Here is a 241,954-nt window from a genome sequence, read left to right as displayed (position 1 = left end):
TCCCAAAACACAATTTTCACTTTGTTTTTTCTCCAGTGGCTTCTATATCTACATGAAAAAGTGCTGTTTGTGTTCGCCTTGGTGGCTATTCTGTGTTCAGGAAAGCTTGCTTGTTTCTTTCAGTATATAGTTTTTCTAGTACTTAATTTTTCAATAGTTTATGTGATGTCTTATATGTTATAGCCCTTGTTTTCTTGTTCCTGTAATGGGATGGCAAACCTGCCATTGTTGCGAAGAATGTACAGACAACAGTTAAGCAAGTGCCTTCATGAGGCATATGCAACCATCATATTAAGTTATTGTGCATAAATATGTTGCCACATACAAATGTTTCCGCATAATGGCAAGTTTACACCAGAAACATATGGTTGTTATATTAGGCATCTGGCAAATACACTATACATATCATAATGAAGGCTGGGGGCCATACTCGTAGACAACTTTCTGTGGCAATGAAGGGAAAGCTACAGAGGCAAAGTGTGCACAAGCGAGAGTGCTTCTGAAAAAAGTCCCTCATGCTCATGCACGTTAGTTTAAGCCACGGTAAAGAAAACATAAATGCCTTTTTTACAACAGCTAAGTAAGACAACATACGGCACTAGAAGTTAAATTTGACTTATATTGTGGCTGTTCCCTCCCGCGTCTGGACAAATGCGAAACCGTCACACGTGGAAGCTGCGTTGATTCAGCGCCTCTTCTGAGAAACCAAAAGCACTGCCAAATGCTGCTGGACTACTTGGTGTGGTAACACATGTGCAGAAGCTCCACCCCCGTAGCCTTCCCTTCATTACCACAGAAAGTTGTTTGTGAGTATAGAACATCTTGCTTAGTTCTTACCACGAGAAATATTTCTGATTGCAATAAGCATGTGTACTTTCAATGGTTTAATTATAAATGATGCTGCATCATTAGCCATCTCCACACGTTGAAACTTAGTGTTTCAACTTGTAGAATTGTGCACATAATGTGAACCCGACCATAATGGGCAATTATGTGGCCACGTAGTCAAAAAAAGAAAAAATAATTACCTGTATGTAATACGACTAAAGAAGCTTTTAGTTATACAAACCTCACACAATCATAGCATGAGGAGTAAACTTGATGTGCCGAAATCTCAAACCCTTGTAATGCAGTCGGGGTAATACAGTTCCAATTGTCATAATTTTCGTCATGGTTTTTATCTATGTGCTATATTGACCTTGAATACTAACTGTTGATGGTTCCAACTGTATATATAAAAAAAATTATTATCTTCAAGGGAGACTAAAGACAATGTTATGCTTCGTGTATTTGTGTCTGAAAATTTGAACTCTGATTCTGTGCACCACATTCTATGGTTTCCACACTCATATAAGCGTGTGTTTCTTGAAATGCAGGTTCAAGAAAGTCAGTTTGTACATTCCAAACTTTCAATAATACATAAATATGATCTAATCATGAGCATCTTACAATGCTAGTGATATTTATTACAGTAGTTTTTTCTGAAACCTTGTGTTCTGCTGACTTAAGTGGCTAGCATCGTCCATAATGGAGGTAGACAACGAGATGTGCACGTGCAAAGCCCTTGCAAAATGGGGTTTTCCTTGAGCAAAGTATTTCCTGAGGAAAGGAGTAGAATTGAACCAAGTTAAAACGATACCGGTTTTAACAATATATCGGTTATAACAATGGAAAGCCGCTGCACTGTCAACTTTTGTATGTTTTCTACGGGGAAATAACCCGCTTACTACAACGTCCCCGTACCGCATTATTGGTTATAACGATGAAGTCTGGCTGCTGGGTGTCCATGCTGAAAGGTAATGGAATGTGAAATCCTTGAAAAGAAAAAAGGAAAAGTGAAATACGAGCCGCTGCACGATCACCCACCACCCCAACTGCTGCCATGCGCTTGTCTCCATGTGAGATGCACGCCAGCCTCGCACACACCTCTCCCATCGCCCTTCCACCTCTACAAACACAAAGAGGCTACGCCCATAGCTTTGTGCCGTGCCACCCTCCGAAACGCGAATGGACTGCACCAACTGTGCTGACAACACCACCGGCGCTGCTCCCAGATTGCTCGCTGGGCCCTCACAGTTTGTTTCTATGGCCCTCATTCTGCACAATTCTGCTAACAGATTAAGTTGCTCAAGCTTGTCTTTGTTCGTTGTTCCTGGCCACGTTGTTTCTCAGCCTCGTTTGGCTCGCTGCTGAAATGGAAGATGGTTGATCTGCCTGCTGATCATTGGCAATGCACTACGTTGCTGGTGAAAAGAAAGCGCACTGCTGTAGATTTGGAAACTAAGTGCTTCTAACCGATGAGGTGATCGTGACGAACGTGCTTACATCGGATAGCAAGGGTGAGGGCCACGACGGCAGCGCTGACGCGGTAGGGCAGGCTGCCTCAACATTGTCCCCGCGGGAGGTCCTGTGGATGATTCAGTCCCTCACGGGCTTGTTTTGAGAGGGACCTTCCAGTTCACTATGTGGAGCACTTGGATGCCTTGGAGGAGGATGTTGGCAAGCTTCGCATAAAGCAAGCAAGGCTGACGGACAGGTGGTTTTCTTGTGCTAGCCACCGACAAGTACGTGGCGAGATGCTTGTGGCGGTCCTGTCCCAGCGTTTCTTCTGGATTTCTCAAGCTGAGATGCTGCCGCGGCAACCTTCCCGCATATTTTAAAACGTGCCTTTTAGGGCCACCAAAGTGATGCCTCGACAGAGCTCGTATGCCACTTGCTGCCCTTGACCCCTGTCTACAGCTGTTATCGCAGTGCCATTCTTGAACGCCGACAGCCGCGGCTTGTTAACAACATGCGATTGGAGCACGCAGGAAGCAGACTTAAACATTTCAACGAGTCAACACAATCGGAAGTCGGGTGGAGCAAGGTGGTGCGGAGGAGAACTGGCCTCCCGCCATTATAAATTTCTCCGAACAGCTACGCCATCCCCCATTTTGATTTTTTTTTCATGCAAACCGGTTATAACAATGGAATTTTCGGGGCACTTGAATATTGTTTTATGTGGGTTCGACTGTATTACAGATAGAGTGTTTTTGCGTGACAAGATGCAGCTTACAAAATATTTCACACTATCGCATATGTATGCAAGCTCTTGCGTTTGTCTGCACACAATGGGGGTTCACCACATGGTTTCCAATTTAATGACTGATTGCTAAATGTGCAAAATTGGGAAGCAGGACACCACACAAGAAGAGACATACAGAAAGATAGAGCGCAGGCTACCAACTCATTTATTGCAACTTTGGGCGTTACGAAATATAGCATTACAAGACAGCCTAAACGCACAAGTGCACACAAATCGAAAGATAGATACCCTTCCCTGCATCTCCACAGAACTTTCTAATACATCTGATTGATCAAAAAAGTGTGATATAGATGCGTCACTTAGACAGATGCGGCCTCTTCTTTTGATAAAAGCACTTCCAAAATTTTTCTGGCATATGTGTTGCTGCTTCTTCCTAGTGCAAAGGGGGTTTATTCGGGTCGTAGAGAAGCAGCGACAAATGCAGCACCAGCAGGTAGGGCGCAGCCAGAGAGCAAACTGGCTATGAGCTACACGATGGCAATGGGGCTTTTCAGCCTGCCGATCTTCATCGCAATCACCCCCGGAATAGAAGAGTATCCATCCTGGCGGCCTAGGAAGAGGTGAGCGGATCGTCATACGCCTTCAGCCGGTCAGTGCGCACAGTCTCTTGCCCCCGACGATGCAGATTGGGAGATGGTGATACGGGTTCGACCACGTAATTAACTGGTGATGGTTGCGCAACCACGCAGTAGGGCCCGTGGTACTTCGGGAGGAGCTTGGACGAAAGGCCAGGAGCAGCCACAGGCGGGACCCAAAGCCACATGAGTGAGTCGATGGGGAAGGGGTGAGGGGGTGGGCTGAGGTCATGACGCTCCTTTTGGCGGAACTGTTGAGCAGATGTCAAAGAACGGGCCACTTGGCATTTCTCGCCGTACTGAGTGACCATAGAAACAGGCGAGCATTCAGCAGGGTCCGGCCGGTACGGGAGAATCGTATCAATGGTGCTGGAGGGATGGCGGCTGTAAAGCAGAAAGAATGGTGAGAATCCAGTAGTTGGCTTGAGAGGCAGTGTTATATGCATATGTGATGAATGGAAGTACAAGATCCCAGTTGGAGTGGTCAGACGCAATATACATTGATAGCATGTCACCAAGAGCCCTGTTGAATCGTTCTGCCAAGCCATTGGTCTGAGGATGATAAGCAGTAGTAGTGCGGTGAATAATTTGGCATTCAGATGGGGGTGACTGCAGGACGTCTGAGAGGAATACACGATTATGATTGCTCAGCAGTTCATGAGGTGCACCATGGCGGAGAACAAAGTTGTTTAGAATGAACAAGGCGACGTCTTTGGCTGATGCGGCAGGCAAGGCGGCGGTTTCAGCATATCATGTCAAATGATCTATGGTGACAACAATCCATCGGTTGCCAGTGCCAGTAGATGGCCCCTATAAATCAATGCCGACACAGTCAAATGGCTGAGCTGGGCAGGGAAGTGGCTGGAGAAGTGTGGTGGAGAGATGTGGGACACATTTGCATCGTTGACAGGCAATGCAGGAGCGTACGTATTTGTGGACGAAGTTGTACATCCCTCACCAATAATATTGTAGACAAAGCCATGTGTAGGTTTTTGACACTCCACCGTGACCACACTGCGGGTCGGAGTGAAAAGTGGAGCATAAGTCTTGTCGAAGGTGGCAGGGCACTACTAAGAGCCATGTGCGGCTGTCATTGTGGTATTGTGGCGGCATAAAGGTCTGTCCCGGATGGCGAAATGCTGTGCCTGTCGGCGTTATGCTCAAGGTGCCGAAGCAGCCGGAGGATTTGACAAAAAATCGAATATCATGACGATCCATGGGTCATTTCGTTGCTCCGAGGCCATGTCCAGGATGTCAAGCGGTGAGATATCATGTCTGCAGGTAGTAGTACTGCTGTCTGAAGTAACTGGGAAGTGCGAGAGGTCATCGGCATCAGAGTGTCTGCGTCCAGAGTGATAGATGACATGGATATCATATTCCTGGATTCGGAGGGCCCACCGAGCGAGGTGGCCTGACGGGTCTTTGAGGTTAGACAACCAGCAAAGAGCGTGATGATCCGTCACCACGTCAAAGGGTCAATTGTAGAGATTTGGCGAAATTTCTGAAGAGCCCATACGATAGCCAGGCACTCCTGTTCTGTTATTAATTGGCCTCAGGTTTCATGAGGGCATGACTGGCATAAGCGACCATGTATTCGGCATTAGTGTTCTTATGTTGTGCGAGCACGCCACCGAAGCCGACACCACTGGCATGATCGTGAAGTTTTGTAGGAGTGCTTGGATCAAAATGGCGCAAGATTGACGGGGACTTGAGTAGGCGACGAAGAGTCGTAAAGGCATCATCAGAGGCTTCCGACCAAGTAGAAAGTTCATTGTCACCTTGGAGAAGCTGGTTTAGTGGTGCGATCACAGTAGTGAAATTGCGAACGAAATGTTGAAGATAGGAGCAGAGGCCAATTAAGCTGCGTAGTGCTTTCAAGTTAGTGGGCTTCAGGAATTTGGATACAGCACGAAGTTTAGCAGGATCAGGAAGAATGCGTTCTTTGGAGACAACATGGCCTAATATAGCCAGTGTTCGAGCTGCAAATAAGCACTTTTTTAAGTTAAGCTGGAGACCAGCATTCCGGAGACGGGTCACAACTTGTAAACGGCGAAGATGGGTTGGAAAATAGGGGGAAATACAACAACATTGTCGAGGTAGCAGAGACAAGTATGCCACTTCAGGCCACGCAGGATGCCGTCCATCATGCTTTCAAAGGTGGCGGGCGCGTTGCACAGACCGAACGGCATGACAGTGAATTCATACAAACTGTCTGGTGTTACAAGTGCTGTTTTAGAACAGTCAGCGTCAGCCATGGGCTGACGCTGATGAATAATAATAACAGCCAACAAACAGACACTTAGGATGCCGAAAGAGTGTGCACAAGTCACTTATGCGGCTTCGCTGTCTTTGATGTATCAGTTTCTCAGATTGGCTAAGGCTTTTTTTTTTTTCACTTGCCAAGCCCAAAGTAATGCAGTTGAGAAAGTGCGACATTTTAGGAGTGCTCTTACTTGTGCACGCTTTGCCTCCATAGCTTTCCCTTCATTTCCACAGAAAATTGGCTGCAAGTATAAGTGGTTCAGGTGAACGGAATTTTAAAGAAATGAACAGGTGCAAATTCTAGCTCCTTTCTTCTATACTTTGAACAATAGAACTCATGTGGCTATATTGAGAATAGGGTAGAATTCCGGGGTTGATGCCACATTAAAGAAGTTCAGTGACGAGTAATTTCACTTTTCAATTCTGGGAGCTATCTAATAGTACATATGCAGCGGTGGCAACTGTCGCAGAGTTATACATGTAGTCTTAGAAAACTGTGATGTCATACTTCATTTTGACTGTCTCCAAACCATGGCACTTGCATTCCTGTTCATTGTTTGCACCACGTCATGCACCTCTGCAGCATATTTGCGTGGCTGCTCAATGTGATGTGGTGCAGCTACAGGTTTTTCTGTTTAGGACTGTAAGAAACTGAAATCTCTTTGGACTGTACTATAGTGCATTGGTGGATCCTGCGTTGTGATCTGCAATGAGTGAACAGATGGCTAGGCAATGCAATGCACTGCATTCTTCATCTGAATACAAAATACTCCAATGAAACACACCATGGGCGTCGGCTATGGGGGGGGCTTCAGGGCTCTCCCCCCCTCCCCCCCCGGCAATACCGAAGCCTACCCACTCCCCACCTAACGTGTCATTGCCAGAGTTTTGTCACCCACATATTTGAGGTTTCTGTTGACTTGCCTCAACCTTTCCAATTAAAAATGTATTGTGGCTAATAGCTTGCTGCATCATTGTTGGTGCAGATGTTCACGGATTTTAATTCATACTTTGCTTTATTTCTGCAAATCTTGACAATAGGAGAACAAGGATTAGAAGTACTAGTGGCGGCTGCCTCATCTGTATTTTCTCACTTCAACATTGTTTTAAATTTCCACGGTAAACACCATGCACATACACAATATATTTGAATATATACAAAGAACAAAGTTTGTTATATTTTTAAAGAGAAGGAGGTAGCCAATGAACGATTATTTCTGAAAGTATGGATAGCTTACGCCTAGAGAATGACTATGTTGCTGTATGTTGACCTCGCTTCAAAATGCTTTGCGTGCTTTTTTGACCTTCAAAAAAACCTGTAGACTTTAGTGACCCCTCGGCAGAGCCTTTTGTCAACGGCGTGTGAAATGCATGTGAATGATATGTGTCTCAGTATCACTTCTCTTTCCAGTAGGCAAAGCTAACGACTCATTAAAAAAGCACTTCTAGTAATTTATAACATTAGGGATGGGAACATGACTTGCATGCAGAGGTCATAAATATATACAGGGTGTCCCAATTAACTATCATGCATAAAGTTATAAAAAAAGAAGCAATGCGTTACTCGAAGGAAACCTAGTGTATATTGTTTCCAGTACAGTAGAGTAGCTGCCAGTAATTTTTTCGTTACTGAGATGTAGTTAGGTAATTATAATTAATTATCTAACTCGACATATACTATAATAATTATCAAAGTGTCAATGAGGCATTTGTAGACACAGCCAAGGGACATCAAACTGCGGTATTTTCAGTGACGTAATAACCGAGTACAAATTTTTTACAGCTGATAAAGAAACCCTGTGAAATATGGCGAATACCATGTGACTGCGCTCCCACCCACATCATAAAGCAGCACCCTCAAACAGGCTCTTTTTGAGTTGGCGGCAAGAACGAAATGAAGGAAACAAATAAAAAAAATCACCGCCAAAGCATTCCATAGAGATGGTTAACCAACGAAGCTGAAATGTGTGCCCTGGTGTTTATCACTGGGTTAATCCCGATGGTTCATTAAACGATGGCTTGTTAGGCTGCTGGATCCTCAGTACGCTGTTGCTGCTTGTGCCTGGGCTGCAGCATCGGGACGGTGTAGATGAGCTCGTTCCCGGTTCTGTTTGCAGCATAGCTGATTGAAAAGTACCTGCTCCTCAGGAGTACGTATGACGCGTAGCCTACCCATTTCGGGGCCGGAGAGAAAGTGCTGCGCACCCGCTCAGCAGCGACGCAGAGCAATGATGCCACTACTGGTGCAGCCAATCGCGTGCCTCACTTTCGCTTTTTTTTCTTCGTGCATTCGCATGAGGTTGCGCTGGAGCAGTTTTCAGCATACAGGCGACAGACAGACAGATCATCAAGCTAGTAACTTATCTGCCACACATCAGCCAAAGCAACACATCATGTTTGGTGTCGGAAACAAGCTGTGATAGCTGTTGTCTTAGTGTAGTGTTACGATCGGCCTGTGGGCGCTGCGATGTTTGGAGAAGCGACCTCTGAACCCTTCCGACGACTTACTTTGTAAAGACAACAATGCGCCTCTTCATCAGCCCAAAGGCGCCGGCATGTCTAGCCATGTTCGGAGGACCGAGTATTGTTAGTCGATTTGCTGTCGCCTTCACGGTTTGCTTGGAGTGAGGGAACTCCTGGAAGGGGATGTTTCGCAGTGCTTTCCCACGGGCCCCAGAGGTCGTCACAGTCAATGGACAGACGCTGCGGCTACTGACTGCGGGGTCAGCTCGGGGATCAAGAGGCACCTACTTGGGTTAAGACCCCTGTCTACAAGAACCCTCTCACCTCGGTGTGTTCAGTGAAACCAAAGTGCAAAAGTGAGTGTGTGAACCCTCCCCCTCAAAGACAGGTCAACTACGATGACTTTGGACACTCCCATTGGTCGAAGGTTGAACGGCCGTTTTCCCTCACCTAGGGATCTAGGGAGGACAGAGTGTTTTTAAGCAGCCGTTTTGTGGCTGCTCATTGTGCATTCTTTTTCAGTCATGCTAGACTTATGAAATCTAACATTCTCCACCCTTCATATAGACACTGTAAATAAATCCCATATTCCTCGTTTTCAATGAGAACAAGTCCCTCCCTTCAACAACATCCTTAGCGTGGATGAGTCGGACGACGGCATGGGCCAGCTACCATCTATTTCATGCCCGACCCCAACTTTTACAGTAGATAAAGTGCACCGCTGGTTCTTTTTTGCTACAAAACCTATCACCACAAAAGCAAATTTACAATGTCAGTGCAAATGTTCAAAGGTGCATTTTGTTTCATCCCAGTCGCCATGTGTTTCTCTAATGAGCAGAAGGTAAAAAATGATCCTTGCCTTGGGAGCTGGGAATGACAAGAGGAAGGCTGCAAATATATAACAGTCATGGAAGTGTGGCGATACACCAAACACGTCGACTATCATTGGAAATGATGAAAACCTGATACAAACTGACAGCTTCAAGGAACAGCGGCGTATGACTCCATCTTTGAGTCCTAGCCAACGCTCTAGCATTTATAGCCTCAAACCCTCATGCTAGCATGCGGGACGTGGCTGCCCAGATACCAATTTCCAAGTTATCAGTTTGGAGGATTCTAAACGACGGCCTTTCCCCCGTACCACCTTAACCGGCACCAATACTTGGAAGATAGGGACCTGTAGAATTGTATAGATTTCTCTAATTGGGTCCTCACAAAAGCTGATGAGTCACTGGACTTTTTGAGCAACAGCATGTGCACAGATGAAGCCAATTTTCACAGAAACGCCTAGGTAAATTTGCATAATGCACATTATTGAAGTGACTGGGCAAAGCGCAATCCGCACCAGTACCAGTGGTCGTTTAATGTGGGGTGCGGAATCTACGCCGGTGATAAAATCAGTCCCATCTTCTTCGACGTTGACGTTATGTTGACGAAATTCTTGGAGGGGTGCATGAATCTTTCAGCGAAGTCCCACTGTCACGTCTCCCACTTTTGTGATATCACCAAGATGGAGCACCAGCACACAGCAGCAGCTGAGCACGAAACTGGCTGGATGAGACTTTTCATGCGCAATAGATTGGAAGGCACGGGACTGTAAATTTGGCAGCTAGGTCACTTGACCTCTCTCCACTTGATTTCTTTCTTTAGGGCTATGTGAAAGATTGTGCTTACGTGATCGAGGCGGACATCAGATTAGCTCAAAACAAGGATAATATGTCTGCCATAAAATTCGAGCGTCGGTCATCAAGAAAGCCACTGAAGATGTGATAAAGCGGACTCAGTACTGCGTAGCTGCAGGAGGAGACCTATTCAAACACATCCTCTAGGCAGCAGCTGGTGTTCAACGGTGCTTACAAATTCATAGATAATAAGGGCACACTGAAATCTGATGCACTTTTTGTTTGTTTTTTGTGCAGGCATCCCGATTGCCAGTTGGGCTTATTTAGAAGTGGTTATTTATTGAATGCATCGGTTTTGCCTTTTCTCAGCACATGGGTCGCACCCCAGTCTTTTTATTTCGCTCTTATTTTATGCCCTAAACCTGTTTTTGCAGCATGCATACACTCTCATGAAAACTAGAACCGTCATTTTAATTCGACTTAGGTCCGAAGCAAGTTTCTGCTGCGAAATATAGCTGCGCGCACTCTGTTGATGCTGTGCGAGCAAAGTCGGGATTTTGAAACATGCTATGCCCATTACATTGCTTTTCGCGTTTTGTGCATGGCCAGAGCGGCGCTTTGGCCACATTATCAAGGGGCTTTTGTTATTAATATGATCAGTTGGCTTTAAGAAATGGATAATAAGTGCAACTTAGAGAGGAAGGAATAGCTAGCTGGAAAGCTGCGAAACCTGCTGGTGCTCCTTCCATACCATTATGAAGGCGATGCGCTGTCTCTTCGGGTTTGCGACAGGCAGTGCAGTTGCTTTCAATCAGCTTATTTGAGGGCACTGCCTTATGATGTGGGTGGGAGTGCAGTCACATGGTATTTTTATATTTCACGAGGTTTGTTTGCAAGTTGGAAAAAATTTCGTGCAATTAGTATGCCACTGAAAACACAGCAGTTAGATGTCATTTGGGGGTGCTTACAAATGCCTTATTGACACTTTGCTAATTAGGACAGTACTTCTCAAATTAGGTAACTGCAATTGTCGAATTAAATTTCAGGAACGAAAGAATTACTGGCAGCTACTCCACTGTACTCGAAACAATATGCACTAGGTTTTTTTAGAGTAACGCAACTGCTCTAAGTCTTGGTGCATGATAGTTGGGGCACCTTGTATAGTTCACTCAGTAACCGAAATGAGGTTAAGCCAGATTCGTGTGCAATCGGGATCAACAGCAGTCACGCGCAGGAGCGCTTATACTTGGACTCACAGAAAAAGAGAGAGAGGCTACAGTTTCACCGAAAAGTCAAAGCAGTATTAGTGATAGCGAAGTATACAACAATTACACAAAGGAAGATTACATCACTGAGAGATGCTAGATTCTTGGTGGTGGGAGAGGACTCGGGCTGTGAAATTGAACCGTCTCCTACTATGAGGTCTTGTAAATTCTCATATATATAAGGCCGTCTTCGAGGTCACACAAATATGTATATATATAGGGTTTGAAAAGCTGGTCCGCCCCCCCCCCCCCCCCCCCCCCCCGGAAAAATGAAAACTTTCTGCCTATGAAACACGCAATCAAAAAGGACTTTATTCTGAATGCATAAGCAACGTGTTGCATCAAGTAAAAAAAATGTGAAAGGTTAGTTCTTGTAATAGTTCCTTCTCTGCACCACATAAATTGGTTGCCACATGATAATAATGTATGTAAAATAAAATCTAGGGCTTGTTTACATTTTTTTTTTTTTACATTTGGGGTGCTGGGATTGTATACAGTAACAAGCAGATGCAACTTCAACCATTCTTATTAAGGAGAACATCTTTAAATGATGTTGATTCATTCGAAGCCTACTTAAGTTAAACTTAAATAGGCTTTGGATGGATGAATGCAAGTGTGGTTGTTTCCATTCTTGACATACTTTGCATCTGTTTTGCACATCAGTTAAATGTGCAACTAGTTCCAGAAGAAAAATTGTTGTGCTATGACCTCATTCCTTGCATCACTCACAGTGTAAAGTATTTTGACAGTTTCCAGAAATGTTGAAAGTTCTGGTAATTCAGTATTTTCATGCTCGTGCTTCGCCATAACCAATGTTCAGACAGTTTGTAGCTGGTAATAGCTACGATCTGGTGTGTCTTATCTATTCTCGGCAATCTCCTGCTCTTTCTTTGATTGGAACAGCCAATATTCCTGAAAGGCATCACTGAACAGTTTCTGTGGGCTGTGTTGTTTTTGAAGTATACAAGTATTTGCTGTTGTGCTGTAAAGAATGTAATTTCCATAAAGTTTATTGTTGTATTACTATAATTACGTTATGGTATTATAAATTATATTATTGTATCATAACCTATATTGCTCAAGTCCAAAAAATTTGCGATATGATGTACCATTGTTTCTGGTGATAGTAGGATTTCTACTTATGAAGAGATAACAATGCCCAGTCACTCCAATTCAAGGACACAAGCCAAATTAAGGATTATTCTTGGACATCTTTGGTGATGTGTAGCAGCGCATTTACAGATTGTACATGTTTAAAAAAAAAAAAGAGCAAGGGTGATTAACTTCATTACAACAGCTTTCAACTATGTCAGCCAGCTTTAGGGTTGGGACTTGAGGCATTTCCATGAAGAGAATACGAGTAACTGAATGCACTACATCACTTAAAGTATTGCCGGGTAGGCAAGTAGGTTAAGCTTCATTTCAAGGGATTTAAAACAATGTACAATGATAAACAACAGAAGAGAGCACGTTAGTGCCGCATTCTTTTCTGCCCCAATTCAAATGCCATTTTGCAACCTGAAGAGCAGTAGCTGAAAAAGTGTAGAACTGCATCCCAAGCCCGAATAGGACCCAATTCTTGCTCTGGTCCTTGTGCTTATCAACATTCATCTAAGGAAACAATTTTCTGAAGAATGAAGCTTTATTCTTGGTAACACCACCCATATAGAAATATGCAGTGGTGTACGTTGTCAATACACGGAAGTTGTCTTCATGCAATATTCGTGCATTACTACTGACCCTATTTAGTTACTGTCTCTTGGGCTGCATTCTTCTAGTGGCACATTCTTTCTATTCTGTGCCATTCCAACTTGACACTTGGTTGATGATGGGTAGAAGGCTATTTGTTAGCTCATAGCGAGTTCCATCCCAGTCAAAGTGAGTAGGTGGAGTCTTTTCACCGTCATCAGCAAAAGTGAAATGTTTGCTAAGCTCAATAGCCAGGAGTGAACGAACCAGCCCAACTCCACCTGCCCTTTCTGGTGCGGGGTGATAGACCCTCCCTGTGCCAGCAGGCATGCAAAGGTGCTGTGGCGTAAATTCAACCTTTAGTAGGTTGCCTGCATGGTTGTGTAGGAGGAAGCCTTTTGAACCTGGCTGTTTACTTTCTTCCGGCAACTGTACTATGTGCGTGAACACGAAGGGCAGGTCATCACAGTGGACAAAATTCATCTCCCGACCACATGGCGAGATGAATGGAAACTCTGCTTCATACTTCCCAGTGTCATTATGCCGGAGCCGACGAAAGAAGAACTCCAGGAATTTCTTTTCTGTAAAGCATAAAGGCATGCTGTTTAACATAATGAAATGATTGAATATAATGCAATGAATATAGTGAAATTCTATTCAGCCATCTATTAAAAAATAAATAAATAAACAATGTGCAAGTTATACATGAGCACTGTAAAAGGTAAGGGATTAATCCATACAAAAGTACTACATACAAGTTGATAGTGCGGTATTTCTTTTCCCTGCAGAAAACTGCATGTGCAGTGATGGTGACTTGCAGTAGATTTGGTGCTGCAAGTTGTTACATCGGGCAAATATGCTGGCATTAATTAAAGATGTAACAAAATGTTTAAGTTTAAGCATATACAAAACCAGTTAACTATGTGCAAGCTGGAATTGCTCCCAAGAAGCTATCTCGAGATAGAACGCATTCCCATAACTGCATGCATGCAAGCAATAGAAAATCACTAAAAACTGAAGTGCGAAAAAAAAGTCGAATTTGCCAGGCTGACACGATCACCAATGCGTGCAACGGCGCGAATCCGCATGGGACAGGCACTCTATAACTCTTTTAGAAATCGGTTATGTAGCTACGCGGAAGCGCGCATTCCAAGTAATCGCGCATAAATATCTTGCATTCACTTTTCACATTCTGGTGTAAAGTTGTGGTAGTACGAGCTGAAAGTGTGAAATAAAGTAACTGGCATCACCAAACAAAATTTGTGGAAGCAGGTAAGGACGCATGTGTCACACGTTATGGTACGTGTGGCAAATGCGTGCCAATTTGATAGAGCGGTTGATAATGAAACTGGTTAAAACCATAAATCATACGAGCTCCCAAGCTGGAAGCAGCGCAGGGATCTTCTCGCTTAAAGCACAACCTCTTGCGAATGCCACCCGATTATACTATAACTACATTTTCGGCACAATAGATCTAAACTTGCTGCGATAACTGATCACAATACCTTTGAAGCATGACGTGAAATTCTTCATTCTGGAATCGTCTAGAAAAAGCTGCATGCCAGAAGACAAATTGTGAACACAACTTATTCTCGTTAGGCAGCTGTTCTACGTGAGAATAGGGCGTACCATTCCTTGATGATCAATAAAATAGAAGTACTCCCTCGAATACTCTTTCGTGGCCTGGCCCTGTTCATAATGAAGGTTTCTAAGGACGCCGCGACTTGGCAGTTTACGGTGCAATTTCCAGCATAAAGCGCGCCACCTAATCATTCTTCTCGGTTGTAGTAAACGAACGATTTAAACAGCTGCAAGCAGTTACTGGCAAATTATGCAAAGCGTGTGTGCGCGGCTCCCGACCACATGGACTAGACGATCACGCTGATCACGCTTGAAAGCAGCCCATAGCAGCCTTTAACTAAAAACTTAGTGTAGCATACAACAACCTGCATACGAAACGGTAGCACGAGTACAAAGAATGCCACTGCATACAAATAAGCGCGCATGTAGCAACGACTATATAAAATAGCAAAGAGTCTTTAATTCAATTTTTTTTACTACATTATCAAATAAAATGTTAGGAGATATATTATTTAGTAATTTTACGTTTAGAACATAAAATCTTAATTAATAGACGTCGCTTCATATATCGTTTCTGTGCAGCCTGCCATCTGGCGGTTGCAGATATTTTTGTGGTCATCTTTCTGAGCTTTCGTTACCTGAAGTTTTCTCTATGCCGTGCGCTACATCCACGGCTGTTACGGCTGTCCTGCGAGGCGGGCGAGCCTTTTTTGTTTAGACCAATCACGTTGCAGGATTTTAAAACCGTCGTACAGAGGGAGCAGCTGTCTGCAGTCAAAGCAAAGCGCTCTCGGTCTGTATGTGGCGTTCCACAACTAGAGTGGGATTAACATCGCGTGCTGTGTGGGTTATTCGGCGTCGTGTATTTCTCTGAGTTCTTTGGACACTTCGACGACGTTATCGTCATGTCTCCATCGCGTTTGAAACCGTAAAAAAACCGAATGGCGTGACGTACCACGACAACTTTAGCGTATCATGCCTGGTCAACTGTTCATGTGCAAGAGGCCAAATTTTTGTGTAGGATTACCTTTTGATTTCCGGGACTAACGACGATGGCTAAAGCAACAAAGCGAGCATGGAAACTTCGTAAGTAATCTTTCCAACTATACGTTGTAAGCAAAGCGTCAGCTTTCGCTGCAAGTGTGACAGTTTTTTTGTCAAAATATTGTATATAATATATATGCAACGACACCATTCATTGATTCGTTGTACCCGAAGTGATCGGTGACCATGGTTCATTGCATACGTTTTATTGATTACGTTGCCATCGTTCTGATCCATAATGACATATTTTTTCGACAAACCCCGCATGTAACATGAAATGTTATTCTGTGAATGCTTGCGAATGGTTGTTCAGCACCGTAACTCGCTACATCCTGGCGCGAAGTTTTAAAGTGTTGTTTGCAAGCGTCTGCGGTGAAGTATTTATTTCCATGATACCTGAGATATGATGGCCGCACAATACAGCTGTATTTAGTAGGTAGTTTATAGTGCAGCCGGTGTCCACGAACTTCATTTGTTACCACCTTCACTTAGGTCTTTCATTGGGTACTGCAGTTTTTGCACTGGCTTTATAGGTAAATTTCTGAACCTAGTGGCAGATAAGGTAAGCCGGGAATTGTAGATGAGTAGAGGTCGTTCTTGTACTCGTGCTACCGTTTCGTATACAGGTTGTTGTATACTACACTAGGTTTTTAGTTAAAGGCTGCTTTCAAGCGTGATCAGCGGAACAATGGAAATGAAGTAATGTAAGTAACGCAATTATTCATGCAATGCATGAAAGCGACATCGTGCAGTCGTCTTAGCTTTTCCCACACATTTTAATGGCAGTAAATTATTTTCACTGTGCTTCGATCAACGACTTAATCGAGCTTTTGTTTAAGAGCAGTGCAAGGCTGGTGCGTTTGATCACTGCGGTGCATCGCTTAATCCGTGTGAAAACTGAGCTTGACGTGCATTTAGTTTTGTCTGGAGGCGCGTGAACGTTCATATTATTCATACTATTATATTTCTTATTTATTTAATGTGTATCCATACACGGAATTGAAAGGAACGCGAATAGTCAAGTTTCCCTATAACGAAATTCAAAGGAGGCGGCATTGTCCTTTCTCTGCTGATCCGTAGCACGTCTAAATTAACATACATACAATTCTGAAAGCAATTTTTTTTAGAAATGGTAGCCTTGCCGTCAAGTGACATTCGTGCAGCAGGTGAACCAGCATGTCGACCTTATGCATCTGATGCTTAGGAAGGCATGTTCACATTCACCTGTTGCATGTTTTCTTTCGTTTGCATGATACCTTTCACGAACCACCGCTTTGCACGAAACGAAGCATACGAAGTATTCATATCATTTATGCATCTGTTGCGAAATTGGCTATCTTGCAGGTGCTATTATGGGCTCGTTTTCTCGAGCGACGCCAAAGTTTTAATTTCAGGTATGCGTAGTCGGCTGGACAATTGCGTGTGTGTACATTACATATATATAATGCAGAAACAAGACGACCAACTTTTGGAAATATGTCTTTACTTAATGTTTGGGCTGGTGAACCAGCCTTCGTCAATATTCTGATGAAGACTTGTCCACCAGCCGAAACGTCAAGTAAATAAAAGTTGGTCGTCTTGTTTCTGCATCGTCGGTCCAGCGTGAAGACGTTAAGACGACATATATATATACACACCTCCCCATACCATATATGCCCATACCTGCAGCCTCCCGCGTTTTCCCGCCTTGTAGTCGCTGATCGAAAATTGATGTGCAATAGCGTAGCAAGCCAACTGACACCAGTGATTAGTTGCTTCTTGAAAACAATGGTTTGACTTCACCATGTGTACATTGTAATGCAGAATTGTATTGCTTGGAAACACTTTATGGCTAGTTGCTCTTTTACTGCCAGGGCCCTTTTCATACCAAGCAAGGCACCGCACACACGTGCATTCAACCGCAGAGGCACGACCATAAGCGTATACGCCGGGCAACGTGCAAACGTGCTGAATGCTTGGCTATAAGCCGTGCTAGGCCGGCGTGGACCCATGCATGTAAACCAGTAAAGGAAAGAGAGAAGATCAGTTTTCATGCGATGTTTTTTGCATCCACGTATGCAGTTGTTTTTTTTTTGTGTGTGTCTGAATGGATACGTAATGGTATGGACGTATCCATACGAATGGATACGTCCGAGGTTAGCCGTGCCGGGTCTTGCACAATTACAAAAATACGGCTCTCACATCGGGTAAATACGAGTAAAAGTCTAATACAGATGGATTGGTTCCCACTACATGTCATTTTGAACCGCAGTTGACATCACTTTCTCGCTAGGGTTGCCTGCTTCGCTCACGGTCGAAAAGTTGCTGCTGCAGATCGATTGCTGTAGCTGTGCCGCTACACAACTGTCGCACGGGCAGTTTCGGTTTTAGCCCAAGTCGATATTTATCAAAGTTTTCGATATAACACGAGCTAAGTGTGCTTGAAAGTGACGTGTGTCACCGATAAATGTACATTGGTTTCTGTCTTCATCAATCCTTAAGCACAAGTGCCCACGTGACCGCGGGATAACGCTACTGCGATCGTTCATTACATCAACCTGGCTCATGGGTGGCGCTGTCCTGATTCAGTGGGACTTACCCGTTGCATTTGATCAATTATCAGCTGTCACAGTAAGCGACAACACCTTTCGGTCGATCACGAACTGACTACGTAAAGCTGCCGTAGTTTACAGTACTCTTTTGTGATGATTTATAGTGAATCTGTTGAATAGTGAATCTTCTGAATAGTCAGGAGCCGAGATTCGATGAACCTTTGCTGCATCAAACCGGTTGGGCGTTGATATCTTGAGGGACACATGACTGTGCAATAAATTATTACGGCACATCTACGCAATACGCGTACTAATTTTGATCAGCAAAAGTCAACACGGCAGCTCTCGGATTGCTTCTCTATATGGCCAGTCTTTCAGCGCTGTCAAAGACGCCTACCGGGCCACAGTGAACTTGTGCAGATGCGCATTGTGCATAGAACTAGCAGCACGCATACTGCGCAGGCGCGTAAGCTTTCGCGGCCTGTTAGGCGTCACAGATATTACTGAAGGGCGCACGTTCTTACGCTTGCAGTGGCCAATGGCCATATTTTGTAAGGAGTCTTCTGCTCCGATACTATTCATTCCTTATCCGTTCCACCTAGTGAATGACCTTGGTGATTGGGGTAGGAAGGCGTGGCTTCGTGCTAGACACTGACGTAGGGCAGCAACAACAGAAAATAAAGAGAATCGTTGCAAAACACGTCTCAAAGGAAGTACACCCGACCAACCCCCGCCGCGTTTAACTTCTAGCTCCATTTTCGTAATTTTTGAAGGTGTCATTTAGGAACGGCACTGCACTAAAATTAGCGTAAAGCAATAGCTTCATCGTTTGGTGCACAGACAGTACAAAACAGCGAGGTGGGCGTGGGAAACCGCATACGTTCGAATACACATACAGACTGGTCATCAGAGCCTGGCAGCTGTCGTCTACAGCCTTTCCGCTCTCTCTTTTCATCGCAGTGCATTTCAGCCATGGTTGCAAAGAAGAGTGTGCATGACAGCTGACAAGTTCGTCGCCTCGTTCACACACGAACGGCATGCAGTGTGGCCACTTTTGTCCTGCTCTGCTCGGTAAATTGGGCGCACACACTTGCCGAGACACGGTGCGCACTCCTTGTTGCGCCTTTCTTCGTTCGGTAGACCGGTGATGCTGGCTGATGTCTGTGGACTACCAGTGGCGGGCACCCGCGGACCTTCTGGAAAACGTCATGGGAAAGAGGCATCGAGTTACTGTGGTGGAGGCTATGTCTTTCGCGTTGCATCGCCGTTGCTTGTGCGCGGAACAGCCAATGTTTGAAGGTCATGCGAAGCCGTCGGTACTAGCAGCGCCTGCTACGCCATTGATGTCACTAACTTCCTCTTTCGTTGTCTTAGCCCTGCGTTCAGAAGAATTGAGCAACACATCTGGGTGTTATTCTAGACATTGTCAACTTCGGCCATGTTGGCGTTTTGAGCCAATCAGAGAAGCCGTAGCAGCTCCGTGGGCCAATCGGAGCTCACAAGACGGCGAATTCGACAATATGGCGGAATTTGACAGTGCCCTGACAGTGCGCCGCGTGGACTGTCGTAGTATACGCGGTGGCAATGATCGGATAAGCAGATGCCTACAGTGTACAGCACGGGGTTCCGTACCACGTTTACTAGAGGGCCATATGGTGCTTCAGCCAGCATGTAAATTATCGGTGGTATACTTATGTATTTGTCTAAACTTCGTCCTCCTGACTTCAGACAGCCTAAACATAATGATCGATGGTTAGTGCTATACTACTCGGACGTCTAAATTTAGCGAAAGGGTCGATACATACGGGGTGATCGTTTAAAAAAATAACGTACAGCGCGAAGGACAAGGACCGCGAGAGACGACATACACAGCGCTGTGTATGTCGTCTCTCGCGGTCCTTGTCCTTCGCGCGGTACGTTATTTTTCATCATGAATTACCAACTTGCCCAAGCAACCACCATAGTTCACATCATATTAAAGTTTTCCGAAATTTTTGAAAATCGCCGGTGGCAGATAATATAATTCTAGTCCTTGAGCTGGATTGTTCGGAGAGGTGGACATTACTTGCACCAGGAACCGAAACATATGTTGAACTAATGAACAATAAAATATCTAATTGACTTAATTAATTGCTTTTCTGCCTATATTGCAATTTATAAATTGTAGCCGTTGAATTTGCTAGGCGTATTCACTTCGAATGAATTTCCATAATGACACCAATTTGGAGATATGCGCCGTCGAACTCGCCATAAGAATGAACTGTTTTTCCACTTCTTCTTTAACATAATGCTCTTTTATGCATTGAAACACATGAGCAACCGGGACGCCCACGTATTTCGTCCCACACTAAGGGAAATATCTCGAAGCTGTGTCATCCTGGAAATTCATTTCAAGTGGATACGCCTTTCAACCTCACCAGCTACAGTTCGTAAATTGCAATATGTGCCATAATGTCATTAGTTGGGCTCATTAACAGGCTCATTCGCATTCGGAACGAAGCGAAGAGCGGCGGGAAAAATGTACGACTGGAGTTCAACGTGTGGGCTGACGGCTTGCAACAATACTGTTGCGCATGCGCGAACACGGCTGTCACGAGCGTCCTCTACATGGTTAGATTCGAGAAGCAGACGAACAACCAAAGCAGCCCTAGCGCGCGCCTTGAGACGCCGGTTTGTGGTGATCTTGATCGTGGTATTTTCGTGAAAAGGGCGGCTAGTTGTGTTGCGTATTGTGCACATTGCTTGACTGGCAAACGGAGCACGAGTTTATTTCGGCTTCCGTCCGAGAAGAGCTATCCGGCGAGGAAAGTAGCATGGATAAGCGACGGCCGGAGATGCCATCACAGCACACAACTTAATCGTCCCTCGCAGAGCTGGTTCTCATCGCGCTACTTGCGGCTACTGAATTGTCATAATTATGCCAGCGCCGCGAGGTAATTTCGGCCTGCAAGCTTCCAGACGCCCTTAAACGCAGCCGCATTTTGCCTGAAATGTGGAAAGCTCAAGATGGACGAGGACAGGTAGAGCTTGCGAAAGCGCAGTGTCACTCAGTTGTCGCTGACACGTAATTGTAATAAATATTATAAAGTGGTGTCGAAAGTGCGCTTCATATGACAATCAGCGCCCAGCACTACGCCACTGAAGCGTTCCAAACATACCATCCGAGTGCAGTTGGTGTCGCCGACGGACAGCGCAATATTTTCCTTTTTTTTTTCTTTTGACTTAGGTAGGGCATTAGGCAATAAAATAACGAGAGCTTGGTGGCGCAACCCACCGCCCTGTTCCAAAGGGGACGCTCATAACATCCATCCACGCATCCAACCGTCAATTACTCCTGCTGATTTGTCTTTTTTTCTTTCTCAGTACAAGCTTTAGGGTGACGTCGGGGGTGGCGGCATCGCATCCTTCTGGGCGTTTCGCGTGCAGAATGACGCGATGAGCAGACTGCTTCACGAGCAAAGAGTAAAATGGGAAACTCTGTTAGGGACTCACGCGCGGGAGAACGTCATTTCTAAGCCACCGCCATATGAAAAGAGTTCGCCTTACACGAACGTGATAGTCGCCGTACACATGTGGTGCGGCTGCAGAGCTCTTTGTGCGTTCAGCTCTCTGCACCTTTCACATCTGTTGTTTTGCCGAGTGGCAACTCGCGGTTTGGATCGACACGCATACGCGTGCCCTCGAATGGTTCTTGGACTTACAATGCATTCTGATTGCCGGCTGTGGCTGATGCCGTGGTTTTTATGGCCTTCGTCGAGAGGTGGAGGCAACGAGCAGAGCAAAAAAAGTGGGCGGCAACCTGCTCTTTGCGGGGCGTCGCTCGGAAATCCCCACGATCTCCCCGCGTGAACAAATTTCGAGAATTGAGTGAACGTAAGTTCGTAAGCTCTGCCTGCATCCGGGGTTAGCTGCAGGATGTCTTGGAAGTCGTGCGACTTTTCCCTCTGACCTGCGCTCATTGGGACGAAGTTCGCAGATCTTCTAGACAGTGACGCGTGTGCCTCCAAGTGTGGCATTATTGAAAACCCTCTGTGCGAGCATTTCTCTCTGATGGTTAGAATTTCTTTTGTGCAATGTTTTCCGGCCGTGAGCGGGATAAGTTGCATTGCCTGCGCTCCAAGACTGCGGTCACACCTTCCATTCTCTACCACGGCCCGGTTTGGCAGATTTCGCTAAGCGGGTGGGCCGTGCACAGTCTTCGCACTCTGCAGACGTGTCCAGCCCTCGTTGCACAAAGGAGTGCAGCAATGTGTGGCTCTGTCCATTGAACACAGTGTCTGCATTCACTCACAAGGTACCCCCTAGGAACTAACACTGTCGACCTTGATTTGAATAAAAGTGAAGTAAAACGTCTATTTCAAAAATTTCATGGACGAGTGCTTTTTTACGCGCCGAGTGAGACTTCATCGTAGATATCGCAGAACAACAAAATAAAAATCTAGTGTTTGGCATATTGGTGACTTTGTCAAGACAATAAAATCGCTGTGATCCTTGCTTCGTGTTTGTTGTTCTGCTCAGCATCGGAATTAGTGTACTGATGACTACGTCTTCGTAAAGAAGGCTCACACGCCGTCTCTCTGTGTAAAAGGGCAGTGACATTTAATTACTGCATCACAATGTATACAGTAGCGCTACTTTGCTTATCTTCTGGCAGTTTTTGTCCTTTGCTTATGCGTAGTACACCGCGTATAGATGTATATTTTAAATTGTTATATCGCAGCTTGGCTGGCAGGACAATGTGGAAGTCGTTGAACCTTACAGCTCATGCTTTATGGTGTCGCGGAGTTTTTGCCGCTTGTGCAAACGGTACCGACTAGTGCACTGGATTCGTTGCTTATGGCAGTGCACAGCGCTATAGCACGGGTCCATGCAGCGCAATACTACTACTTACTATACTACTACTACTACTACTACTACTACTACTACTACTACTAATAGTAACTTAAACTAACTCGTTTTCACGCCTTTCTTGGTTATCCGGATAGAATTTGTATTTTCCTGATTTTTGAAACATTTTTGGCAATAACGACGCGATTCTAGTGCTCTTTCGCGTTGGATATGGGCCTGAATAACGTAAAGCTATTCCAACATGTTTTTATTCTAAATCCGCCATTAGCCCTCCGTGATACGTCAGAATGACTCTGGCCAACCCCATTTGGACGGAGCCCGAGCCATTTTGAGCTATCACGAAGGGCTAATGGCGGATTTGGAATTAAAAAAAAACGCACTGAAATAGTTTTACGTTATTCTGGCCCTGCATTGCTTTTAAAACAGATATTTCCCGTATTGCGCAGTTGTACGGTTACAGACCGCTGAAATCTTGTTTATCGTGTCAAGTAGTCTTGTAATTTGTAGCTTCATCAGCCTCGTTTTTAGGTGCTGTTCTCTATAGCTTAACGGAACGGTGGCATCACCCTTCTCATATTCGTTATCAGAATTACGTGCTGTAGATGTTTCTTACCTGAACCATCTTGGAATAGCTCGCATGTCGTTTGAAATTGTCTAAAGATATCAAAATTTTGCGCCTAAAGTTTCCCATGGCGGTGTTCTCAAAGCCCAAACTTCGTTTTTTACAAGGTTTGTCACGATTGAAAGGTCTTGTTCGGAATGTGGGGCGTTTGTGGAATATTTTGACGTCGATTTTAAGATGTAAAAGTGTGTACGTTTACGGCAATCACATTATCTGGCTTTATCGCTATCTTTCGTTTAAGTGTAATCCATTTCAACTATTCACTTAATCTGATCGTACAGATAGCTGCGGCTAGAACGTCTCCTGGGCGCATGTATCTTTTATGCTGCAAAGGGGCGGACTGATAATAAGAGGCAGTCAAGCAGCCACTGTGTACGGTGGGAAAGCACTTCAAGTGTAGTGGCTCCTCTAAGAGGAACCTGACTCATTATTATACTCGTAGGCTCTGTCGAGCTGGAAGTCTCAGGCACGGGCACGCTTACCTTTCCGATTATTCGTTGCTTGTCTATATAGCTGATTCTCGCCATTACATTTCTCGCTTTTTTTTTTGCTTTACTTTTTTCTCTTTCTAAACGCGAGCGCACGCGTGCGTGTCAAAGGGCGTGTTGACTGGTCACCGCTCTTCACCCGACGGCGGGTCGGGCGGTGTGCTGCTCGCGGGCTTGACCACGGAGGTCGTATCTGCAGCATGCATTCTTCGTTGCCAGCCCCGTGTGCGTAACCACTTCGGGAATCTAATTGTCTTTTCAGCTCACTTCACCGCCGCGGGCTCGCCTGCGCTGTCGTTATGTCTCCGCGGACCTGTTTCGGCTCACTCTTGCGGTGCCTCATCACTTTCGCCTATCGGATTGCATTATGCGGTGGCGCGAAGTGGCCGTGCTTCTCGCGTCGGTGTCGCGTTCCGTGCCTGCCGCCCCTGCAACCCGAACGTGAAGCTCTCGTTGCAGTGGGAGCTGCCGGTGCATGGTGCGCCGTTGCACAGGCGTGTGCGCGATCGCAACAGCGGATCTCCGCGCTTGCACCACAGCCGTCGCCGGCGTGGATGCTGCATGCAGACCGGGCTGGCGGCGCCGTGCGCGGAACGTGACGTGCAGCTGCGACAGCGTTGCGGGGACGCGTCGCCGCTATATACCTGCGGTACACCATTCGCCACGGGCGTGGGCGCCGCCGGTGCACGTCTTCCGAAAGGGCGCCGCCGCGTGGCGTTGGACCGGCAAGAGACGTTTCTCCTCGAAGTAGCGAGACTACTTCGTCGTCAGTAATTCTGCGTCCCGCCTCCTCCTCTTCCGAAACTAATCAAGGGTGAACTCCCTGTCATGCGCTGTACTTTACATCTGCCTGCTGGAGAGCCGTATACCGCCCACATCGATAAACTGTGTGCGGCGCTTATGCAGTTTACGGCCTGTTATCAGGTTCCCCGCTATCGTACAGTCTGATGCCGTGTGAGCGTTTGTATATCGGAAATAAATGCGAAAGTGGCACGATCTGCGAGCGATGATGGGGGACACACCAGCGCAGTTTCCCACAACTCTTTGCTGATGAACCTGCTCACATTAATTCTTAGTTATTGAAGGCGCACATCGAACGGTAAGTAAGAATGCGCCTAGCGATCGTGGTCAGCCATTTCGGGCGAAAGAAACGCAGCTGTCCTTACAGGTAAATTACGAGAGAAATTGAGTCTATTGAGTCAGTATTACGCGTTCGGAAAGGACGAACGGCTCGCATTAATCAACACGAGGGAGGCGAGACCAACGTGATTTGTCGAAAGTTTCCCGATGGCTGAGTGTGAAATTTCAGGTTCAACTCACGACCGCAGCGCCCACAGGCCCATTGTCAGGCATTTAATTTCCGTTTTTCCACTCCTTCCCACACAACCACCGTGTAAAAGTTATGTGTATGTCTGAGTGAGTGAGTGAATAAAGAGCCACAGTGCTGTGATTTCACTGTATACTTTAGCAGGGACCCCAGTTGGTCGAAATTAGGCCGGAGCTTTCCGCCGTCGTTGCTGTGGGAGCCGAGAGGCAGCTTTGATGCGCAAAAGCCAACCCGTCACTCGCAAACGGCTTTGCCACAGTAATTTTAATAGGTGTTTTATCGCACTTTTTTATCGGTATGCTGTGCCGGTACGCAGTTTTGTCATGTGGAAATAGGATATGTTTATAACGGTGCTACTTGTGTGTGCTGCTTTTAATGCCAAATTTTGTTAGCTGAGTACCCGGTCACCTCGAAAGCGTTCTTTTAGAGATCTACTGTTTCTTTTTTCCCTTTTCTTTATACTGTGTACAGGTGCTTTAGATTTAGCAAAAACGGAGTGGTTTGCGAGCTGTACATGTCCGTGTATATGTAACTTATTACGACCAACTGAGGCGATGTTAAGCTGCTGCATAAGGTGTCTTGTCATGCGTCTTTCTTTTTTTTTTTAATACAAGGAGAAAATAGACCAGCGAGAGAGACACTCGCGGCGTACTCGGGTCCACAAATACGCATCTGAAGACGAACTGATGGAAAACTGTGTAGAAGACGATATTCTAGGTTCAACTTCGGCTGCGTTATACACGCAGTGCTGCCAAAAGCGTTCAAGGCTCCTGCGCTTTACAAGAGCTGTACAACGTGATGCACCTATCGGCAGCACGCGGCATAGGTAGCGGCGAGCCTGTAGCTGCCTACAACGTTCTCGTCCTTTATTTTTTTTTTTGCGCATGAGTCAGCTCGAGGACTGAGTCTCACGCACAGACTGACAGGAGCAGCTGCTCAGAAGTTCTTTCTTGAAGCGGCCCTCCTTGCTGGCGTGCTTCTGACGTCACCGACCAACACTTGTGGACACGGCGCGCGCTGCCTGTTGTTGCGCGTGCGTCTGCGCACGCCGTGAATAATGTCGTCGCAGGTGTCCAATTCAGTGGTTTCGTGCAGTGGAAAAATTTCGAGCTTGAAGATAACGGTCTTAGCACGCCGTGAATAGCACGCCATGGTCTTAGCACGCCATGGTTTGTGTCAAGACACCGCGCCATATAGCTTTGACGTAATCTTGTTTACTTGGAATGGCACTCTGCACGGATCTAAACGATAATTAGAGGTATCACAAGAATATGGAGTATATGGAAGTGCGTGAACAAGGGAAGCCTCACGCTTATGCGCCTCCCACTTGAGTTGAGAGTGAGCTGCATATACATAAACGATGCGGAAAAAAAAGTTAAGACGTCACTATCATTTGTTGCTCTGAAGAAAAGTCGCCTTGCCGGAACGTTGGCTCCAGGCCTGCGGTTTTTCTCTTTCGCCCACTGTTGATTGTATGCGCATGAATACACTACACCACGTGCCCGTGCGCGGTGCGATAATTCACGCTGGGCGGCCAATGATGTCGCCTCGTACAGATCCGTCATCCCTGAGCGGTGTTTTTGTTTTTTTTCCTTTTGTGAATTGAACCCTTGGCGTTTCTTACTGTAAAGTCTAAAGAATCAATGTTCTTTTTTTTCCTCTATTTTTTTTTAAGCGAGGTGAGCGCTGAAGCTGGATGCTGACTGTCGCTCGCGAGCCCGTATTGTTTGTCACTCCTCACACCGCCTCCTGCGTTGAGGCGAACCTGCCGGAAGCGACAATGCCCGTCGCATAACGCAAGCGACACAGTATAGGCTGTAGCGTAAACGCAGACGTTAGTGTCAGTCGCACTTGCGGCCCATTTCCACGAGCCCATCAGTGTCTCGTCGAGCCGTCGTTTGTTAATATCAGTTTGCGTGCGCGAAGCGGACGCTGCAGACTTTCAATGACAAATCAGTTCTGCGGAATCCCGCAAGGTGGAGGAAGTATCATGAAAGGGAAATATTGTCAAGAACGCTTCGCAGTTGAAGAAAAAGTACCGGTTTTCCTAAATTTTTCTTCAACTGGGCGAAGCGTTCTTTCTGAGAAACACGTATGGGTTTGCTTTGTAGTGTCGTGCTACATTCGGGTGGATTACATTTTCTTTTCTTTTCACAGACTTGAAGGGAATAGATATTGAATCTTGTGTTTCGCCATTATTTGTTAATTTAGAGGAGAGCGCACTTTCGTTTCTGTTTGAATCTTTTTCTTCCTTCTTTAGAGGCAGCATAGACCATAAGCCAAAGAAAGGCAAAAACAGGCACAGTGTTTCTGTTATTGTAAAGGTGTACCGCGTTTCAACTGCTCAAGAATCAGTAGGTTTAAAACATGGGTTGTTTACTTTATTTTGCCACTTGCAGTGAGTCTCTCGTTATCACATGGCGAAATATACAGGGTATTTTTTTAGCTGCACCAAATTTTTTAAAGATTGCCTATGGCAGATAGCACAATTATATTTCTTGATCTAAATTATTCGATGAGGCCGCCATTAATTCTGCGTGAAATCAAAATGTTTAAATAAATAATTAACGTAATTATGCTAATTAACTTTTTTAGTGAATAGCTTTGCGCCGCATTTCCGTCTAAGAATTATAGCTGCTGAGTTCGCACGGCCTATCCGCTTCGAACGAATTCTCTGGACAGCACTAGTTCCTAGATATTAATTTTCATTACGAAATTCATTGGCGTTCCAGTGATTTTTTTTAAAGAACTGCTGTTTTATGTCACTTTGAAAATGAATATCTTGGAACTGGTGCTGTCCAGAGAATTAGTTTCTAATGGATACGCCGTGCGAAATCAGCGGCTGTAATTCGTAGATTGAAATATTGTGATGCAGCAGTTAACACGACGCTTATTCCGCGTCGAAGATGCGGCGAACCGACCACGCCCACATCGCAGATCACACTCAAGAGCAAGTCCCACAAGCGATGATGAAGAAGAACCCCATATGAACCCCACATGATGATGATCATGTACAGATGACAAAGAATAGCTTATAAATGCCCACAATATGTGGCGTGAAGTAATTAAAAAGTTATTAGCGTAATTATGTTAGCTATTCAATTCAACATTCTGATTTCTTGTAGTAGTAATGGCCTCCTCATCGAATAATTTAGATCAAGGGTTAGAATCGTGCTATCTGCCATAGGCAATCTTTACAAAATTTGGCGTAGCAAAAAAAAAAAAAAATCCCTGTATATACGTTGTACAATGAAACATGAGTTGTAGTACCTTCGGGAAACGTTCCAGCTGCATTTGCGGACGGAAGCATTCTCGATGCAGTGTGCAGGCTGGCAGATAGGAACCAGCGCTGTGTTCCGCAGCTGTTCTGCAGCGGTGAAGCCGGACACTCGAGCAAAATTCGATCGCGCGATGCACGTATGTCCATTCTGGGAAACTCAACTGTCCGTTTCTCGGCGTTTTCGGTAACGTTAGCTTTATTTAGTGATAGTCAGTCAGATAGGCCGAACACGAATGAATACTTATGAGGGTATATTAGTGAAACTGGGGAAGCTTTAGTGCCAATTTCGCGCCCCCGCGGTAATTTGTGCTGCAAAATTAGCTTGGTATGACTTGATCCCTCGACGACGTATGTATATAGATTTCGGTTGTTCGTGGGCAGCGGCTCTCTGCTCTTCCTTTGGCGTCTCTGTACTGAGTGATACCCCGAGGCCGTTTCTAGGGAGGGATTTCGACGGAGAGACGCGTGATTCATCCTGCGCACTGAATGTACTTTGGAGAAACGGTGCGGTCAAACGTCTCGATCCGATAAAGAAACCGTCTTAATGCAGACGGGAATAGCGCCGAAAGCTGCGTCATGTTAAAAACAGAAAATAAGAAGTTCCTTTTAGTTGGCGTTGGTCGTAAATTTACAATGCGTAGGTTGCTTCCTGCGAGCTACGTCATCGGCGGCTAATTTATCAGGACAATTGAACTTGATTTCAGACCGTTTTCCGACAACTTCCAGATATGCACTTACTAACCAGGTTTGTACGATAGCTGTCGTTTTCTTTCTCTTCTTTTTTATTTAGGAAAGCTTTTTTTTTTTTGCCTACTTTCCCGGGTTTCGTGTGGCTGCCTGGCGCTATAGGACGGTCTCCGTCTTGTATGCTGTCTCGTACCCTGACCAAGTATGCGCACCTCTCTTCTGCGTACCAAAAGATTAAATTTCTGCATAAAACCTCAACATATAATATCGGCTCACGGACCTCTCGAGAGCACACCGATCTGTTTATAGAATGGTGAATTTTTTTTCATAGATTCTTTGATTTACTTCATTACATTTAGCCATTCGGTATGTGGCACTGAGGATGTGCCCATTCTTGGCCATTCCTCCAGAATGGGTATGTCCCGCTTTGACACGATAGGTGCAGAATCCCTAAATGTTGTTTGACACGCGTAGTATACGTATGTGCATACACCTGTCGCCACCATCGCCTTCGTCCTTGTGACATCGCAGCGTATGCGTCTCGCATTGTGCATCCACATGGTGTTATGTTTGCATTTCGCCATAGCTTGTGAACGATGCAGTGCATGAACATTACTATTGCATGATAATAAAGTTGCGACCTTTGTGGGGGATAAACATAAACTTTGCATGTGATTGCACGTTGCATCGGATGAAAGCGAACAAAATTGTACGCATCGCCGTTAGCTGTACAGTACTTAGCTAACCGCCTTACTTACGCTTCGCTTCACATAGACTATAGCGTGTGCTTTGGATGTTCATAATTTTCATTTTCACAACGGCATGCGCGCTCACTCATGGTTGCGATTTGCACAGGCTATTCTGAGCGACCAGCTCGGAGTTTTTGGACCCACATGCGGTTCACTACGATAGCAGGCGCTATTTAGTGCGTAGCACAAGAACTCGTTGTACCCCTGTTGCGCATCTTGGCGCATATCGTCCGACGCTTCTTCCCAACAGCCCGATAGCAAGGCGCAGACGGCGTGTCTGTTGCGGGCAAGCGATGCGTGCGCAATTGTTTTCGCGCCACAAGTACACATGCCCGATGGCTGTCACCTCTGTGTGTGTACTCCCATCGGTCTCGCATGGCGAGCACCACAGCGTGCATGTAGTACCAGTGGCTGGACGGGGCCTATTGCGCCGCCACCTCCGAGACCGTTGGTGCGCATTCTGCAACCTTGCACGGTGTGAGTCATCGTTTCTGCGCACGTTCAGTGCGCGACGTTGTGTGCACGCATGCGTGCCTGCAGGGTGTATTCGTGCTCTCCCGCGCTCATTAGTCCCTCGCGGGGAGTGTCTCGGGCCCGCGACTACATGCCTGGCTCGCTCCAAAGGTGGCGTCGCGACACCGTAGCCGGAGCCATTGGTTGGCTTTGCGAAGCGGCTGTGGCATACGTAGTGGTGAACTATGGTGGTGAAGGGCTGGGAATTATTTTTGAGCACCTGGGGCTGGTCGCTGGTTGTCTTACCTTGAGTATGTTGTGCGAGCGTCTTTGCATTTCGGGGTCCCCCCGGAATGCGACCTCCGTGGCAGGTTGACGCCTTTATCTGCCTTGTGTTCAGCGTCCCCATCAGGACCGCATTGTCTTTAATCCATGGCTCCAATGCCGCTCGATAATTCTGTGGCGTTTCGGTGCTGTTCTCCCCTTTGTGGCGTTATTCGAACTGCGGCTGGCTTGTTCTGATGTATATGTCGCCATATACAGTGCCACGGCCGAACTGAAGCACACACGAGCGCGTGCTCCGTCACGGTGCGCGATACAAGCATACAAGTATTTTACGGCGAAGCTGTTCAGGCGACTTCCTCGACCGTTTTTGTGCGACGGCACGTGGTGGCGTGCTCAGTACCAACTGGTGTCAAAGAAGAGACAGTAGCGCAGCTTGGATCAGAGCCCCAAATTAACTTTGAAACGTAATTATCAGGAATGATGAAATAAACGTTACCTTTCGTATGCATCACTGGAATAGACAAATTAGATATAGGTGCGCATTAAAGAACCCAGGCTAGGTAGTCAAAATTTATCCGGAGTTCCCTACTACGGCTTGACTCATAACCATGTTGCGGTTTTGGCACATGTAACTCCAGAATTTTTCTTTAGAAAATTCTTTGCATGTTTATCTTAGCCAGCAATTCATTTTTTTTTTTTTTGTCACGTCCCGTTTTACGTTTACGCTTTTTGTCTGTTGTATTTGCAACTGGTGATGCACTATATAGGGGCACGCATTTTTCGGAATACAACGCGCACGTTACCTCCGCCTTTCGCCGGGCGCCCCCATTTCGGTGCCTGAATTTCAGCCATTACAACGTTGTTTGTTTTCGCGTGTTGTTTTAGATCCACGACGCCGAGGCGGTGTGTGAAATGTTTAGTGCGACAGACGGCCACGTGCGTCCCGGAAAATTGCGTACTTTTCCATATGGATGGCTTCGTCTGAGTTTACCTTCTGCCTCCTGGCTATACGATGAAAACGTTCCGACTTGCCTGGCCGGTTGTTGTAGTGTCTTCGCTCGTTGCACAACATGCGTATCGGCATACTTTTGTAACCTACACGAATACGCCCTACAAGACTATTCCGCAAGACTTGACCTTTCGGTTACGGCCAGTGGGCGGGACTGCGCAAGCGTCTGGACATATTCCAAGATGCGCGCATGGAGGAAATATTTGCGGGGGTTTTTACGTGCTGCAGCAAAGATTTAGTAAGTTTTAGGGGGAGCTGGTGTATATACCACGTTTTCTTTTTTCTTCTTTGTTTGAACAGGTCTTTTTGAAAATAGCCTGTGACAGCGCTTTTCGTGTAGATCTCCAGAAAGGCGGAGATAACCTGCATGAAAAATCGCAATTTTCAGGTGGATAATGTAAGATACTTACATATGCAGTTGCAAAATTGAAGCCGATCGAGGGATGCATTGGCGTTCCGGTTAACTGCCAGAGGAAGTTCTTTCGAAAACTGTTGTCTGAAACGCCAATGTATTTTACTGCACATTTTGAGCACGGTTACCTCAAAAGCTGTGCTAGGCTTTCGAGATTCCCCCTAAGCAGACGTGACTTCACTACTGCTTGGCTTCAATTTCACAAGAGGAAGCTTTAGCTCGGGCCCAACTCCGATGCCGCCTATTCAAATACATGTAAAACGCAGAAAGGCTTTTTTTTAGCTAACCATTGAGCCGATTTTAATGAGATTTGTTGCATTTGCGAGATAAAGTTAAATTATGGTGTCTGTTGGAAGCGGAATTTCGATTTAAGGCCTGATTCCTTTAAAGGAATTTTCGAAAATTGGTAAGGTTGAAAAAAAATAAAAGTACCTAGTTTACAAATTCGTACCTCTGCACCTAGACAAGATATCACAGTTTCGTAAACTGCACTCATTAGAGCAATCAAAGCGAACAAATTTGATATATCAGCTTTTGTCTTACGTGAATTTGTTACATTGTCTACAAGGGTTTTGAAAAAGTCCTACTCACATATTAGTGATAAATTTGAGAGCCATGTGTAATCAATTTTGTCCGCTTTAGATGTACTATTCAATGCAATTTACAGAATTGTTATATCGTTTATCATTGTTGAGTCAGAGTTGTAAACTTTATTGTTTCGTTTTCTGAAAATTTGAAATTTTTAACAATTTTATAAAACATTGACGGCCTAAATCGAAAATCCGCTACTATCAATCACTAGATTTTATTTTTTATTTTAAATGTCACAAACCTCATCAAATTTAGTCCAGCGTCTGCCGAGAAAAACGATTCCTCATTTCCCATGTATTTAGATAGGAGCCCCTGATCTAAAGCGTCCTCTTAAGCATATGTTCTAACGAGAATAAAAAGACAGTTAGTGCATCTGTTTAATTATATACCTGGGCATTACCATTTACCGCGTTAGTAAAGTACACCGTTTCAGGAAATCCAACCTAAACAGGCGGAATATCCTTATATGCTGCATGCGACATATAAAAGCGCCCGTCTGTTCAGACTCGAAACGCTCGCGCAGTATACAGCTGACGAAGAGGTCACTCAACATGGCTTATAGAAGTTATAGTTACGTTTCGTATGGTTGACTGAGGCTGTGCACGCAAATCAGTGTGTATTGGGTAACGTTATGGCAATCTTCCTAGCCACATTAGGCTGCACAAACCTATACCCACCCTTTTTTTTTGTTAGTTATACCGCTTATAACAGCTGTGTCTTACCAGTATACTCACGTACGGGGCAGAAACCTGGAGGCTTACGAAAAGGGTTCTACTTAAATTGAGGACGACGCAACGAGCTATGGAAAGAAAAATGATAGGTGTAACGTTAAGGGATAAGAAAAGAGCAGATTGGGTGAGGGAACAAACGCGAGTTAATGATATCTTAGTTGAAATCAAGAAAAAGAAATGGGCATGGGCAGGACACGTAATGAGGAGGGAAGATAATCGATGGTCATTAAGAGTTACGGAATGGATTCCAAGGGAAGGAAAGCGTAGCAGAGGGCGGCAGAAAGTTAGGTGGGCGGATGAGATCAAGAAGTTTGCAGGGACAACATGGCCACAATTAGTACATGACCGGGGTAGTTGGAGAAGTATGGGAGAGGCCTTTGCCCTGCAGTGAGCATAACCAGGCTGATGATGATGATGATACCGCTTCTCAATATCGTAACATTTGTTTCTACCATACTTATTCTGTAAGCAAACGAGCTGTGCTGTTTATTACCAATGCTTAATACTAAAAATCCGCAAGGTAATGTATTAGCTTGCGGATTTTAAAATGTGGCGCGAAGGACAGCTGATAATCACCCGGGTGGTGAAGCTGGAGAGGATGAGAATAATTCTGGCCCGATCGAAACATACAAGCGATCGTGATGCAACGGGTCCCTTCGAAACGAGAGCACGTCACCCGTTCTTCCGGGACGAATCGACAGTGCACAAATGTCTCCTCGTTGCAACTCGCGCATCACGACTGCTTGAAAACCTTTAGCAGCGGAGGGTAAGCTTCAGCTTTTTTTTTTCTTTCATTAAAGGAAAGAAGAAAACACCTGGCCCTCACTGTCTTACTCCTACCTTTCGCTTCACCCAGGATACGGTGGTCAAAGTGAACTGCACATTTAGTTTTGAGCCTCGGGCAAAGGTGCACGTTGCGCGAGCGACGTGCAGCTCCGTGGCTGCCTATTGTCGCGTTAAAACAAAAAGCTTCGGTTGCTCGCTGGCCGGCATCCGTGTTCGCAGCGTCCCTCTCTTTCTGTCAAAGCTTAGCGAAAGGTGTGCACACTTCCTCGCGTATTTGCAGTGTCAAGCCGGTTGCGTACCGACGCACTCTTCCTGTCTCCGTCGTATCTGGTCGTGAAAGGAAGAACCGCGGCGTGCACCGTGAGAATCGTGTCACTCAGTACATCGCGGCGTGCCGACCGTCGTGTGCGCTGCGGTTTTTGTTCGGTGGGGAAGAAAGCCGGCCGCCGTGGCGCACCGCCGGTCCTATTCGGTCAGTTGGCGGACAGTTCCAGTGGCCGGCGAGCCGTGCATGGCCGCCTCTGCCGGCTCCGGCCTTGGGCAGCCATTACTGCGGAAGGTCGTCGTACGGGTCGCCGTCACTTTCCCTTTGTTGTGAACGGCGGTGTCACGCAGCGTCTTCGGCGTCGTTGCCACGCAGCTGCGATCTTGCACAGAATGTATCGCGAATCAAGGTGCTGGTATGCCTATCGAATTTCCCTTTGTCACCGCGCAGATGGCTAGGCGAATGCTTATTCGGAGATAGCGAAGAGCGAGTCTATGTGCTCTCCGAGTTTTCACAATCCGTCGGGCTACTCTCCTGAGCTAATGCATATGCCGCGCTGAGATAAAGATGACCGAAGGCTACGCCGAAAATGTTCTATTTCCAGCTTGTGAATTGGGGCACGTTACTGGAGCTCGAAAGCGTGCCCCCCCTAATCAAATCGAACTGGTGAGAAACGACGAAAAACAGAAACAAAAAAGATGAAACGCAGAAATCGCCGTAACACGCATTGGTAGTGTGCGTGGTCAGCGAGCGCCTGTCCCCGAAGTCGCATTCGAGGTACCTTATGTTGCCACCAACTGCAGCAGCCAAGCGCCCTGCCTTCGCACCTGGCCTCGTGCGACGGCCGGCATTGGTGACTGCAAGGTTTCTACCAGAAAATCTCCGCCCATGTTCGCACTCGCTGGCCATTGGCATTGAGAGAAGCGAGCGGGCGTCCCTTTCCGGCAGGAAGCTCTGCTGGGCGATGTCCGTCCGGTCAGCTCGGCTGTGTAGCGGCGCCAGCAGACACGTCCTTTCCGGGAGTGTCGCGTAGAGGCCGCGCATGGCCTGCGGCCGAACTTGCATCCAGCTCTGGTTTGTGTAGGTGGCGGAATCCTCTGCGCGACACATCCTTACTTCGGCCCGTGGGCATCCGGCGGTGCGCAGGTGCACGCTGGCAGGAACAAAAGGCCCATTAATGCCAAGGCGGTAGAAGCCAGCCAAAGACAGTCTCTCCTCCTGTTCGACTGCGTGGGGATAGCAGCCAAGGTGGGATGACTCGGGGGGGAATGCCGCGTCGACGTCCATTAGCGGCACGGTGACAACGGCATTTGTACGTGGTCGCTCACGTCAGATGCAGTTTGTTTTCTTTTCGCGCCCGAGCGTGCCCGATGGTGTCTTCAGGCCGCCGTTGAACTTTCCAGCGTTGAGGCAACTCGTGCGACCAGTTCTTCGCGTAAATATTAATAACGCGCCGTGTCTGGGCGTGCGCACGCGCTCCGTTTAAACCGCGAAGCGCGTCGAGGTTTTCTTGACTGCATCTTTCGAGCGGAACGTGAATTTGCATAGTTGGACCCTTTTCTCTTGCGCGGACTGAGGTCATACAGCGATTCAAGGTCGTCACACTCTTGGCGTTCATCTTCGCGAAGGCTTCGTGTGGTTATTCATGCAGCTTCTGCCGTCGCCGCAGCATGCACTTCAGATTTATGGGAGCTCCGAATCCAGTCTGGTACCCATGGCGACGCGATATCAGAAAATAAACTGGCGCACCGCCCCTTTCGCAGTATCTTCTGACTCTTTTTACTTCGGGATCGCGTGCGTGGTGCACTTCACGTCGACTTAGCTACGTTCCTTGTAAACGTGTTGACGTTTCTGCCCTATGTCGGATGTCCATTCTGCAACTAATGCAAAGGCACATTGTAGGTCGTGTAACCAATAAAGAGCCCTGCATATAGGAAAAAAAAAAAAAAAAGCCCGCGACTCTTATTTGCATCTTCTCTATTGGTACTGCGTGAGGATCACTGTTTGTTTAGAAGCAGGGTGACTAGGAGGGCATGGTGCATAAGCGTTTGCCCTGTGGCTGGTACTTTCTTTCCTTGACTGTGCTGTCGCGCTTTAATGTATACTCACGATAGTGGTAACAAGGGGACAAGCTGTTGTTGAGGCGTGTTTGTATTACCAAAAGATACGTTGCTGCTTTTGAAGATGTCCTAAATAGTTACATTTTGTTCAACGGTAAGTTAATTCGTGGTCCCCTTCCTCAGCTCGCTCCAGTTACGCTTTCGCTTCAGACATTGGAGTATGTCATGTGCTGCTTTTTTTTCCGAGTGCTTCCTAGCCCCACTGCGCGAGGGGCAGGAGCTCACGCTGTGTGACGTGATTCACTCAGGTGCTTGGTGTGTACTGAACGTCGGATTGTACCCGCCGTGGTTGCTTAGTGGCTATGGTTTTGGGCTGCTAAGCACGAGGTCGCAGTATCGAATCACGGCCACGACGGCCCCATTTCGATGGGGGCGAAGTGCGAAAACACCCGTGCACTTAGATTTAGGTAAACGTTAAAGAACCCCAGGTGGTCCAAATTTCCAGAGTCCCCCACTACGGCGTGCCTCATATTCAGATCGTGGATTTGGCACATAAAACCCCATAATTTATTTTTTTAGCGTCAAATTGCATGTCGCTGTGTCTTTCCTTCGGTTCGCACCACCCCTTTGATAACTTTCTGACAAAAGTTGACTTACATCAGTTGTACTTTGGAACCAACAGTATGTGACAGTTTCTTTTGCTTGCTGCGCTCACATTTTGCTGGCGCCCGCGTCTCGCCCTGTACTTTAGCATGAATTGCTTTTAGCTCCCATTGTCGGCGACTTTTAAGTGACCTTGAGCGAAAAGTCAGAGCCGTTATCCGGGCAAGTTGCGAGTCGAAAACGGGATCATCCGGGTATCCAGTCAAAACTTACGAATGTGGTCTCTGGCCCCCGACCCTTTGTACATGACCGCATTATGTACGCTAGTTACTGCCCATACAAGTTACAAAAAATATTGCTTCCGAGTTCTTCCTAGTGTTTGTTCACAACACCACTCAAGCTGTAACTTCTAGTACGCTGAAGTTTTATTTGCCATTTCCAATAGCGACGTTCAAAAGGCACATGCAGGGCACCATACACTTTATTGTCATCTTTTGGCGCTGAGACAGGGTGGCTTGTGCTTTTTTGAACGCCAGCGGTCCGTGAGTTTCGTGGCGCGGGTTTTGCGCCTCCTCGAGAGGCCTCCTTCAGGCGCTTTTTCTGGCTGGACGGTGCGCTGTCTCTCTTGCATCTTTCGTTGCTTGTCGTGCCGCCTTCAGCAGGTCTTCTTGTAGCTGGGCAGCATCCATATGAGCCAGTGCACAGTATGGCGTGGTGCGGTGTGGTGAGGTGTGCCGTTGCGAACGTGCACTACATTCATTTTAATATTGTGGCTAGTATCGTCTCCAACCAATCTGCTTTGCCGGTTGACATTTCATGCTTACATCTACGCTCGATTACGGGAGAGGCAGCTTTTCTTTTAATGTTTGTATCAAATGTATTTGCATAGTACAGTAGAACCCGCGTACAGTGAACCTACGGCTATAGTTAATAGAAGCGCCGGTCTCGATTACACTTGCATAGGCGTCCATGTATATTTTCGTCCGAAACGATGTGAATAGCTGTGCCACCGAAAAAAAAAAACTATAAATATGGGCATCTAAAGCTATCGTTTCCAGATGATGACGGAGTAAACAGTAATCACATTCACCATGGTTTCAACCCACCATTTCTGTAATCGCGACAATTCCTGCATGCCCTAGCTGCCTTGAATTCCTATCAGGGTGGTCACGGTTCTTCTCTATCAGAGAAATGGTGACACCACCCATTAAACGTGCCATGTGGAAGGCTATGAACCTGCGTTCAAATAAAAAGCTAATTTTTGCTGTTTAGAACGAGAATCAACCGAATGCGGCAAGAAAAAAATTAAGTTTAGTTACAGAAAGGGTAAATGGTGAGCTATAGCCATAGTGAAATTACTGATAACAGTGATTATTCTTCTTGGTCCCGGCAGTTTCACTATAATGAGTTTCTGTACTACACTGTTCCGACATAGGTGCTGTCGTATTTGATGTACACGCATGATGGGTCATTTTGTGGATTCCCTGAAGCGACATTGCAGCCCGATTTCATATCTGAAGAAGTAGTTCCCTCCCCCTTGTTTAACAGCCTCCGCGGTGGCTTAGCGGCTATGGTGTCGCGCTGCTAAGCACGAGGCCGCGGGATCATATCCCGGCCGCGGCGGCTGCATTTCAACGGGGCGAAATGCAAGAACGTCCCTGTCCCGTGCATTGGGGGCGCATTAGAGAACCCCAGGTAGTCAAAATTAATCCGAATTCCCTCACTACGGCGTGCCTCATGATCAAATCGTAGTTTTGGCACGTAAAAGCTCCAAATTCAGAATTCACCGTGTTTAGCTTCCATCATATAATGCAAAAGGATCGAAAGTTGGGCGAGTTGGCACGGTATATATATATATATATTGATAGTTTCAATAAAGATTTAATTGAGAGTTAGCGATCGTCCTGTCTGCTAGTATCTGTCTGTGGTGTCACTTCTCGCTACAATCCAAGAATATGTTAGCTTCCATCGAGCGGTGGCTTATGCAGCAAATAAATCTTTGGACGAGGAATTCTACCTGCATTTTTACTACACGAATTATATTTTCAAAGTAGTGAAGGGTGCCAACATCGTTCTGAGATGCCGTAAAGAAACAGAAGATTATGTCGTGTCTGTATTAATTTTTTTTTTTCGCCGCTCGCTTCGAGGTCTTTTCACGGGGACAAGGAAAAGCGAAATGAAGGGGGTCATCGTGTGCTAATGGCCTCTCTCTCGGTCGCGTATGCAGGAGCCGGCGAGCTATTTGTGGGAAGTGCAAGATTTCTGGGCGTCTGGCGGTCGTATACTCTCGCGTGCTGACCTCGACTTGTCGCTGCTGGACGCGCCTGGAGAAGGCGCCGCGCGTGTTCCTCTGGCCGCTGCCGTCACAAAAGCGACCGGCGCTTTTCACGCCTGTGCGGCGGGATACGCCGTTTGCAGCGGCTGCCAGCGAACGGAGAGAACAGTGGTGCGGTGTTGGGAAGTCCTCGTCGAAAGCGCAAAACGGTGGATGTTAATGGTTGCAGTGTGGCCGGTCTTTTTTCCGCGCTTTGTTCTGACGCATATTACGAGCGTTCTTTCTGTTGGGCACGACGCTGAGGCCGAGCCCGTTCTGCAGATCTTGTCATTGCTTTCGTGAATCGAAAAAAGAAAAAGAAATGCTTCTGGTCGCGGCATCCTGGAGACTCACCGCAGCACAGTAGTATGTTCGGAGTCACTTTTTTCTTTCTTTCTCTGCACATGAACGAGAGTGCACGTGTTGTGAATCGTCGAGTGAACTACGCGAAGGCTAGATCGCGTAGCGTTTTAGGCGTGAACCTGAAGAACACTTGCAACAGCGACGATGAAGGCTTTGCCGCCAAGGGTTGCTATTTTGACCGCACGTTACGGCCTGGCCACCTTGTCGCTCGGCGGTATATGTTCCAGGAGCATACCTGTGCACGTGTCCCATTCCACGCTGCTGGCGATGAGAGCCCTTTCGTGTTGCCCGCCTCCGACCTTGGGCGTCTCAATGCCACCCGCATATTGATGGCGGCTGCTTCCCTTTCGCGATCACCTTCATTAGCGACGACACGCCGCGCTGGTGATTGTCTAGCCGTGATGATGTACCGGCGGCGGCAAACAGAAATTTTCTGGCTCCCGTTTCCACATTGCGGAGACTCCGGTTCCCTTTGTTTCTGGCGCGAGGGAAGAGACTTGCTAGCGTCAGCTCGCCTACGAGCTATTGGTATCGTCTCTTAAGGAGCTCCCGAAATACTGGACCCCATAGTTAGCGTATGCCTATCCGTCCTGAGCACGCAAGAACTTTGGGCCGTGTCTAATTTTTGCGCATGCACAGTGCCGCTATAGCTATTTTTCGGGCATGCTGAGCCACGTGCATGTACAATTTTTAAAGCTTTGCTTTTGAGCCATGCTAGTTCGGCCTGTATATCGTTCAGTCCAAGAATCAGTTCATAGACATTTTCGATTCGATACAGCAGTGACTACAGCGATTACCTACTTATAGAGTGTCTGCCTCGCGTTCTCGAGAAGGTGCGAGGTCTGAGTCCTGTTCCTCCCATGTGCCCGCTACTTCTGTCAGCGCAGGGGACCCCCTGTGCGATTCTTGGTTTTCCGCTGTATTAACTGGAAAGAAACCTGCCACCTCGAGATAGCGCACATGAACGGTACGGACGCTTCTTGCAAATTCCATTAGCGCATGTTGTGGAGCATTGGCTGCAGTGCTTGGAAAAGAATTTTGTGCCACCCTTTTAAATAGGTATGAGGGAATCCCGTGCTGAAGCAGAAGACATAGCGTGCGATTCCTCTTGTGATTTCACGTACGACCTCTCGCACTATAGCAACCACCTCCAACAAGTTTTTTTTTTTTTTTTTTCCCGACAGGTGTCATCACGTTCCAACAATTGGCGCAGCCTTCTTTCAAACCCTTCGCACGTCGTATTGAGCACCGCGTCGTACCGTGTATCTCCTCTTTGAGGCTGCGCCACCGTGAGAATGCAGAACTTCGCAAAGATGACCGCAGCAGGCGGCCTGATGTTCTGTTTTTCCTGTTCGCCAGCCCACTACGAATTTATACTTCGTGCTGTCCTTTCTTGTAAATAAATATAAAAAAACCGTGCTCAAGATGCGAACGTTCTGCAATCCCTTGGCCGTACGAGCGCGATATATTACGCCACTCTTACCGAAGAAAGTCGACATCACAAAAGTGATTGTTCCATTGAGCTGTAGCCGAGCGCTATTGTCCAACCATTTATGTTTTCTTTTTTTCAAGTACTAACCTTCGGAGCACTTGGGAAAAACATCCCGCCCTTTAGTGCGTCACGCCGTAACTTAAGCCTTGAATATTTTTTTCTTTGTCCCAGTACTTCCTGGCGGCCTGCTGCGAACGTAACCTCTCCGCCCGAACACTCTAGGACACATGTGTCGAGTCATGTGCGACCGCCATATGCATCGCGGTCGTCGCCGTATTAGAACGTGACACGGTGTACGCTGTCTTTATGCGAAATATATAGTTTTCTTGCGCGACTTAGTGTGCGTTTTGCTCTGCATTGTGCGCTATAATCTAGTTTAGATGAAGTGACCCTGATTTATTTTGCAGTCTTGTGGTCGAAACCATTAATTCAGAAGCCAAGCCATGGTTTTTAACTTCATCATTGGCACAACTGCGGGCGTGTTCTGAAATGCTTTGTTCGCTGGCTAAGGTCAAAGCAGTGCTCGTGTCTATCCAATCAAGTGATGCTCCGTACGGACGGTGGCCGAACCTCCGTCTTGTCGTGAATAGCACAGAACATAGGCGCTCATTTCCCTTGAATATACTCTTTCAGATATGGTCGCCATTGTTGTACGGCGCTAATGTGAGGGCCTGAGCGTTTGAGGTGTCGGGCTTTGTCTGCGTGTAAATGAGTCTTTTTTTTAAATGTGAACTTGGAATTTGTAGAATCCGAGCCAATACGTGGAATAAGTGCGCACTGTGAACACGCGCTCCAAGAAGCACAGTGCTGTGGTCACAGCTTCCGCAATCTGCAGACATGGTATGATGCTGATCAGTCAACGCACGCACACACGCACACACACACACACACACACACACACACACACACACACACACACACACACACACACACACGCACACGCACACGCGCACGCGCACGCACAAAACGTGATGGCTGTGCTGAAGCGTGCTATCTAAGAGCAATTTGAAAGTGCCTCGCACGCCCATAAATCTACAGATAAGAATATGTATTTGCAAAGCGAGGCAGTCGACGTCTATAAAACCACAAGAACCGGCCTGTTTGGTGACCGTTGTTAACTGGACTGGATGTTCCTAAAAAAATTTGAAGGGATCGGTGACTACAATGCCGGCGAAGTGGAGAGCGAAGAGCAACCATTTTTCCCATTTTAGTGCAACCGCTGTTTGTGTATGCACGAACACGGTACGTTTCTGCAAGGACTGTCTGAGATTATCAATAATATATGATTCGAAACAGTCATTTATACTGTCCAGTCTTCATGTGACAGTGGCGGACAACACAATTTACGCTATAATCGTCTATGTAGCCTTTTCCAGTGAGCTCTTCCGGCGTATTAACGCACAGCAGTTCAAAAAGCAGGTCCTATCTCCTTCAAAAGAAACCTTTATGCATACGATTCGGGTAACAAATTTCGCTAAATTATTTTTCTAATAATTGGGGTTTGGGAGAAAACGGTGCGTTTCCAGAATTCAAGCCAGCCAGTACTCGAAGCATAACATTTAGCTATAAATTATTGGCCTTAGCAGCACTTTCAAGAAATGAGGACTCGAGGTGGGCCGTGTAAAGCATTGTTCTAGTTATGTTTTCTGTGCTGCATTTCTCCATAGTGCGGAGACGTAACGGGAACAGCAATGCATTTCACTGGAGATTTTTAGTATATATTTCTTCAAATTGGTTTCTAGCGAGATGTGCTTTGAATACTAGCTGACGCCAATTCTGCAATTTCAACATGGCCGTTATAGTCGGTAAGTAAAAGTTAATTTAACAAGTATTGATCATTATTTAGTGTATAGAGGATTGTCGCGCTGATGTCCGTTGCTGCTACAAAGCTTGGGTCAGTAAAGCGTTTTTTTTTGTTTGTCTTGAACCCTCCATATTTAACAACCTGAAAACAGGCGTCGCATAAACACCCAGTGTATGCACATATGGCGTGAAAGGGAAACGGTGCAGTTGAGTCACGTTTCTACGCAGTATGTAGTACATACCAGAATATCTGCTACATGCAGTATGTATGCACACTGCGGAAAACTTCGAAGCTGTGTTCCGTTCCGTGCGAACGCATCGCTTGTCTCGCCTGGGCCGAGCGCAAGCGCAGTTAGATGATTCCGTCGTGCTTCGTTCTCATCTTGGGCTACCTGTACTATCGGGCCACAGTGAAACGCGAGCGGAGAAGAAACAAATCGGAACGCCTCTCGCCTGTTGTTGCTCGGAGGGACTATGTGGTTGCGCTAAGTAGCAGGTTACTGAACATTCTGTTGCCCAAGAAGCGTTTTGTTGCCCATTCGAAATGTAATCGTGCCAGTGTAGCAGGTATTGGGGAGCAAGGAAAATCTTTCTCGCTTCATTGCACTCCACTAGTTAGTGCAGTCACTTGTGGCCCAAAGATGGCGTGCGGTGCCGCGTGGAACCCCCGATCGGTCGCATCCGCGTGAATGCAGGCAACAGCGGTCGCACGAGGCCCATTATTTTTTCGGCCAAGAGTACCGCGGCGGCCGGTGTGGAAGAGCAGGTCCGTGCGCGCTGTTCGCGATCGGTCAGCGCTCCGCTAATGAGACACCAGCGGCGGGGGGAGCGCATGTTCGGCCTTCGGGCGGGCGCGCACACGCGGCGGGGGCCACCGGCGGTGACTCGATGACGCGGTGGGCGCCGCGGAATGCCTGCCGTGGGCGCGGGCTCCCGTGTGGGCGCGCTGGGCGTCGGCGGCGGCCGCGATTGTCCCAAACGAAGCACACGCGCCCGGCATGGCGAGCACTGGACGGTCGCGGTTTCCTCTTTTTCGTTTGCCTCGTCCGCGCTGTCCCGTCATGCGGAGCTGCAAATTATACTTCCGGGAAGTGGGTCGCAATGAGGGTGTACCTGTGATCAAGGGATGTGTTGCCTTTGCGGTCTCGTTTTTTCGTTTCTTGTTCGTCTTCTGCATGATCGTCGCTCTTGTACCGCTTGAAGTATTTCTCTGAACGCTGCTTCGCCCTAAACGGCGCGGCGGAATATTGATCTATTCCGGTCGACGGCCCTTCGTGAATCGCGGCTGCACACGTGCAGTGATAACAAACCTCGTCATTCGCAGCCTTTTGTTCAGAATAATACGCGCATTATTTCCTCGTTTCAAGAGCATCGTCCACTTAAGCGATGGCTGCTGTCTCGCTTAGCGATATCAGAGTTGGCAGCGCCGAGCGATGCTTCCGCGAATCGACGTCTCTGCGGCTCCCGCGCGTATTTTTTCGCGACGCCCTTGTTTCACTGTTACCAGCGTTAACTGTTTTGCGCGCGGTACTTAATAGACGCGGAACAGAAACGCTTCTCTGGTCATATACATCCACGCTCCGTGCGGGCTTCCATTGTAGTTTTGTTTTCAACGCGTAGATAAACACCGATATTTCCTTTCATGTGTAACGACCAGTATGCTGTAGCAGTGTTGCAACTTCCAACGTTGTCTCTGCATCTGTCATTGCTTCTTCAGAGGTTGTTAGTGGTTAGAGGCGTCTGGCACACCGTCAGACCGTCATCGGACGTGCAATGTTTATGTAATGTAACTACCTGCAGTACACTTCAAAAGTGGCAACACTTCATTATGCGCTCATGTTAATGGTAGCAGTCTTTGTTCATCAGGCTTTCGTGCTGCTACCGTTAAATATGAATTGACCTACATATTAGCTGTAAAACTTAAATAATTTGCTGTGGTATGGGAAACACAAAATGAGCACGACATCTAACACGGTGTATTTGTTTCAACTTTTTATTTCGAACAGGGAATGCGTAATCTGACACCAAGAAAAGGTGAATAACATGCATAGGCTCACCGTGCTTGAGCGCCGTTTAGCCAAAGGCCGCTCATTTTACATGGCCTTCCTGTAGCGTGCCATCCGCGTGGCATGGTACTTTGATATGGCCGGCTCGAAAGGTTCGCTCCGTTACTTTGGTGCGCGCGATGAAAAAAAAAAAAAAAAAGAGAGAGAGAGACAGACAGAGAGCGAGAGAGTCCTGGAGTACGTATCATAAATTGCTGCTTTTGGTGCGAAGTCATGTCCCGCATTAATGTTACGGTAAGTGGGTAAATGCATGTCAACAAAGCGACAAGAACAATCCAAGTCTGACCTTCACTCGAGAGAAGCGAAATTGTGTTTTTCACGCTAGCACGGTTTCGCGTCGCAGCGTAACATATTTTTTCTCCTTTTTTTTTTTCATACATCACAGAATTTCTAAAAATTGCCTTTGGAAAGTAGCACATTTCTAATCCTTTAACTGGATTGCTCGAAGAGGCTGACTATATTTGCACAATTACTCGAAATGCTTAATTTAAATAAATATTCACTAATTGTTTTTAACTAATTACTTTAGGGCACTTATTGCCAATCACGAATTGCAGCTGGTAAATTTGCAAGGCATATTCACTCGGAAAAATTTTGAGGGTGGCACGGGTTTTGAGATCCACGCCGTCAAACTTGCGGTAAAAATGCACTGTTCCCCTTACTTTTTCCACAATACTTTTTTATGCATTGAAGCACGATAATAACTGGGTCGCCAGTGTATTTGGTCGCACACTTTGGGAATTAATATCTTGGAACGAATTGTCAGGATGACACCAGATTCAAGTGGATGCTTTGCGAGCTTACCGGCTACAGTTCGTAAATTGCAATATCTGCCGTAAAGTAATTAGCCAAGAAATATAATGAGCACCATTTCGTTTGAATTAGTTGATAATACGTTTCAATTTCTCGCGCAAGTAATCTCCGCTTCTTTGAGTAATCCAGCTCAAGGACTGGAATTGTACCATGCATGTGCCGTAGTCGATCTTTACAAATTCTGTATATTCAACCCACGAGAGGCACTGTGTCGGCTCAGGGTTAAGAATAATTTTGAACTGTCACCTGCAGCTACTAACGGGTGGTGTTTCACCCGAGCGCTACGAAAGTTCAAAGACGCGCTCTTGCACTTTCAGTCCCCGTACACGAGTGTCATGCACGCTCATAAATAGTGTCAAATAAAACATATTAAAATGAAAAACGCGTGCGTCGAAGCCATCCGACGACCGGACACGTCGCTGCTGCGACTGTTGGAACAAATCTGATGGAACCTCTTGGAAATTTGTTGGGCGTCGTTGCCGTATACGGCGTTGGCTCGAACACGGAATCGTTTTGGTTCGCGCTTCGGGCGGATGCGTACGGGGCGGCGTGAACGCAGCTGGCGATGTGCGTGAGCGGCCCCATCTGTCTCTGGTCGCGAGCTCGTTCAAATGAGCTCCCTCCGAGAATGGACGTTTTCATCGGCAGCGCCACATTCCGTTGCTGTGGTCGGCTCTCCGTATTGCGGGGAGCGTCCGCTGTGGGACACATGCGTGGAAAAACACTTCAGCGAACTCGTCTCCCAGGCGGAGGAGGGTAGGTGTACGACTGCGTGGGTGCACGTTCTCCGAAGCCCATGGGCCAGCGCCGGTGACGTTGCCGAGGTGCGTGTGGCATTGGCGCTGGTGCCAAGGTCGCCGTGCGTCAGCCATAACGGGAAGCCCTCGCCGAGGCTATGGGCTGCAGCGGGCGACTTTGCGGTGGGCCCCTCCGTTTATCACCTCCCCTGGATCGGCCCAGAGCTTCGACCCTTTTGTGTGACGGGGATTGCGCCGCGCGTTCTGTTCGTTAACAGTTTTGACAGGCAAATACTGTGCCGCGCGACGTGACATAACCGCCGTCTCTTTACGCCAACGCAGCATTATTGAACCGCCCTCCGTAGCTGCTTTTCACCACGTCATTGCGCAACATTTTTCGTGACGCAGTGGCGTATAATCATCGGTGAGATGAGCGTTTTGCTTATTGGTTGCTTTAGAATCGCTTGAAACATGTAGAGGGTCTGTCTAATTAGGATAACTGCACTGAGCTTTATTTGGAACAAAGAATTAATGCTCCCGTGTACACGTGGCCGCCTCGCTTTTGTCTGCCAGATAATTGTTTTCTCTTTGTATCATAGACAGGCACCTTCGTTTCAAGCGTCTTGTTTGGATCGCAAGTCCGCAATCTTATGCGAGACAAGGTGTTTGATTATTCAGGACGGATGCCCTCAGACGAAGCAAGTGCATAGTGAAGTCCGAGTCAGATGATGATAACGTGTAGTTGGGCCAAATGCGAGTAATGTCAAATCAATTATAATTTAGATATAGCCGATTTTGTTCTGTTCTAGCGTTACTACTTTATGTAATGGCCCCAGAGCTAAATGTTCGCTTGAAATACGACTTTCACTTTAGTCCTGACCGTGACATCTTTGTTTCGGAAGGCAAAGAAGTGGGAGGAAAAACAAAACAAAAACAGAACAGCGAAGTCAGGTTTCGGATCGTGCTTGAACGTTTGCATGAGTCCATAGGAGACGTATGCCGCAGTATCCCTCATAGCATGACGGTTAAATTGTAAATCGAAACTCTACTACTAACACTGCCCTTGCACTGTACGGTACTATAGCTACCTTATATAACAACTTATGCACTTCGTGCTGCGTCGGCTCCGGTGTGTGTGTTGCAGCCATATCGTCAACGTCTATGTCGCCGAAACGTTAGGCATTCGAAGAAATCGAGTAACAGCACGGCATAACGGGACGTGACTGAGACAGACGAAGCGCTGACTTTCAACCCGTCTTTCGTCTGCCTCAGTCACGTCCCCTTGTCCAGCGCTGTTACTCATCTTCTTCTGACAGGTATACCAGCTAGTCCAAGTTAGCACGTTAAGGCATCCGAACCTTCATTATACCGACCGTACGAGTTTTCTAGCCTTTCGCATTGTTGTGCAAGGTATAGTTCTCGTTATTCTGGCATATGAAACGTTTGCAGGAGTCCAGAGCTCATTGAAACTAGCTCGCGCAGTTTGTATACTGTTGCAGATAAAGATATGAGGTTTCTGCGAGACGCCTCGTGATCCGCAGTTCGTGCGGAGTGCCCACGTGTCGACCGGAACGCTTGCTGCTCTCCAGGACAGGATGCTGAAGTCTGCGTTGTTTCTGCGCGCAGAGGTGCGTGCCGCTTTGTGCCGCGCCAGTTGTTGCGTTCAGGTGTTTAGCGCTCTACGGCGAGAGTCAGCCTTCACACGACTTGCCTCGCGCGTGCGAACACTTGCGTATACCCTGGACTGTTTTCCGCCGGCGTGTTATGCCCCTTGAATGAGGCGGACGGGCTTTGTCCACGTATACTGCCAGTTGTTTGGCGCGGGGAACGCCTTATACCGGCGATTGTACTACGTCGGCGCATTAGCTTTGTGCTGCGCTCGAGATAACGGTGTTTCGTCGCACGGGGCGCATCAAGAGCGCGACCATGCACTTCTAGCTGTCGACAGCTCTCGCGAAAGTTTCTGCTATACACTCGAGGCATGCCGACGATGAAAGGGACGTCCCAGATACGGCGCAGGGCGCTTTAGCCCGCGGCGCGAGTGTTTTTATTGCATCATGGCCCTCACTGGTCCACCCCCCCCCCCCCCCCCCCTCTTTTCGGTGTGGGGGTATTTTTCTTTACGGCGCTTCGTGACTGACCGGCTTGCGCTTTTCGTGTGCGCAGCAGGGTCGTTGCTTGCCGGGGTCGGCCGGGCATCTGGCTTGATTGACCCTGGGCAGCGTCAACAGTGAAGAAGACCTGTCCGACTTTACAATCTGTCCACTTGGATTTCCGGTCGCAGTGCCCCTTCTCAACAGTGTGACTGTGCGCTGAGGCTCTATTCTCGACGCGCATGCATGCACGGCCGCCATTATCCGCCATGTTGGCTCTATGATTGGCTGTCATGACGTCATGTGTTTTTAAATTTGTGCCGGGAAGCGGAAGATTTACAAAACGCAATTGAGTTTTCATCAAGATGACGAAGCGTGGCGTGGAGCTGCAGACTCTTTCGAATAAAACTTTTTTTTTTCGTCCTTGGAAGCTACATAGCGATGTTAATGCTCAAAAAAAAGAACGTGATTGGTATAGCTTGCACAAGTCCGCGCGATGCATCTGCAATTTCTCGAATATGTTGTGGTGATCCAAGATAGCCGCCATGTCAGCTTGTTGATTGGCTAACAAAATACCACGCGATGAGCGTCATAGGAAGGGCCGTTTCATAAACGTCAATTTGACATTGGGTACCTTGTGCTGGGCCGCCATTGCAGAGGTTTTCCGCCATAATTTGTGGTGCGACCAGCCACGTGAAACATGCTAATGAGCAGACGTATCCAATGGCGCCGGGAGGCATGTGTATCGCCACATTTTCCCCGTCGTTAGAGACCATGAAAATGTTTGTCCATAACGCGTGCTCATAGCACTTTTATCGCTCTCGGGGTGTGCTGGCATTTGTGTTTTGGGCCATCACTTCTAATAATAAAAAAAACCAGTTCATTTGAAATAATATTAGTTGTACATTAGAAACATTCTGCAACTTTTTGCACTTTTCACTGCTGCGTTCGTATTGTAATCAAGATTAACGGCTTCTCACATCATCAGGGGTTATGACAACAGCGGCTCTTTAATTTATAGAAAGAAATGTACGTACGTACTTGTGTGGCTCCGTTCTTTAAGATTTGTCAGAGCCTGAATCGGCCTAAATTTCAAACCAATTTATACTTTTTTTTTTTAATGCAGAGGGTAGTAAGACTCCTCAAACCCGCCGTAGTTGCTCAGTGGCTATGGTGTTAGGCTGCTGAGCACGAGGTCGCGGGATCGAATCCCGGTCACGGCGGCCGCGTTTCGATGGGGGCGAAATGCGAAAACGCCCGTGTACTTAGATTTAGGTGCACGTTAAAGAACCCCAGGTGGTCGAAATTTCCGGAGTCCTCCACTACGGCGTGCCTCATAATCAGAAAGTGGTTTTGGCACGTGAAACCCCATAATTAAAAAAAAGAAGACTCCTCAAGCATGCATAATTGCTGCTAATTCAATGGTTCTGCATATCCATGGGCCCGTGGCGTAATGGTTTCAATATCGGGCGTCTGTGCTAGAGGTCCTGTGTTCGAATCCTGCCGTCGGACAATTTTAATAATGTTCATTCAATGAAGTATTGCTCAGTAATTTGTTGAAATGGAGTTTACAAAGTCAGGAAGCCGCTTGAAGCCAGCAAGACGAAGTTTAAGTAAATCCGTGTACTTCCCATAATTCCCATGCTGCCTGAACCTGCCCCCATTGCAGCTCCCGTAGACCCTAGAGCCAGTGTTCCCTCTAGTAATTACTGTATGAAGCTCTATGGGTCGCGTATGCTGTCGCAGTGTAGAAAGCAGGCGCATGGCGCCGATATACGATGACTCATTCAGTTTCTCGGAAACACGAATCCTGGCTAATGAATCGGGCGACGGAAACGAGAGGCGTTTTTGACGGAATAATCATACGTTTTGCGCTAGCTGCTTTATTTTTGCTGAGGAGGAAAACTGCTTTGCTTTATCAAGAGCGTTAGGTTCAATGCCTCGATTTCATTTTGTTATGCGGAACGTCGTTTGCGTCACGTTACGAAAGCTGATCGGGGCATCAACGCCATTTTGCACGTCCAGAATTGAGCCTCTGGTCGTAACACAGGCGCGTGTTAATAATCACTTGCGTTGTAGGAGCAAGTGTAACACGTTTCCTTTTGTGATGCCACCCTGTTCGTTTCAAATTAATGGCCTTTTATTCTGTGCGATGCACTTTGCCCGTTGTTGTCTCTTGTGCCGTGAAAAACATGAATACGACTGGCCGCTCGGTGTTGCGCATCTTTCCATCGAACTTGTTTGATTCTACAGTGTCGGTTTTGTTGGTGCGCATTTCGCGTCAGTGTATAGACGGAGGGAAAAAACAAACAAAAACTAGCGTATGAATAACCTGAAATCCCACAAATGAGAGCCTTGCTTTGAAAGTGGAGACTTCCTGGCTGATAAGAGCCGGCCAGCTGAGCAAGCTGCCTCTATTGTGAAACAAGCAGAACTCCGGACGAGAGTGCAACTCCCTGCTGTGTGGCATATCCCCACGTGCCCTGCTATCGTCGTTGCCGGCACCTCCTTCTGTTATCGTTTCTCATTGTTGTGCGAGCCCCTTTGCCGGCGCCGCCAGTTAGCCTTTCTTGCTTGCTTTTATGGGGCGTCGGAAAGCCTATACGACGAGCTGCTACGGGCTAGACTGTGCTGGATACTGATAGCACATCTTAACAATAGCGTTCGTCCGCAATTAAGTCCTTTTTTTTTTCTCACCATGGTTGTGATCAGCGCCTGGTCGAACTGCAGAGCTGGGTTCTGTCTGCCGACTCGCCGCTGTGCGCGTCCGCCATTCCGCTTTGCGCCATTTCCGCTGTGGTGCGAAAATGGCGTTGGTGTAACGTTTGAGGTATTCCGTCTGTAATTTGATACCGGTCAGCTTAGCGAGCAACCAGAGGGACGTTCAAAGCGATCGCTAACTATTCCCGTAAAGCAGCTGTGCTATGCAAGTCATGCTAGTCCCCGCGTATTTGATCACCGTCTGAGGCGCTCGACATCAACGGTTAACCTTGCTATCATTTTCAACGCCCTTTGGGCGAAACAGCATTTTTTTTTCTCCCACAGCGCCTTTCTTAGCCTATGTGGAATGCAGTTCAAAACAAACATATTCCGTAGCTTATTTCGAGGATGGATGTCTCAAAACCGGTAATATCGTCAAGCTTCCTTCCTACGATGCGGACAAGTTTTTCACTGACTCGTCTCACATCCGCAATAGCAATATGTGCGCTAAAGCTGGCAATTAGTCATTTAGTGAAATGTTCTTAAGAAATGCATCAGCATTTCTTGTAAATGTAGTGTGTCCCCCGCTGCTATGAGTTAGACCAGCGAAAGTAATCTTTTATCTAATATCACCCATTTTTCACAACTCGGGACAGTAGTTGCTGAAGCATGTGTGTACAGTCGCGAGCAAACGTTCTGAAAGACCACAGATGCTCAAAAAAAAAAAAAAAAAAAAAACAAGTGTCCTTTCACTCTGTGAAGAAGGATGACCAACGAAGCTGTGTAATAATGGCGCACTGCACCTCCGCCACGGGTCGGTCCGGCATTGCTCTATCTTCGGGATTTTTTTCTACACGCGGACACGATAGTGGGGAAAGTAATCCTTAACAGCTTCGCCATTAAAAAAAAAAAAAGAAAAAAATCGCAGCCATGCATACTGTAATCAGATGGTACAACCTATCAATACTTGTTGCTGGGCGAGTTGGTTCATCTTATTCCGCGAAGATGCAACCAGGTGCGGAAAAAATATTTAGGTCAGGAAAGAGCGGCACTTGCAACTAGTTTATTGAAAGCAGACGGGATCATATCTATGATCTCGTGCGCACGTACGCTTGCGCACAATACTCAAAGTTTGCCATCGCTATCCAATCATACAGTGCAGAAACTGTCGTTCAGTGCTAGGCAAAGCCACAGATGTATCGCTGACACAGACGTCACGTTTCATGTTAATGAAATAGGCCTCCGTTAATTCCCGTGTCAGGGGAATCTTTGCTTTTATCAAGAATGTGGATATGGAAAAGATCTGTCGCACTCGTGCAGGAATCGCAGTGCATAGGTGAATGTGCATTAATCTTATTCTTGGCAGACAGCTCGTGCTCTCTTGCTTTATCGTTGATGCATCGGCCTGTTTGGCCGATATACACCCTGCCGCAATAAAGTGCTATTTCAATTACCACACCGACCGCGCAAGTAACATACAGCCTTGTATGATTTTTACCACAAAAGCTCAGTTTCTGCGGGTCTGAGATGCGTGGGAACAGTCCACCAAGCTTCCCTGGAGCAAAAAAAAAGTCCTTTGTACCTGATGGCCAGCTTCTTTAAAAAAATAAATTAGGGGGTTTTACGTGCCAAAACCACTCTCTGATTATGAGGCACGCCGTAGTGGGGGACTCCGGAAATTTCGACCACCTGGGGTTCTTAACGTGCACCTAAATCTAAGTACACGGGTGTTTTCGCATTTCGCCCCCATCGAAATGCGGCCGCCGTGGCCGGGATTCGATCCCGCGACCTCGTGCTCAGCAGCCCAACACCATAGCCACTGAGCAACCACGGCGGGTGGCCAACTTCTTTAAATTGTGGGCCACTTTATGCATGTACAGAACAACATGCGGCCTTTTTTTTTCCATTGCCGGCTTGGCTTTCCGCTTACCCTTCAATTTTTGAAGGAGGGTTTCCGCTACTGCAACCTTGATAGAACAAGGATATCCGGCTGATCGTAGCCGTGCAACCTGATAGTTCAAGCTTTACTGCATTTTGTGAGAACAAGACCTCACCAACGCCGCCTCAAGACACTGACTCAAGACGCGCTCTTTCCTGTCCTGAAGCTTTTTTTCCGCCCCTGGTTGCGTCTCAACTGCGCTGAATAAAATGGTATACAGCCTACGTGCGCTGTTCGACCGATGTATCGAGACCATTCCCCTTTGCGCGGCTGTGCTAGAAGAAATTAGATATATATATATATATATATATATATATATATATATATATATATATATATATATATATATATATATATATATATTTGCTAATGCTGCCGTCGTATCTCGCTTGAAATGCTCCGCATCCGCAGGACGGTTCAAGTAATTTGCGTGCAGTCAGGCATTGGGTAGGGTCGCTCTGAATTGAGCTGGCGGCCTTCGTTTGTTTTGCACACATTCAGTTTTTGACGTTCGTTATGTTATCGCACGATTCACAGCCAGCTTATGCGTTTGCAGTTACTATGGCGACGAGGCCGCATTTTTGTATTTATAGCTTGATAATTCTGCGTAGACTCTGACGTTTTTGTATAGAAAGGACAGATATTTTCATATATGCAATTTAGGAAAATAACTTCTACCGTCATATATTTGAGCTCACTGAACATTTCATTGTTTCCTCAAAGGTCAGCAAAGGTCTAAATATTCGCTGACCCTCGAAAGAGTTCTTGAAACGATGGGCAGATCGTTGTCTACATGGTCTTGCAGGCTTTACGGTCTCTTGTTGACACCACTCAGCAATAATTTCTCTCCTCCTTTTAGGTGTGACGATAAGCATTAGGACTCGGAGGCTTTTACGAGAAGGAGATCTGGCGCCCCTCCTTCTAATTATAGCCTGCGCTCCCCACCTGAGCCGCGCACTGAAGGGCCTCGTAAAATGACGTGTGCGCTGGGCGTGCCTTAGCGGTGCTCTCGGCCGCGTTCTGTGCCTCTTCGCGACGAGCTTCGATCGCCGCCGCTGTTCAGGTGGCGCTGTGGCGGTTGTTACGGCGGCGGCGTGTCGCCGTGTGGGCCCTCGTGGTCGTCAGGTGCTCAGTGACCGCCTGTGCTTTGCGGTGAATCGATGGCCGGTCGCCCGTGAGCCCGATGACGACGGGCCTCGTGGCTGCGTTCCCGCCTGTGCCCATGGCCCCGCTCGGGAGCCAGCTGGCCGGCGGCCGGCCGCTGCCCTGGCTCCAGCTCGAGACCACCTCCTACTGCGTCGGCGTCGGTGAGCACGCGCCCCTGTGTGCAGTTCCGCTCCCTCGATTTGCTCCGCCTTCGCGACGCCTTTCGTCTGTCTCGCCGCGTGCACGTTCTCGCTCGGCCGAGGTGGCTGCGTGGCTACACTGTAAAAATGTTTACGCCCTTAAGCGTGTCTGCTTGCCACACGGATAGCACCCCCTATCGTTAGGGTCTTACAAGAATTTAGAGAGGGCAACAACGGAGCTCTAACTAGACGTGCGGTGACGAAGGACGTAGTTGAAAACTATGTAGTCATTCTGACAGCCTTGGGCGGACAGAAATATACGACCGGAGAATCTCGCAGGGATAGATATGATACTTCATTTAATGCACTTTTTGCGCTTTTTACGGTTTATGTCACCTGGCACAGCTGTCATAATTTTTACTTGGAAGAAAAAGTCGGCAAACAAGATGCCATCATGTGGTTCCCACCCATAACTTTATCTTACCCCTTACACGTGAGAGTGTTAGCCATGCGACAACCGGACACCCCTTTATACACCCAAGAAGGTGTAAAAATGTTGTGTACGGCGTTTCTGCTGTTGCACCCAATTCGCGGCTTCGGCAGCTGGGTTCCTATTGCAGAAAGTCTCCTGTATCGAGCATTGGATACACACGTTAAATAATCTCATATATCATATATTTAGGGGCCCAGCCCTTATATCCCAGGTATGGCTTTGGAATGATCGATCAATCAGTCAATCAATGCGGTGTTGGCCTGTCATTTTTTTTTCTTATCCTGCATGCCTTAATTGCTTCTGAAATAAATGGCACCGTGATTGACAATGCCTCCAGCTGTCCCAGCCTCCGAAGACACGCGATCAGTCATGGATTCATTTCGCGCCTGAATCAAAGTAATTTCTTTGTAGCCCGGCTGTAAGGTGACCGTGTCTATTAGTTAAAGGGAGAAAAAAAATGAATGGTCGTCTCAGTGCGACTTCACTGCGACGGTTCGTTTGTCAGTATGCGATCTGATCAACGTCACTTGAGGTGCCGATTTTTCTTCCCTGCTTGTTAATTCTGTAGTCTGTTCTTGTGCTTTTGAAAACTAGTGCTCTCGGAAAGGGGCAGAATGTTCTGCGCCCTCTTCTCATTCCTCACTAACCTTTGTTTGCATTGCATAATAATTGCAGAAACGTTAAATTGCTTATACGCCTCAAAGTCATTTTCTGACCCAAAATGATTGCGGACGTTTGCGCTCATTGCCTGTTTTCTTTAGGTAGCGTCGGTTCAGATTGTTATCTGGCGCATCACTTGTGCCATACTCCACCTCAGCTAAACTTCGCAAACGAAGTAAGCTCCTGGCCCATTCTACATCAAGCCACATTCATTCACTTTATAGGAGTTTTAGGAATTCCTTGCTAGTAAGGAACTCTACACTCTTTGTCCCTATTCTTAATCATGTTTCCTTAAGTCAGCACGTTGTCTTGCCTATACTATTTAGATATACAAACGCCGGGCATGCCAATACCAAGTTCAAAACACCGTGCCCCATAGGTGCTGCCGCTGCACCGTTGCCAGTGGTCTGGCTTTTTCACCCAATATTAGATAGTGCGTGATCGCTGCAGACCGATCGCTATAAGTGGAGTGGACTAAATTTGCCAGCTCGGTAGTAATCTCAACGGGCTTGGTCAGATTTGAGCCGCGTTTGTGAACCGATAGAAACAAATGTAGTTCAGTTGGCACTGACTTATGTGCCGAGATACATAGATACAAGCCTGTTTTGCGAAATATATAACTATTTACTTTACGTAGAATAATATGCAGCTGCGTGGCGGTTTTTGGCATAAAATCGCAGACACAAAAGGATCTGCCGTACGGGAAAATGACAAAAGCTAAGCCCGGTCAAGCTACGTTTCCAAGCGCAGCTTTTAGCGCGATAGCATTAAGGGTCCAGCGTCGATCGTTTTGTCAGCGAAAAATAAATTCCGAACCGCGCATATCCAACCACGCAGGTCCTCCATGTAGCGCAGAGACGTTACCGAAATAATTGAATTTCTCATAGTAAAATGCGTCAAAAAAATCGTAAGGTACGGCTTACACACAACCTACAGACATGATAGCGTCGGATTGTAATTTGAATACACGAGAAAACATAATTCTGTTACGCGGAAACTCAAACACAAACCCCCTTTCCAGCGTTTCTATTATTCATAGAGCGGCGCGCCCGGTTCCTTGCAACACCATCCAGATGGCGCTCGCCTCCGCGCATCCGCGGCCCACGCTAGAGGCCTCGTTTCTACCCAGAAAGCTTGCCTTCGTTCGCGGCGCCTGCTGTCAGCGTTTCCCGATAAACGTTGCGGTTACGTAAGATGCAGTGGCCGGGAAGCGTGAAAAACAGTCACGGATCTTTGAATTCTATCGCGTTCCACTCTTAAAGGCGAAGCTTAAGCGTCCTCCATTTTTTCTTTTTCTTTTTGCACGCTTTCCTCTTCACAGCGTGTACATGGGCGTACGTGTTTGTGAGAAATAAACTTATTTAAACTACTGGGAAGTTTGGTCTAGCGGAAGCAATCTTTTTTTTTTAAGCGTGGTGTGTTCGTTTCGTTTGCTCGCGGACATGCAGGTATAGTTCCTCTCAGCCACTTGGAAACGTGGCGGTGGAATCGCCGAACCGTGGCAAGTTTAAGAGCGCGTGCTATAGGCTGCGTTTAATTTTAAGCGAAGTATTCCTCGTTTGAGGTCAGTGAGTGAGGAGGAGTTTCCGTTTGGGCGCCCGCGCAGCGCGTATGTATACACACGCAAGAGAGAGGCTGCATTCTTTCACGCTTTAGATTAATCTTCGACGGCAAGAAATCGGGCCTCGTCGCGTGGACGCAGCCGACAGGAAATGTGTCGTTCGCGTTACAAAGTAATTCACTGAGATATGTCATGTTCACGTGACCAATCCATCGCATTTGTTCGTTCAGTGACATGATTAACATATTTTTCATATTTTCAAGCACCATGATTTCTGCTAGATTTCTACCATGGCGGATCATGGAGCCGTGTAGCTGCTCGTGTGTATGCACTTAAAGAGACACATATATACAGTAGAAGGAGAGAGAGATAGAGAGACAAAGGAAATGCTGGGATGTTAATCGGAAGGTAAACTGCCAATGCAGAGCTTGCTCTCCTGTCCTTTATGAAGTGACCATAAGTGGTAAGCCTTACAAGGTTGCGTCAGAATTAGCGTCAGCATCTACTTAGAAGTGACCGCGGCGAATCGGGCTTTGGGGCGTCGCGAGAAATATAGACAGACTCAGGCGGTGTACCTCGACCTTATTGAAAGAGGCTAACGCCCAGCTCACCGCTACATTTAATGTCTCTGCTCGATTTTTTTTTCTCGTAAAACGTGAAACATCAAGCGCATGGATTTCGTTATTTTCAAGAAGAGTTTCTGTATTGCCCTTTAACTATATATAGGCGAGGGGAATTACTCGAAACCAGCAAACGAATAGCAGCGGCGTGCGACTACGGCGGGCAGGTCCACAGTGTTTGCAGGTGAAACAAAACACGTTCAGGCTCGCTTCCATTTAAAAATTTAATTAAATTTTGGGGTTTCACATGCCGAAACCGCGATCTGATTATGAGGCACACCGTCACGAAGGATTAATTTTCACTACCTGGGGTTATTTAGCGTGTACTCGAGGTGCACGGTACACGGGCGTTTCTGCATTTCGCTCCCATCGAAATACCGCCGCCGCGGCTGGGATTTGATCCCGCGACCTCTTGCTTCGCAGCGGCTTCCACTTCGAGGAGCGGAGTCTGTTGATGGTGCTTCATTTCTCCCTATCGTTAATGCCGGAAGCTGGGCTAGTTGGTTTGAGCATGTTCTGACATACAGCAAAGGGACACACAACACGAAGACAAGACGGGCGGAAAATTCAACAGAATTTCCCTCTCTTTGTTATCCTCGTTTGCAGAGGATCCCACAGTCGAGCGGTTGTCCAATGTTTAAAAATTCCGGATGGGTTTCCCTCCTAAAGCTATAATTTATCGAAACGGCGCTTTGAGGTGACTGAGCCTATGAAAACTTCCGCGTTGTCCGTCTTCCATTCGCAGTACACAGGTGTATGCGTGCTCTGTTCGCGCTGTCGGCAGTAAAAGCGGAGACATAAAATCGGAGCAAAGCACGAATGAAACTGGCCAGGTTTGCGCTGACGTTCGCCCGACGTTCGGGAGCGGAAGGCGAAGCCGGAGCGCGTCAGGTTGCTGCTGCATCTTGCCGCTCTTCCGACAAGCGCAGCAGCCGACGTCCCCTCAGTCCCTTTGTGCGCACGTGGTCGGTCTGGGTCGCACGTGACTGGCGGTGCGTTCACGGCAGCACATTCTTTTAATTGGGCCGCGCGCTGCATGCAACGGCGAAGTCGATGGCCCCTGTAGCGTTGCAGCACTGCCGCCGCCGTGATTGACAGCCGCCGTCGCGCGGCGGATGTGACGGCCCGGACTTCCCAGAGATCCACTCGTGTGCGACACGCAAGAGCGGTCGCCGGCGCGTTTTGCCTGCCGCTGCTTGCTTCTCCGGCATGCACGCTGCCGCGATGTGCATGCGCACCGCTAAGGTTCTGTTCAACGAAAAGAGAGAGAAAAAAACAGTATGTCCATTAAAAAGAAGGTCTTAAAATCGTATCTTGCACCGTGTTATATATATATAGAGACACACGGTATACTATATGCACACGCGATGCCTGCCTCCGACTCGGTACACCCTGCGCACTTTGCGCATCGTGCAAATATATATAAACGAGAAGACGAGAGAGATATATATAAACGAGAGATATATAAACGCGAATTATTCCAGAGATTGTTGTAGAAACCGCAGAACGTGGTACGTGACGTCAGGACCGGTAAAATGTAATTCCTTTCGGTCGAATCTATTCCTTTCTGCCACCGTTCACAGCTGGCCGGTCGATCGCGTGGCGATAGTGCAGCTCAGACCACTGGCGAAGCGCGAAAAATAAAAGCATTGGAATAGAATCGTAATATTTGCGCAAAAAGAAAAGAAATAGAATAGAATCGTTATTTCATCCGCTGGCGGTACCTCTGTGGCTTTGCGCTGCCGAGTGCGATGTTGTGGGTTCAATCCTGGCCGCATACCTGTGGGAGCGCAATGCAAAAAACGCTCGTGTACTGAGATTTGGGTGCTTATGTTTCAGGTCGTGGTTAACGTGCACACAGTGCACGTTAAGGAACCACAGATGGCCAATATTATTCCCTAGTTGCCCACTATATAAGGCGTTTGTCATAATCAGATCGTATTTTTGACACGTAAGAAGCCCCACAATTTAACCGTTGTATTATCTCGGTCAAGTATTCTCTACTTTTCTTTTTTTTTGGGGGGGGGGGGGGGGGGTTACTTCTGTACAGATTTCGGCTGTGCTGCGCAAAGGCGGGAAGGGCGAACGTTGAGAGTTGAGGAAGGGGTCTCGTGGTCATTTGTTCCTGAATCGTGTTCAACAAGCACCGGACTGGGTGTAGCAATAAACATTTTTACTCTCTCTCAGTGTGTATGTCGGGTCGTCAGTGTTTTTGTGGTTGATATTGGGTCACTAAACAGGGAAAGCGTCTACCAATTTTGACTGACTGCCTGGATCGATTCGGTCTCAGAGATGTACGGATATAACACGGCTTTTTGGGCCTGATCGCTCGCCAGACAGGTCCGCAGTAAGTTGTGTGGTGTGCCGATGTCATGGCAAGAGGATATAAGACGGTGCTGCAGGCTATCCGGTTTTAATGAGTGACAGAATTGTGTGCAGACTCCTTTGTTTTCAAGTGTCTCATCTTTAACCATTTTGTATGCGGCATTTGGTGTTTTCTGAAAGAGGTCAAATTTAATCATACATATCTTTGATGATACGGCAAGCTTTTCTAAATAATTAATCGATTGAATGCTTTGGACACCGTGTTTGCTTCTAACATTTTCCGGTAGCAAGCACTTGTCAACTCCTGCAAGAAGCTTTGCCGTATGCGCAGCCTCGTGGTGACTGTGCTTCTACGCCGAAATCTGGCGTCTGTTTGTCTAGAATTACAAAAATAAGCCGAACGTTGGGTCTCCGGCTTCGACTGCTTGTCCAAGTCCGAGAAAAAAGGATGTATTCTATTGTCAAATATATTGAAAAGATCTTTCTCTGCAGGCACAGCTGCGGCCGTTATTGTTTATAAAAGTCAGAATAGTGCGTAGCTGTGGTCGTCAAATACAGCAACTTTCCTCTGTTGTGCAACGCGTTCTGAAGAGATCAGCGCCTGTACGGGCTTTGATAACGAAATAGGCTATACCGGCTGCGGCGGCGACCGCATTCCCATGAGGACGGCAAAATGCATGAGCGCCCCCTGCTGCTATCCGTGTTCTTGGCGCACGTATCGTTACTATGTCGTTACCGTCACCTGTGGCCGAGATTATTGCGGATTGGATCTTTGTTGCGGCGTCGCTCGTATAGTTCTCACCTTGTTGCGTCGGCGTGACAGCATCTGTTACAATTCTAACAGCGGTGAATGCAGCCAAGACGTTCAAACTGCTGTAGCGGTCGCCGGAATATATAATAATGAACGAATAAAAATTGGAACGCCTATATCAGCGTGTAGGACCACTGTGCGCGACCTGAAGGGCTCGCTTTACCCGCGTAATAAGCCCCGCATGAGGTGAGTCGCGCGTCGCGTGGACCCTCCGGCACTCGTGACGCGTGCACAAGAACGTCGAGCGCGCAGAAAGATGCAAGGTTCTTGACCCGCAGTGGCGGCGGCGGCGGCAAACAATTTCTGAGACGCGGAGAGGACCGGCCACGCCAGAGGGAAGCCATGCGTGGCGACGCGCGTCGTTTAATGCTTTGCGGGTCCCCTGCAGTGAATGGCGTCCTGCTTCGGCGATGGCGCGCGAGGCAGCTCCCGGTGAGCTCGTCGCGCCCGTTGTGTAGAGGCGTCTGGTCGAGCCCGACGACACGAGTATCTCTCGTTCGCCGTCTTCTGTCGCAATTATTGGCAGCATCCAATTTCTTCTCTGAACGGGGCCGACTGTCGGCCGACCCCGTGGTTTAGTGCTGGTGCGCCCGCTGCATGCGTTCCGCGGCCTTCTCTTTAATATCGGGGCCAAGTTCGCGCTTCGCCGACGGCGCAGGCAGCAGGGGAGCAGCTGACCGGCAGTCGCGCCCGCGTGCGTCTGTCTTCCTCGACTCTGGTCTCGATCCCGTCGGCTTCGCCGAGTGCGCGGGTCGCTCGTCGCCGACGGGCACATGCGTCCACGCGGCGGCTGGTCTTTCCTTGTTATTCCGGGACATTCGGGCACCTCGGGCGCGCGGCCCTCGTTATGTGGATGCTTTCATTACGCTTAATGTATTCATTCTGCCGCATATATATAGCGCAGTTCTGACGCGGCCTCTCACTTTTCCGTAAAGATAGACTAGCGGCCGTGCTTATTGCCCGGATTGCGATGTTAGCGTCAGCCCAATTTGCAGTTGTTTCCTCTGCATATCGTCTCGCGTTCCTGACATTATCGCTTTAAGGACGGCACATATAAATGCCCGAAAAAAAAATTCTTATTTTCGGCTTAAATATGCAAGACTCGTCAAAGAAAAAGAAATACTTAGCGGAAGCTCTTTCAGCAATAGGGGGGGGGGGGGGAGGAAGCACCAAGCAGAAAACTGGAAAGTGTGCTTTACGTCAAGGCATCTATGGCTTCCTTTGGAATTTGTATTGATATTTCTCGTCATATGTGGACCATCTGTGTGCATTTCATTTGCTTTACATTATGTGTGTGACACCACTACAGCCGGACATCTTGAATCGGCTTGCCTCCTCTGACCGTGCTTTTAAAAGAAAACGAGTCGCGTGCGAGACTTCTTTCTCCTCGTTCAGTGTATCTGCTATAAGCCAACGAATGACGCTTGCTGCCTGTCGTTCAGTGTTGGCCGATGACATTTAGCCAGGAACTTCGTACTCGATGCCGAAACTCAAAGATTTTCTTTTTCTGGTATGTTGCATCCAGGGAGCATTCGTCAATAAAGGGTTGTTGTTCTTTGGGGACGTCTGTGAGGCGACGGCGGCGATATGAGCTTGTTGGTCGGACATCATGGAATGGTATCTGGATAGCGCAGCAAAACACGGACACAAGAAGAAACGAAGACAAGCGGTGAGCGCTTGTGTTCGTTTTCGTTTCTTCTTGTGTCCGTGTTTTGCTGCGCTATCCAGATACCAGTATGAGACACACGCTCGCATGTAACATGTAAACGATGCTTACTGCGTTATTTTGCTTCGGGAGTTCATGTGCGATTGGGCGTCAGCTCTTTATGCTCGACTTCGCCGACTAGTGCTTGTCATGGAAGGAGCACCGCATTTCGATGGAGGCGAAATTCAAAAACACCCGTGTACTTAGATTTAGGTGCACGTTAAAGAACCCCAGGCGGTCCAAATTATTCCGGAGTCCTCACACTACTGCGTGCCTCATAATTTTTGGCACGTTAAACCCCATGATTCAATTCAATTCATGGAAGGGGCACACAGCGTAAGAAAACGTGGGCAGGACGAAAACAAATTGAGGTATACGTTCTGCTAGTTACTAGATAGTTACTTATCACCAGCCTTCAACCTAGTGAGGACCAAAGCACCAGTCGACGTGACGATGCTGCGAGTGTCGGAGAAGCACGCATAACTTTCTCGGGCCTTGTGTGCTACAAGGGCATCAAACCCTGCGTGCTACGTATTAACGAAACTTGCCTAAACGAAACTTCCGAATGAACCAGTAGTGCAGTAGTGGTTGGTTTCCTATTCTTCGTATAACTTCGGTCCTGTAATATGAACACTTTGTTTTAACGGAACTAGCGTGAAAGCGCCTTAGACAACAAAAAGTGAGAACCGAATGCACCCCATCGCGCGGTAGTTTCGTGCGATGGTCATAGTCCAGTAGACTACTAGACTAGCTTGCTACAATTATCGGAATCAGACTCCTGCGCCCTGAAGGCGCTTTTTTTGTGCATCTGTAGGTTATGTGGCGGACGCTGAAAACCTGACATGCATGCACTGTTTGAAGATTTTACCTGCTCCGTAATACAGGTCCGGGACGTGACCTTCTTGTGACAAAATTAAAAATTCACTTGCAGAAAGGCGAGTCCCTTGATTATATACTGGCTGAAGAAATGCGAAATGAAGGTTTAGAGTCGGTGTTATCACTTCGTCCGTGTCGTCGTATAACAAATAAAGAATTTTGGCCTTCATTGATTAAGAAGCCCGTAAACACTACTTCAACAGTATCATTGTTGTTAATGTGTTAGCATTATGCATGTACACTTGCGAGCTACATACGCGTCGTCGAGATCGATGTAGCTGTAGTAATATCTCAGAAACTCCGTGAGGTGGTTCTCTATTTTGACTTCGAAAAATGTTCATGCCGCAACAGAAGAGGGAATGCGTTGTCACCATATGATGAATGGGCTGCTTTTCTACCACTATATATATAAACTAATATTACAAAGCAATTTGAACAAACGTCGGTTTTGTGGCAATTATCTTGCATTGCATGTCTGCACGGGTTCGAGCTGTCCTTAAATTCGCACTTAGCCTATATATGAGGCCGAGGCCGTCGAACTATTCGCTTCGGGCTCAGAGCGGGCCCGGGCCAAGGTATACTGTCGCCACGAGCGGTCGCCTCTAGCCTCATATCACATTAAGAGTGATGCGTAGATTTTTCGCGCTCCGCTATGAATGTTTACTGCCTCGGATACTGTGCGAAACATTGCTTCTCTTTCTGCGCGGATCGTTATACTACATATCGATGTCATTGCTTCACTGTTCTAGCGAATAAGTGAAACTTTTGTTTCTACATTTGTGGCTGCAGTGCTATAGCGTTACACCGCGTATTACGAGAACTGTGTCCGCGGGCGTATATTGCATATACGAGGGGCGAATCAGAAAGTCTTTGCCCCTATTTTTTATTAGACAAAATAAGGTACATACAGGTAATCACAAATATACGTACTACGTACCTTACACTATCTTTCCATATAGTCCCCACACCGATTCGGACATTTGTCCCATCGCAGCACTAAATTTGAGATGTTCCTGTAGTAGTCAGCGACGCACGCGGCCTCCCCGAACGCTCATTGTCGTGCAAGTATTCACGGCCTTTTAACGCGGTCGCGTTAAAGGCCCCGTGTCGCAGAAAATAAGGCGTATGCGTCCAACGTCGACCGTCGTTTCGGGAAAAAAATAATTTCGAACCACGCAAGCCCTCCATGTAGCGCAAAGACGTTACCTAATTAATTGAATTTCTCAAGGGAAAATGTCAGAAAAATCGTAAAGTACGACTTATACACAACCAAAAGACATGATAGCGTCGAATTGTAATTTGAATATACGATAACACATAATTCTGTTACGCGGAAACTCAAAATACAAACCCATTTTCCAGCGTTTCTACCATTCATAGAGCGGCCGCGGCCTCCGAGATTTGCGCGCGCAAATCTCAAAGGCCATAAAGCGGTGCTCCTGGTTCCTTGCAACACCTCCAGATGGCGCTCGCCTCCGCCTCATCGCGGTCCACGCAAGAGGTCTCGTTTCTACCAGAAAGCTTAGGGTACCTGCATGCGGCGAGAGGGCGCATCCAGCAACCCTAAGAAAGCTCGTTCGCCGCCAGTGTTCCCCGGTAAACATTAAGGTTACATAATATGCGGTTGCCGGGAAGCATGAGAAGCAGTCGGAGATCTTTGAATGCTATCGCGTTCCACTCTTAAAGGCGAAGCTTAAGTGTCCTTCAAATGTTTGCGAGCTCACAACACCACAACCTCGCACTTCTTTAAGCAAGGCACCTTTCCCCATGCGTGGGCTGCATTTCCCTGTAGATTTCGGTAGGCGTTCGTCCCTTGCTCCATAGAAAAACGGATCACGCTTCGTTGCTCGTACGCCGTGCATGGAGATGTGAAGCACAACCTCCATCTTTAACAACTGACAACGGCGCCGCGCCGCGGAGCTACCAGCAGATAAGGCCAGGTCGGTGCAAGAAAGGTCCACCGCTGCGAATGGATATGTTGACTTCGCATTTACAGCCGTAATTTGGCTAAAAAAAAGAATAAGGCAAAGACCTTCTGATTCGCCCTCGTATGCGCGCGGTGGAAGCGGCATCGGTGCCCGTCCTTGCCGGATCCGAGCTCGGCGCCCGGGGTCCCAAGGCCGCCGGGAAACAGAGCTGGCGAGTGCAGCCACGCTTGAGCGCGGCGCCCGGGTCAGTTTTCACCGGGCTCTGGGTCAGAGCTCTAGGCTGCGCTGTTTGGCGATGCGGATCAGCCGCCGGCCTTGCCGTGCGCGTCCCTGGACGCGCCGAGGACGCTCACCTGGTGGCCCTGTGCGTGCACCACTCTGTGTGTGTCAGTTGGTGGGTCAGACGTATGGGGCTGCTTCAAATCACTTAATTCGGTCACTGGTTCGGCACACCGAACACGTGCTCGGGTGCTCACGATCTTGTGCTAGGCCAAATAAAAGGTAGACGAATGCTCGCGCATAACGTGACAGTGAACGTTTTCGTTTTCCAGATAACTGCCAGGCGGTTGTTCGTTTTACGCTGTGCATAGTAACGACGAATTACAATTGATTGATGTTCCCGTTACCTAAGCTTTATTCGATGGGGTGGTATTTTGGCAGAGTTACCAGAATTATCTGTACTAGGTAAGGTTAAGAAAGTAGATGGCGTTGATGATTCTAACCTTGTAGTCCTTGACATCGCCGTACCTATCGCTTTATGCTCTGTACAAACCGCTGCTGTATAAACTGTCGTTATAAACACTCAACGCAAAGAAAATGTGCGTAGTCTTCTACGGGAACATTTACACAACGGCACATCATTGCGCAAAACTTTTGACTTCGTCCTATTTCTTCTTGTAGTACTATATGCAGATCAACGCGTTTTGACAGTTTTCTCGAAATGCTACCAGTGGCCAGGGACAATTGTTACAATGTTTTTGACAGCTTAATAGCGTATTTGTGCGTTGGTCTACCCTACAGGATTTGGTTTGCCAGCAGCATCAAGTGAGATGTCAGCATAGTTTTCGCACCGTCTCATGTGTTAGCACCCGTGCAATGTCTCCATGAACTCGCACATCAGTGTACCATGCTCGTGGCAGCGCAACGTGATCAGAGTCAGCTTATGTCTCTGGAGTCTTTTCAAGTATTGCACTCGTCATGTGGGTCAAGGGGGCAGAAAAAAAAAAGATCGCTGGAAATACCTGTTGCTTAAAAACTTTTTTTCCAACCACGACGCTGTCCTCGTGTGTGTCACGACTTTGTAACTTTCTTTTTTTTTTTTCGTCTGCGTAAAGCTTGACGTAATGGTTTGTAAATTTAGCAACAAATAGCTGATTTCCTCTATAGTTTACGTCTCTGGATGGACCATGCAAGAACTAATCGCCGCTTTGACACTTCGACGCTAGAATTCTTTAGCTACCCGCTGGAGATGGCTAAAGAGATCGTCTGTCCTTGGCTGTGCGAGAAGCCCTGGCAGAGTAATAACTTATTGCCAGAAGTATGCATCCGCATAAGTTATACGAGCACTATACATGCTGGTTTACCTGTGCGCTTTGTAATGCGGTATCAGATGTTCAAGCATTGGCACTTGCAGTCGTCGCGTCGTCAGCCTGGTGCGACGCCTTTCGAAACACCGCCTTTGTTCGGGACTTTGCATCCCGCATTGTCGCTTTTTGCTTACGTACGAAGCTGTGCGTCAGACACTTCCGGCGTGACACGCGGACTGTATTGTTTCACGCATGGAGGGGCTTGCAACGGGGATTGACCTGGCTCGCGCGCGTCGCGACGGCCGTCGGCGCCTTGACTGCCTGCGCCCCGTGCAGTACACCTGATCATCGGCGTGTCACAGGCTCGGAAACGGCCGTTGTCGCTATGTGTCTTCGCGGGGCTAGTTTCTTTTGGCTGGCGTAACAGATATGTTCCACCGTGCGTTCTTTTTCTCTTTTGCTGCAATGGCTAGGGAAATAGTTAATACATATTGAGCTAAGCATTCAAGTTATCTGCATATTTTTTTCTTACGCGTGCACTGTGTGATGCGTGGACTCTTGCGTTTCTTCGTTACCGCGATATTCCCCTAGTAGTGTCTATGACGGCGCTCTTTTGTGTTCATTCCTAGCTGTCGGTTTGGAATAGTGCATTGAATCGCAGTATGAGGACACCCACCTGCAGGAAAAAAATAAGCATGTTGAGTAGGGTGCATGGAAATACGTGATTCGGGTTAATGACCCGTCGTGCGACTTACATTTCTTTTCCGTTTCTTTCCATGTTGCAGAGGAATTCGTTGCTCATGGCTCGACAGTCAAATGCCTCGCTATCGGTCGCAAATCCGGCCGCGTCATGGTCACCGGCGGCGAAGACAACAAGGTCAACTTGTGGGCCATTGGCAAGGCCAACTGCATCATGGTGAGTACCGCATCATAGCTGAAACCTCTACTTGGTTACGTATTGAGGAATACCAAGACAGGTGTCACGGACCTGTCTTGAGTGTTTATCAAGACGTTCCCTCCTGATTCCCGCCTTATTCCAAACGATACAGCTGTGCCCTTTGTAAATGCATCCAAGTGGTACGCAGCGGCGCAAGGTGTCGCGCCTCTGGGCCCCGTCGTGGAGGGATGACGACTGTCTCCGTAAGTTCACATCCGCTGCGATCAGTTCGGCCCTACGAGTCGTCAAGCGTTTTCACGAGGCTCCGCTCTGCCGCTGTGACTAGCACATTTGTTTCGGGGCCGAGTACCCTCCCTCTCCTGGTTCCTTGGTGGCCCCGTTTCCCTCTCCCGTGCCGGGCGCCCCTTTCTGTCTCTCCAATTGAATGTGGCGCCTCATCGGTTACCGTGCGCTGGCTATTTTCTGCAACGCTGCAGTTTTGGGCGCAATTCAGCGCTCACGTCTCGGCGCGCAACTGCAGAGGACCAAAAAATTCGGAGGCCGCGCGCGCACAGAATTCCTTCGTTCTTTTGTGCGCGGGCGCTCGCCGGTGGACGCAGGGCCGAGGAAATGTGGCCCTCGTCTTATGTGCGCTCCCTTCGCGGCCGAACAATGAGTTGCGCGTGTGCAAAGAGAGAGAGATAGTGGGGGTGCTCGATAACCGTTTCCCCGGAGCGGTCCGAGAGCAGGTCTTTGATCAGTGGAGCGCGCAGTGGCGGCTGAGTTTTCTATGCGATGGCCGGGCGCCCGTTTCTTTTTCTTCCAATCTAGCTCACCGGTGTGCGGCTGCCCGCGACCGGACCGTTTTGTGTACCCTCGCATTACGCGGTGGTTACACCGGCCTGCTGGGCTGAACGAGCTTTAGCGGGCTTTATTCCCGGCTTGACCCCGCGCCACGGTGAAGGTCGCGCGCCCAGCGTGCCGATTCAGTGCGGACGAGCTCGGGCCACGTTTCGGTCCCGCTCGGTTCCGCGAGCGAAAGCGCGCCCGTGCCGCTCGTGTTTCGGTTGGCGTTTTCAAGCCGTGCCTTCGTGTCGCTTGTGTATTCCTGCGTGTTAATTCCAGCAGAAAGTGAGAGGATGCTCGAGCCGTCGTTTTAATGTGCTGCGCCTCGCTGCATCTCTGGGTGCATCCGGGCGGGCTATGCAGAGGCCGTGCTCGGGAACGTTGTCGAAATACAGTTCAGCTGTGTTGTTCATCTCCAAGAACGTTCTTGACGGAGTCATTTGATGAAGGCGCCGACGTAGCATGTGCATGGGATTTTTTTTTTCCGCTTGAGTTTCCGTGCACTTGTTTCTTCTTTCGTTTTGCATTCTTCGTTAGGTTTATGTTGTTGGGCAACACCATTGTCCTATCCGCCAAAACCTCCGTCGTACGCAATGAACACGAACAAACTATTGGAAACCTACTTTTATTTGTCAAACAACTTGCATATTCAACAAACTAGAACAAAAGCTTAATTTCATTTGTCCCGAGAAAGCCTTCAAGCTACAAGTTAAAGAAAAAAAAAAACACATTATGCAGGAAAATGTACGTTTTGACTGTTAGCACACAAACGAACATTATAACGGTACACCTGCTCATAGTGGCGGGTGTGATACACCCGTACACAGTTGTAGCAGCAGTGCGTCGTGTTTTTATGTTGTATCTAAATAGTTTTCATTTTTTCCCTCTTTATTACGAACGTTATTGGATCTTATGTTATCGTAGTTAGGCAATGCGAATTGTACTGCATGTACTGTATTAACCATACCACTTCTGAATTGTATTCACTTGATTCATATTGTTCTACACTAGTTGTTACTTTGTCCAGAGTAATGGTACTTAAGTATCGAAGATACATGTTTTGCATAGTTACAGCCTGTTCTAAAGTAATATCGCAATTGCACTTTTTTTCTTGTTTTTTCTTTTTTTTTAATGATGGACTGGTTAACCACTTAAAGGTGTTTTCTTTTCGGTTCGTATTGATTGATATATATTTTGTATATATATGCGTGCTGTACGAACTGTGTACAAATGTGTTGGGTCCTCTGTCAGGCATTTTGCCTTTTCCCAACATCCTCTTGATTTTTCTACAAGGAAACAATGTTCTGCATTTAGTTGCACAGCAGTGAGGGGGGCGTACTGGGTAATCACTACATATTTTGTTGTTAGCGCATTCATTGGCTTCCACGTGCGCAACAGAAATCTCCGTGTAGGGATGGAGCCCTTTTGCGCTCATGTGCTTAGATATTTGGTCGTAGGTTTTTCTTTTCTTTCTTTATCGGCTGATGCGTTTATCTTTACACATTGATTTCAGCTCGGGTTGTTTATACTGCCTAGCTGTTGCCCATTCAAATGGGCTTTGCCTCTGTTACTCGTTTATATAATTTCACTTGTAAATACTCATCCTGTACACTCCAAAAACAGTTGCATCCTTTGGGGTGTATATTTGCCACACAACGATAATCGTCATCTGTCTTGTCCGCATTTCCTTTCTTTAACGCGGCGAGCCTGGTACTTTCCAGTAACGAACGGCATGCGCGTTATCAGCATGACATAGCATTCCCGACAGGAAAGTAACGAGCGCAGCGTTTTCAAGAAAGGAAATGCGGGCAAGACAGATGATGATTGTTGTTGTGTGGCAAATATACACTCCAAAGGGTGTAAACTTTTCTTAGAGTGTATACGTATTTTTCCAGCAAAGGAGTAATTTGGTACCACACAACTGTCGGCGAAAGGGTCTCGTTTTGTTAGTTTGTGTGCGGCGTCAAAGAGCATGGAATACGGCCCGCCTGGTGCGCGCGTCCGTGGGGATCCTTCGCTTCGTCGTTTCATATTACAGTAGTAAAGAAAGTTGAAACTAATGTTTGCGACTTGACATTTCGGGACATTTCATACAAGGAGATTATTACGGGAAGGAATCCCCAACGTGAATCGCCACGTCGCATACCTTCACCGCATACTACTTTGTTGTAGCGCTCGCACTACGACTGGACACAGAAGGACACATTAAACAAGCACACATAGTGCCTTTCTGTGTGTCCGGTCGTTCTACCTGCGCTACAGCAAAGTACAAGTGGCCATACCAACAAGCCCATATAGGTACCCTCATCTTCTCCATATATATTCCTCCGTCTGCTCGTTTTCTAGCTTCTAACTGCTGGCTTGTGACGCTCATGCAGCTAGGAAGGGATCGACGTAATCTTTTCATCTGTAAGGAGTGTTCTAATCAAGCGTCTTTTACCTGTGATGACTTTTCCGTCTGCAGTAGGTTTTTGTCGCGACCTGTTTGGAAGTAGAATATGCCTGTGGCGCTGTTTGGTAAGTCGCCGTGATTCCATCGCGAGCGCTGCCGTTTCTTCGTTGACACCCGCGACACCCAGCCATCGGTGTGCCCCAACAGGTCCCGTGGCGAAGAGATCATTGAAATGATCGCGTGAAGCCAGCTACTTGCCGACCGTGCAGCCAGCCGCCGTGTGCCCAGCGCAGAGTTCGACGACCTCGTCCCCCCTCCTCCCCTTCTACTGCTTGTCGCCAGCGTGCAGCCGGACGGACCCGGAAGTGCGGCTCGCTTTCAGGTGGCCACGGCGGCGGCGGCGTCGGCCCGAAGGGGGTGCTTCCCGCCGCCTGTCCATCGTGTGGTGGGCTGCTGAATGGCCGCGTGGCTTGATTCATGTCGATCCCCTCTCCCGCGAGCTCGCTCACCTGCGTAGAGTGCGCACAGCCTGCTACCTGCCCCGAGAGTTGCCTTTATTTTTCTCATCCGTGAAGCTAGCCACGATTGGAGCCTCCGGCGAACCATGTCTGGCCATAGTTTTTTGAAAGTAACGGTGACTCGCTAGAGGCTCTAAGATGACTCGAAGTAGCCGTCCAACAGAATGCGATCTGAAGGGAAAGCCGGGCGGAGTTCGTCGTAGTTCTTAAGCGTCCATACTGACCGCGCTACAGGTTTCGATCGCGTATACCAGTCTGTGCGGACATTCGACGTTTCCGTTGCATATGTGGCGACGAGGCTGTAATTTCCCTTTTTATGAATGAATGTTTATTTCCACAGAACAAGTACAATACAGTGTTGTGGTGGGACAGTAAAAAAGAAGCTGCAAATATCAGCTTGACTAGTCCCACGAACCCAGAAACATCCGAGCAGCAGGGTGGAGCAACGTATTTCGTAATGACTAAAAAAATAGTGATTATATAAATACCAAAACATTGATCATCTAGTCAATAAGGAAAAACATATTTGAATCATAATTGAATCAGACATAGTTTAGACATGAATAAAGACATAACTGGATCATTTAGAGGCGTGAAAAAGTTAGAGTTCAACTGGGGAACACGACAGTACATCAATTTCATTACTCATCAGTTCATTGAGTAACCTAGGCAGTCTAGAACATAGCATTTGCATGCCGTAATGGGTACGGGAGTGAGGTGTGTACCAGTATTCCAGAAATCGGATTGTGTGAAGAGTTTTACGTTTGTTGAGTTCGGCTATTGACTGTATAAGGCTTATATTGCTTTTGTGCTCCTTTTTATAGGCTATTGCCAGACGGTATTCCATAAGATTGGTAATTATCAAAATCTTAAGCTCTTGAAATAAGGAGGCAGATAGGAACTCGTACGGCTTGTTACATATAGCACGAACTGCTTTCTTTTGTAATGCGTACAACTTCTTAATGTTGTAGAAGTCGTACCCTACAGAAGGCAACAGTAGCTTAAGTGGCTCATGAAAGAGGAATTATATATCAACTGTTTAATGGAACGGGGGAGAAAGTTCAGTGAGTATATGAAATCAGCAATTTGGGATAGTTTGCCTGCAACGAAATCTGTATGATTGTACCAGGTCATGCGTTAGTCAAAGTGTACACCTAGAGAATTTAGATTCAGCGACTTCAATCGTAGAGAAATTAATCCTGAGGTCTTCTTGTAAAGTGGCCTGCATATTTTTAGCCCGAAATAGCACTCCTTTAGTTTTTGTCTATAATATTACGTCCACTGTCGGAGCAGGTCCTTCGCAGTATCATTACCGTAGTCGGCGCTGGTTAGTTCACGCGCCTTACGCGTCTAGACTCAAGTGCAAGCCCTCGCAAGTACTACGAACAGGTGTTGGTTCTACGTTGTTAAACATTTGATGTGAAAAAAGAAATTGATAAAATGTAGCAAATTTATTAGCATACCCTTTCTGTTTTCTTTTTCTGTAGTTTCAGTAACATTCTCTGTTCATGGCTTTCATGGTCATGTTACAGAAAAATTACAGAAATTGTTTACTGACGTACGGGAGTAACCGTTGTTAAAAAAAAATTAAATTAAATTATGGGGTTTAACGTGCCAAAACCACTTTCTGATTATGAGGCACGCAGTAGTGGAGGACTCCGGAAATTTCGACCACCTGGGGTTCTTTAACGTGCACCTAAATCAAAGTACAAACCGTTGTTGCCCTCGTAGATACGCACGATACACAAGGATGAATCTGGTGTGTCAAGACACATCCAAGTATCCACTCTACGAGTTTCTATAGCCATGCTCTGAGCGGTATTACTCGTCCTGATTGCAGCTGTGTATTATTCAGAAAGTAAGGCCAATTGGCTCGCCCATACCAGATATACCTGCGTATTGGGGGCGAGCACCATCACTGGAGAAGCTGGCGCTGCCGTCGGCGTGACGTGGTATCAGGGATCACGTGGACAAAACGGCCGCGTCGGCTGTTTCGGAAGCGCCGAAGCGAGCTGAAATCGAAAGCTTAAACCACCTGCACTGCGGTTCTGATTAAGTGGGGAGGTTTTCCCGCTTCTGGTGCCTACTCGACAACACTCGAAGCACTATAATAGGTAGTGGCTGTCTTTGAAGGCGTCCAACATGGCAGGCTACTGATCGGTGCCGCAGTGCCGGACCATCGCAACGGAGCCCGGTGTCAGCTTTCACACGTTGACCCCGCGGGACAAGAAGCTGCGTGAAGCTTCGATCGCGAAACTTATTACCGGCAAGCAGCCATCGGCTTCAACTCGGGTGTGCAGCAAGCAGTTCCGCTAGGAAGATTTCTGCTGCGGCGTCGGGGCTGCGATGTTCAGTGAGTAGCAGAACGTGCGCACTGATACGCTCGCCCGCGCGCGCTGCCTGGCTAATTGTCATGTCGTTTTGATCTGTGAACTTGTTGGTGCTAGACAGTGGCAAATTCACTGGAGTGGATAGGGAACGGTAATAAGCACATAGTGTTGGGCTGCTGAGCACGAGGTCGCGGGATCGAATCCCGGCCACGGCGGCCGCATTTCGATGGGGGCGAAATGCGAAAACACCCGTGTACTTAGATTTAGGTGCACGTTAAAGAACCCCAGGTGGTCGAAATTTCCGGAGTCCTCCACTACGGCGCGCCTCATAATCAGAAAGTGGTTTTGGCACGTAAAATCCCATAATTTAATTTTTTTTTAATAAGCACATAAAAAAAAGCGTGGTATATGCTCATGTTTGTGTTAGCAGCAAACAATGAATGTATACTGGATTACGAAAAACAAGTTGCGGGAAATTGCTCGCTCAGAAGACCGATAAAGATGCAGCACGATGCAACTTGAGAAATAATGATATTGAAACGTGCAAGAATTTAGAAGAAACGAAACAAAAAAAAAACATCGAATCGTCTCGACGGCACGTCACAAGTCGCCGTATGCGTTGAAGTCCCGAGTTATAACGAAATTATTTTTAAACAGCTCTGATAGCGTCCACGCAACACTGGTTGTTTGTGTACTGTCATATGCTCATATGCTGCGGCCTAAATAAAGTTCGCAGAGCGATCCGAAAACGCGCGCTCGCAGCGAAAGCGAAACATTGTGCGCGGACATGCATGGAGACGCGCAGTCGGTCGCTGCGAACCCGTGTGATCACTGCATTGAGGCTTCATTCTGTTATGCCCTATTTCATTATACAGACAGCCCACTATAAGAACATATTTTACAGTTTGCTCTCAGTGATTGCTTACCTTTCACGTAAGAAACCGGTTCGGGGGTCTCCATCGCGGCGACCGCGCGGAATGGGCGTTCACTGTACGTATTCAGTAAAGACCATTTCGTGCTTTTTGTTTGCCCAAGATTATTATTTTGACAGTAAAGAACTTCTGTTGTTTCGAGAGTACTTGCAGAAATGTCCAGGAGGGCTGTGGCGTGGTGTTTTTTTATTGAGCGTCGACAGCCAAACCTGTGAGGAGTGCGTCGCGTGATCCCTCATACTACGCAAGGGAGGCGCTTCTGGCACTATGCTTTCTTTTGCGAACCTGATGAGACAGACCTTCTTGTCTCTTGCCAATATCTTCTCTAGAAGAAGTAATGCGATGAAGAAGGCTAGCAGCATGAAATACTACTGTGAAAGAGGACTATAGATTGTTGAACTTTCAGACCACATTTGAGAATCTCATTCACATTTATACCTCGTCTCAGTCACGGATTGTTGACATTTCAGAACAACGACACCATCTGGTAGCGCACATTCGGCATTCGAAGTGCGAACGGGGAGTGAGCGGTAGTTTGTGCATTCACTGCATGTGTCCCTCCCTCCACTGATAAGGGATCGCTGAGCGAAAACATCGTAAGGTTGGCCAGTTAAATGCGGCAGGTAGATACTTGAACAGCGTAACAGCGAAACTATTCCGTTTTGTTCCGCACCATTTTGTTGCTCCATGCAAAAATTGTGCGCTCCCAGATTGTCGCCCCGCGGCTCTGTAATGAATTGCCTCCAGTGCCTTTCACAAACTGCCGAGATTGATTTCACAGCCTCATAAACACTCCGGGGCTTGTCTGTGTTGTTTCTGGTGCCTCGGGCAGCTCCCGTCGCGGCCTGTGTTCCCTCTGAGCCGGCAATGCGGTCATCGCGCGCGCGCGACCGAGGCTTTATTTGTCTTTTTATTTCTTTTTATTAATATCTAGCCGGCAGTTCTCATTCACCCATGGTGGGCTTGTGGCTATTTAGCTCCATTGTGTGGCATAGCGTGGCCGTTGTTCTGCACATAACAAGATACATCTGGCACATCTGGCTCTCGCCACGTCTTGATGCGTGTCCCAGAGTGGGGCATGACGTTGACCGCTGAACAAGTCCGGCCGCACTGAAAGGAACAAGAGGATAAGAAAGCCGACATCTACGCAGCGAGCAAAGGAGCCCCCTGTAGCGACGCAGTAGCGCCAGTATATACCGTGCATGAGAAAGGAAGAATTGTCCTTTGTAACATGCGACAGTGTGGTGCTCTCCGTGCGTGCGCGTGCCCTCGTTTTAAGGCACGGGGTGGACCCGGTTATTGCGCAACCAGTGGCTTATTTTCTCGCGTCTCATTGTTCCGTTGCTACTCCTTGTTTATTCTGCATACATAGCATTATATTCGCTGATGCTCTCTCTCTCCCTCTCCCTCTCTCTCTCTCTCTCTCTCTCTCTCTCTCTCGCCCCCTGTGTCCATACTTAACGAAGCATTGTATATAATGATCTGTGCATGCGTCGTCTTCTCGGTCGCTCTGCAAAACAGTGTAGACGCCCTTCATGTTTGTAAGCGAGAATATTGTGACCGTCGCTTGGGCACAAGGTAAATGTTAACTTCCTGCTTACTTTCCACTGATCCATTGCTTCCAACATGAGCGCACGCGCACACCCGCGTACTACACGCTTTTCACAAATGCTTGTAATAATAAAAAAAAAAAGATGAATTACTGTTTGTTTAAATGCTGAAAGCGGAATATCAAATTTGGCTCTAGTAAGCAGTGCCATGGGGCGCGCGCTTCGTTTTTTTTACTTCGGCGATAACCCGAGAGAGTACAGTCCAGGTTGGAAGAAAGCTGGTGAAAATCGTGAAGAAGAAGGCATAAGAAAAAAATAGTTTTGGTTAAGGTGACGCGCCTAAGCTACTGTGCGTGAATAAATTCGGTGCAGTGAAGAAAGGTGGTCTCAAAAGAAATCCGAAAAACTTGTACGCGGCACTATATATAGCATATATCGTGCGCAACCTCCGCCAGCGGAGCACACCGGGTGTAGGTTCTCGCCATCTGCTAAGACTATTGCCAAGTTTTCATTGTAGTGGAACATACTTTTTTTTCCAAGCAGATTTCGCAGGACGTAAATGTATACGAAATCATTGCTAGCTGGTGCTACCGCATTGGCTCCGGCGTTTGTTTTATTTGTCCGCATAGAGAGTTACCGCACATGAAATTCTCGTAAAATGCCTTGGTGGAATGAAAACATGACGTCTCCGGCGTATAAGTTGAGCATAGTGCTCGTGTGAAGGATGACTTAAGCAAAGTGCTTTAAGGTACAGTCTTACCATGAGCGAAGGCTTGGAAGCCAGATATGGCGCAAGATCGAAAGGCTGGTGGCGACGCCATACACATGGAAACACCCGCACTAGCATTGTGTAACGTCTTGGATGAAATTGTGCGCTCGAGGTTACTTAATTATTGCTCAGTAAAGAACCACTGTATTCGAAAGTAAGCGCAAAGACATAGCGTGGTACATCTTAGCACCTTTCCTGCAGAAATAGGAAGCCCAAATACAGGGAAAACCCTTGAAATCTCTGACCTCAGAATGGCTGCACCTTCACCGTGGTTCGCGCGCGATATCCAAAAAGGGAGGTTTGCACTAACTTTCTTCGCTGCAGTAATCGATCTTTTTCGACCAAAAGCAATACGTCTAGTTGTCCTAGCTGATTTAATGTTCCTCATCCCTTTAAGCGGAAGTCCCGACGCATGACTAGCTCGTTATATGAGAGAGAGAGAGAGAGAGAGAGAGAGAGAGAGGGGACGCTGCCGTAGTGCAGGCCTTGTTCACACGTTCGTGGCGTATGCACCGGGAAGTAAAAGTAACGTTGCATGGCGGTACGGCATGAAAACGTCTCGCAGCGCACCGGCACGTCTGTTGTGGCTGCAGCTTTCCTTCGCACTTTGTGTGTCACCACCGCGCGCACTGCATGACGCACCTCCGGCCGCCATGCGCGCGTTTACTCATAAGCGCACGCTTTCAGGAAGGCGCATCTCGTCTGTATTGGGCTGAGTCGTTTGGTTTGTCAGCAGCCAGAGTTTCGCGCCAACCGTGCGCGCGCACTCTAAGCGTACAGTTGGTTGGCGCCACAATGGCCGCGGTTGCGGCAGCCATTGGACTCGCCCACGCGGGCGCGCGCGTACGTAAACAAGGCCTTGCTTGCGCGTGCATGGAGTGTCGGGACAATAATTCTCCCGTGCAGGAAGTCCTGTTCGCGAAGAGCCCTCGAGTACGTGCTAGACAAATTAAATGCACCTGTGTCTTAATCGCTCGATCACTTAATTACCAGAGGTGGGCTCGCTTGCTGACTTCGTTAATCATCGCCCCGATCGAGTAGCGTTGAGCACAGCTCGGTATCGGAGTCTCGTAATTGCCCCTGTAGCGCACCGTGGCCTCAGCTGTGGACGTTGTTAGCTCCCCGGTCTCCTTTGTGTTTTTCATTGCGCTGTCGTCCTTCGCTTTATGGGCGCATGGGGGCGATAAACTGAGGAGGGCGCTTGGCAACTTGTTCCTTCTGTCTTCGGTCTGGCTCATTGGACGTCGAAGGCTGCCAAGCTCCGCTGACTGCTGTGGAGGGCGTTCTTTAATGGCACCGGCGTATTCGTGGGCGGAGCACGCGAAGCCGCACGCTGTGCTTCATTCGGCAGCGATGCTTTTTCGAGCTGCGAATGAACGCCGACTGCACATAGGTTTCACTCGGCTCCTAAATCTGGCTGAAATTATTATTCATCTGACAGCTTCGAATAGGGGCTTTGCTTATCTGCCATGTATTCTGATCAGTCAGTGTGCAGGAGGCGTGCCTCCTTTAGATACACGTTGGCAACGTCCGAGCGCTCTTGACTTGCGGTAAGATATGTAGTGCTTAAATGTGGCTAAGGGCTGACCGGACCAACTGCTTCTGCGGCCAACAACACCGGATCCTGAAAACTTTCTTTCCCCGAAACATTTGCCACCAAGTGGCCGATGTCCTTTTGTTTTATCGCGTCGGATACTTGGGTAAACGTTGGCTAAAGTGACGTATTAAACCTCCCAGATGCCTTACCGAGCACGGTTCAACGTACGAACGGCCGTGCGCTTCACCTTGCTTGCTTATGCGTCGAGGCCGTTATTTACTGGAACGTTAGACGGAGCATCCGCTCCCTTGTTCGTGTAACTTGTCCGTACAGCTTACGAAACGAGCCAGGAGCGGCTGGCGGGGAAAAGGGCGGAGGAAGAGTGGTTGAGAAAGGCTTTTTTGTGAGCGGCACGACTACGATACACGGTATAATGCGCGCCGCCCGGGCACTACACTCGCGGTAAGCGGTCTGTGCTCTGGCAGCTTGACGCTGCGGTTCACGCCGGGGCATTTCGTCACGTTCGCTGAGCGCGGATGGCGCCTTCTTCTTTTTTTTTCTGTTCTCTCCCATTACACCATTGTGTTACAGTACGTGAACCGTGGCGCCCCTCAGCACTGCGAACGCTGCCGTGAATCGCACGCGCTGCCTGCGCGAGCGAGTCGCGGAGGCTGCGCGCGGCCAGCGTTTGCTTAGCGCCGTGCGCACCCCCCCCCCCCCCCCCCCCCGTTCTTTTAACGCTGGACAGAGGAGGCCCTGCTTAGCCGATGCCGCTCGAGTTTAGAGCTCGGCGGCCACGCTATCCTGGATTAATTGAGGGCATGCCCCGTCGCAGAATTATGCGAGCTTTATGAATGCAACGTTCGCGACACTGTGGAGCCGTTTGCGGGAACGCATTTGACCACCGTAAAGCGCGCTCCGGATGACCCCTCACTAAAGTCGCCGTGAACATTCTATTGCGTTGTTACTGGCGCTTTTTGTTGCGGTCAACAGACTTTCTGTAATGCAACTGAACATTATGCGTGAGTTTTGCACGGGAGTTCCCCACTTTTACCGTGTTTAGTGCGCTTGAGCTTAGGTACGGTCATGACAGATTGTCCTTTGACCCATTTCTTTATTTGCAATGTAAGCTTATTTAATAGTGTAATGTATATTTAGTGGGCAAGATGAAAACTCCGCGTTCACAAGCTAAAGTTATTTACGCGTTCTTTTTTTTATTCGCAGCGATTGAAACTTGTTTTACACCATTGAGCGGCTCGCGGTAAATATTACTGAAAGGAACGAAAATTCGTAACGTATTCATATTGCGCATACCACCTGTAACTGAAAGCAGCACTTCAGCACAGAGTGGATGCACAAATTGACTCGTTAGTTGCGCTGCTGTCAATTACACTGTAGGTATTTTTTTTTAACGCGAGCAAGAGTGACTGTTGTGGCGCATCCAAACAAAACAGGAGTTCACTGGAGGATGGAGGATTGAAGTGATCCACACTATAGTCGAGCAGGGGACGTCTCGGCTGGAGCCAACTTTTCGACAAGGGGACTTCGCCTTCGTCGGTGGCCGCATTGACGAAGACGCGTAATCTTGTCGGAACGCTGGCTCCAGCCGACACGTCCCTTGTCCACTGTTGTGGCGCATGCTCCAGGTGAAATGGGCGCGCCGGGGCGTACAGGGAGAATCGCCGATTGCGGCGTGCGACGCTGCTGATTTTAGCTGAGCAGGCCTCTGTAACGGGGCTTGCGCCATCCACAGGCGTGTGTTTGAGTGATCGTGGTGGGTCCCGAAAATGCTTGACAAGCCTTCTGCGTCTATCTGTGCTTTTTTTGTTTTGAACTCAAACAGTCCTACATATTTCGGAGCGCGTAATTAACACCAGGGCTGCTACCGCATCGCGGACGCGCTGCTCGCAGAAATGGGGCCGCGCCTTCTCGGTCGACCGCTTTCGGCGATACTTCCGCGCTGCCTAACATGCAGCGCTGAACCCCACTCGGGTATTCGTTGACGTCACGGCGTTTCTCTTGTCTGCCCTCGACAGCAGCGCGGCGTGAAAATAACGCTGACGGGAAGTCTATGCGCTCACAACTGTTACTTCATGGCCTCCGCCGCTGGTCCGACCAAGCACGAGTCTTCCGTTGTCACGTTGAGAGCCTGGACTCCAGAGACCGAATTCACTCTTTTCTTTTTTTTAACATTAGCCACAATTCAGTATTCCTACCGTTCAGAGGAGGAGGACTGAAAGGTGAAATTCTGACTCTATACTTTTTTATGTCTATTCACCGGACCATTAGACTTCCTTGAGCCATTTTGTCGGAGCCTTGTGTTGGGCGCAGCTGCGTTGTGAAACGAGAGCAATGCAGGGAGCCACTCGCTACCTGCAGCTTACAGCGTACTTGGCTGCAGGAAAGCTTACCTACGGCGCTAGTACCCCCCCCCCCCCCCCCCTTTCCGGCAGATCATCATTATCATAGTCATCATCACCGCGGTGTGGTCGACCGTTCGATCATATAACGTTTACTTCATCGTGCCTAGCCATAGACCAACGGCAAAAGAGTGCATTTATTCTGCGGGAAAAGGCATCAATCATACAAGAAAAAAAAGAATAGAAACCGGTTGCGCCTCTGTTCGACGCGCCCATCAGTCCGAGCGGTGGCCCCGGCGGAGAACAGGCGCGCGGAGCTTCGCCCCAGCCGTGCCACCTGAAGCCCCCTTCATTAGGCGCGATATGGGCTGGCTGGCCGCGGACGCCCGCGATCTTGAGATGTCGGTTCTTCCGGGATCCGGCCGCTCTTTGCGGACACTGCGCGACCTCCTCCTTGCGGGATCTCCTCGCGGAAGTGCCCCGAGCCAATTCACGCCCACCGCCCCTCGGCCGCCAAATTTTCGTACGCGTGACGTTCCCAGCCAGTGACCAGTGTGACCTCGCTTCACTTTGTGAACCTCAAGCGTCTGGATGACTCTCGGCAGCGCTGTCTGTTTGCCAAGATAACCTATATTAAGCGACAAATAACCGTGCGAACAAAGTGCAGAAACATGCCAGTTGTTGAGTGAACTAACAACATAATAATGTGACTGCGACATTATGGACCGCATTATTCAAGTTTCGTTGCAATTTTTGTCGATGCGTCGGTTGGCAATACATTTTAAATGTATTGCCAAGTACCGCATCGACAAAAATTAAAACTAAAGATGCAATAAAACCTAAGTCACTAAATGTGTATTAAATTTTAATACACATTTAGTGACTTAGGTTTTATTGCATGTTTAGTTTTAATATTTTTTAGCCCATATTTAGGTGACCCATGGGCCTTATAGTAAACAGCTTAAGTATCACTTAGTTGCCTTCAGGGGTACCTCTGTATTTTGACTGTGTGAAGCAAACTTTCCGTGTGCCGGTCAACGCTGAATATTTCTACTCGAGCCCCAGTATGAACTGTTAGACAACCTCGACACATTAGAGTGCTGACCAGGCAGGCCATTGTTTTCCCCGTGGTATGAGAGATTTACCAGTGTTTTCACCGCGCGCTCCGATCAATGCCGTGTATTTCGAAGATGACCCTCGAAGCGAAAACACAGCTGTGCATGCACGGAACGTTCGTAGAGTGGGCCGTCGAAACGAAACCCCCACTTCGCTGTTGAGTTGGCCAAACTTGCCATAAGGCCCTCGACACAGGCGCAAAGAAAGCTTATCACTCAAATTTAGACTGATCGTACTCTGGGACGCTTATCGGAAGCGTAAAATCTATGCAAGTGTCCGATGCGGGAAGGTAAAATCGTACGGCTAAGCCACTGAAGTCGGGCTTTCTCAGAACCATACCGCATTTGGCAGCGTGCGAAGCCTGGTCGTCAGTTGGCAATATTAGCTGGAGCAGAGACTTCAAAATCAATAGATTCCGTTTGTGCGTTTGGAAACATCTCTCGTTTTTCAACCGAGTAGCCGTGCTTACGTTACGGTCGTTTTTTGTATTGTTTTGAAATGACAACGATATCCATGCTGCATCCGTAGTTTTCATTTCGTCCTTGTCTAGCCCGTGGGCATCCTTGAAGATATCGTAAGTGTTGCCGACACACAGTATGCGAGTGGTGTGATGGCTTCTCGATAGCTTCCACTCTGTATAGCGTTCATTTTAAGGCGTAAACCTTTAGTGCCTCACGAGTGTCCGGGCACAGTCCGTGGTGGACGCAGGAAAGCGGTGATCACCGGCGAGGGGAGCAAGGAGAGGAGGCGCCACTGGCGAGGGGAGCTAGGAGAGAAGGCGCCATGCCAGTAGCACTGTGCGAGTGGGTGTGTGGGAAAGCGCGGACATGCGCGTGGTAAAGCCCCTTCGTAAAGTAGCGAAACTCTCTTCCTCCGCCTGCACTCCTCCTCGTTTCTCCTCTCTTTCACGCTCCCTCCTCGACCGTGGCGCCGCCTACAGTGCTCGAGCGTAGCAATGGCGCCAACATGCGCTCCTCGCCACTCCGTAGACGCTTCTTGAGCGAAAATGGCGCTGAAGCACGGCGCGAGGGCCGATGTGATGCTGTTAAGCCAATAGTGACGCGGCGTCGGCCTCGGCCAGAGCGCGCGAGAAGGAGGTGGTATTCTTCAAAGCGTGGCGCTACCTTACGAAGTTTAAGGAGCTTTATGCGCGTGGGGGTGCGCGCAGATCGGCGACAAACCTTGCAGCCATACGGCTGTGATTGCATCCCATGCTCGCGGCCACGGCGGCGTCCGTTCGCAGGACAGTTCAGACAACAGCAACAGAGGCAGTCATAGATAGGCTTCCGCCTATCGCAGTTTAGCTCAGCAAATTAAGTGTCCATAAATTTTTCACCCTTCAGTTCAGCTTATTGTTTGTGTTCCGACAGTTTTGCGTAAGCATACCATGTTACATAGGAAACGGGGTCAGTATTATTAGTCATGTTTGACCACGCGTTTGCTCTTTAGGGCCCACATAAGTTTCCATTAGTGTGCTACGAGGACTCACTCGAAACAGTTCCTGGTTGGAAGGTTCAGTTATATATTGGATGTGAAGTAATGTCCTTCCCTCTTTATCATGAAGCTTTTCTTTTCTTTTGAGAAAATCTAGGGGAGCAGATGCCCAGGTCCTTGAAGGTGTGCAAAATACATAATATAATTAATTAAGTAAATAAATAAATAAATAAATAAATAAATGTTTTCATACAGTAAGACATTTGCTAAAGCAATCCAGAAACTTATGGACAGCACGCTTATTTTTGTTATCATTTAGTAAGTGCCATATATAGCTGGACCCTGTGTTCGTAGGGTTCACCTTTAGCCTATTAAAAAAAATTAAATTTGAGGTGAGAAGTGTGAAAAACATTCAGCTCTCATCATTGTTATTCTTGTAGTACGCGCCAGTTTGAATGACACGTTCCAACAAAACATTCCAGCACCATGGCATGTTCCTATAGGTAGACTTTATTTTTTTCTTCCTAAATTATAGCTTAGATGCTTCCTGCGCTCACGGATTATTTCTTTACGACGTTCTCTGCAAGGGTTTGCGTTTGACTAATCGAAGTGATGCTACTTACTGTATAATTGACTAATAATAACAGTTTTTTCGTCCGAGCTCCCGTTAAAGGTGTCCCGAACCATCCCTCAGGCTTGGTGAAGAAACAGTTCGCGTGCAGCATACGCTGCTGCGAACATCTCAGCCAAAGTCTGCGTCGTGCGTGGCGCGTGAAGCTCCCACTCGGAGCGCGAAGTGAACTTTTTCTCAAACACTTTCTTTTCAAACGAGGCCTTCTCCGTGCTCTTTTCGGGGCTCCCATATTGCGTCATATAGCAGATTCCCATACGCGGCTGCTATTGGCCAATAGCTGGCATCAATCAAGAAGGGTGCTTGGATCAGTGCGAGTCGTACGTCCTACTGTTACTGTGTATATTTATTGACGCAGTTTAATAAACGGGCTGCGTTTCGAATTTCGATAAGAATTACGTACTTCAGGAAGTACGACTATTGTACTATCACCAAATATCGTCGGCTAAAGGCTCGGCCACGCCCGCCCGCCGCAGGAATGAAAGTTGGGCTACACCGCTTATCAGTGTCGTAGCCGTCGGGTCTCGCTAATTTCGATTATTTTCGAACACTCAACTAGCCTCGAAGCAGGCGAAACTAAGGTCAGACCACACGTACGCTTGCCGTTCCTGGCTTGCCGTTCCGTTCCTGACCACACGTACGTGGCCGCTCCTGGCTAGACGCCTTGGCAGCGCTATTGCACAAAATGCCCAATTCGGATGTGGCTACTATCCGTCAGTCAAGCTGTTCCAGAGCTGGTCCGCACCAAATAGCACGGCCAGACTGGATCACACTGTCGTGCAAATAGCCACTATATAGTTGCATGTAGCTGCGTCTGCAGCGTAGCGTAGATACCGCGGCCCTCGCGGGACGCCGCGAAAAACCCGCTCGCTGAGGGCGACCGCGTGCTCTGACTAGTATCTGTGGGTGACGTCACTCAAGGCCCGAACGCCAGCATCTGACGGATAGGTCGTCTGCTTTCCGAGTTGCACACCCTCGAGGTTTGTCGCCATCATGGTCGGAGATCGATCGTTACGTTAGGGATTATTTCGACGCGAGTCCGGAGTGCGGCCGGCATCCATCGCATAGCTGATGTGCGCGCTGCCGACGTACTCGCGAACGGGAAGTTTCTTCGACCCTCGGACATTCTGTGATTGACGTGGAGATAAATGAGAAAGTAAATGTGCTACTCAGGTCACGTCGCTCGGTGCGAGAATCGCCGTGCCTAGCCGTCTAGTATACACTGTAGCACAGCAAAGGGATAAGGTACCGCGAACTGAACGCTAAGCTGAGGGATAGCCTCGTAGTTTGACGCGTCGTAGGTGCCAAAATCGGAAGTAGTGGCCTCTGTGTGAACATCAAAAATGAAATTTTAACTTCGCGCCGCGGGGACGTTTAGTAGGTGGAGCAGGCATCACTCCGCTCCTCCGACCGCCGTAGCCTTCGCAGTGCGAGGCATTGAAGAAGGAGCGGGAGCACCGCGAAGAGGCCGAAGGCAGTCTTTGGTTGCCATTAACTCGGCTTCTGCTGAATGCGTTGGCGTACTTTTTGCCGCAAAGTATTTCTGAAATAGTGTATTTTAACGTCAAATGTATTTCTCGACTTCGATAGAAAGTGGTTCAGGACCCCTTTATAGGCGTTCTCGATCAGCCGTACTGATTTCATTACTTCGCATATGCGAAGTATATCTTCGGAGGAAATTGGAGAACACTGTAGCTCGAGTACAAATGTTTATTGCTGACCAGCACACACACTCATCTTGCTTTATATATATATATATATATATATATATATATATATATATATATATATATATATATATATATAAATTCTGGATTTTTACGTGCCAAAACCACGATCTGATTATGAGGCACGCCGTAGTGGGGGAGTCCGGAAGGAATAATTTGGGCCACCTGGCGTTCTCTAACGTGCACCTAAATCTAAGTACACGGGTGTTCTCGCATTTCGCCCCCCATCGAAATGCCGCGCCGCCGTGGCCGGGATTGCTTTATCAACCTTCGAAATTTATCCATAATCTGATGCAAGCAGTCATAACACGGAGGCATCCGCGTTCTGTGCCCTGACGGCGCTGACGTTTCATGGGCAAGAAACGCAGATCTTGACCTAGTGGCGCGGGGCCGCCTCCTCGGAGACCTCTTTGCGGTCGAGCCCGCCCACCATTCAGTGCAGGCGGCGACCTACACGAGGATCTGTGCGGTATATGCAGCCACCTCGGCGCCGGAACCAGTTTTATCAGCCGTCAGTCGAACGCGACGCGCGTGAGTTCCTCGCGCTGCTTGGAAGGGGCCTTTGTTATTTTCATCTCCCTGGGCGCTCTTTTGTGCGCCGTCGTTCGTGAACGAGGCGCGAGAAATGGAGGGAAATATCGGGCGGGCTATTTCCGTGTGTGTCCCGTCGTGATGATGCGTGCAGTATGAATACACAGTAAGTTCTGCCTGCAGCTGACCTTGCGTATGCTGTATTCGTCGCATAGTTTCTTCTGTAGAAGATATGCGACCGCCTTCTTTTAAATATTGAGTAAGTAAGGATATTGAGGGTACCGCTGTTGGCTCACATTATCAGCGTTTATAATTTTGACCAACGTCGTTGTGTCGTTTCTTATGGTTTTACTGCCGCTTCTCTCCGTAGAGGCGTGAACTGGGGAAGGAACGACGACTCCTAAGGAAGATATAAGGTTTCTTGCGGAGCGAAAAAAAAAAGAAAGTTACGTGTTTCGCGCGTTACTTTCGACGACTTCGTGAAGGTTTACACGGGAATGTGCAAGCTCCCTGGCCAGAGTTCGGGCCTTTGTGAATATTAGTGCGGTAGATATTTATTGTGATATGCTCTACGTGAAGGTGTTTTTTCGTTAAGTCTTACTTGCGTTTTTCATACGAGCCCGTATGCTAATGCCCTGCAGAATCTTCTGCTCACGGCGTCCCGTATTGCATATGTACTCCTCGAAACAAGTTTGTGATATGTAAAGTCTTTCTTTAACGACCGTTTGTGCCTTCATGTTCCACGCATGCTTCCTTTCTTGTTTTTTTTTTTTGCCAAGTGGTATACAATATATATATATCAACTTACACGCTAGCTGTTATTGTAGGAGTAAGCCGAATTTAGTTTCTCTATAAGGGCACGCACAGTCTCTCGCACGCACTCTGGCGTCTCTTGTTCCGTCGCGAAGTTGCTGAGGCAAGGGGACCTCCACGATTGTCTCCGGCGGCCCCGACGAGGCAGCTTCGCCGCGTCGGCCGCGCTCTCAGCGTGACGGGAATCGCCTGCTGCTCCATTCGCAGCGACGAGTTTGTAAAGAAGGAAAGACGGGGGTCATCGTGCAGATCTGATTTCCGCTTATCGGTACTTCGGTCGCGAGGTTATATAAAACAGCTGGGCGGGTGAGCGGGCACGTCGAGGAACCGGCCCAGTTTCACGCTAGCAAACTCGAAGCTACTGGGCGTCCCAGACGCACCACCTCCTTTTAGCGCCTCTTCGGCAGCCGAGCCTATATATACGATCGAACACCGCCTGGCTGTTCTATGCATCTTCGGGCATCTATCTGGGGTATATGTAGAGTGGTCATATAGCAAACGTCAGCCTTCCTTGCTCGCGTAAAGAAGTACCGTTGACGGAATTTTCCCGTTCTTGCCACCATCTTGTTGTTGTTGACCCTTATACGTAATGTTTGATGTTGACTACATGGAAGAGGGCCTGTATGCATGAGGGCGTCGATATAACTTCAGAAATAGAGGATATTCGAGGAATTACAAGGGGTACTTGGAAATTAGGTCCAAATGCCGTGAAATCAGTCCGAGCGTTGCTAGCAGAGCTTGAAACTAAGCCACCGTCATAATTTGTTGCTTAGCGATTCAAGCCGATTGAATAGTTAACAAAAGAATGGCAAAATAATTGTTGCTGATATCGCATGACTTTGCGTCGTAGCTCACGTGTTGACATGCCGTCATCACTGCATCGTATTCTCGCGTGACTCGAACGTTGAATCATATTCGCAGCAGGATATTAAGCGCCCCTTAGTAACATATACTGTAAACATGATGGTATACATGCATGTACTGGCAAGAAAGCGACATGCGGTGCAGTGCAGAGGACGCTTTATGAGTAGTTGCGAGGAGAGTCCCTGTTGCTTTTTATAGCCGCACTTTGAGTGGCAGCTACCGGAACACTGGCCACATGTATGCTTTGCGCAACTACGTAGATATCTAAACATTCTGTCACATTACATGCAGGCATGTACTGCTTGCATGTAGTTAAGCGAGAACTATTAATACAGTCATCTCTGTCCGCTTTATTTTCATATCATAACGCACCATCTTTAAAGGATACTGAAGGAAAATGTTAAGTCGAGCCGGATTGAAAGATTAGGCCTCTGCAATAGCGAGTTCGTCAATCGTAACGAAAAGTGCTTTTGTGAGCTAGAAAATGACGGAAATAGAAAATCAGAGTAACGCCATCTGTTGTGGACTATGGTACCTCTCATGTGGCGTCAGCACTGGCTGATTCACAGTGAGCGACTGCTATGACCCGCCATTACGAGACGCGTCACTTTCTCGTGTTTACAACCGCCGAGGTGCCAGTACCACCTCGCCCGCTTTGGCTGCTGAGACTCGAGTGACCGCGTCCGGTAACCGGAACCCAAGCATAGCCACAGCTGGGCTTGGGTTCCGGTTACCGGATGCGGTCACTCGAGTCTCAGCAGCTCGACTTAATATTATTATATAGCGTCCCTTTATGCACAGAGAGACTTTTCCAGCGCAATTTGACAGGGCATGGTACATGCAGACCTGTGTGCCTGAATTTCACCTGTACGCGCACGAAAGTTGACAGTGTAATGGCCACTAGCCACCGCGCGCGCTCGTGTGTAATAGATAGTGTGATTCAGGCTGGAGCGAATGATAAGGGGGCGCGCTCCGTCTTAAAGTGCGCTGAAGCGTGGCGCCAGGGTGCGCACGGTAGAACTTAATGGTTCGGCTGCAATCAGACTTCTAGCTCGCTTTATCGAAGAGTGGCGTTAACCGAGGGATTAAAGGTACGCAAAAGAACAGCATTGAATGAGTTTAGATTGGTAAACTATGCATTTGAGACCCGATCTGCATCTACTTGGCTGGAAAAGGTTGATTATTAACGGAGACAATGTAGGCCAAATATAAAATTTTCTCTATTGCTTCCATATGTTAGTGCGACGTCAGGGATTTCAAAGTATTTTTTCTTGCGTGGATCGTTTTTTTTTACAGAAAAATGTTTTCGGAACTTGCAAGGTTGACTTTTTTTTAATGTAGCATCATCATCATCATCAACCTATTTTAATTCCACTGCAAGACGACGGCCTCTCCCTCCGATCTCCAATTACTCCTGTGCTGCGCCAACCGATTCCAACTTGCGCCTGCGAATTTCTTAATTTCATCACCTCACCTAGTCTTTTGGCGTCCTCGACTGCGTTTCCCTTATCTTGGCATTCTCCTTTATAAATAAACGCTTAGCTAGCTCCGAGCAAATGCTGACAAAATCAAGGTGGCTTTGCCACCCGCTCAAATGCCAGCAAGATATCGGCTCCGGGCAGTCTCTTCATTTCTCGCTCTGCCTTTTCTCCTCCTTTCCCACATTGTTGACCGATGTTCAGGTGTCAGACGCGCGCGAAACAGTTACGGTGCGGTCAGCAGGCTTTTCTCTTCTCTCAACCAGTCTCTCTATCTATCTATCTGTCTGTCTGTATCTATCTATCTATCTATCTATCTATCTATCTATCTATCTATCTATCTATCTATCTATCTATCTATCTGTCTGTCTGTCTGTCTGTCTCTGTCTCTGTCTCTGTCTCTGTCTCTGTCTGTCTGTCTGTCTGTCTGTCTGTCTGTCTCTGTCTGTCTCTCTGTCTGTCTGTCTGTCTGTCTGTCTGTCTCGCCACTCGTCTTACGTTTTGGCATATTATGTCTTGTCAAGCCTCCCTTCACGATAAGAATAACATTTTGATGTTTCGGAAGCGCAATCCATCAAACCAGAATAACTTAATTGATTCGGTCTGCCCTTTATGCGTAAGAGCAGACAACTTAAGCGACATATGTAGGGAGAACAAAAACAGACGCGTATTTTGAGTATGAGGAGTGACACACGGCTGTTCAGAGCTACGTTTCCGAAGCAGACCACATTAGGTGAGCTCTACTCACGCACCCGCCGACGCAAAATGGACCTCATCGCTCGCCACTGTCACTCTTTCCTCGTGTTCACGCGGCGTGCTAAACTGGTGGGGGCCTGCATTAGAAGTCTCTCTCGTAAAACGTGGTCTACTGCATTTGTCGCACGCCGAACGCATGCCTGGTTTCGAGGCTTTTGTGAAACATGTTACCATCGCAAGATCGTGCTCCCGATTGGACGCACTACATACCCTAGTGGGGGCCCTCTAACAGTATTGCTGTCGAGCTACGCATACGGTTAGCATAGCAGCAAAGTTATCACAGTGGCGTGTCCATAACAACGAGCCGTATAAACTAGTCGTTGGTACACTTAAGCCTGAACTGACGTGAGAGTTAAAGGGCGTAAAAATAAATCCTAAAGAACGCGAGAAATTGTATGCGTATTATGAAAGCAGCCTATAGTTCCAGGAAGCGAGTCTCTGAGGATGTTTGGAAGCTGTGTATCGCTTCTGTAGAAGGGACTGTATGCACATGAGGCAGGAATGGCGCCGGCATTCTTGTCAAACGGAACAGCAAATTTTAATGGCGAACGTTCGGTTTATTATTGAACAGTTTTCATAATAGGGAGTTTTAGTTTAGGGGACGCAAGCGGCTTGCGTACGCATGAATTAGGGGCGACGATACTGCGCATGCGCAAACCCACACGGGGAGGTCTGCGCATGCGCAGTACCGTGGCCCCTAGTTCTTACGTACGTAAGCCGCTCGCGTCCCCTAAACTAAAGCTCTCTAATGTGTCTGACGCAGTGATCCACAGCACGATGCCAATGTCGTGACATATAGGTAGAGCGAAATGTGTATAGTCCTGGAAGTTAAAGAGCGAATTCTATGTATACGCGCCCGGTACAACGCACTTTGAAGCCCAACGATACTTTGAACCCGCGAGAGCCTGGCTCGAATATCATTTGTGCGCAGCTCATTGTTATGTCGTCCGCGGTATTCAACTGCATAGGGGGAACCAGCTGCCTAGGGAAATCGCGTATATGTGTGATTATGGTGTCTGATGTCGAAGTAGAGCTCGCGTCTCCGGCTGACTCTGCGTCGCTCTCTTCGACGACGGCAGCACGTTCGCTCTGCCACGATGGGCACGAGCGATTAGAAAGCGGACGCGCCAAGTGTCCGGCTTCGCCCGCTACCACCGTGTGCGCACTATACAGTGGGCTCCTCGCTTTCGGGGCACCGTGTTCGCGCCCGGCGACTTCGTACGGCCGGCCGTGATGGATGGCATCGCCCGCGGAAGCGAGAAATTAGTCGGACAGCTATTGTCTGTGCAGTGGCAAGGCTGGACGCTGGGGAAGCGGGCCAGCTATAGCTTGCTGTTGGCGCGTTTCCGCCAGCAGCAGTGCAACGGCGGCGACTGCGCGGCGTCGACAAGGGACGCAACAAAGCGGCTGCTGGCCCACTGACACCGAAACAAAGCCTGTCGTCGTCGTCGTCGCTGTCGTGTCCGCAGTGCGCCGCCGTGCGCTGCCGTGCATGTTTTTTCGCCCGTCAAGGCACGCCGGCACGCACGCCCGATTCGCGCATCGCTTTGCAGCGCGGCTTGCAGCTGGATGCGGGTAGAAAAGGAAAATACAAATGTTTCGTACACCTGGGTTCTGCGTTTAGTTCTTAATCCACTTCTCTCTCCTCGCTTCCACTTCTCTCTCTTTCTAGCTTACTTGTGACATCTGTGTATTTTGTCAGCGTTGTTTTGCATAGTCGTTGTCGTCAACTTGCGCGCTTCTGTAGTTCACGCTCGCTGGGAAGCGGTTGAGCATGTTGTAGTTACTGGCGCTCTTCGTAATGCTGTGCGCTCGGCAGGCTGTGCCAACCAAGAACGTCTACGTCTACGCCTTGTCTGGCTCCCGTTTTTTGCATGGTGCCGGCAGTGCGCTAAGTATCCTTGGTCGCGGTTCCTAATGACTGCAACTGTCAAGAACAAGGGGAGACATACATAACTACGCTGAACACATGCTCAGTTAGGAAATGCGTGCCAAGACCACACATTAGCCGTCGACTGTTTCTTTCACCTGCACTAAGCAATATTGTAGTAAAGTAAAAATCGAAAGGAGGTCCTGCGTTCGAAGTTTTATCCCTGAATAATAAAAGCGCGCAGTTTCGTGCACCGGGACCAGAGCTAAAGAAATGTACTGACTGAACAAATATAGGTCATTTGGGCATATAACTGTTGCTCTTTTTCCATACGTGGCCCTTGCGCCAATAAAATCCATAAATCAATCAATCAGTGGGCATAATATAACGCTATGCCGAAGTTATCAAGCATGCATTGTGGATAATTTAGGAGGTTATAAAAATCTCATTTTATGTGCCTGAAAGCTTATCTACGAATTGGTCATGAGTATATTACATTATTGCATTAATTAGAGCTGTTGGAGTGCGTCCCTGTGTGAAAAACCATGTTTTTGAGGCAGCAACGGATCAGTAAATTATGGGGCCCGAGGATAAAATTTGCGTCGGGTACCTAATTATGATGTGATGAGTTTATTCTCAGATAAAAGGTTACGTGCCTATGAACATACTATGAACATCACGTATACTGATATAACGTTCGCAACGTTTCTGCTTTGAGAGAACGTGTCTCTTCTGTTAGGTTGTCATCTGATGCTTATTGTCTGATGGCACATCGCGATCATTTGACCGTGAAGTCAGTCACAAATCCGGGACCTGCTCCATCACTTGGAGGAAAAAAAGAGATCCGCATGTTGTGAAGCAGCAAACATTTTAGCTACACTTGCACAAGTCATACTCTGCATGTGGGGCGTATACAATCTAGGCGAATACCGGAAAGTGGATGTATTAAGAGGTGAACCCCCGTCTCTTACATGCATGTTAGAACGCAAGAGAGGGCGGTGGCTTGCGGGAGCTGGTCGTGTAAAGGAAGATGGCATATATGTGCACGAAGTGCAGGTCGCACCACACATTGCTTGCTTATATTTAGGCTACTACTAAAACTTTTTAAAATTAATTCTTGGGGTAGAACGCTCCTTGGACGACGCTTTATAACCTTTGTCGCATAACTAATATTTCCGACGGTGCCCTGGCAAGGGGTCATTTAAAATTGTTGAGAGGCCTGTCATGAAAACATGGATGTTTTAATTGATCTGTATATGTGGCGTACAATCAGGAGCAACAACATGACAACGCCAGTATGACTATTCAATGAACGGCGACAGCTTGATTGTAGGAAAAACTGAATAAAGAATCATCACGTTCACTATGCCATTTCCAGATATACTACAATGATATGAAATATTGAATATTTTGTGCAACGAATCAAGATGACTGTATCAGAATATCACGATTTTTTTAAGCTACGCCTAGAAGCGTGTCTGAAGTTCTCCAAATAACATCCACGTAAAGAATAGAAAAAAAAAGTTATACATAGAGAGAAAGAAAAGTATTTTGTAGAGATCTGTAGATCTGATTCAGTACTCATGTGAAGACTCACCACAAATCGGACCAAGTCAGGCTGACCCAGAAATCAAACCACGCGATATCGCTCCGACTCAGACTCGCAAAAATCACTCAAGCCGGTTCACTCTGTTTCTTATTTGGTATGTTATAAGGCTTTTACGCGTGGAAGTGGCGCGTTACGTGCCGCGATCTCGTTATATTAACGTCTCTGTGTTAACTCACGCTGGTGAAGCAAATAGGGCTCCCAGGACGCACACATATAGCAGTGGCCAATAGGGAAACGGCATTGCCGTCTTTTTAAGTCAAAAAGGCAAAGCCTCACCCACGCAACCTCAAAGAGCAGGATGACGCGAGGGCATGCTTTCACTTTACGACCATCAAACATTAAAGAAGGGGGAAATGAGTCGACGGGGAAACAAAGCTCTCCAAAGCTCTCCTCTATACTCACTCAGTCCGACTCGCTCACTCAGGCTCATGGTTGGCCCTGAGTCTGAGATAGTGCGCGTTGACTCATGGATCAGTTCACCGACTTATGTTGTGAAAACAGTTCGAAAGGCGACGAACGTACGATTTACAGACCATACAAGCCACTGTTCTTCGTAGTTCGTCGTAGTTCCCCTTATTTCGCTCTGTTTGTACCACATATGCGCCTAGTGAACCTTTCGGGCTACTGTGACAGTTGCAAGTGACCAAGTGCAGCTCTCCATATCTTTCTGACACTGAGATTACGGTGCCTAAAGTCCGTCTCTCGAGCAATGAAGTGCTAGTAACCGCAATTTCTCTACTTTCAATTAAAAAAAAAAAGTTCTTTCAATGTGTTTTGTTCATGCATATATAGTATTAGTCATACGCAGCTTTGTGACTCGGGAACTATAATCTATGTGGTTACTGACTCAACCGAGCCCTTCATTTCTCCTGGTTCCCTCCGGAAAACAATTTGTTGTTGGCTGCATGTCTCTCTCTCTCTCTGTCTCTCTGAGCTTGCTGTGTATTATCAAGTTCCATCTCCGGTTCGCTTGGGTGCTGCTCAAATGGTCGATGCCTTCTGCGTCATGTTTCCAGTGGGCTCGTTTTTGTTAGTCGATTGCTCCCAATATATATCTGACCACTGTCAAGCGTCGTCTGGTTCGGCGCCGCGAGTAGCGCGGCTTTTACGTTTCGCAGTACGCGCCTCCGAGTGCGGCGGTTCTTCCCGCGAAGGTCACTGAACTTTATGGCAGCATCGATCGGGTGCTCGAATACTCTGCTGTGCCGGCCATCCTTGTCTGCCGGGTGACTGAACTCTCGGTTCCTCCCTCCCACGGTATATAGCCTTGGGCGGGCTGGCCTCCTGTTTACTTCGTTATTTTTCTCTGGCGCCACTTATCCGGGAGAGAAATCACGCTCGCGCTGCCGTTGTGTCCGGTCGTGCATGTAATCTTGCGGCCTTCGAGGAACGGCCGTGCAGCCTCTAGAAGGGTAGTACGGTACGCGCTGCCAGGCTAACTTAGGCAACTCGTGAGGTGCGCTGTCTCCTAAGAGGATGCAAGCGTTGCAGTGCTGTGAATGCGCATCGTGGTGATGTCCTCTGGCGATTTTCTCCCTCCTGGTTTCCCTTATACCTGAAAAAATAAAATAAAAGAGCTACTCGAAAAATACTCAGCCTTAGAGAAAAGCCCAATATTGGGTCGGATAACATTCGTCGGAAATGCGCACGAGCTGGCGCGTTTAAAGGAAGCGATGCTTGTATACGGCGTCGTTTATAGCTGCTAGCGGAAGCTGTGTCAGCTGTGTATCAGCGTGCGTGCTTGAATCCTGCATTTGATTCGAACGCCGAACCCAGTAGACAGTGAGATAACCGTTTCGTTGTTCGGAAACGTCTAATGCAGACGTCTGACCGAAGTCAGTACACGTAGAGTGATAGTTTTAGATAACATTTCCGGGACATAAATCGGTCTGCCAAGCGATTTCTGCTTGGTTTTCGACATCGTTGTATCGATTTTCGAATTTGCATTGTCTCGAGTGTTTTGTAGATGTTCTTCATTTGTCTATATTTTCCGCGACGTGTGTTGTAATTGGAACGACACGTATGGGGTACAATGTGCGTTCCTCCCGTTTGTAAATAACCTTCTGTCGGCAAGGAACGATTGTGTCATCATTTGGCGAACGCTCCTTACGGCGTCAGAGCCGTATATGCTGGTAAATGCGCGATAATGATTTGCCCTCCTGGCAGCTAGGATAAAACGGAATAGGTGGATCATGTCCTCAACTAAATCCACTGGCATTTGCTCGTTCATATCATTGCTACGTGGATTCAGGACGTAAGACTCGAATGCCAGGAATGCACCTCTGGCCGATCTTTGAGCCCCTTTAGCAGTAAGCGTTTTCCTCTTTTACACTTTCCCTGTGGACTGGTGGCGGAGTTGGGTTTTTTAACCCTTGGAATATGGAAATCGAAGATGGCACCCGCGCTAAAGCTTCATTTTGATTGCTTCACGCGCGTGTGAAAGTATCGTTTTTCAGAGCGAACCATCCCGGACTTTCCTGGCCGTGGCTGCTGCTCTTTTGCTGAACGTAAGCGCGCACCTCGCGTCGCGTAGCATGTGCGCGCGCGCCAGCTTCCATTCGGGCTGTGGACGCAGAAATGGAGCGGGGAAAAAATAATAATTATAATAGTCGGCCTTTATCCCTGCCTTCCGCATCGTGTACTCCTCTGAGCATACATCTGCCCTCGCCATTCTTCCCTCGACCAACATCACCTTCGTCATCGAGACGTCACTGCGTCGACGTTTATGTAGTAGTGTGTGTTTCCAGTGCATCGAGTGATGTTTGCATCTCGGCTTAAATGGATAGAGGTGTAGCGCGTAGGCACAGACATTGCGTCGCATTAAAGTTGACCGATAGGATGCATAAACAAACAAATAAAAAAAGAACATTGTGTGGGATTACATGTTGCATAGGTGATCAATAAAGACTCAATTGCAGGCATCCCATTTAGATTTATATCCACTTCACGAAAGCTTCGCTTCACGGAGATCCTAACATGTGCGTTCGACCTGTATAATTATGTCGTTAACTTTAATGTCATAATTGTCATTCTTTTTTTTTTTTCATTTTACTACATTCTTCTCGCGGCTGCGCCGGTTTGCGGCAAACAACGTGGACCCAGCGCGATCGTTATCACTCTGGTCCCGATCTCTGGTTCCCATCTCTGGTCTCCGTGTAGGACAGCAGCGGTCGTTCTCGGCCTTAAAAATCTGGTAACGTGAAACAGGTATGGCCTAGAGCAAACGCGAATGCGCGAGATAAGAAAATAAGAAAAAGAAAACAATCCAGGTTGAACGTTTCAGCGCTAACGTAGTTTGAAGTAACTCGACCACTTAGGCGCGTTACTTAAGCGCGTTGCATGTCATCGAATGCATTCACACATGCACGTTTGTCCCAGTTTTGGTTCGCTTCGTCTTTCTACTTCTCGTTTATTGCATGTTTTACCTCGGCATTCATTCTATCGCTTGTTAATTAAATGATTGATCAATTAGTTTTATTTGTTGGATGTAACATTCTCAGGGCTCTGTCTAGATGAACGCATGGGAATTATTGCATTCGGCATCGCACGCAATAGCTGGATGTTTTTTTTCCCCGTTATGTGTACATACGTTGATTAAAAGTGGCGATTTATGTCCGTGTGACACTAGCGCCAGAGTTCCCTCCAGTAATTTTTGGAGGAAACACTGCAGCACTGCACACACACACAAAAAGATGATATTGTGGTTTCGTATGAAACATTCCATTACCTACGTATCAAGGCTATTAATTGCCCTTCTTTTTCTTTTAATAATGTCAAACAAGTGGCACTGCTGACGCCAAAGGGACACATGGATAACGTTTGGTTTATAAAGCTCCACTTTCTACCATGTTATGTGCTCTACTACTATGTGTTCCTTATTGCCTTCATTTGTAAGCTTCTGTGCAAGTGGGTGTGCGCATGTTTTCTTAGTTCTCTCCTTCTTTGATCTTTGTAACACATTAATCCCGCAATAGCGGGTCCAGCCTTTTGCTCACCTAGCATCTCTACTTATTGTTAAAATTTCTTTCTACAGCGCCCACGTAATTTAACATAGGGGTTTATGTGTCCTGTTTCCTTGTGATACGTTCTTGAGAACACGCAAGCTGCCCGCACCATGCATGTGGGCTATTCGGTGTTAGAAACATGACATCGTAGTGAGTGTTCAAGAAGCTATTGTGCTAGGCTAGCGGTATGGCATAACGCAATGCCAGCTTAGCAGTTTAACTAGCTCAGTACCAGCCGTGGTGGCTTAGCGGCTATGATGTTGCTCTGCTCAGCACGAGGTCGCGTGATCAAATCCCGACGTTGGGGGGCGGGATTTCGCTGGGGGCGAAATGCAAAAATGCCCGTGTTCCGTGCATTGAGGGCACGTTAAAGATCCCCTGGTGGTCCAAGTTAATCCGGGGTCCCCCACTACGGTATGCATCATAATCGAATCATGGTTTTCTCAGTGGCTATGGTGTTAGGCTGCTGAGCACAAGGTCGCGAGATCGAATCCCGGCCACGGCGGCCGCATTTCGATGGGGGCGAAATGCGAAAACACGCGTGTACTTAGATTTAGGTGCACGTTGAAGAACCCCAGGTGGTCAAAATTTCCGGAGTCCTCCACTACGGCGTGCGTAATAATCAGAGAGTGGTTTTGGCACGTAAAACCCCATGATTTTCTTTAAATCATGGTTTTGGCACGTAATAACACCCAGAATTCAGTGTAGCGCAGAGGGTCCGAAATGTAAAATATCGCGTCTTTTTTGTTCGCTACTGTATATGCATGCCCATAGTATGGAGCACTTCGCAGGCCGTGTTATATAGTTACGGACGTGTTGGCCTTTTGTCGATAAGCAAGTGTCGGCGCAGGCATCGCGTGCTCTTTGTCGCACAGCTGGAACCGCCAGTGCAGCTGTGCCTTATCTCCGTCGGTGGCGCCGATCGCGCCGCGCGCGCGCATGCATCCAGTCGCGCGGCATGTGTGTTGTGGCGACGCGCGGGGCCCGGCGGCGGGGCTTTCCCCCCTCGATGTAGAACGGCGGCGCCCAGCCGCGCCGCTGCTGTGCTCGTCAGCCATGCGTGTGACATTAGCCGCTAATTTCCTCTCGCGGCGTATGTAGCCAGTTAATCTCGCGGGCGCTCTTCCCGCACAGTTCAGCCGGGCGTTCAACCTCGCGGTTGCCGGCGGTTACCCCGCGGCTCGCCGCGCGCGCTGCGAGCGGCCTCTGTTCTTGCCGCCTTCGTGTGTAAGCGCGTATGTGTGCGTTGGTACGTCTCAATACGGCGATGAGCATTCCTTGGACGTTTACCACGAGGCAGTTCTGTCGTCAGGGCGCGGCCAGACGACAACGGGGCCCGACAGCCTCCGCCCTCCGTAGAAGTGGTGATTACCGCGAAGATCACTCTACCTGAACTTGACACTGACAAGCTGAATTGATGAAAGGGGCCAACTTGGAAGGCTACCGTGGGAACAGCGTCGACCTCGGATTTCCAGATTGCTACGCGCTTGCGCCATAAGCGGGGACGAAGGTGCAACATTATGGGAGGGATATTGCGACCGATTCGACTATTGTGATTGGCCGAGATACGGTCATCAGACTCCCTAGTCTAGCCTCCTAGGGAAGACGACGGTATTAAAAGCGGAGACCTTTGGCGCAGTGAGAGAGGTGTGCTGACGTGTCCTGATGTGAACTGAGACATTTAATATGCTCCTACATGGTGTGGGCTTCGATCCGTATCTGAAGCCAGTGTAAGTAATGTAAAATAAACCCTTTTTCCTTCATTCCTACTACCGGACGTACTAATCAATTAGTTTGGTGGATTCCTGGCCCAACCGCCACCTCGAGCCGCAACAACGCGTCTCTATTTTTGTTTCATTTTATTATTACTATTTCATGTTTTTTGACGTGTTGAACGTTTCCCACGTTTATTGACACTGCACAATGCAGTGCACACTTAATATAGAATACTGCACTGTCAAACGTGGCTGAAGGTGCATTGTATATAAACGTACTTAAATTTGAAATGCACTTTCTTTCCCCTTCTTTTTTATGAACAAAGAATGGGAAACGCCAGTGCACAGCGATATCGGAGTCGCTGGCTCGCTTAATGCCCAAGCTCGCCAGTGCAAGTGCGCCGTGGCACCGCAATTCGAATGGTGTACTCGCGCTTAAAACTTCCCGCTTCGTGGCATCTAATAAAAAGAACAAGGAAAGTAGGGGAGGGGGGGGGGGGGCGTTACGAAAGTAACTTCGACCTGCACTGTCGACGGCGCCAAATATAGGCGTACAAGTTCAAATACGCTCGCTTATTTACAAACGTGGACCTTGAACCCACTCTTCTTCCTCTTCCCCGGCCCCTGCGTCGCCGAGTTTGCCGGCGCATGCGACGACGCAACACTGCAGTGTCCCACGCTGAACGCAGCCTGACGTTTTCTGATCTTAAGGCCGATGGTAATAAATAAAAATATATTCATTATTTAATTCATCGGCGTCAGCGTGCCTTAAGTCATACTGCACGCATGTTTGTTTACGTCGAGTGTTTCAGATTAATAAAAGTGGAGAATGCGAGACAAAAGAAAATTTTTATTCATAAGCTTCGTAGCAGCGGCAGACCTCAGAATAAGCGTGATAATAGTCAATTACTTATTTAGAAAATTCCGCAAATTTTATTTTAATGACTTTACTGGTCATGCACTTGGAAAATTGAAGTCATCCTATACTCAAAGCATAACATTTTGCTGCTGACCCGCCGCGGTTGCTCAGTGGCTATGGTGTTAGGCTGCTGAGCACGAGGTCGCGGGATCGAATCCCGGCCACGGCGGCCGCATTTCGATGGGGGCGAAATGCGAAAACACCCGTGTACTTAGATTTAGGTGCACGTTAAAGAACCCCAGGTGGTCGAAATTTCCGGAGTCCTCCACTACGGCGTGCCTCATAATCAGAAAGTGGTTTTGGCACGTAAAACCCCATAATTTAATTTTAATTTTTAACATTTTGCTAGGAACTCTGTGCCTTGCACCAGTTTTAACAAGTCCTAAAAATATGCAACGAAGCGCAATGCTCCTCTGTGCAAAAGAAAGCAATATGAATAAATGCTAACTGGCACAATATTTCATGGCACAATTTGAGCCCGTATTTCTTGTAACTATAGGTACGAAGGCTATGCATTCACTCTTAAAACAGTTGCACCCTTTGGGGCGTATATTTGCCACACAACGTAAATCGTCATCTGCCTTGCTTGGGTTTCCTTTCTTGAAAACGCTGCACTCGCTACTTTCCTGTCGAGAATGCTCCTGTCGCGCTGATAACGCGCATGCCGTTCGTAACTTGGAAGTACCGGGCTCGCAGCGTTAAAGAAAGGAAATGCGGACAAGACAGATGACGACTATCGATGTGGGACAAGATACCACCCAAAGGGCGCAAACTTTTTTAAGACTTTTCAGTACTGGCCTACTTCAATTGTGTAACTACAACGTGCCCCATAAAGTGAATATTTAAAAGTTAATTAGTTATTTTTTGTTATTGTGTTCGCAATTATCACGCGAATTCTCACATCCGCTACTGCTGGAACACTTGGCCAGTTGAGAAAAATCTCAAATCCCCAGTTTTTGGTAAGTTGAGGCAGTCTCCGCAGAAACACTCGGTATGTTGCCGCGTTCTGTAACAAGATCGCATGAGGAAGGCGTTTTCCTTTCTCTGTCATTCTTTCAAGAGCTTGCCTTTTTTTTGTCTCTGATGGTGCTTATGAACTCGACAAGTAGTAGTCAAGTTGGCTTGTCGGGCCGGTGTTTGCCTGCCGGGCTCGTGTAAACTGTCTGTCCGGGATGGAAGAGCACTGGGCCCGCCTGCCTGTATAGGGTTAGTTAAGCCCGATGCGTTTGGGAAGTTGCATGCAGACGCCGCTATGCGTCGGGTCGGTGGTTCGCACCCTGCTAACAGCAAAGAACTGTACGCTTTGCGGTCGTGTCTCGACGCAAATGGCTCGGCCGGCCATAAACGAATTCATGGGCATGCTTCAACACGGGGTTGTCTGTCTTCGCGTAAACGAAGCTTCTGTTGTTTTACTCGTTTTTAGTAAGAAAGAAAAAAGCATAATTGAGGAAGGCATGAGCGAGATATGCGTCATCGCTGACAGGAGGACAATGGGAAGAAACGCAGCTGTCTGTAGCTCCTGCTGCAGGGTTCTTATCTCGACATAATCGCTGCACTTTCACTCGTTGCCGTGGCGCAGGAAACCCCTTCGCTCTAGAAGGCCTGGTTGTTCAGAGCCGCCAGGGCCCAGCGCGAGCACTTTGTATGCAGCAGCGGTGTCCGCCTCGTCAGTAAGCTTCCCTGCGTGTGCTCGGTCGTGTCGAGCGCCCCGCGCGCATACCAATTCTTTTCGTGCCAGGCTGCCTTGCTTTCGAATTCTTGCGGGGCGCGAGACCGCCACGCTGCGCGTGCACTTGAGTCAGGAACGTTGTTTCTATCCTTGCGTAAACCTGAACAGCGTCCCTTGACGCGTCAATCGGTGTATCTCTGAGTACGCAGTTTCGGTGTATTCTGACGTCACGGTATGACGATGTTTCGCCGTGTTCGTGCCGTCCTCCGGGGCCGCCATGGTATGTGTCATTGCGATTCTTGGCCAAGTTGCTCATACAGCGCTTATGTGGTCAGCGCGTTGTCATCCCGTCTTTTTTTTTTTTTTCACTGCGGTGTTAGTCATCATTTCCAGTTTTCCGGCCGCTGTGCGGCTACTGTTCGTGCTGAGAAAGAAACAGAAAGCTCTTTAATGAAAATCAGATTATTCTGCTGGCATGTGCATAACCGTTACATGCTATTCTGCATGGAGAAATTAATCTCGTAGAGATGCCCTAAGAAGACAAAGAGCGCTGAAAAAAAAATTACGAAAAAATAAATTAAGGACGTAAACATTGTCTTGGCATGCACACGGTAAGAGAAACATGTTAATGCTGTTGAAGACGTTCTAGAGCTTGTCAAGACGGTGTACCGAATGAATGGGAATAGGAAATCTAAAGCTTGACTGTACTTTGATGGACAAGTCAAGGGACCTGTTATTCTTCCCAAGCGGTTCTTGAGAAGTTGGTCCATTCCACAAGAATAGCAAGTCCATTCGTTTCTACAAGCTGCAGGCTTTCCAGTAGCGTTCGACCGTTTCTATCGCACCGCAGTTATCAGCATAAGGATTAGCCCAGCATCACAGGTGCCGGTGAATTAGTGAATGCAGCATTCAGACGAAGCCGACCACACACAGTCTCAAGATGACGCAGATGTGTTGTATTTTTAAGAACTAATGAAAAAAAAAAACGGCATTTAAACGCCACCTGACAACCTTTTTCTTCTGGTGGACAGGATATAATGTTAAGCAATGAAGGGCTGAGCATACCGCCTTGGTGTGCTCACGAACAGTTGCCGTCTTTGCATATAATCCGCATTCCACGTATAGCGCCTTCCACGAAGTCCAAAGGCTTCCAGAACATCGAGTATTGCAAAACGGTGACCGGTGCGTCTCCGTATAAGTAAGCTTAGTCTATGAGGCGAGGCCTCACGTGCGGGGAAACGTTTCATTTTTCTTACCCACTTCAGCGCTAGGTGATGAAATCAGTCAGCATATATGCTAAGCCTGGCGACGATATAAGGCGGGGGTCACGTTTAACCGCCACGAACGGCGCAATCGCGTCGCAGCCGCGGTTTGCTTTCGGAGCCGCGAAATACAAACATCAACGCAGCCTGCCTGCGCGCGTAGACATCTGCTCTGAAGCGCCGTTTTCACTCCGGCTGCTCGCAGTAGCCCCTTCGTAGCCCATCATCGCCTTAGTTGCTTGACATGTTACAAACCCCGAGTGGGCGCTGCCAAGTGGCGTCACTTTTTTTTTTTTTTTTCTCGACAAGCGCGCAGTAATCGGGACGAGTCCGCGCGGCGCCTTCTTCTAGGCCGGCGGCCCTGTTTCTTCTTCGGGCCTGGCCGTAGCTCTTTCTTTCGCCGGAGCGAGCCCGGCGCACTGTTTGTCCGATCAGCTGACGGGTGCCGAGTGTGTACTTATACGAAGCGGCCGGCAGACAATGACCTGTTTCGCATTGCCTGCACCGAGGGCCGCGTCTCCCGCGCGCGGCCGAACCTGCACGAGCGCGGATCTGGGCGCAGAGACGTGGCGATCAAGCGCGGCCCGAGGATAGCGAGCGAGAGGCAGCCCCTTTTGTCTTTCGCCCCGCGCCACTATCGCGTGCGGCCTCCTCTTGTGCGCCGTGACAGCGGGAAGCGCCCTTTGTGTGCGCGCTGCTCTGCAGCCACCGCGGGCACCTGAGCCAGCCTCGCCGGCTTCCGAGCCCCGGGTGTGCTGTGTCGTAGCTTCTTTGTGCGCTCTCAACGGCTTCGCCTTTTTTTTCTTTTCTTTTGCAGTATTTGTAAACGCTCGTGTAGGAGGCTCTTGCGCAGCTATTCCGCATTCACAACATTCGGTGACGTGGGATCAGAGAAATGGTTGGGGCCTTAAGCTTTCGGCGTAAGAAAACTTGCTCGAATACTCGGTGTCCGCACGCTGGAATAGAGGGAAAGAAAGCCTAACCAGGGCGAGATGTTCCTCACCAGGAGTGTTTTCTGGTAGAAGTTCTTCTGAGCTCTAGGATGCCTGCTTAATTATTATTATTATTATTATTATTATTATTATTATTATTATTATTACAAAATTGTGTGGGCTCCCTTTGTACCATTCTGCTGCAATCACGTTGGTGTGAATTTTATTTCATGATGCCACCTCTACCTTAGGAGTTTCCGGAGGGCTCTGACTAGCCCTACCAGTCAAGCGGCCGTAACGCAGCTATTCCCCCACTGCCCTTAGCGATCACGTACAATTTTGGCATGTACCGATGTGGTAAAACAAAAACACACACAAGAAAACTTCATACTGTAGTATTCTCGTGCTGCACCCCGCAGTAATACAGCGTTTATGTGAGGACAAGACTACTAAGATGTAGGACATTGTCTTTTATCAGTCGAATAGAGACATGTTACTAATAAGATAATCGAAATTGTTGCGATAGGCTTTGAAATCTTAATCGGAAAGTTTCACGGCTATGATGTAGGATTGGAGTTCCTCGCTTAGAAAAAAAAATAAAAATAATCGTATTGCGGGTTCCATTCTGTAAGTGCAGTGGATGGATGGTACGTCGTTTAGAAACTCGAAATTGCAGCCGTTCCTGCGTGCTTATATCGACTGCAGCAGTCAACGGTCGGTAGCGGGCACACCCAAGCGCGCCCGCATTCAAACAAAACACACTGCATGGATAGCTTCAAGCTCGATCCTGGTGTTAACAGCGCAAAACGTATACAAGTGACACGAGACGAGAAGACGTCACCACAAGCGCTGCGGGCACACCCAAGCAGCGCTTGTGGTGTCGTCTTCTCGTCTCGTGTCACTTCTGCGTCTTGCGCTGTTAACACCAGGATGGAAAACCAACAATGCCCAAGCTGCTATTCCAGCTCGAGTCTCCTTCTCCATTTCCACCACTTATTTCCTTGTTGCTCACACGGGTCGTGTTGCTGAATTTTTCTATGCGGCTGCTGCCTAGCTTCTTCCTGCTATTCTTGTAACACATCCTGCGTATCATATTTGATTTGTCGGCCTGTAAATGTTATTTAGAGGCTTCCGGTAACATTCGCGGTCACAGTCGGAAGTCTGAAGGTAACATCCTTTCGGATGTTTTAATAACGTTCGCAACAACGTGGCGGCAATAGCATCCACGGTTAACATTCGCAGCGACATCCGGTGAATCTGGCTTTATAGGATTATAGGTGCGCAACCGCGCATGCCTGTTCGTGCAACCGCGCATGCCTGTTCGTGCATGTCCACTCTCTTGTGTAATTCTGAGGTTCACCCGCCACGGTGGCTTATTGGCTATGAAGTTCTGCTGCTGAGTGCGTAAATGCGGGTTCGACTTCCCGCCGAGGTGGCTTCATTCCGATAAGGGCAGAATGCAAAAGACGCTCGTGTACCGTCTTTGAGTGCACGTTAAATAACCATAACTCGGGAGCGCTCCACTGTGGCGTCGCTCATAGCGGCAATGTTTCTTTGGGTATGTTACATTCCAGGAATCAATCAATCAGTCAATCAATCAATGGGTTCTTGAGATTGGGCTGAAGCCTGGGGCTGATTTGATAAAGCATCATTTTCCAACGCCGTTTTTTTATTTCTCTCTCACCTTCTTGCACGTCTTGCGGCCGCCCGCGCGAAATCGTGGTGAATGAACTCTCGCTACGCGTCCGCGTCTAAAGAGATGCGCTACGTCGACGCTTCAGCGTTCTGTCCGATACGTGGGAGGTTCTAATAAAAAACAAGCTGACGCCTGTCAGGCGTTCGGAGAACCGTGCGCGAATCGATTTATGCGCTGCCTTTCACCTCGCCTCTCCCGATGGGGGGTCTACTGCACGTTCTCGCCGAGCGTCCAGCTGACGCATTGAGGGGCTGGCCGCTGGCCATCTCATCTCTGGTTCACGTAGCTTGGGCTCGAAACTGAATGCAGCGCTAGCGGTACGAGGAAACTCGGTAGCTGCTCTCTCGTCGTTTTCTCTCTGAAGGAACAAGGGTGGCCGATATGTGGCCGTCCGCATGACACGCCTCATTAATTACACTGATGGATTCGGCGCTCTCTCTTGCCGTTTTATTGTGACGCCCTGAAGAAAATTTGACTTATCGCTCATTCTTTCGTCACAACTTGCAGTTCATAAACGTTTTCGTGGACTTTTAGACTGATGCACCTTGGTCTGTCCTCAACTTCAAGTATATGTCGCTCGTGCATTTGCTACCTCAGCGTTGGTATACCATTATTGCTCACATTTGACAAAATATAGATTTAGTATTGTCTCTATAGCACTCTTCGAAGTGGAAGACGCCGAGTAATCTGTGTCTTTACTTACCTTCACGCAAGACAATTAAAGGCTCGATGGCCTACTGTATCTGTGACGTGTCTGTATAGAAGAGGACTCAAAATGGCATATTTAAGCGTATACGCATTCGCTACAACCGCGCACTGCTGCGCCGTATCGCGGCTATGAAAGTCTGGAATCTTTTCCAGGAGACTGACCCAATCTGTCGCCCCGTGCTACGTGTTTGGGCTTGGGTTGGCAGGCCATATTTTATTGCCGGCCACATTGTACCGATTGCCAGGGCAAGGGCAGTATATACGCGAGGACGCCTTACTAGTCAGGCCCCATACACCGATTTGTTCTTTACCTCCCTTCATCAGCCTCTTTTAGCTTATAGTTACAGTAAAACAGTACATTTAATCATATTCGAACTTTGTTTAGCGGTGTCCACTCTTTTTTTTTGGCAATCTTTGGCCTATGGATGCGCCTCTTACATAAAACGGTATCGACAATCATCAGCTAAGCCCCTGTCGCAGCGTTTGAGCAGACGTATACACGGAAGTGGCCTCTGTTAGTACGTTCGGTATATGCGAAATAGCAGCGTGAAAGACGGGACGAAGGTGAGAGTAGACAAATGGAGCACTGAAATAGGCCGCCGCTTGTACGTGTCGTTTGTATTTGTGCGCGTTTTAGAGTATGTGTGTGGAAACGTCAGCAGCGCAGGTTCTTCGCAATACGTACGTGTGGCCTGTTGACCCGACGTCAAGCTATTACGCTGAAGTAGCCTTGGGCGCGTGCGTGCTCAACCATTTCGGGCCCACTAGCTTGCGATCGATTAACGGGGCATTCGCTAACGGGCCGCCTTTATGGGTTACTGCGGTAGCGAAATGCGATCTTGGAAACGGCCGCGCGCATGGCTGCTGCGGCGCCGGTTCGCAGGTCAGTGGTGTGGTCGGTGGTCAATTGTGACGTCTGTGGCCACCGACACGGGTTTTCGAGACGTGCTGGGGGTGTAGTAGTTGAGGGGAGCTTCGCCTGTAAGCTGAGGCGCTTCTGCCAAGCACAATGCTGCGGCGAGTCGGCGGCAGCGGCACCGCCGCGCGTGTGGGCGCGGCCGCGCGGCGGCGTCACGTCGTCGAACGTGTCGTCGTCCACGCTCGGCGGGCCGCTGCTCTCCCGTGGGCTCCGCGGGCGTGGGGTTCCGCGAAGAGCGCGGCGGAATGAGGCCGCTGGGCTCTCGGGCCTCTCTCCTCCTCCGTGGCCCAGTCTCGTCCCACCCTGGACACGCCGTGGGCACGGCGGCCTTCGCGGACCCGCGTGCTGCGTTCCACGCGCAGCACTTTCTGAATAATAATAATAATAATAATAATAATAATAATAATAATAATAATAATAATAATAATAATAATAATATGCTGGAATGGCTGCATTGATTCCTTTTATCATCTCATGACTTGATACTTTAATTATCTGCAATGTTTTCAGTTCCTGTTTGTAATGATGTCCTTTAAATTCTGTTCTTCGATTCTGTTGTGGTCCTTACTTGCGACGTTGTATGTAATCGCTCCCGCATTATCTTGCTGTACGAGGAGACAGTATTTGTAAACAAATAAAAAGAAATTTGGTGGTGATGCTACATTATTGTCTTCGTAACACCCGCAACACAACTAAAACAACTATAAGAGCAAAATGCACGCACATTAGCACCCAGTACGCTGGCACGTATAAACAGATCCTAATAGGAAATTGCACACAAAAATAACAGTATGAATATCACTGTACAATGCAAAAGGACAACCGGGAAAACGCAAGGGAACACGTTATAGTATACATGTCAGTTATTGCTAAACGCCATCAACGGGAGAGTTCAACACCAGCGTGTTAGTATAATGAGCATGACCACTGTTGTTCATTTATCCTTTACATTGTGTTATGGCACACCGAAAAGATACCTTGCGGATAAAACCCATCAATACGTTTATTTAACGAACAGTTATCAGGCATTTCTGCTGCTGCGTGTAAAATCTAATTTTAAATTAAAATTAGAGTGTGGTGTTTTACTTGCCAAAACCACGATCTGATTATGAGGCACGCATGATTGATGAGAGGGGGGACGAATTAATTTTTGACCACCTGGGACGTGTCTGCATTTCGTGTCTCCGTGGGAATGTGGCCGTGCACGGTCGGGATCGAACCCGCGACCTCGCTCTCAACCGCGCAGCTCCATAGCCATGTGGTCTTCCGCGGCGGGTGCATGAAAATCTAAGGCAGAACACAGAATACAGAGAAAGCAAGTGCGATGGGGAAAAACCGTCTCAGCAGCGCAGAGAGACAAGCAAAGGGAGAGAAAACAATGTGTAGGCAAGTTGATAATAAATTGATAATCGGCACTATCGCGAAACACAAGAAATGTTTCGGCCACCCCGGTTGTCCGCGGGTGGCCGAAACAAATGAAAGTAAAAGGACTGAGTGTGGAATTTCGCACCACCAATTCACGTCACGTCGAACGTGACGCCAGTGCAGCCTGTGATTTGGACACAATGCGTCGCGGGAAGTCGGCGCGGGGGCCGCTGACAACGAACGAACAAGAAAGTGTTTTCGGAGGCACATCAGTTGTGAAAAGCGCCTTTTTAAATTTGATTTCCTTCGGATTTTGGATGAGCTGCTTCGGATGTCAGTGGATCCCATTTTAAAGGAAGGACCGTACATCTGCGTTGCGGTGACCAATTGACTGGATATCGTCCGTGTTGGAGCTCTGTTAGGTCGTGATGGTGGTCAGCGCACTACGAAAAAAAAAAAAAGTACAATTATTTTTGTCTCCTGTTCTGCGTAGTGCGCTGAGCACCATTGTGACTGAACTGTTCCAACGCGACCCAGTCACCACTCTGTTAAGCTTCCGAACTGTTTGCTTGCGATATCTGATATATTATCACTTCCCCAGTGGAAACTCGTGAGCACCGATGTGCAGCTCACCGAGTTACATGTTTCTGGAGTATATGTGGCCTATATTGTGATTCGAAGTGTCTAAATTTAAAATTGTCGGCGATGTGGAAGAAAAGGTATAGCGTTGGCGTCAACCGCATTACAGGGGCAAAGAAGCAGCGCTTTCGAACGGATCAAGAGGAGACGACAGACACGAGCGCTGTGCTGTGTTTGTCGTCGCCTGTTGTCCCGTTCGAAAGCGCCGCTTCTTCGCCCAGCATGTATACCAACGGCCACAGATTAGCACACTGTCGCTATACAAGCGGTAGGACGCGTGCGAAATGTACGAAAACTGACGCGACACGCGGATGGAGCGCGTTTGCCTCGCGCATATATTTTTCACGCGCTTTCGAGTTTGTCGTACCGACGGGTCGTGGGCTTGATTGCGGCCGCAACCTTTATTTTCTTTTCCGCAGTGATACAGTTTCGAAGGCGCAAAAGACCGCTTTCTAACCTTTCGTGCGGGCGTTACACGAAAGTGAGCGGAGTGAGCTTTTCGCTTGCTCAGTGCGCGGGCTTTCGTGGCGCGGTGTCTCGCGGCTGCACCATGAAATGTGGCGCGGCGAGTATATTCAGCGGCGCCTCGCCGCGCAAGATCTCTTGCCGCACGAACTTCTCTTCGTGGAGGTCGGTCTTTGGACATCCCTTTCACAGCATGCACTGGCTTCATGAGGCGTGGATGACTGCACGGAACGCCGTCGTGACTTGCACGCGAGTGTGTGGCGTCAATGAAAGTATACTATACACATGCGCTAAACCAAAGCAGCGCCGGCCGCATGTAGTACAAGTGGCGTCCTTTCAGTGTGCTTTCAGTGTTTCCTGTGCTTCAAGTTACGACTGCTACACACCGAGCTAACAAACAGTGCACCAGCTGCGCGCGTTCTTTTATTATGTATTCACATCTTACACGAGTCTCGGCCAATGCTACTGCAATACTAGCTTTCCTTTTTATTGATTTATCTTTTTTCAGCTGCACCGAGAATTTAAAATATTGCCGATCTTAACCCTTGGGCTTAATTACTCGATCAGACGGCTGTTCCTTCTACGAGAAATCAAAATACCTAATTGAATAATTCACATGAGAACACCAATTATGTTTTCATTAATTACGTTACTGCATATACTTAAATTCACGAATTGTAGCCAGTGAGTTCGCAAGACGTATTCACTTGGAATGAATTCTCAGGACTATACTAGTTTCGAGGTATTAATTTTCAATGTGTCCGACTAAATGCATTGGCTTTCTAATTACTTTTGTGCTTCAATGCATGAAACAGCGTTTTCTTAACAGATGTAAGTGGAAGAACAGTGCATTTTTACCGCAAGTTTGACGTCGCATATATCTCGAAACCGGTGCCATCCTCAGAATTCGTTCCAAATCGATGTCTTGCAAACTCACTAGCTACAATTCGTAAATTGAAATATGTGCCGCAAGCTGATTAATTAGAACGTTAGTTAGCGCAATTCTGTTAATTATTGAATTTAGCATATTAATTTATCTTAGAAGTTGTGGCTGCCTCATCGAATAATTTAGATCTAGGGTTACAATTGTGCTATCTGCCACAGGCACTTTTTCAAAATTTGGTGGGGAGAAAAAAAAAAAAAGCTATATAGGTGCCGTTGCTTCCTTATCCATATAGTGCCTTAACGTTGGTCGTTGGTCGGCAACTGCTCTTGATATCTGCGATTTTAGCCGCTTAACTCAAGTTAAATTGTTTTGCATAAACAACATGTCTGCTTGATCCATATATAGTCGGTTCCTCTGGAGTGATTGATAGTTGCGTTGCGCCACTTTTAAGTGAAGCAGTTGAGTTACACAAAAAGCAAGCAGTCGGCCACTGCTTTGGGGTTACACCTGTGACGGCTCAGAGCAATTTTCGAGACGCAGAAATATCACTGAAAGATCGAAGAAGACACACCTTCAATAATAATAATAATAATAATAATAATAATAATAATAATAATAATTTATATTTTTTCCTTTCTTTGGATAAAAACAGATGTGTAACAACGCCTGTGACCATTTAACCGATTATAGGCTATACTCGGGGACAACTTCCTGTAGGGAAGGGAAAGCTACGGAGGCAAAACGCGCACAAGTGAGAGCGCTTCTGAAGAGTCCCGTGTTTTCATCCACGTTAGTTTAAGCTGGGGAAGAGAAAACACCTTATTAGCAGCAGTTAAACAAGACAAAACACACCACTGAATGTAAAAGTTTGCTTATTTTGCGGCCTTTCCATTCCGCGCCTGGGCAAACGCGAAACCGTCGCACGTGGAAGCTGCGTCGATTTAGCATCACTTGCGAGCAACCAAAAGCACTGTCAAACGCTGGCGCCTTACTTGGCGCACTAACACATGTGCCGAAGTTCCGCCCCGTAGCTTTCCCTTCATAGCCACGGAAAGTTGTCCGCGAGTATATAGTGTGGGACCCATCACAGAAAGGCTATTGCAAAGGATTGGCAGCAAAAAGGAAGAGAATATGGTGTTTCATAACGAAACGTATATTAGCAGAACATATGAACGAACACCAAGTAGCATCACGTAGTATCCCGGCCGCAGCGGCTGTATTTCGATGGCGAAATGCACAAATGCTCGCGTACCTTGCTTTCGGTCCACGTTGAAGGAGAGGTAGTCATAGTTAATCCGGAGCCCTCTTCCAACTACGGCGTCCCTCATAACCCACTGTTCATTCTCGGTACGTTATACCCCATAATTTAATTTATATATTAGATCGAGTTCATTAGCTAATCAGTTATTTCGTTATTTCGTAGGCGGGTACTTCATTAGTAACAAAGAGAAATGATTTCGCTGAACGCTATGTCAAGTTTTCGATTCCCGCGTCTGCAAAGAAAGGAAACACAACCCGCTTACACATTTAGGCTTAGGTGGACGGGATTGAAGTACTCAACATAGTCAAATGCACCTGAAGTGTTACCTGGCCTCATCCGTTTCTCTTGCGGAATGGGCGGAATGTTGCGAGGCGAAGAAGGCGCGTAACGCTACCCAGCGCGGCACAACAGTTGTCGCACGAAGCTCGGGGGGAGCTATTCTCGCCTGCGTTCTCCGAAAGGGCTGATCGCATCGCGGAAGCTCTGCCGCACCACTGCGGCGGTTAGCTGCGTCAGCACCGCAGCGTCTCCGTTACGTTTTCCGTGACTGCACGAGTGGAGGAATCCGGAAGGGTCTCACGTTTTGGCAGTTATCAAACTCCTGGCAGCTTGGCGCAGTAAAAAGACTAAAAAGACTTATCTAAAGTGCTACGTCTTTCCGCCTCGGTGTGGTACCTGTGAACGCGTATACACAATGATTTACATGATATGCTGCGTGAGCTATACGACGATGTGACTGCTTCTGTTTCCGTTGCTGTCCAACCAGCGGCGGTGACTTTCTTTTGGGTCAGTCGCATCGGCTCGCTTGTGCTTCGCATGTGGTTTCGCGTATAGCCGGGACGTATTTTCTTACTGCTGCAAAACTTCCGACGCGAAAGGGCAATGGTGGCGGAATACCGCATCCTAAGAAATAAGTGTCCATTTTCTTTTAGCTTGAAACAATGTTCTTGGACATCGTATGTTTATGTGGTAAAGTTCAACCCAAGCTTTAATTAGAAAGCAGCAGGGAACTTTTGGACCACTCATGATGGCTCAGGAGGCGACAGATTTGGTCGGCAGTCTTGCATGAGCGATTTCCATTTGGTTCACGAGTGATAACCATGAGTCAAATGTATGCATGCCCTCTTGGTAAAGTTCCCTGGCTACAGCCCGCGTGAACACCTATGCATCTTGGGGTGGGTGGCGGGGCTCCTGAGGTAATTTTGGGACTCGGAAGCTGTGTGTGGTGAGACCCCCTTCAGAACACTGCAACTCTTACAGACGAATACAAGCCCCGCTACAGGGCACGAAGTCAACGTGTTCGCGCATGCTGTGGCATGGGAACTTTTGACCAAGACTGTAGGTTTCTTGATGCTTGCTTTTCTATGCCACTCATGATGGTGTCACACAATACTGAGGTGCATGTTTCTCGTAACGCAATATGGGTTGTGTTCCTCGTTGTGTATCGCAGTCTTTCGCCATGTTTAATTTGTCGGTTGCTTGTGTTTTAGCGCCCTTGCTTGCGATAACCTAGTGTTCGGTCAGTTTGAAGAGTTCATTTGGTTTCATGGGTGAGGGCACTTGCATTCTATGACGGAAGCGACTAGCATAACATGCTGCGTCGTCGATAAAAACGAGAATGACGCCATCCTTTTTCGTAGCGCTTGTTTTCATTGCTGCCCCTCCCCCGCTTTTATATACAAGGTGTCCCACGTAACTTTAGCCAAACTTCAAAAATATTCAAATGCCACGTAACTGGACAGAACCAAGGTAATGTTGTTTGCCGTGGCTTGGAGATACTCGGATTATATTTTTTTTTGCATTCCGACTAAATACATAATTAGTATTAATTAATGAATCAACTTCTCAGATATTACAATTACACAAAAGTGTCAATGAGAAAATTGTAGAGCGACGTGAAAAACCCCCGATACAGCTTTCTGTTGCTCAATACGTGCTACGTAAACGTGATTTTCCGAGCGTGAAAGCAGCCCGCAAATGCACGCAAAATTGCGGCGCGACTGGCTGCTCGAGGCAGTTTGCGTGTATTCGGGGTCCTCTTTCAGGCTCGGAAAAACACGTTTTATGTAGCACGTATTGAGCGACAGAATGCTGTATCGGGAGTTTTTCATGTCGCTCTGCAATTTTCTCATTGACGCTTTTCGTCTAACTATAATGTTTGAGAAGTTGATTCATTAATTAAGACTCTAATTAGGCGGAATGCAAAAAAAAAAAAAATCTGAGTATCTCCAAGCGACGGCAAACAACATTACCCTGGCTCTGTCCAGCTACGTGGCACTTAAAAATATGCAAACTCTGGCTAAAGTTCGCTGGGACACCCTGTATATAATATATTACTGTTCGTCGGGTACCCACGTATATTACGTATGATATGACATCTACCACAGGAATGTTCTGTTCGTATAAGCATTGCCTTGAAGGCCGGTTTTTTGCGCACGATATTAGAGGTTTTCATTAGCATTCACTTCTTGTGCACTCGGCCGTTGCGTTTGCCGGACTTTGCCGTCGTTGGGCGAGTGTGCCGTGCGTCATCATCATCATCATATAGCCGCAGAGCCCTGGCGGAGAGTCATCCGTGGCGTAAGCTTCCTGGATGCGATGGCGAGCTTCGCCGCATCAGCAAGCACCGAGAAGCGCACATGTGCTCGCAATGTCGCAGAAATCCGGCGTGACGCAATGCGGCCTGTCCCTGCGAGGTTTCCTGAGCGCGACTGTCGGCGCTCTACCCGCCGCGTTGCTTTTTCTTTTCTTTTTGTCTTTTTGGCTTTCCGTGCACTCGGCACCGCGAAGCACGCTGGCTAAATCGCTGTCGTGCAAGCCCGAAACGGGCAACTCTGGCGCCTCGCGGCTTAGCCCGCTTTGCCCAACGGCGCGTTTGGACAGCGGAAAGTAGTGCGCTATGGCACCCAATTCCAACCGACAAGTTGCTGTGAAGAAATGGGAGTAGGTATGGTCACGGCGAAACACGGATCGGTAATTGGACAGTCTAATGCGCCATCCGCGAATGTGTTTGAGAACACGGTGCTTCTATATGGTGCTTCCAGGGAGCCCATTCGTCATAACGAGCACGATCATCTTCGAAAGGTATAGACGATTACCGTTCCGTTCCCTCGCTGAGACTCTACAATCACTGATCTTGCCGTAGCGCGCGCAACACTGTTACCGAACATCAGAAATAAGAAATCTACGTACCGTTCGGAGACTGTATCAATTTGTTCTTGTGTTTGTTGCGTGCGAGTGCTAAACCGGTGTGTGTCAGCTTCGTTGTCCCCATACTGTAAATATACGTACGATGGCGTCACAGTGCGCTGTGGAGCGTGCAGATCGGCGTGGAGCTGAGGAGGCGCGTACGCTTATGTCGTGCCACCCCGTGTGGTTCTGTCGTGCGGAACCAAACTTCCTTGCTGGGGTCGCTTTTTTTCGCGCGCAGTCATTCCGTCCTGTTGGCGGCAGCAACACAGGAACGAGGAATGATGCTCGCGCGCCATCCGCGACACAATTACAACAACTTCTTGTTTTCCCGAGAGCCCTGAATTTTCGCGAACTTGGCGAAATTTTAAGGAATCGGGCTGCTTCAGGCGAGAAAAGCGCAAAATTTAACACGCCTGAATTGGTGCGATTTCGTTGTTTGACGAAACGGGGCCGCGAAATTGCAACATTTCGCAGTATACATGCATCGCTCGCGCGAGGGCAGATCGCTGTTGATGGCCGTCGTTTAAATCTTGCGCGCCTTCGCGTTTTAATTTTCACAATCAATTCACTCGTCTACAGATATGCTTGGCAGTACATCACTGTCTCGGTGCTGGATCACGCTATATTCTACGCACGCGCACTCTTAATCATATTAATGGCCGTAGCAACTATGCAACCGGCGTCGTCATTGAAGTGTGGGCGCGCGATGCCTTCACTAATGGACGGATGCAGAATGCCTTTTCCCATGTCTCGTGGATGCTGCTCAGCGAAGGGTCAAGCACCATGGAGAGGAGATTAGGTTGTTTGCCTAATCCGCCCATTATATCGAACCTGTGAGCGCGGCTTTTGCCTTTATTACCTTGCCCGCCTCCGAGTTGATTTCTTGTTGCAGCCTTTTCGAACGTTCACCCGTTTTCTGGGCTTCGTTGACGAAGGTTAACCTTGATTGTTTGAATGTAAACACTGATCATATTCATTACCGCTCCGGTTGTCAGTATTCCAAGTAATAATCAAGGACATATTTATCTCAAATTATCTCGTGTTATAAGCTCTATATGATTTTCTGTCTGCACGCGAATAAGCGCTCAATCGATAGTGCTTACGTGTCTCACTTCTTTATTTCCATGTTCTCTGCGCTGTTTCCTCGCCTGCAATGGACCAACTACGCCAAGTTAGCTTTTTATTCCACGTAACCTGTTTTGTTGGAACCAGGCATGGCGTTCCATACGCTGAGCATCGCTTTACGCGCACGCACAAAAAAAACAAAGAAAAGAAAAGAAAGGGAGAGTATACGCGAGGCAAGTTCATAAGCAGCTGTGAACACAAGGTCGGTCGGTGCGAAATCATCTTCGAATACGCGCTACTTGTGAAGGCAGCACAGAGACAGTAAGGACGACGCGCACTGCCCATTGCGTCTACCTCACGGAATCGTCTTGTGTCGCACAAGTCGCGCATATTCAAAGTCAAGCTCACAAAGTGAACGCACCACGCTTTGGCTGCCTCTGCGTGTCGCCTGCTTGTCCCATTCATCTTTATTTTACATGCATGAGATGTCTTCGTGCCGCGGTCGAAGCACCCTTGAACGAAACCTTCTGCGCGCATTGTTGCCTGGCGCATATATGCGAGAGCTCGGATCCCGTTTAGTCATACTGCTGTGCCGCACCATTGCCTGCATTTCTGTCCGCCGCATGAATCGAAGACAGAAAAAGCTACAGCGGACGGCGAGGTCTGCACTGTTCTTTAGCTGCTTCGTGTTCTCGATCTTGCTTCTTTTGGGGCGAGGCTGTGCACTTTTTGGGCGTTGTTATATGCCGTGGAAAATGAGGCGTAAAGTGCGCTGAACTGAATGCACTATATATGTACGACATGCGTCTCGCATTCGTCTTGGCGTCCCTGCGCTAGATGCTCAAGGTTGCGCAACTTTGTCTCACCTACGCAGAGCTTGACTGGACATACGACGGCGGTCGAATGTGTCAAGTTCTGTCCAGCCGAGGAGATGGTGTGCGCGGGGTCCACATCGGGAACAGTCAAGATCTGGAACTTGGAAGCTGCCAAAAGTGAGTCTCGGCTACTTTACTTCTGTATAATTAGTTGCACTGTTTCAGGTATGGAGAAACGACCAGGCGCAGCCATCTGTTGTCTTTTACTGTTCACAGCGGTTTGGGCGAAGCCGAAAGGCGACCGGGGTGCGTCAACGACCCCGCCTTTGGAATTATATTATGGCGGAGTTTAGTAACGGCCTGCCGACGCGTTTGTGGTAGCGGTAATGCTTCTGTGCCTTGCCACTGGAAAGTTGTAGCACGACGAAATGACTTTACAGGAAATTGACGATGAGGCAATTTTCTGATCATGTTACAGATCCAAAAGATCTAATATTTTTTAAAGACAGCACATTGGGGCCTCTGAAATACAATCATTCAAAAATAAAATACGTTCTAAATATTTACACAGAGTGTAGCTATAATTCATTGCACTGCACAGTAATCAAAGAGCAAAATAAGCTATCGCACGGGGACCATTGCAACAGATTAGCACGCAAAAATGTGCGAGAGAAAAAAGAAGCGCTAATCCTATGTCCTGTACGCGACAATAAAAGAAATGAGTAGAAGCTGTGTGAAAAGAGACTGTGCGTTTTTAAAGAAGAAACAAAAATATATGATTGCTGCAAGCTTTATCACCCAATGTACTACTTTATTAATAAAGGAAATCGGACCGCTGAGTGCGACATCGAAAAATAAGAGAAATGTGTCGCTGCGTTCTATAGTTAGTACTCTGCAACGCTTGATTTAGCACGCGCCGGCTGACGATGTGTGCTGTAAGTTTTAGACGCAGTGCCTGTCATATGTAAAAACTCTCGACTGACATGGCAGTTACATTTATACACTAGGACAGATGAAATGCGAACAGCGAATAGCGCGTATATGACGGCCAACCTGCGCCGTCTGTCAGTCACCGTCGTAGGCAAGGGGGCAATGCCTGCGGTTCAGGCATCTTCCCTGTGCGTGCGTGTGTGTTCGGCCAGTCAGCGGCCACGCACTCCACTGATTGCATTTTACTTGTCTGCGACGGTACACAACACTGAAAAGGACTCACGTGACTGTTTGGTGCGAGAGAGTTGCATACGCGTCGGTAAATAGTATACATGTAAGCATCGGCGGCTAGCAGTATTGCGGGTGCAGCTGGTTTCAGTCGCGCATTGGCAACTGTCTCTGTACGTGTAGCATCTCCTATAGGTTTATGAACTCCCTCATATTTGTCACGTTGTCATCGTATACTCGTGTCGACCACTTCGGCCGCAAATTGTATCGTTGTTTATTCTTCGTTTAATAACCGACAAAGAACTGTTGTATACTACTTGTTCACATGGAAGAAACTCTGTGCAAAAGTAACAAGATGCGCGCGCACATGCTTTATTTTTCTCTTTTGTATACTATGATATACTTTAATTGCAATACTTTGGTTGAAACGCCTTCACTCGAGCCGCCACCATTCCGCTTCACACCCTCGTGCGGTGTAGGGACTGTGGAGTCCTGTCTCGTGCCAAATTTCCACCCTTATAGCCTATTGAGGCCAAGGCCAAAGTTTTCTCCTTTTTCTGAGAGACAATAAGCACGCGCTAATTCGCATCGCATGCAAATGCTAGTTGCACAAAAGAAGCTGACATAGTGAAACAATGCGGCCGTTCTTGCGTTCACAAGATGCCCCGCACAGGCAGCTGAGCTCCGATCGTGTAGTTTTCGGGCTTAAGCTTTACTCAATTAGTAAGACATTAAACAGGCCTTGCTGGGGGACAATTCGGGGTAAAGCGCACTTCTTGTGGAACTGAGAGACGCAGACACTAAATTAAGACTCAAGAGAGCCACTGTTATCAAGCGCGAAAGAAGCGTTCACTAGCAAAACCAGATTTCTCCCGACATTACACAGCACGGACGGGGCCAAGGTTTCTGAGGTTACAATACGCTCAAAGAGTATCACTTGCGCTTGGGCCACATGTGATCTTGTGGTGTGTGTCTATCCCTTCTATCCTCATTGGCATAACGTTTGTTATGATGAGCCGTGGTATAGTTTCCTCATCGTTCCGTGAGCGCATGCATGCTTCCAACGAGTTGATGATGCAGCGCCTGCTCAGCATGGCACCTAGCCTCTTTTTTTTTTAAAGCATACTTTTCTTTCATCGCATATTCGCCAAAATTTAACGAGCGACGCAGAAGAAAGCACTTTACGCTGACGCCCACGGAAGAATCGATACAGTGTGACGGTAATACCAGCAATAGATGTTTGACCTGGAACCAGGAGTGTCTATTGTATTGTATAGGTATAGTATGATCTCTAGCAGACGTAATTTTCGGTCTATGTAAAACTCGTAGTGGCAAATTTACCAGTGCACCGGCCAAGTCGTATTGTGGCAAGAGTCACGTGACAGGATAAGAGCAAATGCACACGTAGACCGGCGGGCACTGAGTCAAAGAGGTGCAGTGTGAGCAGCACGCACTGGATCGAGGCACTGAATATGTTTAATTTTGTGTTATACAACGCATCGCAGTGTAGCAGTGCGTTAGTATCGCAGGATTTCGCCCTCTTCGAGAAGATGTGGTAGTAAATTTCAATTTTTACTGACGAGTTTTATCGATCCGCTTCCGAGAGTGGGCTGGGTTCTGCCAAGCTGATTCGAACATCCTTCGACCGAGGAAACTTACCTGTCTGATTTCTTTTTTTTACTTTGTCAAGCATATATAGTGTGATGTGTTAGGACAATAACATATTTTCAGGGTTTGTGCCGTTGCCCATTGTGTCGCTATGCCAAAGAGCACTCTGAGGCTCGGTAGGATAACCATTCATATTGCTGCCCATGATAGCACGAGGTTGTGGCTTGTTCTTTTTACTTATATTTACACTAGTGCAGACCTCTCGTTGCTTATACAGGCCGATCTTCTCGGAACAAGTGAGACCACATCAACTCGAAGGAAAAAAGAAAAATGGAACTAATGGGGCACGTTTCATGAAAATCGCAAGAACGCAATGTATTCATACTGCCAAGAATACAAGCAAGCAAGAAAACGGCTCATTTTAGGAGAGAACAGAACTAATTCAAGAATACAAGAATACCTATGAAGGGTTACGTCAAAAAGTGATAGGTGCCTTTTCTAAGTTCTCACTTTTGTAATTGCTCCTGGCGTGCCATTGCATACATTGATAATACTCAGAAAATAGAACTCGAACACATCTGTCGTGGCATGTTAGGACTAATACTCGTTATTGCAAAATTTTATGATTAAGACAACGTGGGTTAGCTGGCCAGCGAATAGGTCCATTGCTGTTCATTTCCAATAGGCTGGCCCGTATGCGTGTTATCGATCTTGATTTCGAAAGCGTTGCGAGGTCGTTTAGGCGGAAAGCTCCACGTGGAAGTAGAAAGACGTCGATGTTCATCTTTCACACACGACGTTGACATTGCCCCGTGACACAGACCACCATTCCAGTTATTATTATTTATTCACTTGATTATTTTTTCCGTTCGAAAGATTTGGGAATACGCAGTGCTCAGGAGGTGGTTATTAACGTTATCGGTTGTAACTATACATATTGAGACTTTTGTCACTATCATCAGGAATTATTGATGTACACCTGTTATGAAAAGTATGCGGACGAGGCGTTCTTTAAAAAACAAAAACAAATTTCCTCTGTACCTTGGTATGTAACCTGAACCGAACACTGCAGTTCACATTTGTCAATGCAAACATCGAAGTGCATTCGTCAGTTACAGGTTGTCAGTCTGAATTTCCAAGCATTTCGGGTGGGCTTTTCTAAAAAATTTCACTGGCGGAGCCACTGGTCCCCGTAGTTATGATTACGGGGTTACATAAATCGAGAGTCAAGATTAAAGACGTACCTGTGATGGCATCGGTTTACCATCGATAGTAAATATATTCGGCGCCCATTACATATCGACTCTACTATAGGATATATCGCCGTAGTCTCGCGCCAGCCTGCACGAATACCGCATATTGATCATTGCGACTGGGCAGGAGTATAACAGGGCTGCTGCACCTGTGTTTCAGCCTTGCTTAGGTGCCCTAAATGCTGTAAACCCAGCGATGCGCAAGTTCCCTACTTACAGATGCGTGAGAAAGTGCGGAGAATCTGGCTTTGCCAAGAGAGGAAATTGGGCAATGTGTCTCGTGCCTGTGAGTGCCTGTCGGAAGGAGTGATACCTTGACGGCTTGGGCCGTGTGTGAGGATGCGGAGGGTATGGTCCCGAGTTGAGGTGACGGAAACGTTTAGTTTAGCGGTACGCTTTGTATAAGCGACAGAGACGGCATAAAATCAATTACCGAGATTTCATGTCCTCGTCGTCCATGAGAAAGCACTGGCGTCATCGTCGAAAACAAGCAGTAGTGCATGGCCAAGTTTTCGTTACAGTTCGTTTTTATATATTTATGTATTTTAACATCGTGATATTACTTAGAAGTGGCGACGAGGCTTCGTAGCAATTTTCTACTTTATTAAGGTTATTGCGAGCAGGCAGGCTGCCACGTCACGTCATTCCCCACTTGCTCCAAGGCGATGCTTTTTATTTCCATCTTTTTCCGTGCGTAAAGTTTCATCAGTGTAGCTTGTGTGTAGTTGAATGTGGGGCCAACTGTGCATAAAAACCTCGATGCTTAGTATGAGTATCCAGTTGGCCAAGATCTGTGGGTAAATGCTGTACCGTTTATGCATCTGCCGTTTTCCAACACTTTCCTGGTGGTCTCACTAACCTGACGTCACCGAACATGGTGGCTCTAGGCGGCATTGCTCAACCCATATTAATATTCCCCATATCCCCAGTGAGTTATATGATTGGTTGTCTCAATTTATTACGGATATTTGTGCTGCAGAATGGTTCTGGTGTGACGACTGGAAAGAGCGCATAGACTGCTCGCGACAGTATAAGTCACTTTCACATTAGGGTTGTTGCAAATGACCGTCTGTGCAGGTCGATTAGCCGTGCGTCGATTGGTACTAGCGTACCGCAACGTTCTGTGGTATATCGCTGTGTCGAAACCAAAAACGCAAGTTTGCGTCTCGTTTACTGGAAATAGCGCCACAGTCATGCCTCGGGAGTGACTGCGCTAAAGACAAACCAGAGGATAGAATGGAATCTGTTCGACATAATACAAACCAAAAGATAGAATATGATTTTCGCACGGCCGACCGAATCGCTGATTTACGATCACATGGCACAGTGGCAACAAATCTAACCGCTCATGAGCCCCATCGCAAGGTAACTTCAAATGTAGTTCCCTTACAAGTTCCACCGGCGTGTAGAGCATGCAGTGAGCATGCCGCGGTCACGCACCAAACGCACTAATTATCATAATATCCAGGTGTGGAGGAGAAGACAGGTCACAGCACAAACGGGTCTTTTGTATTTTCCCAATCTTCTGTCCGAAATACCTGCTCGCAAACCCACGTACACAAGCCTGTTGTGCGTGGGTTGCCGAATTGCTGTACCATGAATGGAATGGTCCGATTGATCCCAAGATTACCAAACCAGAACGAGGAGTTTCACCACAAGGAAGCACCGGAGCAAGGCCGAGACAAATATATGGATACAAATATAAGGAAGCAGTGGGTAACTATAGATGAGGGGATTCGCAGGCGCATGTATGCATGTTCCCTTTGTGAGACACTCGCCTCTGCATTCTTGACTTGCCCCTACTTTTCTACCGTAATTACAAAGCTCGCTCGGGCAGATGGAGGAAGAGGGATATTTCAGCGTGCGTGCCACTTCGCATATCAAGCAGCGATCTGCAGCTGCTAAACAATTCCCGTTTTGCTAACACCCGAAAGTTCAGATTTCGATAACTCACGATGTCATTATGCCGCTAAAAGAGCTCCGTTCGCATACTTTAGCAGCGGGGGCAGAGAGTGAACGAGTTGCCGCAGCGAGCACGACGGCGGTTTCCCAAGCCGCATTGATTGCTTCCCAGAGAAGCGCTTCCGAGTGCTGCTTTCGCAATTGAAAGCCGCGAACTTACTGCGGTACATGTATTCCATGCGGTGGTTATACCTCTAGCCGTGCGTTTTGGAGGGCCTCTGATGCGATGCAGCTGTTGCAGTTACAGGCGGTGAGCGTCAGCCACCATCTCTCTGAGCATAGAAGCGTAGCTATGCAATAAATTTACAACGGCACGTCTAGCGCCTTCGTAACAAAGGGCAAAAAGGGTAGCAGGAAGGGATACTCGATACGCCCTCCTAGTGTAAGAGATGGCAGCACGTGCCGGGGCATAATTTCCTCGCCCTCGCGTACTGCACTTCTCATTGTAGTTTTAATCGGGGAAGGTGTATAGAAGCGTCGCTCGTTGCATGCAAATTCGTAGCAGTTCGCATTTTGCGTTTCTCGTTCGCGACGCTATTACAGCGAAGCCGTATATGGCTAGCCGATTCGTCCGTCTGTCGCATGTACGCCGAAAACTCCTCCGGCGCAACCCCATGCGCATGCGCAAAAAAAAAATAGAGGTGCGCGATTGGCTGCGCCAGTAGTGATGTCGTTGCTTTCGTCGCAGCCTAGCGCGCGCGCAGTAGTTTCTTTCCGGCTCCGAAATGGGTAGGCCACGCGTCATACGTACTCCTTAGGAGGAGGCACCTTTCGATCAGCAACGCCGCGAGCAGAACCGGGAACGAGCTCGCCTACGCCGTGCCAATGCTGCAGCTCGGCGACAAGAACAGGCTCGTTCTGCCGTGCGCAAGCAGCAATTGCGTGCCGAGGATCCGGCAGCCTACCAAGCCGTCGTTTAGTGAACCTTCGGGATTAACCCAGTGATAAACACTGGGGCCGCACGTTTCAGCTTTGCTGGTTAACCGTCTGTACGGAGTGCTTGGACGGTGACTTTTTCCTCGGTGTTCAGCCGTGATGAGCAACTTGCACAAGCAATAGAGCATTCCCGTATAGCTCCCGCAAATCTTACAATAATGTGCGCCAGTGACAAAATTAATTAAATTCCTGGGCTTTGCTTACCAAAACCACGATCCGATTATGAGGCACGCCGTAGTGTGGGACTCCGAGTTAATTTTGACCATCTTGCACTCTACTAAAACATGAATTTACCGTCAGCGTCTCACCACATTTACTGCACATAGGAGATCCATTACCAGTGGTTCTATCACGTGCATCCAATGCACAGTACTCGAGAGTTTTTGCATTTCGCCCCCATCGAAATGCGACCGACGTGACCAGGAATGGAATCCGCGACCTCGTGTTTAGCAGGGCAACTCCATAGTCACTAAAGACACCACGGCGGACTTTTTGGTGACAGCCCTTATGGCTGCATAAATAGTGGTTACTTGCAGACATCTCTCGTTTAGATGAGGTTTGTTGCATTTAAAAGAAAAAGTTGAACTCTAGTGACTATTGCAAGCGGATTTCTTTGTTTCTATTTCTTATATAGATTTTTATTTTGTTCTTATTTATTTTATTTCATAAAAATTGTCAAAAATAGCAAATCTTCAGAGAACGAAACTATGAAGTTTACAGCTCTTTAACTGTAACTCTGAAAAACGATATCGCAATTCTGTAAATTGCATCTAAAGCGGACAACATTGATTTATTATACGTGGTTCTCAAGTACACCACTAATACGTGAGTAGCACTTTTGCAAGACCTTTGTAAACGTAACAAATGCACGTACGACATAAATTATTAGATCAAAATTTTCCGCTTTGGATGTTCTGATGGATGCAATCGACAGGACAGCGATATCTGTTGTTGGTGCAGAGGGTAAAATTTGTTAACTTCGGGCTTCCATTCTTTAAACACACAATTATATAAAGATCCTTGTAAAAAATTAAAGCCATAAATCAAAATTCCACATTCAACAGTCACTAGAATTTACTTTTTGACTCAAATGCCGCAAATTTCATTAAAATGGGCCCTGGGAGTTATCTCACAAACGCATTTTTGCGTTTTACGTGTACTTGAATAGGCGCTGTCGGAGTTGGGGCCGGGCTGAAGCTTTTTCTGAGGCGCCCGTTCCTGCGGCGAGCGTCGGCGGCGTAACCGAGCGAACGAGCAGAGCGAAAGATGAAAGGGCGAACGCGGAGCCGTACATGAAAGACGCGACCGGCGACCAGCGGATACCAATGAGAGTAGCCCCTTCAGTGACATGCGCGCGGGAAATTGGTGTCATGCGGACCCGCCCAACCGCTCGAGGCGTACTCGTAACTGGTCTCAGCCGGATCGCTCCTTTCGTACTATCGTCTGCTCGCGTCAGCTCTCGCTCGCGCTTGTTTCGATTGCCATGGTTTGCGATTGTTTTGTAATCTGATTGTATGCGCGACGCGAATTGTACTGTCTGGAAGCCACGCGGCGTCAGCGATTACACTAAAACCTTCGATGAGGCATGTATGAAAGCCGACGCGCTTGACCCGCAGATCAGGTTTTCCACGATCGCCGACTCTGCTACATACATGTCTCTTTCAAATTCTTTACCTCAATATGTCGCGCAATGAAAACACGTATAGAGCTGCTCTCAGCTTTCGCATTAGGGAGTATCATAAACGTCGGTGAATTTTTTTCTTTCGTTCTTTCTCACTTTGAGGGTGTCGTGAATGTGAGATCGTAGTGCAAATATATGCAGCACTTTATCATTATTATTATTATTTTTAAAGTCTGTGTGCGCCTTGGTGCAGCGGTCGTGTTTGTGTGCCCTCGAATTCGTGGCGCCTTCTCGCGACGGCCGAAGCATGGGTGGCATAAAGCGTTTGCGTTTGATCTGGCCGCTGAGAGCCATATGTTCTCTCGCTCATCTTTTATGTTCGATGAGTGTGCGTGCGTGTGCGTGCGTGTGTATGTGCGTGTGTGTGTGTGCGTGTGTGCGTGTGTGTGCGTGCGTGTGTGTGCGTGTGTGCGTGTGCGTGCGTGCGTGCGTGCGTGCGTGTGTGTGTGTGTGTGTTGTTTTATTTTTCTGAGAGTACGCGCGCGAGTGTACGCCGAGTGCCCTTTACGACCTAGCCAGCATATGCGAAGAGCGCGATATCTCCATCTGACGATTCCTTTTCTAGAGCGTTTGCATAATCTCTAGCCTTCGCGGAGTCGGCGCCGTTGGGCTTCACGGTCTTGTTTATGTGCCCTCCGACACTTGAACTGCCGACCCTCGTGACCGAGAAACCGAGAGCGTACGTAACGGGGCCTCGCGCTGTCACTAAACCGGGTTACAGTAAAAGCAGTTGAAGTGCGTAGCAAGGTTTGTTTTTATTTTTGTTTTCTAACAGCTGTTATGAGCTAGGAATCCCGGCCGATCGTAGTCTTTCGTTCGTTCGTCACGCTTTGGTTTCAGGCGCGGCATGACTGAAGAAGAAGAAAAAAGGGTTATATACACGGGATCTATTCAACGACCTTGCGGTGCCCGGCATTCTAACCACTACGCCTCAGTCACGTTGCGCAAGCGGACTGATAACATTTGCATTTGGCACTGGTAAACGCTGTCGGTTTTCAGAGATACCGTGCACCACGACACAGCGTTCTAGACACGGTGTATGCGACGTACGTTGGAGAACGTGCACAGCTGCACACACTTCCGTCGCGCTGCCGGCGTTTGCAAGCTTCGCGAGTTCATGAAGCAAATGCACTCACGCGCGCACACACGCGCACGTAGACACACACACACACACACACACACACACACACACACACACACACACACACACACACACACACACACACGCACACGCACGCCTGCTGCTGCATGCGGGGGGGGGGGGGGGGGTGAGTGTTTGTGGGCCTCTTCGATTTTCGGAGTTCTGGCAGCCCGCTGGGAGCCAGACGGCAGCCAGCTAGTTCCGGTTCTGACAGGAAGTCACGTGGGCTGGGATCCCAAGACAACCCGAATCTGCCCGAAGTTTGCAAAATCGAACGCCGGTGCAGCTGGCCAAATGTAAACATGCTACCAGCATGGCAGCGCCCGTCGAGGCCGACGCGCGCTCAGCGTAGTCAGCCCATTTATGCGTTGCCAGATTGAAAATATATAGTTGCATTCAGGAATACAATCACTTTCGCGCGATTTCGTGCGACTCGGCGCAGGACGCGTACTCGGCCAACCTCGCCTTGCGCAGCGCAACAGATGGCCTCCGACGAGGCGGATGACAAGATGCGAAATCGTAATGTATACTCGAAAGCGATAGCTGGAGGATCCCTGCTCGCAGCGATCACGTCGACCACCGGCGACATTGATGAGTTGGCGTTGTGTCATCACAAGACATGAAAAAGCAGGTTATCGGGTACGTCTCATACGCATATAAATTTCGTGCCGACCTGCTTGAGCTTCGATTTCAGAAAGTTTGTTGTGGCTGATGGTGCTTCTCATTTAAGGAGCTGGGGACGCGGCTGGCGCGTGAAAATGCACGTCGCCTGTGACCAGCGAAATGTTTCACACGAAAAACAACATTGGCCGCAATCATGAGAGCAATAAGCCAATGTACCGAGTGCAATCAGTGTATTCTTAGATCAACGGCCTGCAGTTCGAACACATATCAGTTTCGAGCTGCCACCTAAGCATACGACGGAGAGACGGAGTGAACACGGGCTAACTGCAAAGCCTACGCTAACTGCAGAGAAAGGAGAGATATACATACGCGAAATATGTGAAAAGGAACGCCACCAGAGAAAGACGAACCCAAAATGTACCGCAATGTGTGAATGAGCGTCTACAACTTGCGTGGGACACGATGCAGATAACATGCACGCATGAGAGCGCGGCGCGTTGTTCACCGCCGCGAAGAAGTAATCAGGGGACACACACACACACAAAAGCTTCAAACGGTTCACCACGGCTCGTATCACGCCGCTTCGCGATGCGGAACGGAGCGTTAGCACCTAAAAAGATAACGCTAGAAGTAAGGAAATCCGAAGATGACCGTAGACAGTTGGCTGAGCAAGGTAAATTTAAGTCCTCAAGCGCCCGCGTTGCAATCCGTGAAGTCCCCGTAAAGATGGCGGCGAGCGCCCATCGCCTATTTTAGTCGTCTGCTAGCCAGAGAACTTCCAGAGAGCAGCCAGACCAAAATCGTCCTGGCAGGTTCTGGCAGCCCGCGGGTAGCCAGAACCGTCCAGCGCGAGCAAAACGAACGCCCGGCGGAAGTGCGTAGCGCGGTGGGCGGAGCAACCCGAGAAAAACGAAGACGTTCTGGCTGGCTCTGGCAGCCCGCGGGTAGCCAGAAGTGGAAAATCGAAGAAGCCCACTAATGTTCGGGAGTTCTTTAGGACGTGGCACAATTGTTTTGTGCGAGTCAGTTTCGTTTTCGGTATCCACAGAGAGAAGGGGGAGGGAGGGAAACGCATCGCGACGTCATGATGCACTTGCTCGCTTCGTTCCCGCGATCAGTGCAAGTGGACAATAATTTAGCATGCCAGAATTACCTTGCGTAGTTGTGCAGTTGCACAGGTATGCATATTGGCTCTATGCATAAATTAAAAGTTGCAATAATTACTAAAGGGAACTCTGGAACTGCAATCATTCAGCCACCATTGGAATGATGGGTAGTACCTGGATTTTTCTGATCATTGTGCTTGTGGAAATCCCACAAGTAACGCCGGAAGACGTAAAGAAAGCCTTGGGAGCTATGCAAAGGGGGAAGGCAGCTGGGGAGGATCAGGTAACAGCAGATTTTTTGAAGGATGGTGGGCAGATTGTTCTAGAAAAACTGGCCACCCTGTATACGCAATGCCTCATGACCTCGAGCGTACCGGAATCTTGGAAGAACGCTAACATAATCCTAATCCATAAGAAAGGGGACGCCAAAGACTTGAAAAACTGTAGACCGATCAGCTTACTGTCCGTTGCTTACAAAGTATTTACTAAGGTAATCGCAAATAGAATCAGGAACACCTTAGACTTCTGTCAACCAAAGGACCAGGCAGGATTCCGTAAAGGCTACTCAACAATAGACCATATTCACGCTATCAATCAGGTGATAGAGAAATGTTCGGAATATAACGAACCCTTATATATAGCTTTCATTGATCACGAGAAAGCGTTTGATTTTGTCGAAACCTCAGCAGTCATGGAGGCATTACGGAATCAGGGTGTAGATGAGCCGTATGTAAAAATACTGAAAGATATCTATAGCGGCTCCACAGCCACCGTAGTCCTCCATAAAGAAAGCAACAAAATCAAAATAAAGAAAGGCGTCGGGCAGAGAGATACGATATCTCAAATACTATTCACAGCCTGTTTACAGGAAATATTCAGAGACCTGGATTGGGAAGAATTGGGGATAAAAGTTAATGGAGAATACCTTAGTAACTTGCGATTCGCTGATGATATTGCCTTGCTTAGTAACTCAGGGGACCAATTGCAGTGCATGCTCACTGACCTGGAGAGGCAAAGCAGAAGGGTGGCTCTAAAAATTAATCTGCAGAAAACTAAAGTAATGTTTAACTGTCTCGGAAGAGAACAGCAGTTTACAATAGGTAGCGAGGTACTGGAAGTGGTAAGGGAATACATCTACTTGGGGCAGGTAGTGACCGCGGATCCGGATCATGAGACTGAAATAATCGGAAGAATAAGAATGAGCTGGGGTGCGTTTGGCAGGCATTCTCAGATCATGAACAGCAGGTTACCATTATCCCTCAAGAGAAAAATGTATAACAGCTGTGTATTACCAGTACTCGCGTGTACGGGGCAGAAACCTGGAGGCTTACGAAAAGAGTTCTACTTAAATTGAGGACGACGCAACGAGCTACGGAAAGAATAATGATGGGTGTAACGTTAAGGGATAAGAAAAGAGCAGATTGGGTGTGGGAACAAACGCGAGTTAATGACACCTTAGTTGAAATCAAGAAAAAGAAATGGGCATGGGCAGGACATGTAATGAGGAGGGACGATAACCGATGGTCATTAAGGGTTACCGACTGGATTCCAAGGCAAGGGAAGCGTAGCAGGGGGCGGCAGAAAGTTAGGTGGGCGGATGCGATTAAGAAATTTGCAGGGACGACATGGCCACAATTAGTACATGACCGGGGTTGTTCGAGAAGTATGGGAGAGGCCTTTGCCCTGCAGTGGGTGTAACTAAGCTGATGATGATGATGATGATGATGATGTGCTTGTGGATTCAGCTGTTCTTGGGGCTTTGTTTAGTGTGCTTTATCTGCCTTCATTGTCCTAAATTTTAGGGCGGTCTATACTCTTCTAAGTGTAGGAGACTCTGCGACTATACGTGCTTTCTAGACTCCAGTTCAACCACACTCATAACGAGAAAGCAGCGAGTAATGTATTCAATGTGTTGAACTCTCAAGTCTGATAGACCGCTATATGCTCATAAAGACTTAATTGCTTTAAAAGAGTAAATTCTCTCGGAATGCACTTATTAATTCCATTTCGAAAGATTCCATTTTGAAAACTCCCATTAATTTGACTTTCTGTAATTAGACCTCTTGCTTAATTCGAACACATTGGGAAGTGCCAGTGAAAAACCATAAATTGATACGGTATAAAAAAACTTGTTTAGTTCAAACGTGAAAGCATGTTGCTTCGGTTTAGTCGACCTCATACTAGTGCCCCCTCATGTGTGCAGTGGTTATGTAAGGCTTGAAAACGCAAGAAATTCAGCAGAAGATGCTACTGGTTCCCTGGGTGACAACAGTGACGGCATCAACCTGTCTTACAGTGATGACGATGGTTTGCGCTGTGCCTTGGGTGATTTCTCTTTTGACAATAGTGTTGAGGTCTATGGGCCACTGACTAATGATGAAATATACAGTTGTACTGTATTGAAGTAGTCTGCCGATGATGACATAGTTCATGCAATAATAAAAAAAAGATTTGCATTCGTTCATTTTACTGCTGTTTGCTAATTCCATTTCTCAGATAATTTGACCAAAACTTTCGGTCCTGTCTAGGTTGCAGTAACAGGAGTTCACTGTAGTAATAATGAAACACCATAAGCTAGTAGTGTTGACATGACATTACAAGTGTCATGACTTGTGAATGAACTGTGTAAAGCCTTCATGAAAACTGTGAGCACGTAGGTTGTTAGCTTAGCTTTTAAAAGTTTCCAAAATGAAAATCGTAACTAAAATTTCACTTGAAATGAAGCAGTTCAACATAGGTGTCAGGGTTAGTGCTGAGAATGGGAAGTTCGTTCGTTTTGTTAGAATGTTACTCAGTAGCATAAAATAGAAAGATAATGTACCAGCAAGATGGCTAGAAACTTGCAATATGGGCCCAGCAACATGTGTGTAATCAGTTTCCTGTGCTGCTTATTTCTTTGTTGTTAAGTTACAGTGTCCGTTTCATACCCAAATGCATGCAGTTGAAAAATTTTTATTTTTCATTATTATTCTAGACACTGGGTAGAGTTGTAAACATAATTAAATTTTATGTATTAGTGTCCCTAATAGAGATATGACATATCATTGGATGTTTGATTCATATTTATCAGCTTAAAATTCTATGCATTTCATGTTTGTCTTGTGCATTTGCTATACGCGCCGTGCACGCCGACGGACGCGCCACTGGTGGTGGCCTTGCGCAGAACACGCGGGAGAGGAGCCTGGCGCGCGCCATAGTTTGTTGTGTTGTTGATCGTGCTTCTCTGTCTTATTCACGTTTTCAGAGCAAGATAGGCAACACCATTCGCACGTGTGGGGTGGCCAAAGCTTCAGGGAATGTCGAAGAAGAATTGTTGCAGGGTGGGGGGCTCAAATACTGGTGAAAACGTGCCGGCGATACGGTTCTAATCATTCCCGGCAAAGCCTCATCAGCGGAAGCAACAGTAGCAAAAATGGATCGTCGCTTCGAAGGGAAATTTCTTGTTCTCATCCTTTCCTTTGTCTCGTCGGTGTTTTTTTCCACTCGATCATAGTTAGACATGTGAGCAACGAAGTTCGTCTGCAGTGCAGCACGAGGTTTAAAGGCATTTCGCTAAAGTTCGGAATGCTGTTTGCCACCTATATTGGTTTTCGCTTCTTTACCACGTTGTGCTAGCTAGGCAGCACGAGTGCACGAGCACATTGCGTTGTATGTTAAAGCTACTGAAGTTTGCAAGAACTGAAATTGTTGGTTTCATCTGGCGCAGTAAATCCTGGCACCAGCTTTCGCGCACTTCATGTTTTACATCTATTTTATGCGTGGCTTCGCACATGTTTAACTTTTGCTAGTCGCTCCATGCATAACTCTTGTCGATTCTTTCGAGCTGCGAAGTTTTCACGCTGCCTTGTTTGTAAAGGGTATAAATCACGCTGTGTCTTATCGGAATGATACCAAGGAAGTGCTTCTTTAACAGCTTTATTCATTTCGCCCGAGGGCATCTTAGATATTGTTTGCGTTTTTGGAAATGTGTTTAGAAAATCGGTAATTCAGGGCGAGAATCGCTAATAGCTGCTGCGTATGGTATTTTTGTTGCATTTCGCGCTGAAAAGTTCGCGTCCCGTTTGGGAAGTCATCACACCTCGATGCTGCCTGAGCAAACTTAACACACTGAGGGATTTGTTTGTTTCACAACGTAGTCCCTTCTTGCATGTGAGTTTTGTACTCAACTGAATTCTTTCTTATACTTACGCTGCAGGCGACTAAACCAGGCCTTGCCGCCAGCGCTCATCTACTTTGACTGGCGCTGCTCAGCCTTTAAATATATCATGTGGCACCTCTCTCTAGTAATATAAAAAAAGTACTGAAAAGTTGGTCACTCTTTAGCTTTGTACGTTTCCAAGCAGCTCTCTTGGGGAATTTAAAATTGCACAAACTGCAGCGGGAACGGTAGTTCATCGGCGTATGCAGCAGAATTGCATCGGTGGTACAGCACTAACACACGCTTTTATTAACCCGTGTGTTTGGTGACTTCGTTGGCTAGTGTACACGTTTCCATCAATAAATTGGCAATTACTCTTCTTGAGGCGACTTCGACGGCACTTATTCGGCGATGTCACATGTATTCATTGGCAGAAAAATCACAACGGCATATGCAGAGATTGCACCATGCGGATTTGTTTGATATAAGTCTGCACTAACGACGGGTGCTTATTATTCAGGTACAGAAGCAGCATTGCGGCAAGGGTAGAATAAAAAAAACCATCGAGAGATTGCATCACTCAACAAAATTTATCGGCTAGTCAACATGAGCTCCACGTCATGTAAATGCGGTTCATGGCGTTTCTCTGCGGGACACACCTTTCACGTATGTGGACCATGTTGTCCCAAACACCGGTAACATCGTGTTCATACCCGCTCGCACAGAGGTCAGCATCTTCTCTACAGCTGTCACCGCGGAAAAAGCAGCCTGGCACCCGAACAAAGGAGAAATCACAGCCGCAAACTTCAGTCATCCTTGCTGTAAAGGGTTGTCGTCTGCTACTGCTCCCGCGTGTACTATTGGAAGCGTCCGTTAGGTGGCTTTCAGTGGCGCCTCTATAGGTGGTGCACGAGGCGTATAGAAGCAAGTGGCCATTAATTTAGCACGCCAGAATTACCTTGCGTAGTTGTGCAGTTGCCCAGGTATGCTTATTGGCTCAATGCATAAATTAAAAGTTGCTGTATATTGCAAATAACTGGCACATAAAGTAGTTGCTTGTTATGTGATATTTACTTTTTGAGCTTTCTTAGCAGGATTTCTTTGCTGATGTATTTGTGCACTTTGCAGTGGTCCGGACACTTGCAGGTCACAAGGGGAACGTGCGATGCATGGATTTTCACCCTCACGCAGAATTTTTGGCATCAGGGTCAATGGACACTACTATAAAGGTATTGTATCAGTATTTTCTTTCTCTACATAATCTGCATCATGCATCTGCTACAGTACTAACCAACATCCCTGTTAAATTTCCCTTTGTTTTTTTACATTAATTACTACATCAATAACTGAGGCAGCTGTCTGGTGCTTTATGTAATTCATGATCCTATTTGCACTCAACTTTTACACATTGATGCTGAACTTTCCCTGCCATTTGGTGACACTACTTCCGAGTACCTACTTTTGTTATTGCATTTGCATGTTTCATTCAGACTTTATTGAAATAATCTAGGGACACTGTAAACCTTAACACTGACAACTGTTTAGCCATAGTTCAGCCCAACATAGGAACAGGATTCTATCTGTCATGAAAAAGGCAAGACTTTCTCCACCTGAGATATGAAAGAAGGGGACTTTTCATCTTCCAAGCTGCAGATGGTGTGTCAGTCATTGGATTGCAGGTTGCTACATTTTAATGTTAGGTCATGCTATACATCACATTTCATATTAGTTCAGTCTCGAAAAATTTGGCAAGGTGCAGCCACCATACTTGCAACTGTGCAGTAATTTAGCACTCGTTTATCTTTAACCATAGCACCACTCGGCACTGTGCTGCAAAACAAGAAAGAAGCTAACCTTTTGTGATATCTGAGACCATAAAGCCTTGAATAAAAACTAGGGATAATACTCAACCTAAAAAGCTGAGAAGTTAATTAAATTGAATTTTCTTGCTAAATTGAGATTTCTGGGCTTTATAAAACAAGTAATTTACGCTTTGGCGCAACAATGTATTCATTGACAGATCTGTATGGCAGCATGCTATAAATGAGCATCATGTAAGATTTTAGCTTAAATTCAGCCAGTAATTACACTGTTGCAATGTACACTCAATTTTTGCAGCAAAGTTCATTAGTGATATGCAAGCAAAGCATTGGCACTATGCTTTGAGCATGCTGAGCCCTATAGTGAGGGTGTGATGAGATTTACTGATGAGATTAGATTTACTTGGATGAAACAGGCCATGATAATAGTCGGCTAGGTAGGATACTTTGTGCATGGAAATGGTGCCACATGCCATCATGTAGCATGTGTACTAGCTTGATGCATTCTGTTAAGCATGTGAAGTGTCTCGCAGCTTAAAAACATCACCACTAGCTTTTCATGCTACAGAATAAAGCTTTAATTTAATAACTGTAATAATTTTGAGTCTAAAAGGCTTTGCAGCCTTGTTACTGTTTCCCTTGCCAGTGTCTTAGAATGCTTAATGCTCAGTAGACTCTGAACAAAACATCACATATAAGAATGTACAAAGCAATGCCACCCTGCATGAAAACTTTCTGCCTCCCTATAACACCTCTCATAACATGCTGTGCAATTTCAGTATGTTAAACCCCACATTTTATTTTTTACTGTACCTTTGATAAAATCCCCATGACTGTTTGCGCGCCGTAAAATCTAATAAGTTAATAAAGCCTGCTATATTGATAAGTCGGTGTCAGGTAGCAGCTCATGCTTATTCCGCTTTATGCACTCTTGTGCAGCTCACATGAGCATTTCACAGGCATAAACAATGTACCATCAGCGTAAGTTGAAACGTTAACAGGAAGTAATCAACCATAATTACTGTTATGTGTAATTACATGGAAGTTTGACAGTTAATCTCTCTGTAGCTAGTTTCTGAGCATGGAGTAGTTTTAAATGTACCCCTTGGAATCTGTAATATACCACTGTTACAGATCCAGGTTCACCTGGAAATGGAACAACATATAGGAGTATAGTTGCATTTTCCTTTGAGCAATGCAATTCTCCTATGCAATGCATAGGATAATTGTTTGCATTTGAATTTATGCTGTTAGCACATGGGCGGTTGATGACACAGAAGTGCAATGTACTTTGCTACGTTATAGTGCTGTTTAAATGCCTCCTACCACCTTTAAGACCAGGTTTGCTTCTTTTCTGTTGTAGCTTCTTTAATGTCTGCTGTTTATCAGTAGAGAATATTGACTTTATTGAGTACTTTCTTTCTTTACATTAAGTTCACTTTGGCAAACGCCTAATGGTGATAGGCTCTAAAACAAGGGATACCATGTGTACAAACTGGGCCTAGTTACTCATATCTTGCATGGCTTGAATGTCACTGAATTTGTGTTTCATGACTCTTAAAGTTAGTCCGTCCTGCTACACTGGCTGCTTTTTACCTGTGGTGATGCAAGTTGATGTCCACATTAAAAGACGCACTGTATATGTGAATTAGATTGAAGATATGTTGTACATTGCAACATATTAAGTTTCAATAATTGTTCTCTTTTTGTTCTCTTCTAGCTTTGGGATACAAGAAAAAAGGGATGTATATACACTTACAAGGTATGCTTGATGTGATTTATGCATGGCTTTTTTTATCATTTTCTATTCTGTTTGACTGTAAAAATGCTTTGAAGTAGAAGCTGTTTACATGTGCTACTTTTTTATGATACTCTCTAATCTTATTTGCATCAAGTTGTTCTTATTTGTCCAAGGGAGTAGTTGCAGAAAGTGACATGCAAATGAAATAGAGATGAAATAGAGCATGTACAGAGTACACAGAGTACAGACTAGAGCAAAGCATGGGGCAACTGTTCACTATTAGAAAGTGCTACATACAACTTATGCTTCTTGATCAGTGCTTTAATAAATTTTTTTTTAAAGTCAGTTCTATTGTTAAAAATTATGGACGTAAAAGGCATTTGAAAGAAGCATTCATGTCACAGTATTGCCAACATGACTCGTTTTCTCTCAAAGTGAGGATGTTGGTTTCAATACAGTGGCACTATAGGTGAACTTCACCCACTTCGGAGATATCTAACAGAATATATGGACCGATCCTGAAAGCAGTGCAGTCTAATACAGCATCTCAAAGTACTACCTGTCACAAGGAAAGAATGTGAGAAACTGGCACAAGATCCAAGTGCCAGACGTTTCGAAAAACGACTTGGGCGTGATAAAAGCATACGTGAGAATATCGCCTAATGGTGCGACTCTGAAAAGTAGGCTGCTATTCTAGAAGACAAGTTCGATCCCATCATCAGTTACGCATTTCTTTATAGTATTATAGGCGGACTTGAACCACTTTCACCCACTTTGGAGGTATCTAATAGAAAACTCTAGGTGTGTTGAGCATACATGAGGTGCGTCATAATGTACAGGCCATCGCAAGTTTGTAAGTGATACAAGTTATAGAAACCTCACTGATAAATGAGTGTGCAAGTTCGTCTGTGATGCTCACGTGCACAACTGCTGAGACGTCACAATCGTCAAAACCTAAGTGTGCTCTCGTGTTTTTAGAGATATTTAGAGGGTTAGTGGTGCTAAGTTGTGACCTTGTTTGTCTCTTTAATTTTTATGCTGTATATGTTTTGTTCAAACTTGCAACTCCTGTCAATCATTAAAAATTAATTTAACGTTTGTGTCCTGTCTGCAGTTGACACTATAAATGTCAAAAACGATTCATAGTGCTGATATGACTTGAACTTAGGTTTCTTCTATTTGGAAGCCAGTATGGTAATGGCATGTTCTTGTCATTCTCTGTCTTTCTATGGGTTTGATGTCCATAGTATAAGATCACTTGGTTTTTTAGTGGATGCTGTCTTGCGCTTTATTTTGGTGCACTTCTGTACAGGCATGTCTTTTGTCTCTCCCATTTGATTTTTCTATGCAGGGTCACAACAAATGTGTAAACAGCCTCAAGTTCAGTCCTGATGGACGATGGATTGCATCAGGGAGTGAAGATGGCAGCGTTAAGGTATGTTGCTAGCACATGCCCACTTGCTGACCTTGTCGCACCTACATATTGAACACACACACAACTCTCCAACACATGTTTGAATGCTATATTATATTTAAATGCTTGATAGGAGGATAAGAGGTGATCAACCTTGGGTCTGTTACTTTTTTGTCCTTTCTTTCATAAATAAGGAAGCAGTGTGAAACTCTGCAGTAAGGAATTGTGCCCTGAGGAACATCTTTTAGTGATTAGATGTGAGTTGTTTCCAGTATGCGTTCTTGGTTCTGTTTTCTGCAGGGAATGGAAGTCCTGTATTTGACTTATTTCATTAGATCCAGAGTGTATTAGTTCATTTGTGTTAAGTTATTCAGTTACATTAAATAGCTGTGAATCAGGACCACTGCAGAGTTGCTATTGAAGTTGTAACTGCTTTTATTACTGTCCTTTCTTTGTATTTCCAAGGTCACATTTTAGTTACCTAAGTTGTTTGAAAGGTAGCTCAAGACATGAGCTAAGTTGAAACGGAACAACAAAAAAATGGTTTCGTTAGAACAGTGGTGTTACCATTAAAGAGCAAGCAGTCTAACAGATAACAATATCGTTGCCTCTATGCTTGTTCCTTCTCGGAAGATGAATGCCTTGTTGAGCAAGAAATACATGGCACCACTCATTTACTCTTTGGCAGGTATTTATTACTCTTTGGCAGGTTTCTGGCCATGTCGTGTGTGAAGTATTGGTGTTTTCATTTCTTGGCCTGAATCGCCCATGATTGCACATTTCACTATGCAGCTTTGGGACCTCCCTGCAGGCAAGATGCTGTCAGAGTTTCGAGACCATTGTGGGCCTGTAAATGATGTCGACTTTCACCCCAATGAGTTTCTCCTAGCAAGTGGCAGCTCAGACAGCACAGTCAAGTTCTGGGACCTGGAGAACTTCAATCTTGTCTCTTCTACTGAGGGCGACTCTGGTGTTGTGAGGTACAGTGATCTTTCACTGCAGTTTTGTTTCAAGATGATGAACTTGGTTCATTAACTTCAGCAAAAGAAAATAAATAAATTGAGCTTTTGAAGGCACAATATATTCCTAAAGAAACTAACTTTTTGATCCTTCATAGAAATAAGTACGAACTGGATATTACTGTGAGAGATTAACTTGTGAAATTCGAATAGCTGACAGCCAACTTGAACGTCTTCTAAAATTGTGCACATTAGGTGATGTGCTATTCCATTGATAGAACTCGGCATCCGATAAACAAATAAACCAAGACTTCTAGTTTTATTTAAGGAGGGAAAGTTTGTCGGATTTCATAGATGCATGAAGTTTATCACATGAGCACAAACTGGTATAGGTGCTGCACATATAGCTGAATATTCTGTAAACACACACATTTATATGCAGTCTCTGTAAACGTATCCAAGAAGCCAAGAATGACAGGCCCATATAGCAGGCGACACTACAGGCAAGCAAGGAGATGGATATAATGCGAACTGCAATGTTCAGAAAATGCTAAATGCTGAAGCATCTGCTAGAATCAACGCACATGATTTCTTATGGTCTCCAGACTCCGGCGACTACAAGCCCAGTACAGGTGCTTGTTGTGCGGGAGCCACTTATCGCAGCTCTTTACAGATTTTCTTTACATATCACCTTCTCTGAGTGCCTATGCTGTTCACGCTAGAGAAGCTCACAGATCAGCTGCTTCTTTATGCCTTTTTCTGAAGTTTCACTTGGAACTAGTGACTGCAACCATGAGGGGGAAGTTTGTGGTGGCTTCATGGGGGACATTTCTGAATGTTTGTCAACAGAGTGCTTGTCAACAGAATGTTGAACTTGCATTCATTGTTGTGCATCATCACTCATCACACCTTCATGTTTCTATTTCCCTCCCCCTGTACAGAATAGCAGGTGCGAATGTGCTAGCTCAGGCCGACCTCTCTTCCTTCTTTCAAATAAATTCTCTCTCTCGTAAATGTATATAATTTTATTTTGACTTCTAAATTTTAAATGCATTTTCTTTGCAGAAAACTTCTTTAGGTGTATACTACAGCTGTCATGCAATGGCATTACATGTCAGATTGTGATTTGGTAGGCACAGCCCTTAATTTGTTGGAATCGTACGGTTGCTATCACCCAATTGTCAATGGTAACTAGCTTTGTGGAACAGGAAAGCTTGCAGTTGAAAATTATTTTTGGAAAAATTTTAAGCCATGTTCAATAGCACCACTGTGAGAATAGATTAATTTTTCAGGAAGTTTCTGTCGATGTACAAAACCTGGGTATTCGAATTTGAACTGTCTATGCCTTCAAGGAAGCTCTGTAACACCTCTTATCTGTAGCTTTTCCTTTGGCTTTCCTTCGCTATCCACCTCCTTTTGCATTGCAAGTTTCTTTGATAAGGATATATGCGATGTCGTTGGTTCTCGACAAGTCATGTGCACATGAACCACACTTATATTTTCTGTTTTTGTAATAGGCTAGTGAACATGGCTCTGCTCAGCCATTTGGACAAACCATCTGCCAATGGCTTTTTACAATCTGTGAAAGGATTAAAGCAGTTTATTGGCGCAAGGGCCACACATGGCCAAAGAAAACATCAAGGCCTGGTAATGGGTTGTCACTGGTACACGACCTGTGAGTTTTGAGGGGTGGATGAAATACGGCTGTACAGATGCCTAAAAGCCTTCACTGTAAAATGTGCAATGTAATATCCATTTTATAAATATGATAATGACATAAGACATGTGCTATTAGCGTATGTTACGGAGAGGTGATAAATACGTCAGTGCCAGTAACATTACTGCCTTACCGGGCCCCTTAAGCATAGGAGCCTGGAGGCATGCGTTCTACGAAACGCTACTATCGCAGCAGCAGCCTCTGTTGAGAGGATGTGCTATGAATCTGTTTGCATGTATGAATATTGATGCACTGTGCACATCTTGACACCCAGGGTGAGAGTTCATGATAGAGGAGTTTTGTAGAACCCTTCAAACCATGGAGACAGTTAGTCAATAATACATTTTCATAAAGGACTTTTTTTTTAATCAAAAGCAGCACACACATAACATTTAATGTTTTTCGTTGCAGGTGTGTCTTCTTCAACCCCGATGGTGCTTGCCTTTTTAGTGGTGCAGAAGACTTCCTGAAGGTTTACTGCTGGGAGCCTGTAAAAACATGCGACACTCTGGTCATGGGATGGAATAGAGTGGCTGACATTTCTATCGCTCAAAACCAGCTTGTGAGTTTATATTTGGTCTACTCCATACGATTCATTCCTTTTTAAAAGTTTCATCTGAAGAAAGCTGCAACTAGTTTTCGTCCTTATATGCATACACATTTCCGTTCTACAACCCTTGAATTTTATCTAACATATGAGGTTTTAACCGTTCTCTATAATTGTTCAAGCAGTGTTTCCTTCTAGATGTCTAGGTGCCTTCCTGAATGTCCTATATGTCCAAGAGTGAAAAAAATTGCCTGTAATGAAGAATCCCTGTACTGCCACAGTGCTCTTTTTAAAAGAAAATAGCTTTATTATTATTTTTTTGCACTTCTAGAGCCCTGCATTTACAAGCTAGTTTGTTAGAATTAGTGCTCAAAATTTTTTTCACTTCACTATGTTATTTCAGTTCACTATGTGTTCAGTTGCAAGTTATCTTATTGACTCAAATGCATACTATTATCTTCTTGTTGGATTTTATATTGCTGTTGAATACTGATAGCAGCATTCATAAAAATGTAAACATTTAGGCATAACCGGGCAAGGTTAAATACACCCCTCCTCCTCCTGTAACCAGGAAGGTGTAGATTTTATTTACACAATTTTGGATTATTCCTGTGCCCGTCAGTGTCACCTAGATTGTCATAATTTGTTTGATGTGCCATACCTAAAGATACAAAAAGGTTTGTGCTAAATTGTTTCATTTGTGAATAGTGTAAGGAAAGACATTCACATATATTACCGTAGTTCAATGATTACATTCATGCGTTCTTAAACAGTGGTCACTTTAAAGGAAGCTGTAACCCAAGTGTTTTGTTTACAAGACATGGCAATCAGAGTCGGAATTGAAATCAATGGCCGTCCTAGCTTCTCCACCCTGTTACATTAACTGATGTTATAATTGCCTGAGATGAGATTGGCTGCACATTACTTTACGCCATTTAGTTTATTAGTGTTCAATTTTGTTGCAGAATCCAAAACTGCAGATGTGCACTCTAAAATACAGTGCACATATGAGATCGCCATAGTTTTAATATTAGCATAGTAGGTTGGCTTTCTCTCAAATTCTTGCATCACAAGTTTAGCATGGACACTATTGCCAACACTGAAATGCTTGGAATAGAGCTACCATGCATTTAGCTAGTCACTTCAGATAAGACCAGCCAATTTTTTCACTTGTGAAGCATCTGCTCTTGCAGGAAAATTTGCACCTTTTGAGGTTCTTAGAACAGCCCTCACTTAAATACTGTCTTTCAGCCAAAAATCTAGCAGCAGGAGAAAGCATTAGCTCCAACCTATGTGTCTATGTAAGTTCTTCAGGCATTTCACATTTGCTCTTCACACTTTGCTCTGCGTGATCTGGACAACTTTTATATTTTAAACAAGTGCCATATTGGTGGAGTTATTAAGCTTTTTTTTTTTTTTTCAACTTTTGCAGTTAAAATTTGTGGACCCATATATCACTTGCAGATGTACACCTCTTGAAATTGACTATTTCAACTTCTGAAAGCAAAATAATCAGTGTCAGGAGGTGTGCAAAGCAGGTCATATACCTTCTTGACATTGTGGAGCTGTTTCTTTGCAAAAATGCTTTACTTGTGTGTGATCAACTTGCATGTCTGTTGACAGTGTCTAGTTTACATTTTATGGCTAGATAACACTTTCCTTTATTGTAATCATTTGATTCATTGCTTGAATGCTCAGCTTGTATATATGTCTCAGCTTGTAATATTTTATTATACCTATTTAAGTTGTTTTACGTCTGATATTATTATTCTAAGAGCTGAGTCTTTGGTTGAGATAAAGCCTCATTTCTACCTTTTATGTGTCTGCGTCCCTTGTAGCAATGACAAAGTGAACATCTACCTTGAGTATATACGTTTAACAAGAACGATTTGTTTCTCAATTATTTGTAAATATGTGTTTAAAAATTCAGAACATAAGTTTATATATTTGTGACACACAAGCATTTAACTCGTTGCAGTTTAATATCTCTTGTAGGGGTAACCTTGCACCATGCTTGTTGCAGAAGGTATAAATGGTTCATGCTGTTTATATTTCAAAATTTTATTTGCAGCATTTACAGCCTAATTTTTTTCTTTTTTTTTTCAGATTGCTGGAGCATTTTCCTTAACAAATGTTGCTGTATATGTGATAGACCTCAATAGGGTTCAACCATTTGGAGGGATGCCAAATAACTCTACCATGCCTCAGTACATTACCCCAAGCCCTTTCAAAGCAGGGTGAGCTTTTCTTCATTTTCTGCAGTTCTGCAGAGCTGTAATTAACCTGCCTGAAAGCACTTAACATTGTACACAATGATAAATTTGTTACTTTTGTAGCATTTGCCACTTGATCTTGTAATCGATCCTGCTTCATATCAAATGCCTTCGCTTGCATGTCCAGATTTTCACCTTGAATGCTCAATACAGTCAACGACTGATGTTCCGGACGTTGATATTTCGGATATACCCGATAATTTGGACGCATTCGCAGCACTGCCGCGTACCCATAGAGTAAATCTATAAGAATGTCGTAAATTTGGGACTCAAGAAGCTTCCGCCGTCCTACTTTCTGGACATTTTGCCATGACCGCACGTCTCAAACGACATTAACAGAAAGCTTTAGCTCGGCCCCAACTCCAACACCATGTAAAACACGGAAATGCTTTTGTGCATCTTAATAAAATTTGTTACATTTGAGTGAAAAAGTTAAATTCCAATGACTGTTGGAAGCAGAATTTTGATTTATGGCCTCAATATCATTACAAGAATTTTTATATAATTGTGTGTTTAAAAAACGTGGAAGCCCAAAGTTTACAAATTTGTCCCTCTGCACCAAAAACAGATATCGCCGTTCTGTAAATTGCATCCATCAGAACATCCAAAGTGGAAAAATTTGATATAATAATTTGTCATACGGGAATTGTTACAATGTTTCCAAAGGTTTTGCAAAAGTGCTACTCACATAATAGGGGTGTATTGATAACCATGTATAATACATCAAATTTGTCCGCTTTAGATGTTCTATTGCGTGCAATTTACAGAATTGCAATATTGTTTTTCATTGCCGAGTTAAAGTTGAAACTTGATAGTTTTGTATTTTGAAGATTTGCAATCCTTGACTATTATTTTTAATTAACAGCCTAAATAAAAAAATCCGCTTTCAACAGTCACTAGAGTTAAAACTTTTCTTTTAAATGCAACAAACCTCATCAAATTTGGTGCAGTGGTTACCGATAAAAATGATTTCTCCTTTCCCATGTATTTAGATAGGAGCCCCTGAGCCAAAGCTTCCTCTTAATCGATGTCACTTCCGCCGACATCTTGATTATCTTGCCGCTTCGAACTGGCGCTCTCGCACGCAGATGTGCTGGCAGCCATAGCCACCAGTGCGGCAACGCTAAGCCTAGCTACATCAACGTTCGCTACCAGGCTTCCTGCTGTTCGGTGCTGTGTTTTTTATTGAAAAAATTCGCCACTATTAGCAATGGCGCCAACTCTGTCTTTTTAACTCTCGCCACTAGCTTCGAAGCTCGAAAAGCACGGTGTGTTGCATAATGCCGGTTTCCGAAAGTGAGCTTCGCCTCACTACAGTTCTGTTACGCGAAGAAGCATACGCGAAGTACTGCGGTGAAGCATACGAAGTATTAAAAAGGGCAATCTGCCTTTTGCGTGATGTGAATGCGCGTGCACTGTACCCTAGCTGCGAGCGCCGTAAACATTTTGCACGGCGTCGGTGGTTCGTGCAGCAGACAACGCGCGCGTATGCAATAGCGTGGACAGCCTGCAGCATAGTCGACGAGGACGGGAACTCATATATTGTCGGTGCAATGCCGATGACACGGTATGTGCACTGTGTTTTAGTAGAAACTTCAGCTGTTCACAATGATATTCGGTTAACGTGCAGTACGTCACAGTATAAGCCAACACAACACCTATGTCAATAAGAAATCCACCTGACGCTGACGCCAACATTTGGCTGACTAGTTGGCAGACTGTGTCTGCCAACTAGTGGGAGTTATATTGTCACACTAGTATGACGAAGAGGCGACCAATGACTCGACCGACGGCAGTGAGCTGTCATAGTGTGACAGGCTTTCATGCTAACGATGCTGACAAAACCAGTGTGCCGATCGCCATGAGATCGGCTGCCGAATGAGAACATCGCACAGACAACTCAAATGTCGCATGCAACTGTGCATGTGTATGTATTTATTGACGCTCAAGTTGAGTCAAAACATACTTCCCAAGTTGAAATGCACGATTTCCAAACCTTGCCAGTCGTCCGCATCGAGCTTGAGGTGGTGTCGATCTCGTTCAGCACAGTTTCGTTAGGCCTAACACAGCCTATGTGATTGTCCACTACCGGCAGACCTGAAACATAGCATAAGCAAGTATGACGAAGGAAACTGCTTTTATAGTTGAGTCCTGGCCATACCGAGTTGAAGTAAACTACTCTTAGCATAGTACAGCGTGCACGCAACAAGTGGGAAATTGCACCGCAATGCAGTGCCAACGCTGTGGTACATCACCGTTCTTGATCAAAGGCTGTCGCGCATGCTTGCTGGCGCTTCCATGAATGAAGTGCAGCTACGTGGAGTGGTAGATCTGTCTGTACACTTATGCTGACATAATTATCAGTTATTGAGACACACAGTTTACCTCTTATACCAAACAGCTAACAAGTGATGGCCCTTTCGATACTGCAGTGTAAACAAAATCGCTCGATGCCTTGTGGGTACGGCAGGCGTTGGCATTTTCGGTTGGTAGCTATGCACACTCTCTAAAAATGAGCGCATATGTATGCAGAGTTTACTTAGCAATAAGCTATCGAACACACAAACTATATGGCTGATGAATAACACGAAAAGTGAAGACCACCTGTCAAAATCAGGAGTAACCGCCTTTCCGAAAATGACGATTATGTGGTCATACCACGTTGTCACCATTTTCGAGGTGCCCAGGACGCTCGTGCCCTTTCACCTCAGTGTGATACAACGTTTCTGATGTGCGCATGGGAAGTGCTCATATATGATTTGAGCATTTCATCATTGTTTCATGTCAGCGGTGTACGGTTTCTGCTGTACTTGAAGTGTATAGCGAGCAGTGTCCATACACATGCTGGTATAAACAAATGTGCCATTCTTGTGTTGCATAAATACTATGCGTGCAGTGTCACCCCGTTAAAAAGCTGTGGCCACTATCGTCAAACCTGAGCCAACTGAGCTGTAGAAGCGGTTTTTGTCATCCTATTGGTGTATGTTCAGTGCAGGTCTAAGAGTGACCAATGCATGAACTCGGTTGCTACAATACGACTAACCTTTGCTAAGTGTAATTGACCCCAGCTTGAACTTGATGTGGGTGCCTGGTGAGTGTTCATGTTTGTGCATTTCAACTTCCGAAGCATGTTTGGATTCATATTGAGTACGACTAAATAGGAATACAAGCTTTGGTGCTGTGGCAATCGTGTTACGGGGCGATGTATTTGTTCAGATGCACATTGCATGCTGGTGGGTTTTGTCGGCGTAGCTGCACAAAAGCCATGATCATATTTCACCGACTTGTGGTTGTAAGCGATGTCGCAGTCATTGCCAACCTAGGTGTCCTGCCCAGGAAGCGTTCAGTCGCGCAAAATGAAAATTACGACTGACAAATCCACAAAACCATCTCAGCTCGCTTCATGCAGCGTGCCTCTCTGCATCGCACGATGCCCCAATACTGTACATTTTCTTTCTCGCGGAGCCCGCTAAGGTGGCGCCACAGCGCAATGCAAAAGGCATATTGTTACGGGAGACGGTATGTTTCCCATTATACACGCGTGCACCTGCCATCTCCTATCGGAGTAGGAGCACTGATATGCCTAATAAATGTACTGGCAGGCCTCTATAGCTATTTCAGATGTGCCTGTGGCGATTTGAGCCCTTGGGGATAGTAAAAGGCAGTGCATTCATTTTTTAGTATCGCCCGAATGTTGGACGTTTTCGCACCCCCTAGGGAGTCCGAAAAATGGGACATTGACTGTACATTCTTCAGTAATGACTAAATAACATTGCATCCTCTGCATATACAGTTACTTTTCTTTTTAACTAGCTTGCATGTGCAACTCCTGTTTCACTAAGAAAAGTGATTACAAACAACTTATGAACTGGTACGTTTATTATTCACACACAGAGAATTGCACATAAATTAGATAAGATGAATAAATGCTGATATCGATTATTTTAGGTATGGTCTGCACCTATATGAAAACTGATGCATGCTCTTTCATTTGAACTCATTCACTGTGTTCTGCTGGGCAATGATTGCTTCATTAAATTGAGCCTGCTGCAGAATTGAAAGGAACAAATGCAGTGTATTTAAGTGCATTAGAAAATTTTCATTGCACACTTGCATAATAAAATGAAACACATTGGAATGTATTTTCATTTATCAATGTTATAGTGTGCCAAGAAACAATTATGAGTACGCATTTGTGACTTTCACAAAATTACGTAAAACGTGTGCACGCACGCCTTGCTACTTGCAGGTCTCATATCCGGAGAAGCTTCTCAAAAGATAAGAAGGATGCAGCTGACTATCAGTAAGTTCTTGACAGAAAACCTTGCCAATATGGTAGTATGAACAATTGCTTTTTAACTGTTTGACCAACAATATTTAAGCAATAGTTTAACTGAACAGCATTAGTAGCAGCGCACTTTTTGTCATTGACTAAGGAGCAAATTTAGGTGTTGTTCTATAATCGTACTGTTTTCTTGAGTAACGTGTTGTGAATTCTGTAGAAGTTTTGAATCAAATTAAAGTCAGTGTAAGCGAGGGTTCCGACAGTGTGAGAGTTCAAAAATGTTTGAAGATAAGTAAGTAAAGCAACTTAACCCCTTCAGGCGGCAAACAATTCTGTGCAATAATAACTCAATTTCAGCACATTTCTGGCATCTCTAGAAAAAATTAGAAGTGTACCGCTTTGAAACGCATTGAGAATTTTCTATTCAGTGAGTTTCGTGAAGTTTACAGAATGTGGACTCCATGTGAAAACTCTCTACAGGGAGTCAGATATGAAATTGTGAACAATTTCATTTCTAGCATACTGATACTGAGAGCAAACATCCAGTCATCTATCTTCCAATTCGTTTTACTAAAACACATTATGCATAGTATTCAAACTTGCAGCGCAGGTTTAATAAGAAGTGTTACAATATGTATGCAACCTTTTTTTAAATATAATCGTCAGTGCTTTTGCTTTTGATGCAGTATCTTGGTGTGCACAAAGCGCATCAATGGCTTAATTTCTTTCGTGTATTTTTCATTGCTGTGCCTTTTACCTGCCTTAATAAATCTGCTTATGCAGGAACTGCCTAGTCTGCTTGCTGATCTGTGTTAAGTGGTGTCTATGGACTACTGTTTTAGTGTATCCTATTCAACATTTACTTCAAAGCTCTTAGTGTATCTAGAAGCACTCAAAAATGTTATGTGCCTGTTTTCATGGTTTTCTGAAAAAAAAAAAAAAAAAAAACTAGATCACTCAGGAAGTTTATACTGTAAGGAAATATGGGAAATATTAGGGGTGATAGGGAGGCAAATGTTGGAAGTGCGTTGGTTAATTATGGTCTAAGTGAAAGTTGCTAAACCCTCGTTTTCAGCCTATTTAAAGACATTATAAGGCTTACGAAGTTTTCTCGCTTTTTTGGAAAAACCAAAAACAGCAGCAATTTCATATTTTAAAAAAATGGGGTCATGCTATGTGTGATATGAACCAAAAGTTTAATAACGTGTAGGTTAATTATGAGCTTTGAACATGATTCCCTAGTACTCATTTTGTCACATTGTTTATATTTTGTTAAAGTAGGGAAGTAGGAAGCAAGTTGTGGGTCACATACGATAAATGTTTAATCTGTGTAGGTTATTTACAGCCTTTGTAAAAAATTACTTATTCAAGTGTTGCAGTTTACTGGCTATTTAGAAGAGCAGTAAACAACCAGTAGTTCACAACTTTAAAAATTTATTATTTAATCACGGCGTGTACGACATACAGCACCTCTCTGAGCTGTATTGTATAATGCATGATTCTTCAATAATTGTGTTTGTCAGCTACACATATGTAAGCCCTTTTCAGTCATTGTGACATTTTACTGTTGTGTTTTCACTTGTTGAAATTTGAAGTTTATATATCTGTAGCAGATGGTCAACTTGTCTGCCTCATGCTGAACAAAAACATTGCTATCAAAATGCCTATATCCAAGTAGCAGGGACATGTGCAGAAGCAATAAAACCTGCAAGTCCAGTGCTCAGAACTACTGAAAATTCAATTAGAGTGCAATCAGAAGTGCACTCAACATTTCAAATAACAGTGGCAAAAAAAAAAAAAAAAGCTAGTCTCCTCGTTACACAGAAAGTAAATATAGCCAATCCCAGATATATCAAACTCAAAGGGGGTCACGAATTATAGTTGTTATATAGATAATTCGAAATACAAAATATGCCTATCTAAAGCTTATCTGAGGTCTCCAAATATCTTGGACAGTTTCCCAGAGACCAAGAAAAGCGGGAACTTAGCAATTTGCTACTCTAGGGTTGCATCGAACGAACAAAAGTTGACATTTTTTTTCTCACAAACGTTGCAAATTGCCCACGCTGCAAAATGGTCCAAACCCTAAAACACTAATTTTTGCAAACTGCGAATGTGGCTTGCGGTGGTTTTAATTAAATCCAAACTGCAATGTAAAAGTCTATCCAAGAGGAAGTTGTGGTCAGATTCATTTTGGCAGCTTGCAAAATCCTAAAATGCCATTCACAGGAAGCTTTTGTTTACAAGAATACAAACTGGGTGACACAGCATTTCAATACCTGGAACCAGATACCTGGAACCACTCAGACTAAAGATAGGATGTCATCCATGCTTTCTTGTGTAATGTGTGTCGGACTGGGAGGGCTTTTGCATTGTGAAAAAATGCTTGTGTACTTAGGTATAGGCAGATGTTAAAGAACACCAGGTGATCGAAATCAATCCAGAATGCCCCCCTTCAGCATCTCTCATAACCCACTGGTCAGTTTCGGGACATTAAACTACGTAATTGCTTTATAACATCATCGAGAATTTTCAAATCCCCGTCTCGAAAGATGTGCTACTGCAGCCATTCTTTCATGACCTTTATGACTACTTCACTAAAATGATTCCCAAATGCAAAATTACTGTAAATTGTACCCTCAAAAAATCGCAAGTGAAATTAGTCCTAAATCTGGACCCACCCTTCGAATTTCCAAAACCGGGAGTGTTATTGAAGCGGGCAGCTATATATGGAAGATATCTGAGGCAAGGTATAGTTAATGATTCTTGTGCTACTTTCAAGATTTTACAAATAAATAGGGTATTTGTAATTTCAGAGACACCGAGTGTTAAAAAGAAGTAACTAATTGCTTCATCGCCAATAAAGCAGCTAACATGATTTGGCAGCTACCAAACAACCTGCCACATCCCCCCTCCACCAACGTTCCCAACAGAAGAAAAATAGAGTAGCATAAATATATAACTGTATATTTATATATAAATGTATATTTATAAATTTTTTAAATGTGTAATTGCTTGCAGAGTGATGCGTATGAAGCCTTTGGATGATGGTGATACTTTTCCATTGGAGACGGAAGGTGAAGCTGACATCAAAGATTTCAGGGACTACAACAAAATATTCCACCCATCACAGGAATGTGAGTCTGATGCTTTTTGTATTACTGCTGAGAAAGTTACAGTGACAAGCAGTTGTTTTGTCCTTCCTTTGCTCATATGTGGAAGTCAGGAATATTGGCCAATTCATTTGTTTGTTGCAAAAGAGTTCGACAAAAGCCTGCGAGATGAAAAAAGGTTCTTGAAAGAGGTATTTGCCACCTACCTGACTGTAGCACAAAGCTACAAGCTTTATTTTCTCACTTTCAAATCAAAGAAGATCAGAGAAAACAGAAGCAAAACTATCAAAGTAGGGTGACCGTTTTCGCAATTGTGGGCAAACTGGATATGTGTGCCTGTCTGGTGATCACTGACCGATGGTGCCCACTGTACCTTCAGTTATACTTCGAGCACATGCTCAGCGGTTTGCACTTCAATTTTTGCTGATAATGCAAGAAGGCTTAGTTAAGTTCACTTTTGTTATTTGCACTCATGGCGATAGAGAATTGCTGATAGTGAGGCATAATTTGGCTATGTTAAAGGGGCCCTGAAACAAATCTTTTTAAAACGTGAGAAATAAGCTTGAATGGGTGTAATGGCTTTCAGTGGACTTATTCCTAAACAAGTTCTTGAAGAGGGTTTAATATGAATGGCAATTCAATGAACGCAATGTTTACATTCCCCATTTTCACTTATCGCATCAGTTTCTCTCAACTGGTGTGGAGCTGATAGCAGTGATAGGGGCTTGTTGGAACGGCATATATTATTTTGTTGTAGCACAAGGTGAACAACAAGAACAACAGAAAGGCACATCTGTGCGCTGTATGTGTCAGATGTGCCTTTCTGTTGTCCTTGTCATTCAACTTGCAGTACAACAAAATAAGATAAACAGTGCCCTGCCTACCACTCCTTTCTTTTTCTGCGGTAAAGCATTTGAGGTTGGCGTCTGACAAAGCTGCCTGAGAGCAACAAAGGAGTGGTAGCAGGAGAGGTGGGATACGTTATCAGCCACCACTTCCACGTTTCCTAGAAGATCTGGTAGGGTGGTCATGTTTGCATGAGCTTTTTTTTTACTCGCAAGTAATTCGGTGTCATGAACACAATTGCCCAAATGGCTGGCTTCTTTGGACCATTGCACTGACTGAAACCTCCTCGTTGACTTAACCCACAGCGGCAAAATAGTGCGGCCTTCAAAAGCCACTAGAAAGAGCAACCAATCTATTGTGCAACATTGTAGGCTGCCTGCTGCATTCAGACGAATAATATTTGGCTCGCATTTTCACGGCAGCATTGTCTACAGATTGGAAATGTTTACTTACCATGCTCAAACGAGTGTTTCAGTGCCCTTTTATAAAAGGACCCCTTCAGGCCCTATCGGAAATTTCGCACACAGTAGAAATCGCGCTAGAAGTTGTGGAATGCTGTCCAGGGAGTGTATTACTGCAAAAATATTTAAAATTGGTTCAGTTGTAGCTGAGATAAAAACAATTAAAATGTTGGCAATTTATTATGCGATCAGGGGAGTTACACTTCCGGTAGTAATCAAGCTCTGATCAGCACCCACAAGCGATATTCCTATACAGTACGCTTCCGTTAATTCGACTGCGGTTAATTTGATCCCAGTCGGCACCCTTGCGTTTCTATGGGCCCAAACATTCGTTATTTTAATCCTAAAATTGACCTTCGCTGGAGAATTCAAACTTATGAGTCAGCACGCACATGCCTGATCCCTATGGTGACCCTAATAGCGACCCCATTAGTGGCAGTGTCTGTCTCAACAGAGCTTACAAGACAGTGAATGCATTGAACATGTGTCACCTCCCATCCTAAATGCATAGGTTCAACTTGCCTTAGGAAGGCTATGAAGCAATAACTGTAGCTCATCACAATGTTCGATTACGGTATTTACTCGATTCTAACGTGCGTCTTTTGCCTTTTTTTTTTAAAAGAAGATTGAACCGAAAATTGCCTGTGCAGGGCATTCGTACCAAAACCTAAAACCACCTTCGCGGGGATCGTATGCTTTATCGCACAATGCAAGTGCATTGCGGCAAAGCTGACCTAAAAAACGAGGAAGCTGACTTTAGAAAACCGGCCGCCATTGCGCAATACACATTAAACCCGTTCCCATTTTTCTTGCTAAAAAATAAGGTGCACATAAGATTTATATTTTGTTTACGAGCTTTAATGTAATTTTTATGTTGCTTCTCTACTTTGGACCCTAAGAAAATGGGCGTGCCTTTTATACATGAGCCTGCTTGAATCTGGCAAATGCTGCCAAATGATCAATGGTTTGTTCTGTGTTTTTTCTGCATCTTGTTTAATTCAACCGCCAGATAATTCGATAAGTTTCTTTGATCCTGTCAGGGTCGAATTGATGGAAGCCAACTGTAATGGCTTCTCACATATCTGAACCAAAGACACACCTCCATTTTTCTCATGACTCTGACGCCCTTGACCGCTGCTTCCTTTCTTTAGTCTTCCTTGTTGCTGCACGGCTGTTCTGCGAGCTCTGTAGGTTATTTGTGTGCTGCAGTCTGGGTGGGACGTGGACAAGCCATTGCATGTTACGCCAACTTGCTCATGGTATGAGCAGCTCCTTTGAAGAGAAGAATGCATAGATTTTTTGTTTGAATTTTCAGCTGTTTCCATGGCATACATCAGTGTAATACTTTGATCATGATCATGATCTACTCACTGTTCTTGTTTGCTCACCATGCCCCAACCTGGTGAGGGAGCCTTTTCGTGGTTATGTATGCCAGTGCATAACTTGGTACCCTTCTCACATGCAAAAGCTTTCTGTGCTTAGTGAAGGTCACAATACCGTAATTGCTTGAGAACAACTTGTTATTCCTGCACCAAATGTCAGAATGAGACAGGATTTTAATCCAGCACATTGAAAAGCATAACCTGGCATAAAAATACTAATGATGTCAAGTTGATGTAGTTCTTTGAAGAGCCCCGGAAAAACTGCAAGCTGAATTGTTGGGAAGTCATGAAGGAAATTAGCAAACTATAGAAATTGAGTAAAGATCACCAATAAATACTTAAAGGGCATTGGAAGGTATAATATCTGCTTGTGGTAAATGCTAAATGCATATACAGGTGGTCACAAAATTTTGCATAATCTGTGAGTGCGTGCCAAACTGCGTTCTTGCACCCTCTGGCAAAGCGAATGCTTAGTGTCAGGACATGGCATGGTGCATGCACATCCTTTCATGCTTGTGTATCCGTCAATACACAATACCAGATGCTTTCTTCATCAGAGGGTGAAACAATGCAGTTTAGCATGCACTTGCAGATGCCGCAAAATTTTGTGCCTGCCTGTGCCTTTGAGTGAATAATGCTGGTTGTGTATACCGTATTTACTCGAATAATGATCACACCTTTTTGTCAAAAAAATTGACGCAAATTCAGGGGTGCGATCATTACACAGGTTAAATTTCCTGCGAAAAGAAAAAAAAAAATGTTTTTCATCCTGCGTTTGCTGCGAGATGACAACAGGTCAACAGATAGGCAGCTGCCGCTGTATGTAGTGCGGGACACCAAAACAAGAATGGCGGCCGGCGGAGCAAGCCGAACGCACTGAACGCAATTTTTTTTCTTCTCATGAGTACATTACATGCATAGAAACAGTTTCTTCTGTATCAGTAATGAATAATATTGTTAATATCAGCAAGTTTGCAGCAATAATGTAGCCATATCCACTGTGAAGGGACAAAAACAGATGGGCGCGCTTAGCTGCCAGTGACATAGAAACACATGGCCGGCATGCTGCGGAAACTGCGGCATCTGTCTTCACTACTATCCTAATACAGCACGTTTCCGCTAAGGGTAGGCGGATATTTTAGCTGTGTCACAAGCATCGGCATATGAATAGGGTACACTTCTAACGTATCAGTGTAAACGTGGCTACTATCGTTGCCGCTCGCGATTTGTTGCGTGCCCACGAGTGCAGGTGAGAAGAATCGAAAGGTCCCTTTTTTGTTGTTGACCACAACCATTATAAAGCCTACACATAATAAAGGCAAGTTTGGTTGTACCTTTTTTTGTCATGGAAGTGTGGAAAGTGATGAAAGTAATGGAATGGGGCATCTACTTAAGAATGTTTAGTGCGTGCAGACCGCTTGGTTTGTCTTGAAGAGTCGTTCGCGTAGCATTCGACAGATGGTAAGCACGATCATTATTAGCTAGACTTGGCACACGACATATCGGTGCGGCAAGTTCGGGGTGCGATCATTACATGGGAAATTTAAAAAATAGAATTTTGACGACAACATTCAGGGGTGCGATCATTACGCGAATGCGATCTATATGCGAGTAAATACGGTATGTAGCTGATATTGTTTCCATGAGATCATAAAAATATTTCATGGCGATAAAATATTTCAGATAATTGAGAATTGCTTAGTTTTTCAGGTGACCTTTCTCATTTAGGTTTGTGTACTAGTGTTCACTATCATTTCAATTTTGCTTTTTAGCATCTCTGGAGACTTTGGTCGAGAACATAAGTATGAATCCAGTTCCTATGCCTTTTTTGTATGCTTGCAAAACCTTTTGAAATTTAGGTGCTGCAGTGTGGTTGCATTGTGATTGCGTTTTTCATTTGCCTGAATGTTATGGGTTTCACATTTTGTCTTATTTTGTTTCTTGGAATAGAGCAGTCCCAGTCAACACATTGATGTACGTAGAACTTTGGCAGGATATTGGCACAAGAAACACTTGTAAAACTACTCGAGAGAATCGTAGGCAGTTCTAGGATAGTTATGCTACTTTTGGTAGAATCTTGTATTGAAACAGGCTGTAATGAAATTGTCAATACCAAAATATTTTGAGAGTATCCCTAATTAAACTTGTTTGACCACTGCAAGATTGAAAGATATGTCTTTATTTTCTAAAAGTTTAGTTACACTGAGGTTTGGCTGTGTCTGTGTGGACTCTTTTCTTAATCAGAAGCAAAGTTTGCTACATTCCTTGGCTTTCAGTGTAGTAACTTTCTCACTGTCCACAGCTCAGCTCTGTTATTATAATCTCAAAGCATGGTTAGTAGCACCTTCTCCGCCTTCTGCTGATAGCTATTGGTGTTTTCAGTGAGCTTGTGCATTGGGGGTAGATTACATGAAACTCGGGATGCTCGATGTCCTTCCATGGAATAAACTTCCCACATAAGCAGTGCAGGAACCTTTGCATACTTTTTATTCCAGCGGCACTTGCAGATTCACTGCATCTTGATCATTGCAGCAGTGCCGCACTTTATAATCAGAACCATATGAAACCAAGACATAATGAAGCCAAGGAAACTATAGGGGAAATTATTTGTTGCTTTAATTGAAATGTAGAAATGATAAGGCAAAGGGAAATGAATGTGGATGGAAGAAAGAACTTCCAACTAATTTGGAGCTGAACCCACATCTGTATTACGTGCATTACAAAAAATAATTTCCCCTATGGTTTCCTTGGCTTCGTTATCAGATGGTTTCATATGGTGGTGAATGAAAAAGATCTGGCCCCTCGATTCTCCTACTTATTGTTCACTAGCCAATCATCACATTTATTCCAATGAAAAATTGAACAAGTCTTGAGCCTCAGTTTCAGCGGTGCATACTTGCATCAATAGTACAGCTATGTCAGCAGAAGGTGCAGAAAGCACTTACAGCCAAGCATTTGTACTCATCTGAAAGGAAATCCAAGCAAGCTCTGTAGTACACAGTATGGATAAGTTACCATGGAGCAACTAAACCTTTAATGCTTTTTAGGGTAGACCAATATGTTAAGCTAGTACTGCCATGTTTGCTATTGTGAACATGGCCAAACATTGCATATGCAAGCATCTCTTCCCCAGAAAGTCATCCTCACATTTAAATTTGTGCACGCAACATTGCAACATTCTCTCTGGTCAGAACATGGGGACTATTTTCTTAAATAGTTAATTGGTGCACCTCTTAAAAGTCATTTGGATATTTTGGCATTAATCTACAATTTGTTTTAGTTAGTGAACTGACATTCATGTATCTTGAGAAGCTTTCACGTGGGTGGCTATTGGTAATATTTCTGTGCTACCAAATTATTGTAGCTGTGTACTAAAGCATGAAAACTGCTGGGCATTTTCTAGGTAGTTTTTTTTTTTTTTAATGTGGAGAGCATATGGAAGAAGACACAGATGGATGAGGTGAGAAGGCAGAAAATGCTCTGTTCGTTATCCTAGCATGTGTTGTCATTCTCTCTTGCCTCGTCTGTGTCTTCTTCTGCTGAAACAATTTTTAGTCTCAATTAAAAAAAAAACTAGCCCAGCTTGTCGTTCCTACTGAGGAGTGAAGCTGTAGTGGATGTGTACTTTAGTTTTGTTCATCCATTCTTTAACAAAGATCTTTGAGGAGCTTAATTTATTTTTCATGACTGCTACCACAGCTTTCCATTACTATATTTAACTTCTCTAGGATTGAGCCATTTCAAGTACACAAAAATAAGGAATAATACATCACAAGGTGGTCTTGTAATAAAACTAACCTTTGAATGCCTTGTGTGCCAATTTTTGTGGTTTGGACATCCTCCAAACATCATGTGTTCACTGGGATATGTTTGGAGTGTTGATTGGCATGTTACGTTACGTTGTGCTATGAATACTTAATCTGATAGCATGTTACAGCACACTCACCGGCATTTGTTGTTCGTGTAGACGCACAATAAGGCGGGCTGATTCTGACATCAGGGCACAATATGGGTCTTTCCCAGGATTCTAATGGTGTTTGTAATTTGGGCTTATTCCAAAAGCAGTTTAATCAAAAGCATAGGTGAGCTAATCCTGATAATGTTCTCACATTAGTTGCTCAGTTATAGCATGCAGACCTGTCAGTTTTAAAAGTTTTATTTGGCTGTGTGGTAATGGTTTTTTTATTTCTCATGTTGTTTTATAAGTAATGCATTGAATCAAATGCAAAATGAAGCTTTTCGTGATAGCACTGTGCAGCTGAAGCAGTATGTTCTCTGAGCTGTATGGTTTGCTTGAAAATATAAAAGGTATAGACACCAAAAATTTGATTGCAATTTCTTGGTTTTATTTTAGTCTGTACAGTCACTGGTAACTTATTAGATATGTGGAAATAATTTTTTTACTTGGCAACCTTAGTGAAAGATTATCTTGCAATAAACAAGGGGTAGATATTAAATTAGGTTGCATTTTTGTCATTTAAGATAAATGGAGTACCATTGAAATTGGGTGGATGGGCTGTAAACAAAGCAGATTTGCGACTTTTATGTATGATGACATTATAACTTTAAGACAGCACACTCAACTGGGCAATGTGTAAGTGAAGAAAAGAAAGGTCACTTAATACCCCTGTCACACGGCAAATCTAATGTCATTTATAACGAATGACATTCGCTGATAACGCCATTCGTTTGGTGTCACACGGTAAAACGTAAGGACATTTTCGAAAATGATATTTACAAACGAATGAGTTTGCCAAACTCATTCGCATTCGTTTGGAACTGAATGTGTATCCTCGACACCACTAGTTTACCAATGTTTCGCAAACAGTACATGCTTCTTTTTTGTTTTAACAAAAAATCACTATTATTCTATCCATTTTATTACCTAATTATTGCTTTAACGACATTGAAGTCCATCACGTGCGTAAATACAGAAAACTACTCTCAGTCCAGTGACCAGACAGCCGTCTTTAGCTTTGGCTGCAGCAGTCGTGTTGGTTCGCACCAGAGCATCGGCCGCGGCCGCTTCAATTGACTTGGCGTAAAAGCGTGCACGTGTTTTCCTGTGGCACGCGCCAAGAATGAGGATATTAGAAGCCCGCATACACATCAGAACGGCGATGACATGCAACTGCCCTTCTCTTACCACTTTAGCAGATGTAGCGGACGCTGCTATCATTCTTTTCGCCCTGTTGCTTGCCTTAGCTTTGGCTTGGCTTGGCTCGACTCGACTTTGTTCGCAATGTCCACAAGTTAGTGATCGAACGCTATGGTTTGAAAGCAACAATCACATATTCTAGTGGAATTTAGCATACTGGAAAATAATGATTGGACAAAAGTGGGTTTGAGGTGTGTCTTTTATTTTTGCTCTCTGCATTGTCATCATTTTCAAATGGCATTAGTTTTCGCCGTGTGACAGCGCACTGTGATAATGACATTAATCGCAACAAATGTAATTTGTTGGAAATGACATTAGATTTGCCGTGTGACAGGGGTATAAGTTTGGGCTGTTATGGTAATGCCAGTGATGGAACAAAGACGCTGAATAGAATTAGATTCATGTTGAAAGTTATGGGCTGGCTACTAAGTCAAGATTGAGCACTAATGCTAATATTCCGAGCACTGTACACATTATTGATGCAAACATGAAATCCTCTATAGGAGTAGCAGTTAATGTTGTATAAATTGAGACAATAGATTCCTCTGAGCTTCATAGTTGACAAATCCTGTGTTAGGTAGCAGCAAGTTGTGGCAAAAAAATAATTAAGTGGAATTAGGTTGCACAGTGCATTTACCACATCCTAGTGCACACTCGGAGTTCAAATATTGGAGGTCAATTTTATCTATGATGCAAAAAAAATTCGCCGACGATCACGATAGACCCTATTGAAAATTTGAGCGCAGCTCTATACGTGTTTTCACTTCGCGATTTATTGGCTTGTGCAGACAATCTGACTCATGCCGCATGTTGCAAATGAAGTGAAGTGTGGCATGACTGCCTCAATAATCTGGACAATGCGAGAGCCAGTGGGTCAGTGATGCATGGGTGCTATTCACAGCAGCCACCACCGACAAACCTCCCAGACGACGTGCACTACTCTGGCGCCATCTCGTAACCATCATTGCTGTACTATGCTTTTCTTCTCACACTTTCACCACACATTTCTCCACTTCCTGACTCCCGGTGCTGCTGCACCCCCTCTCTACTTTCCTCATTGCGTTTTTCATCCCCCACTGCGCTCCCTGTGCGCTTTCATCTTTTGCTGTGCTCTGCTCATTCGCTTGGTTATGCCGACTCTCGACGCAGGAATGGGCGCCTAATAGCTGAGCTCTAAAAATTTTCACAGCATTTGTCATGTCCAGTCATATGCTGCTGATGGTATTTCAACTGGCCAGCAGGCAACCACTATTTATGTGAAATACGTGCAGGCTACAGTAATTTTATTAAACATATTTGGTATTTGGCTTTAAGTAATTGTTAAATATAGGGACTGTGAAGCTCTCAAATATAATATGTATCAAATAACAAGAACTATTTCATTTGTATTTATAACCCATAACAACACACCCCTGCTGATTATGGATCAACCTCAGGAACCCACCAGTGCACAGCAATAAACGTAACAGGATTTTTAGAATGTCTCTTGGTCCCCCACCCCCTCTGTAAAACATAGCACAGCTGACAAAAGTGACTGTTGTGCTGCTTGACTTGGGGCACAAGTGTTACAAATCAAACAGACATTGACCTGTGTGAGCAAAATTTGGTGAAAGTGAAAATGCAAGCTGCATAACTTGTAGACTAGCAGGAAGCAGATACTATTTAGATTTAATTTGAGTGTATGCCACCACTGTGCACATACACTGTTCAGTGTTAGTGACAAAATGTTCAATGCCTGCACCCCAAAATTGAAATTGAAATGATCATCTGAGAAGTACAATTGATTTTAAAAAAATTGGTGTGTTATTCAAATGTAAATGTTAACAGTGCAACGAAGGACGCAGAAGGAACAAGGACCGAAGGCTGACTGACCTTACTTAGCTTTCCATCTTTGTTGTTTCTTCTCTGTCCTGTGTAGGTGCTGTCACTATCTTTTATTTATTTTATTTTTATTGCCTCAAGCAGGAAAATAAATGGGAGCGAGGATTAGGATAATTTCGATGCGGTTTAATGGCTGCTGTTTTAGATAAAGCTTAATATTTACAATTGTATGTATAGTTAGCTTTGCTGTATGGCAGTATCTACCTGGTAGGGATGCCAATACAGAACACCAGCTTTGTCAAACAATTGAAAGTTTCGTAGCAGTAGTCATCGCTTTTTCAACTGGTTATTACTCATTGACACTAAGATTCACACTGAAAGGTAAATCTAAATTTGTATATTTTTTGTTTAATGAGATTTATTATCTGGTCATGATCTTACATGTCACATTCTTAACATTCTGATGAATGAAGTACAACATTTTACTAGCATTTGATATTGTTTCATCAGTGTATGCTAAATTAAAAAAAAATAATTTTAAATAATGGGGCTTTATGCCCCAAAGCTGCCAAATGTGGCCATTAGAGAGGCTTTAGTGAGGCCTATATATGGATTAATTTTTATTGCACTGGGTCGTTTAACACGCACCCAATATTAAGCAGGGTCATAGAAACACCTTTTTCTTTTATTTATTTATTTATTTATTTATTTATTTATTTATTTATTTATTATTTGTTTTCGATACCTTCAATCGCCAAGGCATTGCAGAGGGGAGTGGGTGACAATATATAAACAAAGAAAAAAGCTGCATGAAACGTACAGCATTACACATACAGCACCTGTAAAATCTATGCAGGTAAAGGTGACAGCACATTTTTCACTGTCAACTTGTGCCGCTCTGGATATTCTTCTTGTTTGGTACATGTTTAAGGTTATTAAGTAAATAAACACATAAACGCATAATGCCAGTAAGCATATCATGCTTGTTCATATTAGGTGTGTGGATGGTGATCAAGAAGCATTCGGTGATCAAGTTCGGGCTGCATCGTGACTGGTGACGAGGGAGTGGCCGGGCGTTCTTTATCTCATTGGCAGCACTCGGCCACTAGCATCCATTTTCGCCGTCATTCGATGGGAGCCAACCTTGTTCACCGAACGCATGCTTGAGAGCAGCACGATAACACTGGGCAAGCGCTCCGTCACGCGGCTTTTTTAATATTTTGCTGGCTTTCTTTGACCCGGAAAAAAGGACTACGTGAGACGTATTGTACAGGAAACAATTCTATCAGTGGTTTCTGAAGGTGCACTCCATATCATACTTGGGGTCCTTAGCCAATCATTAAAAAGTTGGGTAATTAAACTTAATTAATTAGTAAGTTATGGGGAAAACAAAAAAAATGTCCGAGTTACTATAGGCTATTGCGAACAGTATGCGTTTGGTTCAATTCGCTTCCAACGTGCCTTTCATTTGTATATTCTGGGCTCAAGTTACGTGGGACACCCTGTATATAATATATATAGTTGCGGCGGTGAAAAAAAGCACACTGGCTCCATTGGTATAGCACAAAAAAATAGCATGATGTACGTGAAAACACATTCTTTTTTTTTACCGTCAAACGTTTTGGCTGATGGGCCAGCCTTCATCAGTGTTGTTTTCATGTGCGTTGTGTTATTCTTTTGTGCAATATATATATATATATATATATATATATATATATATATATATATATATATATATATATATATATATATAAAGGGAATTTAGTAAATGGGAAAATGAGTTGGGGAGTGAAGTCAGAAGAGTATGAGTGTTGTATGCTCTGAGAGCAAATTCACATTTATGTTCACAAATATATATTTTTTTAGTTCTCGTACTGAATATAGTGATATGTGGTATGAAGACAATAGACGTGTTACCAGGATTTTGTTTTGTATTGAGCAGGCGGGGGGATAGTGATATTTCCAGCATATCGCCTACATCCAATAGATATATGCATATTGCAACCTGAAGATTTTTGGGAGGGTGGGATTTCGATGCTAAACTCTCCACCTTTCCCCACTTCCACCACTGTATGTAGATGTGCATGATAGTAAGCCTGGGCTTATTTTCTTTGCATGAGAGCATGTTATGTGTTTTGTGTTGTGTTTTGTCAAATATGTGTTGTGCTACATATAATGGCCTTGCATTATGGCATTGGGTTGAGAAGGCTAACTTAAGAAAATAATTTTTTTTTTTAAGTTCCTCTTAAAGTGAAAATTGTGGTTAGTTATGTTGCAGCTTATGTTAAATATGATGGAGTAGGGCTAGTATAAGAACTGCAGAGAAACAAGAAATCATGTCAACCACTAAGATATTTTATTACAAAAAACCTTCACAACGATGACGAATTATAGCGTGCATTTTTGAATTGTTGCTTTTTTTTACTGTAGCACACAAGTAGCTCCTGGCATGCTTTGGCAAGCATATACTCATACCAGCTGCTTTAATTTGCAAGTTGTCACTTTCTCTTCAATGCAGAAATTTAGCTTGGCCATTTGTGCACTGAGGTATTTCCTTATTTCTTTTTCACTTTAGTGTCACGCACACCACCCAAGGACAATCCCTTCCCTGCGCCCCCTGAGGGTATGCTTCTCCCATATTCATTTCTTTGATCAAGCAGCATCTTGATTTGAGCTTGTTGGTCATTCATATCAAATGATAACGAGTGTTGAAAGAGGAGGATGAAAATGCAAACTGACCAGGCATATGTGACCCACAAACTGAAGTTCATTGATGAAAAATATTCCCTTTTAAGCAATACAAGCTGAATATTAAGAATGGACATGGAAACCACATGGCTGCATATTATAAAAAATGTGGCTGCTATCTGATGTTCCATCAGATACAATTCATAGGAAGAGCAAATGACAAGACATAGTGGGAGGGTGTCGGTTCCTATCACGTCAGGTAAATTGACGAATGTTTCAGCATGCCTTCTTTGCCCATTTTTGAAGATGAATTGTGATTTTTAGGCAAGTGTTGGGAACCTACTTTATGCTTATCTCGCATAATGCCATCTGCCATTAATTTATGTCCTGTCTGTTATAATCACTTGTAATTTGCTTTGTTTTTTTAGCAAGTATTTCACAATGTAGTGGCTTAATGTGCTTAAAGGTTAGCATTTTCCATGACTGAACTTCAGGTGGTATGTTACATACGTCCTATCGCTTTGCTTTTGTCCTCAACACCTTGCACTATTCTCTCATCCAATTTCTTTGATCTTATGTCTTATCACTATGTGTTGCAATGTAGAAGTCATTTATTACATTCATTTCATAGTTATGACTTAATGAAAAAAACATTTGGACTTGTCTGCTATTTAGATATATATTCTACTTGTATCTCATTAATTTGAGCAATCAGTTGGACATCTGTAAATCTGTTCATACTTACATTTATTTTCCTTCAGCTTTGTATTTGGCTGCTTTCACTCAGAGTAATAGGGCAATATATTTTAGGAAAGCCTATATGTATAAACAAGAAATGTGGGCAATTGTGTGCCATTGTTGTGGTCATGATCTCACTTAACTTAGTGAAAAAAGTGTCATTTGAATTTAACGAAAGGACAATGTGTAGCAATGCAAACAACATAGTCATCTTCATGTGCGTTGACAGCCTGCTTGTTTTGCAATTACAATTGTCTTTGTAAGAATTTCAACTGGTCTGTGTCTGCATGTGTTGTTCAGTCCATGTAAACTTGTGTGTTTTGATCACTGTTCCTTTTTTGTCGGGCAGAAATATTAACAAATGTGGCAAACTTCATTATGCTGTCTTTTACTTTGTTTTGTTGGCTGTGAATAGCAATGCAAAAGTGAGAATAGATTTTAAGTAGGCGGTTGCCAAAACAGTAGTTGCTAACTAGTCAGCTTTAGGTGCGTTAAGTATAAAAACAGTGATGTCGCTTTTTATTTTTATGGTGATGTCTTGGTTAAAACTAAGAAAATTAGTTCATACACACACAGTGAAGTATTCACTGCTGTCACAATAAATAATAATAAAAAGCTTACTTTTGGTTGATCATCATCAGCCCATTTCTTTATGTCCACTGCAGGATGAAGCCCTCTCCCAGCAATCTCCAATCACCCCTGTCTTGCGCTAGCTGATTTCAAGTTGCACCTGCAAATTTCCTAATTTCCTCACATCATATAATTTTCTGCCTTTCTCGGCTGTGCTTCCCTTTCCTTGTTTGATAGTAACTCTAAAAAAAAAAACCAGTTTACACATATCTTTGTCCCACAACAATAATCTTCATTTATCTTGCATGCCTTTCCTTTCTTTAATGCTGTGTGCCAGGTACTTCTAGTTCACAAGCATGATGCACATTATCAGCATGGCATAGCATTCTTGACAGGAACTAGCGAGGTCACAATTTTCTAAAAAGGAAACTCGAGAAAGACAGAAAATTGCCAGGGGCAGTACCCCATGCAGGAAGACAATAATTAGAGTGGGCGGTAAATAGTGCATCATCTATGAGCACCTTAATATTCATCAGAATTACCTTGCGAGAGTAAACATAGCAAAAAACCTAGCTTTCCAGCAATAGAATTAAGCTTTTTCAAGGTCATGTGATTCGGGAGAAATTTAAACACTTGGTGTTTTTGCTGGTGTTGCAAGTTCATTCATAGAAGAATCTATTACAATGTTGCTAGGCAGAGAGAAACCATTTTATTCTTTGGAGGAAAAGCAGTGCTTTAGCCATTGTGATATTTATTCCTGAGCCATCTGTGAAATATCATAAACGTATTTTATTAAGAGTGAAATTTGGAGCATTGACTGGGGTGTCCACATTATCAGTGTGCTTGTTAGCAATATTTTCCCCATACCTGCTTGCATTTCCCTCTTGCTTTCTCATGTTTGTACCACGTCAGGCAAGTGCAGAAGAGAAAAACGGTTGTAAAACTCACTGAGGGACGAAGGCAGTGTGTGTCTTATGTCGTGTTTCATTAATACGTATGACTAAATCTAGATTGTGCGTGAACAGAAAAAGCCAGCAGTGCACCTACGTGAAGATAATAAATCCATAACCACAGATTTAAAAAATTAAGCTGACTGATTCATATTTCTGATCTTCCTTCAAATGCTTGTAGCTGCTTGTGTAATTACTATGCAAAGCTGAGGGGACAAGACTGGGTTTGCTTTCCTGCCATTCTGCATGAAATATCTGCATGCTTCATTCCTAGTATTAAACACCTTTTTCGGCAGACATCTTAGCCTTATGAAGCTGCTGTGCAAATGTGCACAAGTACAGTTATGATGGGGACTTGTTCTTATCATTCCCAGCCTGTCAGTGCCCTTGCAAAATGAGATCTGTGTAACACAACTAGGTTACACTCATGCGAATTCCTGTTTATGTTACTTTTAAGCAAAAGATACTTATAGATGTGCACTACAGTAAATGTAGCTCCCAGGAAAAATGCACATGTGACAGCAGTAATAATATATTTCCCTCTATTTACATCTCATTCAATAACTTGCCATTGTTTTTCATTGTTCATAGTGTCATTTAGGAGTACATTATGTAACACAGGCACTGTGCAGACTCAGTACAATGCACAAAGCGGTTTTAAATACTGATTGTATGGTTATCTGTTGCAATGTGAGTCATTTAGCCCAGAATTGGAGAGGAATTACGTCTCTTTTTGGCTGTGCTGGTGCTATGAAGTGCCTATGCTTTAACATATTGCAGAGTTAAAGCAGACTTTAACTGTGTATACTGTTTTGTGCTGCCAATGCTGTGTTACATTCAACTATTGTAATTGACAATGTTACTGAACGTTTCAGTAAGATGGGGCTTCTCAAATCGCAGTTTATTGGACCTTTAGGGTATCCCCAAGAAAATTCAAATAGGACCCTTGCAGAGTACTTTATGGACATCAGCTTAGATGAGTTTAGACAAGAAAACAGGGTTCTTGATGTTGAACCTTATTTGGCTCTCTGCCATCAATAGAATGTGACCTAAACAATCTTGGCGGCGTTCAACGCCATCATTACATTAATCATAAAATGCCAGCAACATACTATTTAACAATATTGCAATATAACATTCTTATTGTTGGGCTGTCTTCAACATGTTCGACTTTTTGTAGATGCTTTCCCTTAAAAAAAGAGATGAACATTCTAGAGGGGAAATCCTAAATAACTTTACAGCGTTTAAAAGGTTCCATGTTGGCCAAATGTTTGAGAACCACTGCAGGGCAGTGCATTGAGTATGAAGGTTACTGTTGCAGCATGTCAAACTTCTAGGATTTAGTGTCAAAGATAAATTTTGCACTTGCTCTTGCATGGATCACAAGGTAGTGTTATTTCTTCCTTGTTTCATGGCTTTAGTCTGATTATGACAGCCACATCACCTATTAAGCTTTACAGCCTAATTCTTTTCATTTTTGTCTGCATTTCATTTTCTTTGCTGAGAGTTACTTTTCCCCTTTTGTAGCAAGGGTAGCCAGCTGCCATGTGGTTTAGTCATTCAGTGAATGGGCTGTCCTTGTAATTTGGCTGCAATGACTTCTAGGGATACGATGAAAACTCCTCACATACATCAGATTTCTGGGGATGTTCTATGTCTCTATCAGTCATGGTTGTAACATGGTGTTGCAAAAACACGACTATGTTTACCACATTCTTCAGACTCTTACAAGCCAGCCCTGGAGCCACAGAGCAGCAAGGTGGTGCGATTAAGTGGTGCCTCAAATCCGTGTGTTCTCACGGAACGACCTGGAGCCTCAGTAAAGGAAACACGGCAGCTGAGTGTCACTACCAGCTACTCAGCTATGGGCACAACCTTCACGATACGACCCAGAGGCTCATTGATAGGCTCAGGGGCCCTGCTGGCACCAGACCCACCAACACCTAGCATAATGGCAGCCATACCAGGGTAAGCTGTAGTGCATGCACAGTTTATTTCGGTAAGGTTGTGTGTTTGCATACAAACTTGTACATGAGATCAACATGGGCTTCAAAAATATATTTCTTTTTCAAGTTTCGATTGTGTGGGCACCCTAAGCTCTAAACTAAATTAGGATTGCAATAGAAAATGTTGTCATTCTCCTGATTTTAGCACAGTGCTATGAACAGAGCCTGCACTGGTTCCTTGAAACAGCTACATTTTCCATCATGTGTTTACCTCTAGTTAGAGTGCATTTAGTTATAACTAGGGATATGTGCAATATATTACATGTACTGGACTGATTCAGTATGTCTCTTTATTTTTCATATTTAGGCACACACAGAGAACCAGTCCACTTCTGTTAGACATTTGCTTAGTTCCATTTCCCTTTTAATATGACTATGTTATAGTGTCCAGAGAGCTGCCTATGCATATTAATCAAAGGATTGTCTGTAATGTCTGTCAACTGTCTGTAATGTACAAGTCATTGCAAAGCCAAGTTCCACCAGTAGTGCTTGTCTGGCATTGCCAACATCTTTTGCATATGTAGCCTTTATGGCACAGTGGGTTGAAGGCATTTTGTATTTCACAGGGAGACCACGGAGCGCCTTAGAAAACACTGAAAGGCTTCCAATCTCGTATGCATATAGAAGCACTTATATGTGCCACCATGCAATGAGGGACACTGCCATATGCCATTCTTCTGCTGATTCACTTGTTGCTATGGTGGCAGTGCCATTTGTTAATGTGAATTTTCGTGATGTTGTAATTGATTTTTTATGTTGGGGATATGTGTTTGAATATAGCCGACAGCTGCTATAGGACTCTGCCAACGTCAATGCACTAGCTAGCAGCCTCAAAATGAGCACTTTTTTGAACAAAAGGTGCTGTACACTTTCACATCTAGCTTAACATACACCACTTCGTGGTGATGTAGGGTGGCTTCAACATTAGTACCAAAGTTTCACGCTGGAGTGTCTTGGCTTGCAGTTATACGCAGCTCTCTGTGCCATATCAAAATTCTAGAGCAATCTCTAAACCACTAGCATCCTGTTAGATCCTAGCAATATGAAGCTAGTTTCTACCATAATCTGTGATACATTGATGTTAGTTGTTGGTTCTTTTGCAAAATTAAAATAAAATTAACATTAAATTAACAATTGACATTAAAATACCAATTGACAAGCAACATTAAAATAAGAATTGACACGAGTCTGTACTTGTACTTGGTAATTGAGCACATTAACTACTGCAGCCAACCTTAGTTGTGCTGGTGACAGCCACTTAGTGGTGCATTCAGAACTTTGTCACTTGCTTTATGACCGGTGCAGCATAACATGGTCACTATCATCATGACATGATAGGTGGTAAGCATTATAATAAATAAGTTGCAGTTACCAGCTGATTTCCCAGACTTGCTCAATTATATGCAATTTTTTGCAGGACTGCCATGAGTCATTCTAAACGGATGTACTAAAATGGTGACCGAAATTTCAAACATGCAGTCTTGCTGAATTTTTTGGGCATGATATGCATCTGCAATCGGAAATACCGCCACCATCATTTAGGTTATTCACAGTTTATTTGCAACTGATCGGTTTCCACCATTGAAGTTATTGTCTATGCCCTCACTTTTGTTGACGAGACCATTTCTCAACTGAGTGTCATTACCTTTAATGAATGTCTGTGATTAAGCCAGGTATTTCGGGCTGACAAATGTAGGCTGCATGGGCTTAACTCGCACTTATTTAGCAAGAAGCAGTGTGTGAACCTATTGGTGAGCAACCTTAAATGGGCCCAGGGAGTGATTTAGACTTTAAAGCTAAGTGAAAGGCAGTAACACGGCACTCTGTTTTTGTTATGCTGCACGAAACAGTTTTAGTAGCATGTACGTGTGACATGAATAACATTTCTATCATTTGTGGCTGAACGAAGGCAACAAGATTTTTTTGAACCAGTTCTTTTTTTATGTAGCACAGTGGCCTTGGTCACGTAATGTAAAAAGTATTTATTGTTGTATAGACCTGTTTGACTATAGTTGTGGGCAATGTGCTTACTTTTAAATAATGTCTGAAGTCCAGTTGTAGATGTTTATTTAGCCCATGTATTTAGCATAGCTGACCATTGCTATAGGACTCTGCCAACAACAGTGCATTAGCTAGCAGCCACAAGAGATGTGTAAAGCATGCCATTAAAGTTTCTAAGGACAAGTGATCATAAGAAGTGCTATCTTTGTAGTAGTACCTCTTAAAAGTTAGAAGCCACGAAGTTCCCTCTATGAGAAGTTTGACTAAATTATGCAGTGAGAGCATTATTTATGTTAGCAAACATTTATGTGCTTATCAAATTTGAACTTATAAGCAAAGGATGCAGCCCCCAATTACTAGCGATTTAACTAAGCACTTGGATACTCCAGCATCTACATACCTAGCTGACTCCGGTCTTTTTTTGTTTTTTTTCTAGCCACATTGTTATATAGTACAAAAAGATTGTGCCGTAGAAGTGAGCTGCTACGTTAAAGTAAAGGGGCCCTGAACCACTTTTTATCGAAGTCGAGAAATGCATTTGAAGTTAACTGAGACTATTTCAGAAGTAATTTGCTGCAAAAAATTCTTTAATGCATTCAGCAGTTGCGGAGTTATTGGCAATAAAACATACTCATCGCAGTGCTTCTGCTCCTTCTTCAATGATTTGCACTGTGAAGGCTATAGTGGAAGAGGTGTGCCCACAACATTCCACCTACTGAACGTCACAGTAGCACATTTCAAATTTGGTTTTGGTTGTTCACGTAGACACCACTATTTTCAATTTTGCCACCGACGACATGCCAAACACAGTTGTCCTTAGCAAGCTGCAGTGCTGCTCAGCCAGTTGACTCGTTGCGGCACCCCGCGGCGGCACCCCGCGGCGGCACCCCGCGGCGGCACCCCGCGGTGGCCGCAGTATATATGCTACATAGCAGACCGCAGCTACGTACAATTGCAGCGTTTGCTTAGTGCTCAACAGAGCTAGAGTGCGCACTCGTGCTCATATGCTCATATCTGGCTGTGCTATGTGATGTGGACTGGCTTTGTCCTGCACCAGCTTGACCGACAGATAGTAGCCACATCCAACCTGCACACTTTGAAGTGCTATCTATAGCTCATTAAAAAGCGAAATCTGCCAAGGCATCGAACCAGAAGGTGCCAGGAGTGAGTGCTTGCTGGCAAGTATGTGTGTAGTCTGACCTTAAGTTTTACGTGGTTTTAGGCTAGTTGAGTGTTCAAAACTATTCGAAATTAGCGAGACCCGATGGCTACGACACCGATAAGCAGGGCGGCCAAACTTTAATTCCTACCCAGGTGGCCACAACCGAGTGTGAGCAGGCAATAGTTGGCTTCTTCCAGAAGTATGTAATTCTTATTGAAATTTGAATGCAGATTATCACTTACTTCAGCCTGTTTATTAAACTGCGTCAATTAATATACACAGTAACAGTAGGAAGAAGCGCACTGATCCAGACGCCCTTCTTGATTGATGTCAGCTATTGGCCAATAGCAGTTGCGTATGGCAATCTGCTGTATTACGAAATATAGTGTCCAGAAAAGAGTGAGGAGTAGGCTTCTGGTGAAAAGAGAGCATTTGAGAGAAAGGGTGACTTTGCACTCTGCTTTCAGGATACGCGTGCCACATAAAACTGCAAAATTTGGCTGACATGTTCACAGCAGTGTATGCTATTTGCAGACTATTTTTTCACCAAGCCCAATGGGTAGCTCAGTGCCCCTTTAACAGTCTGACAAAACTATGGTCAACATAGTTTGTAAGTGCAGCTGCCTTAATCAAGCCATTCTTTCTTATGGTCGTGATGGATCAGTTGTAACAGATGCCTGTGGTAGTGTTCACACCTTATCTCTGTTGAACTGAGCAAGGAGTCAAGAAATACTATTGCCTGAGCAACAGAAATAAATATTTATATTATGCTGTGCCAGCAGCTTGATCTAATAGCAGTGGTAGGTGCTATAAAAGAGTTCTATGCAAACTGGTAGCTTTGCCACTTACCCTTGTTTGCAGAAGCAGCACTTTAAGCACAGGTTCTTTAAGCATTGTTTTTATATTTTTGGGACCAGCCCCATAATGTTCATATGATGAACTCGTGTTCAAATTTTCTGAGCCTTGGCTCTTGCTAACAAGGTGTGTTTTCTTCCATTTTTGGCAGCTACAGCTCTGTAGGAGTGGTGCCTACCAACATACCTGTGCCAGCAAGTGTTCTTCCCAGCAAAGTAACCAGTCGCGCCATGCCCACGGGTCCAATCTCTGCCATTGCAACCAGCTTAGGGAAGCCTATTGAGAAGGCCACTGCCATGGTGCGCACGTCATCGTCACAAGTAAGCTACTTATTACTAATACAAATACCGTTCGGCTTTATTTCATGCTGCTATGTTCTTAATTATGTTCTTACCTTGAGTAACTATGGTTAAACATCTCTTCTGTAACATGGTTGCTAAGATTTTTGAGCAATGGTTCAGCAACTTGACAAAGCAGTTATGAATAGTCTTGGAAACAAACTGTATAATGTGATATATAATTCAAAGTAAAAGCATTCAGTGAAAATTATTGAGAGACTTGCGAGTGTGCGCTCTTGATAGCACAAATTGTTTTATTAAGCATGCAACTCGAGGGACGTAAGGCATCAATTGTTACCACTCTGAGGCTACTATGCCTATAAACAGAAAAAAAAAAAGCTTAATGCAGTCGACTCTCGTTACAACGAACCCTGATAATCCAGCAAAAAATGTCCGTTTTATCTGAAGTCCATAATATCCGAAATGCCTCACTTCCAAAACTCTCATCGCGATGTCTAACAACATTATTGCAAAGAGTGAAGGACAAACGTCCAAAGTAAACAAAAACAAAAAAACAAAAAAGTTGCAGTTTCACCTGAAAGGCGAAGCATCGATTGCGATAGCAAATTAAGCAAGACAATGGTGGCAGCAGCGTTGAGCGAATTGACCTTCGGGCTGTCCCTCGCTTCAATGCGAAATAAATGTCGAAATCACAGCGCATGCAAAGCTACCGGCACTGGACGCACTTTGTCCACATCGCAGATAGCTTTGAAGATGCGGTCCACGCGGGCGCACACTTTGTTCACATAGCAGGTAACTTTCAGGATACGGCACTCGCGCGGGCGAGCACTTTGTCCACATTGCAGATTGCTTTCAAGAAATGATGGCCGCGCTGGAAGCAGCCGCCATCAGAGTAGAGTCCCCCCTCCCCCCCTCCCCGTGCCTCGCGCGTGATAGAAGACGGCACCTTTCCGCCCCGCCTTCCTCCCTTCCGCATGCAAAATTGAGCTGCGATCGTCGGCTGACCCTTGCAAGTCAGTTTTCAGCCCGTATGGACACGGCAATGGTACATCTTATGTGCCCTAGGTAAAAAAAAAAAAAAAAGAAAAGAAAAGAAAAAAAAGTCACTCTTTTCATTCACTGTAGCCGATAGTCAGTTGTAGCGGTCCATTAAAAGCGAACTTCGTTGCATAAATAAAATAGGGAGAACAAACTAAGGTTGAAATATTGTACGTTATATCCGAAAGTCAGTTGTACGTGGGTCCGTTGTAACAAGCGTAGACTGTACTGCCATCTGGAGCTGCAAAAGTAAGGTGTAGGCCAAAAATTACCCTTGCAAAATCACCATACATATTTTATTTGCCATCTAAACTGTGCCTGTGCCATGATGTCAGTGCAGGGTTGCAGTTTTCAGGAATGTTGGACAATGTTGGAAAGACCCGCCGTGGTTGCTTAGTGGCTTTGGCATTGTGCTGCTAAGCACAAGGTCATTAATAAAGGGAAAATGAGGCATCCACCAAAACCTAGCTAATTGCTACAAAGGAAACCCATACAGGTTCCTCGAAAGTAAAGCCTCACAGTTGAAGAAAAATTCCTCCTGGTCTGGGACTCTAACCCGGGACCTCAGCCTTTTCGGGGCAGCCGCTCTACCATCTAAGCTAATTGCTTTGTAGCAATTAGCTACATTTGGGCGGATGTCTCATTTTCCCTTTATTAATTACTTCTCTCCGCCTTGTGGGTTTCTGCACAACTATTACGTCAAGTATGAAGTTGCGGGATCAAATGCCGGCCACGGTGGCCGCATTTCGATGGGGGCGAAATGCAAAAAACACCCGTTTACTTAGATTAGGTGCACGTTAAAGAACCGCAAATGGTCAGAATTAATCCAGAGTCGCCCACTACAGCGTGCCTCATAGTTTTGGCATGTAAAACCCCATGATTTTACAAATTTAACAATGTTGGAAAGTTAAACGGAAGCTCCTGACAAATGCTGAAAGGTGTTTCAAATTGGCTACGTGACTAGCTCTTTCTGTCTCCTTCGAGCTCTCTTTTCCCTCTTTTCGTTTTCTCACTGTGAGCATTTTTCACTGCTTCCAAGCTTACTGATAAACGTTTGTGGTCTCATGCTCCCTCTTCATTGTCAAATACTGTCTGTTCTCTGGCATGCAGCAATGGCTCCTATGAGAGCGTAACAAGCTTTGCTCTTACTATATTTGTTATGTGTAGAGCACCATAGCCTAATATATTAAGTTACCATGTCGGAATATTTCTTTATACATGCATGACACCTGCATTTCTGGCGTTGACACATCAGCCAAAGCAACTTTTGCAGCTTCTTAAGGGAGGCACTTGCACAAATGTGAGCTTTGAACTGCACTATAAAATGTCTACCTGCAGTCAGCATTGCAGCTGAGTGAGAAAAAAAACCATAAAGGCCTTTTCTACCTTGACTGAAGAAAAAAACCTGCAGAAAAAATGGTTACAACATTCTTGTCGTTATTGTTGCACACCCATTTTCATAACTGAATTGATCAGCTGTCTTAAATTACCCTGTGCTTTATCCACTCTGAACTATGAAGACAGTCTTATGAAGATTTGGATATGACATAATAATTCTGCGGAAACTCGCAAGGTGGAGAGAAGCAATTAGCTACGTTTGGATGGACATCTCATTTCCCCTTATTAAGATTTGGATAAATAATGGAGCAGCTCAGAGTGGCTTGCTGATGAAATAGATGGATGAGTAAAGCCAGCACGGTAGCGCCACTTGTGTTATGCATTGGGTATTATAATCAAGTGTTGTACATGGGAAATGGCAAGACCTCGCTTTCCATGCGTATTGAAATCTTGCTTGAATGAAAATGTTCTACAGTTTTTAAAGCGAACCTTTCTTTGCCTCTTCCCCTGGCTGTGGCGTTCATCTTCGTTTCATCACCAGATATATTTGCGGATATATATTTAAATAGACAACTTTGGCTGCTGGGTACATGTCCAAACAGCTTGCTGCTGGATACCGTCTGGCCTAGTAGAAACTTGGGTCACTGGGTATGATGGCATGTAGTATGTGCCCAGGGGAATACCCATTCTTGTCCAATCCCCCAAAATGGATGTACTAGTGTGACCCAAGGGCTATGAAGCCATAAATGTATTTATTAGGAGTGGGTGAATATTCAAACTTTTGAATATGATTTGAATATTACATACAAACTAGTATTCATATTCGTATTCGAGAATGAACTATTCAGTATTTTTGATTATTAGGAAGTAACCAAATATTTTGCATATAGTCTGGTTACTGTTCACTGTCTGCTAAACAAAGTATCGTAACTTATCAGAAGTAAAGCAATAACAAAAGTTTTTGAAGCAATGCAGAAACAAATTGGGTGATGCAAGCTTTTATTTTCAGTTTCATGACACAAGCCTACATGACAACCAGTGCTTTTTGTGTGTAGTCGGTGATTTAGTGTTTTTGGCAGTCTCGTCATGTAGCAGTTATATCAGTTTTATCTTCAACAATCAATCCTTGGCTCATCAACAACCAATCCTTGGCTACCCCCAGTGATGGTTTTCTTGCAATGGGCCCTAATACATGTGTCTACAATGCAGAAGTCTTTCAGCAGTTCTTTATTTCTTTTCTTTTTTATCTTTTCTCTTCTTTTTGCATGACTTCTGATCTTTTTTCGGCGACCATTTATCTAGCATTTCTGGAAAGCTACAGCAGCCATTCATTCTTGGCTAGCTTGCTTGCAACCAGGCTCTAAAGATGTCGAGAGGCTATTCATGCAGTTCCTTTAGAGGGATACAGAATAAAAATCGAAGAATATAGAGAAAGCCCCACAATTGCATTCCTAAGACACGATTGCTATAGTATATAGTCATTATTCGGGGTACTTTTGAGCGGATGGCTTTATTTTTTATTCTCTATGAGCGGCCACCGCGTCACTCGCAAAGCGCTCCCGACAACAAGCCGGCAGATCTGACGTCACACCTACCCTCAGCAGCCGCGGAGCGAGCTGGCCGACTGCGCAATTTTGTTTTCCTCGCGCTGTGCAGTGCAAAATGCAAAGTTCTAGTGAGAGCGATAGCATGAGCGCAACTTATGACTCCTACTTGGATGAGCGGCCTACTGAACGACCACGAACGATAAAGGCGTATGCCTACGATCCGTCCGCGTCGTCAAGCGAAATTGACGACGACCCGCCGCAGCAGTCCCCCTCCGCGGTGCCGAGAGAGTCTGGACCAGCAAAGTGGTGTTTACACTGTGCATTTCATGTACAAGCGTTCGCCTCGAGAGATCAGGGGCGGCATCATAGGTGGAAACCAGATATAAACGCGGTTCCTGCGGCTCGGATCGCAAGCTCGCACCTGTCACGACTGAGTTAGCATAACAGTCGGCTGCCGACTCTCGCGCGGCAGGTGCTTGATGCGCGCAAGTAGCTGTTTTGAGAATAGATGCGATGAAGCAACGGGTGAGGATTGAAGCCAGGCATGTGCAGTGACTGAAATGCGCCTCTGTAACCAGGGAGCGTCTTGTTATTCACGGAGTGTACATGCGCAGCGGTTTCAGCGTCCCGTTGTTTGATCGCAGCCGAGCACTTCTTCCCTTGGTGCACACGAGATGGCGCCACCAGTCTCATGTCGGCGAATTTTTTTTTGTCAGCCGTCTCTTCAGACGATGCGGATTTCGATTCATTCTGGCAGAATTGGCCAAACATCTGGCTCAGAACGTCATACAAACGACAAATTACGGTCAAACGGCACCTGTGCGCAAAACTACAGCGTGAACAAGTACGCGAGAAAAAGACTACCGCTGCCTGCCATTTTCACATGCGCACAGCAGACCCTCGGCATTTCGCGGCGTTGACACGGCTGCTCCACACATCAAACCACAAATCCACAAGATGAAAGATGAAGTTTTCGAACAGCTCACACAAGGAAGCGGTACGAATAGGACGGTCGAACAAAGAAAGCGCGTTGCTGCAAATGTCAACTCGCCCCTTCGCGCGCTCAGTGTGGATGATCGCTCGCAATGGGCCTCGAGGTGGGTAAGCGTGACGTGATATCCGGTTTTGCCAGGGCTTTCGGAGGAGGCCAGTAGGTGCTGTGATTTGAGAAATATTCACTAAAATAATTACTTTTCGCTCACTTCTCCTCAGAAAGAGTGTTGTTTTGGTCGCTCTCGGTGCGACAGCTATCAGTGGAAACAGAAATTTCGGCGACAAATTTTTTATTCACTAACCCTTTAATGACAATTTGTGATTTTGTGTTTAAAACTAATCCTTATTTTCTTTGATAGCTGTCTTTGATAAGCGTGGTTCCTAATTATACCGAAATAAATATTACTGCCATAAATGTGTGAACATTGTTTAACTGCGCGAACAAACGAACCACAAAGACAGCGAGGGACAAGGACTGGCGCAGATCCTCGGTGCGCCAGTCCTTGTCCCTCGCTGTCTTTGTGGTTCGTTTGTTCGCGCAGTTAAACAATGTTCGCTAATATCTACCAACTCGCCCAACAACAAGTTCTTCTAAACCATAAATGTGTGCATTGACATTTGGCTATTTGATATACGATTTGTAACTTACTACTATTCGTATTCGATTCGTATTTGAAAAAGTTGATATTCGCCCACTTCTAGTATTTAGATATGTATTGTATTTCTCTGTGCATACACCTCTCATCAACATTCTTTTCTCAACAATCATCATACATCGCCTTCATCCTTGTGACACAGACAGCTAGTAGGTGACAAGGCTGTTCTCATGTCATCCACTACTGCTGCTAACTTGCTATGCAACTTTGCACCATTTAGATTCAAACATTACATTTGAGCTGCATATTTTTGATATATAGGCATAAATTTAAGACTGAGGAACAACTAGACTATTCAAGGCTCTGAGCAATGGTCACCTTATTGCGGCCCTCAGTGTGCTGTAACAGACCTGCTTTTGAGAGCATCCATATGATGATCCTCATCATATAATAATGTATGCTTGTTTTCATTACTATTCTCATATTTATGGAAGTAATGCAATTTGCAGTGCTGCTGAAGGTATGAGGCATACACGGCAACGTCCTTGCACAGTCGAATATAGGTTCTGGCCATTACTGTTTGATTACTGGCAGTATGAGAGTTTTGTTTTTGCTTGGTACATGATACATTACATCAATACACGACTCGTTTGAACTGTTTGTGCATGCATATCGTACACCGCGAATTCACTAGCTACGGAGCAAATGATAGTGTGGATGAACACATCTTGAGGGGCATTCAGCCTTCCTATTGGCCATGGAGTCCTGTAGCTTCCACAGTGCTGCAGACGACTTTCGAGAAGGGATGTAGTTAAACCTCTCTGGTGTCAGTCACCATTGTTTTCCATTATTACAACTGTATTCAAAAGGTTGCATCAGAAAAACAAACCAAGAGAATGAATATCACTCTGGCACTGGTGCCAGGTGGTACTACAGTGTCTCCTCAGGTCCATTTGTGCCAGGATGTTTGTGTACATGCCACCTAGGTGCTCTTTTCCATGTAGATGACCTTTATTTAATGGCAATGCTAGCAAAGTTTTTTTCTAGCAGTGCTTTATTACCTGGATGACTGCTGATTATCTTTGATGTCATTTTCATCTACACAGGCACTTAATGCTACACTCAACTCTTACATTGTTCAATAGAGGATGGGTGTTGCAGTGTTGCTCTGATTTGCCACTTGATGCTTACAAAGGTTTCATGAAGTTTGTGGGCTCTTGCAGGTAGTGGAAAGCAGCTCAACGGTTTCAATAGTGCGCCCTGTCATGAGTGTGCTGCCTGACAGCAAAGAAGCCCTGGCACCACCACAAAAAGCCGTTGTTCACCCTGAACAGAAGCAGTCAGTGGACTATGTGCCTTCACAGAGGGACACTCCAGCAGGCCTGGATCTTGATGAGTTTCTTCCGGTGAGCAATTGCTAGCCCAAGCAAAATGAAAAGTATTGATTGCTCTTCTTCTAGACTCTATTACACATCCCTTGGGTACTGCTCAGCCATGTGTATGTATGCCTGAGCTGTTGTTGGGGCAGAATGCAATGAACAAATGTACTGACAAACAGCAGATGGCAAGTGCTTTTATAGATTGTTTCAATCAATGAGAAAACATGGTGTAGAAGTATTGGCATGCCACTAATTGCATGCAAAGTGACTTGCTCTATAAATGATGCATTGGGACCAAAAATATTCTGTTGCTCTTTAAGTGTATGATAAGTACTGTACAAAATTGTGTATATTATAAATTCAAATATAATTTGAAGGGCAATATTGCTGTGTGGAAAGGGGGAAAATTTGTCCACCTAAATATGACAGAGAAACCTTTGTCTAAAACAAAAAGGTATTTAGCATGGAATTGGGTACGCCAAAATCAAGTAAAACAAAATGAACTTCATACCTACTGTACTTACTCACGTACCGTATTTACACGATTGTAAGTCGACCCCTTTTTTTAAATTTGAAAGTCTGAAGTTGGGGGGTCGACTTACAATCGAAACCGAAACATGGCCCCGCCAAAAAAAGCGATACCAACGGGAGCTACAACGTAGTTACAATTTCATGTTTGCTCTATGGCCCTACCCGTATCTTTTCGCTATCCCGCGTGTTTGTTCGCTTTTCGGAAGGGTTTTTCAACATTTTTGAGAATCTTACAGTGCATGCAACACTCATGGGGGGGTGTCGATAGTTGATGGAAGCGCCGCTGTTCCCATTTGCGGCGGCACCCTCAGAACGGCGGCGCTTGCGGGGAGTATCGATAGTTCATGGAAGAGCAGACACCGCTCGCGGGTTTCTCTTTCTCTATTTAAAGCACGACCGGGTTTATTACTAGTCGGTCGTGGTTAAAAGGCATTGGTATTGGTTTGACGCGTTCCACTTGACTGCCGGCTACGTGCTACTTTTATGCTTCCCCAGTCGTCATGAGTGCTCCAGGCCCATTAATCGTTCGGCACTCGTTCACAGCAGCGTTCAAGAGGGCTGCCATCCTTTACGCCGAAGAAACAAATCACTGCGCAGCGGGCCGCAATTTCGATGTTTCTAAACGGGTGGTGCGAGAGTGGCGACTGCAGCGAAGCGAAATGTGTGACAGCAAGTGAGAAATTTCCCACGTGCCGAAGTCTGGACGCTTTCCGGAGCTGTAGGCTAAGCTTGCGGCGTACGTCGCTGAAATGCGTGATCGGTCCCTGCCAGTGAAGTGCGACGTGGTCATGAAACAAGCCCGTACCTTCGCCTTAATTTTAAGGTTCTGCTCCGCCGTGAGTACGAGTGGCTGGCGGCAGAAGACTGCGAAATTACACTAACCGGGCCTGTCAAAAGAGCCTCCCTGACGGCTGCGTGTGGCTGTGTGCATTTGGCGTGGGCTGCCGTTCTGCAAGATGTCCTGGTGCGGTCGTTTGCCAAATTTGAAATTTCGCTGGACCACGACGCGCTGTGGGACCGCAGCAACGATGACGATGGCAGCACTAGTGAAGACGTGTAGTCCAGTGACCATGTCAGCTACTAATAAATTTTAGTTATCGAATGCGCCCTCGGGTATGCTCCCCGATTTTTTTTTTTTTTTTTTCGGTCAAGCGATATGGGGGGGTCGACTTACATTCGAGTCGACTTACAATCGTGTAAATACGGTAAGACCCAGACTTTTTCCCTGAAAATTTTAGTTAGTGCGGGCCTTAAACGAGGCAGAGTTACAGCTACTCACTGAATCTTCGAACAGCGCTTAGACTACTACCTAAAATAACGTAACCACTGGCTGCCGACTATGAAAACATTTACAGTCGCTGACCGACTTTTGGACACTAAGAACGCTGTGAAAATGTCCAAATTATTGGGCAGTTTAAAAAAGAAAATTTCATCAGTATAATTGACCTTTTTTCTTTTTTAGAGAGCCAGCACAGCACAAAATTATTTTACAATCTTTTGCTCAGTGATGTCCTTCATTGAAATAATGTTTACTTGAAATTTTTTTGATTGCCAAGGTTACAGGTGTGTTTCATGTGTACCCATCGTGTGCTGATTGTGTGTTGTGGGTCCTCGCAAAGTGCAGATACCTACGCATGTCCTTGATTCTCACCACTGTTAGTTTGGGCTGTGCTATGCAAGACCAATTTGGAGCTTTATTGACTTGATGCCCACACACAAGCTTTCGCTGTTTTGTCCAGTAAGCCTACAGATGAACTTGGTAGTGTAAGATTTGTCGGACGATCCCACTGCCTCCGCTGGCGTACAGTTGTAGGAGTTGTCGGACGATCTCGCCGCTGCCACCATTTGTAAGGGTTGAAGGTCATAGAGAGGAACTTGGGAGGAACTAGGCGTACAGGGTTTACTTACAGTATTTACAGTTTATACAAGAGATACATCGACAGTCTAGCATGGCTCCCAAATGGAGCATGCAAGACGAGCATACAGCACACAGCTTACGAGTACGAACACGAGCACAGAGCACGACGATGAGCACACTGACGAGCACGCAGCTCACGAGTGCAGAGCACGACGACGAACACACTGTAGCAGCGACAAACAGCTGCTTATAAACACTCCATTCAACGTCATCGTTCGACGTCATCGTCGGCTTTTTTGGATGGGTAAGATTTGGATAAGGTGGCGCCACTGTGCATGAGTTATATAGGTGTACAGTAGAACCCCGCTGTTGCGTTCCTCACTGCTGCGTTTTCCCGGCTGCTACGTCGCTTTCATCCGGTCCCGGCATAGCTTCCATAGGATCCAATGTATAAGGAACCCCGCTGTTACGTAGTAGCTGTGAAAACGTTTCCACATGATGCGTCGCAACCCGAACCCGCCTGGGCTAAAGTAGGCAACGCGCTCCAACCGCCATTTTGGCTTTTGACGAGTTTTGACCGGGCTTGGCCGGGCTTGGCTATGGAACTGGCTGCAAAAAGCCGGACGCCAGTTCGAGAGGCCGCCACTAGGTGGCCATTCGTGAAAAATGCTTTCACTATCATCACTGTGATTATGGTCACCGCAGGGTTTGTTGGACGGCTCGACTCACGGAGGAAGGAAACTCGGGAGAGGCCCTGACGTCACTCTTTGCGAAGCTGTAGCTAAAGGGAAGCCGGAAGTTGGCGTTGCTCATGGCGTTGCTCCGCCTATCGGGCCAGCTCTCCTCTCTTGTTTACATTTCTCGCGAAACCACGCCGCGCTGCGCGCAACCGGGCTGCACGGACGCGCGCGCTCCGCAGCGATACTAAACAATCGTTAGCACGTTAGCATGATTACGCCAAAGAGGGCAACATTTCCCGCGGATATTCCTTCGTCCGTTGCCATTGCCGTGGCGTGGTGACGACGAGGAGCACGAGCCGCATGATGCCGGGGAGTTGCCAAATCCTAGCTTTGGAGAAGCCGTCGCGGCTCTGGACCTCCTCCGCAGGTACGTCGCACCTCACAGCGACGCTGACGGCAATGCGGCCTTCCAGGCTGTTGAGAAACGTGTGGTGATTTCTAGCGAGCGAAAGAAACGGCAAGCCACCATTCTAGATTTCTTTTTAAGTTCTAAGCGCACTCTGTGGAAATAAATTGTCTATAGTTGAAGCTGCACTTTTTTCATTCATTTTCGGAGCTTTCCTCACTGTTGCGTTTTCCCGGCTGTTACGTTTTTTTTCCTCGGTCCGGTGAAAAACGTATGAACAGGGTTCCACTGTATTTCCTGAAAATCAAGTTAGCGCATTGTGGTGTCGTCTCCCTTCCGTCCTTGTTTGCTGGCGCTAAATATGCTTTCAGTTTACCAACACGCGCAACAAATGGCAATGCTGTAACTTCATGCTTGGCTGTGTTAATGGCATACGTGATGAATGATAATATGACATCCCATTTCTTATGATCCGCTGAAACATACCTTGAAAATATGTTGACGAGGGCACGATTGGTGCGCTCGGTTAGACCGTTGGTTTGCGGATGGTAAGGCGTGGAAGGACGATATTGAGTTCCACAAAGGTGTGGCAACTCTTCCACGACGTCAGCGGTGAACTGCCGGCCGCGATTACTTATCGCCACATGAGGAGCTCCATCATGAAGTTCACAAGGGTTGCAATGTGGGCTTGTTGGTAATGCATCTTCACTGTGTGTGTCCCTATGTGTCTTCTTTTGTCCCATCTTTTAATCGCGCTACCGTACTCCCCTCCGTCATGAAGGATTGCGTAGCCCATTCATCGCATAGCCCGTTTTAATCTGTGGATCGCATCAATAATCGGCTTTAGTGAAGGGTCGCGCTATTGTTCGTTCTTGAAGACGGCAAAGTCAGGAAAGTCCAATGAGATTGTAGTTAAGTAGTCATCGAAATAGTCATCATCAGTACCTTCGCTCTGAGAGGGAAGACGAGATGAGCAGTTGGCATCTGTGTGGCACCAACCGCTCTTATAAGCAACAGGAAAGTCGTATTCTTGAAGACTCAAGGCCCACCAAGCCAACCGTCCAGCTGGGTCACATAGTCCAACGAGCCAGCAGAGCGAATGATGGTTGGTGACAATCTTGAAATGGCTGCCATACAAATAAGATCTGAACTTGTGGATGGCGAAAACAACAGCAAGACATTCCAGTTCTGTGACTGTATGATTGCTCTCTGCTTTCATCAAAGTACGACTTGCATACGCAGCAACATGTTGGCGTCCGTCATGAAACTAGACGAGCATGGCACCAATGCCCACACCACTTGCATCAATATGCAGTTCGGTGAACGCCTCTGGATCGAAATGGCAAAGAAGTGGCCCAGAGGTGAGCAAGAACTTCAGCTGCTGGAAAACAGTCTCACACTGAGCCGACAATGTATGTAGGGAGTGTCCTTGTGGAGCAGGTCAGTCAGTGGACAAGCAAGCTGGGCGAAGTCTTTAATAAACCTGCGAAAGTAAAAACAAAGGCCCAGGAAACTTCGGACGTCTTCCACTGTCTTCGGCTGCTTAAAGTTGCAAACAGCAGAAATATTTTGGGGATCTAGCCATATGCCACCCTTGTCGACGAGATATCCTAGCGCAAGGGCTTGACACTCACCGAAACGACACTTCTTAGAGTTTAAAATGAGGCCAGCCTGTTGGATGCCATCCAAAACAACGCCGAGCCGCTGGTTGTGCTAATGGAAAGTATGGCTGAAAATAATCATGTCATCTAAATAAGACACAAATCTCCCATTTGAGACCACGGAGGATGGAGTCCATACATCGCTCAGAGGTTGTTAGGGCATTACATAACCCAAACGGCATGACATTAAACTCATAGAGTCCGTCAGGCGTTACGAAAGCGATCTTGTCTATGTCAGACGGGTGCATCGGTATCTGCCAGTACCCGGACCAGAGGTCAACCGACGAAAAGTATGATGCATAGTGAAGGCAGTCAACAGCATCATCAATGCATGGTAAAAAATACACATCTTTCTTTGGGACAGAATTCAGGCAACAGTAGTCAACACAAAATCTCCACGAGTTGTCTTTCTTTTTCACTAGTATAACAGGAGCTGCCCAAGGTCTGCAAGGCTCCTGAATAACTCCTTTCTGCAGCATGTCATCGACCTGTTCAGCAATCACTTTTCTTTCCATGGGAGCTACGCGATAGGGTTTCTGATCTATCGGAGTCACTTGCCCTGTGTTGATACGGTGGTGCATGCAGGATTCCGGCAACATCTGAGAACGCTCGCATTGAGTAAAATCAAATACTGATGTGTAGCAGGCAAGCACTTGTTGCTTGGAAGACGACAACTTGTTTATCATACAGCTTGTTTATATCAAGTAATCCGAATAGTTGGGCAATGGTCGACTGATGTCTGAAGATGCTGGAACTGTTCGTACATCAGTTGTGGCTTGCTCCTCAAATGTTGCCAATTTAAGTCCGACTGGCAGGGTAACAGACTTTGTAGAAGCGTGCATTGTCCACCAGAAGGCGCGCCCGTTGATGGCTTGAACGATAGATTGAGAGACCAACACATTCTTCTTAATCGCGTTATAATCTGGCTCGACAAGAGCGCTGCATGATCCCATCCAGACACATGAACTCACGGGAACAAACGTGGCTGTCCGACCAGGCAGTAACACATCTTCAGACAGCGAAAACATGTCGGCTTGATCGGTCTGCAAATCATGAAGTATGGCGATTGGCAACATTCTCCTTAGTAAAATCTCTCCAGTCCCACAGTCAAGTGTAGCACTGTATTCACGTAGGAAATCTATGCCTAAAATAGCATCATGAGTTGCATTGACCAATACAGTGAACTCTGCTCTAACGCCTATGTCCTCCGATCGCAACCAAAACTGAACAGACACCAACAGGGTGCAACATTTCACCTCCAACTCCACGCAAAGTTTCTTTGCGATCCCACACGAACATAACTTTATGTTCTGAGCAATCTTTGAAGCGAAGGCTCATAACAGAAATAGTGGCACCTGTATCGACAAGAGCAGTAGTATTTACACTGTCGATACAAACACACACCTTGTTCTTCAGCGTAACAACAGACAGTGGAATTCGCGAGTCTGACATTCCCGAGACCACACCTCCATCAGTAGCACCAGCTAGTTTCCCAGCTGCAGCGGGGAAGGCGACCAACGACGGCGCGGGGATAATGAACGGCGCAGTTGGGTTGGCGGTGGTGTAAGGTTGCGCTCAGAGACAGGGGACTCATTGCATGATTGGTACGACCACTGCTGCCGCAGAGGATGGACTCCAAATGGTGCGGGTGCGTCCTCGTGCACACGAGTCTACTCACACGCACACGAGTCTACTCCCTGAAGTCGTGCTAGCTCTTCTTGAACCACTTGACGCACGATCAAGGTGATGTCATCACAGGCAGCGACCTCCATACTTGCAACTGTAGGGATGTTGTCCAAGCACCCGAACTTCGGTAAGATCCTTTGGGTCTTCAGAGCTTCATATGCGCGACATTGCTGCCTGAATTCGGAAGGAGTGTTCAGGTTTTCTTTCGTTATTAAAAAAATTGTAGATGTCTTCATCCGATATTCACGTTTACCATTCTGCATAGCTTCAATATTTCTTCAATATACGTTGTATACATTTCACCAGGCAATTTGGCTCTGCGCGAAAGCATGTGTTCTGCTTCTTTTTGGAATTGGAGTCGCCAAAGCAAGCTTTCAATTCCTGGACAAAATTTTCTCAAGGGGTCAGCACGCATTCATAATTCTCAAACCAAAGTAAAGCGATACCGGCGAGAAAAAACTCAACATTCACAAGCTGCACTGGCTTTGCTCCACTCGCTATGCCGGCTTACTCTTTCGTAGTGTCTCAGCCAGTCATCCAAGTCTTCATCTGTTTTACCTGAGAATATGCGTGGTAGCTAGGTTACCTTGGTCTCTCGCTGGCTTGAACAATGCCTTCTTCGATGGTTGTCGTTGACGGGCCTGCTTGAGCATCGGCCATGCTTGTTGGCTCTGGTGGTAATGCAGCCAGGCGTCTGCTTCTTCGAAGATCTTGTGAGACTGGGTTGTCCAGGGCGTCCGGTACCCAGCACTTCCACCACTTGTTACGGATGTAGAATGGATTTATTTACAGTGAAAAGGATAGAGAAGACATGGGACAGTCCAAAATAGCCGATCACCCAAAAACCTCGTGCCGCCTCTTCTTTCTCTTCCACGCTCCTCCGGTGTGGCATTATAGTATGATTTATTCGAACCTTCCATAATTCCGTTATCAAAATCACGTAGGTGATTTAGCAGTGTAGGTGCCTGGTAACTGACTAGTTGTTTTCCTTAAATGGTTCTTATTTTAGGTGTTCTCATATTATGTTGCCGTAAGCTGTAATGCAGATTGGTGGGTACATTCAGGATATACTGTAATTTATTTTGTTTAATGTATTGCATCAACTTGTAGTAATAGACCTGGTTTGCCTTTAACATAGAATGTTTTATAAAAGATGGCTTGGTTCTGAAGTTTTGTACAAAGCCACGATATCCCTCGAATGCTTGTAAGACTTTTGCAGTACTATCAATCTGTTATAATTTTTTTTGCGAAGTAGTGCCCCAAATTATTATGCTATAGGTTAATCAAGAATAAAAATGTGGGTAGTACAAGGAATGTTGCAATCACGGAGGAACCAGGGTGCTCAGTCTATATAAGCAACCGCCAGTTCTACTTAGTTCCATAGCAATTTGGTCGATGTGCATGTTCCAGGCTGAATCTTCCTGGAACCACACTCCAAGAAATTTCTGACATTTTACCTGTTCTATCGTCCTATCTTCAAAAAGAATAGCTATATTGCAGTTATGTGGTTTATTAGTAGGAGCAAGGATCATATATTTTGTTTTAGAAGAATTAATTTGTAACTCATACTGGTATAACCAGCAAGAGAGTTGAATCAGGTAATCTTTAACTTTCAGTTCGAGCTCTGTTATAGTAGCAGCTTTAAAAAATATGTTAGTATCGTCTGCATACATAACTGATTGAGGAGAGTCGCGGATGTCACACAGGTCATAAATATAAATTGTAAATGAAAATAAATTGCCAATTTGGACCAAATTTATTTGCGAAATGAGCTGTAAATGCAATAATTTTGCATCAGTTTCTTTAATTCTAGTTTGTTGCACATATCTCTATGTGAGGAATGAGTGGGCAAAATTTTATATCAAGATATTCATTTTAAAAAACATACCAAGGTTTGCATAACATGAGGTGTAAGATCTCGTTTTGAGAAAAACATAAACAAATCTTCAAACCATGTGATAGGTGTCAAAGCAACATAGAGGCCTAAAATGCACCCGCTTCATAGCTGGAGACCTCATGAGATGCACTGGAGTCTCCTTTTGTTCGTGTGGCTGCTAGACAACAACATAAAATGAAAAAAGTATTTTGAATAATATTTCCAAACTTCCAAACCAATGGTGATAGGAAGATCATTTGTTTTACAATATGTTGCTGAATGTTGGGACATACATAAAATGTAAAAAACAAGAAAATAAAAAGAAATTGACCTTTGAAGGTGGCCTATACAGAGATAAGATTTTGCATAGAAAGAGATACAGAACAATAGACTGTGTTTGCAAGATCACAAGGTCTTGAAAAATTAGCATAGTATTTACAAGTATAGAATTGTAGTGTAATGCTTCAAGTGCACACTTTAAATTGTTCTTATAGCCCAAGCTAAAGCAGATATGGAGATAAGATTTCGCGCATCTATAGCCAATGAGAAGACACTGAATTACACACTTTTGGCCATTTGAAGTTTTGTCATTCACAGTGCAACAGTCATTTTGAAAGTATCTCTAGAAGATAGCTCTTCACTGTGTTGGATGTTAGTCACTGAAGATTGATAATGGCATTGACTTCAATTATGAAGTCAACATTATTATGCCATCATTATTGTTATGCCATTGTTGTGTTTTCATCATCCTCATGGTTGTCTTCATAATGCCTTTATCATTGTTGTTGCACCATGATCATCGTGCCGCTGCTGCTAGTCACAGTGTCATTGTGGTTAGCATGCCATCATCTGCACCAACCATCTTCGTTGTGCTGTTGTTGGTGCTATTGTCATATTCCACTTGTCAGTGTAATTCTATTGTTGTTGTCACATTGCCATCATTACTGCTGTGCCATTGCCATTACCATACAGCAGTTGACACTGCTTCTGCAATGTACTGCTATCGTTGTGTTGTCATTGCCATGTTGTTATCTGCTTTGTGCTGTAAATGACTTAAAGATTACAAAGGTGTCTATGTCTCTTTCTTTGTACAATTGTTATAATCTGGCAGGAATGCAGTTAGAATGTTCAATTAGGCATAGTGAGTGTATCTTTAGTTCTGATGACATTCACATTCAGGTGCAGCATTAGAGGAGATTGCAAATATAAACTCATTTCATTTTACATTTATCAGCTCAGTATTACACCTGCTTCAGTTTTTACACTTCAAATTATCTACAGCTAAAACTTGATGTAAAAAAGTCTGCAAAATTGGCAATTTGCTTCGTTATATCAAAATTTCGCTGTATTGAAATTCAACGTTTTATGCAAATAAGTACAGCCACCGATTGATTTTTCTTGCAAGGAAAGGGGCCGCACAATTTTGCGAATTATCGGGCAATCAAACAAAGCAAATTTGAATGACAAAACATGTTATCTTTATAAATTTGAAGGTCGCCGACGGATGATACGGTTTCATGCCGCGTCAACAATATCTTCTTATCGGCGATACTAATTAAGCAAAGCCAGCCACGCTTTCCCATGCACTCTGCCCTCGCGGCTGATAGCGTCGCCCGCACTGGGACGACAGTATCATAAGAAGTGCCGGCAGCGGGGAGGGAATGCTTCGTCTGCCTCTCCCTCCAACGAGTCACCGAAACTCGAGATTACGTAACCTTACAAAACAAGTGCGCGGGAAGACAGCCAACATGATGCCATGCCGTCTCCGCATGCCCGCTCTTTGCACACGTGACAGATTACCTCTAAAGCAGGGTGCACGGTTCTGTATGCGCTCAGCCGCGCTTACAGCCATGTGCAGCCACGGATCAGATGTGCGCTAGCTTACACCCCCCCCCTCTCCCACGCCCCTCGTGTGCGCTTGATTGCGTTACCGCGAGCGAGCTCCCCTCCCCCTCTTTTCCTTTTATTGCGCGGAAAGGCGGCACTCGTGAAGACACCATGTGTCTTGTCTCACCCTCGCACACTTTCACTCACACCTGAAGCAAAGTGATTGGGCTGGATAGGACCTTATCGCACTTGGACTTTATACCGAACATGATGCAGCTCCACTTCGGCTGTCGCTTTTGTCACGCGTGTGCATGCGTTTGCAAGCAGCCGCTTGCAATTCAATCATTTGACTATGCATCCGTAGAAGTTTCCATTTATTGCCTCGGCATTCTTTTGCGGTGGAAGCGAAATTTCGTTATATTGAAATCGCATACACATACTTTGTTATATTGAGGTTCTAAATACATGGTGTTCTATGGACAAGAGGTTATGAAAAGTTGAATACTTTGTTATATCAAGAATTTCGTTATATGGAAGTTCATTATATCGACTTTTAACTGTATTGAAATTCGATCTTTTACGCAAATAAGTACAGTTGCTGATTGATTTTTCTTACATGAAGGGGCCGCAATATTTTCCTAATTATCGGAGGAAACAAATATTGATGGGAAAAAAAAATCATTTTGTTGAATTTGAGATTCGTCGACAAAGGATACAGCTTTATGCTGTGTCAACGATATCATCACATCGGCGGTACGAAGCGAAGGCAGCCACGCTCTTGCGTCCACTCCGCCGCCGTGGCTGATAGTGTCGCCCACTGTGGGACCGTGCTATCGTGAAAGGGAGCGAATGCTTATGTTTCTCGCTTGAACGCATCTTCAAAACTTGAGATTACGCAACCTCCAGCACTAAACACACAGGAAGACAGTGCACAATGCCATGCTATCTTAGCTCGCCCATTCTTTGCACATGTGGTAGATTACCTCTAAAACCGGGCACACGAGATGCGTATGTACTCGGCAACACTGAGAGCTAGGTGCAGCCATGGCCATGCTAGAAAAGGAGATGTGCGCCAGAACGCCCTCACTCTTGCCGCCCTCGTATGCGCTTGATCGTGTTGCAATAGGGTGGATAGGTGGGCTAGTTGGTATTGCATTATTATAAAACTTAGACCGCAAGAAAGACATTGCATGAAAAGCGTGTGGTGTGTGTTCTTTTTCTTCGTCCAGTGCCTTTCTTGCGCCCTAAGCTTTCTAATAATTGATAGCATTATCACAAGCTTGCTCCCCTTCTCCCCTTTCTCCAGTGTGTCGGAAGATGGTGCTCATCAAGCCACCATCCTTCTCGGCTCACTCTCACATGCTTTCACTTGCATCTAAAGCATACAGCGCGTCGGGTGCCATAATATCTTAACGCAATTGGACTTTATATGAAACATTACGCTGCTCCGCTTTGGCGGTCGCTCTCACCCACATGACGCACAATTAGAGGTGCATTCACAAACAGCCGCATTTAATTTAATCATTTGACCATCTGCGTTCATTTATAGTCTGGGCATTCCTTTGTGCCGCTAGGGAAATTTTGTTGTATTGAAATCATGTATAAACACACTTCGTTATATTGATGTACGTAATGAAAGTACATGGTGTTCTATGAAGAAGACGTTATGAAAAGTTAAATACTTTGTTATAGTGAGAATTTCATTATACAGTCAAACCCACTAATAACGATACCGATTTTAACAATGTGTCAGTTACAAAAATGAAAAGCTGCTGCACCGTTAACTTTTGTATGCTTTCTATGGAGAAATTACCTGCTTACTACAATGTCCCCATGCTGCATTATCGGTTATAACGATGAAGTCTGGCTGCTGGGTGCCCGTGCCGAAAGGTAATGGAATGCAAAATCCTTGGAAAAGAAAAAAAGAAAAAGTGAAATGCAAGCCATTGCAGGATCGCCCACCACCCCAACTGCCGCCGCGTACTTCTCTCCATGAGAAATAGATGCATGCCAGCCTCACACGCATCTCTGCCGTCACCCTTCCACCCCTCCGAACACGAATGGGTTGCGCTCATAGCTATGCGCTGCGCCGCCCTCCGAAAACCCGAATGGACAGCCCCAACTGTGCTGACAACGCTGCCGACGCTGCTCCCAGATTGCTCACTGGGCCCCCATTCTGCGCAGTTAAGCTAACGCATGAAGTCGCTCGTGCTTGTCTTTATTCGTTGTGTCGAAGTCGTTCCTGGCTATGTAGTTTCTCAGCTTTATTTGACTCGCCACCGAAACAGAACCTGCTGATCCGCCCGCTGATCATCGGCAATTCACGACATTACTGGTGAAAAGAATGTGCACTGCTATAGATTTGGAAACAAAGTGCTTCTAACCGATGAGGCGATCGTTGTGAACGTGCTTCCATCAGATAGCAACAGTGATGACCACGACGGTAGCGCTGATGCGGTAGGGCAGGCTGCCTCAACGTTTTCCCCATGGGAGCTCCTGTAGATAATTCAGTCCCTCATGGGCTTGTTCTCACGAGGGACCTTCCGCTTCACTACGTGGAGCACCTGGATGCCTTGGAGAAGGATGTTGGCAAGCTTCACATAAAGCAAGCAAGGCTGACGGATATGCGGTTTTCCCATGCAAGCGGTGAAAGTACGTGGCGAGATGCTTGTGGCGATCTCGTCCCAGCATTTCTTCTGGATTTCTCAAGCTGGGATGCTGTCGTAGCAACCTTCCAGCATTTTTTAAAAGGCGCCTTTTGGGCCCACAGAAGCAAAGCCTCAGCAGAGCTCGAATGTCACTTGTTGCCTATGACCCCTGTTTGCAGTTGTTATACCAGTGCCATTCTTGAACGGCGACAGCCACGACTTGTTAACAACATGCGATTGCAGCGCGCAGGAAACAGAGTTAAACAGTTAAACGAGTCAACACAATCAGAAGCCGGATGGAGGAATGTGGTGGGGAGGAGAACTGGCCTTCCAGCCATTATAGTTTTCTCGGAACAGCCATGCCATCCCCTATTTCAATTTAAATTTTATATTTCGATTTATTTTTTTTCATGCAACTCAGTTGTAACAATTGTCAGTTACAACAATGGAATTTTCGTGGCACTTGAACATTGTTATATGTGGGTTCTACTGTATTGAAGTTCTTTATATTGAGGTTTAGCTGTACGTATTGTTGTCAGCTAAAATGTATTCAGTTGTCACTGTGTTCATTATATTTGTCAGTATGGTATGCTGTGACTATTCACAAAAGCATGAGACTTCATTAACCTCTTACGACTCGAGGTGGGCAAATATCAACCTTTTTTTTTTATACGAATAGCAAGTATGGAATATTTAATAGTCAAATACAGACGTATATATTTTCAGCAGGAATATTTATTCATGTAGAATTAGGTGCCATGTCTGTTCTGAATAATGCAAAAAAGACAGTTATCAGGGACAGTTGATCAGTTTTAAATATACGATCACCATTGTTCATTAGAAGGAATGTATGGATAGCCTTTCAATAACATTAGAGCCTGGTTGCAAACAAACTCTCCAAGAAAGAATGGCTGCTGTATTACTAGCTTTCCGAAAGCGCTATATAAATGGTTTGCGAAAAGAGACCAGGAGCTGCAGAAGAAGAAAAAAAATCTGCAAAGGACTTGTGTACCATAGAGACATGTAAAATAGCCCATTGCAAGGAAAAAATCGCATGTTTGCAGTGTAAAAGTTAAAAACTAGGAAATTGCTATACCGCCAGAAACACTAAACGACAGGCTACAAGCAAAAATTAGAAGTTGTCATGTATCTGCCGCGAAACCGAAAACAAAGCTTGGATTACCTTTTTTCTTTCTCGGCATTGCTTCAAAAACTTTTGTCATTGTCTTAATTGTGGTAATTTGCGATACTTTATTTAGCAGACGGAGAACAGTAACCAGACGTTAATTAACATTTGGTTGTTGTGAAAAGCTTGTTTAGTTTCAGATATTCAAAAATACCCAATAATTCCTGTCAAATAAAAATGCAAACTGTTAGTATGTAGTATTCGATTCTTATTCGAAAATTGACACTTGCACTTGTGATCTTCACCTTATTTCCTATGGACACTGAGGCACAACAGGCTGATATAAACTCCTTGCTTGGCACCTCTTATAGCGGCACTTGCAAGCAAGTCTACGCCTGGGCAGTGCTGGTATCCCGGAGATGTCAGAGGCCGAAGCATTGAGCACAATTGCTGAGCAGCACAAGACTCTTCTGGCAGTACTACACCATCGTCTAAAGAATATAAAAATTGTTCTGGCCCAGTGGAGCACAAAGGATCCCAAGGTAAAAATGCTATATTACCAATAAGAAGCTACTTGTATTGTTGGAATCATTCAAAAAATTTTCAAGGTTACTTAACCCTTTTTGTACCACAGAAAATGTCAAAATTTGTACATAATTTCCCAAAGATTTCCAGAATGGTGGCCTCATGACATTTGTAATCATCATCGGCTATATTCCTACAAGTTCTGGGGATGATTGTACTTGTCAACAGTTAGAGAAAGGATTGATATGATGTGCAGGAGAGGCATTTTTTTCAGGGCTGAGGCCTGCTGCGAGGCTCTTGTGATAGCTTACACCATCCTTAGAGTGCACTGGTCTTGAATGCATTGCTTGTTGCGACTTGGGAAAGAATGCAATTGAACCCAAGTTTCAATAAATTTGCGATTTGATGAATTTTTCGCACTCCTCTGGAATGCTGAAAAATTCATCTACTTTTGTTTGTTTCCTTCTTTCTTTCATTCTCTCTCTCTGTCATATGTTTTATGACAAATCAAAGCAATCTTACACTGCACACTCAATTGAACGGAGCCTTGACACATTGTATACACACAGCAATAGTCTTTATGGGAAGTATCCGTGCAGAAGCGGCAGAGGAAACTCATCACTATGCTATTTGCGAGCTGGGCACTTTGGTTGACACACATACTAAGTCATATTGTTTTAGCACGCAAGAACCAGGCAGAAATTGACAGTGAGAGCTGGAGCTAGTGTTTAGTTGTAGTGTTTAGCTGGTAGTTTTTTCTGGCCAATGTAATGGCAATCACAATCTACGGAGAGCATATTAATACCTGCACATTTTTGGTAAAAGCAAGGCTTCCATTCATGCTGATTGTGTTTTTACCACTCTTACATTTTAAACGTGGCCCGTAAGGAAAATGACAATAAGCAAACTTCACTGTCAACTGGCTGATCAATATCACAAAATGTGTGTGGCTCTTTTAATCCTGTGAGGCGGTCTAGGCCGCACCACTGCTGGAATTATGCAAGGAATAATATTGTAAGAAGTAATCAGACTTTCAAGCATGGCATGAATTAGTACTACATATAGTTTTAAGTATCAGTCCTGGGGTATTTCATTTTTGCCAAGGTTCTATATTTCTTGTGAGTCGGGACTATGGTCAGAGTGGCTGCTGCATGTTTTGCATGCTAATTGGAACAGTGCCTGCATTCTTGGATGTTTTCACTTGAGAAAAAATTGCTGCATGTGGTCTGAAACTAACGGTGGTGTCGATGGTTTCCATTGTGCTGGTTTTCAGAAATAAAAATACCTCGCTGTGAACATTGGAGGCCCTACAGTATCACTGCAGTGAACACTGCCTCAGTTAGTTGCCTATAGCTCACATGCACACACCGATGTGTCATTCAGTACCACTTTAACGGCTGCAAAGGATTATTCATATAATCATTGCCCAAAATTTTTATTAAAACTTTATATACAATGTGCTAGCACATGAAAAACCTCAATTTATATAAACTTCTGGCTTAGTGCAGTTGTCAGCAGCAGTGGGTTCTTAAGTGAGTTGTAGCTGAACAGTTGCAACTGAAAAAAATATCATCATCATCATCAGCCTATTTTATGTCCGCTGCAGGAAGAAAGCGATCTCCAATTACCCGTCCTGTGCCAACCAATTCCAACTAACACCTGCGAATTTCCTAATTTCATCTCTCCACCGTGTCTTCTGCCGTCCTCGACTGTGTTTCCCTTCTCTTGGTACCCATTCTGTAACCCTAATGGTCCAACGGTTATCTAATCGAGGCATTGCATGACCTGCCCAGCTCCATCTTTTTCTATTACTGTCAATTAGAATATCGGCTATACCCATTTGCTCTCTGATCCAAACCGCTCTCTTTCCGTCTCTTAACGTTATGTCTAGCAATCTTCGTTCCATCTCTCTTTGCGCAGTCCTTAACTTGTTCTCAAGCTTCTTTGTCAGTCTCCAAATATCTGACCCGTATGTCAGCACTGGTAAAGAGCACTGATTGTACACCTTCCTTTTTAATGACAATGGTAAGTTTCCAGTCAGGAGCTGGCAATGTCTGCTGTATGCGATCCAACCCATTTTTATTCTTCTGTAAATTTCCTTTTCATGGTCAGGGTTCCCTGTGATTAGTTGACCTAGGTAAAAGTACTCCTTCACAGACTCTACAGGCTGACTTGTGATCCTGAACTCTTGTTCCCTTGCCCGGTTATTCATCATTATCTTTGTCTTCTGCATATTAATCTTCAACCCCACTCTTACACTCTCCCTGTTAAGGTCCTCAATCATTTGTTGTAATTTGTCTGCATTGTTGCTGAATAGAACAATGTCGTTGGCAAACTGAAGGTTGCTGAGATATTCGCCGTCGATCCTTACTCCTAAGCTTTCCAAGTTTAATAGCTTGAATACTTCCTCCAAGCACGCAGTGAATAGCATTGGAGAGATTATGTCTTCCTGTCTGACCCCTTTCTTTATAGGTATCTTCCTGCTTTTCTTGTGTAGAATTAAGGTAGCTGTGGAACCTCTGTAGATATTTTCCAAGGTATTTATGTAAGCGGTCTGTACTGCTTGATTATCTAATGCCTCTATGACTGCTAGTATCTCTACTGAATCAAACACCTTTTTGTAATCTATGAAAGCCATATAGAGAGGCTTATTGTACTCTGCAGATTTTTCGATAACCTGATTAGTGACATGGATGTGATCCATTGTAGAGTATCCCTTCCTGAAGCCAGCCTGTTCCCTTGGTTGACTAAAGTCCAGTGTTGCCCTTATTTGATTGAAGATTATTTTGGTAAATATCTTATATAATATGGGGAGTAAGCTAATGGGCCTATAATTTTTCAATTCTTTAACATCTCCCTTTTCGTGGATTAGTATAATGTTTGCATTCTTCCAGTTTTCTGGGACCCTTGCTGTCAATAGACACTTCGTATAAAGAGCCGCCAGTTTTGCAAGCATTATGCCTCCTCCATCTTTGATTAAATCGACTGTTATTCCATCTTCTCCTGCCGCTCTTCCTCGTTTCATGTCTTGCAAAGCCCTTCTGACCTCATCGCTAGTTATAGGAGGAGTTTCTGTATCCTGTTCATTACTGTTTCTAATTGAGGTATCCTATCTCCTCTGGGCACTGCACAGGTTAGTATAAAATTCGTCTGCTGCTTTTACTATATATTCGAGATTGCTGATGATATTACCCTGCTTATCTTTCAGTGCATGCATCTTGGTTTGTCCTATGTCAAGTTTCCTTCTTACTGATTTCAGGCTGCATCCATTTTTTACAGCTTCTTCAGTCTTTCTCACGTTATAGTTTCGAATATCACTTATTTTTGCCTTGTTGATCAGTTTTGACAGTTCTGCGAATTCTATCTTATCTCTTGAGTTGGACACTTTCATTCTTTGTCGTTTCTTTATTAGGTCCTTTGTTACTTGGGAGAGCTTGCCTACTGGTTGCCTTGGTGCCTTGCCTCCCACTTCAATTGCTGCCTCTGAAGCCAGCTTTATTACGGTTTCCTTCATTACCTCTACGTCATCATCATCATCTCAGTGTTCTAAGGCTGCATATTTGTTTGCAAGTACCAACTTAAATTTGCCTGCTTTTACCCTTATTGCCTCTAAGTTGACCTGTTTTTTCTTGACCAATTTTATTCTTTCTCTGTTCAAATTAAGGTGAATCCTAGCCCTCACTAACCTATGATCACTGCACTTTACCCTACCTATCACTTCTACATCCTTCACTATGCTGGCATCAGCAGAAAGTATGAAGTCAATTTCATTTCTTGTTTCACCATTAGGGCTTTTCCAGGTCCACTTTCTATTGCTACGCTTCCTGAAAAAGATGTTCAGTATTCGAAGCTTATTCCTTTCTGCGAATTCTAACAGCATCTCTCCTCTAGAATTCCTAGAATCGACGCCGTAGTTGCCAATTGCTTGTTCACCAGCCTGCATTTTCCCCACTTTTGCGTTGAAGTCGCCCATTACTACAGTATACTGAGCTTGCACTTTTCTCATCGCTAATTCAACATCTTCATAAAACTGATCTACTTCATCATCATCGTGACTGTATGTTGGAGCGCAGGCTTGTACTACCATTAATCTATACCTCTTATTAAGTTTGATTACGACTACAGCTACCCTCTCGTTAATGCTGTAGAATTCAGGGTCCGGACAGGCCAACAATAGAAACTGACCCTGTCAACCTTTAATTGCCGAACTCTGTCGAGTGAGGTTAGCTTAGCAGGACTCTTTGAGAAACTATCAGACATTGTTTGGGATATCATCGGCCTTAGTGAGATTAGAAGAACTAGTGAGGGTTATACTATGCTAAATAACGAACATGTCCTCTGCTTAGAGGTCTCCCATATACAGAGCAATACGGGGTAGGATTCCCAATCCATAAGGACATAGTGGGAAACGAAAAAAAGGTTATTCTTCTATATTGTACTCTGAATAGCAGTTCTAACATGTACTGCATATGTATTGTGCCCTGAAACTTGAAAAAAAAAAAAAGGAGGGGGGGGGGGGGGTGGCTTGAGGCAGTTGTGTTGCAAATGCAATGAGATGATTCTTGGAAAGTTTTTCACACATTTTGAGCCTTTAAACCCCCATCATGTGGATTGTTTGTGTGGTGATAACTGGATAACAGAACACATATGTTTAGTTGGTTACCAGATGCTGCAGTGCTCACTTTACGTTCTTTCCTGGTGGTGAATTACCATTTCTTTAACATCGCATCTTTTTTTCTATTACAGATGGCACTTGATACAGCAATAAACATGAACGACCAGTCTACACTCGTAGACATTCTCAATGTTGTAGTTTTAAGGCCGTAAGTGAACCTTACGTACATATTTAATTACAGGGCCAATACAAAGATTTTGGAGCTGGGTCCTGGACCTGACTTGCTGAATTTAGCTCCCTGTGACTTTTGCCAGTCTCCTGACGCAAAATTCAGAATAAAACCACTGCATTTTGAAGGAGGTGGTGGAAATCACTGTTTCTAAACCGCTTAATCCATATTAATAAAACCTATGCATTTTGAAGGAGTTGGTGAAAATCACTGTGTTTCTAAACCGCTAATGCACAGTAACTTGCTGCACTTTCTAGCAATAAAACATCTCTTTCCATTGGTATGCATATGTTGGAGGCAGTTGATGAAAGGGGTGACTGTTTATCTGCGAGTAACATGCTATGTTTGCACGTGGATTGCAAATTGATTAATGCTCTTTCACACAGGCAAATATGGACCTTAGATATGTGCCAGACAATACTGCCTGCTATTTTTGATCTACTTCAAAGTAAATATGAGTCGTAAGTACAGCTTCTTTCATTTTTCATTGATGTGTGTATTCAGTGCCTCACTTTCAACAGTGCTGAGACTGCTGCAGATACAATATTTAAGAGGAAGCTTTAGCTTGGGCCCAACTTCGATGCCGCCCATTGAAATACATGTGAAACGCAGAAACGTTTTTCTGAGATAACCATGGTGCCCATTTTAATGAAATTTGTCACATTTAAGAGAGAAAGTTAAAATCTAGTGACTGTTGTAAGTGGAATTTTGATTTAGGGCCTGAATGTTTTTAATGGTATTTTCAAAAACGTGTAAGTTTGAAAAAAATAGAAGCACGAAGTTTCCAACTTTGTAGCTCTGCACCTAAAACAGATATCGCAGTTCTGTAAACTGCATTCTTTAGAGCATCCAAAGCAGACAAATTTGATATGTCATCATCATCATCATCATCAGCCTGATTACGCCCACTGCAGGGCAAAGGCCTCTCCCATACTTCTCCAACTACCCCGGTCATGTACTAATTGTGGCCATGTTGACCCTCCAAACTTCCTAATCTCATCTGCCCACCTAACTTTCTGTCGCCCCCTGCTACGCTTCCCTTCCCTCGGAATCCAGTCCGTAACCCTTAATGACCATCGGTTATCTTCCCTCCTCATTACATGTCCTGCCCATGCCCATTTCTTTTTCTTGATTTCAACTAAGATGTCATTAACGCGCGTTTGTTCCCTCACCCAATCTGCTCTTTTCTTATCCCTTAACGTTACACCTATCATTTTTCTTTCCATAGCTCGTTGCGTCGTCCTCAATTTAAGTAGAACCCTTTTCGTAAGCCTCCAGGTTTCTGCCCCGTACGTGACTACTGGTAAGACACAGCTGTTATACACTTTTCTCTTGAGGGATAATGGCAACCTGCTGTTCATGATCTGCGAATGCCTGCCAAACGCACCCCAGCCCATTCTTATTCTTCTGATTATTTCACTCTCATGATCTGGATCAGCAGTCACTACCTGTCCTAAGTAGATGTATTCTCTTACCACTTCCAGTGCCTCGCTACCTATCGTAAACTGCTGTTCCCTTCCGAGACTGTTAAACATTACTTTAGTTTTCTGCAGATTCATTTTTAGTCCCACCCTTCTGCTCTGCCTCTCCAGATCAGTGAGCATGCATTGCAGTTGGTCCCCTGAGTTACTAAGCAAGGCAATATCATCAGCGAAGCGCAAGTTACTAAGGTATTCTCCATTTACTCTTATCCCCAATTCTTCCCAATTTATATCTTATCAATTTATATCTTATATCTTATATCTTATATATCAATTTATATCTTATGTGAATTTGTTACTTTGTGTACAAGGCTTTGCAAAACTTCTACTCACAAATTAGTGTTTCTTTTTTTTTGAGAGCCATATATAATATATGAATTTTGTTCGTATTAGATGTACTGTTAGGTGCAATTTGCCGAAATATTATTTAATTTTTCATTGCTGAGTTATAGAGTTGCAAATTTGATAGTTTCATTTTCTGAAAGTTTGCTATTTTTGTATATTTTTATTTAAAAATTAACTATAAATCGAAAATTCACACCAATAGTCACTAGGTTTTAACTTTTTCTTTAAAATGCTACAAACCTCATCAAATTTGGTGCTGTGGTTGCAGAGAGAAACTATGTCTCCTTTCCCATGTATTTAGTTAGGAGGCCCCCAGCTGGAGCTTCCTCTTTAACACACTAAACTAACATTTTTAATCTTTGTGTTGGATGCTTCTGAAAATTTGTACCTGAAGGTGTGACATAATTTTGACATGTATAGAGTGTATAGGAGTAAAGGGTAATTGTGTCATATTGAACTGGGGCTGCAAAGTTTGGCAATGTTGGAAGAACTGAGAGTTCTTAGTCCTGTTGCTGTTTATAGTCTTCAAGGTTGGCTGAGGCAGTTTTCAACACTTCATATAGAGTTATTAGAGAAATCATGTGCTCTGGATATTCATGCACTGTAGGAACGATGGAAAATGCAAATTTCACATTGACATTGTCGTGGCTTCCTGTAGTGCTATGGATTAATTTTGATAGTTAAGCAAGTCCAGCTTGTTCGTGGTCAGTATGTTCCCCTTCCTGTCGTAGCTTAGTACTTTGCACTGCTTCCTTGATCAGGAAACTGTCATCACAGTGACATCATAGACAGTGACAAATTTCTGAATGCAGCGGAGCTCTGTCACTTGTGAAGTTAACATACTTGCCTTGTCTGTCAGTTGTTTGGTTCCCGGTATCACAGGCAAAAATACAGAGCTCTTAACACTGTGTAGTTCAGTAAACACGTTAAACTTGAGTATACGAGGAGAAGTAGAAATCCTGTGCGAATGACTAGCCGTTGATCAGTTCTTGTAAACCGAGAGAGGCGAGATTTGTTTTACGAAACAGTATGTTAGGTGCTTTAAGCAAACTTAATTCACGCAGGCTGTATTCACGCAGGCTGTATACCACGAAATGCATAAGGGAAATGATTTTGTTTGAAGGGAATGTAAACTACAATCGAAGAATTATTGATATCCGCACAAGTAAAGCCCCCGGTTTCTATTTTTTTTAATTATTGTTTTGTATTATTTTCCATGTTGGTGCTATTGTAAATGAGACGTACGCGTTTGCAACATCAATCGGCAATTAAAAAAGAATGAAATGAACTTGTTTTTCTGAAAATAACAAACAATTTGTTATCGTGTTCAATGACCTGTGATTAACTCCATGAGAGGGGTAATTTGTACCATGCAAATTCATGTAGTTTGTACTCTTAATGATCGGGCATACGTATATTTGAATGCAATATAGCAATTCGTCGGTCGCATGCACAAACCAGCCACACCAAGCTTTTACAGCAAACTATAGCTTTAAATGAAACACTGCACTGCATCACAGCGTCCTAGCATAGTGTAAGGTACTTTTTTTCTTTTGTGGAGTACGCTAAGTTGTTCTTGCTCTTCGGAACAATTAATGTTCAGCCGAGCAAATGATTAGCTTCATAATGCCGTTTGTAAATTCGAGTTTGGGCTGCTCAAAAACGACCGGTTGTGTAGACTTGGGCTATCTAGAAAGGGAGAAACATTAGCCATTTCATGGCATTCATTTTCTTGTGAACCTCGGCCGCTGCACTTCATGCTGAATTTTCTGCTATGTTGATATTTGTCGTCGTACTTGGCAAAAATTCTTCAAGCTTCTCACGCAGAATCATTTTGTCTACCTTTTTTCAACAGGTTCACTTAATCACTTATCTTCATATTCGTATTCTTCACCTGCATATACAACACACATCGTTTTCATTCGCATCCAATTTGCTTGAAGCGTGTGCCAGTGTGGCTAGCTGTCTCTTCAGGATTATTTCAATGGCCGGTATTCGGTGGGAGTCTTGCTTGTACTTTTACGGGAACTTGCTTCGATTTGTAAGCCGAAACGTTGGGTAGCATCAAAGATACCAAGTCGCAGATACACCCTCGAAATCTACACAATCTTCCAGGCTGTCGTACACTCAGTGAAATAAGACTCCTTGATGTGGTGTTCGCACATGACTAATGCGGTTGAAACATTTACTTCTCACGACGAAGCGTAAGCTCTCATATTTCGGAGCGTTCTAGGTCTCATGGCGTTGAAACCAGTGAAATTTTCGCCCGTGGCCGGCATGTTTGTAGCCGAACTTACAATTCGACGCAAAGCAATTGATGCTCCTCCGCCCAGTTCATTGCAGGAATACTTTCACTCTGTCTCGGAGCCTCAGGAGCTTGGTATTCACGAACATCACCCACAATATTCACTTCGCTGCTTAAACGTCGAAGTGAATTATGGGAACTTGGAGAAGTGTCATTACTGCGAGCGCAGCGCACCGTGCTGTCCATGCCACCTGCGTGTGAACAGACGATATAAATGGCCGGTTTTCAAAATAACTCATTGCATCGAGAAACGTCACACATTGATACACTCTCTAACCATATGTTAACAATTTTCGTTCAGGCTTTAGTGGAAAAGCAATTTATTTTAAATGTTACAGAAGCGGCCATAACAACAGACTGAATAGCAGACGACGCGCGCTTCGCGACAGGCCTTTGACCGCAGCGCCACTCCCACTGTCATGTCACGATGCGGAGAAGCCGTGAACTAAGCCGCTCGGCGCGCAGCCGCTTGGAGCTTGGAGGTGCTAAACAGTATACAGTGGAAATCACTGTTTCTAAACCGTTTAAATATAGTAATAAAACCTATGCATTTTGAAGGAGTTGGTGAAAATCACTGTGTTGCTAAACCGCTAATGCACAGTAACTTGCTGCACTTTCTAGCAATAAAACATCTGGTGTCCCTTGATAATTTGAAAGTAGCGACACTCTTTGAACTCTGCCGCCGCCGCGCGACCTCCTTGCCTCCTCCTTGCCCCTTGTGCATTCCCCCTGCGGCAACCAGTTTTGCCCCTGTTTTTCTGCACGAAGATTGGTCTCCCTGCCATTGCCCTTGGAAACGCGTGGATCTCGAGTTTTGCTTGTGTTTTTCTTTTTCGTTCGTGCCATTTTTCTTAGCAGGGCTGGCTCGGCGCTTTAACTCGGCGTACCGAACGTTGTAAGCTGTGTTTCCTGCTCTATGTGCTAGCGCTATGCCGGGCTGTTGCGCATATAACTGCAGCAAGAAGCCTGAAGATGGTTATGCTGTTTTTATGATACCACAAGGAAAGCGTGACGGCTTGCACAGGAAGCAGTGGCTGCATGACATTGGCCGAAAGAACTTTGTTCCGACAAAGCACAGCGTTGTTTGTGAGCTGAGGAGTCTTTCTGATAGCTCATAGCAAAGCATCCCGTAATGCTGCATTTTTTTTTCATTCTTCCGGCCTGCTCACCAGCGTTTTTGTTGCGGCAATTTGTACGTTGCATAAAAATGCGGTTGTCCTCAGTATGCTTAATATCCTGGGGCGGCTCCATCACCTCGCTAACTGTTGTTATTCAGTCGGAAGTGCAGCATTATAAATTCTGCTTTGCGCCCTGAAAGAATTAGTGGCAAGTATACCCGTGGTATTGCAGGTGATGAGCGTTAGCTAGTCAACATTGATTTTTTTTTTTAAGTTTTAAGCCGAAAGCCTTTAGATCTCTGTTTCAAGGTCGCGTTGTAAACTGGAAGTATCACGTGACCCAAGGAAGGCCAGAGGTGACCCAAATCATGTCCACCCCTGTATAAGAGAATGATTACCCAAGTTAATTCATGAATCATTAGTGATTGACATAAGGTGGATTAGGGAGGATTCGTGTTTATTAGAGTGTATTAAAGAAGATTAAGGTGGATTAGAGTGCCTTAAGAAGGATTAAGATGCATGAATAAAGATTAAGGTGGGTGGAGGATGATTAAGGTGGATTATGGTGGATTAAGGTGAATGATTGATGAAGGACCGATTAGGGTGGTTAGGGTGCATGAACTAGGACTGGGAGGATTAAGGTGGATAAAGTAAGATTAAGGTGGATTAAGGTGAATTAGGGTTGCTAAAGGAGGATTAAGACCGATTAGGATGGATTAGGGTAGATTAAGGTGTATTAGGGACCGTGGAGCTGGATTAGGTTTGATAGAGGTGGATTACGATGTATTAAGGTAGATTGGGACTATTAAGCAGGATTAAGTTAGATTAAGGTGCATGAATAAGGATTAATGCGGATGATGGGGGATTAAGGCGGATTATGATAGATTAGGATTGATAAAGGAGGATTAAGACCGTATATGGTAGGCTAAGGTGCATTAGGGGCGATGTAGGTTGATTAGGTTGTATTAAGGTGGATTGGGAGTATTAAGCTGGATTAAGGTGGATGAAGAAGCATTAAGGTGCAATAGGGTGGACTAAGGTGAATTAGGGTTCATTGAGTATAGTCTACCATAATCCTCCTAATGCACATTAATCCACCGAATCCACATTCATCGACCTTAATCCTCCTTAATCCTTCTCAATCCACCCTCATCCTTCTTCATGCACTTTAATTCACCCTAATCCACTATAATCGTCTTTAATGCACCTCAACGCACCTTCATCCACCCTAAGCCGTCTTCATTGACCTTAATCCAACCTTGTCCTCCTTTATGCACCTTGATCCACTTTCATCAACTTTAATCCACCTTAACCCTCCTTAATACACCCGAATTCATCTTAATCCAATCACTAATCAATCATTGCTTTGCTAATCATTAATCATCTCCTATGCGCGGCTGCACATGCTTTGGTTCGCTTCCCGCCTTCCTTCGGTCACGTGATATTTTCTGTAGCTCACAACGGGACCTTGAAACAGAGGTCTAAGGCCTTCGCTTAATAAGCCACACACAAAGGGATGTGTCACAAGCAATACTAGATCAGACGCACGAAGTAAAGCATCTGATCATGTGGCAGAAAAATTGTCTGGAGTACAGAACTCGCCTAAAGCTCATTTTACATCGTTATACCCCGTTCATACGGCTTTAAGAAAAAACCAACCTCCTCATAAACATTGCCTCCAGCATTATCGATGCTGTTATTAGCATTTCTCAAAATTTTCAACCCCAGTGGGGCTGCAACTGGCCCAAGATAACACGCCTCCATAGAATCCTGCGGCCCGTCCGCGGGAGCCCAGGAGGAAAAGCGCGCCGTGCGCAGCCGGCGGGCGAGGAGAATCCAGGAGGAAAGTGCCGTGAGGAGGAAAGTGTCGCTACTTTCAAATTATCAAGGGGTTTTAGGAGGTGCTTGCCGCGCGCGCCGATCCAGGCGGCCGTGGTCGGCACCACGTCGGTACACCTACCGATCTAGCCACAGTGGCGTAGTGTAAATACCGTGGCCGCCGCGGGGTGCCGCGACGAGCGCGCTCGCTGAGCTGCTGCCAGGGTTGCCAGATTTGGCTACTTTGCGCCAAATTGGCTACTTTTTGAGGCTGTTGGCGGGGAAAGAAATGCCTTGGCTACATGGCTACTTTTTTGGCTACTTTTGAAATAGCTTGACTACTGTAAAAATTGGATACAAACTTGTGTAGCTCATATTATGCAGCAACATTAGCAAATATTTAAGCCAACGCACGATGACGACACTTCAAATCGTTTCAAGCTGATCCATCATCATCGTCAATCTGACTCAGGCACTTTCATTTCATGCAAAGGATTTCGCACTGGTGACGTCACAGCGTGTTCGATCTTTGAATTGACGTTCCGCGTCAGGCCTTCCGCACATTGGGTTTCTTCGATTTTTGGAGTTCTGGCAGCCCGCTGGCAGCCAGACGGCAGCCAGCTAGTGGCGGTCCTGATGGGGAAGTCAACGTGAGGTGGGATCCTAAGACAACCCGAAGCTGCCCGAAGTTTGCAAAATCGAACACTTCGGACAGCTCGCCGCGGGATAAACGTAAACATGCTACCAGCAAGTATACTTTGTATAACAAAGTATTCAAACAAAGCATTCATGGATTCGCACCAACTAGCCCGCCAATGCATTGTACCAGCATGTCAGCGGCCGGTCTGGCAAGCGCGCTCTCGGCATAGTCGGTCCATTTATGTGTTCCCAGCTTGAAAAGATACAGCTGCATTCGGGAATACGATTACCTTTGCGAGATTTCGCGTGACTGGGCACCTCGTGTTGCAGAGCGTAACAAAAGGCCTGCGACGCGTCCGATGCCCAGACGCAAAATCGCACGTAAATAATCGCGAAAGCGATAGCTCGAGGATGCCTCGAGCTTTGACATTCTTCGAGAAATGTGTGCCAAGATTAACTCAAACATTTACACCTAAACTGGAGCTGTGATTCTGATTTGTGATAATATTCTAGTCATATTACATGCTGATCAAAGCACTCTTAGGTGTAGTCATTTACACATGCTTCATAATATTTTTGGTATGTTCCTACATTTACTAAAAGCAGCTTTAAGTGTTGGCTGTGATAATGTCTTCAGAGCTGCATAATAAATGAAAATGCAACGTTTTTCCATCACGTGGCTACTTTTTTGGCTACATTTCTGTATGTGGCCAAAGTTGGCTACTTTTCTGGCTACTTTCCGAGATTTTTTGGCTACTTTTCACATTTTGGACCTGGCAACCCTGGCTGCTGCAGCTCGCTGAGGAGAACAGCGTGCTCTGGTGCTCTTCTGATATGTGTGCGTGACGCGACTCAAGGCTCGAGCACCAAGATCTGATGAACAGGTCGTCTGCTTCCCGAGTTGCACACCCTCGAGGTGTGTCGCTCGTTACGTTAGGGCGTCCTTCGAACGCGAGTACGGAGTGCGGCATCCATCGCTTAACCTATGCGCGCGCTTCCGACGTACTCGCACGAGCGAACACGAAGTTTGTACGACCCTTGGAAATTTTCTGATTGTCGTAGAGGTAAGTGCGAAAGGAAATATGCTACTTATGTCACTCGGTGCGAGAATAGCTACACGTAGCTATTTAGTACACTGTAGCTCACCAAAGGGATGAGACACCTTGAACTCAACTAAGTTTAAAGACAGCCTCTGCGTTTGGCGCGTTGTAGGCGCCAATATCGGGTATAATTTAGCTTGTATGTGAACATCCAGAATCAGATTTGAACTGCGCGCCACGGCTACGTTCTGTAGGCGGAGCCACCGTAGCCTGCGCAGTGTTTAAAGGGACACTAAACGTTAATATTAAGTCAACGTGGACTGTTGAAATACCATCCCAGAAACCTCGAAACGCTTGTTTCGTGCGAAGAAGAGACTTATTTTAAGAGAAAATGCGTTCTGAAGCGTCCGCGTACCTCTAGCGCAGTTCAAATCACCCGCCCTCCGATCGAGGAGTATTGACGTCAGGGTCTCATAGTGACGTTGCGCCGTCGGTGAGTAAAACGGCTCCCGCAGACGGCGCTACGGCTTTTCTGCACAAAACGCAAACGCGCGGCCAGAAACAGAGCCAAGACAGAGCCGACAGCAGCGCGAAAACGGAACTATGGTGGCTAGCGGAAGGGAAAGCGCACGACGATAAGCTGGTTCTTTATTTTATGACGCCAACTTCGACGCTCGTTGCAATGGATGACCCTGACAACGACACATTAGCTCGCGATGCTGGGCTCGAGTTCAGCGATTTAAGCACTGATGAACGTGACCTGCTGTTGAGGGCTCGCGCTGCCGGCGTCGTTGCGTACTACTACGACGACGGCCTGCTTTGAAAGGCACTTCACGCGACTTCAGTAAGTCGGCGTTGAACTCGTAATCCTCTGGACGAAAGTGCAGCGAGCACACTACGTGATTTTTCGGCTCTTTGCCAGCGCGCTGTGGCAAAGGTACGGCACTAAAGCACTTCGAACGGAGAGGTTCACTCGTTGGCACACAGTGATAAGTAACGTTGGATTCGCCCTTGGCCAAGTTCTGCGGACCGTTCGCGCATCCCATGACATCACATGGACGCGGCATTCTCGCTGCTTGTTCCAAATGCAAGTTTCGCGAGCCAGCAGGACCACCGCAGCACGACGCGATAAAGAAACAACTGAAACTCCAAAGCGCGCGCGGCACCAAGTCGAGCGCGCAGAGTCGAGCGAAAACGAAACCTTTCGATCCCCCCATACTATATACTCAAGGGTAACACCAAAACGTTTTTTTTTTTCTTCTTAGAATCGAATAGAAGTAGACAAGTAGCATTTTCTTCCGTTTTATAATCTAATGAAATTATCTTTTTAATACGAGTAGTTGAGTACTAGTGAGAAATTATGATGAGGAGTGCTTTCGTCATCGGGCTAGTACCGGAATGTCGCTGGGGGGTCTCAAATCGTGTCGTGCATTTACCTCAATTTCTCGGTTACTAAAGCTCTGTTCGCGATTACATTGACGCCTTAGACGTTCTAGGGCATTGCTTTATCACTTTAACTTGACTTTCTGGTAACCTTTAGTGTCCCTTTAAGAAGGGCCGGGAGCACCGCGTTTCTGAAAGCGTTTCTGAAATAGTTCCGAAATGGTCTGTTTGTACCTCAGATGCATTTCTCGACTTCAATAAAAATCGGTAATACCCCTTGAACTAATTATGCGGAATATTAAAAAAAAAAAAACTCTGACGAGTGACACATGCCGGCAAACAATGTGTCGTTGGTTACACTCAGCTGCAATTTGTCTTCTTTTTTTTTTTCCCGTGCTTAGGTTACGTTAAACATCCGGTTGATTTTCTGCAACAACATAATTACCGTACTTCATACCGTATTTCTGTAACGAAAGACGCTTCTGCTATTGCAGAAGCATAATTTACTAATATTGCTCAACTTAGTATTCCTCTATAGTGGTCCTTTAATTAAACACCCAGGAATTAATGTATCAGAAACGTTAAAAAATAGCTTACAAGTGTGTGTTCTTCCTTTTTTTAAAAGGCAGTTTATGAAAAACAGGCGAACAGAGGAAAATAGAGATTATGTAGGCGGAAATGATATTAGAAAGTTTTAGCTTGTCCGTATACGTCATACCGTTCGCGGAATTAGGCACTGTAACGGAATACTGGGTTACCGGAGGCATAAACGGGAGCAGCCTGGTTGATGGCGCCATCTTGCGGCGCGGAATTTAACCATAAAGGGGACAGTTATTGCGGTAGCTGACTATATGCTATGCTTATGCACTGGTGTAAAGCGTCGGAAGCGATGCGTCGACAACATATGCAGTCTATTTTGCTTTATATTGCTTCGACAATGAAACCCATGTAGCAGAGAAGCGTTTCACGCGTTGTTGTACTAAGTGTCACACGATTGTCGCTACCATCGTTAAGAGGAAACTTTAGCTCGGGTGCTCCTATTGAATACATGTAAAAGGAGAATTTGTTTTTCTTGATAACCACTGCACCAAATTTGGCGAGGTTTGTCTCATATAACCGAAAAACTTAAAATCTAGTGACTGTTGGTTTCGAATTTTTGAATTAGGTTGTCAATATTCTATTAAAAATTGGCAAACATCGCAACTTTTGTGATAACGAAACTATGAAGTTTACAACTCCGTAACCCAGCAATGATAAATGATAACAAAATTCTGCGAATCGCATCTAATAGTATATCTAAAGCGGGCAAAATTGATATGTCACACATGATTTAAAAAAAAAATTTGTAATCTGGAAATACAGCTTATGCAGAACCCTTGTACACAACGTAACAAATTCATGTAAGGTATAAATTGACATATCGAATTTGTCCGCTTTGAATGATCTAATGGGTGCCGTTTACAGAACCGCGATATCTGTTCTTAATGCAGAGCTACTAATTTGTCAACTTCGTGCTTCTATTTTATCGAACTTTCGAATTTTTCAAATTTCTTTCAACAAAATTCAAGCCCTAAATTGAAATTCCGCATCCAACAGTCACTTGAATTTAACTTTCTCTCTCAAATGCAACGCAGTTGATTAAAACCGGTCCGGGGGTTATCTCAGAAAACCGTTTTTGCGTTTTACATGTATTTGAATAGGCCATGTCGGAGTTGGGCTCGAGCTAAAGCTTCCTCTTAAGCCCCAGCCACATTGGATAAAAAATGAACGCAACGCGCCGCCTGTGGACGCTGCTGCGGCAGTCACGTGACAGCATGAAAATATCTCCTTGCGTGTAGGCTATAGTGTAGGTGCAAGATGTCGCGTGCTTTTTTCCTTCGTCTGCTGACAGATCGGTGCTGTGTTTACATTCTTCGACCTTCGTTTTTAACGCGAGTCATGCCAGGTGATGATGACGACGTCTTTCCCACTGTGATCTTAATCATGTTGGCGTGCCACGTCGCCGCGTTCAAAATACGGTGAATGAGGTACTGGGTGTCGCCCTCCGCGTTCTTGTATTCAGGGTCCGATCTTGTACAGTATCGGATATGGCACACTGTTTCCAAAAGCCTTTCCATCGTGACGTCTCGGTTGAGACTCATCGTTGTAAAAAATAATCGCAAACTAAAACAAGCTCTTACAGTGGAAGTGTTCTTCCACCAATAATCTAAACGTGTCTCGTTTATCTCCGCTGCTGACTGGTTAATGCTTCCATCTGCTTTGAATCCCAGCGCTTCCGGAAGGTGAACGTTTCTAACGTTTCTTGCTGGGTGAATATCTTGGCGTTCTATTACGATATGCTGAGTAGTTTCGAGATATTGTTTCCCAAAGTGTGGGACGAAATACATGGGCGTTCCAGTTACTTTTGTGCTTCAATGCATAAAAGATCGTTTTGTTAAGGTAAGTGGAACAACATTACCCTTTTGCGGCGAATTTGAGGACGCATATGTCCAAACTGGTATCATTCTGGAAATTCATTCCAAGTGGACACGCCTCGCAATCTTACCGGCTACAATTCATAAATTGCCATATGTGGTGTAACGTAATTAATTAAGGAGTTAATTATTGATTTTTGTTCATTATTTGAATATGTGTTTTGATTTGTCGTGCAAGAAACGTCCGCCTCTCTGAATAATCCAGCTCCAGGACTAGAATTATGTTATCTGAAACAGACGATTTTTAAAAATTTCGCGAAACTTAAAAGATAGTCACCCCGTATATAATACCCGTTTAGCTAAAGCAGGCTAGGTGACTATTTGTCGCCGCCTCGTTTCGAAGGGGAGGCCAATGGAAATGCTCACCATCTGCCGTCAACGTTTACTGTTAGGATGGCTACCCTAGCCCGGTGTTTACGTAAACAGTGGACAAGCTAAAACTCCATTATATAATTCAGTTTAATATTCAAGTACTCCTGCCCACAGTGATTTCTGGAATGCCGAAGCTGCGTAAAAGGTGAAATACATCGCGATATGCGTATAATAGCGTTTAGCTAACAGGCTTCAGACACTGGAATAGATTTCGCCAATCGTTTTCAGGTTGCATTCTTAGGTCACCCTAGCATTCGAGCTTCTTTTTTTTTTTTTTTTTTCAGTTCTCGCATGCTCGAGCTTTTTTCAGTTCTCCAACCCGTGCGCGCTGACGTACATGTTCACGCGTGCCCAATTAGCAAAACGAATTGTAGCGCCAATTGGAAGCATCTCTCACTTTTTATCCTTTTATTTGTTTTTACACGCACGTCGCACTGTTCGGCTGACGGATAAAGTTGCCGGCAGTGAACCCAGCTCTCGAAGGGTACTTAATGCGGGGCGCACCTCCTCCGTAAATATAATGATTCACGGTGAGCGCTTGCAGTCATGGTGTGGCAATTGAGTGTGCCTCGTTTGAAAAGTGATCTGATTGCCAGTGTGAAACGAATGCGCGCGCGCAGGTAGAGCCAGCTGGTCGGGTCACGCATGAGGAAGACCGAAGGTCGAGTGAGGCATTAGTGCCGACCCGAGCTGCTGATTTAGCCCGCTAATCGTGAGATCACGTGCATCGATATTTGGACGGAAATAGAACGCACGCGTTGCTGGCACAGAGTTGCTTGTCGAATGCCGACTGCTAGCGCAACTCGATTTTGTTTGTTTGCCTGCCTGCTTGTATGTTGCGCGCAGTCTAGCAATTTTAACTGCCACGCATATTTTTGAGAGTTGAGGAAAGCAGCGGGGAAGGTGTAATCGTATGCCGTCGTGCGCGCGTATCTGCACGGGCGCATATACAGGTTTTTTTTTTTCTTTTTTTTAGCTGTACCAAATTTATTTTAAAGATTGACTATGGCAGATATAGCACAATTTCAACCCTTGATCTAAATTATTCTATCATGCGGCCATTACTTCTAAGAAATCAATATGTTCAATTGAATAATGAACGTAATCGCGCTAGTTATATTTTAATTACTTTACGCCGCATATTTAATCTACGTATTATAGTCGCTGAGTTTGCAAGGCGTATCCACTTAGAACGAATTCTCTGGGGGGGAACCTGTATAGCAGCTCGGAAGAGGGACTTATCGCGATGCTTTAAGCACGAGTATTTTGTGAGTCGGGTCGGCAAAGCTTGCGCTCAGTCGCCGATCTCCCGTTCTGCGCTGGCCGATCCTGCGATCACAGAGAAATAAAGCAAGGAAAGCTGCACTACTTGTATGGGGCAAAGAATCCTACTTGCAACCACCTTGTGCCGGGGCAGGCGTTCTCCCGAGTGCTGTGCGCCAAACCCGTTGGCGCCAGCATGTGCACGTAGGAGACACGGCTGGTGGCGGAGGACGTTGTGCATATGGACGGGCACTGATTTATCAAAGTGGGTAAATGTGACAACAATAGAATAGATCCATTCAGTGATTTCAGCAGCGTTCCCAAGAGAAAAAGAAAATATTGGTGACGACGACCAGAGGACTGGAAAGGACACCCGGTATGCATACAACGGCTGGGGATGATTATCCGGACAGCGCGCACTTGAAGGAAAATGAGCGTGACAAGTGCGGCAAGTTGGGGGCTGGTTGGTAGAGTCACTGTTTATCTGTCAGTCGCTGTTACGTCAGTGTGTACCTGCCCCACATCGCGAACGTAATTTGCGTTGACGCTACACAAGCGATCAGAAGCGGGTGTGCTTCGAGCCCCAGAAAGCCGCTTGAACGTGCAAAAGTCGGCCCAGGAACAGTAGTAAAAGCTTGAGGCGCGTAAGCTGCGGCGTCGACTGTTTCACCCACGCGAAAGTCGTGCGTCAACACCCAAGGGAGCAAGACACATGTGTTTCTAGCACTGTAATCAAGCATTTCATGTTTTTCATGGTGGATATATTTTCTGTTTTAAAGTAATATGTAATTTTTCATATTCAACGAGCCAAGTATTCATTTTCCCGAAGTTTTCCACGTCGCTGAACGGGCGACCGTACCTGCTGCTGGGCCATGCGATGAAGCTGTTGTATCCTCAGCCCTCCAAATCATCAGGACCCGCGGTACTGGTAGCGCGTTGTCTGCTGGTATCCTGCATTCATGCATGCAGCAGCACATCTGCTGGATCATGACTTGCAATATCATCTCAGCCACGTGGTTGTTTAGATATCCAAAAAAATGCGCCCAAGCTGTTTTCATGCATCTCGTTCGCTATCGAAACTGTCGAGGGTATTTTTACGGCCATGATAATGGCGGGGAGTAAGCGTGGTACATTACAAGAAGCTATATTGCACGCTTCCGCGTCCAGCCGATGGATTTTTGTTGCACGCATTCAGTCTCGCATATGGACGGTGTCGGCCAGTTGACGTTCGGGTACAGCGTTTGTACGTGCACACTGGCCAATATCGTGCCGCAAGAGGCATTGCAGGAGCTTCGATTGAATAAACGTGATATATAAGACCCGCCTGGGCAACACGCACACGCACGAGTTCCTAATATCACATTTCTTTCACACCCCTAAGCAGTGAGAAACGTAACACGAGTCGTCTGCTTGAGAAGTTTCAGATTTTCAGAGTCCAGGAATGCATTATTACATAATGAAGACATGAGATAGGAACTCCGGCTGGGAGTAATTTCTTTGAGAGTGAAAGCCAGGATTCTTCAGAGTCGGACTCGTGTGAGAGGACGCCTGTGTGGCCTTCTCCGTAGTGCCCCTCGAGGCTTTTGTCTTTTCCCTGTGCCGACCGTCAGAGTTGGGCCGGCGCAGCTGGGGCGTCTTGCGAGACGGCCCCGCTGTCCGGGGGCGCGACGACAAGGATGTCGACGCCGCCCTCGGCATTCAGCGCGCGTTATTTATCACGCTCGAGCCACCGTTTTCTGGCCGTCCGATGGCTCCTTTTTCGGTGCCTTGCGCTATTTATTTCCCGGCGTTTGGGAGAAAGGATGCTCCGCGCGGACTCCTCGCGTGTGTTGGCCCCCTCCGTTCATTGTGCGCGGACTGGGTGGCGGGCGCGCAGATTTATGGTCTCCCGTGCGATCGGGGCCCTATAAAGTCCGGACCGGGCGGCCTTTTCACGAGGAGGGGGCGCCGGGCACTCGTCGTGTTCCTCAGCTTTATTTCCTGGATGGTATTTGCGTTTATCGCGCCGAGCGGAAGGCCGATTAACAGCGCGCGCACCCGAGCGGGTGCTTAGTGAGGGGGAGGGGGGGGGGTGGCGACGCGCGGGCACAAAGCCAGGGGGCCGGGGTTGTTTGCATGCGTCCGCACCTGCAGGCGTCCCCTCCTCCCGTACTACTCGCGCTGGGTGGCGCGCGGAATGCCTCCCCGCACCTTTGGCGCTTTGTTCGCGCGCGCTCTGGGCGCCTCCGGGGCCCCGCGCGATTGTGCGCCGCGGCCCGGGCCCGCGCGACTTTCGAGTGCGTTTACGTGCGTCACGGTTTCACAGTCGGAATTGGGCGCTTTGTCCGGTTTTGTGCGCGTCTGCTGGGGCGTGCGCTGTTGTTGGGCATTTTGGATACCTGGAGGAGCTGCGCTTTCTTCGCGGGTATGTTTTTAAACAGCCTTGACTGGAACGAATGTGTACCTGGCATAAGTTTGTGAAAGACCGGCAGTACACATTCCTCGAGGGAGGCGGCAGGGAGTACCCTGGAGTCGTGACGACCCGTGCGTAATTGATTTGCTCAAGTGGCAAACTTCTGTCACCAAATCGCAACTAGATGAAAGCGAGACGCTGTGAGCAACGCACCGCGGGTGGTCGCTTTTGGATCAGTCCGTTCTGTCGACGGCCTATGAAGACAACGGTGGGCTTGGATATTCTGCTTCTCTTTGCTAGGTCCGTAGGCGTCATTGGGGCATCTACACGAATATAAAAAAGTTAGGAAAAACAAGTTTTCATTTACGGAATGTTTACCAGCCAGCCACGAGCAAAAAAGAAAGGAAAAAAAAAAAAAGCTCGAAGATGCCTAGCAGAATCTCCCCGGCGCGTCTTTGCTTCTGTATCCCGTTGCTGTTTTCCAGGCGAGAGCTGCGGCCGGCTCACCGACGCATTCGACAGCGCGATCGAAAGTTTTTCGGTGTGCGTAATCAAGTGCTTTAGAAGGTATATAGTTCTCGAGTTTGGGGTTCTATGTTCAAACTTCGACTCGTTTCAGTGTTCATGGACTGTAACTTGTCTATCAATCAATGCCCGTTGTAGCAAGCAGTAGGCGTGCAGACCTAATTCCGCGCACTCTCACTGCTGATAGTTGATGTGGCGCACCAAGTCCTCTTCATTCACACAGAAAGCGCCAGCGTGACACGAAGGCGCTCGCCCCGTCTACTTCATCTGTGTGTCTTTATTTACGCCCTTCGTCTGATAGCTAGTGGAAGACTTGTGGTATTCATATGGTCAGTCCGGCTTCGGTGAAAACAACGCAAACTAGGCTGTTCTTTTTTTTTTTTTGAGTTTTAGTTTATCGTGTTTGAACTCGTTACTCTGTCAAAACAAACGTAAGCTGGCGGGCTACCGTGACGTGTCTGACGATGCGCGTTGTTATTGGTTCCCCGTCCACGCTGCAGCGCTCTGAACATAGAAAAACCGCGCGCACGAAGGGGCCGACGGCTGATTTGCCGCACCTGTGAAATCGCATCATGTGAAGCAGGCTTTAAACCCCGACCACGTGTTTTCGGAGCACGGGTGTCGCAGAAAAGTTACTCGCAAATTTGCCGCTAAAGCTGAAATTTAGGTGTGCATGCATATGTCATACGGGAAAGTACCCGTTGCAAATTTAAATTCTAGGGCGGGTTCATTCGCTGCGATGAAATTTTATTCCTTGAAAATACCGTGCCCCGAGAACTTTTGCTTAAGTGCCCACGTACTCTGAACTAGCGGGAAAGGAACCCATGTTGATGAAACGTAGTAATATGATGTCTTCCTAAACGAGTTCTGCACCAAAGCGGGAATAATAATAATAATAATAATAATAATAATAATAAAAGAAAACGAACCAGAGTGCGCTTCGGTTCTTATCTGTTTTGAAAAAAGAATCCACGTGACACTGCTTTCTGGTACAACCGCGGGACGCTGTTTCCGATGACAAAGACTGATTAAATGTTCAAAATTATGGGGTTTTACGTGCCAAAACCACTTTCTGATTATGAGGCACGCCGTAGTGGGGGACTCCGGAAATTTGGACCACCTGGGGATCTTTAACGTGCACCTAAATCTAGATCCGATCCCGCGACCTCGTGCTCAGCAGCCCAACACCATAGCCACTGAGCAACTACGGCGGGTTGATTAAATGTTAACATCCGCGAATATTGTGACACACCAGCAAGCGCAGGAGGCGTTGCTAAAGCACCAGCGACTACTGGCCGATGCATAGCAGTCGACAAGTTTCTTGCCTCGATGAGCCTATATCGAAGATCGGACCGTGTTTTCCAAAACTGACTTTATTAGGCAACCCTGTAAATAAAGGAAAATCACAATAGACAAACGGAGCGGCGAAATTATATCGCACGTGTTATAGGAGCGTTGATCTTCTTGCAAATTCGGAAAAAATTTTCGCTCCCTTTTACATGTTCTAGCTCTGAAGATCAGCGCCTAGAAATTAGTCACGTCTTTTCTAGTCACGTCTTTTCCGCACGCATTTGAAAGCAGTCGTTCTCCATTCGCTATTCGTTCTGTCTCGACAGCGTGTGAAACTACGTACTCTATCACTCTTTCATTGGCAATTTATACGCCACTACCGTGTTTACTCGAAGATAGCTCGCACATACATATAGGTCGACCCATATATAATTGAACTTGCCGAGCAATAAAAAAAATATATATTTAGAATGTAGCTCGACCCGCATCTTTTTAGAAAAACGAAAAAATTTAGACATGGAATGCCTTTATTTGCCTACTAAATCTCGTTTGTCGGTGCCACAAGGTGTATCCACGTCGGCACTGTCAGAAAAGTCGTCCTCGTCGGATGCTTCGCAAGTGTCCTGCCTGCAGGCACACGAAACAACGTCGTCCTCTGGTTTTCGATTTGCAGCCGGTCTGGGTAATCTCCAGACTGTCTGATAATGGTTTAGAAGTGCGAGTGACGCCTCAGTACAGGTTGCGTTAGACGCGCATACTGAAGTGTATGTTTTTGTAGACTAGGCACACGTTTTCTGCCTTCTTCCCTTCGACTGTCAATATAACGTGGCAACTGTAAAAGCTTGGGTCCCCGGACGAACACTGCTTTCCACACAGCAGTCTCGCTTCGCGGGGGCCGAGTACGGTGGAGCATTGTTGGGCGCCTCTAGTTTTCTGCTTGGTCACGGTTCGTCCGACGTCGACGGGCGGCCCAGCCATTCGTTCCGCGAGTCGCCCGATGAAGACGTCAGACATGGAACCCCCCTCCTCCTCATCCTCCTCGGGGGGGGGGGGGGGGGGGGCAGCCTCGTGCGCACGACCGCGGCCCGTTCTCTCGCTAGCAGTGGCGCCGCCGGTCGCTCCCGCCACTAGTGACACCGATGCACCGCGGTAGCTGTCGCGCGCGGGCACACGCGCCGTCTACGGTGGAAACGCTGTGTGTCGTCGGCACGATGTGTCCGCTGATGGGTCATATTTAAGGGGCCGTTTGAGCGCACATGTTTTGACCGAGGGAAAACTTGTTATAAGTTAAATAGTTTCGCGTTAGTGACAATGAGTTGCCGCGAAGTAACTTGTCCAATGACAAAGGTACACAAACGTTCCGCGCACGCGTCTTTTGTCACCAAACCGCGTTATGTGTTGTAGTTTACTGCTACTTGGGCGAAGTCTTTTAAGTGAGAGTTAGTTTACCCTTAAAATCCTTCGTGGCACGTGCTCATCATTGGCGGTATTGCTGGTCACGCGTTTAGTATGCTGCAATACTTGGCACTTCGCTTACATCTGATGGGCGAGGCTTCCGGCCGGTAGGCTAATTTTGTTGTACCGTCCGCGTTTTAAGCTATCCACGGAAATGGGAAAGCGCTAGCGGCTTGGTACGCGGGTGGGAAGCAATAGACGGCTCGCCACTTTTGGCGACTTCTGTTCCCGACCTACCGAACGGGTTCATGCTGCGAAGGTTTTCCTTGTTGGGAACATCTTTATCCGAGAGAAAGGCGTTAGAGTCCTGGGCACGGTGCCTCACCGACAGTGTGGACGGGGTCGTGGCGCTGCTGACAAAGAAGTGTCCGTGCGTGTGACATCTAATGTCCACGTCAGCCTCCCACCGGCTTTTTTCCGAGCGTGTGCGTGCATCGGCCGCCCGGTGCGCCGTCGGGTCGCAGCGGAGCCGCGTACGCGCGGTGCGTTCAAAGGGTGCCATTGTGACTTTCTTCGGGACGAACGATCGATGCTATCGGTCGCTTTCCAAGCCTCCTTTCTTTTTTCCTTCGCGCACCCTCTTCCCTTTCTTTTTTTCCGGGGGAGTATGCCTCCCCGGTGGCGGCCAGCGCGACCTGGCCCCTTGTTTTGTGACGGCTGTCTCGCTCTCTGTGCGCTGCCCTTTTGGGAAACGCGATCTGATGCTTATCGGCGGGTGTCTGAAATGGAGCCGATTTGTTATCGCGCCTCCTTTGACCTCGATGAAGCCGCATCTGCCGATAGGTGGCTGCCGTTGGTGGCGCGCCCTGCTTGCCTCGGGATTCGCGCAGTTTTTCTGGACAGTTCGCGCAGGCCACTCTGCTCTGTGGAAAGCTGCTCGCTAAACGTATTTAACTTCAGTATTTCTCGTTTTCTGCGTTTTTTTTTTTTCCTTTTTCGCTTTGTACACCCGATTAGTCGTTAACGTCGGGACGTACCGGCTATAGCAGCGACTGGTGGCGTCCGCGTACTGCGAAAGATTCCTTCTCCCGCCCCTCGGCACTCTCGATTCATGGTTTTGCGCGCGCTGCACTCGTTGTACGGCCGCACGTTTCGTTTTTCGCGCAGCGCACGACGGCGGCTCTGTTCGCAGCGCGCTCCCTCGGTGCACCGTTCCTTTCTTGCACGCGGTATCTCGAGGCAACCGGAGCGCGCGTACATCTCGCGCGTCCCACTGCTGCTGTCTTCCTCTCTTTCTTGTCCACGGCTCCCCGCGCGGCGGAGCGAGCGGTGATTATACACTTACCTGCTGCCGTAGCCGCGTACGACCGACCGAATGGCGGAGGACGCATCGCTTTCGGACCGTGCGAGTCGATTGTGTAATTGGAACAAGCGTCTCCCGACTCTGTTTTGCCAGCTTTCGGGGAAGGTTTCGGGTCGGGCGCCGCGCGCGCATCGACGTGCAAAGGTCAACAACTTGATGGCGCGGCTCCGAAGGGGCGGGGCGGCTCGTTTTGCGATCGGACTCGCTCTCCGCCGGCCCGGTGCCATTCGGCGTCCGGATCGCGCGCACACACACACAGCCGAACTGCGACGGGAGGCCGGCCTGGCCGCTCGTTACGAAACAAATTACCCCCTCCCCTTCTTCACGAAATACCATTTTCTCGGTGGCCTGGCAAACCCGTTGGCCATAATTCATCTCAATCAAAGGAAAACGACTCCAGTGGGATCCGAGTCTCCTCCCTGCAATTACATTTGCAGTTCAAATGCGCCTTCATTTATGCGATTTCTGGGCGCGAGCCATCGGAGCGGACGTTCCGTCGGCTGCCTGCGCGCACCAAGTGTCACGCGGCGGCCCCTTCTCGGACTCCCGGGCGGGAGTGCGTGCGCGTAGCTCGCCGTCGATTCCTGTTTCGCCTCCTGTGCCAGCGTGGCTTGCCGATGGCGTAGGCGAGCGCGACGTTCCCAAGAGTACTCGTGTTCGCTTGTGCTTAGCTTTCCCGCTTGCTAATCGGGATGCCGAATTCAGAAAGCTTTTTTTCTTCGTAAGAGCTATTTGCAACCGCGTTAATACAGTGACAGTTCGTTACAGTACAGTTCAGTACAGTTACAGTACAGTTCAGTACAGTTACAGTACAGTTCAGTACAGTTACAGTACAGTATGACAATACAGTTCGTTAATACAGTGACCAGTACCACGATTAGCCGGCTCCTATTCTTACGAACTGTTTGGCGCCGGAACGTTTTTGTGACTACAAGCACATGTTTGTTATTCTGACGCTAACCGTGGCGTTAAGGGCCGTTTATAGTCCGACGTAACGCGCGCGCGCGCGCGCGCTCGCGCACGCTACGTTACGTTGGCGAAAACAACTCCTTCTATAGTCCGACGCACTGCAGCGCCGACGTAACCGGCGCCTGCCAGCGCGCCCCGACGAGCTCGGCGCATATTTGGCTCCTGAGCCATTTGCGCGCCGGCGCCGCCAACCGCGTCGACCCACAATGCATTGCGCGCGAAGAAAAAGGCGCCAACACAACTCCGCCGACGGCTTTTGCGGACGGCGCGCGACTTGGCGAACGCTCTGCGCATGCTCCGAAGATAGCAGCCGACGGCGCGCGCGTTGAAGTATAGAGGGGATGGCATCTCGGCTGGCGCAGCGCAACCGACGTAGCGTGACTGACCGCGAACGTCGGCCGCGCGCCGATAACGTCGGACTATAAACGGGCCTTTACGCTGCTCGAGGTCGCCGGTTCGATTCTGGCCGCCGCTGCCGCATTTCGATGGTGTTGGGGAAATGCAATCACGCTCGTGTACTTATATTTAGGTGCACTTTAAAGAAACCCAGGTAATCAAATATAACCGGGAGTTCACCGCCACTGTGAAAATCATAATCTGATTGTAGTTTTGGCACGTAAAACACCAGGGTCTGATTTAATTTAATCTGGCGCTGAGAGCGTGAGCTTGAAATGGGCGACCATATTCTGCAAGAATTCTCGCCCGGCGCACTCTACGTATGAAGGGGATGCTCCACCACAATGTAATCGTTGCGATAAAACCTTATTACGCTGTTTTTTTGTTTTTTTTGGTGCTCCTTTGATAAATAACTTCACGTGTCGTTGATGACCCCCTCATTAAAGGGACACTGTATAAAGAGAGGAAAATGAGATCATCTTTATTGGTAACTTACCGGTCTTACTTACCAAAAACTAACTTACCAATAAAGCCACTCGCACGGTTGGAGGAGGTTTCATAAGCCCGAAAATACGCAATGATTATTTTCATTGTATTGTAAAGAAGTTTCAAAGTTTATTTGTCAATACAGCATACAAATACATAAATTCTGACCTGCCTAAGCATGTTGTGCTTGTTGACTGGTCAGGCAGCAGGTGAAGAATCCTTAAAAAAAAATAATTTCATATACATGCATTTAATGTTATACATGACATTGCCGATAAATCTGACGGCACAATATAGCATATACGAAAGTAAAGCTATACACAAGGCAATAAATTTACGCACCACTCTCTTAAACCAGTCATCTTTCTCTTGCTGCTTGCAAAGCATAGATCATCAGGAATTTCATTAAACATAGCTGGTACATAGTAATTGAGCATCTTTTTACCATAATTACTAAAGACCCGTGGTTTAACAAAACGTTCTGTTTTCCTCAATGTAACATCTTTTTTTACAGGAGTTTTATATTCATTTGAATAATAATACCGCGTCAACACAACAAAATAAAACAGCTCACGAATCTGTAGGATGCCTAACTCATCGTATTTCTCTTTCATGTCAACCGAGTGTAATTTGGTACCGTAAGATATACCGTTCACGATTCGTTTTAGTATGACATTTAATGCTTGCTTCTTATACTCCGAGCAGTTTCCATATAATGTAATGCCATATTTTAAAACAGGTTCCACTAATGCTGTGTAGCAGCCACATACTGAACTTAGCAAGTTTCGAGAATTATTACTGCGCGACTGCAGCGGGGAAAAGAAATAAATTGAAATTTATGACATCACACTGTTGTACCGGCGCTAGGATTTCGGCGCGCAATTCGAAAAAAAAAAAGAAGTAGTAGCTCGACCCTAATTTTCTCTTATAGTTATAGTCATCAGCCTCTCGTTGTGAGATAGAGTTGTGAAAGAATATTTTATCAGTTAAAATTTATTTGCCTTTCTCTTTAGTATCCCTTTGAGGGGAGCTGACCGTTTTCTTCTCTTTTTTTTCTATTTTTCTTCTTTTACTTTTCACACGAGTCCGCCACTTAAATGTCGTTAACAGTGTATCCTCTTTTGTAGTGCAATATTCCTGTTTTGCAGTGTTCAGGTGCAGCATATTCTTTAATATTGTTTTTAAGTGTTGTCATCATCTCTGTGCATGATAGTTGGGACACCCTGTATATCTGTAGGTGTAATTTTGTGCGTTTCTTGAACCTCAATTGAAATGGTATGGATAAACTTGCGGGGCAATTTACACTGTACTCACGTGTGACTGGACGCTGCTAGCAGTCGAAGTAGTTTAGTCTTGTGCGTTCCAGATGGTGCATCAGAAAACTCCACCCTACCGTGCTGTTTTTCTCTGGACATATTGCGCTTTCCTGAACTCTGAGCAGCCAACGGAAGACGTGCCGCAGATAGCAGCAGATGTAGTCGCTTTTCTGGGTAGCCAGAGAATGGCTTTTCAACGAATGGAGCCGACGCGAATGCGAGTAAGAGGTACACAACGTGGCTCCGTAGGCGCACTCGGAAAGCTAGCGTCAATCCTGGCTCGGGTAAGCTTTCGCTCTTCTCGAGTCGTTTCGCTGCTCTTCACGGAGGAGTATCTCTCCGCTATGTGTTCGTGCTGAGGGGACCACCTGTGATCCGGCGCGAGATTTCTCGAACTGCCTGCTCTGAAGCACAAGCACGCCCACTTGTGCGTGCCCGTGAGTCACGCCACCGTTTTTTGGAGTGCCGCGCCTATACGCGGCCGTGGATGCAACAGCACGAGCAGTTGGCGGTGCTCGGCCACCAGCGACAAGTTATGCACTCCTGTCCATTTCCGCGAGTCAGGTCTCGTCGGGGGCGGTAGAAAAGTCTGGCGTTCTTCTCCCAAACTTTGGCAATTGGTACCTCGACTATTGGTGATCGGCAGCTGCTCGTGAAGGCGCTGTTTGTTGGTCTCCTCACCTCAAATGGCACGTGCTCGCAGCAATGTCCTACGTAGTTTACTGTGCGACGAGTCTTCTACTTTTCCTTATGCACTTCTTTTACGAAACTCTTTATTCAGAGAATACAAGCAAAAGTTTTTACGTAACTTTCTTTTCGGATTTCCGCAGAACTAATGTGGTACAATACGTACTGGGTTGACTCTAGGGTCGAGGTCGGGTGATGTTTTGGAGGAAAGTAACTATGGCTGAAAAAGAGCTGGAAAAAGAAACGTCGTTTTGTCTTCTTTTGTGTGTGTGTGTGTGTGTGTGTGTGTGTGTGTGTGTGTGAGAGAGAGAGAGAGAGAGAGAGAGAGACAGACAGACTCGCGGCAGACGCTGCATGCAGTGCCAAGTATAGGGTGCAGAGCCTGGTGAAATTGCCGACGCCCAGGAAATTCGTTTGAGATTTCATGCACCGTTTGAGATTTCATGCAACATTTGTTCACGCATTTATTTAAATTATGCTGAGAACGTGCCTGCTCACAGTTAATACGGTTTTGCGCTGTTCCGCCGTGATCTCTGCGCTCTGTTTGACAATCGGGCCTTGCAGAATTTCCACTGTTGTCGAAAAGCTGCTTGCTTGGCTGTCTTGTGCTGACCCCTTGGTCCCGCAGGTGGGCACACTTCGCACCCTGTTTGTAGTTAGACCCAGCTCCGCGACGTTTCTTGCACGTCGCGCACTTCTGCTACAATCTGTGATCGTGCTTGCCGCGCGCGCTGCCGTCGTGGCCACGGTGGTCGAACGATGGTCGTGGCATCCGCCGGGCTTTGCGGCCCTCGCTCAGTGCGCAGGTCCAGATTATGGCCCCGAGCACTTATGCATCATTAATTACCTTCGTTAGCCGAAGCGTGCTGGTGCGAGAGTGCGCTGCGATCGGTCCGTGGTTCGGGAACGGTGGCGTGCCGAAGGTGTGGCTCCGGTGCTGTATGCGCCGACGCCGCGGCACGTCGATATATTCGGGCTGCCGTTCATTAAGGCTGGAGATGCCGCCCCGGGAATGCCAGGAATGCACCCGATTGACCCGGTGCCGCATCGAAAATGACCGGAGCTCACACCCTCTTATGTAAATAGTCGCCGCGGCATGCGGCGCTTTGTCTTCTCCTGTCTGTGCCCGGAGAAAGTTGCGCCCGGCCGCTCGTACGGCCTGTGGAACGCGGGTTGGGTGGAGCGAATCGCCAGGTGCTGCATTGCATGATGCAGCACTGCCGGTGCTACATGGCGGGCGTTTCGCTCCGTTCATTGATTTATTCGGGTCGCTGACTGCGGGATTGCTTACCCAAGTTGAGTCGGAATGGCAGAACCCAAGTCGGACCTTCCTGACACAGCCTGTCTTTATTTTCATTTATCGCAAAGGATCATTAGTCGCTCGATTTAGATACTTTGTGGATGCTCCTGCGTATCTGCCGTTGAACGAATCTGTGCGAACAGACGCACGATGTGGTGAAGTATATACAAAGCGCGACCCGCCGGTTCTCGCGAGTGCCTCGTACACAACGGGTGGCCTCTTAATTAATGCAGCGTGTTTCGGTGCTCTGTGTGCAGGTACATGTCAACCGGTTGTGCCTGTCTCCGCATCCTGCTCAAGAACTTCGCCTCGGTCATCAAGACGAACATAACAGCGCCGCCCGGTGTAGGGGTGGACATCTCCAGGGAAGAAAGGTGAGAGCTGCTTCGCAGGCCACGACATCGGAGGGGACACGCGAGCAGTTGATTCACCCGCGCCGCGTTGTTGTAGTGCGCACAGAGCCCGCGACCGGCTCCCACCCCTGAGCTTCGAAGCCGCCCCGCACCGAGGCGACAGTGCGTGCGGGGAGAGGGGGCAACCCTGCCGGGCGGCGACTGCGTGCAGGCCGGCCGAGTGCCGCGAAATCTCTGTCTGGGAGGGGCAAGAAACGCCGTAATTGTCCGACTGTAATACTGGGCGTGTATGTAATATATCGTGCAGTGCGCGAGAGGAGTGGCTCGCGGGAGTTCCGGCGCGCCGTCTTCGAGGGGGCAGCTGTGAAATTCATGAAGGAGAACGAAACGGAAACCAGATACAAACTGGAGATGTACGGCCTGCGCCGCGAGGCTCAAATTTGTTATCATTAGTTTGGGGGCCAACCAGGAGGAGGGGTGCCGCGGACGGCGTCGGTGGGGACGCGAAAAACGGCGCCCAGGGAGAAAGGAAGAAACAAAGAAAACCCCCGTGGTCCCTTGCCATTTTAATTGCGATTGCGATCGCGCGCCGCCGACCACTCGCCCTGACGGCCGTCGTTTTTCGCGGCCCTCCCGTGAGGTACAATTAGGCGGAGGATTCAAGTCCTGTGGGACGCTGAGCGGCATAAGCTCCCCAAACACACCCAGGTTACCCAACAGACGGACAGCGGTCATTACTGGGCTGCGAGCGGCACCGCACGCCGCCGCACTGGTGCCCGTGCCTCGCTTCCTTGGGCCGCCCGTTTTCCTGCGCCTGTCGCACCCCTCACGCCCGCGCTTTCTTCTTCACGTCGAACAGGCTTCACCTGTTCGACGCGGCGCTGCGCGGCTGTGCGGTAGCCATGGTACCGATGCGCGCGTTGCTTCGGCTCCGCGCACGGGCCTTTAGCACGTGTGTCCGCACACTTGCTTGCGAACACCCTTTGTAAGGGGCCTTTGTTGACGATATTGTGTAAGCTTACATTTAACGCGTGCACCTGAAATGTAGGAAGCGCGCACGTGTGGCTGAACAACGCTGACAGCAAACAAAGGAAAACAATGCAAGTGTGTAGTGTTTGCGGCTCTCTGTTCTATCTCTGTCAATCGCGGTGATATTTATTGATGGTTCCTTACCAACGCGCCCAGCTAGTTGCTCTACACTCTTTTCGCGTTCGTTAAAGTGACAAAATGTGGAAGCGTTTCCTGGCCCGTCTTTTAGAGCCGACATCTGCGAGCACAGCCTTGACTTGTGGAGATACCGTGCGAATGTGCCACTTCCTCTCCCCTTCTTGCGACAGGTACAACAAGTGCATGAGCTGCTACAACCAGCTGCTCTCCATCCGGTCGTTTCTGCTCAAGCGCCAGACGATGCAAGGAAAGCTGGGTCACCTCTTCCGCGAGATGCACATCCTCATGCAGGGCCTCGAGTGAACTCGCCGGCGGGTCCGTCAACACTCAAGCAATCCACCACCGACAGTGCCATTGTGTGAATACTTCACCACTCATAGGCGGGCTACCGTCTACACTATTGCTTCGGAACTCTGGGTAGCCTCCTTTCTCGCGGCGTGTCTGCCTCGCGAGCGAGAGAGCCAGCGAAGGCTGAGCCGAGCGTGGCAAAGCGCGCGCCTTCTAGCGCTCTGCGACGCTGGCTTCGATCCCTGCTCGTGTCCCGTCTGCCTGGCGAAGTGAGCGGGAGTGCGGGAGCTGATGAGAAGGGCTGTCGATGGCGTATGGCCACCGCCGAGGCAAGATGCGCCCGGCCAACACCTTGCCGACACGGCCGCATTCCCTTCGACCGCGCGCATCTCACAGCGGTGCCTTTCTGAGGGCGGCTTGACAGGAACATCGCTCTGTGATATAGAAGCCATGTTGTTGCAAGGTGTTTGTGTATGCGATTTTACGATACTTTTAGCGATTCTAGCATGGGCCTTTTGCCGTTATTTACTTTGCATGATTTCGTATGCGTGACGTCAGCGCCTCCGCATAGTGGACGAACGCAGTTTGTCATCGGGATTATTATTATTTTTTTTTTGTAGTCGTTGTTTGCAATATCGAAGATCGGTAATATTAAACTGTTTATGCCATCTGCGTTTGTTTTTCCCGAGCACGTAAGATGAGCTGACTTGGTATCGTAACACTAGGGCCCAAACAATGAAACATTCCTTTCCTTCAACCGCTTCCTAACCTTACGTGAGGCCTCCTTACAGCGAAGGACCGATGGAGGAAGCAAGCGTACTCTGAAAGCTCCTTTCGTAAGGAAAGTAACGTAAGGAACGTAAGAGGTCTCGAACCTGGGTTCGAGACCTCTTAAAAGCTTTACGCGAACACCATTATTCAATAAAGAGATGTTGTATGGTCGCATAATTTTTAAATTGAAGTGCTAATATATGGACGCGTTCACGCTTTCTTCTAGTTTTGTTTACTGAACGTAAAAAAGTACCACACTATAGCGCCAAACGTGATGTGCTCCAGCAACGCTGGCACGCCGGCGTCGTGCAACGCCTAGCAACACCACTCATGCCGAACGTGCGACTGAAACGGACATGCCTGGCAAGACTAGAGTGTACTAGGCAAGACGTTCCGTGCTCGCCCTTCTCCACAAGCGGGCGACAGCGCACAGGCGCAGGCAAACGTCACGTGGCTAAGCAGAGACGTGACGCGCTCGTTCAAGGCTAGGAGCGGCGTGAGGACGCACGAAGGCAGCTTCGGAGCTGCCTTACGCCGAGGAAGCACCAAGGAAGCCTTCACTGAGGGCGCCTGAGTAAGGAAGCTTTCAGAGTGGCATAAAGTAGCCTCACAGCAATGAAGGCTTTCTTACTGAGGTAAAGAAGGTTTCGTTGTTTGGCCCTAGATTGAATTCGATCTGAAAAGAGCCCAGAATCAAGTTGTAGCTTGCTCTCTAGAATTGTCGGCCACTCAGCTTTCCTCATGGCGACGAAAATGCTTACACCGACGCCGAATCCGCGTGTGAATCGTATGGCTCTTGTCTGTTTACACGTTGTGGGCAGATATTGTTGGACCGCTATTTCTTCGCGATTATGTCCAGCGTTTCGTCCTTAACATACCTATGCGAAAATGCGTCAGGATGATGGCTTGGATATTATTTTGCGTTACTTTGGTTGCACCAAATCGACAAAATACTAAATTGTAAATGAATAGTACTGTGCACCATGCAGCAGCGTTCGCGTGACTTGGGCGTGTGTCAGCGCTGCTGTCAACTCACCATTCATGTTACGAGTTGTGCATGTAGACCTGTTTTGTATCTGCTCTATAAGCCCGCATTGTTTGAGTGTGTGAGGTTCAGGGTTGCAGTGGTTGTTGCGTGTATTTTTATGTGTGGTCTGATTAAGCAGGATGGATGCGGCGTGATATGAGTATTCAGGGTTTCAGATAAGTGCGTCCTTCAACTCTGGTAACATGCGTTAATGCGCTAGCGTCATATTTGTAATATTAGGATGCTAATAACATGGTCGTCTTTGCCATAGTTATTACTGGGCAGCTGGGAAGGCAAAAGACGTAGCGTTTAGCTCTTTCTGCTCGCCCGAACCATGGCTTGCGTAGCTGCATTCATCTGAATTTCTGGTGCGCACGTAGGCAATCGATACGTGCGTTAAAAGCACGTACTGTTCAGATGACACCTGGATTCGTGGAAGTGCCTTGCCATACCTCTTATTCTTTTCGGTTTTTTTTCGCGTCCTTCAAAGGAGGCAGCTTTACGATATGCTTACTTGACTGTTCAAGTTAGGTAAACATTTCACCGCAGAATCATCGTGCCGATTGAACCCGCCTATCAGTAATTACATACAGCCGAATACCGGAGGGACAGTAGTTTTCATCGGTGAGGTGCTTTGGAAACACATAAAAAAATAAAAAATAAGGAAACGTTAGTGGCCGAACATCTTGAAAAAGTTCTGCCTTTCTTTAAAAGCACGGGTTGCGGTGAGGGGCTTTCAAAGAGACGGTGCAAACAGCTCCACTGGGCAAGGCTGTATTGTGCATTCTTACCAAACGCGTCGATGAATAAAGTGTAGCCACCTGCGCTTGACCTGCTGTGAAAAAAAGAAAAGAAGAAAGCAAAGAAAATAGCATTTGTGTGCGATATCTGCTGCTTAAACTTAGAAATTTTTCTTAATGATTACCACAAGGGAAATAAAACATGTTAGGAAGTGGGTACTGTACGCCATATTAGGCATATACGTGAGGATACCACCGTTCACTGAACGGCCGGTCAGCTCATTGTGGTCAGCTTCAATACCCTGTAAAGGTACGTTGATTATGAGCTACCAGACGTACATTGTAAACGCCATAAAAATGTAGACTTGACGCTTCGCTTATATACAAAACGAAGAAAACATTTTCTATGCAGTTATCGCGGCTTAGAATTTCGCCGAAATGTTGCCATAGGCACGCGTCAGGTTATGCCTGTGGGCATGAAAGAGCTAGCAAATTGAGATATTTTTGAAGCTAAGTATTTTTTTTTTCCTTTTAAAAGTTGTATGGCGGCACCTCATCACAGAACCTGCAAGAAGCTCGTAAATAAACGGTTATGTTCACAATTCATACACTTAGATCAGCGCACGATAATATCAGGGTGTTTATTTACGGTTTATTGACCTACTGTGATGTTTTAATTGACATATACATTCGATTAGCAACATATGTTTGTACGGGCTATACTCTTAGCACCGTTAATGGTGTAGAATAGGTAAGAAAATAAAAATGCCAGCAGTGTTCACGATGAAGATAGCATTGGGCCTGTTACGTTCCAAGCGCTCATAACAGCAGCAATTAATAACTGGGAAGAAGAGAAGGGGTGTTTTCTTTTGGCTTGCGTCAGTGCAAGCAATGATTAACACAAAATCAAGGTCTATAAATGGTCCGGCCTAGATATTGAAGCTATAAATTGGTCAGTCAAGGATGTCATCAAGCTTTAATGAAACTTGTACTAGCTGGAGCTGTGAAAAAATGCACTCCATTTCTTAAAGCAGCGTGTCAAGTTCTTTCAGTGGTTCTGGTATGTTTTTGCACGTTTCGTGCAATTCAAATTTTCAGTTCAATTTTTGCATGGTCACAAAATATACCCGTAATAGCATGGTGTATCGTTTATGATATATAGGCGACAATTTTGGCTCGTAAAATCGCAAGCGAGGGTCTCTTTAGAAAAGTGGGGTTGGTTTAGGCATATCTGACCTAAAAATGAAAAAGGCTTGTATAATTTATGCAGTAAGGGGTTAATATGCTGAAGTATTCATGCTAAAAAGACGTTAGGGAGGTCGATTTGGCAGTCTTGAGCACCCCGCCAGGGCAGCTGCTAGAATTCGCATCGCATGTGACGTTTTCATTGGTGCTGTATCGAGGCATTTATAATAGCGTGCTAAAATGCACCACTCTGTAAATGGCAGCTCGATAGCGAATAGCTGGGTGCATTAAAATGCACAGAGCCGCACGTTTCTTCGTGAAGCGGTCGAACGTAGTCGAGTAAGTATCCAGCCTATCTTAGGGTTGGCATCGGAACCACTGGTCGGCGTCTTTTTTTGCGCTGGCCACACATAGACAGTGAAGACGGCTTTATGGACGACACGAAGCACGATATGGGTCGCCACAGCGGAACTCGCAAAACTGCTCCGTCGCAGTTGTCAAATTATCGGGGCATGGTAATACGCATTGTGCGGATGTCATCAAGAGCTGCGTGCGCCGTATACAGAAGCTGGAGCACCCTCGAAGCCATTTTGCTGGTCCTGGGCGCGATGCGTTGTGCTGTCGGTGTAGGCACGCTCATGTCTGCGCCGGCGCTCCCAGAGCGCTCCTTACACCGTTCAATGTTCAGTGCGATCAACTGTTAAAGGGAACATACGAGAGCACGTGCGAAATTCCTCCGTCGTGGAGTAGATATGTAATCGTCCGGCAGTGAAGCAGACGACGTTTGGTTGGTGGCAGTGGCATCTTCCTGCACGCCTGTTCGCTGCATTGACTTAGTTCCAGCCGGCAGTTGTAGCTTAAACTGGAATCGCAGCTATAGGAGCGTTTCTCGCGAGTGAAAAGGCGACATGGCGGCTAACGCCCCGCCGCCGCAGACGCGAGGACGTCCGCGCGAAGGGAACGGACACAGACACGCATAATACACGACTTGCAGAACGGTGCGCCTCCTCTTCCGTGCAGCGGCAGCGCTACAAAATTTGGTTGGAAACGAGGCATAAGCTTGACCACTTCTCGACGAATTAAGTTCGAGTGCTTGCACAGATCCAAGTCCTTTTGCTTTGGTTATATAAATACTAGGCTTCTTACATAATAAATGATGCGTGGTCCCGACGAAAGTGTTACCTTCGGGTGAGTATTGATGACGTGACCTACAATAAAATTCGCTAAGACGTTGAGACTTCATCCTAAAACCAGTAACATAAAGGCACACGTCGACCATGTATCTGTGGGGCAAAATCAGCTGTCTTAAGCAACTTTGGTTAGAAAATACCTTTCTTGCTTATTCGCAGTATATTTCTGCGAATGGCTCACTAGGCGTTCTTTTACTGTGGTGACATTTTCAAAAGTACTGCCGTTGTTCGTTATAGCAAATTTGGCAGACCGCCATTTTCGTTCAGTTCGACTAGAAGGCGCGTCGCATTAATTGCTACCTCTTTTTTTACTCGCTGACATGGGCCGATAATGGCACGTGATTAATCAAATTTATTTTATTTAGTTATATTGCAGTGCGCGCAGGAAGTCTACATGCGTCTTCACTGTTTATGATGCCTTTCTCTTTTATTTGAGTTCATGAAATCTATTTCTTTACAGTTGCACCTTGCACGAAACACTCACAGCAACAAATTGTAGAGCTTGGTGGCACGGGTTTGGAAGCATCATCTAACTTTTATAATGTCATTTTATGTCATTTGCACGGCATCAGCGATCGTGGGTGCGGCGGCCTCTTTAGGTCATGATTTTGGTAGATAGCCCGTTGGCAAACCGACATTTTGAGTCTGAAATTCGGCAAGTTTAGTGAAAAGTATAATGCCCAGCATTTATCGGCCGCGGCATGTAAAGGCTGACACCAACCTGAAACAGGGCCTAGGCGTGCGTTATGGAAAGCTCCTTAGATCTAGTGGCCTTAGTGACGATGATTTATTGACATCCCCCTTCCAAACAGGGCGGTGGCAAATAGTCACCTAGCCTGCTAATCATGTATGCGATAGATGCCTATCAATTTAGCATTTTGTCTATCTCTCCTTTCCTCCTTAAAACCTATATATCTATCTTGTACAGTTACCTGTGCGTGTAACGGATCCGGTCCTATCAATATCTCGGCTTTCTTTTTCACCAATGCCGTAAACGTCTCTTGCTTATGTCGACTGGAGACAAGGTAATGCTTCCATACGCTTTGATGCTCTAGATGATGATTAATTGGAATCCTCATTGGCACAGGGCAGTGACAAATAGTCACCTAGCCTCTAGATGCACGGAGGACAACACCATCTGGTGGCGTTCCAGGGAACCGTGCTTCGCGTCACATGACTGAGCTCTCTGCTGTCATTGGCGCAAGCGCGCGTAGCATCGCGACCGACGCGTTCTTTTCTGCCTCGACAGAAACTGGCTGCGACGAGATATCCGCGTGTGCGGCCGCCGAAACGACGCCTGCGCTCCGCGGTCGCGCATCAAATCGCGTGAGACAATGCTTCATGCGGTTCCAGCTTTAGAGTGCCAGCAAAGTGAGAGCTGCACATTAGTGTTCCCTTTAACAGTGGATCTCCACTGTACACTAGCATCTTTCTGCAAGGGACGCGCGCGCACTCTGTTTTCTTATGCCTCAAGATCCCCATTTGAAGCATTACGGCGTGAACTGTGCTTATTTTCATTCATATTTGCGTGTTAAAGTGACATAGTTATTACTGCTGAAGAAGCCAGAGCGCTACATTAGAAGTTCCCGAAGGATATTTCTCGTCTTTAACTGCCCCGATGCGTGGAAAAACTGGGTAAGCGATCGTCACGCAGTGCAGCCTTCCTGGGCAGAGGGCAACACCATCTGCTCTTGTGCTCCTCACTGTATAGTGTTTCATACAAATAGCAGAATACCATTTTGTACACTGTCCAGTTCCACCGTACTGTCAAAGTTCATTTGAACCGAAGAGAAGGTACCGCACCGCCTCCTGATCCGGTCGCAGCAGGCAAGGTGGCGTATTAGTTGGTGATTAATTGTCCAGAGTAGCACCCCCGGCGCGAGTGTCTTTCTTATTCGAATGTACATGTGTACTCGATCTTGCGCTGGCTTTCTTGAAGCCTATTTGTTACTACAATCATGTTATCTTTCGTCGTGACGACCTTAACTTGACCATCAAATGCTACTTTGTGTGCGATATCTCGTAGGAAAAAAAATTGCAAAATGAACACAATTTCACTATAGTTAGTGCGACCATAAAAATATTGCCTTGATTGAGTGACATAAATCGGCTGCACAATCATCATTCGTTCAGTACACCGATAATTCCATGATAAACTGGGTCTTAAATGTTAAGAATGTATTCACTTTGAAAAACGCTGCGATGCAGGTAGTGAACGTTAGTAAAACTGCGACGGAACAGAATCGCTCTCGATTGGTTTCCGTGACGAAGTCCAAGGTTTCGTTCCCTCCGAAGATCCGTATACTGCTCATGAACCACGTGGTGGTCGAACAATTGCAGCACCAAAGTGCTCTTTGGTAATCTTTGATATGACACTTTTATGTTGCACGCATGTTGTGCGTCGTTGCCGTCCAACTGCTCCGTGATTTGTTAATGTATCTGTCGCGAACGGTCTCTACCGTTGCCGTTGCAACTGCTCGTACATCCCTCTAATAACGCGTACTGCTGTCGTGAAACTTCCGTTCTCTGGTGTATGCGGTCTCGTTTGTGTTTTGTTTTCGGCGTTCCGAGCATTCAACCTCGATGCTATGAAGATCGTATAGTGTAAAGTTGGTGCACCTCGCCACGGCTCTAAGTCTGCACATTTAGTTAACTGCATTTGGATGGGCTCATGTTCTGTCGGGTAGCCGCTTTGTGTGTTCTCGTTCAAGAACCCTTAATATGCCGGTTATGGGACTGCTCGGTATTGCTGACCGTGTTCCCTTACTCACTTGCGTGGTGCTATTTCTCTGTTTCGTGAAACTAGTCTTGTACTCTTTCGATCTTTCATACTGACCCCATTACGATTACTGTAATAATTGCAATAGCATGACGGTGCGTTCGTGTTAGGTGGCCTTTGAAGAGACGCAGTCTTTGAGAAAACAATGTTTCGTGGTTTGTTGGCGCAAGAAACGTTATTGCATGCTCAAGTATATTCGCACTGTTAATGAGTATACTTAGATCGACCCCTTCTGAAAGGAACTTAATGCACTTTAATGCTATCGAAGGCTCTGAACTGATGTAAGAAAGTTTCGTGTAGGTTTTCAATAGGTTGTGCATAACCGTTCTCCAGAATTCAGATTCCGGCAGTGATATTAGAATGTGTTAGTGCAAGCATCGGTCGCAGATACAGCAAATATTTCTGTACTTCCGGCGCTTTCAAGCGTATGTTTTGCAATCACTCGAGATTAAACATGATTAAACACTTTCTTTTGATCATAATTTTCGCAGATTCTAAGAAAGTGTGTCGTCATAACTCTAACTGGTCAGCCTTTGAATTACTGCTTGATTACAGCAGGTAAGCGTTACGAAGGCCTGGACACCGGAATGATGGTTTAAGTTGAACGCTGTAAACATAACCGTTTGTCGAAACTCTTGAGCTATTTGTGGCGTCCTCATAGTGAATTAAAATATTCATCCGAGGCAAATGGTTACCTTAAGTTTATATATCTGCTTTTAAGGGGCTTGCCATTATTCACTAAGCCGTTGTATATGCGATAGTCTTGATTTGCGTGTGCTTTTTTATTTATTTTTAAGGCTTACTTGCGCAACCTCTGGCTCGGCCGCTAGCATCATTGGGGCTCCGCAGTGGGACAGAAACGCCGTGAACGTGTGTTCAATCTTGTCATGAGTGTGTGGAAGCAAATACTGAGCTGTAATATTGCTTTTTTTTCCTCATTTTAGTTGTAAGTGCGAGAGTGCGTGACTAAGTTAACGTGTGTTGTGGGGATGCAGTGCTTGCAGACTGACAAATCGCGATGTCTCTTAAACCACACTGAACCATCAGAAACGCCATTTGATTATGCCGTGCCAGGCCGAGCTACATCTTGCTGAAAGTCGGCACACACGCTTTTCCTTATACGTTGTGAAGGCGCGAAAACTTGGGTCGCGATGTATAAAAAATGTGTACGGAGCGTGTGTAACGACATTGACACTCAGTACATTCCCAAAGCAGTGCGCCGTGCCACTAAGGTATAAAGGAACGTTTGAAACAACGACATGACGGGAAAGCGTGTAGGGTGACGAACGCGCGTCCGCTCGACTTCTGCGCAATCCATGGCGTTTTCATTTTGTATATTTGTCGCTTTTGGGACCATGCACCACTTTGCTTGATTCAGCACATTCCACCCGCCCTGTATCGTCACAATGGGCAAGAGCACAGTGTTGGGGGCATCACTGGTGTTGATTTTCTTTACCTCGTGCATCTTGCACGCAAACAGAGGTTGGGCTCCCGGCGTGTGTGTTCACTTCGGCAGCACTACAATTTCCTGCGCTGTGCGTAGTTTACGGAGCTCTTGCGAACCGGCAGGTTTCGTTCAGCGTGCCTCTTTCTCAAGTGTTTTGTTTGTTGTCTTTATAATTTTTTTGCTACATTTCAAACGCACTGTGCGAATGTGACCGCATGACATTTTGTTTTGCGGCCGCGTGCAACGCAGATGAACTGCCATTTTGGTTTATTCCATTGCTAAGGACACAGTGTGGCTTGTGTAGCATTATGTGGACCATTGCTGTATAATTCTATTCTACGCCGTTTCAGCTTTCTTTGGCATGATGTATAGACGTGTTGGTAGCGTATGAGTTGCGAGGAGTGATTGTTTATGTGCAGAGTTTTGTCGATGAAAGAGGCATCCAATGTTGTATAGCTTTTGAAAAGAGATTTACTCCGTTTTTCTGGCTTGTTAAAATATCTTCTTGCAAGCCGCTGGAACACCTCTTGTTACCGAGATAATTCTGTGTCCTATATTATTGTTCAGCCAGTTACCGAGCCTCCTTGACCACTGCCTTAGGCGTCATAAGTTAATAGGAGGGTTCGTTCCAGCCTACATTTCGCTGTTACACATGGGGGAAAGTGTCTCAGGCATGGTTTTTGTTAGAAGGTGGATACCTGAATAGTTGCTTTGTCACCGCAGGTCAGACTCACTCCTCGTCCTGTCCGCCTCTGAGCGAGCGAGATCTAGCACTGTGTGGTGCAGGGATATCTGTGGTTTTGCATTTGTTCAAAAAAGAGTGTTTGCGTAGAATGTACGTTTGTATGTCGCCTTGTGTGACCTCTGTGAGGTCGTTATGGACGTTAGCACAACGCTATCATTTACTGATTTGTAGGGCCAACTTAGTCGCTACTGGCTGTTCACCAGAAACACATAATTTAACCATTTCACTTTTAGTGAAACGTTGTGTTTGCTGTTGGCGCACTTCGGGTCACCCTAATGACGATCATAACCATTCCTTTGTAAACTCACCCAGTGTTTATTGCTTTTCATTTCGTCTGCCTGACACTGTGCACGGTAGATGTCGCCTGCTTTTAATCTGGCGATGGTGCCTCTTCATTGTGAAAGAAAGGTAAAAAAATAATAAATGCGTCGTGACAACAAAGGTGGTGTCTTGTTTGTTTGTTGAAACCGTAATTGTTAGATTTGCAAGCCAACGAAATACGGTTTGGCTGTCATCAGACCTGGCGTTCTCTATCTTTTTTCTTTTTTTATTATCTCATGGGCTGCCATAAATGAGTGCGTGCAGGCCATCTTTGTGAAGAAGTTGCGTAAGCGGTACGTGGAACTTATTCTCCATAATTAACCGTTCATAGTGTCTGGGCTGGTCTGTTCGTATCCCGACCTTAATATGAGGCTGGTAGGCAATATCAGATATTTCAAATACCAAGATGGAAGAGATTCACTCAAACGAATACCTAAACAACTGGACGGCGCTGTCCTGTGTGTTCCTGCCTTCTGTCTTCGTCGTCTTGCGCTGCCCCTTCAAGATGTTCAACCAGTACAAACTCGCCCAAATGTCGATCCTTCTACGGCACGACGCGCCAAAGCACAGAAACTGTCTTTTCCTCTTGCGCGTCGTGCCGTCCAATCCTAGGTATTCGTTTGAATGCGTCTCCATATTTAAAGGCCTTTGTCTTTTTATATTTTCGTCTTTAAGCCTCTATGACGCCCCACTGTCACTTCGAAGCTTCTAGTTTCACCGAACTAAAGCGATCTGCTATTCTTCGTTTCCATTTATATGTTCTTAATCAGCCGAACGTCCTTCTCTGAGGTTCCTCCAGATTTTATGCCTTGGCACTTCGGCATTAGCCTTGACTTTTCATTGAAGACAACATAAGGATGCTTTCTTTATACCTCTCCGTAAAGGTTTCCTTATACCTCTCCACCATGTGTCTTCCTGTGTAGTTTTCCCAGGCATCATTCCAAACTATACCGACCGCGGTAGCGTATAGTGCCCTTGGCGTAGCGCTGCTGTAGGCCCGAGGCCGCGGGAACAAGTTTGAAAAACGCCTTTGTGCCGTGCATTTAGTGCACGTCTAAGAACCCTAGGTGGTCAAAATTGCTGGAGCCCCCCCCCCCCCCCCGTTCGGCGGACCTCATAATCGTATAGGGGTTCTTACACGTAAAACCCCACAATTTAGTTTTAATATTTAATCCAAACTGTTAATGCCCAGTACTCGCACTTTATCATATATCTTTTCGACATCGTGTGCGACATAATCTTGGATCTTTCCGCAGTTCTTGCAGTTCTGAATGTCGCTCTCGTCCTCCTCAATGGCGAAAGTTGTGCCTTCTCTAGGTTCCTTTTGGATGTGCGCTTGCTCGTAAATCTTTGTCGTGAAATCCCGTATCATGGAGGTATTGCCATCTCCGAGCGCCTTCCAGCGTTTCACTGGTATCCCGTAGGGGCTGTATTCTTTATCCGCTTCAGCGTGATTTTTCCTCACATTAACTTCTCTGAGCCTGGAATTGAGCGATCCATCCTGATGGTACACTCTAAACCAGTTTACTCCCTTAGGGATGTTTTACTGTGTCTATAACTAACACCCTTACACCCTAGAAAGACGGCATTTCCACAACCTAAAACACCCATTCAATGGTGCGTTGAGTTTCCATGACATCCTTTTCTGTAAAGGATGCAAGCCATGACATTGCACCAATTTTTTAGAAGCCATGTATGCACGTACTGTTCAGTTTTTTGCAGCTCGCTATTCTAGTATAATCACAAGGGAGCGCCACCTAGAAAGAGAACCACTAAAACATAGTAATTACTGGGTGGGCCAGTAGACGTCACTAAACTCGTCTAGAAAAAAACAAAGAAAGGGCAGATTTCCACCCTATGCACATCAAAGCTACCCCAACACAGAGCACACACATGCCCAGAACGTTCGCCTACAAACCCTGCTAGCGCTGCCTACATAGGTGTTTATAACAGTCGTATATAGCCATGGTGTTTCGACCTGCAGTGCAGTACCAGTGGGAGCATTTCTATTCTACGTAACTGAACAATAAATCTCCACAGATTGCTTGTTTCGATATACTCAGATAATAAGCAGCTCAAAGCCATACATACCTGTTAATGTTAAATCGCACTATATTGAATGCTTTTCGGCTATCGAAAGGCATTCCAATTATCAGCATGGCGGCGACGTGTACGGACAAGTACGTTGATAGCTCATAACACCCTGAGCATCAAATGGCTGTTATAGGTGAATAATGCATGTTTACAAAAACGAAAGGGTTGTTTTGGCATCCAAAACACCCTAACGTCCACGTTTTTGGAAATCTAGTTTAGAAAAAGGGTGTTTTTGGTGCTCGAAATCTCCTGAAAGGTGCAAAGTGGTTTGTAGTGTATGTTGGTTTCCTTCGCATTAAGAACTTCTGCAAAATAATTCAGTTTGTGTTTTTTTAGTTTTTCATTACTCTTTCTGAGGTTGCCTTGACCTGCTTGAGGTAGGTGATGTCCTTTGGCGTCCTTCTCCGGATTGCGTGATCCTATAAATTGTACCCCCTCGACTGTTTTTATACCGTCGTGCATTTTTTTCGTACGCCCGAACTCTTAGCAGCGCTACTTCCCTCTTTGCGCCCTTCTTTATGTAGGCAATTTGGTATTGCGTCGCACCGAACTTTTTTACTTCATTTTTCGCTTGCACTGCTCGTTCACCCTCGACACCAGGTTTCCTTCCGAAATTTTGCCGAAAATTTTCTCTCAAGGGTTCATTTCCCGTCTTCCTAATAACTTCTGCGTTTCTTTTCCACCATTTTTACACGGTACGGAGTTGCAGGCACTTTAAGAAAATCGGCTCCCTTGATCGTGCCTCATTTCCATATCTCGGAGCTTAGAACATTTGATCCTCTTTGTATAGCTTTTTTGTATTTTTTATTTTTCCTCCTCCTAGGCAGCCAACGGGTTCTTGATTATAAAGTCGATGAAGCATGATCCGTATTGTATCACCTGTTCATTTGGAATGCTATAGCATTTCTTCGCGTCCTTAACATTCTTCTTCCGGTATAAAAACAAGCCCGTCCACGTGATTGCTTGTAAGTTATAAGCGCTTCTCAGCCCTCTTGGTTAAGAATGAGTTAAGCATTTGCTGAGTCAAAAGCAAATAAGAGGGCAGCTATCTGACCCCTATTCATGGTTCTCTCGCTGACCATTTCCTGCATGTATTTTCTAGTTCCTTACTGTTGGTTGCAATCTCTCCGTTCAAGCCTTCTCCGGTGACAACTCCGCCATGGACATCTGGCTCACTTAGCGTTTCGTCCACGTTCTCCCAGGCGACTTCTTGCAGCTTATTTTAACGTCTGACGCGCAAGCGGTGATGAGATGTTTGCATTCTATGATATCGTCCTTAGCTGACATTATTTCGTTATTCCCGCGTATGTACAGTCGCGGACAGAATAAAATGGACCACGGGATCTCCGAAAACGTTCAATTCCCGAGCAGCCTGTAGCAGTAACCAGTAAAACTGCCCACGACAACGTTGTTAGCATATTCTAGTCGAGGTCCAAAATGCAAATACCAGATTGCGTTGTGAGGTTGCGGAGATATTCAGCTTTTTCTTAGATTTCATGGTCCATAATATTCTGTCCGCGACTGTACATGGCTACGGTTTTGTTTCGTGCCTCTTGACCGGATGGTTCTTGCTCCACGCTCTTCATCCTTGTTGGCACATGCTGTAAAAGATCGTAAACCTTTATTTAAGTTTTCTTGTCGTGGACTCGTGACGCTGTCCGCGGCCAGGCAGCAGGGACAATAGAAAATGAGCACTGTTTTCGTTTACACTGTACCGGTGCGGACAAGGACTTTTCTGGTGTCCATACGAACTATACGTCGTTGCCCAAGCTACTGAGGCCCTGCTGTATCTTTTATGGCAGGCTGGAATTACTGGTGCCCTCAGGTGGTTTATCCTTTGTTTTCACAAACAAAAGCCGTCGTTCATGTTTTCCATGCGAAAGCTGCATTTCAGCTGGGGGGGATTAATTTCGACCACCTGCGATCCCTTAACACTGATTTTTCAGTGCGTGTGCATTTATTGAAATCACCGTGTAAGCCATATGGGTGGGAAAACGCGAGCACTGCTCTGCAACGCTAACCCCGCGTATACACAACAATACACTCGAACCCACGACTTCGTGCTCAGCAGCACAATGTGTCTTCCACAGAACCACCGCATTGGGTGGCTCGGTGACCGTGATAGTGTATACGCGGAACATAGTTACAGATGAATGCCGGGTAGCTCGCATCTGTAACGATATGCCAAGAGGCAAGTTCTGTGCAGCTCAACTGCATGAATTCCGGTGTGAACATATCGTGGTGGCCTAGCACAGACAACCCAGTAGAAAGCAGCCGATGCACATCGCGTACCGGGGACGAAAGCACAACAGCGGGTGGCATCGAGGCCCTGTATGCAGGACCGTTGCAGGGACGGACCCGGACACGATTAACGGGACCAATTACCATTGTCGCTGCCGACATTTTGACAAAGGCGCGTCGAAGCGGAACGCTGGCCCCTGCCGGGGAGCGTGACTCCCGCCAGAGAGTCGGCGGCGCGCCCTCTGCTCAGGCGGCACTGCCGAAGCGCACGCACGCGGCTCTCGCGTTCTGTCCCGCCGAGTCTGAAAGGCCGGGGGCGGTTCCCCCTTGCGTCGCGTGCGCCTCTCCCGGCGTTCGATATTTGCGCGCGCTATGCGGCTAATCGCGCTCTGATGCGCTCG

At 45.9% G+C, this 241,954-nt stretch overlaps 2 protein-coding genes across 6 annotated transcripts; one reads left to right on the top strand and one right to left on the bottom strand.

The window, feature by feature from the left end:
- Positions 1-12,895: 12,895 nt before the first annotated feature.
- Positions 12,896-14,899, bottom strand: LOC126544296 (UPF0598 protein CG30010). The gene is made up of 3 exons (XM_050191561.3): positions 14,591-14,899; positions 14,467-14,515; positions 12,896-13,542 (listed from the first exon to the last, which is right to left on the bottom strand). The coding sequence occupies exons 1-3, from the start codon at positions 14,732-14,734 to the stop codon at positions 13,064-13,066; spliced, it is 672 nt and encodes a 223-aa protein (XP_050047518.1). The 5' UTR covers positions 14,735-14,899; the 3' UTR covers positions 12,896-13,063.
- Positions 14,900-15,337: 438 nt separating this feature from the next.
- On the top strand, positions 15,338-237,338 carry kat80 (katanin p80). Of its 5 annotated transcripts, none has more exons than XM_050191552.3 (21): positions 15,338-15,628; positions 68,210-68,340; positions 117,936-118,053; positions 134,612-134,712; positions 137,024-137,065; positions 138,396-138,479; positions 139,251-139,438; positions 141,546-141,696; positions 143,788-143,918; positions 148,204-148,257; positions 151,261-151,376; positions 155,814-155,843; positions 163,596-163,643; positions 167,688-167,934; positions 172,142-172,310; positions 179,025-179,207; positions 193,851-194,021; positions 198,751-198,827; positions 199,235-199,309; positions 225,463-225,579; positions 226,896-237,338. In XM_050191552.3, exons 1-21 carry the CDS (start codon positions 15,595-15,597, stop codon positions 227,026-227,028), a joined length of 2,400 nt encoding a protein of 799 aa, XP_050047509.1. In that variant the 5' UTR covers positions 15,338-15,594; the 3' UTR covers positions 227,029-237,338. The 5 variants fall into 5 exon arrangements, with proteins under 5 accessions (XP_050047509.1, XP_054917558.1, XP_054917559.1 ...); XM_055061583.2 differs by lacking the exon at positions 15,338-15,628 and adding an exon at positions 54,696-54,940; XM_055061584.2 differs by lacking the exons at positions 15,338-15,628; positions 155,814-155,843 and adding an exon at positions 54,696-54,940.
- The last annotated feature ends 4,616 nt before the right edge of the window (positions 237,339-241,954 follow it).

This window comes from Dermacentor andersoni, chromosome 1 (assembly GCF_023375885.2).
Source record: "Dermacentor andersoni chromosome 1, qqDerAnde1_hic_scaffold, whole genome shotgun sequence".
NCBI classification, from domain to species: domain Eukaryota; kingdom Metazoa; phylum Arthropoda; class Arachnida; order Ixodida; family Ixodidae; genus Dermacentor; species Dermacentor andersoni.
The sequence above is the reverse complement of the archived record's forward strand: the minus strand, read 5'-3'. Positions and strand labels throughout refer to the sequence as shown.

Coding starts and splice junctions, on each gene's coding strand:
- LOC126544296 (XM_050191561.3), bottom strand. CDS start 14,734: ATGATTAGGTGGCGCGCTTTATGCTGGAAATTGCACCGTAAACTGCCA. Junction 14,516..14,590: donor TTATTGATCATCAAGGAATG/GTACGCCCTATT, acceptor TCTGGCATGCAG/CTTTTTCTAGACGATTCCAG. Junction 13,543..14,466: donor TTTCACGTCATGCTTCAAAG/GTATTGTGATCA, acceptor TATGCTTTACAG/AAAAGAAATTCCTGGAGTTC.
- kat80 (XM_055061583.2), top strand. CDS start 54,817: ATGACGACGGGCCTCGTGGCTGCGTTCCCGCCTGTGCCCATGGCCCCG. Junction 68,341..117,935: donor GCAAGGCCAACTGCATCATG/GTGAGTACCGCA, acceptor TCACCTACGCAG/AGCTTGACTGGACATACGAC. Junction 151,377..155,813: donor ATTCCACCCATCACAGGAAT/GTGAGTCTGATG, acceptor TTTGCTTTTTAG/CATCTCTGGAGACTTTGGTC.